Source organism: Panthera tigris, chromosome C1 (assembly GCF_018350195.1).
Source record: "Panthera tigris isolate Pti1 chromosome C1, P.tigris_Pti1_mat1.1, whole genome shotgun sequence".
Classification (NCBI taxonomy): domain Eukaryota; kingdom Metazoa; phylum Chordata; class Mammalia; order Carnivora; family Felidae; genus Panthera; species Panthera tigris.
In genome coordinates, this window is record NC_056667.1 from 51,584,602 (window position 1) to 51,828,978 (window position 244,377).

Consider the following 244,377-nt stretch of genomic DNA (forward strand, 5'->3'; position numbering starts at 1 on the left):
GTCATCTTAGTACTTTGTTTTCCCAAAGTACCCCAGGTTCTAATTTACTCCTCCCTGATTTTTTCCCAATGCCCCCTGAAGTTAGAGCTAGCTGGTCAGTATTATCTTCTGTATTGGAAAGCTTCACATTTTCTCATTTCCCACCCACTGAGCCCTCCCAAATGCTCTGTTTACCTCTACCACAGTACTTATCACCCTGGAATCCTGAATTTAATTCTTTTCCTCCCTAGCCTTTTCCAGAGTTTAGAATTGTTCAAAGTATTAATAAATGAGTAAATGAATATATATGCATTTATTTATACAGTTAACCCTTGAACAATGCTGAGGTTAGGGGCACCGACAATGCAGTCAAAAATTTGGGTATAACTTTTAACTCCCCCAAAACTTAACTACTAATAGTCTAGTGTTGACAGGAAGCCTTGCCAATAACATAAACAGTCAACACATATTTTGTATATTATATGTATTATATACTATACTCTTACAGTAAAGTAAGCTAGAAAAAAAGAAAATGTTATTAAGAAAATCATATGGAAGAGAAAATGCATTTATAGTACTGTACTGTATGGAAAAAAAAAAAAAAAAAACCTTCTTGGGAGCCTGGCTGGTTCAATTAATAGAGGGAGTGACTCCTGGTCTTGGGGTTGTGAGTTCGAGCCCCCCACATTGGGTGTAGAGATTGCTTAAAAATAAAATCTTAAAAAACAACACAAAACAAATAAAACCCTGCCTATAAATGGACCTGTGCATTTCAAACCACATTGTTCAAGGGTCAACTGTATATCCCCTCCCACTGAATTCAGCTGTATGACTTCCATCCTTCTCCTATACATTGCAGGGAGATCTACAAAAAGAGGCAGCCAGAAAAATACGCTTTGGACCAAAGGTTAAGAAAGTTCTTTCTTTAAAAGTATTAGAAGGAAGGGCACTTGGGTGCCCCAGTCCAATGAGCATGATGAGCATGGCACTCTTGATTTCCACTGGGGTCATGATCCCAGAGTCCTGGGATCCCGATATGGCTGGGCTCTGAGTGTACAGCCTGCTTAAGATTCTCTCTCTCTCTCTCTCTCTCTCTCTCTCTCTAATAATAAATAAATACATACATAAAAGTGTCAGAAGGAGAATTTAAGTTTTAAGAGTGTGTTTCCATGTCCCAGCTCTGTATGTGTACCTTTAGTATGTGGCTTTTGCATTGTTTGTAAACTCACTTTGAGCTGAGTGAATTAAGTATGTTAGAATGGCGTTTCTACATGTGATCTAAGTGGGTCCTTTCCCCAGGATGTGACTGAGTCCACGGCATGGTCTTCTTGAGATTCTGTCAAGGGAAGACTGGGCTGGAACCGGAAAGCCAACATGCCAGTCAAATTTAAGTACCCTGTTGAGTTTGTGTTTGGGAGTAGGGAGAAGGGGGGACTTCTGCAGGAATAGAAGATCATAAACCTTCTGAAGGTCAGAGTTGTAAGAGGTCTTCCAGTTCACCTGGATGGATACTCTGGGCCATGCATAAGAAGGAAGTGGACCCGACACCCCCCCCCCCCGCCCCCGCAGAGCACCCTCCCTGGGGACTGACCCTTGGCCTACTCCCCTTCCCCCCACCCAAGACTGCACCTCCACGCAGAGTGCATGCAGGCGCGCTAGCGACAGCTCCTAGAACCAGCCCTCCCAAGCTCTCTTCTCCCAGCCAAACTCCAGAGATGTCAAAGATTCTTAAGCAGGGGTTTTCCAATCTGCCCCTGAGGGACCGCCCCTGAGGCGAGGCGGGCCGGCCTAGGCTGCGATGTAGAGAATTCGATGTCCGAGCGACCTCCTCGGAGGAGTGGATCGAGTTAAATATAACCGCGCGAATGGAATGGCGCTAAAAATAAGGCAACAGCTGGCCGGTCCACAGCTCTGTCCCGGGAAGGGCGGGGGCCTGAGTGGTCCTGCTCCCGAAGACCGCTCCCGATCCAGGGACCCGGAGGCAGTGGCGTCCGCGGGCCTGGGCCGGAAGGCCAGCGACGTGGGCGCGAGCTGCTCGTGGGCCCGAGAGGCCTCAACCTGCGAGCGTCCGGGGACTGGACTCAGGGCCGCTCGGTGTCCTGAAGGAAAACTTTGCTAAGGAATCAGAGACCCGGGCGAACTTGCCTGGACGTGACAAGGTGCAAAGGCTGGCGCTGAGCTCCTGCCCGCCCCGCCGCCAGAGGGAGCTGAGTACGAGAGGAGGAAGCCGGACGGACCCTCGAGGACGCCGGGGCATCGCCCGAGATGGAGGCGCAGGAGCACCTGTGGTGGGCGGCCCCGCGCGCGCACACACACGAGACTCCCGCGGCAAGTGGCGTTCGGCCTTTGCGCTCCGCACTTTCCCACAAGCCCTTTCCGGCGCGCGCCCCTCGGCCCTGCGCGCCAGCCCGCGTCGCCCAACCATCAAGGCAACAATTGAAACGTTTCCAAAACGGGCTATTTATTTGCTCCCAATAAATCGATCGGCAGTGATTAAAAAATCGATGTGGCCTGGGTGGGCGAGTCGTTCGCCAGGAGGGAAAGGTGCTACCGGCCTGCACCTGAGGGGAGGCCGCAGGCGGGCGCGGGCCTGGGAGAGGCGTGTCCCGCCCGGGCCACACCCGAGGGCTGGTCACCTGGGCGCGCGGGCCCCGGCCGGCCGCGTTCCCTTGGGCGGCGAGGGGCGCGCGCCCGCCGCCTGCTTTCCTCGGGCCCTGTTGCCTTTCAGTCTGGGGCTCAGGGCAGGCCGTGGCCGCCAGCGGCCGCAGCGCCGCTCCGAGGCTTTTGTTGCTCCTCGGCGGGCTGAATGGGGTTTTGTAAAGCGGGACAGATAAAAATGAGCAGCATCATATTGTTTGACAGAATGAACCCGTATGATGAAGTGTCGGCTCCGAAGGGGGTGAAAATGGTGAATTCCTAAAAACCCAGCCCTCGGCTCCTCCGCGAGCTGCCGGTAGCCTGGAGGGACCCAGCGGACAGCCGGGCCCGGCCGCATCGCTCCAAACCGTGTCGGAAAGACACGAGCTTTCAATGCCAAGTCATTTTTAAGCCGCGATATTGCCCAGGACCTTTCTCCTCGTGGATGAAAAGAACAATTTTCGAGAGAAAGGCTCGTTTTGATTAAATCTGACATGCTGCTGATAACTCCATGCTAATGTGAAATAATTAACATAATAGCCATAATTAAAAGCACGCTAACAATGCCATAAATTTATCACACAATTTTACTAGCTTTCTGCCCCTAACTGCTCTCTCATCGTTAATTAAACGTGTTGCCTTTTACAGAATGGATGTTTATACATTTCCAATATAAATAAATTCGAAACCATCCTCTCTCTCCCTCTCTCTCTTTCTCCTCCTTTCCTTTTGGTCTTTCGCCATTTATAGGTACTTCTTGGCATGGGCCCTGAGTGGCGGACACCTTGAAAATAAATGAAGTTTTGAGATGGAAATCCAAACAAGAACGTTAAATTAGCTTTTTTTTTTTCCCCACCCCAAAGAGATCTGGAGACATACACAAGGTTGGTGGGAAATGAGTTGAAAATCCCACCCACTTGGAAATAGAAATAATCTGGGTGGGTTGGGGACCTGGGTGTCATCTCAGCCCGTCCCACCTTGCCCGGTGGTGGCCATCCAAACAGAGGCTGATAATAGTTTAACATATCTATGAAGATTGTCAAGAAGAAGCCGACTTTGTTTCTTGGGACGAGGGTGGGGGGCGGGAGTGGAGGGAAAGGAGGGGTATTTTCCAAATGGGCTCCACCCACGTTTCCTTCCCTCTGCTATAGAGGGCGGCTGCTCTCGGTGGGGGAGGCACCCCTTACTGCCCAGAAACTGGTCACATCTCCCCGGATTATAAGAAAAAGTGCACCAGCGCACGGGCGTGATGATTCTATCTCACTTCGGACCAACGATTTATTCAAGCCGTTGGCATAGACCCTGACTTAAAGGAGGAGGAAGAGGGCACTTGGGTTCGCTTGGGCCTGGCGAGGGGTAGGTGGGCCATTCCTGCCTCCCGCACACTCTTACCGTGCCTCTCCTCCAGTGTTGACCACTTAGGAACCCAAATTAAGTTGTAATTAACTTCCTCTTCTCCGTCATAAATTGTTCCATCTATTCCTCCCCCACCCCCATTTCACCCCCCAGAACACACTAAATCTCCCCTCCCCGGAGACGTCTCAATTTCCTTCTTATCGATCCAGACTCCACTTTTCTTGTTTCCTGTTGCTAGAACCTCGGTCCCCTCCACCACCGCCACGACCTCGCCCTCGAAGGATCCCGTTCAGGTGGCTTCCCTAGCTGGGTACCACGGACTCTACGGGCCCCAGGAGAAACGCAGGGAGCCTCATTCCCTTCTCCTTTGGCTGAAACGTTTCAAACATTTGAACAGGTGAGACAGCTGGGTGCCATCTTCTTTAAATTCCTCTTGGGAAGTTTGTTTGTTGCGACCCAAGTAGATACTCTCACTCATAATAATTGTGTGTGTGTACTCGTTCTCCTTCTATCTTCCCCAGTAGCCCTCTGCGACCCAGACAATATTAATCCACATTTCTCCTCCCCCACCCCCAAATATTTCTGGTCCCTCTATCATATTTTTCTTTCCGCGACTAATGTGTCACTTTCTCTCTGTAGCTGTCTCGCTTCTTCAGTCTCTCTCTGTCCTGAAGTCTGGCAGTAACTGACGATTTGTGGGCTCTTAGCTGCAAACTGCAATTACTAGGCAAACAGGATTTACTTAGCCCAGAATCTAGTCGGCGAAAGGCAGGTCCCTGCACAGCTATGGGCTCCAGCCCTTCCGCCCCGGCTGCATCCCGCAGCGAGGACTGCGGGAACCTTCCGGCCTCCCACCTGGGCCGCTGCTTTGCCTCCTTCCGGCCCCGGGAGGTTGCGCTGGTGCTACAGTCAGCCCGGAAGGGGGAAACCCGTGGCGGGTTCCCCAGTCCAGGGTGGTCGCGGGAAAATCCGCTGCCTTGGCTGGAAATCGATATTAAGCGGTTGGGCCGGCACAGGCGACGGACGTCGGGGCCGCAGCCAGTAGGTCCTGCATGTCTCATCATTTAGCTAATCGAGTCGAAAAGTTTCTGTAAGGGCCAGACCCGGCATCAGATGGTAACACTGATTGAACAAGAGATTAGCACAATAGATCTCTAACCGAGGGGAAGCGTTGCTTTTCACGCTACGCGCCGTAATTAATGGTATGAATCAATTAATTTGACTTTTATTGTGTCGAATGAAAAAAGCGCAACAAATGGAACTGGCGGCTGGGAGTTGTTCACCCCCCACCCCTTCCTCCAGGGAGGTTCCAATGAGACACCAGGGAATGGACGGATCAGGCCAGGTCTTGGCCGAGGGAGGGTGAGGCAGCGACCAACCGCGCCGAGGAGTCCTGAGAGCCAGCCCTGGCGGACAGCAGAATCGAAATTAGGCTCATTTGGAGGCTACTTTAAGAAGGCTGCCGAGGGCAGCCCCCGGAGCCGCTACACTCCCACTCCCATGCTCACGCGCTCTCTCTCAAACACACACACACACACACACACACACACACACACACACACACACACACACGGCACGCGTCCACGAGAGCCCAGCTTCTTGGGCTGTAATGGGGCTTGGGGCCGACGCCTGGCATTGAAGCTGGACAACTGAAGCTATGTAAAAGTAATTTCTGAATTTCAGATTTCGGATTTCTTTCTTTTTTCTTTTTTGTCCTTCCGACCTTCCTTTTGTAATTATTGCGTTGCTCGGACAGTTGCAGCCGGGTGCAGGGGGCAGCCAGCTCGCGCCACTCCCGTCGGTTTCACGGAAGGCTGTCTAGATGGCATTGTAAACGGTTCGCACCTGCGGGGCCACAAAGAGGTGCAGCTGCGGAAATCAACTCAGAGATACATTTTAGGGTCAGGTACAAAGGGGAATCGGGAGGATCATTTAAACACAAAAAAAACTTTGGAGTTCCGCGGCTGTCTCTGGATGGAGTAACTGCCCCCCCCCCCCCATCCCCAGTACAAACCAGGAACGTCCTGCGAAATGGAGATCCAATGGACTAGTGTTATAGCCAGGAAATTATCTAATGGAGATGAAAGGCAATCTATGTGTCTCACTGCCTATAATGAAGTAAGTTTACGGATTTTTTTTCTAGGCCAAGGATTGAGAGCGTCGTAGGTGAGAGACACAGACTGAGGGAATCAGAAGCACCACTGTCCACCAGGAATTAAATCGGTTTCCCAGCGTCTTCTGTAAATATTTCACCAACTATTTCCTCTCGGACCGCTCGCTCCCCTTGTGCTCCTTCCTCTGGTGAGGCCAAAATTCTCCTCCCAGGACTTAGCAGACAGACAGGACTTGGGTTTCAAGGAGCCCGCCACAGCCGGCCCGCTCTTGCAGCTCGCTGTGTGGCGGCCTAAAACTTCGGAAGGAGAGGTGGCGCATCGCGGACTCAGCAGGTCAGGAGCATTATCCCGAGGTGCGAGGTCCAAGCGCACGCGCTGGCAATGCCACGCACCGGTGGTGGTTTTGCGAGCCTCCACCCTCAACCCCAGTTAAATCCCCACAGCCTTTCCTACCATCGATTTTCCTTGCCAAGGAAACTCGGCGTGTACCAGCCGCATCCTCGCCTCCTCCACCCGCTCTGCTACCGGTTTCCGCGGGAAGTCAAATCTTGGAGGATTTACCTAAGCCTTAAGAGGAAAGAATCCACGTGAGTTAGCAGCAACTGAGAGCCTAGCCCACCCGCATGCTCGAGGCCGCCCCCCCATTCCCAAGAGGCTGGGCCCCGCCGCCCGGTAAAGTCACACCGCCAGCTCCCGGCGTCCTAGTCCGAGCGCGGCGCCCAAACTGGAGGCCCGGAATCCTCTACTTCGCTCCACTCGACTTACCCAGGCCGCTGCCAGTCCCGGCTCCTTCCCCAGCGCCTCATTTCCGACTTTTTCACTTGCTAAGTCGTTTAACAACTCCCAGCTGCTAGTTACAGCCTCTTTATTTATAGGTTCGCTGTTATTTTACGTCGTTTTTATTTCTCTCGGCAACTATTCTAATAGATTAATCAATAACTATTTTCTGACCTTCGGGAACCCCAGCTGATGCTGTTGTGGCCGCGCGGGGAAAAAATTTATATATATATATATATATATATATATATATATATATATATATATATATATATATATATGAAAGCACGCTCACATCTAGCGGGGAAAGCAAAGGCAGGACCCAGGTGGTTTGGCTTTGAGGGGAAAGGGAACGCGTCACCTCAGTAATTGTCTCCGCCGAAAGAGCACCGAGACAGGAGGGGATCTGAAGTCTAATTAGCAACACGGAGCCGGATGCGCAGCCCTTACTCAAGAGCTAAAAAGAATCAAACCCCAAAAACAAAACGGAGGCTACTAAGTTTTTCCTTTAAAAAAAAAGGGGGGGGGGGATGAGAATCTCGTTCGGTGTTGCCCAGTCCCAGCCTAAGGAGTGTTGGCAAAGTGGGGAAGGGGGAAGGGAGAGGGGGCAGGGAGGGCAGGGCAGCGAGAGCCGCAGGGTCCCGCGGACGCTCCCAGGCCCACGCCCTCACGCGCTCACAACCACCCTCCAGCACTCACACCCACAGGCTCCCTCGACCCCTGAGCAAGGCTCCAGCCTAGGCTGGGGTCCAGAGTGGGCCAGGACACCCTCGGAGCCCTCGGGATGCTGGCGCACCGTGCGGCGCTGAGTTGCGCGTCCCTCGTCCCTTTGTTGACAATTCCCTGAACCAACTTGAGTTTGGCCGGCTCCACCGCGGCCCTGACGTCACGCGCGGTCACGTGGCCCCGCCTCCCGCTGGATCTTTAAGTAGAAAGTAATCTATCAGGCCAGTCCTTAAAACGGGACTTTCGACTACGGGGGCTCGGCGTCCCTGACACCCCCCTCCCCCTGTTGCCCCTGTCCGCGCCCTCCCGAGCTGTTGGGCGCCCGGCGTCCCGCGCCCGCCTGCGCCGCTCTTGCTCTCCACGCCCGGGCCAGAGGCCGAGGAAGGCGGACGAAGTGAGGGGGCGCGGCGTGGAGAAGCCGCCGTGGCCCGGAGCGGCATCGAGCACCTAGTACCGAGAGCCAGGGACAGCAGGAGTTTGAAGAGCGCGGCCGCGGGGGGCGGACGGCAGCGCCCGCGCCGCGCGATGCCGGGCTGCTAAGTGTGAGCCAAGCCGGGAGGGCCCCGAACCACCTACGTCCCCCTCCCCTCTCCCATCTTTCCGGAGCACCCAAGCCCCCTTCCCCTGAGCTCGGCGGCAGCCCCTGACGACTCCCATCGCCCGCCGCTCCTTCCCCGCCGCCGCCACCAACCCCGAGGAGGGATGACCCTCTCCGGCGGCGGCAGCGCCAGCGACATGTCCGGCCAGACGGTGCTGACGGCCGAGGACGTGGACATCGATGTGGTGGGCGAGGGCGACGACGGGCTCGAGGAGAAGGACAGCGACGCGGGCTGCGATAGCCCCGTGGGGCCGCCGGAGCTGCGCCTGGACGAGGCGGACGAGGTGACGCCAGCGGTACCCCACCACGGGCAGCCTCAGCCTCCGCACCAGCAGCCCCTGGCATTGCCCAAAGAGGCGACTGGAACCGGGGCTGGGCCAGGGGGCGAGGCGGGCGCTTCCGAAGCTGACGGCTGCAAGGGCGGCGTTGGCAGCGAGGAGGGCGGCGGGAGCGGCGGCGGGCCCGGCTCGGGCAGCGGTGCGGCGGGAGGCCTGGCCCCCAGCAAGCCCAAGAACAGCCTGGTGAAGCCGCCCTACTCGTACATCGCGCTCATCACTATGGCTATCCTGCAGAGTCCGCAGAAGAAGCTGACCCTGAGCGGCATCTGCGAGTTCATTAGCAACCGCTTCCCTTACTACCGGGAGAAGTTCCCCGCTTGGCAGAACAGTATCCGCCACAACCTCTCGCTCAACGACTGCTTTGTCAAGATCCCCCGCGAGCCGGGCAACCCGGGCAAGGGCAACTACTGGACCCTGGACCCGCAGTCCGAGGACATGTTCGACAACGGCAGCTTCCTGCGGCGCCGGAAACGCTTCAAGCGCCACCAGCAGGAGCACCTGCGCGAGCAGACGGCGCTCATGATGCAGAGCTTCGGCGCTTATAGCCTGGCGGCGGCAGCAGGAGCCGCGGGGCCCTACGGCCGCCCCTACGGCCTGCACCCCGCGGCCGCGGCTGGCGCCTACTCTCACCCGGCTGCTGCGGCGGCAGCGGCAGCGGCCGCGGCGCTCCAGTACCCATACGCGTTGCCGCCAGTGGCACCCGTGCTGCCGCCTGCCGTGCCGCTGCTGCCCTCGGGCGAGCTGGGCCGCAAAGCGGCTGCCTTCGGCTCGCAGCTCGGCCCGGGCCTGCAGCTGCAGCTCAACAGCCTGGGCGCTGCGGCGGCAGCCGCGGGCACGGCGGGCGCTGCGGGCACCACGGCGTCACTGATCAAGTCCGAGCCGAGCGCGCGGCCGTCGTTCAGCATCGAAAACATCATTGGCGGGGGCCCGGCGGCGCCCGGGGGCTCGGCGGCGGGCGCTGGGGGCGCCGGGGTAACTGGGGGCACTGGGGGCGGTGGGGGCGGCAGCGCAGCACAGTCCTTCCTGAGGCCGCCCGGGACCGTGCAGTCCGCGGCGCTCATGGCCACGCACCAGCCGCTGTCGCTGAGCCGGACGACGGCCACCATCGCACCCATCCTGAGCGTGCCGCTCTCTGGACAGTTCCTGCAGCCAGCAGCCTCGGCCGCGGCTGCTGCCGCCGCTGCAGCGCAAGCCAAATGGCCCGCTCAATAGGGACGTGCCGATGGCTGGGACCGAGGGCCGGGCGGCCGCCCGGGGCGGTGGCTGCACTTCTAGTCTGCGCGCCCCGCCCCGGGCCCGGCCCCCCTGCCCAATCCCGGACTCTGCCTCTCTTCCATTTCCTCCCCCCGACCCCTCAACACCGACCTTCGGCGGCCTCCACCCCCTTGCGCACACCTAGGCTGGCGGAGCAAACTCACACCGCACGCCCGCCGGGAATAGCTTTCTGTACAGGTAAAACCGAAAAACCGAATTTTCCGAAAATGTACCCCGACGGCTCCTGCTCTCAGTACCGTGGGGGTGGGAGGGAAATTCTTTGTACATATTTGTATAAAAATTATTGACTTTCCTTTTGGGGTTCTTATTTTTTTAAGAAAAAAAATTCAGTAGATTTAGAGCTCTGAACTTTCATTTTTTTTGAAGGTTCACTCTCCGCAGTTTTATGTGAGAAGAAAATGTATAGAGACGTTGGGAGATTTTAAATATAAAAAAAATTTTCAAAAGGCGAAAAGTGTCATTCTATTATAAAAGTCTGTTTATATATGAATGAATATATATGGTATTCTAAATGTTATTCCATCGTGTTGTACACAACTTTGTAAATAAATTTTTAAAATGCTTACCCTAGTGTTTTATTTAGAGGTCTGAGGTAAACGACAATATTTTAAAATTGTATTTACATTTTATCTTTCCCAAAAATTTGAGGAGTTTCAAGTAATGACCCTTTCAAACTTAGCTATGCGTAATTTGAGTGTAGGAAAAATTTAATTGGAGAAGGGAAAGAATATGCCTAATTTAAATCGTATTAATATTTTTCTTTTAGTTTTTACATGGAATGTGGGTGAGGATCTTGTTCATAGTAACCCATTAAGTATGAATGACCAGATATTTCTATAGACAAAAATAAGCTGCCGTTAAAAAAAAAAAATAACCTAAGTCTAAACAACAGCACAATCTTTTTTTTTTTAATACCAGACTTCTGTCTTCCATAATGAGAGTCCTTGGTTATTTCAATTATTCTTTCAAAAAACATAAATTACAAACATCCCCCCATTTTAGCATTTGAAGTCTTAAATTTTTGAAAGTATTTATTTTCATTCACCTAGTGGAAGTGGTAAATAAACTCCAGTTTTTTGTTTAAATGTATGTTATGGCAGTTTAGTTTTTGCAGTGGAATTGTATTATCTATATTAACCTGATCAATAATACATAGTTGTCCTATTCTTTCATAATATTTTTAAATAATATACCTCTTTTGTATGGCAGTAATAAATCCAGAACATAATTTTGATTTCTGAAGGATTTCTGTGCATGCCTCCTCTCCCTCCAACCCGCAGTGTTCCAAAGGCCAAGGAATAGTGGCCTTAACACCCTTTTAAAAATAGGTGCACATCATTCCTTCCTCCTCCCCCCTTTTTTAAAAGTCTGTTTTTTTTTTTTAATAAACTTAGGCTAGGTTAGTGTGAAATGAGAGATCATAGGGCAGGAATGGGGAGATGTCCTATATTATTTTTAATGTGCATTTCAGCTGTCGTAACCTTAAAAGTACTAAGGTAGAAAGAAAACATCTAGAGCGGGAAGCCGTTTCCCATCACCACCAACATATCCTCAAACGGCATCAATTCTAATTATTTTGTAATTAATTTAGCTGTTACAATTACTTATGCGAAATCGCTTTTTAAAACTGGAACGGGTAGCAGTGCTGTCAGCTCGGGCCTATGCGCGTCCTGCTTGCAAAACACAGCCAGTCCCTGTCGGTGGCGTCCACCTCGCCTCTTCGTCGTGGAGATGTCTCCCGGCTTCAGATCCGAGCCTTATTTCTCTACTATAGGCGTGGGCTACGGAGTCGCTTTGAAAGACGTGTCCTGGAAAATACCGAATCTGTTTTCCTGGTAAACAGTAAACATTATTGTGTCCTGAGTAAACATTCCTCCTGGATCAGGGTCCTAAAATAAAACAAGCTGCCGGGGGTGAGATAGTTTAACCTGATAAACAAGAACCTGATAATCAACTGCGGCCGAAAGAAGCAACAGTAACCTTCACGGAGAAGAGATTATGGACCACACAGTCTCCGGGCGGGTCCCCTCTAATCTCCTTTTACAAGGAAAACTAAACGGATCTAAATTTGTTTGTGTGTTGCAGCTATAAAAGTAACAAGTTGTTTCACAGTTGTGTCTGGCTAATCGGTTTTTACACAAACAGCAAATGGTACATGATTTGTGCAAACACATAGAGGTTATTTCTAATTTTAGCTGACACCCCTGGGAAAAGGGAAAGGCAGGGCTTCTTGAATTCACTTTTAGCCTCAAGAAGCTGCTGATCCAAGGCTTCTAAATGACATTGGATAACAGAGGCCTCATTCCATCCCTGATCCTTTGTTACTTATAAAATTACTCGCTCATATTTCCACGCATAGCAGCAATACCGGCCGAGCCTGAGCCCGCAGCTTGACACTCCGCCACAAGCCGACGCTTGAGATCTGCAGGGCTTTTTCCAGCGATGCATTAGGCGGCAGGGAGAAGAGGAGCAAAGATCCGCCGGAAACTTTCCTTCTAGCTACTTCTCAACCTTGAACTAGAGCCTGGAGATGGACCCCTTCCTTTATTTCTTGGAGAATAGGAAACTCTCAGGTCCAGACCCCAAGCTGGCCCAGCAGCTGTTTAAAGTGCTGGCAGATGTCTGGGAGATAGACCTGGCTGTACCCCTTTGGAAAGCTCTTTTTGGTTTAAGCTTGTTAAACCACGAAGGTTTAGAGCAGAAGGGAAAATGCAAATATATATAATGAACGTAAGCATTTGGTGGGGGGAGGGTTGAAACTCACATTTGGTTTGAACGCTGGCAGCAGCGACGAAAGGCACTGAAATCCCCCTTTACATTGAGATTTAAAGGCAACACGACTGATATCCACTTTTTATTCCACTTAGGCAGGTTTATTTGTAATAAAAAAGGAAAAAGGAAGGGGGTTGATTTTTTTATGGGAGAGAATTTTAGCTTTCGGCTAAACGAATTTAAACTGGTTTCCATTCCTCCAGCACTCATTTCCAGAATGTCAATCCAGTTTCGAGGCCTGTAGTCCTTAGAACTTATCCAGAGCAGAGTCCCTGAGTGGAGCCCTCGCACGCAGTCCCTCCGGGAATGGAGGGTGAATCCGGAGGTCCAGGAAGTATGAACCTAGCTGGAGCAAAATACTTGCACGGGCTAGGATGGGCTCGCGCTGCGATGGCGGATGCGGCCTGTAGGGGGCGACGAGCAGATGGAAAACTTACCCGTTTTGTCTCCCAGAGTCCAGCCCCAGCCCTCGGAGGCTTCTCCTTGCCTCGCAGCCTCGGAGCACCCTGACACCCTTGTTCATCTTCCGGGTCTGGGACATCCAGGTAGAATCTCGGAGAAGCTGCTTCTCTCAGCCTGTCTCTTGAAAGGGACAGAGTCCCGAGGGAAGTTTATCTTAAAGATTGGGAAGCAATAAAGTTTAGTGATGAGGAAACATCGACTTGGAAGCAATTAAGAGTTATATTTGAGGTTATTTATTTTACATGGTTTATAGGAAGAGCCTTGGCAGTGAGGAAAACATGAATGGCCAATGGCTGAAGGGAGGGGGGTGTTTAATGTGGGTTCCTTGAAGAACGGTCCAGAAGAAAATGTGATCTGAAAGCCCGTTCCAAAGCCATGTGCCCATTGGACTCCACCTGTGTCTGTGATCGTGGCAAACTGCATCCTGAATTAGTTAATATTCTCCTTTCTGGGGTGGGGAGGGGTTGTAAGAACATTCTCTGGGTGCCCAGGCCCTAATCATGGGGGGGGGGGATAACAGGAAGGAATGGAAATGAGAGAGGCCTTGCAGAGGGGGGTTTCAAGCAGGGATTAGGCATTTTGTGACTGTGACCTTGAACAAGCTGCTTGGTTTCTTTGAGTCTCTCCATTTCCTTACCTCTACCGTGAGAATGAGGAGTCTACCTGATGCTTTGGCTTACAGGATTAGGTGAACTGTTGCCAGTGAAAAATATTTTATAAACTGTAAGGAGCTAGAGAGATGTAAGAAGTTTGCTTGGTATTTTTTAATGGCTTCTGGACAAAGAAACAACTCTGTTCCAAACACCAGCAATATTTGGCTTGGTTTTGAAAAGCTCGGTTTTTGGTGTGAAAAGTGGGTTTTTCTAAGAAGGGTGGTAGAACCTATTCCAGCTCCTGTCTACCTGGAAGGAAAAGTGGCTGGTGAGAAGGGGCTTTTAAAAGGTGGAGTCTCCTCCTGGTCTTAAGTCCTACCATGCCTTGAGCCTGAGGAGAAGCCCTCATTGCCAGCTCTAGAGGCCTGGCTATTTCTTTCTGGCTGAGCAGTCCACTTTGCTGTTTGCCCCTTTGTTTCCACTCTCTGCAGCAAGTGGAGAAACAGGAGCCCTCCGCTGACAGACGCCCATTAGCGGTCGACATGGGCTCCGGGGGGAATTAAAGGTAACCAGATCTTAAACATGTGTGAAAGACCACCATCCCTTTGCTTTGCCCCAACAGTTGGCAGAGTTATACCTAGCACCAACTTCTCTCTTATCACCACCCCCTCCCCTTGCCTTCTTAGAAATGTACAGGTCATTCTTTGCTTGCCAGGAGCAAGATCAGCCAAGGAGGGCAGTTGCACAGAATAAAATTTGAAAATAAATGCTGCAAAATCAGCCATAAAGGGGGCGCCTGGGTGGCTTGGTCGGTTAAGCATCCGACTTCGGCTCAGGTCATGATCTCACGGTCTGTGGGTTCGAGCCCCGTGTCGGGCTCTGTGCTGACAGCTCGGAGCCTGGAGCCTGCTTCAGATTCTGTGTCTCCCTCTCTCTCTGCTTCTCCCCTGTTCATGCTCTGTCTCTGTCTCAAAAATAAATAAATGTTAAAAAAAAAAATCAGCCATAAAGTCCTAAGAAAGCATTGTCATCTTATTTTTATTTCCCGAGGGGGTGTCTTACATCAGAATTTCTCAAAATAAGAATTAATCCCCTCCCCCATTTTAATATAAAGCTCGTACTCAAAGACCTTCTTTTCCAGATGACATTGTGCTGATGGGCACAGCTTTGTCCTGTCAGTGGCAAGGTGGGGAGGAGGAGGAAACGCCTTCGTTCCCTGGTCTGAGTCCTCCCGGGCTGAATTTCGGAAGTATCTTCTGAAAAAACAGTCCTACAGAACATCCTCCCCTCTTTTTACATAGGCCCAGAAGGTGCTGTGACTTCTCCAAGGTCACTCAGCAGCCCAAGTGTAAGCTATGGAAACAGAGGAGGAAAAAGTCTTCTCTACCTAGGAAGGATGTTCGACTTGAGGAAAGGAAAAAACTGAACCCTGGGGCAAAGAAGGTTGGGAAGCGCAGAGAAAAGGAAACAAACAAACAAACAAACAAACACCAAACAACAAACACGGAGAAGCGCTGGGCCGAGCGGGATTCGGCTCCAGGAAGACCGAAGTCCTAGACCCTGGGGTGGTTCCGAGGCCTGGCAGGCCGCTCCGCCCCAACTAGCTGGTGCGCCCCTAGCCCAGCACTGGGCGGTTCTGCCTGGACCGAGGGTTAGAGTTCTTTCTTGCCTCGTAATTTGGGAGGGGAAGAAAGAAGGCGGGAACTCCAGGCCCGCACCTCCCTTCACCCCACAGGTCAGCGGCCCATCCACAGCGCTCTGGGGTCTGCAGTCGCCCCCGCCCTTCCACCTTTGCGCAAGCCAGAAGGGCTCGGCCTGTGGGACTCCAGCTCCCCCTGTCTGAAGGGAGGGAAGAAGGGAATTTGAATTAATTAGGGAGAAAACCCATCGGTAGAAGGTGCCTGCTGCAGGGGTGGGGGCAGCGGAGGGCGCGGTGGGGACTCTCCTCCCCGCCCTCCCCCGCGGCGCCCCACTTGCAAGCGCTTAGGGGAGCTCGCGACGCGAAACAAGTCCCGGCCGAGCGGCCTGGAAGCCCCAGCCTGGGATCTCTGGGAAACCAAGAGCAAGTTTACTGCGTTCTAGTTAGGCCACAGCCCTGGCGAGTCTTAAAAGGACGGTCGTGAGGACTCTGGAGACCTGGCTGGGTGGCGGACAGACCCAAGTGTCACCAACCCGGTCCTGTTTGCCTGGCCGTCAATGCGCGGCAAGTTCTCTCGGCCATCCCGGCCCTGGCCTCTCCCTCTTCCGCGGATTCGGGCATTTGGAATGCTCCTTCCTGGGATGGATCTGGCAACAGGGGCTGCAGTGCACGCCTTATTGAAGAGGGGAGCTTTGCTTCTTTTCCTCACTCCATCCTTTCCACTCTCTCCTCTCGACAAATGGTAAGCGCGACTCAGTTTTCTCCAGAGGTCGACAACACATTTTGCCCGTTACCCTGTTCTGTAGGGGGCGTGTATGCCTGGTATCGCAGGGAGCTTTGCTGTCAGTGCCGGAGCAACCCCCAAAGCTTGATGTTGTCTTTGCTCTCAAACTCCAACTGGGAGGCAGCGCCTCCTCCGGGAAGCCCTAGGGAACTTCCTAGCTCAGGTTTGTTGAGCCTCGTTGGAGCCCACTGTGCCAACGAATGAAGCGTTGTCACTGATGCCCTGTGAGTTTCTTACTGTCTAACATTGCTGAGCACAAAAGAGACAACTAAAATTATTTGTCTAGCGAATGACAAGAGTGGACCATGGGGATGACGATGAGGAAGGCTGTTAATTGATCAAATCAAGTCTTTCTCAAGAGTTTGGGGACCATTTTTCTTCCCATTCCTTTTCTTCAGTCCCCTTCTTTATGATAATGCTTTTATAAGCACCATGTTAACATTTTAAATGAAGGAATTTTAAAAACATTTATTAGAGATCTAAGAGGTATAAGACATGTCACGTTCCTAGTGTGATTAGATTTTCTGGAATGTTTTCTCTGCCTTCTCCGACCTGGAATACATACCATCAGAAGTCCCACCTTCCTAATGAGGAAACCCCCTCTACGGTACTTCAGTTTTTAGCCAGCTTCTGCTTCAATTATTCCAGTAGAGGAGGAATCAAACCTTGCCAAACGTTAGGGGCATCTTTATTTGTTACACTGTCTTTCTTTTATAGAACCTTTTGTTTCTTATAGAGTATTGAAGAGTCATTTGCTTAGATTTTAATATTAAAGATGACCTTATAAGATGATCATATTATCATGTGTTGGGTTTCTTTATCTAGAAACAACAAAGAATTCACTGTGGTTTGGCTTTTACATTAAAACTATTGTTTGTGGGAGGAAGTGAGCAAAAGCTAAAGCTTTGAGACAGCATCAGGGTTCTATCTTCAGTATACATGTTTCAGGGCTGTCCAGGGGCCTTGTTCTCAGACCCACTTGGAGAGCCCTAGCTACCACCTCCCCTAGGATTGAATTCAGGCAATACTGGCAGTAAAAGTCTTGTGGGATGGTTGGTTGTTAGAATTTCATGTTCTTTATTTTAACCATAAAAAAGTATTTTTTAATGTTTATTTATTTTTGAGAAAAGGAGAGAGAGTATGGGGGAAGGGGCAGAGATAGAGGGAGAGAGAGAATCCCAAGCAGGATCCAAGCTGTCAGCACACAGATGGACTTGGGGCTCGATCTCACCAAACATGAGATCATGACCTGAGCCGAAGTCCAGTGCTTAACTGAGCCACCCAGGTGCCCCCCTCAAAAGCATTTTTAAAAAGCTAAATCGGGGGCGCCTGGGTGGCTTAGTCGATTAAGCGGCCGACTTTGGCTCAGGTCATGATCTCGCGGTCCGTGGGTTCGAGCCCCGCATCGGGCTCTGTGCTGACAGCTCAGAGCCTGGAGCCTGTTTCAGATTCTGTGTCTCCCTCTCTCTGACCCTCCCCCGTTCATGCTCTGTCTCTCTCTGTCTCAAAAATAAATAAACGTTAAAAAAAAATTTTTTTTTAATTTAAAAAGCTAAATCGTTTAATTTATTTTTCATTACTGTAACCATTGGCATAATAGTCACCTCTTACCTGCAGTCATCCCAACCATATGAAACTAGATGTCTTCTCTGAAAAAATATTCATGTGGATTCTACTGTTTAATATAAACAAAAAAGAAATCACAGATTATTTGGCTATTGCCCTCCAACTAGGATCAAGATAACATGCTTTTTAGCCTTATACACTTAATACAACTTTTTTTTTTTTTACAAATTTATATCTAGTTTATGTGGTCTCTGTTGATTTAGTCTTTATAGAGCCCAGTTAGCCTCTTCCTCTGCCATTGTTACAGATTATACCAGTAAGCCATCTCTCAAATTCTACCATCTTGCAAATGTAAATGTTGGTTACAAGAGCAAGGTGGTACCAAGATCAGCACAAATTAATCACAACCACTATGAAACATCTTCTTTATTGATGGTACTTCAACAGTATCACCTTTCCACATACATCAGGAATTATGACTTTATGATAAAGTTGCTCTTGTTGCTGGAGGGAATCGAGTGCAAGTATTAATAGATTGGATTTAAAGACAAGACTAATTCTTAGTCCTAGTCTTGACATTGAACTTGGAAGTATTTGGTGAACTCTGTATTTGCCCACGTAAAGATTACTATTGAAAATTTAGCTGAGAGAAAGAGAAGAATTATAGTATTATAACTATCATTTCAGATTTTTAGCCAACAGATCTTTTTGAGTAACTGTTTAAAAATTTAGAGATATTTTTAAAACTTAATTTCACTTTTGTCTTAAGATATCTACTTTTCCAAGACATCTGTCATTCAAACCTCCAGCAGTTTGATGACTCCTTTACTCTGATATTGATAGTGTATATTGTAGTTTAGGGTAGGGGACTGAATCACCCCCTCTCTACCACCATCATCCATGAGGCCCCATGAATAAATTGAAGCTCCCCCCTACAGGATACTGTGAGTGAATCCACCCTCCACTTTGGGAGCCATCATTTCATTCTAGTACAGTATATTCAATATACATACTTAATGGGTTACATGTTTTGCTTTTAAATATTCTTACATAATTGAGATGAAGTGTGAGGAAAAACTTCATTAAATTTTGAGAGCTAAAAACTTACTGTGTAAGAGATAGCTATACTGTATTTTCAAAATTGATTCCCTTGCTAAGGAGGGTTTATTATTTGAGGTGCAGAATGATATTCTGGAAGGAGTATGGGCTTTGGATGTGATAGTTGATTCTGGCTCTGCCAATTCCTAAATATAATTTTCATAAGTTATTTAGTCTCTCTGAATCTCAGTTTTCTGATCTATAAAATGGGGATCATACTGTGAAGATTTACTATGACAGTGTATTTGGAGTGCTCAAAAATGGTGGTTATTGCTCTTCCCCTAAGTGGCCTGAGATGATCTCTGAAAATGGTTCGCTCTTCACTTGACCCAGAAAACCCTATGAAATCATGCAAATCAAGAGGCTCAAGGGGCGCCTGGGTGGATCAGTCAGTTAAGCATCCGACTTTGGCTCAGGTCATGATCTCACAGTTCGTGGGTTTGAGCCCCACGTCGGGCTCTGTGCTGACAGCTCAGAGCCTGGAGCCTGCTTTGGATTCTATGTCTCCGGCTCCCTTTCTACCCCTCCCCCACCTCTCTCTTTCTCACTCTCAAAAATAAATAAACATTAAAAAAATAATAATAAAAAAAAGAGGTTCAAGTCTTCACATTCACTTTTAGGAACACATGTGAAACTGTCCATGCCATCAAGAGTATGCATATCCAAAAAGCCACCAAGAATCTGAAAGATGTCACTTTTCAGAAGCAATGTATGCCATTCTGTGGCTATAATGGTGGAGTTGGGAGGTGTGCCCAGGCCAAACAGTGGGGCTGGACACAGGCTCAGTGGCCCAAAAAGAGTGCTGAATTTTTACTGCACATGCTTAAAAATGCAGAGAGTAATGATGAACTTCAGGGTTTAGATGTAGATTCTCTCGTCATTGAGCACATCCAGGTGAACAAAGCCCTCAAGATGTGGCATAGAACTTCTAGGGCTCATGGTAGGATTAACCCACATGGGAGCTCTCCCTGCCACATTGAGATGATCCTTACTGAAAAAGATCAGATTGTTCCTAAACCAGAAGAGGAGGTTGCACAGAAGAAAAAGATATCCCAGAAGAAACTGAAGAAACAAAAACTTATGGCCCAAGAGTAAATTCTGTATAAAATAAATGCAAATAAAAGTTAAAAAAATGATGGTTATTATTACTTTACAGTTTTGCTGATTTTATGGTGGTCATATTTTCATGAGGCTACCTTTATTTTTTTCTTTGATATCATACACCAATAGTTGTCACATCTCATATTTAAAAATGAAGTTGCTGATACCACCGTCCCTTCCATCTGTTTGAGCGAGGTATCATTTTTGTGTTCTCACAACTTAACAAATGTGAAACAATTTACTCTGTAGTGCCACTTGGTAAATCACTTTTTCACTTTCAGGGTATTTTTCAGTCTTGTGGATGAGAGGTCTTGACAATAGTCATTAAAGATGTGATAGCACTTTCACAAGAACAAGGACATGTGCCTTATGTCTTTGCTGAGCTCTGGTCTAGGTAGACTAATTTTAACATTTTTCTACATCTGCACTAAGATTTCACTGGGAGAAGTCACTGCCTAGATGGGATCTGATCAGGCAAATGCCTAATTTTGAGCTTGTAAAGATCTCCTCAGTTGTACTATCTGGCTAATGGGAGGATGTGATATCGTATAGTTAAAGGAAGATGTGACAGAAATCAGATTGATTAGGGTTTGCTGCCTCATGATTTTGACTAAATCACTTGAAACCTCAAGTCATGATGATTTAGTTGAGACATATGTCTATTTAGCTTATTCAAATTAAAGCAAACATTACTTAAAAAGTATGAGAAAGGATGAGTGGAAAACCATTTAAATGTGAAGCTGCCATTAATTCTATTCAATGGGCATGGGACACAGGGATATATGTAAGGGTGCCATGAAGTTGCTGTTTCCACAGTTAGTTTCAGTTCCCTTATGTATCTTATAATGTGAGCATCTTGTACAGAAAATGGGATGAGATCTCAGTGTTTAAATATACTGCTCTTATCTTTTTGTACAACATGGCCCCTAAATGCAAGCTAGTTATTATATGTAGAATTAAACCAAAGACACATCAGACAATGGAGGAGAAAACTATTAGATTAATGGAGAGACTATATGCTTGTCTATTACAAGGGCAACTTTTAAGGGATTTTGTGACTAATTTTTTATTATATTTGATTTTTTACCTTACATGTTACTTTGTAATCTAACTCCTGCACAAAATGCAATTTCCATTATAATATCTGCCTTACCAGGGTTGTTCTGGGAATCAAATGAGATAATATATGTTAAAGTGCTCTGCAAAATTCACGGTGCTATAAAATATAAAATGTGTCTGTACTCTGGACAAGACTTGGTCAGCCATTTAAGTGTTTTACTCTGTGTTTTCACACAAAAAGTGAATTGTAGCTGTGTACAGAACAACAATCACAATAATAATAATAATAATAAAGATAGAAGCTAAGAAGATTGATTAATCGCCTACTTAGAACAAACCAGGAAATGTGTTTAGTGCTTTAAGTGGATTATCTCAACTAGATACTGCTTTGGGAAAAGTTCTTCTACTTAGTTTTCTATACTCCAGGCTCTTCTAAGGGTACCTCAGTTTCCAATATTATATGCACTTTCTGGGAAGCCTCCACATTACTTGTGTGGGTGTGTAGCCAGTATGTTTTCTTCTAATACAGATGAATTTAATAACTAAGAAGTGCTGGGTGAGAAGATACTTATTTCCTACTATTTCCATGGGGAGGAATTTTCATCGGAGGACACATGAACCTGTACCTCTTATTCATTCCTCTCTGAGGGAGGAAGGAGGACTTACCTGATTAATCGGTATTTTTTAATGCAAATTTTATTTATTTATTTATTTATTTATTTATTTATTTATTTATTTATTTATATATTTATATTTAGGGAGAGCACAAGTAGGGAAGGAGCAGAGAGAGAGAATCCCAGGCAGGCTCTGAACCACCAGCGTAGAGCCCGATTCACAGCTCAAACTCATGAGCCACGAAATCATGACCTGAGCTGAAGTTGGACGCTTAACTGACGGAGCCACCCAGGCGCCCCTGTTTTTTTTATTTTTGAGAAGGGGGAGGGGCAAAGAGAGGGAGAGAGAGCAAAGGAGACCGAGACCCCAAAGCAGGCTCTGTGCTGTCAGCACAGAGCCGTATGCGGGGCTCAAACTCACGAACTGTGAGATCATGACCTGAGCCAAAATCAAGAGTCTGATGCTTAACTGAGTGAGTCACCTAGGTGCCCCTGATTAGTCAGTTTAGAAGAAGGAAATGAGCATTTGTGGATCAGCCACTCCTGCACAGTTTGGATTTGCCTGTTCTCAGAAAGGATGCATTATGGTTTTCAGCCTCTGTCATGCCATGACCTTAGCAAAACGTGATCTTACTTGTGGTTGAGATCTACAGCTGTTTTGTGCTCCCAATGACTAGGTAGGTAAATCTAACTAATTCAGCCACTATTAGCCAGTTCACTTGGTTGCACATCACTTAATGTAGATTTCGTTAGAAGTAAAAATAACATTTGTTATCTGTGACTCCTGTGTCTACTTGTCAACTGGTTCTAAAAGTAGGTGGGAAAGAGAAAAATTATGAAGCAGTTCTGCTTAAAATCCTAACAAAAGACAGTGTAAGGGAGTGGTTAAGAGCACAGGGATGGAGGGGCGCCTGGGTGGCTCAGTTGGTTAAGCATGCAACTTCGGCTCAGGTCATGATCTCATAGTTTGTGAGTTCGAGCCCCGCGTCGGGCTCTGTGCTGACAGCTCAGAGCCTGGAGCCTGCCTCAGATTCTGTGTCTCCCTTTCTCTGGGCCCCTCCCCTGCTCATGCTCTGTCTCTCTGTCTTAAAAATAAATAAAACATTTAAAAAAATTAAAAAAAAAGAGCACAGGGATGGAAATGAATTTGCCTAATTTCAAATTTGGGCTCCATCACTTTTCAGCTGTGTTATTTTATGCAAGTTATTTAAACTCTCTGTGCCTTAGTTATCTTAACTGTAAAATAGGAATAATAATAGAACCTACTCTCATAGTGAGAGGATTAAATGAATTAATACATGTAAAATGCTTAGAATAGTCCTGAGTGTATCAGCATTCAATAGATGTTAGCTTTTCTTACTATTAAATTAACATTGATAGCCCAAGGATACAATCTAAATATTTGCACATAATTTGCATTCAGCTTCTAACTTCCCTCCTTAAAAAATGTTGATTCATGGGGCACCTGGGTTAAGCACTGGACTCTGGATTTCTGCTCAGGTCATGATCTCATGGTTTGTGAGTTTGAGCCCCATGTCTGACTCTGCACTGATAGCGAGGATCCTGCTTGGGGTTCTCTCTCTCTGGCCCTTACCTGCTCATGCTCACATTCTCCCACTCTTTCAAAATAAATAAATAAACTTAAAAAAAAAAGTTGATTCCTTGATTATCAGCACTGGGGCCTTCTACTGATTCATTCTCCGTGTTCAGTATGGTATATTTAGTCCTTTTCTTCTCCTTTTCTTTACTTGCCACAATCCATAGAAATGGGACTCACAGTGACATACCTTTTAAATTTCTGTGAGGTCTTCAGACTAATCCACTGTGCTTGCTCTTATTTCAGAGCCCCATAGCACTTTGCCTATCCTATACAATTTAGCTATTAAATGTGTGTTATCATATGGGATGCAAAATAGGACAGATTTTTTTTCTTTTAAAGAAAACTACCTCAGTGTCTCTTCTTAAGGTGCAAATATGTTGCAGTAATATTTGGGGAAGTATGTTCAACATTTTATCATGGAGAATTTCAAACATACAGAAAAGTTGAAAGAATTTTTTTTAAGATTTTCTAAATTTTTTTAGTAATCTCTGTATCCAACGTGGGGCTTGAACACACAACCCTGAGATCACATGCTCCACCAGTTGAGCCAGCCAAGTGCCCTACAAAGTTAAAAGAATTTTGCAGCAAGCACCACTATTCTACTATTCTACCATTAACATTTTAATACACTTGTTCTATCACAGAGTTTCCAGCATTCATCCTTTGATCTATTCATCATCCCATTTTAGTTTTTTGGTGCCTTTCAAAGTAGAATGTTGCAGCACTATTTTAAAATGCTAACCTTTGGGAGGGAGGGGAGAGTGGGTGATGGGCATTTGAGGAGGGCACCTGTTGGGATGAGCACTGGGTGTTGTATGGAAACCAATTTGACAATAAATTTCATATTAAAAAAATAAAATAGAAAGTAAAATGCTAAACTTTACCACCTACAACTCCTCTATTTCCTATCCAAGGCAGAAGCAGTGTGGCAGAGTGAAGGCTTTGGAGCCTGGGCTTGTAATCTAGCTTTGCCACTTACTAGCTATGTGACCCATATAACATTACTGTTACTTAGTGTCTTTGCCTGCAAAAGAGGATAATAGTAGTACCTACCTCATGAGGTTGTGAAAGTGCATGTAAAATGCTTATTAATAGTGCTTGACCAGCAAAACACTTGTAGAGTACTAACTTATGTTGGGCAATTTATACATATTAACATATTTAATTCTCACCAAAACTCTGTGAGATAGTACCATTATTATAAAATATAATGTGTATTAGCTATTATTATTTTTTATAGCAGAAATACATAGAGAAAAAGTCTCTCCTTAGGTTTGTTGTTGTTGTTGTTGTTGTTGTTGTTGTTGTTGTTTTTTAAGATTTTATTTTTAAGGGCACCTGGGTGGCTCAGTTGGTTAAACATCTGACTTCAGCTCAGGTCATGATCTCAGGGTTCCTGAATTCGAATGCCACACCAGGTGAGCTTGAGCCCCACCTCAGGTGAGTTTATGGCCCACTATGGGTAAACATGAGCCCTGCCTTGGGTGAGACCCGCTTCTCTCTGTCTCTCTCCCCCTCTCTCTCTGCCCTTTCTTCACTTGCACCCTCTCTCTCTCTAAAGAAAAAAAAAAGATTTTATTGTTAAATAGTCTCTACACCCAAGGTGAGGCTCGAAATCACAACCTCAAGATCAAGAATCAGACATTCTACCCACTTTGCCAGTCAGGTGCCCCTCTGTTTAGTTCTTGCGTTTTAAATATATATATATTATTTATATAAATATGTATATATATAAATATATACACTTAAATAATATATATATTATTTATATAAATATATATATATAAATATATATAAATAATATATAAATATGTATATTTATATATTATTTAAATATATGTACTTATTGAGAAAGACAGCATGAGTTGGGGGTAGGGGGAAGAGGGAGAGAGAGAGAATATTAAGCAGGCTCCACATTCATCACAGAGCCTGAAGCGGGGCTCGATCATGTGACCCTGGGATTGGGACCTGAGCCAAAATCAAAAGTAGGACACTCAACCAATTGAGCCACCCAGGCACCCCAAGTCCTTAAGTTTTAAAACAGACATTTTGGAGTTCATGGCAAAAATAATGCCATGGGTTCTTCATTGGCCCAGAGCAGGAGTGTAACATCCTCAGCCCTGCATCCCTATGTCTTGCGTGTTTCTGAATTTATATTCTTTTTTAAATTTTTTTATTATTATTATTTTTTTTACATTTATTTTTGAGACAGAGAGAGACAGAGCATGAATGGGGGAGGGTCAGAGAGAGAGGGAGACACAGAATCTGAAACAGGCTCCAGGCTCTGAGCAGTCAGCACAGAGCCTGACGCGGGGCTCGAACTCACATACCGCGAGATCGTGACCTGAGCCGAAGTCAGACGCTTAACCGACTGAGCCACCCAGGCGCCCCTGAACTTACATTCTTAACCAGTGGGGCTAGAAGGGGACTCTGCCATCTTCTGGTGGATGTGTGCGAGATCCCTCTGTCCATACCTCCTGGAGGAAGGGCTGTTGCCATCTGGCTGTGTGTGAGTCACATTCGGGTGGGTCCACACCAGGCATAGGTGGGAGCTTGGAACTTTCTGTTGTTTATTCAGTGCCATGGATTTCAAATGGACTTCTTCTTGCCATGAGCATCCAGAGTCCCATGAAGGGTCTGTGACCAAGAAACACTGGAAGCGTCACCCCAGAATTATGGTGAGCCTTATTCCCTGTCACCTCCAAGTGGAAGTTAAGTTTCAGAACAAGCAAAGAGCTCTATTTTTAGAAGAAATGTGTTAAACTCAGAAATGATGAAATCAAAACTTTTATTATTTTTCTTTATTTTTTTAATGTTTTTGTTTATTTTTGAAGGAGAGAGAGACAGAGCATGAGCAAGGGAAGGGCAGAGAGAGAGAGGCAGACACAGAATTCGAAGCAGGCTCCAGGCTCTGAGCTGTCAGCATAGAGCCCAACGCAGGACTCGAACTCACAGATCATGACCCGAGCAGAAGTCTGACGCTCAACCAGCTGAGCCACCCAGGCGCCCCAAAACAAAACTTATATTAAAAGGCAAAGATGCTAAGAAAAAAAAAATAATGCCATGATAAGGAAGCTTTGTGAAAGAGACTGGGCTCTTTTCCTGTCAAAAGCCTATGTACTCAGGGAAAAAGTTTAGTCACTGACAATTCATTTTGGAACAACAGATAAAAGAGTCTCACCTGACCAAACTATGTAACGTTTCCTAGCCTTGGGGAGAAGAGAGAAGAAACAACTAGGGTGAAGCTTATTAGGATATTTGGAGACCTGTACCAAGCCAGGCTAATTTCTAGAGTTGGGAAAAATATAGCCCTCTGGATATGGATTTGTGGATTTGACAGCAGGGAAGAATTGTGTTTCCTACGAATAAGTTTTGGACTCTTGTGATGCAAGTTTTTACTTATTCATTGATTTTATTATTTTATTTTTTAATTTTTTTTAACGTTTATTTATTTTTGAGACAGAGAGACAGAGCATGAACGGGGGAGGGTCAGAGAGAGGGAGACACAGAATCCGAAACAGGCTCCAGGCTCTGAGCTGTCAGCACAGAGCCCGACGCGGGGCTCGAACTCACGGACCGCGAGATCATGACCTGAGCCGAAGTTGGCCGCTTAACCGACTGAGCCACCCAGGCGCCCCTATTATTTTATTTTTTATTTTACTTTGTTTGGTGAGAACATTTAAGATTTACTCTTTCAGCAAGTTTGTAGTATACAATACAGTATTAACTATAATCACCATACTGCAGATTAGATCCCCAGCATGTATTCATCTTATAACTGGAAGTTTGTACCCTTTACCAACATTTCTCCATTTCCTCCCACTCTCCTCCAGTCTTGGCAATCATTTTACTCTCTGCTTCTATTATTATTTTGAGTTTTTTAGATTCCACATATATACAGAATCATACAATACTTCTCTTTCTATCTCTGGTTCATTTCACTTAGCATAATGTCCTTTAGTATGATACCATGATTTATAATAAGAAATATATGTTTTGGCCTTTTCTTTTTTTATCCCGTCCCTCTCACCATTCCCAGCTAGAACATCATCTACTGCCTCAGGAAAAGGAAACCATAAGAAACAAAGTAAGTTGAATTTTTGGCTTTTGAACACTAAAAACCAAAGACATGGCAAAAATAAATAAATAAGTAAATAAATAAATAAATAAATAAATAAATAACATGCTTGGATGAGTACAGTTATTTCTGGTTCCAGAGAAGATACAAATTTTATGGACTGGAAGAGAGGGATAGTCCCAGACAAACTGGGACAGTTGGTAACCCTAGTTTAGCAGGGAGGTTGTTTTGTTTCCAAGTATACTTGGTACTTACAAAATAAATTGTATTGTTAGGATATATTAAGGACCTCTAATTCATTATTCTAATAAAGGCAAGTGGCAATATTTCAGTGTTCCCATTATACAGAATATAAGTAGGTAGCTGGAATTCTCCAAAGGTTTAGGAAGGATGCTTTCCTCATGCATTACTGACTTGAGTTGGCGATAATGCTCAATTGCTTCCATTTTTTTAAAGTTTATTTATTTATTTTGAGAGAGAGGGAGGGGTGTGGGGGGAGAATCCCAAGTGGGTTCCATGACATCAGCGCAGAGCCTGACACGGGCCTCATACCCATGAACTGGGAGATCATGACCTGAGCTGGAATCAAAAGTCAGATGCTTAACCAACTGAGCCACCCAGGTGCCCCATGCTTCCATCCTTTTAAAGTTTTAATTTATTTATTCATTTGAGTAATCTCTACACCCAATGTGGGGCTTGAACTCATGACCCTGAGATCAAGAGCTGTATGTTCTTCCAACTGAGCCAGCCGGTGCCCCAAATTGCTTCTATTTTTGTATTAAAAAATTTTTTAAGTTTATTTATTTTGAGAGAGACAGAGATAGTGTGAGCAGGGGAGGGGCAGAGAGAGAGGGAGAGAGAATCCTAAGCAACCTCCAAGCTATCAGTGCAGAGCCAGATGTGGGGCTTGATCTCACAAAACTGTGAGATCATGACCTGAGCTGAAGCCAAGAGTCAGATGCTCAAGCAACTGAGCCACCCAGGCACCCCTATTTTTTTCATTTTAATTTAAAATAATTATTGTAAGCAGTTTACATGAATAAGCTATATAAATATATATATTATTTTCCAGTTTTATTTGTTTTATATAACCCTGTTTATTTGCCACAGGAAATTGGAAATAACTATAATAAGTATAAGCAATATGAAGGTGAGGTTAAGAGCACGGTCTCTAGAGCCAGACCATCTGGGTTCAAATCATAGCCTTGTCTCTTACTAGTTGTGTGATATTGGACAGGTTCCATTTCTTTATTTACAAAATGGGAATTAAAATAGTATCTATCTATTAAGGTGGTGTGAGGATGAAATGAGTTAATACACATAAGGTGCTTATAATGGTGCATAGTAGGCACTCAAGAATTATTAGGTGATTTGCAAGTTCTTTTGCTGTACTAATGAAAACTTGAGTTTATCCATAGTTCATTATTTTCATAATTGAATATTCAAAAAGAGTTGGGGGGGTAGGTTAAAATGTTTTCTCAGGGCACCTGGGTGGCTCAGTTGGTTAAGCGTCCTACTTATGCTCAGGCCATGATTTCGTGGTTTGTAAGTTCAAGCCCCTCATCAGGCTCTGTGCTGACAGCTCAGAGCCTGGAGCCTGCTTGGGATTCTCTGTCTCCCCCTCTCTCTGCCCCTCTCATGCTCATGCTATGTCTTTCTCTGTCTCTCAATAATAAATAAACGTTAAAAAAATTTTTTTTATGTTTTCTGAAATGACACATTGTTTTCCTCTCCCTGCCCCTCCATTCATATGTTGAAGTCCTAACCCACAATGTGACTGTATTTGGACATAGAGCCTTTATTTATTTGTTTATTTATTTATTAATACGAAATTTATTGTCAAATTGGTTTCCATACAACACCCAGTGCTTATCCCAACAGGTGCCCTCCTCAATGCCCATCACCCACTTTCCCCTCCTTACCACCCCCCATCAAGCCTCAGTTTATTCTCAGTTTTTAAGAGTCTCTTATGGTTTGCCTCCCTCCCTCTCTTTTTTTTTCATTTCTTTTCCCACCCCCATGGTCTTCTGTTGAGTTTCTCAGGGTCCACATAAGAGTGAAAACATATGGTAGCTGTCTTTCTCTGTATGACTTATTTCACTTAGCATAACACTCTCCAGTTCCATCCATGTTGCTACAAAAGGCCATATTTCATTCTTTCTCATAGCCAAGTAATATTCCATCGTATATATAAACCACAACTTCTTTATCTATTCATCAATTGGTGGACATTTAGGCTCTTTCCATAATTTGGCTATTGTTGAAAGTGCTGCTATAAACATTGGGGTACAAGTGCCCCTATGCATCAGCACTCCTGTATCCCTTGGGTAAATTCCTAGCAGTGCTATTGCTGGGTCATAGGGTAGATCTATTTTTAATTTTTTGAGGAAACTCCACACTGTTTTCCACAGTGGCTGCATCAGTTTGCATTTCCACCAATATTGCAAGAGGGTTCCTGTTTCTCCACATCCTCTCCAGCATCTATATTCTCCTGATTTGTTCATTTTAGCCACTCTGACTGGCATGAGGTGATATCTCAGTGTGGTTTTGATTTGTATTTCCCTGATGAGGAGTGACATTGAGCATCTTTTCATGTGCCTGTTGGCCATCTGGATGTCTTTGGACATAGAGTCTTTAGGAGATAAAGTTAAATGAGGAGATAAGGGTTGGGCACTAATCAAATAGGACTGGTGACCTTGTAAGAAGAGCAGAGATTCACTCTGTGTCTCCCACACACACACACACACACACACACACACACACACACACAGACACCTGACAGCAGAGATTCACTCTGTGTCTCCTACAAGCGCGTACACACACACACACACACACACACACACACACACACACACACACACACCTGAGGAGAGGTTATTTGAGGAGACAGAAGGTAGCCATCTATAAGCCAGGAAGAAAGTTCTCACCAGGAATCTCCCCTGCCAGACCTTGATCTGGGACTTCTAGCCTCCAGTGTTGTGAGAAAACAAATTTATGTCGTTTAAGCTGCCCAGCCCATGATATTTTGTTATAGCAACTCAAGCACGCTAAGACAGATTGTTAATTAATGAGCACTGAAGACTGAGGAAAACCCTTAGAGTTGCATTTATTTGCAAAGACTGGGCAACATCACCTCAGTTTTCTTACCCCAGCCTGCCCTACACAAAGGTGCCTGATGACTGAGCAGAATGATGAAGTAGAAGGAAGACCACTTCATTGGCACAACCCTGCCCCTCATCAACTGAGTGATTTAACCAAGTCTTTTAACCTCTTCATGACTCAGTTTTTTCCTCAGCATAAAACAAAGTGTCAGATATACACATATATAGATAAATATATATTTATATTTTCATATAATTAGGTTGAACTACATGTTTGAATCAATGACACGTTTGAAGCAATGAGATGAAGGGGGAGCAAGAATACGGAGTAGAGACTAAGAACATAGAAGACCAACTTGTTACAGCCAGAAGCAACTGCCATGAGAATAAGTCCTTAGGTCTTTCCAGAGATGTTGGGAAAGGCACTGGAGGTGAAGCAGAAGTTTGAGTCAATTTTTCTAGGTCTTAATAGGCAAGGAGAACTTGGCTGCCATCTGGGTTATGAAGAGGTTTTAACTAGATGCTCTCTAAATCATCTTCTGGGGTGTCTGGGTGGCTCAGTCAGTTAAGCATCTGACTTTGGCTCAGGTCATGACCTCATGGTTTGTGAGTTCAAGCCCCATATTGGGCTCTCTGCGGTCAGCAAAAGAGCCCCTTTGGATCTTCTGTCCCCTCCCCCCCCCACGCCTCCCCCACTTGTTCTCTCTCTCTCTCTCTCTCTCTCAATAAATACATAAATAAATAAACTTTATTTAGTTTTTAAATTTTTTTTAATGTTTATTTATTTTTGAGAGAGACGGAGTGTGAGCAGGGGTGGGAGGGGGGTGGGCAGAGAGAGATGGAGACACAGAATCTAAAGCAGGTTCCAGGCTCTGAGCTGTCAGCACAGAGTCCGATGCGGGGCTTGAACCTACGAACTCTGAGTTGAAGTCAGATGCTCAACCGACTGAGCCACCCAGGCACTCCAAAATTAATAAACTTAAAATCAATCAATCAATCATCTTACAGCTCTTGTGTCCTATAACTTAATGATTGTAGGGGCTGAGGAAAGGAGCAAAGAGGGAAGATGAGGACTCATTTAATGCTAAAAATGAAATAAAATATTAATTGGTTCCCCAATTCCCCTTCATTTCTGCAAATTATAGGAGTCTGTCTTCCTTCTTTTGCATGTATTTCACTACCTGCCCTTAATATTCATTTTAACTTGATTAGAGTGTCTTGTCCTCAGCATTCCCTGGGATAGCCCTGGCCCTGTAGGCCACTAAGGGCAATGCTGTCGCCTCTCACTTCATCTCTCATCCATACTTGCAGGGTGTGTATTAGATTAGGGCTAGACCTCTCAGATCAACCTTAAATTCCAGCTCTGCCACTCACTACCATGAACCTTTGAACAAGTTACTTAAGCACTCTATGCTACATGTCATTTTATGTTTTAATCTGTTAGGTAGGGATAAATAAAACACACACATCACATGGTTGTTGAAAGGATTAAATGAGATAATACTGGCAAACTCCCTTCAAATTTTAAATACTGTGGGAACAGGGACAATATCTTTCTCCTTATCATGCCTAGCATTTAGTAGGTGCTCAGTAAATATTTTTTGAATGAATAAAAATAACTCGGCCTGGTGTCTGGAACATAGTAGGTGCTCAAGAAAAGAACATTATACATATCACCTTCCCTAGTTGTCTTCAGTTGGTTTTGCCTGTCCAGCATCTATTTGCTCATTTTCTAGTAGCAAAGCCTCAGTTTCCCTTTGTGAAAGTTCCCCTCCCTCATTCTCAGTTTTTGTGGTTCTGGTGGGGCTGACCCCATATCTCTGCTCCCCAAGTTGGTATGTGGCCCAGACCTGGCCCAATTTAGGACAATGAGAGTCAGGCCAGGTCTTTTTCTGGACCTAACGTGAGAGAGAGACTCTCTTTCCATCTAGGTTGCCAAGTTGGTAAAAGGTAAGGCTAAAGCAACTGGAGACCATCTTGTTCCATTTGGTAAGAATCTGCTGAGGAATAAAGCCACGAAGAGCAGACCTGAGGGGTAAAGGGAAACTGATACCTCATGATATTCTTTAGCATCTAGATCCAGCCACAAGTAAGATAGGCACAGGTCTCTGTCTTTGAGGAGCCTGTAATAGGAAAGAAAACAGTATGATTGGAAAGGGTTAGGCTGCCTAGGGTCAGGATACCTAGCGAGAACTTCAGTGAGCAGAAGTAGGTTGGGGGAAGACTTCTGGGTAGGCAGGGACATCTAAGCAGAGATCAGAATGATGAGTATGAGTTAGCCAGGTGAACGGGGTGATATAGGGTTGGTACACATCACAGAGGATAGAAAGGAAAAAGGGTATAAGAAGGGACAACAAACAGTATGGTGCTTTCAGGGAATTCAGTATGACCAAAGCATACAAAACACTTTCTCAAACACAATCTCATTTAATCCAACATGTTAAATCTTTCACAGTGAAAGGAATATACCAGTTAGAATGTGTTCAGTTGCAAGGAAATGAACACACGACTAATGGTGATGTAAACAATGAAGACATTGCTGGTACTGCAATTCAATAATGTCATCAAGCATCTGGGCTCTTCCCATCTTTCTGTTTCACCATCCTGAGCTTTGGGTCATCATGCCTATTACTTTTGGTAGAAAGAATAAAGCCCCCTTGAAGATGTCCATATGTGAGTACTTAGAACCTATGAATATATTAAGTTCTATTGCAAAAGGGACTTTGTTGATTATAATCAGTTAGGAATCTTGAGATGGGGAGGGTACCCTGGTTTACCCAGGTGGGACTAATGTAATCACAGATCCTTATAAGAGGGAGGGAGGCAGGAGAGTTAGAGTTAGAGAAAGAAATGTGTTGATGGAAGCAGAGGTCTGAGGAACAGATTTGAAGATACTGTGCTAATCGTCTTGAAGATGGAGGAAGAACTCATGAATCAAGGATGAAGGCTGGCTTTAAGAGCTGGAGAAGTTTTGACCTCCAGAACTGTAATATAATGAATATGGTTTTTAAAAAATGTTCATTTATTTATTTTTGAGAGAGGGAGAGTGTGTGTGTGTGCACGCATGCACACACACGCAAGTGGGGAGAGGGCAGAGAGAGAGGGAGACAGAAAATCCCAAGCAGGCTCTGAGCTGTCAGTACAGAGCCTGATCCTGGGCTCAAACTCAGAAACTGTGAGATCATGACCTGAGCTGAAATGAAGAGTTGATGCTTAACTGACTGAGCCACCCAGGTGCCTCATGAATTTGTTTTTAAGCCATTAAGTTTGTGGTAATTAGGCAATAGAAAAATGAATACATCACTCATGGTTGTAAGATGGCTGTCAGAGCTCTAGGTATTACTTTCATATTTAATGCAGGAAGAAAGGGTAGGAGATAAAAGGGCAGAGTATGCTGCATCTATCCCTTTTGTCAGGAAAGGAAAAACTTTCACAAGCACCCTACCTGCTGACTTCCTCTGTATACATCATGGATCAGAACTTGGACACAATGGCCAATTCTAGCTGCAAGGGAGGGTAAGAAGGTATCTCACTTCCAGTCTCATTTGTTTTGTATATGGTTTCAGCATTTACCTGTTTGGTAACTCTCTTGTCAGGAGGGAGGCTTCTCTCAGTGAGAGGCCATGATGAGATTGGTGATCATAGTTAGAGACCTTGGGTAGCCTCCTTGGCATAGCATAGATATCCGGGCAAAGGATATGACAATTATAGCTTTTGGTAAAAGTTCCTAAGCCCGCTTTAGTGTACCAAGAGGGACACACAGCACTGAGAACAACAAAGAGTGACTTTGGCAGGGAGACAAAAGCTAAACACAAACTAAGCTGCTTTCAGTAGGGATCACCCTATTAGCATTGACTGGACCATAGGATTCCCTTGCTAGTTCTGGCTGTTGGGTAGAAGTTTGTTGGAGTGGACTCTCCACATATGTGAATGGGGGAACACCATTCTTGATCCCTGTCCCCACCTCCTATAGATACATTCACATGCATGTATAGATGTATATATACAAAGATGATCATTGTATCAATCTTTATAAATAAAAAAGCAGAAACAGTCTGACCATTTGAAGAAACCTGCTTAAAAAATTTATGCTATATCCATATAATGGAATGCTCTACAGGCATTTACATGGTTGATGTAGAGTAAATTATATATTCTATTAAAGGAATCAAGCAAGACTCAGAGCAGTGGATAGAATATGCCCCTAGTGTGATGCCTGTTGTCTCTGCAGATGGGGACTGAGGTTTTGAGGGGATGGAAGACATATTTTTGCTTGTTCTGAAAAACAATTTTTTTTTTTTTACCAGATGTATTATGCCAGTTATCTACTGCTGTATAACAAATCACCTCAAAACATAGTGGCTAAACAGCTATTTTATTTGGTTATAATTCTCAGGGTCAGCAATTAGGGCTGGACTCAGCTGGGCAGTTCTCCTGGTGTTCTCTTGGTCATGTGGTTGCAGCCCTCTGGTGCCTGGACGAGAGCTGGATGATTTAAGATAAACTCACTTACGTGTCTGGCAACTAATTCTGGCTGTCTTCAAAAACATCTGTCTCCATCAGGTTAGCCTCCGCTTCTTGACACAATGCCTCAAAGAGAGCAGGAGCTGAAGCTGCAAGGCTTCTAGAGGCCCAGACTCCCAGAGGAACTCACACAACACTTGCGCTGCATTTCGTTAGTCAAAGGAAGTCACATGGCCAGCCCCGATTGGTGGACTGAAGAAGCAGACTCCACCTCTTACTGGTAGGAGCTGCAAAGAATTTGTGGCTATTTTTAGTTCACCACATTCCCACATTCCGTTTTCAAATAAAAGTTTACTTAAATAATGCTATTTGTAATAAATTCAGAGGATTTTAAGAATTGGGTGACACCTTGGAGATTATGTAATATAAAACCCTCTCATTTTATAGGAGGGAAACAGGTCAGAAAGGTAAAGTGTTTTGGATAAAGTAACTCAGTGATAACATCAAGATTGGAACCAGGTCTTCTGGGTGTGCTCTTAATTCCACAGTAAGATTTCCTTTTGCCAACAAAGCTTATTAGTGATCTTTGATCAAGAGAACTTGACACCTTTGAGGGTGCCTGGGTGGCTCGTGGGTGGAGTGTCCAACTCTTGGTTTAGGCTCAGGTCACAATCCCAGGGTCATAGGATTGGCCCCCACATTGGGCTCCATGCTGAGTGTGGTGCCTGGTTGAGATTCTCACTCTCTCTCTCTCTCTCTCTCTCTCTCTCTTTCTCCCTCTGCCTCTCTCCTCTACTTGTGTATTCTCTTTCTCTCTAAAATAAAAAAAAAAAAAAAAAAAAAAAAAAAAAAAAGGAGCTTGACAACTTTAGGGGCACCTGTCTGGCTCAGTCGGTGGAGCCTGACTCTTGATCTCAGGGTTGTGAGTTCAAGCTCCACGTTGGGTATGGAGATCACTTAATAGAATTACTTAATAGAATCTTAAACAAAGAAAACAGTAAGAGACAACTTGACAACTTTGTAGCCCTATTGCTCTTATAGTTAAGAATGTTAAAGGTTTTGTCTTATCCAAGTGAAGGAAAAGACTAAAGAAACAATCCAAGCAATTCTGAGAAAAGTAAAATGGGAATTTGAATTATCTAAGTTGTCTAGTCTTAGTGCTTCTTTTTCTTAGTTTTTATTTCTTTTAAGAAACTTAGCCTTGAAGTATCTGTGGAATAAATAGTTTACCAAGTCATAAATACCTTGGTCAAAATTGCTTTATAAAATATTCAAATGGATCTAGATGATTTTTTATTTTGGGCTATTTTTAAAATGAAATATACTATTAAGTATATTCCTATTATTTTGTTGGTCCTACTAGGAATTTTGGAGTGCTTAGTCTGCTTAGTCTTTAACAGTTCTGCTTAGTCTTTAATTAATATAATATTTGTTATTAATTGGTTGGTTAATTAATATTTAAGTTAAGCCAGCAAATGTTTACTGTGACCTCACAAGTCCAAAGTATTGTGCTGAAAATTGTAAAGAGTATAGAAAACAATAAGGCATTCCACTTTCCTAAGAAGCTTAACAGCTAGTTGCAGGCAAAACCTATATATAATAGTACAAGGAGAAATGAATTAGATGCTATGAGGGAGGTACTAGCAAAGTGGAATGAAAGTATAGAAGAACGATTACAGCCATGCCAGCTGGGCAGTCTATCATTATTTGTGGCAGAAAGGAAGAAGAATCAGAAGAGACTTCTATATTAGAAGTATTTAGCAGGATTTCTTCACAGAAAGTTAAAGTTGGGGAATTTAAATGGCTTAAATGCTTAGGATATGTGTCTGGGTTATTGGGAACCCTCAGGACAGATAGTCTTTTTCCTGTAAAGGGGGTCTTTTTGGTACATAAAGTTTTAAATTGAAGAATCCCTTTAATTACCACTATGCATGGATATCTGGATTAGTTGGACTCTACCAAACCATTAAAATCAAAGTTCTGTTCTTGCCAAGTAAGCAAAAACACATAAGTAGCCATTCTAACACAATTACCTTTTACAGACTTACTTCTTTTTGGGTTTGCTAACACAGTACAATAGACTATAAACTCTGATGAAGAGAGAGAGATACAGGGAGATAATTTCTTAATTTATATATCTTTAATTTTTAAATTAAAGATTTTATTTCATGTTCATTCATTGACATTTTCTTTTATGTTCAAAAATCACCTAAATAGGGGTGCCTCAGTGGCTCAGTCAGTTAAGTGTCTGACTCTTGATTTCGGCTCAGCTCATGATCTCCTGGTTTAGTGAGTTCGAGCCCCATGTCCACCTCTGCTCTGACAGCATAGATTCTCTCTCTTTCCCTCCCTCCCTGCCCCTCCCCTGCTCATGCTCTCTCTCTCTCTCAAAAATAAATGAACATTTAAAAAAATCACCTAAATAAACAGGTGAGCAGTGAGTCAGAGGTTCCCTAAACAACAACAAAATGCTGAAGTTGGTCCATATTGCAGTGAGAATGAATGGTAAAATATCTATTCTGTTCATTAGAATATAAGCCCATAAACCACCCCTTTCAGAGCCTGGAAACCCTGAGAACAAGTTGAGCTGATGTGAGGATGGAGTTTTAACCAGCTATTGTTGCTTTTTTTGGTTTAAACAAGACTTTTAATCCCATTTTATGGGCACCTATGTTATTTTTCAACATCTGATCACCTTATGATAAGCAGATGCTAATGAAGCACAGGATATATCATTGGATAAATATGAGCATTGTATTTTTCTTGAGGGACAACACATATTCTTGGGACTTTTATCAAGTTACATTTTACTAGTCCTAAAATATTTAGAGTTATGTACTTAAAAGATACAGAGCATAGGTATTACATCCACAGAAAGTATTTTAGTCAGTGAATGTTCAATGTAGCAGGTAGAGATGAACTTAACACATCTTGTAGACTGAACTGGGAACAGACTCTTCAGCCATAAAATGCACTTAACAGTCTATTTAATAGTGGTGAGGTCCTTGAAAATGCAATATCCATGCTAATCTCGCCTTTTTCTAAATCACAGATGAAAAATAGGTCAGTTAGGTAGAGCCTTCTCTTTCTATTTAAAGTGTGACATTTAATCTATTTAAACAACTACCAAAACTTTATTAATTCAATGTAAGATAAGCGTGCTGAGAAAGTAGAAAACATTATTAAGGACACAAGGTTTTCCAAAATTTGATCTGATGTCTTAGATCTCAGGACCCAATATAGTCTCAACTTGGGGATTTCAATCAAATCAGTAACACCAAGGAAGGACCAGAAAAAAAAGCAACCCAGAATGTAATGAAATTTCACATTTAAAGGAAATGGCTTAAAGAAACTGAGTATTTTACAAAAGAGGCAAAAATTAGAAAAGGAACCTCTAGAAAAACGTTTTTCACTTCCTTGATGCCTTTAGGGAAAATTCATTTGGAAAGAGGAGTATACACAGACAGAAAGCTTCCAGCAGATAACAAACTAAAGAGTCAAATTAGGGCTTAATGTGACTAGGTACCGGCTTTGGTGCATTTCTTTTAAACTATGATGTTCTGCAGAATTCTTTGGAGAGGAAGATGCAGGGTATGTGATAAATTGTAATTGCATTTCACTGGGGTCTATTTTGGAGAATGTTCACACTTTTCTCCTCTAGCCCCTCTCCTTTATTTGAATAGGATTTAGTATTCTCTGGCCCCACCCTCCTAATCAACCCAAATGTATACCTAGGGTAATGCAATAGTTCCAATCGTTCCCAAGAACAATTATAAAGAATAAAAGCTCCTGTATTTGGAGTGTAAACACAATGATACTCGACTACAGTTTTGGGTTGGGGCTTTAGAAAAAACTTTTTTTGTTGTTTTAAATTTTTTCTTGGGTATTGCATTCTCGGGTATTGCAAATTTGGGTGCCATAATTTAAGGGAGAAGATGTTTTCCTCCTCCTAGCTCCCTTATCCAGATCTTGAAAGAAACCCTGGAGGAGAAAGGGCACCTAGAGGTTATTTCTCCTGCTTAATGGACTACTGTGGATTCAACAACAGTTTAGTTCTGTTCAGTTCAGCTCTTATTCCAGAAAACTAACTCCATCAATTATAGAAAATAACTTTTTATAGAGTTTTTTCCAAACCTGTCTTCACTGCATATCCAGGAAGGATTAGTTTCCTTCACACCATCAAAGCACCTAGGTTCTTTCCTTTATTTTATGAGAATCATTCAGGTGATATGTAGTAGCTACTATTATTGGGCACATGTGGTATCTCATTTAGATTTTTAAATCCATGTTCTCAGGGGCAGAGTGCTGCTATTGACAATATCCGCTATCTCCCTCCTCATTAAAACCAACCCCCAAACCCACTGTAAAACAAAACGGTGATAAAAAAATCACACCTTACATATTTTGTGTCCTGCCCCTCTCCTCAGTGCTCTTTTTTAGTTTGGCAATCTTTTTAAAAAATTGGTGAGTCAAAGCAAAAAAAAATCGAGTAGGAAGAAAAGGCTTTATTTGTGACTTACTCTGTGTCTCTGGTATGACTTTACTATAAATAAAAATTTATTTAAAAATCTGACTTTAAATCTTGATGTATTTATTGTAAAATTTACAAGTTGGAACCTCCTACCATCTTGATTTATTTGATTTTAAAATGGAGTTCTTACCATTTCCCTCGGGGAGACTTTTTGGTTTGAATAGTTCTTACTGGCAGGTTGCCTTCTTTATATTTAGCCCAAATTTTCATTTTCAAAGACCGTTTAGATAAGTACCATGATAGCTCTAGCCAATGGATCTGTGTGTCACATAATAGAGTGTGACAATCCACTCAGTTGTGAAAGACACTGGAGATAAAATAATAAAGTAGCATTTGTGTTATCACATTGGCTTTACAAATCTAGTTAAACACTGACCCAACAGTGTTACTCATTATTGGAAATTATAGATGTTTATAATTCTCCAAAATATGTTGAGTTAAGTTATAGTGTATATCATATATTTAAATTTAAATTCAAAATCCTGGGCTGAGAGAGATGTAGATTTGTGACACTCCTTGGAGATTTGGGGACCATGAACCAACGAATACATTACATTGCCACATTAAAGAACTCTTTTTATCTGTAAAGATGTAAGCACCATTCTCCATTTTAATAACTTTTAAAAACAGGGTTTTAAAGTCTTATGATTTTAATGAACTTAGACTTCTGCACCAAACTATATCTGTGGACCTTTAGATTTATATTTCTTCTGTTTTATTTATATCTCAATATAAATATATAAAAATATGAATTCCCTAGAATTGTTCCTAGATTCTGTTACAATAACAATGTTTGAACTATGTGGTTGGAACATGCATTATTTCTTTTATGGTCCATATCAACAAAATTATTTTTATTTGTGTGATTATGTATATACACTTGAAAAATCTGTATTTGTAAGAGAATAATTCCAAGTGGCTTCTGAAATTGACAGTAAAAATAACAATGACTTATATCTCCTGCACTATTTATATAATACTGGTCTACAAACTTCTTAAGTTTGTAGGGCAAGCTATTTATTATTATTTATTATTATATGTATATATGTTATTTATTATTATTAAGGGCAGGCTATTTATTCAGTAAATATTGGTTGAGGGGTGTCTGGCTGGTTCAGTCTGAGCATGTGACTCTTGATCTTGGGGTCATGAGTTCAAGCCCCATGTTGGGGGGGGGTAGTTTATACTTAAAATAAAAAGAAACTTAAAAAAAATATATTTGTTGAGTAAATGAGTACATCCATAAGTAATTATAAATTAACTTCATTAGCTTCATTTAAGCAATAAAGACATTTAAATCACTCCATTCACAGTAGATAAGGACGCAGTTTAGGTTGATTTCACTTTGGTTCCATTCAAATATAAGGTAAGTTTCTTGGGTTTTTTTAAGTTTTTTTTTTTTTTTAATGTTTATTTATTTTTGAGAGAGAGACAGAGACAGAGTGCAAGCAGGGGAGGAGCAGAGAGAGAGGGAGACACAGAATCCAAAGCAGGCTCCAGGCTCTAAGCTGTGAGCTTGGAGCCTGATGTGGAGCATGATGTGGAGATCATGACCTGAGCCGAGGTCGGACACTTAACTGAGCCCCCCAGGTGCCCCAGGTAGGTTTCTGAAGTCCCAAAAGCTATTAGTCTCATCTATAAGGCTGTTTGGTAGTTTGAAACCAAGGTGATTCATGTGTGTGGTGTGTGTGTGTGTGTGTGTGTGTGTGTGTGTGTGTGTGTGTGTAAAAACTATTTGGCTATCCAGTGGAATAATTTGTAGAACAAAGGCAGAATAACTGATTCTTTTTTTTAAATTTTCTTAATGTTTATTCTTGACAGAGAGAGAGAGAGAAAAACAGTGAGTGGGGGAGGGGTAGAGAGAGAGCAACACACAGAATCTGAAAGCAGGCTCCAGGCTCAGAGCTGTCAGCACAGAGCCTGATGTGGGGCTCAAATTCACCAACCCTGAGACCATGACCTGAGCCCAAGTTGGATGCTTGGGCTGAGCCACCCAGGTGCCCCTGATTCTTTTTTTTCATTTACCAGCTTTCAAAATAATAAATGGTTTACTAGCTTCCTTCATTGATGAATTTTTATTTATAGCATTATGAGCTCATGGAGAATGGGACAATTCCACAGATAATTCAAATTTGATGTGTTTCAATTCATTGTACTTATTATGCTTAGTGATGATCAATGTGTCCCATATATGGCTAGCCAGAGTCTCTTCAGTTTGGCTCCTGAGACTTTCTGACATTGACCCTAGTAGTTTTATTTTTAATTTTTTTAAATGTTTATTTATTTTTGACAGAGAGAGAGAGAGCGAGCGAGCATGGGGGAGGGGCAAGGAGAGAGGGAGACAGAGGAACACAATCAGGCTCTGCACTGACAGCAGACAGCCCGATGTGGGGCTCGAACTCATGGACCATGAAATCATGACCTGAGCCAAACTGGTTGCTTAACAGACTAAGCCATCCAGGTGCCCCAACCCTAGTAGTTTTTAATAGTTTCCTTGATATCTACTATAACAAAATGTTCCAGATCTATTTTTGTATATTTCTTTTCCAGGCTATTTTTCCAAGAATCCCTCGTTCCTTTTAATAGGGCCATACGTATTTTAAGACAGTCGTTGTGCTAAGGATGCTTATTATTACTGACTTGGTTTTTATGTCCTTTCAGCAAAAAAAGCTAGGTGATATATTTTCTTTTTATTTCCTCCCTCTCTCCCTCTTTTCCTGTCTTCATCCTTTACCCCCTTTCCTTCCCTTCCTTCCTTTCAATAATTCAATGAAATAAATCATGAGTTTATACTGATGCTTAACTTCCATCTTACACCTTTAACTCATTTTTCACATTAAGAATCCTGATATCAAAACACCAGCATGATAAAATTTGAATATCACATAACTCTTCATTTTCTGTATCCCACACATACAGTAGAGGACAACACTAATCTAAACACCAACAACATAATTACTAATAACCATTATTTTATTTTATTTTTATTTATTTTAAAAAAAAAATTATTTATTTTTGAGAGACAGAGAAAGAGAGAGTGAGAGAGCATAGTAGGGGCAGAGAGAGAGGGAGAGAGAGAGAGAATCCCAAGCAGGTTCTGCACAGTCAGTGCAGAGCCTGATGCGAGGCTCGAACTCATGAACTATGAGATCATGACCTGGGTTGAAGTCGGATGCTTAACCAACTGAGCCACCCAGGTGCCCTTATTTTATTTTTTTAAACAGATCTTTTTCCTTAGGGTATACTGCAGTCAGGGGTTTACTATCAAATTACCAAGTTTTAAATTCACTTGGAAGAGTTATTTTCTGTGTAGTTCAGCTACCAACTGGGTACACATTTCAATTTTTTTGTTTCATTTTAATTCTGGTTTTTAGGGATTTCTTTTTTCCATTTAGTTTTGTTCTGTAATTAACTTTCAAAGTTCACAGTCTTAATAAGGATAGTCTTCATGTCAATATTTTGGCATTTTTGTGTGTGCAATCTCTGTACTCCTGAGCTTCTTTTATATAGACCTGAAAAGGAATCAAAATAACTAAGATCCATGTTTATTTTATTATACTTTTTTTAATGTTTATCTATTTTTGAGAGAGTGCGAGCAGGGGAGGAGCAGAGAGAGACACACACACAATCTGGAGCAGGTTCCAGGTTCTGAGCTGTCAGCAAAGAGCCTGATGCAGGGCTTAAACTCATGAACCGTGAAGATCATGACCTGAGCCGAAGTCTGACGTGTAACCAACTGAGCCACCCAGGCGCCCCCATGTTTATTTTTTAAAAACATTTATATATTTATTTTTGAGATCGAGAGAGAGAGAGAGAGAGAGAGAGAGAGAGAAAGAGAGGAGAAGCTCGAGCAAGGGAGGGGCAGAGAGAGAGGGAGACAAAGAATCCCAAGCAGGCTTCACACCATCATTGCAGAGCCTGATGTGGGGTTCGAACTCACAAACCAGGAGATTATGACCTGAGCTGAAACCAAGAGTCAGATGCTCAACCGACTGAGCTCCCCAGATACCTCTTATGGTTCAGTCATGGTTCTGACATTTATTTGCTGTATCTCTTATAGAAATTATACAATGTCTCAAACCAGCATTTCCAACTGTGTTTCATGGACCACCCTGTAAGATGGGAAGTGGGAGGTGGGGTGGGGTGTGGGGATAGGATTCCATGGTCAAATAAGTCTGAAAATTCCATATTCTCTTGGAGAATCATGATGTACTTAACACATAAAAGACTCTGAAAAGACCTGAAGTAAGGAATCCTTTTTAGATTAGTATAACCCACTGTTTTCAAACTTATTTATTTCAGCATCAAGAGACAGTCTTCATACCTTTTTTTTTTTTTTTTTTTTTTTTTTTTTGACAACACTTATTTCACTGAATGAGAGTTCTATGAAACATACTTTGGGAAATGTTGCTCTCAAGTTTTCTTGTATGTCAGAAAGGGATAATAATACCTGTTCTACTATTCTCTCAGAGTTACTGTATGGATCAAGTGAATTGGATATGAAAGATTTTTAGTATATAAAAGAGGCTACTATTTTGGAGATGGCAGAATAATGGAAAATGACATACAAGGGTCAAATTAGGAAGATGTACAGGCAGGAAAGAGGAACCTATTTCAAAGAGCAGCTATGATCAAGTGAATGATTTTCAGTGGGACTCAGGAAAGCCCTAGACTCAAGACAGAAAAGTGCTTGTTTTCTTCGTGGGTGGAAGTAATCTAGAAAAGGAACTACCAACTACCACAAAAGAATGATTTATGTGAAGAAGTTTGCCTAGTGCATTGAGTATCGACAGTATAAGGTATGTATCCGTTTATTAGGGCTGCCATACAGAATACCACAGACTGGATGGTTTAAAAGACAAAAATTATTTTCTCACCCTTCTGGAGGCCAGAAGTCCAAGATAAAGGTGTCAGGAGGGTTGTTTTTTTTGAGACCTCTTTCTTTGGATGTAGATGGCCATCTTCTCCCTGTGTCTTCACATGGTCTCTCCTGTGTATGGGCACATGTGTGACCAAATTTCCTTTTCTTACAAGGATACCAGTCAGATTGGATTAGGGGTTACCCTGATGACCTCATTAAAAATGCATTTACTGAGCATCTGTTATGTACAGGTACTGGGCTTTCAGAGATGATAGTATCTACTAGAGGCAAAGAGCAGGAGTAGGATGTAGATGCAGTGGGGAGGAAGTTCAGCCATGAAATAGAGGCTTAGATGTCCCTTCTACTGTTTATTCAATGAACATTTTAAGTACCAGCTGTGTGCTTGTTTTTAACTTTACTTAGTTTTTTTATTAAAAAAAATTTTTTTATGTTTATTTCGGAGACAGAGAGACAGAGTATGAGTGGGGGAGGGGCAGAGAGAGAGGGAGACACAGAATCAGAAGCAGGCTCCAGGCTCTGAGCTGTCAGCACAGAGCCCGACGCAAGGGCTCGAACTCACAAACCGTGAGATCATGACCTGAGCAATGTCAGTCGCTCAACCGACTGAGCTACCTAGGTGCCCCTACTTTTTTTTTTTTTAATTTTTAACATTTCTTTATTTATATTTTGAGAGACAGACCGAGCATGCGTGGGGGAGGGGCAGAGAGACAGGGAGTCACAGAATCCAAAGCAGGTTCCAGGCTCTGAACTGTCAGCACAGAGCCTGACATGGGGCTCAAACCCATTGGCTGTTAGGTCATGACTGAGCTGGAGTTGGATGCTTAACCGGCTGAGCCACCCACTCATCCCTATTTTACTTACTTTGAGAGGGAGTGGGAGACAGTGCACAGGAGGGGCAGAGGAAGAGAGAGAGAGAGAGAGAGAGAGAGAGAGAGAGAGAGAGAGATTAAGAAAGAATCCCAAGCAGGTTCTGCATTGTCAGTGTGGAGCCCAGTGTGGGTCTAGAACTCACTAACCGTGATCATGACCTTAGCCAAAATCAAGAGTCAGACACTTGGGGCTCAGGTCATGATCTCTGGGTTCATGAGTTAGAGCCCCGACATGGGGTTCTGTGCTGACAGCTCAGAGCCTGGAGCCTGCTTCAGATTCTGTGTCTCCCTCGCTCTCTCCCCCTCCCCCACTCATGCTCTGTCTCTGTCTCTCAAAAATAAATAAACATTAAAAAAAAAAAAAAAGAGTCGAACGCTTAAACCAACTGAGCCATCCAGGTGCCCGCTGGCTGTGTTTGCTATTAATGCTGTGCCAGAAGCTAGGCAGTAAGGAGAGGCTTATACCAATTTCATCATTTGGAGATGTATATTTCTCACATATTAATATTTCTGCAATCGTGTTTTATAGTCATAACTAGTTTAAATGGTAACCTTATTTCTTAGTTGAACATAAAATAATGGTGCTTCTGGGGCACCTGGGTGACTTAGTCGGTTGAGTGTCAGGCTTTGGCTCAGGTTATGATCTTGTTTGTGAGTTAGACCCCTGCATAGGGCTCGCTGCTGTCAGTTCAGAGCTTGCTTCACATCCTCTGTCCCCCTCTCTCTCTGCCCCTCCCCCACTATGCTCTCTTTCTCTCAAAAATAAACAACAAATTTAAAAAAATGGTGCTTCTTATAATTGATGGAGCCAATTAGATTCAATAAAACATGATTTTTAGTTTGTCAAACATGGTTCTTATCCACAAGATGGTTACTACTTATGATCTTGCAAGGTACTGGATTTCCCCCTATGCTTGTAATGATGTAATATCTTTCATCAGTTTGTCTTTTTCTTCTTGGCCTTAAATATGTGTTTACTGAAGTATGGTTGTCTATTTTCTTTTTTTTTTTTTTTTTTTTTTTTAGTTTTTTTTTTTTTAAGTTTTTTTTTTTTTTTTTTTTTAACGTTTATCTATTTTTGAGACAGGGAGAGACAGAGCATGAATGGGGGAGGGTCAGAGAGAGAGGGAGACACAGAATCTGAAACAGGCTCCAGGCTCTGAGTTGTCAGCACAGAGCCCGACGCGGGGCTCGAACTCACAGACGGCGAGATCGTGACCTGAGCCGAAGTCAGCCACTTAACCGACTGAGCCACCCAGGCGCCCCATGGTTGTCTATTTTCCCACTGTACTGTCTTGTCTCTCTCATTCTTCAAATGAGAGACTTTCATATCTCTACCTTCAACCCCAATTGTTTGTCTAGGCTCTGATTCATAACTGGTACCTGAAGATTACTACTTTGTCTGGTTGTCACCTCAAACTCACAATGCAACACCTTTTCCTCCAAGTCAGCTTCTCCCTAGACTTCCCCAGATCTTTCAGATTTTCTAGTAATTCAGACTTGAAACCTTGGGGAGCCATCCTTGATTTTACCCTCTCCTTTGTTTCGCTTCTTCTACATGTCTACTGTGTTACGAGGATCTGTACATTCTTCCTCTTGCATTGATCTCTTTTCCAAGTCCACTATTACCATCTCAGTCCAGGCCCTTGTCTAATCGTGCATAGGCTACTATAATGATTTCTACCTCTTCCTCTGATTCATCTTATCCATTATCACTTTAAATTTTCACTAACACTGTAGTGTACACTTGACTCCCTGCTAAAGGTCATTTAATGGCCCCTTACTGATCATTGAATAAATTCCAAACACCACAGCCTGGTATTCAAGGCTCTCCACAGTTATCCCTTTCCAGCTTCATCACCCACCACCTAAACTAGAGGAAATGTTCTGCACTTTTCAGCTGCTACAACTTTGGCTTGAGCCATTTCCTTTGCCTGGAGTCCTACTCCTATCCTCCAGGCTTTCCTTCAAAGCTCAGCTGACTGTCCAGGGAAAGCATTTCCTGACAGTTTGTAATTTACAGTGAATCCTCTTCTCTGAACTCCTATAGTACTTAATGCATATATTAATAATCTGACATTTTTTAATTTTTTTATTTATTTTTGAGACAGAGAGAGCATGAACGGGGGAGGGGCAGAGAGAGAGGGAGACACAGAATCGGAAGCAGGCTCCAGGCTCTGAGCCGTCAGCCCAGAGCCCGAAGCGGGGCTCGAACCCACGGACCGCGAGATCGTGACCTGAGCGGAAGTCGGACGCTTAACCGACTGAGCCACCCAGGCGCCCCAATAATCTGACATTTAGCGTGTGCTCCCTTCTATTGCTTTCTATCCTTTTATGCATAAAAATGTCTTGCCAATGAGAAGTCTCTTGAGGGCAGGGACTTGGCCACATTTCTCCATGTTTCTAGTATTGACAGTCTTTTAAATATTGAATAAAGTTTTAGAGTTGGAAGTTTACCTGGACCCTCTGACTCATTTCACAGGTGAAGAAAGTAGATCCAGAGAGCTGTGCAGACCGACTGAATAGAAAGCCATAGTTAAATATTTGCTGTTACTTATGGCTTATATAGAATGGCAGGATTCAGCAGTGAGGAATGAGTGCATTCTCTAAACAGAGGAGGGAATGTAGTTATTTTGGGCAAGTTTGGGGATAAGTGATCCAAGCTACCTGATGGGGAAGGTGTAGTGGCTACCTGAGGGCAGCGCTGTTTCTTTGTATAGCCCACAGGCTCTCGAAAATAGGTAGACGTTTAATGTTTCTTACACGGAGTAACCTACCAGCTTAATACATTCTTCATCAGGGGCATGTAGCTTGAAAGTGAAGCAGGTTGGCTTTCTGACTCCTTGAGGGCACAGGCACAGAGAAAGACCCACTGCCCGGTGGTGAGGACTAGCCAAGGGCTCTTCACTCCGTGGAGGGAGCCAGGACGCGCCCCTGACAGGAATCTGTGGACTAAGCAGCCGCTCGGGCCTTGGCCACCAGCCCGGGAAAGAAGAGCAAGGGGCTTTCCACCTGCCCTAAGCCTAACCCGGGCCGGGAGGCCTCTCAGGTTCCGCCATCCGGTGCCCCGCCTCCTAAGCCGGCCACCTCCTCTCCGCGCCTTTTCCCCGCCCCTCCCCTCACGCTCGACGGGCTCGCCCCCGCGCCCGGCGCGCGCGTTCCCGGAGGCGGAAGACCGGAGAGGCGCTCTGCCGTGGGTGCGAGCGCGCAGGCGCCTCCTTGGGATAGCTGCGGGCGCGAATCCTAATGTTCTACGGGCTGCGGGGTAAGAGGCCGGGACCCTAGGGTGTCTGGGCTGCTGGGTCAATGTGGGGAGGGGCGGGGGACTCGCGAAGCGCTGCGATCCGGTCGGCTGCTAGCAGCCCGGATCCCCAGCCTGGCTCCCGGTCCAGCCCCACTCAGAGGGGAGGCTGGCGAGGCCTCCCTACCTCAACCTGCAGGCTCGCTTGGAAGTCGGGTGACTGGACGTGGGGATGGTGGTGGGACCCCTTGACTGCAGCGGCCTCGGCGCCCTTGTTCCTGCGGTCTTGAGGGTCTGGACCGCTGGAGAAAGGGAGGAGAAACATTAGGACGGTCCCTTTCGCCAGACGTGCTCCTCTGGGATAGGCTCACACCCTAGGTGTTGTGTCCACCTTGGGGGAAGGACCTTTCAGAAAAAAGGAACAAATTCGGCCCTGGGGTGTGAACGACTGAGGTTTTTGCTTGTTTTGATTTTTGGCCGAAATGTACTCTGAGGAAAGTAGGACGGACACTTCTCTGCCACCTGCGTGAAAACTTCTTGACGTGTGGATGGGTTAAACAGTTAACTGTACTTTGCTTTGCAGAGCCCTTTTTACTGTAAAGGAGAAGAGATCCGTTAAAAGTGTCATAATGTTTTTAGGCACAAAGGACTCAGTAAAAGTGGTACCTCCCCTCTTCATACACAGGAAGATCTCCATTCAGCAAATGTTTTATGAGTACTTGCTTTTTGCCAACATTGTTCTAAGTGCAGGGAACAGAGCCAACAGCTAAGAAAAGAGGATCTTTGCTTGCAGGGAGCTTATGTTCTGGTTGTCAAATAAATGTAATTTCCTTTTATGTTTTTTTTTTTTACTGGAATGTAACATATGTACTATAAAATACTCTACACCAATCCTAAGTTGTAACTTGCTGATTATGGTAAAGAAAATGCATCTTTTAGCCACCACTCGGATCAAGAAGCAGAACAGTCACAGCTGCTTCTGAGAAGACCTCCCTGGAAGACCTCTCCCAATCACCATCCTCTCTTTTCTCCGTAAAGGTAACCTCTTTAATGATTTCTAATACCATAGATTAGTTTTGTTATGAGCCTTTCATAAATGGAACCATATTATATGTACTCTTTAGTATGGAGCTTTTTTTTTTTAAGATTTTATTTTTAAGTAATCTGTACACCAAGTGTGGGCTTGAACTCACAATTCCGAGATCAAGAGTCACAAACTCCACCAGCTGAGCCAGCCTGGTGTCCCTAAGATCTAGCTTTTTTTACCCATTATGTTTGTGAGATTATTCTATGTTGTGTTAAGAATACAATTTCTGATAGTGAAAAGAATTAGGAAGAAAATTAAAGAAGGTAATTGTACAAACAGTAAGAGGTGGAAACTTTAGTAAGGTGGTCAAGGATGAGCTTTCCCAGGGGATGACTTGAGACACAATATGAATGACAAAAGGTTAGCCAGTGAGCTGGGTAAAAGCATTCCACGCAGAGGAGAGGAACAGAGGGTAATAAATGAAACTGACAGGTTTTAGGAAGAGAGGGAAGACCTTGTAGGAAAGTGGGAGGAGATGAAATCTGAGAGGCAGGCAGGGGTCAGATGATAGAGGGTCTTATGTCTGGAGTATTTGCATTTTGTTCTAAGTGTAAAAAGATGTGCGGAAAAGATGTTTTTGATGCCCTTTAGTTTTAGCATGAGCCATTTGTGAAGGATCGGAAGTCCTGTCCATTTTATTCATCAAAGAAACCCCACAAAACTGGGTAACTGTTGGGAATTAGGGGAAACATTAACATGTTTGTTGGGAGACCAAATCTTTTGTATTGTCAGGATTTATATTAATTCAGACACATAATATGTTTCCAAAATCGGATTTAGTATACACTTTAGAAATTAGTCATCTATTCTACACTCTAAAAATATTCTTTCAAGTAGTTGTTCAGCTTCTGTTAGAACCTGTTAAAGAGGAACTCCCTTTTTAAGAAGCAAATCATTGCATTTTTGAACAGCTTTAATCTTTAGAAAAGCTTTCCTAATACACACACACACACACACACACACACACACACACACACACTTTATTTATTTATTTTTACTTAAACTACTTATGGGCTGCCTGGCTGCCTGGCTCAGTTGGAAGAGCATGTGACTCTTGATTTCAGGGTTGTGAATTCGAGCCTCACATCGGGTGTAGAGATTACTAAAAACAATAAGTAAATTTAAACTAGTTAAATTTTTTACTTTTATTTTTTATTTTTATTTGTTTTTGAATTTTTTACTTTGAAATCAAGATACCTGTAACACTGATTCTGGGTCCCTACAAAACTGACAGTTATCACCTGTTACTTGTTGTCTCCCTTTTAGTACTCAAGCAGTTGATTTTTGTACATTTGTTTTTTCACCTTTAAGTTCAGGGCTTTGAATTTATTTGAATTTATTCCTGTCATGATCTTTGGAGTTAGAGTTAGTCCATCATAGATGTTCACATTTTCTTGGATGTGATTCTTTCATCCATCAGTTCTCCCTTCCACCACTCTGCTCTTGGCAGACTTGATGAGCATCATATTAGTTAAGCATTATATTCTTTTTAAGTTCATTAAGATTATTTAGTGTTATTGGCAGTCTTATTTTTTGTTACTTAAGGTTCCTGGGGCAGTTCTTACATAGGATTTTCTGGAATTGTGGATAATTGACTTAACTTGGTCATACTAGTGATTTAAATTTCCTAGATGCAGTATTAGTTAAGCTATATTTTTATTTATTTTTATTTATTTTTTATTTTTTAAAAATGTTTATGTATTTTTTTGAGAGAGAGAGAGACAGAGGGTGAGTGGGAGAGGAGCAGAGAGAGAGGAAGAAACAGAATCCTAAGCAGGCTCCAGACTCTGAGCCTGCAGCACAGAGCCTGATGCGGGGCTTGAACTCACAAACTGAGATCATGACCTGAACCGAAGTCAGACGCTTAACCGACTGAGCCACCCAGGCGCCCCAATTTTTAAGTTTACTTATTTATTTTTGAGAGAGAGCAAGCCAGAGAGATAGAATACGAGTGAAGGAGTGGGCGCAGTGCAAAGAGAGGGAGAGAGAGAATTCCAAGCAGGCTCGTGCTGTCTGCATGGAGCCTGATATGGGATTCGGAACTCACAAACCATGAGATCATGACCTGAGCCAAAATCAAGAGTGGGATGCTTACCCAACTGAGCCACCCAGACACCCCAGTAAAGCTGTAGTTTTAAATTGAGGAATTAACATTTGTAAAATCAATTTTAAACATGATATCTTGGTAAAGTAAATTGTTGTATTGCAGTTCTGGAATGTATAGTGCAGCGTATTGATAAAAAGGGCTTTTTGTGTTGGTCTAAAAAAGAATTTTGGGGCATCTGAGTGGCTTAGTCAATTAACCATCCGTTTCTTGGTTTTGGCTTGGGTCATGATCTCATGGTTCATGGATTCAAGCCCCACGGTGCGCTCTCAGCTGACAGTGCAGTGCCTGCTTAGGATTCTCTCTTTCCCTCTCTGCCTCTCTCCTACCTCTCAAAATAAATAAATAAACTTAAAATTTTTTTGAATAGTTTATAATGGCCTGTAACTTGTGTGAAATGCAGAGTCAACACTGGAAAGTGATTGAATTTTAATTTTTCTGCTTGCTTTGCTTCTGTGATAGAAGTTCTAGTGAACAGTAAAACAATTAAAAATGAATGCAGTAGGAGGGAGGAAAGAGAAAGGAAATTTATATAATTCAAATTTGAATAATATATTTCCATAGCCTTATTTACCGCTTTGAGTCATTCTTCCTGATTGAGCTAGACTTCATTAGTTCTAGGGTTGACTTTGCTATATTTAAATAAGAGAATAACTTTTGTCACTATATTGTATATCTGAAACTGATATAACACTGTATATTAAGTCCACTGGAATTAAAATAAAAAACTTAATAAAAAAATAAATAAAACTAATGTTTTATTACATTCTTAATTCCCCCCCCCGTGGGTGGAATGTGCCAATTTTCCCCTAGTTTTTTCAGTTGACTTATTGTATTTTTCTGGTTATATTTAAAGTATATCCTGTGGTTAAAATGGCCCATGATTTTTCAAAGCTTTTTTTACTTTTAAACCATCCAACCCAAGGAGAAAACTGAAGGGGGAAAAAAAAAAACCATGGAAATGGTTAATTGCATTTTACTGCTTTTGTATTTTGTTTTAAGAGTTGGGGTTATTATTTATTCTTGTAAAGGTTCATTCTTTAAGGTAGAAAAATGGTGTGGTTAGTGAATGTATAGTTTGGAAGAAAAGAAGTAAAAATCAAACTACATGAATTACTTTAGTGGAACATTTTCTCAAACTAAGTAGAAAGATAAAATTTCTCTCTCTCTCTGTACCAAAAATAAAACATCCCTAAATTTACTTTTGTAGTCTTATTTTTACCTGTAGATAAACATGCTTTAGATGGAATTAACTCTTCCACTCTCTTGTTTTTCTTCACTCAGAAATATTCCCTCATAAGGACAGATCTTTACCATATCTTTAGATTTATTAAGTCCCATTTAACAGGGAGAGCTACCTTTTGAGGTGTATTTCCCAACTAGAAGACTAGGAAATAAGGAACTTTAAAACTACCCACTTTCCTCCTTGCCCCCACCTCCAATTCTGTGTGTTTCTACTTGGTTTAATGGATTTTTTGTTAGACTATGCTCAGCTAAGTCTTGGTCTCTATCTCTCTCTCTCTTTTTTTCTTCTAGGCTACTTCATAGACATAAAGATCAATATTTAACTGGAAAGGAAGCATCACTTAAAATTCTCTCAAACTCCTAATTCCAGGGAATTGATAACATTTCTCTGATGAAGAAAAGAAGTGCTACTGACTGCGTGTTAAAAGTATTCTGGCACTGGTCCTGTTTTTTCCCCTCCCTAGATTTGAAGAAAAATTATGGAGAAATGGCACTTGATGACAATTGTGGTCTTAATAGGACTAACAGTACGGTGGACAGTTTCTCTTAATTCTTATTCAGGTAACACATTTTTACTGTTTAAAAGATGGGTAAATATTCCTTGACTAGTTTCTTCTTCATCTTCATCTTCGTCTTTGTTTGGTAATAGTTTATAGTTACCTGATTGGGACAGAGAAGAATTTGAGGCTTTATTGGTATGGTCAAGAAAATACATTTAAACATTAAATTCTAATATAAAGAATATGTATAAGAGCTTAATAGAAGCATAGGCTTTGTGACATGAGAAAACAAAAATGTATTCTAATGAGGAAGATGACAAGTTGAGAAATGATTACATATTAGGCATCGAAGAGAGAACTGAACTAAGTACATCAGGGTGGGAGTGGAATCAAAGGAAGCTTTTTTTGTTTAGGGTAGAGAAGCCATGTTGCTAGACTGAAGGGAAGAGATCAGTGGAGAATAAGATTGGGAATGATGTGAGAGAAAGAGAGGGAGGAGAATTGCTGGTGTGTGGTCCTGGATAGGGAATAAGCTTTGACTTAACCCTGTGAGTATTTATTTAGCACTGCTCATGTTCCAGGCACTGTGCTAGATGCTAGAAATACAAGGTGAATATCCAGTACTGAAGGGGGTCCGTATTTTAGTAGGTAAGCAGTCATGGTACCATGTGTTAATTATGACTAGAAGTATTTGTGAGGTACAAAGGTTAACAGAGAAGTGCATGATGACGGTGCATTAGTGAAGACTTTTCAGAGAAGACGTTTGAGTTGAAGGTTTGAAAGATGACTTGGAATTTGCTAGGCAAATGAAATGGGGAACATGTGCAAAAACATGGTAGAAAGTAGTCAGTATTGGAGTAGCATCAGAAGAAGGAACAAAAAGGATGGGGAGGGAGTGGCTCGAGATTAAGCTATGCAATTAGGTTGGTAAATTACTTGTATTTTAAAGAAATAGCTTTCATTGTAATGAAAAAGGATTGTAGGAAGCAGGTTGGAGGTAAAGAGACAAATGACACAATCATAATAATAGAAGTATGAGCTACTATTTTTTAAGTATTTACCATATGCTAGACACTGAGCATTTTGTTGTGCTTACCACAACCACTGAAGATAAGTAGTAGTACCTGTGATTTACAAATGGAAAATGTGACAACTGATAAATGACAATGGGGATTCAAATATAGTTGTATTTTATTCCAAAATCAATATATGACACTGCTCTGTGGCTTCTGAGAAAGAAGTCCTGAAGTTAGCCAGTTAAAAAGATGCATAAATGAATTTGAGGAATATTGAAGTAAAATCACTTGGATGCAGCAGTAGACTTGGGTTCAAATCTTAGATCTTCCACCCTCACCTGTTAGTGCCTGATCTTGGGGAAGTTACTTAATCTCCATGAACCTCTTAAAAAGGTACCTCTTATTATAAAGTGGGAATATTAATATGTATTTTAACAAGATTGTGGGGATTACTTGAGATACTATGCATGAAATGTATTTTCTTTTTTAATAGTGTAGGAATATAATCAGCATATTGATGGTTCACAACTATTATCGTGTTTGATCCTTACATTAGATCATTTAACCCCAGAATGTTTATTGTCTGCTGTGCAGCAAAAATATGTCTTACTGGTGATCAAGTCTTTAGGTCTGACTTTTAGGGTGACAAGAATAATAAATGGTATCTTCCTATGATACTGTGATTTATAAAAAAAAAATATATGTTTGGTCTTTGTCCTCCTTCTGGCACAGAGCCCCTAAAAATCCCTTGGAATTTTCTAAGTGAAAGTGAAAAATTGTCTTTTGTTATGGTAATGTTGACTTTTGGACCCACCTAAGGATGGAGGCTGGTTTCCAGGAAAACCAAATCTTGTGATTAGAGGGTTGGAACTTTCAGTCCCACCCTCTGATTTCCAGGGAGGGGAGAGGGGCTTGAATCAGTCACCAATAATAAAGCTTTCATAACCCAAAAGGAGGATGGCGTTTGGAGAGCTTTCAGGTTGATGAGCACATGGAGATTCAGGGAGAACGGAAGCTCAGCACCTTTGCCCACGCCTTGCTCTATGCATCTCTTCCATCTGCTGTTTTGAGTTATATCCATTTATAATAAACTGGTAATCTAGTAACTAAATGTTTCTCTGAGTTCTGAGAGATGCTCTAGCAAATTAATTGGACCAAAGGAGGAGGTTGTGGGAGCATCTGATATATATAGCCAGTCTGTCAGAAGCTCAAGTAATAGCCTAGACTTGTGATTGGTATCCAGAGATGGAGGGGCTCGTTGGAACCTCCAGTCTATAGCTAGTGTGTCAGAATCTGGGCTGGTGACTGGCATCAGACGTGGAGGGAGGGGGCAGGCTTACAGTACTGAACCCATAACCTGTGGAATCTGATGCTATCTCTGTAGATAGTGTCAGAATTGAGTTGAATTGTAGGACATGGAGTTGGTGTCTGAGAATTGTTTGTTGGATGTGTGGGGGAACCCCCCCGTAACCCACATTGTAATTGGGTCCCTGAATCACCCTATCACTTCCCTAGAGAAGTTCGCAGTCAAGTGGGCAGGGTGGACTTGAAAATACGTTCTACATTAAAATAAACGAGGTAGACTGGGAACACAGGAGACTTGTAATTCAGACAAGAAAGGCTTAGAGTATAACATTAAGGATAACAAACATTAAGTTTGTTTTGAAAGCGAGGGAAGGATTTATTAGGCAGAAAAGGAATCCTTTTTTCTTGGTTAGAACCAAAATAGGCAGGTCCTATTTCGTTCAGTTTCTCTGTAAGCTTAACACTCAACCTGAGATTTTGCAAATAAAGTGTAAGAGATGAACCAGAAAACATTTGTGCCAGTTCCTAGAGCAAATTTTATCTTGGTCATGCTTTCTAAGCTTTTTTAGTATTGAGGCAGTTCCCTAGTGGGAGGGTCCCTATTACCCTATATACTTCACAAGTTTTGAATTTTTGTCAGTCCAGAGTGTGTGAAATGATATTTTGTTGTGGTTTTAATTTGAATTTCCTTCATTACTAAAAGATTGAGCATATTTTCATGTTTACTGGCCATTTATATTTCCTTTTCTGGGATACTTGCTGTGCCATTTGTACATTTCTATTAGATTCTTTTTTCTAACATAGTCTGTATTTTTTTGTTTGTTTTGTTTTTTCTCATGAATTCTATATTCTGGAAGCTAACTTTTGTATAACTTGTAAATATCTTTTCCAAGTTTATGGATTATCTTTTCACATCTTAAGGTGTCTTGATGAACAGGATAAAATAATGGAATTAATCTTTTTCCTTTATGATTTGTGCTTTTTGTATCTTTAAGAAACCCTTCCCTACTCCAGTGACAAAGGTATTTTCCTAAAATTTTCTTCTAAAAGTTTTAAGATTTGTCTTTTCTATTTAAGTCCTTATCTCCTTAAAATTGAATTTTGCGTATAACATGTCATCTAGGGATTTATTTTTAATTTTTTTTTCACATTGATAATTAGTTGTTTTAACCCATTTATTGAGAAGTGTATTCTTCCCCACTAATCTGCATTACCAGCTCTATCTCAGGTTTTTATATATGCATGGGTCTGTTTCTGACTCTTCATTCTGATAAATTGGTCCAGTACCGCAGTGTCTTATTACTATAATTTTACAGTACATCTTGATATGAGTCAAATTCTCCCACCTGATAGTTCCACTTCAGGAGGGTCTTAGCTATTGTGGGCTTTGCTCTTTCATATTGCAGTAGGCAGAATTTCGAAAACGGCCTCCCAAAGATGTCCTGCCCCATTCCCCAGAACTATGAAAATGAGATCCCACTTTTTTTGCTCAGTATATCTTTTTCTTTCCTTTTTTTTTTCAGTATATCTTTTTCTACCCTTTTACCCTTCACCTCTAAATCCCTGTGATTTAGACTTGACTAACCAGTTCCCCTCCTTAATTCCGCTTTCTCTTGCTAGTTTGCAAGTTGTACTTTTATTTTGTTCTTTCAAGGTGTGGTGTGGAGATTTTCACTTATATATTTAACTTAAGAAAGTCTAAAATTAAATTTTTTTTAATGTTTATTTATTTATTTTGAGAGAGATCTAGTGAGTGAGCAGGGGAGGGACAGAGAGAGAGGGGGACAGAATCTCAAGCAGGCTCCACACCATCAGCATGAAGCTTGATTGGGGGCTTGAACCCATGGACCATGAGATCATAACCTAAGCTGAAATCAAGAGTTGGGCGCTTAACTGACTGAGCCATCCAGGTACCCCAACAAAGTTTAAAATTAATATATTTATGTCTTCTTTCTGAGCAAGGTAAGGACCACAAAATGCTTTTTTTTAATGCTTTTATTTATTTTTGAGAGAGAGAGAGATCCCGTGCGGGCACCTGCGAGTGTGGGGGAGGGACAGAGAGAGGGAGAAACAGAATCTGAAGCAGGCTCCAAGGCTCCAAGCTGTAAGCACAGAGCCCGACGCAGGCTCAAACTCATGAACCATGAGATCATGTCCTGAACCACGGTTGGACACTTAACCAACTGAGCCACTGAGGCACCCCAAGGACCGTAAAATGCTTCAACTCTAGTTACAAGTCCACCCCCACCATTAAAATGTTATTATTGCCTAGAATTTTAGACATTAATTACTGTTAGCTTCTGTAACAATTCATATTTATTTATGTTTACCCTCTATGTTTATCATTTTCTGTGCTCACCCTTTTTACAATTACATCTTCTTTTGAGATAATTTTCTTTCTTTTTGAAGTACATCTTTGGGAGATTTTAAAAATTAAATTTTTTTTTAATGTTTATTTTTTGAGAGGAAGAGAGGAGAGAGAGAGAGAGAGAGGAGAGAGAGAGAGAGCGCAAGTGCATGCATGAGCTGGGGAGGGGCAGAGAGAGAAAGAGACAGAGGATTCGGAACAGGCTCTTCGCTGACAGCAGAGAGCTTGATGCGGGGCCCAAACCCACAAACCATGAGATCATGACCTGAGCTGAACTCAGATGCTTAACCAACTAAGCCACTCAGGTGCCCCAGAGATTTTAGTTTTTAAGCAATCTCTACACTCAGTGTGGGGCTTGAAAATCACAACCCTGAAGTCGAGAGTCAGTGCTCCACCAACTGAGCCAGACAGGCATCCCCTAAGAAAATTTCTTTTAACTAGGCTCAATGCCCAGTGTAGGGCTTGAACTCACAACCCTGAGATCGAGTCATATGCTCTACCCATTGAGCTAACCAACCAGGCCCCCTGGGAGGTATTTTTCTTTTCTTTTTTTTAAGTAAGAGCCTGTTGGGTTTTTATCTGAAAATGCCTTTATTTTGCACCCTAACATTTTATTCTGGGTATGGAATTCTGCATTGGCAATTATTTTCTCATAATATTTTGAAAATCTCATTCGGGGCGTCTGGGTGGCCCAGTCGGTTAAGCATCCGACTTCGGCTCAGGTCATGATCTTGCGGTCCGTGAGTTTGAGCCCCGTGTCAGGCTCTGTGCTGACAGCTCAGAGCCTGGAGCCTGTTTCAGATTCTGTGTCTCCCTCTCTCTCTGACCCTCCCCCGTTCATGCTGTCTCTCCCTGTCTCAAAAAAATAAATAAACAAACATTAAAAAAAAAATTAAACAAAAATCTCATTCATTGTCTTTTAGTTTCTATTGCTATGTTCAGATATCAGCTGTCATTTCAGTTGTTATCTTTGTAGGTAATTTGTCTTTTCTGTCACTGAAATTTCACTATGATATATCTAAGTGTGAATATTAAAAACTTTATCCTCAGGATTTTCTGGGATTTCTGACTCTAATAAATGGTAACCTTCTGTTTCTTCTCATTCCATTTTCTCCTTGTAAAACTCTAGTTAGATATATTAGATCTTTGGTTATTTATTTATTTAAATGTTTATTTATTTGAGAGAGAGAATGAGAATGAACAGGGGAGGGGCAGAGAGAGAGGGAGACACAATCTGAAGCAGGCTCCAGCCTCTGAGCTGTCAGCACAGAACCTGACGTGGGGGTTGAACTCAGACCTTGAGATCATGACCTGGATCAAAGTTGTATGCTTAACCAACTGAGCCACCCAGCCACCCCTGATCTTTGGTCTTTTATTAATTCACCACATATGTGTAGGGCACTTGTGCCAAAGCGGGTAAGATAGCAGAAAATAAAACAGACAACAATCTCTTTGTCTCATCGAGTTTATATTTTCAGTTCTCTCTTCAAATATTGCATCTCCCTCATTTCTGTTTTCCCTGTGCAACTCTTTTTTCTTAATGTTTATTTTTTAAATGTTTATTGATTTATTTTGACAGAGAACACGAGCAGGGGAGGGGCAGAGAGAGAGGGAGAGAGAATCCCAAGCAGGCTCTGTGCTGACAGCCCCCGACGCAGGACTTGATCCCATGAACTGTGAGATCATGACCTGAGCCAAAATCAAGAGTTTGGATGCTTAACTGAGTGACCCAGGCGCCCCACTTGTGCAACTCTTATTAGATATGTTGGATTCCTTCATCCTATCCTCTATGTCTCATAATCTCCTATATTTTTCATATCATGGTTTCACCCTATTGCTTTTTTAATAATCATCAGATCTGTCTTCCTGTTCATTACTTTCCTTTTTAATTGTGTTTAATCTATTTTAACTATCCACTGAGTTTTATAATTTTAATTATTGTTTTATTTCCTAAAGTTCTACTTGTTTCCTTTTCTTTTTAATTAATTAATTAATTTTTTACATTTATTTATTTTTGAGAGACAGGCAGAACACAAGTAGGGGAGGGGCAGAGAGAGAATGAGACACAGAATCCGAAGCAGGTTCCTGGCTTTGAGCTGTCAGCACAGAGCCTGAACCAGGGCTGAAACTCACAAACCATGAGATCATGACCTGAGTCAGACCCTTAACTGACTGAGCCACCCAGGTGGCCCTGTTTGTTTCCTTTTCAAATCATCTTCGTCATTTCTGATTATCTCTTGTTCCTTCAGCATATTCTAGTGTCTTCTTTTATATCTTTAAACATAGTAGCCATACTTATTTTATATTCCCTATCAGAAAATTCTAGTATCTGCAGTCTTATTTCCTGGTTTGTTGTTTTTGTAGATTCTAGCTCATGGTATTTTGTTTCTTTGTGAGTTTAGTGATTTTTTAAAAAAATTGTGAGCTCATGTTACCTCGAACTTTTATCTGTGAGAATTCTTTGAGGCCTGGGTTCACTATGTATTTTTCCACAGAGGATTTATGTTGCCTCTTGCTAGGCACTTTGGGCACTATTAACAAAAGTTAAACCAAATTCTCCATCTTAAGGTTTCTTTGGCTCTATACTTGGTGTGAATTCAGGCCTCACACTGGGTGAATGCAGGATAATGTTATTTTCAGGAGACTTTTTTCTTGTACTATAGGAGCCAAGGCAGAGGTAAATACTATCTTCACCATCTCCCACAAAGCATTTTTTTTTAATATCCTTGTAGATGGTTCTCTGACATTGAAGTTTTTACCTGTTCAAGTACTAGGCTTTGCCTCCTTAATTCATTGCTTAGAGCTTCTCAGTAGCCAGGCTATAGGCCATAAAAGATGATTGGATATCCTCAGGACAAATGTTTACTTGTCTGGATCTTATACTTTTTTTGTTGTTTCCGGCCCTTGAGGAATTCTCTTGTTTTGATGTTAATTCAGCCATACCCCACCCTGTATTGGAAGTGTTTTCCTTATCTTCTAAGTCTGCCTGGTTGCTGGAAACTGGTCTCATCTGCATTTTTAAAAGCTCCACAAGCTGCTCTGATCTTTATAAAATGTTGATACAGATGATGGTTAAAGCCACAGGGTTGGGAGTATTTATACTGCAAGAAAAAAACACATTTAACCACTAATCTCCTTCACAGAGAAGGGGAATGATTAAAGGAGGTTGAGAAGAAACCATGAGGGAGGATTAGAGTCTGGAAGCCAGGAAATCAGAGAATTATAAGAAGTAAAGACTGGCCTTCAGTGTCAAGTTCTAGACATGTCAAGTAGGGTGAAAATTAAAAATAGACAAAAGATCTCTAGGAGGCCAATGTGAGCCTTCTTATTGTCAGACTATAATAAATTGAGGGCTAAATGGTAGTTACCAAGTGTACATAATGGATTTTAGGAAGTTTGTGAATGCAAGGAGGAAGCTAGAATGGGGTAAGGAGGTCAGAGGAAAAGCCCAGTTAAAAGTTGTTATGTAAAATATATAGTTTATGTTACCTTTGCTTTCAGCCCATAACTGGCACATTGGACGGTCATCTCCTTTTCTTCCTTCAGCACTATTTTATTCCTGATCATTATTTAGTTTGTAATCCTAATTATAATTTACCTTTAGTCTTCTGATTTTGACAGATATATTATTTTCTTTGAACTTTTCTTGTTGAGGTAAAGTCGAAAAAACTAAGGGTATAGAGTAGAATAATTTAAGAAATCACACTATTTCAGTATTACTGGCATATATAATCAGATGCTTAATGGGAATTGAATAGAGGACATCAAGCATATATAATACTTTTCTATCTTTGTGACTTACATACATTATTTATTCTAACATTTCTCTCCTAAACTCTGACCTTACTCAGTTACTCCCCTTATCTGAAAAACAGGACTCTTGGGGCACCGGGGTGGCTCAGTCGGTTAAGCATCTGACTCTGCTTCAGCTCAGGTCATGATCTCATGGTTTTGTGAGTTCAAGCCCCGCCTCAGGCTCTGTGCTGGCAATGAGGAGCCTGCTTGGGATTTTCTCTCTCTCTCTCTCTCTCTCTCTCTCTCTCTCTCTCACTCAATCCCCCGCCCCACTCTCCCTCTCTCTCTCTCTGCCCCTCCTCTACTCATGCTGTCTCTGTCTCTCTCAAAAATAAATAAATAAACTTAAAAAAAAAAACACCAGGACTCCTGCTTATTTTAAACTTTGCTTTAATTAATTAATTAAATTTTTAAGTAGGCTCCACTCTCAGAGTGGAGCCCAGTGTGGTGTTCGAACTCACAACCCTGAGATCAAGACCTGAGCTGAGATCAAGAGTTGGACACTTAACTGACTGAGCCACCCAGGTGCCCCTAAACTTCACTCTTAAGTTGTCCCGTAAGAAAGTCAGCATAATAAAATTACTTTTGGATTACTGTATAGGAAAAGTATTGTTATTGTACAGTAGTAGAATATTTGTAGGCTCTTTCTTAGGTGGTTGTATGTTTCTGTCATTTTTTAGATGAGAAGAATAAAATGCTAAGCACTAAGAAAAATTGTGATTTTGAGTTATTAACCCCATCATAAAGAATATAACATTTTTAGCACTCATGTGTGAAGAACTGTTATGTCATAGGAGGCTGGGAGAATTAAAGAATTAAGTATGACATCTGTGATTCTGCTAGGATTTTTTTCTCTCAATTAGAATACTTTTTTATCATAATTTCTTTTTAACATGCTTATTCTCATTTGCATTTCATTTATCTTTTAAGATTGTAATTAGGAAGCACTCAAGTAAGGAAGCTCAGGTTAGCTTGCTTAGTATTAGTCCATTGTTTCTCCTTTGGAAATGCATATATTGTATAGCCAAACTACTTATGTGTATTGTAATTTAAATTTTTCTAGAATGTGTACTTACATATTTACATTATACTCCTTACTTGAGTGCTGCTTATGTAGTTAGTTTTTACAGACCTAGAAATAATGAGTAAAGATTTTTTAAAAAAGATTTTATTTTTATGTAATCTCTATACCCAATGTGGGGCTTGAATTTACCTTGAAATCAAGAGTTGCATGCTCTACTGACTGAGCCAGCCAGGCACCCCAAAATATTGAATAAATCTTGCCTTGTTACTTTTTTTTTTTTTTTTTTTAACGTTTATTTATTTTTGAGACAGAGAGAGACACAGCATGAACGGGGGAGGGTCAGAGAGAGGGAGACACAGAATCGGAAGCAGGCTCCAGGCTCTGAGCTGTCAGCACAGAGCCTGACGCGGGGCTCGAACTCACGGACCGCGAGATCATGACCTGGGCCGAAGTTGGACGCTCAACCGACTGAGCCACCCAGGCGCCCTGCCTTGTTACTTTTAAACAAGCTTTGGGGAGGAAACAAATTCTTTTTATTTATTTATTTATTTTTGTTTAAAGTTTATGTTTTAGTACTCTGCACCCATTGTGGGACTAGAACTTATGACCCTGAGATCAAGTGTTGGCATGCGTCACTGACTGAACCAGCCAGGAGCCTGGGGAGGAAACAAATTCTGATTTTAGTGTGTTTCTTATTTCTTGTAGAGATTCACAGTTCTCTGTACTTGGTCCAAACTGTTACTGATGTTTTTTGAGCAAATAGCAACACTTGAATGAAGGAAAGTTATTTTATTCTAATACCCCTTTTCCCCTAAGTTGTATTGGTTATTTAGGAGGAATAGGCCATTGAGAATCTTTTTTTTTTTCTTTTTTTTCCCCCAACATATCAATCATTGTTAAAGTATGATTGTGCTCTATTTAATTGGTTAGCTTCTCTCAACTTCCCCATTGCTATATATAATGTTTCTTGTTACTCACCAAGAACCTATCAAAAGAGGATTTTGTTCTGGAAAATTTTAGCCAAATTCTTTTCTCTTAGAATGTTTAAAATGTAAATGTAAAGGCAGTTAGAATGTATTGTTATCAAAGAAACTACTTTTAAAATTATAACATAATTCTGAATAGTTCAATAATTTATAAAATGAACATTTAAGTGGTGTTTAAGCCCATTTCCCTGAGAACAAGACAAAACTGAAACTCTGTAGATACATATTAGTGTGTTTTCTTTATGTAATTCTGATTCTCCTGTAAATGAATTTGTAGAATTAATCACTGTGGAAGGAATCCTTTTTGTCCTTCCCAGGTGAAGCTCCCATAGGTACAGTTGGGTTGTCCTTCTGGGTTGCTTTAAGGGCACTTTAGCAGTTTTAAAAACTTAAGTACTAATTTCATAGCCAGTGTCAGCTGGATTTATTGAAGTAGGTCAGACTCTGGATAGAAACTTGTTTCTCAACCCTAAAGAGAGTCATTATCCATTCTTCTATTTGTTAGAGAATGGTAATAAATTCTTCCACATTGACCACAAGTCTAGAGCAATTTCAGAAAATCTAGATAGTTGGATTTTTTCAGGTATAGAAAATTACCTAAGATCCTCTCTGACTTTTATTATCCCCATGGAGCTAAACAAAAAATAAAGGCAAATAAACAAAAAATAGAAATCAGTTCCAACCCCCCCTCCCCCCCAAAAGAAGCCATAGACCATGGTTGTATTCTTTAAAATAGAAACAAACAGGGGCGCTTGGGTGGCTCAGTCGGTTAAGCATCTGACTTCAGCTCAGGTCATGAACTTACGGTTTGTGGGTTCTAGCCCTGCATCGGGCTCTGTGCTGACGGCTTGGAGCCTGGAGCCTGCTTTGGATTCTGTGTCTTCCTTGATCTCTGTCCCTCCCCTCCTTATTCTCTTTCTCTCTCTCTCTCTCTCTCTCTCTCTCTCCCTCCCTCCCTCCCTCCCTCCTAAAAATGAATAAATATTAAAAAAGAAATGAAACACATGCATTTCTATCCTGTAAAATAGACATACAAAAGTTGCAATTAATTCATTGGGGATATATTTTTCCTTTTTTAAAAAAAAATACAGGTCAATTTAATTAAGTTTTTTTTTAAGTTTATTTAGGTTGAAAGAGCGAGCGCAAGTGGGTGAGGGGCAGAGAGAGAATCCCAAGCAGGCTGCATTCCCTCCGTGTGGAGCCCAACCCAGGGCTTGAACTCATGAACCATGAGATGATGACCTGAACCAAAATCAAAAGTCTGACACTTAGCACCCAGGTGTCCCGATTAAATACATTTTTAATGAAAGTATGCACTATATGCTTAGCAGTATGTTTCCTTTGAACTCTGGAAAATCACATTCTCTTGTGTTCATAGAAATGAAAATTCTTACTTGGGTAGCAGTTAGGAAATTGTATAGTCATGTGACAAAATATGTGATACTGAAAATACATTATAAGAAGTCAATAATCAGTGAACAATGTGTGTGTGTGTGTGTGTGTGTGTGTGTGTTTAATTTATTTAGAGAGAGAGAGTGAGTACAGGAGGGGCAGAGAGAGGGAGAGAGACAATCCCAAGCAGGCTCTGTGCTGTCCTCCACGTGGGGCTTGAATTTACAAACCGTGAGATCATGACTTGAGTCGAAACCAAGAGTCAGACGCTTAATATGCTGAGCCACCCAGGTGCTTCAGTGAACAATGTGTTTTTAATTTATAAGGGAAGGTTTCATGGAGGATTCGGAATTTGAGATGGTTCTTGGAAGTTGGATATGAGTTGTTGTAAGGGGTATATAAATAGGGAGTAAGTAGCATGAACAGAGGCTTGGAATTTCAAAGTGTCAGACAATAACTTAAAAATGTTTTGGGCAAGAACCAATAGATGGGCACTGTGTTAAAATAGTTGGCATAATTACTTGGTTTGCCATCACAGATGGCACAGTTGCACATCTGGTTAAGTGGAAAATTGGACTCAAAATTTCAAATCTCTTCAACTTGAAGTCCTTGCTATATCACACAGGTTGTCTCAATATCTATGCTTCAACATCATTTACTGAGAATCTAGTAGGTGCCATTACATCTGAGAATACAAAAATGAACAAGATATGGTACTTTTTTTTGAGAGAGAGACAGGAGTGTGTGTGTGTGTGTACATATGTCTGTGTACTGTGGGTAATTCCTTGTGACAGTCACTATGCTTTGGAGATGTTAATCTGCTTTTCCCATGATTATCTCAACAGTGGGGTTATCTCCTCGGGTGGAGATGCTAGCCATTTAAGAATATTGGTATAGTATAGCCATTAAATGCACAAAACCCTATTTAACATAGTTTCCAAAGCTGGAGAAAATATGCTTTGGATTTGAGTGAACTTTAGTACATCATTCTCCAGCGTGAAATTAATTATTCCCGGTGGAGTAATGAGTATATTTGATTGTATGTGATTTTCAATTGCAGATTTAAAAACCTATGACTCTAGGTGTCTGGGTTTCTGACAATTTTTTAGTCACCTGCTAGTTAAATAGTGGATGTTCACAATTTTCGAATGGAATTACCTTTATGTCATTTAACATGACTTAAGGTTAATAACCCACTCACACACGTTGCCAACAATATAAAACTGGATTATGGAGCCAGTTTGCCTGGGTTGAAATCCAGACCCTGCTACTTAATACCTGGGTGACCATTGCCTCTCTTTTCACCTGTAAAGTAGGGATACTAATAATACTTCATTGTTGTATCTGGCACATATGAAGTGCTATCAATTGCTAAAGATCTATTATTCCGTATTTGCTATTTTGAAATAAAAAAAGCTGAAACTGATAGTTTTTATGTCACTTATTTGACAGCAAAGCCTGACCTAACTAATGTCTTTTTCTTTTTTTAAAATTTGTTTTAATGTTTATTCATTTCTGAGAGACAGAGAAAGAGTGTGAGCGGGGGAGGGGCAGAAAGAGGGGGAGACAGAATCTGAAGCAGCTCCAGGCTCTGAGCTGTCAGCACAGACCCCGGATGAGGGACTGGAACTCATGAATGATGAGATCATGACCTGAGCCGAAGTCAGACGCTTAACCCTCTGAGCCACCCAGGTGCCTCTACTAATGTCTTTATAACATATAGTATGTTTTGGTTCTGTACTGAACCTTGTTATTTGTATTTAGTTTGCAAAAGCCCTTTGTAAAGTATAGATACTCATTTTTATTGTTTTATGATACTTAGTGGACAGTCTTTCTCGTGAAGTAAAAATAAACTTGGATATTTTAAAATTAGTATTATTAACTAATTAGTGTTAATAATATCTTGTATTTATTGAATGTTTACTGTGTGCCACATCCTTTACTGGGTATTTTATATCATTATCTTACATATTCCAGTAGTTCTGCAGGTAGTTCTTGTTTTTAATGGGTTGAGGTTTAGGGAGGTTAAGTAATTTGTCCAAGATCACTCAGTCACTCTGTGTGCTAACAGTGATAGGATTCAGACCTCATCTCTGCTGTTTTTGGTAATGTCTGTGATTCTTTTCTTTAACCTATACTGCCTCTATAATTTAGAAAATTTTCGGTGCGACTGGGTGGCTCAGTCAGGTGTCCGACTCTTGATCTCAGCTCAGGTCATGATCTCATGGTTTGTGAGTCCAAGCCCCGCATTGGGCTCTGTGCTGACAGCATGGAGCCTGCTTAGGATACCCACTCTCTCTCTATTTCTCTGTTCCTCCTCAACTTATGCTCTCACTCTCTCTATCTCAAAATAAATAAGTTAAAAAAAATTTTTTTAAAATTTTTCATGAGGAAATAAAATCATTGGTATATTAAAGTATATTGTTGTCTGGCTGTTTTTACCTTTCATGTTAGGTGCTGGAAAACCCCCTATGTTTGGTGATTATGAAGCTCAGAGACACTGGCAAGAAATTACTTTTAATTTACCCATCAAACAATGGTATGGATAATTTTAACTTGATTTTATTGTTTATCATAGTTAATACAGATTATTTGAAGATACGTAGGAAAATGTATATAAAAGGAATATATATTCAAGGAAAATATGCTATTCCTCTTCAGCATACTCATTTTCCTGTATACTGATACCACTTACTACCTTGTATATCATAGGCTCATATTTAAAGTTTCATACTCCTGAAAGTTACCCATGTACTCAGCAGCTAAAATATGATGAGAACTTTGAGGAAAGAACACTGTATGCTTTAGAAGCTTCTCTGTACATAAACTAAAGAACCATCCTGGGCTAACAATATTTTTTCTGGTGGTTTCACAAACTGTCTTTGTTAGGAATGAATGAGATATGAAAGAGCAGTAGCTTAGTGGTGAGGAGTGTAGGTGCTCAAATTAGACTGCCTGAGTTCAGATCCTTGTCTACTGTCTACTAGCTGTAGCTGTGTGACCTTTGGCAAAATTACTTAACATTTCTGCCACGGTTTTTTCACTTGTAGAGTGGAAATGATAGAATACATATTTCACTGGGTTATTGTGAGTATTGAATAAAACGATACATGTAAAACACTTAGACTAGTGTTTGCAACAAGATGAGCTCTCAGGAAATGTTAGCTGTGGTTATATCTTTACTGAAATTTGTGCCTGTGTCATCTTTATCAAATATATTCCAATAACAATTGATAACATTGCTTATTGATTTATTGGATGTCTAATAGATTATTTTATTAGACTGGCTGTACAAACTGTTTACATTGTTCTGTTGATTGCTTTGATCACTGCTTTTTTTTTTTTTTCTTATATACTGATACATTTATTCGAGTCTTTAGAATCCAAATGAACCATTTCATGTGATTTTATGTGAGGAAAGTATATGATACCTTTTTTTCCAGAGCTAAAATACATTTATTATTATTTTTAAATTAAAGTGTAATTGACATACAAAACCTGTTCCAGGTGTACATCATAGTGATTTGATATTTTTATACCTTACTCAGTGATCCCCATGATAAGTCTAATCACTTTCACCATACAAATTTATTACAATACTATTGACTATGTTCCCTGTGCTGTACATTACATCCCCATGACTTATTTTATAACTAGTTTGTACCTTTTAATCCCCTTCACCTATTTTGTCCACCTTCCAACCCCTTCCCACTCTGATAACCAACAGTTTCCTGTCCATATGACTCTGTTTCTGTTTTATTTGCTCATTTGTTTTCTAGATTGCATACATAAGTGAAATCATACAGTATTTGTCTTTCTCTGACTTTTTTCACTTAACAGTACTTTCTAGGTCCATCCATGTTGTTGCAAATGGCAAGATTTTGTTCTTTTTTGTGGCTGAGTAATATTCCACTGCATATATTCAGTTGATCCTTGAACAACACAGGTTTGAACAAACTACAGAGGTCTACTTATATGTGGATTAAAAAAAAATTTTTTTTTAATGTTTATTTTTGAGAGAGAGAGCAAGAGAGAGAGAGCATGAGCAGGGAGGAGGGACAGAGAGAGAGGGAGACACAGAATCTGAAGCAGGCTCCAGGCTCTGAGCTGTCAGCCCAGAGCCTGACGCAGGGCTCGAACTCATGGACCGTGAGATCGTGACATGAGCTGAAGTCGGATGCTTAACTGACTAAGCCACCCAGGTGCCCCAAGGATTTTTAAAATAAGTATAGTACAGTGCTATAAATATATTTTCTCTTCCTTATGATTTTAATAGCATTTCCTTCTTGCTAGCTTACTTATTGTAAGAATACAGTATGTAATATGTATAATATACAAGATAAATGTTAATCAACTGTTATGTTATTGGTAAGGCTTTCAGTCAGCAGGCTATTGGTAGTTGAGTTTGGGAAATCAGAAGTTATACATGGATTTTCACTATGTTGGGGTTTGGGGCAACTAACTTCTGCATTATTCAAGATTTATTTGTATATAACATTTTCTTTATCCATTGATCTAGCAATGGATACTTAGGTTATCTTGGCTATTGTAAATAATGCTATAATGAACATAGGGGTACATGTATCTTTTCAAATTGGTGTTTTCATTTTCTTTGGATAAATACCCAGAAGTGGAATTGCTAGATCATATGCTAGTACTATTTCTGATTTTTGAGGAACGTTTGTACTGTTTTCCATAGTGGTTGGACCAAGTTACATTCCCAGCAGTTCACGAGGTCCCTTTTCTCTACATCCTCTCCAACACTTGTTTCTTGTCTTTGTGATCTTAGCCAACCAATCTGACTGGTGTGAGGAGATGATACCTTATTGTGGTTTGGATTTGTATTTTTCTGATTATTAGTGATGTTGATTATCTTTTCATGTGACTGTTGGCTGTCTTTATGTCTTTGGAAAAATGGCTATTCAAGAATGTGCTCTGCCCATTTTTTAATTGGGTTGTTTGTTTTTTTATTAAGTTTTGTAAGTTCTTTATGTATTTTGGACATTAACTACTTAGTGGATGTGTGATTTGCAAATACAGTAGGTTGCCTTTTTTTTTTAATTTTATTTTTAAGTAATCTTGCTATACCCAACATGGGGCTCAAACTCCCAACCCCAAGATAAAGAGTTGCACACCCTACCAATTGAGCCAGCCAGGTGCCTGCCTTTTTGTTTTGTTATTTTCCTTCACTGGAAAAGAACTGCTTTTTAGTTTGATGTAATCCCATTTTTTTTTTTTTTTTAGCTTTTGTTGTCCTTGCCTTAAGATACTGTTCCAAAAATATAGTGCTCAGACTGATGTCAAAGAACTTATGCTTATGTTTTCTTCTAGTAGTTTTATAGTTTTAGTTCTTTTTTTTTTTTAACGTTTATTTATTTTTGAGACAGAGAGAGACACAGCATGAACGGGGGAGGGTCAGAGAGAGGGAGACACAGAATCCGAAACAGTCTCCAGGCCCTGAGCTGTCAGCACAGAGCCCGACGCAAGGCTCGAATTCACCGACCGCGAGATCATGACCTGAGCTGAAGTCGGCTGCTTAACCGACTGAGCCACCCAGGCGCCCCAATATAGTTTTAGTTCTTATATTCAAATCTTTAATCCATTCTAAAGTTATCTTTGTGTATGGTATAAGATAGTGGTCCAGTTTCATTCTTTTGCATGTAGCTGTCCAGTTTTCCCAACACCATTTATTGAAGAGACTGTTATTTCCCCATTGTATACTCTTGCCTCTTTTGTCATAGATTAATTGACCATATATTCATAGGTTTATTTTTGGGTTCTCTTCTGTTCCATTGATCTCTGTGTCTGTTTCATGCCAGTACCAGTTTTTTTTTTTATAAGAATAACATTTTATTGGAAATATATTTTTATTTAAATAGATTTTTATGGGGCGCCTGGGTGGCTCAGTCGGTTAAGCGTCCGACTTCAGCTCAGGTCACGATCTCACCGTCTGTGGGTTCGAGCCCCACATCGGGCTCTGGGCTGATGGCTCAGAGCCTGGAGCCTGCTTCCGATTCTGTGTCTCCCTCTCTCTCTGCCCCTCTCCCGTTCATGCTCTGTCTCTCTCTGTCTCAAAAATAAAAAAAACGTTAAAAAAAAAATTAAATAGATTTTTATTTTACTTCATATACCCTTATATGAATTTGCTTAGCAATTGAATTCAGCACTAATTCTTTTTTTTTTTTAGTGTTTATTTTTGAGAGAGAGAGAGAGAGACAGAGACAGAGAGACAGAGTATGAGCGTGGGAGGGGCAGAGTATGAGCGTGGGAAGAGACAGACATAGAATCCGAGGCGGGCTCCAGGCTCTGAGCTGTCAGCACAGAGCCTGATTCTTTTTTTTTTTCCTTAAAGTTTATTTATTTTGAGAGAGAACGACTGGAGGAGGGGCGGGGGGGGGGGGGGGGTAGAGACAGAATCCCAAGCAGGCTCTGCAATATCAGTGCAGAGCCAATGTGGGGCTCTAACTCACGAACTGTGAGATCATGACCTGAGCTGAGATCAAGGGTTGGATGCTTGACCGACTGAACCAGCCAGGGGCCCTCATACTGTTTTGATTACTATAGCTTTGATAGTTTGAAATCAGGGAGTGTGATACTTCCAGCCTTGTTCTTTCTCAAGATTGTTTTGGCTTTTGGGGTCTTTGGTGGTTGCATAAATATTTTTGTATTCTTTGTTTTTGGTCACTGCTTATATATAATTCATTTAAGAGAGAGTTTCATACATGAACGTCATATTGAACTTCCTATTAATAGGTTGGCTCTACCCTAGTCAAAGAGCATTTAAAATTGAGATGAGCTAAATATTTGACATTATGCATTGAACTATTTTGAGCATCTTCCATGCCTTTATACAGTGATTTTTTTAAAAAGTTTATTTATTTTGAGAGAGAAAGAGAGAGAGAGAGAAAGCAGGGGAGGGGCAGAGAGAGAGAGAGAGAGAGAGAGAGAGAAAGAGAATCCCAAGCAGTCTCTGCACTGTCAGCGTGGAGCCCGACGTGGAGCTCCAACTACCGAACTAGTGGGACCATGACTTGAGCCAAAACCAAGAGCCAGCTGCTAAACCAACTGAGCCATCCAGGCGCCCCTCCTCATATAGTGACTTAACCAATGAGTATCACTCTTCCAATTATTAATACATTTTTAATGTGTTTTTCTCTTGCTTGATTGATAGAATAAGGTAATGTTTGTTGAGGGAAACCAGCCCATTGCTTTTGAGTTTTGTAATTCTTTTTTATTCCTTTGTAAAAATTACACAGATAAGACAATTATTGTATTTTTGGCTGTTCTCTTGTTAAGTACTTCTTAACAGATTTTGATATAAAAGTAATTGTGATATTTTGTATTGAAAGATTAAGGTGATAAATTGCAGCTTTTGGCTTTAATGGTAGGTGGCGAAAACATTGATTCCAGGAGTGAGAATATCATCTTTTTTTTTTTTTGAGAATATAATCTTAATTCAGTATGGAGAGTGGATTATTCTGATCTATCTCAGTTTTCAGTTTTCTGCACCAATTGTCTCCTACTTTAACCCAGATAATCAGGAGTTGACTGTATGTATACATTTTCATTCTGTTTTCTTTGTTAAAAACCAGACTGTATACCTCAGATATAATTATATGATCCAGTTTTAACCATGATCTGTGAGCCTGAAATATTATGAAATGGCTAATCTCGGTAGTAAATTTTAATAGTTTTGAAATCTTTATTAAGGAGTGGGTACCATGAGAATCCTGAATGGTAGACTTAGAAACAGAGACATATGGTATAAAGAAACATGATTTATCATTAGTTGATTATGCAGTACTTCATGATGTTCATAAGAAATTTAAGAAATATGATTTAGTATAATAAATGTCAGAAATTTTCTCTTTATGAGTAGATAGACTAGAAAACCAAAAATGTACACCTGGAAATTCTAAGAGAAACTGATCTGTTTCAGATTCATGTTTAAATGGTGTGATTTCTTATTTTTTTTACTTCAGTTTTCCAATAGTGAAGTCTTTCTCTTTTTAGAGAGTTAGCCCTAGAGAGTTAGCTATAGGTAACTATAGCTAACTTGTCAAAACTCTTTGCAAGTGAAATAGTCATTTAAAATATATCAGGAGGGGTGCCTGAGTGGTTCAGTGAGTTGTGTCCAACTTTTGATCTTAGCTTAGGTCTTGATCTTAGGGTTGTGAGTTCAAGCTCTGCATTGGGCTCCACTGTGGGTGTGGAGCCTACTTAAAAAAAGAAAAAGATATCAGGATTGGTCATGTTAACTTTAGAAGTGTTAGTTTTAATAATTAAATAATATTAAATTAAAAGAAAACTTTTTATTATTTATTCATTGTGTATTACTGTAATAAAATAGAACTAAATTTGTAATAAACTTTATAATGCACATTCCTTATATGTGGGATCAGGAACACTTTTGGCATCAAGTAATAGAAAACCTGAGTAATAGTAGCTTAAGCAGTAATCTTTTTATAATTTTTTTTCTGATATTTATTTTTGAGATAGAGTGAGAGACAGAGTACAAGTGGGGGAGGCACAGAGAGAGAGGGAGACACAGAGTAAGAAGCAGGCTCCAGGCTCTGAGCTGTCAGAACAGAGCCCGACACAGTGCTCGAATTCACAAACCGTTAGATCCTGACCTGAGCTGAAGTCGGACACTTAACCGACTAAGCCACTCAGGTGCCTCAATAAAATAATTATATTATCTCAAGAAGTAGGTCATTGTAATGCTAGTAAAGTGGCTCAGCAATAGCAATCAGGGACTCAGGCTTTACCCATTCTTCCTCTCTGCTGTTCTTTCTTCTTGGAATGTTAGCTTTTCATCCTGAGTCTGTCCACTCCATAGTCTGTAGATGACTGCTCAGGCTACAAGTGTTGTAACTTTATACAACCATGCTCAAGGCAGGAATAATAGGAATGCCTTCTTATTACCTCTCTTTTTGTCATGGAGCAAAATCTTTCCCAACTTTAAAGCAATCGTTAATAAAAGAAATGCTTGACTCAGTGCAGGTATGGTTTATACCTGGGGCTAACGGAAGAGTCCACTTACCCTGAGCTTGTTTTCTAAACAAAACCAGTTTTATAAATCAAGAGGATTGGTGGGCATGGCTGTTTATTTCAGCATTGTTTATTTCAGCATTGTTTATAGTAATGAGAAATCTGACACACTCTAAATTTTCTCTTATAGGGGGATGATTAAATAAACCATATTTTCTCTGTTCACATGGTTTTTTCTGGATAGATTGTTAGAAGTGGAATCTCTGAAGTAGACAGTTTTAATGGATACCAACACAAGAATATCTTCTTTCTACACACATTTATCAACACTTAATAACCCCAGACTTTTAAAATTTCCATTTCCTTGAGTACTTGTGACATTTAACATTTTTTAATATATTTGCTGATCAATGTATTTCTTCTAAAAATTGCATATTTATATCTTTTTTCCATGTTTTTGGTGGATTGCAGGTCTTTTTTGTAATAATTTGTATGAATTTATTTATATTATTATTAATTATTTATATTTTAAATTTATTTATTTATTTTGAGAGTGAGAGACCCTGTGAGCAGGGGAGGGGCAGAGAGAGGGGGAGAGAGAGAATCCTAAGCAGCCTCCATGCTGACAGTGCAGAGAGCCCAATATGGGGCTCGATCTTACCAATTGTGAGATCGTGATCTGAGCCGATCAAGAGTTGAGCCACCCAGGCACCTCTGTTTATTTACTTTTAAATGTTTATTTATTTATTTTGACAGAGAGAGAGAGTGCAAGTGGGGGAGGGTACAGAGAAGGAGAGAGAGAGTCCCAAACAGGCTGCATGCTGTCAACACAGAGCCCAATGTTGGGCTCAATCTCACAAACCATGAGATCATGTCCTGAGCGGATGCTTAACCAGTTGAGCCACCCAGGTGCTCTTAATTTGTATGGTTTTAAAATAAAGTTACAGGGGCGCCTGGGTGGCTTAGTTGGTTAAGCATCCAACTTCGGCTCAGGTCATGATTTCATGGTTCATGAGTTCGAGCTCCACATCAGGTTCTGTGCTGACAGCTCAGAGCCTGGAGGCTGCTTCGGATTCTGTGTCTCCCTCTCTCTCTGCTCCTCCCCTGGTTGCACTCTCTCTCTCTCTTTTTCTCAAGAATAAGTGTTAAAAATAAATTAAAAATAAAATAAAGTTACAGTAGTCCCTTACTATCCATGGGGCATAAGTTCCAATACCCCCAGTGTATGCCTGAAACTATGGATAGCACCAAACCCTATAGGCTATGTTTTTTCCTATACATGCATACCAACAATAAAGTTTAATTCATAAATTAGTACAGTAAGAGATTAATAATGATAACTAATAATAAAATATAACAACTATAACCATGTACTGTAATAAAAGTTATGGGAATTTGTTTCTCTCAAAATATCTTATTGGACTGTACTCACCTTTCTTCTTGTGATGATGTAAGATAATAAAATGCCTATATCCTGAGATGAAGTGCAGTGAATGACATAGGCATTGTGATGTAGCATTAAGATACTGTTGACCTTCTGAGGATACGTCAGGAGGACAGCCTGCTTCCAGACTGCAGTTAACCACTGGTCACTGCAATCGCAGAAAGTGAAACTGTGGGTAAGGGAGGACTACTGTATATTAATTTTCTATTCTATGTTAACAAATGACCACAAATGGTAATTACTTAAAGACACATTTTTTTTTTTCAATTTTTTAAAATCTTTATTTCTTTTTGAGAGAGAGAGAGACAGAGTGAGAGCAGGGGAGGAACAGAGAGAGAGGGAGATTCAGAATCCGAAGCAGGGCACTGTTTGTTTTCCTTTTTTTTGTTTTTTGTTTTGTTTTTAATTTTTTTTAATGTTTACTTATTTTTGAGGGAATGAGAGACAGAGCATGAGCAGAGGAGGGGCAGAGAGAGAGGGAGACACAGAATCTGAAACAGGCTCCAGGCTCTGAGCTGTCAGCACAGAGCCCGACGCGGGGCTCGAACCCACGAACCATGAGATCATGACCTGAGCTGAAGTCGGTCGCTTAACCGACTGAGCCACCCAGGTGCCCCTTAAAGACACATTTTTTATCACACAGCTTTTTTTTTTTTTTAAGGTCAGAAGTCTGGGCATGGCTTATCTTGATATTCTGCTCAGGGCCTCTAGGAGGCTGCATGCAATCCAGTTGTCATCTGGGGCTTACCGGAGTTTGAACTGGGGGAGGAACCATTTCCAAGGTACCTCAGGTTGTTGGCAGAATTAATTTCCTTGCGTCTGCAAGACTGAGGACTTCAGTTTCTTGTTGGATGCTACCCTCAGCTCCTAGAGTCTACTTGCAGTTTCTTGCCATGTGGCTTCTCCAGTATGGTCACTTATTAAAACACGACAGCTTCCCTCTTCAAAGTCCGTGAAAGGGAGTCTTTCTGGCACACTTACTAGCAAGACAGAATCTTACATATATACAAAACATAAGCACCAGAGTGACATCTGTGACCTTTGTCATGTTCTCTTGGTTACAAGCAAGTCACAGGTCTTGCACACTTAAGGGGATTGTACACATTCAGGGGCATGAACAATAAGAGATGGGATTTATGGGGATGATCTTAAAGTCTGTCTGCTATAACAGTATTCTACGTTTTAATCATTTTTCTTAATGTGTATGTGTGTATAAAATAAACATCTTCCTGTTTTTCTTGTCTTTAGACTTTTCTTAAGGTGTCTTGTCATATAAAAATTTTACATTTTGATGTGCAGAAATTCTTTGAACTATTGTTGAAACTCTTCTGTGAATTTGAAACTATTTCACTTCAAAATATGTTTTTTGGGGGCACCTGGGTGGCTTAGTGGTTAAATGTCCAACTCGTGATTTTGGCTCAGGTCACGATCTCACGGTTTGTGAGATCAAGGCCCACGTCAGTGCAGAGCCTGCTTGATATTCTCTCTCCCTCTCTCTCTCTCTCTCCCTCCCCAGTTCGAGTGGCCCACATGCCCACTCTCTCTCAAAAATAAATAAACTTAAAAAATATATGTATTTTTTTGAAAAGTAAAAATACCCATGACTCTGGGTTGTGTATTAGAAAAAAACTGTATCATGGGATGCCTGGGTGGCTCAGTCAGTTAAGCGTCGGACCTTGGCTCAGGTCATGATCTCATGGCTCCTGAGGTTGAGCCCCACGTTGGGCTCTGTGCTGACAGCTCAGAGCCTGAAGCCTGCTTCAGATCTGTCTTGGTCTCTCTCTGCCCCTCCCCTGCTCATGTTCTCTTTCTCTCTCTCTCTCTCTCTCTCTCTCTCTCTCTCTCTCTCCCTCCCCCTCCCTCTCCCTCTCTCTCAAAAGTAAAAAAAAAAAATTAAAAAAATCTAAAAAAAAAAAAAAAAGAAAAATTGTATCTTAAAGTTAATGATAACACTCTTGAATGTAATTTCATAATTCGCATGGTAACCAGATTTTTTCTGACAAAACATTTAACCAAGATTATTTGGGAATTCATTGGCAAAGTACATTTCAACATATAAATAGCATGTGCACAACTTTTCAGATATATCTAAAATATATAAGGCAGAGAATTAACTAGTTGCTTTGTTTCTACTAGTAGATTTTGAAGCTTTACTGGAAACATTTGAAAGCTACTTTTTCCGTAAATTCCGCTCTTAGTTGTCCACTTCCATAAGAATAGGGAACAAGGTGGTTAGCCCTGTCATTCCTTTTTCTCAAGTCCAACCAGTGACTTTACTGTTAGTATCTATCTTTGCATGCTTACACTTTACTGTCATTGCCTCTTTTACTTATCTCCAGAGGATCCCAAGGTTGGAGTAAACAAAAAATAGCTTTTGTTTCATAAGAAGCAGAAAACTAAATGAAATTGTATTGGTCAAAATGGTTTTCCATTGCTAGATACATCCCGTTAGTTTTGTGGCTAATAACACAGTTAGAACTACTATTGTGTATTTGCTGTGTGTCAGGCAGTGATTTAACAGCTTTACATATTTAACCCAATCATTCAACAACTCTGTGAGGGAAGTACAATAAAATTTTATGCCAATGTGCCTGGAAGTGAGGTGAATTTGGAAATAACACAATTGGTGCCTGTCTTCAGAGGGCACCAGAGAAGTGAGTCCTCTGGTCTCCACTATTGGCCTGGCTGAGTTTCTCAGATTTAAGCTGTCAAAAGGAGTTCTAGCTAAGCTGGAAATTCTTGGGTTCACTGCCTCTTGGCTTCAAGTTTCAGCTAGATATAGGACCTAGGATGGTTCACATGGATGTTGCTGCTGGAGCAGACAACTGCCTCCAGCTGGTACATGCTGTAGTACCCTATGCCTAGATCTCTCGGCTGTCTAGTGTGCCTTGATCATTTTATTAGTTCCCATCTCTTCCATATCAACCAACATTTCATGTGACTAACACTAAGTAAAACAGACCTTCTGAAGATGAACAATAGACTATTTAATGGGATTGAATGTTAATTTAAAAGAAAATTGTAATCCCAAAGTAGGAGATTGTAACACTTAAGGAATTTGACCCATTTAAAGTATATAATTAAGAAGTCTGTTTATGTAAACTTAGTTTTCACTTCTTTAGCCATAGTAGTTCTATATAGTGCCTTTCCATTCTGGCAAACTGCAGGAGCCTATTAATTTATGAGTGTTAGACCTAGTTTTCTTCCCCAGTGCACAGAATCTTGCATATAATAGGCTTTCATTATAAGTTGAATTGTTTTCAAAGTCTTACTAAAAGTATACCTGTTCCATAAGGTATTTCTCTTTCCATAAACCAAATCTTTGTGTATTCTTTGATACTGATTTTTTTGCCTTTCTTTTTTTTTTAATTTTATTTTTTAATTTTAAATATATATTTATTTTGGGAGAGCGCAAGCGGGGAAAGAGCAGAGAGAGGGGGACAGAGGATCTGAAGTGGGCTCTGTGCTGACAGGCTGACATCAGCAAGCCCTATGTGGAGCTCCAACTCAAAAACCATGAGATCATGACCTGAGCCAAAGTCGGATGCTCAACCGACTGAACCACCCAAGTGCCCTGAGTTTTTAACTTTTGAAAGTAATCTGTACACCCAACATAAAGCTCAAACTCAGAACCCCAAGATCAAGAGGTACATGCTCCACGGAATGAGGCAGCCAGGTGCTCCTGACTTTTTTACTTTTTTTAAATTGTTATTTTGTATTGTTTCTTTGTTTAGGTTATCAGAAGTAAATTGTCTTTTTTGCATGTTATTTTGTTGTATACATGTTAATCATTGACTTAGACGATTAATAGAGTGACAATAAGTTCTGGTTTGCCTGGGACAATCTTGGTTTGCATTTCTTGTTAGGTCTTAATTATTAATAATTTCCTCTTTTACTCAAGAGTAAGCCAAGAGTGTCTTGGTTTAGATAATAAATAACTGTACTCAAAAACTTTTAATTGTGATTTCACAAAATTTAACTGAAAGGGAAAAGACAAAGTTTAGATGAATTTTTTTTACCTTGTATAACATTTTTTCATTTTAATTAAATGAGATGTTAAATTATAAGTCTGTTTCTTGAATATTGATTAATGGAATGTTGCTTTCTTTTTTTTTTTTTCTAGGTATTTTAACAGTAGTGATAACAATTTACAATATTGGGGATTGGATTATCCACCTCTTACAGCCTATCATAGTCTTTTATGTGCATATGTGTAAGTTTTTTGTCTTTAATGTAACTCTAAATGTTTGTGCGCTTAACAGGTTTAGTAAGAACTGTGTGATCTGGCTTTGTTGAGTAGAGGACAGATTGTTTGTACCTACTTTTGTATTGTGGTTTGTAAAGCATTATACCTTTGCAGTCAGGTTGTAAGTTAACTATCCAAGTTTGAACATTTCCATAATTTCTTTGGAGGATAGGCTAGAAAGTAATGTAAAAATCTACCTTTGTTTTGAAGCACAGATACTAGTAATTACTCATGGACTACTGACAAATGCATCTAATATGGCTAGTTGTGTATGCTTTTTTTTATGGAATGGTCCACAGTGAATGAAAAAGACAGAGGTCCAAATGGTATTCTGACTAACATGTCAAGTTAGAAACTCTAATTACTATAGTGTCTCACTTAGGATTTAAGATCAAGGTTGGAATTCCTTCTCTTTTAAAGAAGTAGAATGGTTTATAGAAGATTATGAAACTTCTGTTTGGTGGAGACTCAGTTTTGCTCTTTTTAAAAAAAATGTTTATTTTGAGAGATAGCATGAGTGGGGGAGGGGCAGAGAGAAAGGGACAGAAAGAATCTCAAGTAGGCTCTGTGCTGTGTGGGGCTCGGTCTTATGAACCGTGAGATCATGACCTGAGCCGAAATCAAGAGTAAGATATTTGACTGAGCCACCCAGGCACCCCCAGTTTTGCTCTTTAATAGTATCCCATTTCAAACTTGAAGTGTGCTAGCAAAAATTTGAGGAACTTATTCATATTACTTTCCAAGCTCAAATCTTATTTGGTTTTTATTTTTCCTTTATTCATAGTTTGTGAAAATTAGCTTCCTGGATTAAAAATAAGTCCCTAGAGTTTATGATAATCAGATATACTTTGTAGTGCTCAGAGTAACATAATATGGTTGAAAATTTAATTTATCTTTAAAAATTATGTTTACTTTTATGCAATGATTTATAATTAGTAGCTATTGCTGATTGTTATGATAACTGAGAAGATTATAAACTATAAAACATAATCCTTTGGTCAATACTAGCATATTGTCCTTTACAAAGTATGTGTTTAATAAATGAAACATGACACATCAGATTGTTTTTATACTGAAAGAATTGTGAAGGTAGGGATTTTTGTGACATGTTACATGGTTTTGTTGGAAGGTGAGTGAGGTAGACCCTGTGTTACAGCTTAAGTCAGTTTCACAAGATTAAATAAGAGTGAAGCGTAAGAGCAATGGCCACTTCTTGAAATAGATTCATATGTCTTCAGATGTTCTTTGGCTAAAAGAGATGAGTAATACTGTATGTGTATATATGCTTTGATTTTTCAGGGCAAAGTTTATAAATCCAGACTGGATTGCTCTCCATACATCACGTGGATATGAAAGTCAGGCACATAAGCTCTTTATGCGTACCACAGGTAAGAGAGCAAAGGAGTTGATTCTCAAAACAAATTTTGATTTTTAAAAAAATTGTGAACAAACTGATAGAAAATTCTATTACTCTTATTGACTTTTAATATTGTGTAACTCTATGTATACATATGTATAATACATGATCAAATGTATATGTAAGGTGAAAAACAAGAGAATAGGAATAATTCCGGGTGCTTTACATTTATTATTATCTCAATTCTTTCAATACCCAAATGAGCTAAATACTGTTACTATCTTTACTTTAATCTAAGGGGGTGGAAGCACAGTTGAGTGATGCTAATAGCTTACCTGAGGTCAGATAGCCATAAATTGAAGTTTTAGTTGTTTACTGCTGCGTTAATATCTTTATTCCAAATTCCTTTCACCTTTTTTTTTAATGTTTATTTTTGAGAGAGAGAGAGAGGAAGAAATAGAGTGAGAAGGGGCAGAGAGAGAGAGAGAGAGAGAGAGAGAGGGAGAGAGAGAGAGAGAGAAAGAGTCCCAAGCAGGCTCTGTGCTGTCAGCGCAGAGCCTGACAAGGGGCTCAAACTCACAAGTCAGGAGATCATGACCTGAGCTGAAATCAAGAGTTGGACTGACGCTTAACCGACTGAGCCACCCAGATGCCCCTCACCTTTTTCTTAAAGTAAACCTTGTGATTATATCTTATACATTGTATTGCTGTGCATTTTTGCTAAATTAAATAATCCATTCAACAGGTATATATTGAGCATGTATTATGTGCTGTTCTAAGAGATTGAAAGTAATAAGATTAGATTTCTTTAAAAGCTTTACGTGATTTAGACTTTAATGCTCTGTCTTGGCCTTTTCCTTCATTAGTCTGAATTTAGTTGGAGTTTGTTCTCTTCATCATTCATCCAGTCATGAAATCTGAGGCCCAAGAGATAATCTGTCTTGCCTGTCTTTCCCTCTGCCATACCATTTTCCTTTCCCCACAGAGCTTTAATCCTCTCTGAACTGCATACTCACTGGAGGATTATTTAGCTTCTGAACTAATACCTGTATCTGGGAACTCACAACCTTTAGAAACAGTCTGTTGTATTTTCAGAGGGCCCCAGTCACTCAACATTTCCTTTTTATGTTGAACCTCCACTTGTCACTTTAGGTTCTGTTTCCTTAGGCTACATAGAACAAGTCTGATCCTTTGTATACCTAATACCCTGCAGACATTTGAGGTCACCTCTTCTCCAGGTTAAATATTTTTAGATACGTTAGCTATTTCTTAGATGGCCAGCTTGTTGAATGTGATTATGGTTTGAGGCCTCTGGTTGTGCTCCTTTGAATATGTTCCATTTTGTCAGTGTCATCTTAAATGTGGCATCTGGAGCTGACAATAGATTGCATGCTTCTAAAACTGACAGCTTACTGTCATTTACCTTATTCTGGACACTGTAGTTAGCCTGGAACAACAACAACAAAAAATAGTCTCATTGGGTAGCTATGTTGTACTGTTGAAGAACTTAATGTATTTGTATGTCTTTGTTCTAAAAGAACTGAACATTCCAAATTATGAATTGGTTTTTTTTTTAACTGTTTTTTTTTCAGTTTCCTCCTTACCTGGGTCTGTCAAGCTCTTTATATGCATTAATTAGCAAAAGTTTATGTAGTTTTATAAATATTAACATTTAAAAAGGATTCTTACATGAATTGCATCATTTGAGGTATACTTCATACCAGAAAATTTGGAATATACAGATGCTGGCAAAAAGTGTTGTTTTCCTTTGCTTTGAGTATCCTTAAGTCTAAGTCAGAGCAAAGAGAGAATCAATTTTGGATACATCTAATTGATTTAATATGTGAATTTGTTAGAGAAAATTACGAGACTCTTAATTAGAGTTGTAGCACCATAACAATTGAAATTAGGCACAGGTGAAGGGAACGGACAGGGTGAACTGTGTAAAGGCTTTGTCCAGAGTGGGTGAGAGCCTCCTGTTAACAGAATTTTCACTCAGGGTTAGAGTGGGGGGAGGATGGCTTTTCATATGTTATTGAAAATCCCAGCAGACCCATGTTTAAAATGATTTGGTTGCTTTTTCAGTGTTAATTGCTGACTTGCTGATTTATATACCAGCAGTAGTTTTATACTGTTGTTGTTTAAAAGAAATCTCAACTAAGAAAAAGGTAAGTTTTAAAGTTAACCTGACATTTCATCTCTGAAATGTTTTATTAGCTTCACTATTAAAGTATAGAGCTTACAGAAGCCATGCTTTGGGGAATAGGCTATTGTAGAACAGTGATTCTTTTGTCAATTAAACTTACCTTAGACTAATAATTGCAGTGTTCAACTGTAGTAATAAGATGCCTGGGATTTAGATGTTATGTACTGCTGGATTACATAGCATACCGAATTTATGGCTTTACTGATAAATCTGAATGGTTTGTGGGAAGGAAGGCATTTTGAAGAGTCGGTGTAAATGGAATACTATGTGGCAATGAGAAAAAATGAAATATGGCCTTTTGTAGCAACGTGGATGGAACTGGAGAGTGTGATGCTAAGTGAAATAAGCCATACAGAGAAGGACAGATACCATATGGTTTCACTCTTATGTGGATCCTGAGAAACGTAACAGAAACCCATGGGGGAGGGGAAGGAAAAAAAAAAAAAAAGAGGTTAGAGTGGGAGAGAGCCAAAGCATAAGAGACTGTTAAAAACTGAGAACAAACTGAGGGTTGATGGGGGGTGGGAGGGAGGGCAGGGTGGGTGATGGGTATTGAGGAGGGCACCTTTTGGGATGAGCACTGGGTGTTGTATGGAAACCAATTTGACAGTAAATTTCATATATTAAAAAATAAATTAAATAAATAAATAAAAATTAAAAAAAAATGAAGAGTCGGTGTATATTGTCTTATTCCCACTTAACAGATATTCCTTCGGGTCATTTTATACAGGTTAATCATTAGATTGACTTCTTTGATTTGTATATCTACACGTGCTTTCTCTGACAAATACCTGTTAGTGATTTTTTTTTCCTTATTACTGAGGTATCTTATGTCACCTCCATGAAAACTTCAGTGTTTGGAGAAATATTTTATAAAAATATTTTGTAAAAATTTTGATAAATTACAAGGTGAGAGGGAACATTTGCTGTGTTGAATCAAACAGTAGTCTTACTCTGATTTGAGTAACATGACTTTGTAAAAAATTTTTTTTAATCTTTATTTATTATGAGAGAAAGAGAGAAAGTGGAGGAGGGGCAGAGAGGAAAGAGAGAATCCCAAGTAGGCCTGGCACTGTCAGCATAGAGCCTGACGTGGGGCTTGAACCCACGAAACTGTGAGATCGTGACCTGAGCTGAGATCAAGAGTTGGATGCTTAACTGACTGAGCCACCCAGATGCCCCTGAGTAACGTGACTTTCTTATTTCACAATGTTTTTCTTTACAGGTTGCTAATGCATTATGCATATTGCTGTATCCAGGCCTTATTCTTATCGACTATGGACATTTTCAGTATCCTTTACTAATTTAAAAATGAAGTCAGATGCATATTTTGAGATCTAGGCTCAGGGTGTATAATGTTGTCATCCGGTAATGTCTTATTTGCTAGGGTACTTGCTTATTTAAACTGTTTTTCACAATAATATGATAGAATGTTTTCACCAAGCTTTTACTTTAAGAGTAAAGTACGGATTTATTGAAAGTAGAATTGCTTTTCTTATACCCTTTTGGCTTGGGAACAAAATGTTGGTCACTGAAGCTCTTCTGGAGACCTGGAAAAAGAGTGCCAAGTATGCTTATTCTCTTCTAACTCTAAAGAGGTGTAACAGATCTTCTATCTTTTGTAAATGTCATCTGACATTGACAGAAAGGAAATAGTCATCGAGTTTTTCGAGTTTTAAACCAAGATGTTTCTCTAACAGATAGTGGTAACTGGAAGCTTCAGAGAACTAAAACTGAATAATTAAAAGCTATGTGGATTTTATGTCTGTAATTTTTTGATATGTAAAGTAAGGAACATTCAAACAAATCTTAGAGGAAAGTTGATGAAATTTGGACATGACCGTCCATTTTATCTTCTGATGTATTAACTATTACTGTCTGTCCCCATCTGTCCCACAGCAACATGATCGATTGATAGCTTTTCCTTTTGATGCCAGTCTGTTTTAGTTATAACAAAATTAATATGTGTATTTGTCAAAGGATTTACAAAAGATTAAATCAGAGTTTTTATTCTGTCCACTTTCCTAGTTGCCTTTTTTATTTTTTTGCATTCTGGGATCATGGCCATCTGATACTCTGATAATATCAGGAACGCTGAAATAAAGAAAAAAAGAACAACAACAAAAAAAGTTGTTTACAAGATTTTAAGAACTGTATTTACTTTGAAATGTAACACTCTTACAGAAAAGTGCACAAAATGTAAATGTGTGTCTCAGTGCATTGACAAACGATTACCGGGAGTCAAAAAATAGAATGTTGCCAGGATCCAAAATCTGCACTTGTACAGCTCCTAAGTACTTCTCTCTCCTCCTTTCCCAAAGATAGCCACATACCAACTGATAACACTATAGTTTAGTTTTCCCTCTTTTCTGGACTTAATATAAAAGACAACACAACAGGTATTCCTTTGTGTTTGGTGTTTTTGGTTCCACATTTCGTTTGTGAGTTTTTTTGTAGTTGTGTGTAGCTGTGGTTTGTTCACTTACGTTGCTCTATGTTCTATTGAAAGAATACACATAATTTTGTTACTCATAGACATTTGGATTGTTTCCAGGTTTTGGCTATGATGATATGTTGCTAAGTCTCTTTGTACACATATAAATATATTTCTTATGAGAGAAATTGCAGAGTTATAGGGTATGTACATGTTTAATTTTAGATATTCCTGAGTGGTTTTTAAGCATGGTGTACCACTTAACATTCTTGTTAGAAATGATGTTAGTGTTCCATATACTCATCTTCATCAGTAGTTGGCCATTTTCGTTTTAAACATTCTGATGAATTTGTATCTCTTCTGTGATTAAAATCAAACTCTTGAAGCTTTTGGGATTATGTAATTTGGTGGGGACATGTTTTTTAACTACTATGTATTTTATTTTCCTCATTTATTAAATGGGGATAATAATTACCCTTACTTTGTATGCTTTTTTTTTTTTTTTAAGTTTGTTTGTTTGTTTAAATAATGCCTACACCCAACATGGAGCTGGAACTCATGACCCTGATCTCATCAGGAGTTGCATGCTCTTCTAACTGAGCCAGACAGGCACTACATTTTGTGTGCTTGTTTTGAGAATTAAATGGATTTTATTATTTATAGCATTTAAAACAGTACCTGGGAGATACTAAGCTCTATATGAGTATTTATTGCTATTATTATCTGTTGTTCTTGCTGCTGCTGCGGCTGCTCTTAACTATTTTTTACTTTTTTGGGCTCTGAAATGATTTGTTCAGGCATAGGTATTTGTGACAATTATTTTGAATACTCTATGTGTCATTTATTTTGAAGACTCATGTTCTTGAGTTCTGGGAAATTCTCGGGTTTGATGATTTTCTCACTTTACTCTTTCTTGAGCTTATTAGACAGATGTTAGAGCTTTCATCTCTGTGTTGAGCATCTCTTTGTCTTTTGTTTTATGGTTTACAAGATTATCTTGACTTTATCTCTAATGCTTCTGTTAAGTTTCATTTGTTTTGTTAATCCTATCTTAAATATGAATTTATTCTTTTTTCTATGATTCCCTGAATTATGTCCATTCTTCTAGGGTGACTTTTTTTCCCCCTTTTCCTTTTGGTTCTTTCTCTTGTCATAGGTTTTTCTTAAATGTGTGTCTCATCCTAGTGTATCTGTGCTTATTTAAGAGTAAGACAGAAAAGAAAGCTGCATGTGAGTTCTCTGTATTTGGCCCACTATTAGGTAAGTGGGCAAGGGGCTGGCCAGTACACTTGGGGGTCCTTAAGTGTCAGAATGTGGAGGTTTGGCACTGTAATGTTAACTTCTACACTGGCTGGCCTAGTGTATTTAGTGTATATAGTTTATTACACTTCTTTGGAGAAATATTCCTTCTGTTCCCTGGGGGTAGGGGATGGGGTAGTGTGGTAAATATTTGGTTGCCAGATAATCTCTACACGAGTAAGATGGGATTTGACTTCTCCATCTAGGCATTTTCACTTAATCCTCCTGTTTTCTTTTCAACATGTTACTCAAGCACCCTAACCTTCATGGTGTTTCCTTAGTGTTCTAAGGGCTTGCAGAGTAGATTGGCTTTGTCGTTGCTTGGGCCTCCTGTATGCATTTTCTAAGCTCTGGTTTCTTCCATCCTATTTTATTTGTTACTGCTTCTGTGTCCTTTCTGTCTTCTAGAAGTGTGTTGAAATCTTTATCTGTTGTAACCCATCTTCCTATTCTTTTTTACAGCTGTGAATATTTACTTTTAAAAATTCCCTATCATTTTAATGGGGTCTTGGGAAGGAGAGGAGGGCAAACATGAGTACGTAGCTACCATTTGAGCTGAAAAATCTAATTGTAATGTTGTTTTGCTATAATAAGGTTATTAGTTTCTGATCAACTTATAGCTTACTATATTGATTCATATTATAGAGGAGGTATAGTGATATCAGTATGTGTGTGTTTTACTTTGGAGCATTGTTTTCTTGTCTAGATTTTGGTATGTTATTATAGTAATAGTGTGAAATAGTCTAGCAGAAACAACGCTACGTGTTAACTGCTTAGTGGTCTTTAAACCTGGAACAAATCTGTTGCTCTGTTTAGCAGTCTGATTTAATATATTTGAGGCCATTATATACAATTTCAAATTAGTTTATGACTTCAATACTTTAAATTTCTGTTTAGAAATAGCTTTCATTGTATATATTGTTTTAAAATCACATAAGAAATATGTTCTATAAAATGCAAGATCTATTTCTTTTAATTATTGAGATAATTTCCTTGACACAGGAACATATATAATTCTGTGAGTCTTGGCTTTGCTTTGTGGGGTGTTCTTGGAGTATCTTGTGACTGGGACCTGCTAGGCTCGTTGGCATTTTGCTTAGCTATAAATTATAAACAGATGGAACTTTACCACTCTTTGCCATTTTTTTGCTTTTTACTCGGCAAGTGTTTTAAAAAAGGCCTGAAAGGAAAGGGGTGAGTGGCTTTTACACTACAGAATTTTAAAAATTACTTCAGAGAATTTATTTGGCATACTTACCAGGGAGAAGGTGGTCTTTCATTTTGCCTTTAGGTGACTTCTTATTAATGTGTTGGCTCTGAGGTGAGTTGGAAGAGAGATTGTCATGTTCTGTATTATTTTAAATCTTCCAAACTAGAGAAATATTTTGATCTATGTAAATTTACTGGAGGTAATGTGGATTGGCTCTTGTTAAGAGTATTGCTATAAGATTTCATCCATTTAGAGCATATTACATTTTATACTTATTAGAAATACATCCCAGTTTGATAGTTTTTTTCATGGCTGATTGGAAAGGCATCTAAGTTAAATGTTAATTAAGATGGTGATAGTCTTTTTGTTAGAGAGGTGTACATCTTAATGATTGTGAATTGCTTAACTCTGATTTGACTACACTGCCATATTAAACCTTTTTTAGTAGCATAGATTTATTATTGCTGTATATTTGTATTTATCATCTTTAGTGAGACTGAGACTGATTTCTTAGAATTATTAACCTTTCCTTGTCTACTGGTCACCTTTGTTTTTGTTCTAGGTTTGTATTGTTAATTAAGCTAGCTTGTACAGTTGTAGCTTCCTTCATTCTCTGCTGGCTGCCATTCTGTACAGAAAGGGAGCAAACACTGCAAGTTCTAAGAAGACTCTTCCCAGTTGATCGTGGATTGTTTGAGGTATGTTTGAAAACTTTCTTCTTAGGGCACCTGGGTGGCTTAGCCGGTTGAGCTCAGTTGGTTGAACCCAACTCTTTACTTCGGCTCAGGTCATGATCTCAAGGTTCATGAGTTCGAACCCTATGTTGGGCTTGGTGCTATGCAGAGCCTGCTTGGGATTCTCTCTGCCCCTCCTCCTCTCTCTCTCTCAAAGTAAATAAACATTTAAACAAACAAAACAACTTCTTTCTCATTGGGGCACCTGGGTGGCTCAGTCAGTTGAGTGTCTGACTTCGGCTCAGGTCATGATCTTGTGGTTCGTAAGTTTGAACTCTGCATCAGTCTCTCTGCTGTCAGTGCAGAACCCACTTTGGATCTTCTGTCTCCCTCTCTGCCCCTCTATCACTCCCCCCAATAAATAAATATTAAAAAAAAAAACCCTAAATTTTCTTCTCACTCTTTTCTTGTTATACTACCTGTGCATTTTTATAATGAAATAGGATCCATAGTGAAAGACAGCATGAGAAGTTGTAGCTACAAAGTTAACAGCTTTGTAATTTTTTGGTTTATATTCTCTTTTTAGTCTTAGGAAATTATTTATTAAACTAATAATCATGTTTGCTTCAGGAAGATCTCATAATTCCTTATATAACCTTCATCCATAGTAATTTTTAATGAGAATCTTTCATTTCATTTCATTTAATGCTAGCTTAATCACTCTTGTTAAACTTTTATTACATGGATAATTTGATGATTTAGATTTAGTAATTAAATTAAACAAACCATTTTTCTGAAACAAAAAGGCCTTTTAATAAAGTTAGAGACAACATATTTAGAGATAATTTGCTTTTGATAAACATTTCTTTTAAAAAGAATTAGAAAAGTATATCTTTCTAATTTTTGAATATATAAATTGCTCTAGATTATCTTTTGGTAGATCTATAGGAGGATGGAACCAGCATTTTGAAAGAGATAAGAAAAGAGTTTGGTGTTGTGATGGAATAGGAATGTGTGACTTGTATGTTGATGGGGATACTGCTGCTACTGATATTGATAATCACAAATAATCACTATTATTGTCACCACTCTTACTTACTAGGTGCCACATACTTCACATGTGGTTTTATTTGATTTTTACGATAGCTCTGACTGAGGTATCTATTGTATCCAGTTTATAGATTAGAAAACTGAGGTCACATGGGGCGCCTGGGTGGCTCAGTTGGCTAAGCATCTGACTTTGGCTCAGGTCATGATCTCGTGGCCCGTAAGTTTCAAGCCCCACGTCAGGCTCTATGCTGACAGCTTGGAGCCTGGAGCCTGTTTCAGATTCTGTGTCTCGCTCTCTCTGTGACCCTCCCCTGCTCATGGTCTGTCTCTGTCTCTCTGTCTCTGTCTCTCTCTCTCAAAAATAAAGATTAGAAAAAATTTTAGAAAACTCAGGTCAGAGATTCATGTAGCTTGTACATGGCAGAGCTGTGGTTTGAATTTTGAAAATTGTGTTCCTAACTTCTTTATATTTCCTCTAACCTTAAAGCCTATTTAAAGAAAAGTTTAATTCTCCATCTAAACTGCTTGGTTATTTGCCTCGTTTCTATTTCAGAAATAGTATTTATCATGATAATTATAAAAATGAGTATCATAATGTTTGATGGGGTTGCTGGTCACCTCCATTCACTTGTCCTCAAAATCTGAAGAGTATTTTCTTTGATCTGACAGAGGGAAGGAGGGTGGTACAGTTGTCAGTGATGGTTACTTTCTTGATGTTATGCTTACACAGCTGTGAGTTAAGCAGCTGTGTAGAGGATGGGTTTCACGAGCAGAGAGCTGTAGTTACAAATTTAATTTTGAAAGTGATCCTACCACAACTGCTAATGTCTTTAAATGCCTTGATTTATTAGCAATTAACTCTTGTCATTGTTAGTTGCTAGTAAGTTATACTTGAGATAATTTTAGGTATGTGATAAAATGGGTCAAAAATGTATGTTCTATAAATTAGGAAAAAAATAAGATTTCCTAGAAAAATTTCCAAAGATGAATAAACTTCAGTATCTAGGGATCGTGTACTGCTGTTTGAAATGAACATTTCATGGGAATGTCTGGATTATGGTTGGCTAGTGATATAGGTCAGTTTGCATTGCAAAAAATGAAGAATTTTTGTGTGTATGTGTGCGTGTGTGTGTGTGTGTGTGTGTTCCATGGAGAGTTTAATCAACTTAGTTATAAAATTGTGAACAAGAGCTTCATGTCTCAAAAGTTTAGAGATTATGGGCTGTACCTCATAGAGTTTAATATTTCTTTCAGTAATATCAGAATGTAAAATTTTTTTTTTTAAGTATTTATTTATTTTTGAGACAGGGAGAGACAGCATGAACGGGGGAGGGTTAGAGAGAGAGGGAGACACAGAATCTGAAACCGTCTCCAGGCTCTGAGCTGTCAGCACAGAGCCTGACACGGGGCTCGAACTCACAGACCGTGAGATCATGACCTGAGCCGAAGTCGGATGCTTAACCAACTGAGCTACCCAGGCACCCCTCAGAATGTAAAATTTAACAAATCTCTTTTCAGGATAAAGTAGCCAATATTTGGTGCAGCTTCAGTATCTTTCTGAAGATCAAAGAAATTTTGCCACACCACTTCCAGATAATAATCAGGTAAGAGATACAAAGTTTGTATATAATGTTATATAAGCTTCTCTCTAAAAGTGTTATGAAAATAACTCATTTATCTGACATCATTAGGGAATGAGATGTTTTTCATTAGTGAATTTTCCACATAACATAAACCTATCGCTCTACACAACAAAACTTTTATTTGCAATATTTTATGTGATAATCTTTCTGGATTGTTACCTACTTCCCTCCCCCTTAAACAAAGTCTACTAAATAGGATTAAACACTGTCTTGAAGAGTCATGATTTTCAGTAGTGTATATCAATCTGGGTTCAACCAGAGAAGAATCAGTAGGAGGTGTGTGGGTGCATGTGAATTTATTACAAGGCTTTGGTTTATACAGTTGCGGGGTCTGACTGAAGAGCGTGGAAGTCCACAAGGCAGGCATTCGGGAAGGAGTATCTAAAGGGGAAGGAAAAGCAATTCACATCCAGTTGCTCTTTGGAATCTGAGTTTAGGGAAGCCCCAAGCCCTCTTTTCTTTTTAATTTTTTTAAATTAGCATTAATTTAATCAACATTTTAAATTAACAGTAATTAACATTAATTAACATTAATAAAAAATGTTAATTTATTTATTTTTGAAAGAGAGCACACAAGCAGGGGAGGGGCAGAGAGACAGAGGGAGGCTCCAGGCTCTGAGCTGTCAGTACAGAGCCTAGTGTGGGGCTTGAACCCACGAACCGTGAGATCATGGCCTGAGCTGAAGTCTGTTGTTTAACTGAACCGCCAAGTGCCCCCAGGCGTAAGCCCTCTTTTAAAAGTCTTCTAGCGGCACCTGGGTGGCTCAGTTGGTTAAGCATCTGACTCTTGATTTTGGCTCAGTTTGTGATCTCACAGTTGTGAGATCAAGCCCCATGTGTGGAGTCTGCTTGGGATTCTCTCTCTCTCTCCTTCTCAAAATAAATAAACATTAAAAACACAAGTAAAAGTCTTCCAACTGATTAAGTCAGGCTGTTCAAGAATCTTAATTTTGATTAAGTTAAAAATCAGCTGAATAGGGACTTTGATTACATCTGCAAAATCTCTTCCCAGAAACACCAGGATTAGTGTTTGAATAACTGGGAGAATGTGTATGTGTGCATGCTACAGAATGGGTGCTGCCTCCCTCTGTCCTCTAGTTCTTTTGAGAATATCCTGTGTAGCCCACTGTAGGAGGAAGCATACTAGAGAGAGAATTCAGGGAACTGTGGTTCAGCTAATCCGGGTTAACAATGCCACAAAGCCACCAATGGTGGGAAAATCAATTATTGTATTGTGTTGTAATACTCGTCTTCAGGGCTTGCAAAAGCCGTTTGCCATGGTACTTAATGGCTCCAGATGGCTCTACCTTTTGAGTTCCTTTTCCTCCTTGCTCATCAGCCATTAGTAGGAGAGGCTCTAGCAGTGGCCCACTCCTTTTCTAACTTGTTCTTTCTGATTTATCATGGGCTTGAAAATCAGGTAATTAACTTTTGTGAGAAGAGGGCCAGAGAGATTTTCTTGCGAGTAAATGTTATGATTGTTTGTATTATGTATTGTCCCTTTTATACCTGGTTGTGTTTTCTTAATTTTGAGTGATAATTGACTTTTAGTTATCTGTTTTTTGATTCTTTTCTATAAATAACATAAGTATTGTAATGTTGTTCTCTGTGTTATGTAATCATGTATATATTAAAGTGGGTAAATATTTCAGTGCATGGATTTTATTTAAATGTTATTTGGTTTTAAATTTAAATTTTAATAAATAAAAATAGGAGTGCCTGGGTGGCTTAGTCGGTTGTGTCCAACTTCAGCTCAGGTCATGATCTCGTGGTTGATGAGCTCGAGCCCCGCATCGGGCTCTGTGCTGACAGCTCAGAGCCTGGAGCCTGCTTCTGATTCTGTGTCTCTCTCCCTCTCTGCCCTGCCCCCACTCATGCTCAGTCTCTCTCTGTCTAAAAATAAAATACACATTAAAAATTTTTTTAATTTTAATAAATAAAATATAACTTTAATTTTAAATCAACCTAAGTTGGTAAGTAATGTGACCCTTATACTAAAAAAATATTTCCTTGTTTTAGATACTGCTACCAAGAAAACAAATGTTTTATTTTTATTCGTTTTTTTAGCTTTTGTTTTACATTTTTGAGCCTGCTTCCTGCATGTGTAAAATTAACACTTCAGCCCTCTTCCAAAGGATTCAGATTTACTCTGGTAAGTTTCTTATTACTTTAAATACTTAATTCTTGCTGCAACTGGTAATTATATTCTTGCTCTGAATGGGACTTACTGGACTGAGAAATAATACATTCATTTATTTGGTGAGCATGTATTGAGTGTCTAACATACTTAGGTGCTAGGCTGAATAATCAGAATCTTTCAGTTTAACTCAACAATTATTTAACTTCTGCTTTGTATTAGTCAGTGAGAGAATACAAAGAAGAAAAGAGTGGTGACAGACATGTTTAAATAATTATACTATAAAGCAGATGGTATTAAGGTCTATTACACATTTAGTGTTGTAATAGTGTGGGAAAGGGAGATACTACTTTGGGGTCAGATTATGAAAATTTTTTTTAAGTTTATTTATTTATTTTGAGTGAGAGAGAGAGAGAGAGAGAGAATATCCCAAGCAGGCTCTGTGCTGTCAGCTCAGAGCCCAATACGGGGCTTGCTCTCACAAACTGAGATCACGACCTGAGTCGAAACCAAGAGTTGGATGCTTAACTGACTGAGCCATTCACATGCCCCTGGGGGCAGATTTTAGACAGCTTCTTAGAATAAGTGGGATTGGAGCCAAATTTTGAAAGCTGGGCAAGATTTGAAATAGGAGGAGGTTATATAGCAGAAGAGAATGCAAGGCAGGAGGAAGAGCTTGCAGATACAGAGGCGGGAAAGGATAGGGGATGTTAATAATGGTTATTAAACAATGAAAGGTGTGTGTGTGTGTTGAGGTTAGGAGAGGATATAGTGAGAGATAAGAGTCAAAAAGGATCAAACTGGGTAAGACTTTGAATGTTGGATTCAAAAAGTTGGAGTTTGATTTGTGTGCCAGAGGAGCCAAAAGACATCTTTGAGGAGAGTGGACAGATATCTGTTTTAGGAAGGTGACTTGTGTTAGTTTGAGGATGAATTGGTTATATTTCCTACAACTTAGGATGTCTCTGAATACGTTCACAATATCCTCCTTGGCTGTATTTCTGTAGTGTTTAAAATTTTGTTCCTTTGTGCCTTGATCAATAAAATGACATTTTATTTATTTACTATTTTTTAAAGTTTATTTATTGATTTTGAGAGAGAGAGAGAGAGAGAGGGAGAGAGACAGCATGAGCAGGGGCGGGGCAGAGAGAGAGGGAGAGAGAAAGTCCCAAGCAGGTTCTGCACTGTCAGTGCAGAGCCTGTCACTGGACTCAGTCTCACCAACTGAGATCATGACCTGAGCCAAAGTCGGACACTTAACTGACTGAGCTACCCAGGCACCCCTATAAAATGACATTTTAAAAATATCTTTTTAAAATACCAAGAAAATTTAGTTTATGAAAACAGAAGTCTTAGTGGACTTAAAAGGAGACAACAATTTAGAAATTATGGTTTCAGTTTGGGGACTGCCACTTATTTACATTGCATTTTGAAAACAAGCCAGAACATAACGGTAAATACTGCAAAAGTATGTATGAGTACCACAGTGTGAAAAGGATGGTTTCATTTCCTCTTTGCTTTTTTATTACCGTTTCATTGACAGCTTCTCTTGTTTCATTCTGAGAGTGAACTCAGCATTGTAAGTCATCGACAGTTAATATTCTATAGGATTTTTAGAACAGAAGGAATCTGGTTAGTAATGCTCTGATGTCTTCAGTAGGCTTAACTTGAAATATTTGCAGGCTTACATGAGATTATGCTATTTTTCTAAGAAATAACATACTAATAAAGGTAGATTTCACAGATAAGCAAATGAAATTTCAGAACTTAAGTAACCGTAGCAGTGTTAGAGGTAATTACTTTTAGGATTATAAGCCAGGAAAAACATATTTTCCTGTATTTTCCTAATTTTTTCTTATTTTCCTAATTCCTATTTCCTAATTTTTCTTATTTTCCTATTTCTGTTTGCTTTTTTTTTTTTTAAGTTTATTTATTTATTTTGAGAGAGAGAGAGAGGGAGGGAGGGAGAAAACATGATTGGGGGAGGGGGAGAGAGACAATCCACTTGGGATTCTGACAGGCTCTGCACTGTCAGCTCAGAGCCTGATGCGGGGCTCAAGCTCACGAACTGTGAGATCATGACCTGAGCCTAAATCGGGAGTCGAATGCTTAACCGACTGATCTACCCAGGTGCCGCTGTTTGCTATGTTTTAATACAAGCCACTATGTTTAAAAAACTAAAAAAGATTTATATTAATGACTTCTGTAATTTTATTTGTGTTGATGTTTTGAATTTTTACTGATTACTTCTGAGAACTTTGAAATCATTTCCCATTATAATTATTTTCAAGTGTATTCCTTTCAGTAAAGATTGAATTATTTCTCAACATAAGTCTGTAATTGAGGTAATTGATAGTGTGAACACTAATATATCTATAGCAGCAAAGTGATTGTCTTTAATTTATTCAAGTAGTATTTTTCGAATGCCCTCTAATGTGCGAGGAGGTCCTTTTCTAGGTACTGGTGTGTAAGTGAATGGCAGGTAACCTCCCTGTTCTCTTAATTGGGGTTTTTCATGCTAGTGGCAGGAAAGGATAAGCAACAAAATCGATCTGTTAACCAGGAAATATCTGGGAGTGATTAGGGTTATTAAGAAAATAGCATTAGGCGAAAAGAGTGCTGATGGATTTGGTTAGATTGAGGTAAGTGACATTTGAGCCTAGAACTGAATGGCCAGAAGGAGCCATTCACAAGATCTGTGCTCTGACTTGATAAAATGTTTTTCTTTAAAGCATGAACACATTGGCATATTTGGCACATAGACAGGTATGAAATGGCTGGTATGAAGTGAGTGAGGGAGGCAGTAAGAAATAGGCTGGAACAGGAAGGCAGGACCCATATAGGAGTTTGGATTTCATTCTTAGTGTTCATGGGAAGCTACCTGAGGACCTTAAATAGGGAAATTTACATGATCTGGTGTGGTGGCTGAGTGCACAGTGGACTGTAGGAGGCAAGAGTGTAGTTACCAATTAGGAGGCTGTGGCAGGAGTCCAAGAGAAAGATGAGTGTGGCTTAGACCACTCCTGTGCCACCATCAGCAGAGGGCAGTGGAAAGAAGTAGGTAGATAATGTATTTAGAAGGTGGTGTAGATAGGATTTGCTCTGGGTTGGATTTGTGTAGATAGATGTCCAATATGCAGATCATAACCTTCTGAAAATAGATCTAAATAATTCTGATTTAAAACCCCAAATAACAAATGATTACTTTATAAAATATTCAATATATTTTATTGAAATGTACATTTTAAAAACACTAAAATAGATTTGTCTTGCTAGTTTTAGATTTTGAACTTCTTGTCCTTCCTTCAATGCTTTTTAATTAATTTAATTTAATTTAATTTAATTTAATTTAATTTAATTTAATTGTTAGAGATTCCAAGGGAGGATGAAGGTATGATTGTTGTGTCTGAAGTATATAGTAGTTTTGTTTATTCATAACTGAGTCTGAATGAACTTGTTTTTGATGGTTAAGTATAGCTACATAATCATTGTTTTTTTAATAAATGTTTTACTAAATTTGAATAAAATTATGCATATTAGTGTTGTGTGGGTATTTTCTTTCTAGATAGAAGCTACATTAAGCTTTAAAATTTTACTTAAAATGACTTTATTTAGATTCATATTTAAACTGCTGTTATGATTGACAAGCTGTTATATCTCATTCTTCCCCCTTTTTCCTTAAAGGTTAGCTGTGCACTATCATTCTTTTTATTTTCTTTCCAAGTACATGAAAAGTCCATTCTCTTGGTATCATTGTAAGTAAAAATGTTTCAAGTATGTGTTTTATTTATTTATTATTATATGTTTATAATATATACATAAATTTGTTACCTAATATAATCACCTAAGTGACAAATGTTATGTAGTTGGATAAAATTATTCATAACATTGTATTTTTCCAGAATGATTTCTTACAATTTTACTTCTTTATAAAATATAATATTTTAAATTGAAAAGGCTTCATAGAATTATTACTGACATACTTATTTCTGTCTGTTTCTTCATATATATTTTTTATATGCTAATAAAAATATGTCTTCTAAAGAGCTTTTCCTCAGATTGGAGGCTGTTTATCATCTTTGCCTTTTTCATTTCATTCATTTCCACATCTATTCAGTAGCTTTGTTCTCTGTTCTTTCACCTCTTGAGGGGCTTTCATATGGTGGCTCCGTTCTGTTTCTTTTGTCAAAATCTTTGTTTAGACACAATTGGCCATTCTTAATCAGACTGCTTTGTTTTAAGAGCATTAAAATTTTTTCCTGGTCATCATAGTTCATCATAGATATTGGGTGACAGTGGAGGTATATTATCCCAACATTAAAATAGTGTTTACCCAGAACACATTGGAACACTTGAATCCTGCCCTAGATCAATCCTAGCCTGTGACTCTTCCATGCCTTATCCTGTGTTCGCTAGGTTCCTGTGGAAGAGCCATGGACAGAATAACCAATGACAAATGGAAAAAGTATTGCTTTTGTTAGGTGGAGCTTTGGACTAAGATCTCCGTGCAGAGCTTGCTCTGAGCTGGGCTGGCCTATGTGGAAGGCTTCTTTGCTTGAAACAAAACTGTCTCACATCATTGCAGACTAGGAGGACAGTTTAGTTTCATCCTCCAAAGTCTAAACCTGAGTTAGTTCCTACCACTATTAAGTGAGGCTTGGCTGACCCTCCACAAATTCCTGGTGCCAGGTGATGGAACTATGGAAAGGTTTGCTTTCAAATTCCCCAGAATTTCTACCCCATACAAAGGCAGCCCATTCAGTGATCTGTAATCTGACCATACATAGTAGCTCTTGGGCCCTGAATTTCTTTTTTTTTTAAATTAAAAAAAAAAAGTTTTTTTAACATTTATTTTTGAGAGAGAGAGAGGGAGAGAGAGAGAGAGAGCGAGCATGAGTGGGGGAGGGGCAGAGAGAGAGGGAGACACAGAGTCCGAAGCAGTCTCAGGCTCTGAGCTGTCAGCACAGAGCCTGATGCGGGGCTCGAACTCACAGACTGTGAGATCATGACCTGAGCTGAAGTCGGACGCTCAACCGACTAAGCCACCCAGGCGCCCCGGGCCCTGAATTGCTTGGAGTTCCTGCTCTACAACTGTACTTATGTCATTTATAACAGTGCATGGCTTTAATATAATTTTGATAAAATATTTTAAAGTTAGCATTGAAAGTTTTTCTTGACCTGGTCCTAGCTAATCTATCGCTAAACAGATATATCATTCAATAAATGTTCAGTGAGTGCCTACTGGTTGTCAGGTACTGTTCTGCACACTTGGTATGTATCCATGAACAAAACAGACAAAAATTCCTATGTTCTTAGCTTTTATTCTCAAGGACAGGCACTAATAAATAAAAATAAGAAATTAAACAGTGTGTGAGAAGGTAATAAAGGCCATGAGGGAGAAATAAAACAGGATAAGGGAAGTTGGGAGTATTGGAGGTGGGGTTACAGGAGAAGTACAGGTTATAATCTCAATACAGATAGGTAGGCCTCATTGAGGAGATATTTGAGAGGACTGGAGATGATGAGGAAATTAGCTGTGTGGATATTTGGGATAATAACATTCTAGATGAAGAGAACAGCCTGTGTGAAGGTCCTAAGATGGGAGTATGCCTGGTATGTTTAGTGAACAACAGAATGGCCAATGTGGGCAGAATGGGGTGGTCAAGGTAGGGGGTAATAGAAGGTGAAGTTAAAGAGGTAACAGAGGTATAAATTCTACAGGACCTTGTAGGCCACATTAGGAACTTTGGCTTTTATTCTAAAGGAAGTGGGGAGCCTTGGAAGGGTGTTGGGGAATAAGCATGATCTGACTTGATGTTTTATTTATTTTTATTTTTAAAATATTTTTTAATGTTTATTTATTTTTGAAAGAGAGACAGAATGAGAGCAGGGGAGGGGCAGAGGGAGAGAGGGAGACACAGAGTCTGAAGCAGGCTCCAGGCTCTGAGCTGTCAGCACAGAGCCTGATGCGGGGCTCGAACTCACACATCGCGAGATCTTGACCTGAGCCAAAATCGGATGCTTAACTGACTGAGCCATCCAGGCACCCCTGACTTGATGTTTTAAAAGGATCCACTCTGCTTGTCAAATTATACACATTAAATAAATATGTGCGATTCTTTGTGTATCAATTATACCTCAATGAAGTTTAAAAAAAAAAAAAAAGCATTCTGGCTGCAGGTCGAGAATAGATTATATGGAGCAAGAAAACACAGAAACCACTTAGAAGGCTGTTACCATAATCCAGGTGAGAGGTGGTGGTGATTGGGATCAAGGTAGTAATAGTGGAAGAAGTGAGAAGTGGCCATTGTGAATATATAAATAGAGCCAGAAGGGTTTCTGATGATTTGTATGTAGCATGTGAGAGAAAAAGAAAAATCAAAGGTGTGTCAATGGGTTTTGGCTTGGAACTAGAAGGATAGAATAGTGATTGACTGAAGTCGGGAAGAATGCCATTGAAACAGGATCAGGCTAGGTGTACACCTGGTGAGACCAAGTTCAGTGTTGGACAGATCTTTGGATATCGAAACAGAGATATTGGGTTAGCATTTAGATTTAAGTCTAGGTTGGATATATGAGAGGGGTTTGAGCTAAAGATAGAAATTTAGTAGTTTGTCAGTAGAGAGGACAAAGTCATGAGACTGGATGACATAATCAAAGGAGCGAGTATATATAGAGACAGGAACCAGGGACTGAGTCCTGGGCCACACAATGTTAAGAGGTCTTAGGAGAAGAGGCAAATAGGAATGGTTAGTGATGTAGGATGAAAAACCACAAGGTTGATATCCTGGAAGCTGACTAAAGAAGATATTTAAGGTCATGGGTCACCTATCTTACACCATTCGCAAAAATTAACTTGAAATGGAGTAGAGACTTAAATGTGGGGTGCCTGGATGGCTCAGTCGGTTGAGCATCTGACTCTTGATTTAGGCTCAGGTCATGATTCCAGGATCATGGGATAGAGCCCTGTGTTGGTCTCCATGCTGAGTGTGGTGTCTGCTTGAGATTTTCTCTCCCTCTGCCCCCTGCCCCCAATAATAAAAAAAGACTTAAATGCAAGACCTGAAACCATAAAACTCCTAAAAGAAAAAGCTCCTTGACATGGGTCTTGGCATGATCTTTTGGATATGACACCAAAAACACAAAGAACAAAAGCAAAAATAAATAAGCGGGATGACATCAAACTAAGAAGCTTCTGTATAACAAAGGAAATGAGTAACAAAATGAAAAGGCAGTCTGTGGAATGGGAGAAAATATTTGCAAACCATATACCTGATCAGGAATTAACACCCAAAATATATAAGGAATTCATACAACTCATTAGTAAAAAAAAAAAAAATTTTATTGAAAATGGTCAAAGGACCTTAATAGATACTTTCCCAAAGAAGATATACAACAGGTACATGAAAAGGTGTTCAACATCACTAATCATCTGGAAAATGCAAATCAAAACCATAATGAGATATCACTTCACACATGTCAGAATGGTTCTTATCAAACAGACAAGAGAGAACAAGTGCTGGTAAGGATGTGGAGGAAAGGGAACTCTACATTCTTGTTGGGAATGTAAATTGGTATAGCCACCATGGAAAACACTGTAGAAGTTCCTCAAAAAATTAAAATATTACTATATATTTTGTATATTTCATATAATTTGAATCATATAATATGTGGCTTTTTGTGCCTGATTTCTTTTATGTAATATTTTCAAGGTTAATCCATGTTGTAGCAGGTATCAATACTCATTTTTATGCCTGAATAATACTGCATCGTATGGATTTACTACATTTTGTTCATCCATGCATCAATTGGTGAACGTTTGAGTTTTCACCTTTTGGTTATTGTGAGTAGTGCCACTATGAACATTCTTGCATATTCGTTTGAACATTTGTTTTTAGTACTCTTTTTTTTTTCAAGTTTATTTATTTTGGCAGAGAGAGAGAGAGAGAGAGAGCATGTGCACACAGGAGGGGTGGGGCAGAGAGAGGGGGAGAGAGAATCCCAAGTAAGCTCTTTGTTGTCAGCACAGAGAGCCTGATGCAGGGCTCAGTCCCAGGAACCATGAGATCATGACCTGAGTGGAAATCAAGAGTTGGATGCTTAACTGACTGACCCACCCAGGTGCCCCAGTACTCTTGAGTCTATACCCAGGAGTGAGATTTCTGGGTCATATAGTAATTCTATATTCAACTGACTGAGGAACCATGAAACTTTTCCACAACAGCTATACCATTTTGCATTCCTACCAGTAATGTAATGTATGAGGTTTCCGGTTTCTCTACATCCTTTCCAGCTCTTGTTATTTTCCTTTTTTTCCCCATCCTAATTGTATGAAGTGGTATTTCATTGTGGTTCTGATTTGCATTTCCCTAATAACTAGTGCTTTTGAGCATTTTTTTTAAAGTTTTAAAATCTTTTAAAAGTTTTCTATTTTGATGAAGTTCAATTTATCTATTATTTTTTTTGTTGCTTAGGCTTTGGTGTCAGATCTAACAAACTATTGCCAAATCCAACATAATAAAGAGTTAGTCTCATGTTATTGCTAAGAATTTTATGAATTTAGATCTTATATTTAGATTTTTGATCCATTTTGAATTAATTTTTGTATATGGTATGAGATGGGTTCTTTAGGTGAGTTTTGCTGAAAAGGGGAGAAAAAATAAGAGCAACAGTTGTTAGAGAAAGTAGAGGCAAGTGAGGTTTTTTTTTTTTTAATGTTTATTTTTGTGAGAGAGACAGAGTGAGTGGGGGAGGGGCAGAGAGAGGGAGGGAGAGAGAGAATCCCAAGCAGGCGCTGCACTGTCAGCACAAAGCCCAATTCAGGGCTCGAACCCACAAACTGTGAGATCATGACCTGATCTCACAAGAGTCAGATGCTCAACTGACTGAGCCACTCATGTACCCGTTTGTTTTAAGATAGGAGAAATCATGGTGTGGGAATGGTCAGTAGAGAGGGAACATTGATGATAGAGGAGGGAGGTAGGAGTTGTTGGAGCAAATTCCTTGGAAAGGGAGGTGGGATAGGACCTAGAGCACAAATGGAACTGGCATTGGACAGATGCATGAGTTTTCATTTTAATAAATAGAGGGAATAGGGTAGATAGGTACAGATGCTGGGGAGAGAGTAGATGTGATGGTGGCATCTGTGAAAGTTCTTTTAATTGCTTCAGTTTTCTCAGTGAAGTGGAAGGCAAGGCCATTGGGCAAGAATGTGTCGGAGCTTTGGGGATTATGAGGAGAGAGAAGGTGTGAATTATTCTAAGGAGACACAGAATGTGAACAGACTAGAGAAATACATAGTAGGTGTTGGACACACTCGAATATCATGATCATATATTTAAAGTGAAAATAGTGTGGGTAAATGTTTTTCTCAAGAGCAGTTCCTCACTATGGTTGGAATAAGTACAAGTGGAGAGTTGGGTCTTTCCAGGTTTATGGTTTTGTCTAGTGAGGATAATGGGCTTGCTCGGGGCTTACGAGTGAATGCAGGGCGGTATTATAATGATTGACCTTAGAATTTAAACTGCTTGGTTAAGAAGGGGGAAAGACTTCAAAGGAGTGAGGCAAAGTGAAAAGGTGGTAGGAATAATGGATTGAAAGTCTTGATGGGAGAAAAGATTGTTTGGAGTTTGGAGTGCTGAAAATGTAGGAGATAGTGGTCAGGATGCAGTTGATGGGTTGTGATTATGGAGGGTTTGCAGTCCTGAGTATGACCCTAAGGTGTAGGGATGAAGATGTGATCACCAGAAGAGAGGAGCTCCAGCAAATGAGAAGTCAGGATGTTGGAAGATCACTTATGTCTATGTAAAAATTGCCAGGAATTAAGATGAGTAGGGTTGTAGAGAGTGACAGTAAGGAGTTGAAATGATTGAGTAATGAGGGAAGTGACCTTGTGGTTGGTGGATGGTAACAAAGATGAGGACTAATAGGGATGAAGCCCGATGACATGAGATTCAAAGGTGGAGATTGGTCGGGCGGAGAGAGGGAGAACTGGTGTGGAAGAAGTGATAAAGACCAAGGATGCTATCTCCCTCTGGGTCCATTTGTTTGAAGGCTGTGGAAACAACAAAACAGGCACAGTTGAGAGGGCAGAGGGACAGCATTTTCCTCAGCGGGAGGGAGCCAAGGTTTGTTTTGAACAAGGCGATAAAGGGAAAGATTCAAAGAGGTTGAGGATGCAGAGGATTTTGGTACTTGATTATAAATATTAAGTACCTTGAGGTCAAGGGCTGAGTTATATTCCTCTTTGTATTCCTTTCAGAGTAGTGCTTATACGTAATAAGTTTTCCACAAATGCTTATATTCAGTAAATGAATATTGAATGAATAAATGGGAGTTTTGACCCAGAAAGAGAAATAATGTTTATTGAGCACCTACTATGTGTATATTTTTAACATAAATACATTCTGATTTAAAAAGCATCAAGCAGTGAAACTGAAAGTTCTAGTATTTTCTTTTAGTGCAGTAGTTTTCAATTGGTTTGTAACCCCACACTTTACATCTCATATGCTAGTTGATATGGGGAAAAGTCATCCTTCTAAAAAGGAGAATGCTCAAAGCTTCTAAAATAAGGAGACCCAAAACAACTATAACAACAAGTATTGTACACAAGTAACGTACCACAATCAGTAGTAAACGTTAGAAACACAGAAATAATCATGTTAAAAAATTAGGTAATACTAGTAAAAGAGTTCTTTCAACTACTTAACAATACAAGTATTATTATTTCCATTTATACATAAGAAAAAAAGGCAAAATTAATCATTTGTTCAAAGTCATACAGTAATAAGTGGCAGAGATGGGACTAAGACTCAGGTCCTCTTCTACTTGAACATTGCCACAGTAGAATCCAGAAGGTAATGAGACCAGGGTGGGTGGTAAGGTCACAGAGTTGGGACCCATAATCCTAAACTCTATAATAAAGTTCCTTTTATTGGCATTATGCTTCCTCTTCCTATACTATTGTTCTTTTCCTGTAGCTGCTTCTTACTTTTTTTCCCCTCTTTTCTTTTATTCTACCATTATCAGCTTGTTTCCTCTTGTAAGTTTTATCTCTGTTGTTCTTGCTTCAGTGGCAGAAGATGATCTTGTCTGTTACAACTTTAATTTTTAACTTATATTAGTAATATGTATCATGGAGGATCATACAAAAGAAGTTTGAATACCACTATACTGGAAATTGATTTATTTCCCAAGTAGGATGAAACACGAAAAAACTCTATCTCTGAATGTTTGGATCTGTTTATCAGATCCTTTCTTTAAGCTGCTGTTTGTAGGCTAGAAAAAAAATGTTCCATTAATGGAATATTGAAAGAAGCAGTTTTTCAGTTATTATGAGGAGTAGATACCTTCTCTATGTTTAGACTCACTTAGTTTGGATTGATAGGTATTAAAAAAAATGAATCAGTGATCTATATGGAGACCTTACTGGCTGTTTTTTATTTGTTTGTTTGTTTGTTTGTTTAGCTACCCCGAAGATCAGACAGATAAAATGTATTTATATTTTTCACAAGAATTGAAATTCTGTCAGATTAAAATATTTTTTTTTCTTTATCATTTTAGACCAGTCTGCTTAGTTTTAAGTGAAATTCCTTTTATGTCTACCTGGTTTTTACTTGTGTCAACATTTAGGTGAGTCAAACCAATATTCATATAGTATTTTCAGTATACTTCTTATAAACTCATTTAAAACTTTTTTCAGAGTGATGTGGTTTGAACTGGCAATTCTCTTTTGATGTTTTTTCTGTTTTTCCCTTACAGTATGCTACCTCTTCTACTGAAGGATGAACTCCTAATGCCCTTAGTTGTGACAACGATCGCATTTTTTATAGCTTGTGCAACTTCCTTTTCAATATTTGAAAAGACTTCTGAAGAAGAACTTCAGTTGAAATCCTTTTCCCTTTCTGTTAGGAAATATCTTCCATGTTTTACATTTCTTTCCAGAATTATACAATATTTGGTAAGTTGTTCAGATTTTAAGGAATGGTACTTAGCATGGCACTATTTAAAAAAAAAAATGTAATACCTTTTTTCTTTTATAGCTTTTTTGAGATATAACTCACATAAATTCACCCATAAAGTCCACCCATTTAAAGTATGCAATTCACTGGTTTTAAGTATGTACGTAGAGTTGTACAACCATGACCATAACCTAATTTTACACTATATCTCTATCACCCCAAAAAGGAACCCTGTTCCCATTAGCAGCCATTTTCCATTCCACTCTAATCTCCAGCCTTGGACAGCCAGTAATCTACTTTCTCTACCTATATATTTGCCTATCTGGACATTTCATATAAGTGGAATGTATTATTCTGCTAGGGCTGCCATAGCAAAATACCACAGACCAGATGGCTGACGCAACAGAAATTTATTTTCTTACAGTTCTAGAGGTTAGAAGTCCAAAATCAAGGTGCCTCATCAAGGTTTCTGGTGAGGTCTCTCTTTCTGGGTTATAGGCAACCTTGCTGTGTCCTCATGGGGCTGCTTCTTTGTGTGGGTGTGTGGAGACTTTGGTGTTTCTTCCTCTTCTTTTTATTTATTATTTTTTAAAAATTTATTAAAAAAAATGTTTTTTCTCTTCCTCTTCTTATAAGGACACTGGTCCTATCAAATTAGGGTCCCACCCTTATGACCTCATTTAAGCTTCCTAAAGTTTGTGATTCCAAATGTAGTCACATTGGGGTTGGGGCTGCAACATGAATTTTGCTGGGACATAGTTCAGTCCATAACATGGAATCATAGGAAATATAGTCTTTTGTGACTGGCTACTTTCACTTAGCATAATGTTTTTGAGGTTCATCTGTGTTGTAGCATGTATCAGTACTTCATTATTTTTTATTTCCATACTATATTTCATTTTAATAGATACAGCACATTTTGTTTATTCATCAGTTGATGGGCATTAGGTTGATCCCACTTTTTGGCTGTTGTGAATAATGCTGCTCTGAAGGTTTGTGTATAAATTTATCAGCATATTGTTTTCATTTCCCTTGAATGTACCCTTAGGAGTGGTAGTTCTGTGTTTAACATTTTGAGAAACTGTTGGCCAAAGTGCTACATGATTTTACATTCCCACCAGCAATATATGCCGGTTCTAATTTCTCCATATTCATGATGGTACTTGTTACTGTCTTTTTTATTATAGCTGTCCTGGTGGGAGTGAAGTTTTGATTTGTATTTTCCTAGTTACTAATTATGTTGAGCATCTTTTTATTTGCTTATTGGCCATTTGTATATCTTCTTTGAAGAAATGCTTATTCAAATACTTTGCCCATTTTTAATTGGGTTGCCTTTTTATTTTTGAGTTGTAAGAGTTCTTTATACATTCTTGATACAGGTCCCTTACTAGATAGGACTTGCAAATATTTTTTTCATAATCTGTAGGTTCCTCCTTCACTTGTTAATGGTATTGTTTCCAGCATGAAAGTTTTTTTTTGATTTTTATGAAGTCCAGTATGTCTATTTCTTTGTCTTTTGTTGTTGTTATATATATATATATATATATATATATTTTTTTTTTTTTTTTAAAGTAAGCTCTGTTTCCCTCCTGGGGTTTGAACTCAACGACCCTGGGTTCAAGCGTTGCATGCTCTACTGACTGAGTCAGCCAGATGCCCTGTGCTTTTGATGTCTTATCTAAGAAACCATTGTGTAAAGGTCATGATTTACCCTTATGTTTTCTTTTGAGAGTTTTATTTTCATCTTGAGGGGGCACCTGGCTAGCTCAGTTGGAGGAGTGTGTAACTATTTTCATTTTTATTATTTTTTTTTTTTACAAACACAACTTCAGTTTATTCTTTAGTTCAAAACAAAACAAAACAAAACAAAACAAATCACTTGACAGGCTTAGCTCTCTAGGAGATATTTATATGGCAAAGTACAAGTTTAAAAAAAATCCACAAAAGCGTGAAATTTTATCCTATGGCTATTGCAACTGGGTGTATTTAGAGGACCTTTATTTTGTTTAATAGCAATTATATTGAAGTTCAACACAAAATTCACCTTTTTATGGTGTATAATTCAGTGTCTTTTAGTATTATGCACAGAGTTGTGTAATCATTATCACTATCTAGTATTAGGACATTTCATCACTCCAAAAATAAACCCTGTACCCATTAGCAGTTGCTTTCTGCCCCTTCTCCCCAACCCTTGACATACTACTTTTGTGTGTATGGATTTGCCTATTCTGGATATTTCATATAAATGGAATCATATGAAATGTGGTCTTTTGTGACTGGTTCCTTTCACTGGGCATGTTTTCAGGGTTCAACTATGTTGTAGCATGTATCAGTACTTCATTACTTTTTATGGCTAAAAACTATTCAGTTATATGGATACACCACAATTTCTTTATCCATTCATCAGTTGATGGATATGTGGGCTCTTTCTACCTTTTGGTTACTATGAATAATAGCTGTGAACATCCATGTATAGGTTTTTGTGTGGTGATATGTCTTCAGATACCTTGAGGATATTCCTAGAAGTAGAATTGCTAGTTATTCTATGTTCAACATTTTGAGAAGCTGTCAGGCTGTCTTCCAAGGTTTGCATACCATTTTACAATCCCATCAGCAGTGTTATAAGGGTTCCAGTATCTCCACATCCTCACTGACACTCGTTACTGTCTTTTTAATCACCCTAATGCATTTTGATTTGCATTTTTCTTTTCTTTTTTTTACATTTACATCCAAATTATTTAGTATATAGTGCAACAGTGATTTCAGGAGTAGATTCCTTAATGCGCCTTACCCATTTAGCCCATCCCCCGTCCCACAACCCCTCCAGTAACCCTCTGTTTGTTCTCCATATTTAAGAGTCTCTTACGCTTTTGTCCCCCTCCCTGTTTTTATATTATTTTTGTTTCCCTTCCCTTATGTTCATCTGTTTTGTCTCTTAAAGTCCTCATATGAGTGAAGTCATATGATATTTGTCTTTCTGTGACTAATTTCGCTTAGCATAATACCCTCCAGTTCCATCCACGTAGTTGCAAATGGCAAGATTTCATTCTTTTTGATTGCCGAGTAATACTCCATTTATATATATACCATATCTTCTTTATCCATTCACCCATCGATGGACATTTGGGCTCTTTCCATACTTTGGCTATTGTTGATAGTGCTGCTATAAACATTGGGGTGTATGTGTCCCTTCGAAACAGCACACCTGTATCCTTTGGATAATTACCTAGTAGTGCAATTGCTGGGTCATAGGGTAGTTCTATTTTTCATTTTTTGAGGAACCTCCATACTGTTTTCCAGAGTGACTACACCAGCTTGCATTCCCAGAGGAGTAACTCTTGATCTCAGGGTCGTGAGTTTGAGCTCCACATTGGGTGTAGAGATTACTTAACAAAAAAAATCTTAAAAGAAATGTTTTAATTTTAGGTCACTGATTCTCTTTGAGTTAATTTTCATATATGCTGTGAGGTAGGAGTCCAACTTTATTCAGTTGTTCCAGCACCAATGAATTGTGTTGGTACCTTTGTTGAAAATCAACTGATCCATGGGGCGCCTGGGTGGCTCAGTCAGTTAAGTGGCTGACTTCAGCTTAGGTCATGATCTCGCAGTCTGTGAGTTCAAGCCCCACGTCGGGCTCTGTGCTGACAGCTCAGAGCCTGGAGCCTGCTTCCGATTCTGTGTCTCCCTCTCTCTCTGCCCCTTGCCTGCTTGCTCTCTGTCTCTTTCTCTCAAAAATAATAAACATTTAAAAAGTTTAAAAAATAATAAAAAAAAAAAAAAAAGAAAATCAACTGATCCTAAATATAAGGATCCTAAAAATCAATTGATCCTAAATCAATCCTATTCCACAGATACATATGTGTATCATTATGCCAGTACTACACTGTCTTCATTACTATAGCTCTGTAGTTAGTTTTAAAATTCAGAACGTGAGCCCTCCAACTTTGTTTTTTCTCATGATTGTTTTAGCTATTTTATGTTCCATATCACTTTTTGCATCAGCTTGTCAATTTCTCCAAAAGCCCAGCTGAGATTTTGATAAGGATTACTTTGATTCTGTATATCAATTTGTGGAATATTGCCATCTTAATAAGATTTAGTCTTCCAAATCCATGAACATAGTATACATTCCCATTAATTTAGAAAATCTGTAATTTTCTTCAACAGTGTACGGGTCTTATGTACTTCTGTTAAATTTATTTCTAAGTATTCTTTATGATGTTTTTCTAAATGGAATTGTTTTCTTAATTTTGTTTTTATAATGTTCATTACTACTGTATACAGATACACTTGACTTTAAAAAAAAATTTTTTTTTAACGTTTATTTATTTTTGAAAGAGAACGAGTGCAAGCAGGGGGTGGGGGGGTGGTGAGGGGCAGAGAGAGAGGGAGACACAGAATCCAAAGTAGGCGCCAGGCCCTGAGCTGTCAGTATGGAGCCTGACACGGGACTCAAACCCACAAACTGCAAGATCATGACCTGAGCCAAAATCAAGAGTTGTACACTTTAACCAACTGAGCCACCCAGGCACCCCTGGTGTTCTGTTTTCTATTTCATTGATTTGGTTCTAATTTTCTTCTTTCTCATGCTGCCTTTGGTTTGGTTTACTCTTTATCTAGTTTCTTAAATTTCAAATTCAGGTGATTGATTTAAAAATTTTCTTCCATTTTTATAGAGGCATTCAAACCTGTAAATTTTACTATGTCATATTAAGCCAGCTTTCCATAAATTTTGACATTTGCTATTCTGTTGAGTTAAAAATATAGTCCATTTCCATTGTGATTTCTTCTTTGGTTCATGAATTACTTAGAAACTTGTTCAGTTTCCAAATATTTGGGGATTTCCCAGATTTCTTCCTGTTTTTGTATTCTCATTTAATTCCAATGTGTTTATGGAGTGCCTGGGTGGCTCGGTCGGTCAAATGACTTTGGCTCAGGTCATGATCTCACGGTTCGTGAGTTCAAGCCCCGCATTGGGCTCCATGCTGACAGGTCAGAGCCTAGAGCCTGCTTCAGATTCTGTGTCATCCTATTTCTTTGCCCCTCCCCTGCTCTTACTCTGTCTCTCAAAAATAAGCAAACATTAAAAAATTTTTAAAAATTCCAATGTATTTAGAGATCATACTTGTATTATCTCAGTGTTTTCAAATGTATCAACTGTGCTTTATGTTGGTTTTTCCTGTTTTTGAGGGGTATTTTTGCTAGAAATGGAATTGTCTTTTTCTTTCAGCAATTTGAATGTCATCCATCTTACTGCCTTGTGGCCTCAATGTTTTCTGATGAGAAGTCAGCTGTTAATCTTACTAAGGATAGCTTGTGTGCATATTTTTAGATGCTTATTATATGTCCATTTGAATATGAGTCTGGAGTTTAGGGGAGAGAGGTCCAGGCTGGATGAGCTCACAAAAGGTGTGAGTATAGAAGATGACTAAGTACTGAGTCTTGGGATACTACAGTACATAGAGGTAGGGGACATAAGGAGCCATCAGAGTTGTCTGAGAAGGATTAACTGGTGGAGGATTAACAGTAGGAGAGTATGGTGTTATGGAAGCCAAGTGAAGGAAGTGTGTCAGGGAGATGGGAGTAATGTGCTATTTCAGATGCTGTTGAGAGATCAAATAAGGTGATAAGAAATAACCAGTGGAAGTCATTATGGATCTTTGATCAGGGCAGTTTCATTGGAGCAACTGAGGTGAAAGTCTAATTGGTGTGGATTTACTAATGAAATGGGAGGAGAATTGGATGCATTAAGTTATAGGCAACTCCTTTGGGAAACTTTGCTGTAAATAGGAGCAAATGGGGTAATAGCTAGAGTTTGTTTAAAATGGAAGGAATTTTAGTATGTCCCTTAACACTGATTCAGCATCATAGTATCATGATATTTCAACCAGCCCTGTATTTCTTAAGTTTGAAACTTTAAATTTGATTATTTCAATTCAGAAGTTAGAAATTTTCACTTTACACTAAGATTGACTCAGGGGATTTTCCCTTTGGAGGGTATTTGTAGCCGTTTACACCTGTCTGAGTCTTTTTTGGTTACTATTCCTAAGCTCTGGAATGAGCACTGCATACTCTATTCAGGTCGTTAAATCCTGCCATTAAAACATCTTTTAGGGTTCCATTTTTTGTCCCACCTTCTTCATGAAAGTCACCAGCAATGGTTTCTCACTGCTTGCTTAGAAAACAAAGTAAATGTGGAAATATAGAACATTTACTTAAGCAGCTTCTGTGTCAAGAAAACTGACTGCTACACAATTACAATAAATGCAGTATTTTTACTACTCATTTTGGCCTTTAATAAAATGTGACCTTGTGATTTTAACTAGTTCATGCATTTCCCTAATTAAATTGAAAACTCTTTGAGGCCAGAAGATTACATTCTCTTTCATATGCCCCACCATGATTTACTACAGCATTAGCTCATTGAATGTTGCATGAACATGAAATATTACTATTTGCCATGGAAGTTTTTTATAGATGGGTTCTTAGATTAGCTTAGAACTTTATATTTTATAAGGACTCAGGGCCCTGGAGTGTAGCCTGAATTTAACCCTGACTAGCAGTATTGTCTGTTCCAGGTAACTTTTAAGTACTTGGGCGGTATTAAGTATGACAGGAATTCTCAGGCTTTGGCTACACATGGGAATCACTTGGAAGCCTTTAAATCCTGAGGCCTACCCTAGAAACTGATTTAATTGGTCTGAAGTATGGCCTGGTCATAGAGATTTTTAACCCTCCACTGATGATTCTAACATGCAGCCTAGGAGGAAGAAATCCACCATTAGAAGAGATTGGAGTCCCACCCTTCACCTTCAGTTCTGCTCACTTACAGCTATAAGTAAATGTTACCAGTACATTTAATCTTTTATATTATTCAGTAATTTGTTTTTTCCCTCCTTGTAGTTTCTTATCTCAGTCATCACTATGGTACTTCTGACACTGATAACTGTCACACTGGATCCTCCTCAGAAATTACCGGACTTATTTTCTGTATTGGTTTGTTTTGTATCCTGCTTACATTTCCTGTTCTTCTTAGTCTACTTTAACATTATAATCATGTGGGATTCCAAAAGTGGAAGAAATCAGAAGAAAATCAACTAGGTACATCTGCAAACACGTGAAAATATTAACAGTGCTTAAACGGTTTTTGAACTTTTTGCTGTGTATAAATAAAATTATCATTTTGAGGATCATGGAATTACAGGAAAAAGATGGTGAAAAGTCATTGTTGTCTATACAAAATAAATCTATATGGGATCCAAGCCCAGTGGAGGCTTTTATTTTCTAACTATTGAGTGGCCAAGACATACTGTAGTTTTATAATATTCAGTTATCCAAGTGGGAAAATAAGAGAAAATGCCCTTAATCCCAGTATTTACTCAGGAAATATACAAGTTGTTGTCTTAAAGAAAATCTGCAAATCCAGTGAATTTACTGGGAGAATTTAACCCTTCTTTTTAAAGGAAATTACTAATTTTGGTATTTAAATTTCATTTTCCTTCCTTGGAATACAAGTAATGTGTATTCATTCTTTAGATATCTATCTCAGGGTTTAAATTTGTGACAATCTTTTAAATGACTGTAGGAAGGAAATTTAAACTGCTTGAAGTTTGAACATGCCTCATTACATGGTACAAATTTGAATTTCTTTTTAACAGGCAGAGAGGTTAAACCATGTTATTTTTTCCAAAATGCCGATTTACTTAAATGCAATTTAACAGTGAATTTTCTTGAATTTAAATCTAAGTGGTTTGAGTGATGTCTTTTTAATTACTCATGATCACTAGTTCTAAACTTCCAGGATCATTCTGTTTAAGTTAAATGGTCTTATGCAGGATTTCATCCTTCTGATCTTTTTATTGTTGTTGTGATGTGGTTCAGGATAACCACTTCCATAGCATTGATTCATATCATGTTTCATATTGACTTGGCTCTGTTAATAATGTATCATTCTATATTAGGAGAAGCTCATCTTTACTATCATCATATTCAATTGGTAAAAATGTATCATATCGATGTTATAGTTTCTTATGTAAAGATGTGTTGTCTAGATGTGTTGTCTTTACTCTCCGTGATAAGAATAAAACAATTATTTTCACATCAACATGTGTTTTTAATGAATATATTTCTTTCATAAGATAGCCATTAAAGTATATTGACTGGTGATACATTTTAAAACAATGAACACATATACACAAAGAAAATTTGGTTCTAGACATGGACAGCCACAGGCTGATGATACAAGAAGGTATGTACTTCTAAGTCTGATAAAGGAAGTATATAGATTTAGACAAAGCAAAAATCAGGAAGTATTTCTTTTTCGAAGCAAATGTGCATAAAGACTCAAAGGGCAGGTCAGCACAGAAAAGCAGCCTTGAATCACTGCCGAATCAGCAGGAACACTGCTATCCATGGTCACCATCTGTAATCACTGTGCCCAAATGTCAGCATCTTGGCTGGCTGGTGTAGTCCTATTTTTTTTATTTTTTATTTTTTGGAATAGCATACATAGGTTTAACACAGGATGTTGATTTAAATCAATTATGAGGAAGTTCTAACTTCTAAATAACTGGAACAGAGAAACATTATTTGAAAAAGTATTATGTAAATATTAATAAAATAGAATATGTACATATTCAAAGGATATTATGGGCAAATTCTTTAAATATACATTTTCTAGATGATTTAACCTAATCATATTGAGTTAACATTGTAGCTGTTATGGAGACTTGTAGCAATTATAAGTCAAGTATGTCTTAACTATCTGTTAGAAACCAATTTAAGAAGAGTCCACTCTGAACTTGGATTAGGTTCCAAAATACCAAAAATGGCACCTGGATGGCTCAGTTGGTTAAGCGTCTGACTTCTCATGGTTCGTGGGTTCAAGCCCTGTGTTGGGCTCTGTGCTGACAGCTCAGAGCCTGGAGCCTGCTTCAGATTCTGTGTCTTCCTCTCTCTGTGCCCCTCCCCTGCTTTGTTTTCTGTCTCAAAAATAAACATTAAAAATTTTAAAAAACAAATGTCCAAATACCAAAAATGTCCAGTGATGAATTAACACAGAAATAGACAATTCTGAAGTATTTCAGTGACAGGATTACTGGGATATCTAAATATAAAGATATTTAGGTAATGCAAAAATATTAAAGATTTCTCACTTCACTAATCTGTCAAAAAAATGAACCCTTCTAAGTTATTTTCAAGTTCATTTTAGAGGGAAGGGCCCTTTCTAAGAAATGCAGTTTTCTCTGTTGCCAATAAACTCAGGTTTGCTTCTTAAAATGAAGAGAACAGGGTGTATGTTCATGTATCAAATATGAAGCATACAGAAGCCATTTTCCTTTGAGGCCTTAAGGAGGGGAGAAAAATCCCAGATGTAGCATTCTGTCCAAATGATAAACCACAACTAAGTGAGTGAAACATTTACAAAAGTCAGGGCAGCCAAAGGAGCCTCTCTGTTCAATAGAAAGAGTAAAAGATGGATAGGATGTAACTAAATAATGGTTGGAGTAACACAGGGGTTTCAAGTCTCAATTGGTCTCTCTTCTGTTATGTTCATTGGAAGATCAGGGCCAAGTGTATCCCCCGCCTTCCTCCATGCCGCACCCCCTCCCCCCCATATAAACATTAGTTTTGTGTGTGGATCTTTCTGCTTTGTCCTTCATGTGGCCTCCAAGGGTGATAAAGCGAGAGTCATCTGATCTACAATGAAGAGGACTGGGAAATGATTCTTAGCAGACCCAGCTGTTCTGAAAGGCAAAAGCTTAGTATATCAAGAGGTCAAACATACAGTAACTGATTTAATAGCATTAACCACATACCTACATAACTTGCATTACATATGAAACCAAACTACTTCTTAACCCTTTAATTCCTGACTAATGTAAGTTTCTTTATATGCTTTGGCTTTACATCCTAAGCTTAGTTTTCAGTGCTAGAACACAAAAAGAATTATTCTTTTTGGTATATTTTCGGTAATATCCTATTACAAGGACTGTATCACAAACTGTTCTTAATATTTAGCAGATTATCTTAAAAGTCTTATTTAAATAGTACCAATAAAGTCATTAGTGAAGGCAATTAGGTTTAATAGTTAATTGGGTTACTATTTAGTATCTATGTCATTTAATAGTTCTTAAAACCCATTTTCATTTTAAGAAGTAAATCTGAAATTTCTCTAAATGGAAAATCAGTTATTTTCAGACAAGTTAAATTTTGTTTCAGATTTTCATACAGTATTTTTATTTCATGATAAAGTAGTATCTTCCACAAATTTTATCAAGACTTAGGGCAAGTACCAAGGGAATAGTATTTTTTCCCCTGCAGAAGTGGTCAAAGAAAAATACAGAAGTTTTAAAAAACCGTGTTGTCAAGTTATAACACATCCTGTGATACCCTCTTCCCCTTGTTTCGTGAGAGTACAGATGATTATAATACAAAATAACACCACAGAAAAATAGAAATTTAAAATGATGTTTCAAAATCACTTGGAAGGAATCAAAATGATTCCTGACCCCTAAGAAAGGTCCTTTCAATTCAGTACAGTGTGTAGTTCAGTTTAAGAACAACTTCATATTTTAAAATGTACTGAAAAATGCATTCCACTATTCTATATAAGGAGGTATAAAAATGTTTAAACATTGAAATAGTTTTTCTGCACAAACATAGGAATAACTAGAATATAATAAAGACTCGTCCCCGAGACAGTGGCTATACAATAAACTTCTTGAAAAATTCTATGAGTGTAAAAAATCTAATTAATACACATCTGGGGCTTTAAATGGGAAAGTGGTACCTAATTCCACTCACCATTAGATTTAATCTGAGCTTTAAAACATACAGTTTTACCAAAGGTGCCATTTTCATAAATGTTCTAAGTCTATCCACAAATGCTAAAAGTATACAGAAGTGTATGTGATACAGAATTGAAGTCAAGATCTTGTTCTACATGTTGGCTTACATTAAAGGGTCAAGAAATGTATTATTTACATTGAGATTATCTACTGCTGTGTGTAGAAAGTTTAAATTAGCTGCAAGAAATTTTATCTAGACACACACCTGCCTAGTGCTATGATCTGGTATTTACTGGGCAGATTAATTACAAACATTTCTTCTGTTCCTTTAAATATGATCAGGCAGATGCAGAAGAAGTTGGTGTCCATAGTAAGTGCATTTCTTCTAAATGTCTGCAGGATATAAAAGATGATTGTTAAATCAAGAATTAGTTTCCAAATTAACATGCATCTCACACTACTTAAGACACGATTTAAACACCCATTTACCATGTAATTTGGTACCTAGTTTAGATATTGGCAATCTCTCATTTGCTTATTTTTGAATCTTCTAAGCAACATTCACCTTCACAAATAATTGTCAGTATGATTACTCAGACATCACACTCTTCACTTTATGTGAAGATTTATCTGAGGTACTTCTGAGAGATTTCTGAAACTCCTACATGATCTACTTGCTGAAAACACCAAAATCTACATGCCTTTTGTCTGTAAGCCTTAAGGGCCTTTCAGCAGGTGTTTCCTCCAACAGCTGCCCCCCAAAAAAAGAGACTGTATTTACTGACATTCCTATTCAGCGAGTGTCCCTCTGGGGACTCCTAGTGGTGGCAGAAGTTCTTGTCATTTGGCTTAGGACCTTTGTGTGAGAGGACGTCTTTGACAAGAGCAGCTATTGGCAAGTGATGACACATTTCCCATAGGGCATGTGGACCTTTGATTCCTGAAATACCCCATTCATGCTTACACCGGCAGCCATGAAGAAGTAATGCATGGTAGTCCCCTATATTTTCCTATTCATGGGAGTCCACATATATTCTTGTCCTAGAAGAAGGTAGGTTGCCAACTTAACAACCAACTCTTGCCAACTTGCGTCTGGTCTGAATTCCTATAGAAGATTTTAAGCACTCTAGTATTGACTTAATATCCCTGTAGGTTATTGATACATAGTTATCAGAACTAATGACAATACCATTCAGGAAAGGAAGACTATCATTAAATAGTTACTATGGGGGAGGTGCTAGTTAAGCTTATTCTGTACAATCTCACAAGGTAAATCTTATCAGTCCCATTTTATAATTAAGATTTAGGGAAACCAAGTGCCTTACTTAAGGCCACAGAGCTAAGTAGGTAGCAGAGCTGGTGCGGGACGTGTAATCCAAATCCTGTCCTCTGTTATAATGCCAGACCATGCAGAGAAGTTTCATCGATTGATCATGACGGCTAGAAGGGAGCATAGCATGTGTATTATCTCTACACTGCCACACTGGCTCTGGAGATGAATATCTCAGAACACAAATGAAATACAAGTGAGACATAGTGATGCACTTCATGAGCAATATTTTGACAGAATTCATCCTTCGTATAACAACTATATTCTCTCTAAAATATATTTTGGATTGTTACTTCCCTAAACAATAATCTTCACTGGTCCACTTCTGCCTAATGAAGAAAGTCTGAACTTATTAAGCCTAGTGATCATAACTGTCAATGAAGTGGTTGAACCTACTGTTCAATCGTTCTGCTTTTCTGCCTTTTTGTTCATGTTGTTCTCTCTGCCTCGTATGTTTATACAGCCCATCAAAATTACCCGTTTTTCAAATTCAAGCTTCTTAGTAAAGTACAAAGTTTCCATTACTAGGGTCTGGAAGGTCCTCTGTCAGACATAATGTAGAGTGAAATAACTAGAATTGATTTTCAAAGAATGAACTCTTAAATAACGACCTAATCACTCCATCCTGAGGTGATGTATGTCTGTTGTGTATTCCTATACTATTGCTTATTCTTCATTTGGTTCTTAGTTTATACTCCTTGGTCTGAAGAGGAAGGAAATGTCAATTATTCTGCTCTCTATACTCCATGGGGGAGTGACAAACTTGACTGGCCAAAGTCCAGAACATTGGTCCACATTTTGCCAGTAATATTATATGTCACTTTTTTTACACAACACTCTTTCCCATTACTTAGTTTCCCTTTCACTGTCTACTCTCAAGTCCAATGCATCTTTGTGCTTCCTAATTTCATGTTGTAAAGAGACCAGCCCATTTTATCCATCTCATCTGCAATCAAGCATAGGCAGGTCTATTTCAAAGTTCCGGCTTTCTCCTCAGGTTCAAGGTTTAGATTCACAGGGTTCAAGATTTAGACTCAGTGTGGGAGACAGGAGGTTCCATTTCTGCCTTAGGCACAATCTATATTAGTTACCCCAAGTTTCTGCCAGAGGATCTGCCATGTTGGAGGTTATCAATTCCTCCAACTAATTAAGTTGATACTTTGATCCTCATTGGACTCCTAGTCCCTTTTTGTACTTGCTATTGGTCAGAATCCTGGAAAGAAGAGGGGAGAGAGGTTTGAATTTGTACTGCTTATTATAGTTTGCTTTATATTATTATCATTTTATGTGTATAATATTAATCTTGTATCTTTAGCTTGACTACTAGGTTTTAAAAGGTTGGCATTATGCAAGTGCTTTGTTTATACTAAGCCATATACTTTTGTTAACCAAATGATTTATCCAATTGTTTCTAGATGAAGTATCCCAATATCTCCTGCAGTATCACCTATTACTATTTAACCCACACCATGCTTCTACCATCCCTTTGCTGGTCTTTGTACATCTGTGACCCATAGGTTGCTGCCTCTCTTACTCACAGTATCTCTTATTCTAACATGATTTTATAAAGGCTTTGTTCGTTAAAGGCTCTGGGAGTGAATCTGTATGGGTTATTTCCCCCAGTAAATAATAGAGGTCAGGAGGAATAATCACTGAAGTGTGAAAGGGCAGGAGCTGATGTGCAGACAGGGAAGCTGGCCACAACGGTATCAGGAGTACTGTGACTGTCAGAGGTTTCTAGGGCACAGGCCAAAATGAGAGAACATGGAAGAGAGACCTGAGGAAGCCTAATGTAAGGCGAGTTATAAGAAGGTTTTGAAATACGGGTAAGTTTTTGACAATGACGGGAAAAACGTATGTCAAGCAAAGGAGACAGGAACAAAGATAAGGGAATGAGAAAGATTCTCTCTGAGGAATGTGCCTGAAGAATGGTGCATAATCTGGACTGAGGCACAAGGACAAGGAAAGCTGTGGTCACATGAGGGAGAGTTCTGAATGTCAGTATAAATTTGATTTTACTGTGAACGTGGTAGAGTGATACCTTCTTAAGCATAATTTGTCCAGTAGCAGAACAGGCTGTAGGGGAAAGGGAGCAAGGGGCAGAGAGGCAGGTTACCATAGGGAGGATAATATGGATGAGAGGTAATGAAGGAATAAACTAGTGCAGGGGTCATGGAAAGGAGAGGTAAACATTTTCGGAAGTGATCTAACCTGGCAGCAGTTGGGTATGGGGCCACAAAAAGGGACAGAAATTTGAGGTTTTGAGTCTTATCACTGGATGAGTGTAATCCCTAGAAAAAACAGAATGAGGAAGAATTTGGGGGGGGGGAATAATAAAAATCAGCGCACCTGGGGGACAATATATGGCAGCTGAGCTTGTGGGTTTACAGCTCAGGAGGTCACAAATTGATTTGGAAACCATATACAGTACTACACTAAGGTGAGAACTAAAGCCAAGGAATGGGTGAGATCACGAAGAAACTGCCCAAAACACAGTCAAAAGAACCCAGGGAAATGCCTCAAAGGTGAAGTCCAGTTTCATTTCTTTGTCTTTTCCCTCCACTGCTTCCCACTGAAAAGGAAGTTGAGTGGTAGGTCAACTTTCATTCTTTCAAGTCTTTTGAAAGTACTACTCAAGTTAAAGACTCAGAAGAACATGCCTAATGTGTGATGATCTTGGGGCACCTGGGTGGCTCAGCCAGTTAAGTGTCTGACTCTTGATTTTGGCTCAGGTTGTGATTTCATGGTTGGTGGGATTGAGCCCCATGTTGGGCTCTATACTGATAGCATGGAGCCTGCTTGGGATTCTCTCTCTCTCTCTCTCTCTCTCTCTCTCTCTCTCTCTCTCTCTCCCTCCCTCCCTCCCTCCCTCCCTCCCTCCCTCTCCCTTTCCCTCTTCGTCTCTCTCTCTCCCCTTCTCTCTCCTTCTCTCTCCCTCTCTCGCTGCCCTTCCCCTGCTCCCAGTCTCTCAAAACAAACATTAAAAAAAGAAAAACATGTGATGATCTTTACTAGAATCCAGCAACACAAAGCTATTCCCAGCACGCCTTAATTACCTGAAGTTCATGGATGAGACTGTCATGTACTAAATGCTTATGTTCTCTGCCAGATGTATGACTGTCTTCTAATAGTTTCTGTTGGATTTCCATGAACCAGAAATTGTATAAAATGTTTAGTCCTATGTGTGTATATGTATATATATTATATCCTTCCTGTTTAATGGGATCTAAAACCTTTGACCAATAGAGAAACCTGAAAATCACAGATCACTATTGTGAGTGAGCAAAGCACCGTCTCTAGCACCAGACTACTCAGGTTAGTATCCTGGCTTTGCCTCTTAGGTAATTCTGGGACAAGGTATTTACATTTTTTTAAATGTTGATTTATTTCTGAGAGAGAGAGATAGAGCGTGAGCGGGGGAGGGGCAGAGAGAGAGGGAGACACAATCTGAAGCAGGCTCCAGGCTCTGAGCTGTCAGCACAGAACCCTACATGGGGCTTGAACTCACAAACTGCGAGATCATGACCTGACCTGAAGTCGGACACTTAACCAAATGAGCCACCCAGGTGCCCCAGGACAACCTCTTTGTGCCTCTGTTTCCTCACCTATAAAATAAAGATATAACTATATATCATGTAAGTTGTTGAAAAGGTTAAATGGAATATATATAAAGTCTGGCACATTGACAGTACTCAATTAGTGTTAGCTATTATTATAAACTATTATTTGTAGTGTACAACAGAATAAACATTCTAATGAATGAAATTGACACAATTTTGTGTATAAGATGCTTTGCAAATATTTTTAAAACAGCTAGTTTGTTAGGAAGCTAATACTAATAATTTTAAATACCATTTCCAAAGAAATGGATTGTCAGTATACAATTCATTTTGCATTAACTTTTTTCCTAAGAGATAGCAGGCAACATCTGGTTAGCTTCTAAGAATCTTAATTAATATTGATGCCACTAAGTCTGAGATAGGCTAGCTCTTCATGCGAGCCTTCAGTTATAGGTACATTAGACACTAATATCACATTATGACTCATACAGCTTCTAGCTAATATGTTATAATAAGCTAGTTATAAATCTATCATTTTTACTTATATTGCTGAATCCATAGGGAACTGTTGTGAAGGAAAGATACAACTAATTAATATATAATTATTTACTTAATTTAGCACATTTCCAAATTCAAAGACTTGTTATATCTTGTTCAGTCACATGTGTCCTACAGAAACTATAACCCACCTGTCAGTATCTAATTAGTTATTTATACTAAAGGTGCTAAATTAAGAGCCCCCTTTACACTCACCTAAAAATATGTGCTAGCTGATCAGCCTAGCTGATGGTGTTCTTTTCAATCAGCCTCTAACTCATACATCTTGTCAGACTGTCCTCTTATTTATAAAATTAGATTATAATTTCAACAACAGCTCCAAAGTTCATGTTCCTATTTTCTTTATAGACAGTACCAAATTTGATAATGTAAATAAAATGTTTCCACATGAACAAATCAATGAAATTTAACAAGGCTAACCTTAATTAGAAAGGTGAAACCCTGGGGTGCCTGGGTGGCTCTGTTGGTTAGGCATCTGACTTCAGCTCAGGTCATGATCTCACAGTTTGTGAGTTTGAGTCCCCTGTCAGGCTCTCTGCCGTCAGTGCAGAGCCGGCTTCAGATCCTCTGTTTCCCACTTTCTGTGCCCCTCCCCTGCTCATGCTCGCGCGCTCTCTCTCTCTCTCTCTCAAAATTGAATAAACATTTAAAAAAAAAAAAAAGAAAAGAAAGGTGAGACCCTACCTCAGTTTAAAATGCCTTTAAGGAATTCATAGCTGTCAAGATGATATAATTCTGTAAGAAAGAAAAGTGTTTTTTTCAAAAAACAGCTTAAAGTAAGTTGTCACAGTATATGATGCAGAATAAATGCTGAATAGAATGAAATTAAAGAGCCTAAACATGAAGTTTTATTTTACATTATAAATAGCTTTGGCGCTATAAATTCTCATTTCAACATCTTACTGATTTGCCTAATTCTGAAACATATATTTAAGAATTTAGGATAGAAAGTGCTGAGTGGGAGAGAGCCAAAGCATAAGAGACTCTTAAAAACTGAGAACAAACTGAGGGCTGATGGGGGGTGGGAGGGAGGGGAGGGTGGGTGATGGGTATTGAGGAGGGCACCTTTTGGGATGAGCACCGGGTGTTGTATGGAAACCAATTGGACAATAAATTTCATATATTGAAAAAAAAAAAGAAAGTGCCAAAAAACTTATTATTATTATAATACATGCTTATCCTTTATTATAATTACTTATCTTCTGTGACAGATTCTATAATCCTGAGGGCAGGACCAGGTCTGTCTGGTTCCTTAGTATATCACCAATGCTAGAACAGTGCCTGGCTCACAAGAGGCATTCAAAAAGTATGAAATGGATGAGGCACGTAAGGAGATAGCAATTTCTAAGTATTTGAAAATATTTACATTCCTTTAAGAAATTCTTAGAATGGCATTTGTTTTTATTCATTCATTGAACATGCACTGTGGATCTTCTATCCAGGTTCTATACGAGGCTCTGAGGCTACAATATAGAGATATGACTTTTGTTTGTTTGCCAAGGAGGAGCCCGGAAGGAGCCCTGTAACCAGACAATTACAATATACTGCGACACTACAACGCTATACATTTATAAACATTCAGACAAGTGTTGTAGAAGCCTAGAAGAGGAAGCAATTTCGTTTTACCTAGGTTGAGCTGGGGAGAGTCACAGAGGATGTGACATCTGAGGCTGACCTTAAAGAATGAGCAGGAGTTCGCTAGACAGAGAAGGAAGAAAGAGCAATCTAGGTAGAGAAAGGAGCAGGAAAGGCCTGGAGTTCTGAGAGATTCCAGAGGGCTGAAGCATAAGGTGTGAACAGTATGAATTAAAATGACTTCTTTCCTCCTATATGAGGTCTGAGCTAGAGGAAAAATCACCTAATACTTACTTTTCACAGAAATCTTGCTTTAACTACTTAATTAGTTATATAACACTATAAATATCTACTTTATTATTCTCCATATGTGTTTAAAATACATAAACCACTTAGAGAATTTATCTAACTCTTTTTTGAGGAGCTTTCCTGACTACTCTAAGAGTTAAAATGGGGGAAAAAATGTTCACCTGTCAGGTGACATAAAACCAATTTCTACTAAATGTGCCAGAATAATTTTTCTCCACCTCAAAAACGGTTAGTCTTCAGTCTGTTCATTACTGTCTTTTTATAGTATTTTTATTTAATAAAACCTATTAAGACTACCATACAAATCTCTTTACTTATGCTTTTATCTTTTAACTGATCAATTTTTATATTGCTGACATCCCTTCTTCACCATTTGCTCATTTAAAAATTCATAGTATGTGAGATATGTCTCTGGAGAAAATGTCTATAAAATTTGTTACAGCTGGCAAATGTGTATGAGTCAGTGATAGCACATGACTAAATGCTTCACAGAAAATAAAATTTGTTTCTGTAGTAAGCAGAACTGTTTAAATGTTATTTATTTTTATGTTTCAAAGAAAATATATTGTGAAGTGCTGCATTGATTTAATACGCAACAATGTCTGTGTACATGCTGTAGAAGGAAAATTTATGAAACCTTTGCACAACTCCTTTAATTGAATTTTCCAAATCTCTCACCACACACAAATAATCAATATCTTCTGCAGAGAAAACCAGTCAGAATTATTACTGTCTTTCGTTTCAATTTTGTTGTCATCAGCACATACGGAGCACCTGGATATTCGTAACGTCTGATACCAAGTTATTTACACCTCTTAAGCACATAATTGCTATTAAGTGAGTTCAAATCTATGGTTTAATTTTTTTTTACGGATTATTTAAAATATAAAAGTGATCATACTTCTAGAGAAGTATACAAAAATTTAAATCATGGAAAAAATTATTTAAAAGGCTTTGAAAAGTAATAAATCAGTTTGTTTTTCCTTAAATCCTAGACAAATCTCAAGTAAGCAGTCAAAATGTATCCCCAAAACAGTGATGAACAGTGTAAAATAAGAGCATTAACATTATTAATAGGAAAACTATGAACCACGTACAACATACATGAAAATTGAATCCTGATACAGAGCTGAGGACCACAGTTGTACATTAATGTATATCTGTGTCACCAAAACTAATACCTCCATTTTTTATCTCCAGATAAACCAAGAACGTTAAGACATAGGAAGGAATTTTTGTTGTTTCTTCTAAAGCTCATCATGTCTAAACTTCAGACTCCAGTGCTTTTAAAACTGAAGTATTTGTCTGAAAAAAGATATTGTTTAATGTTAAGGTATGAAAAACTAAAAGGGTAGTAGTCTTCTAGGGAGTGAAATCACTTGGCCGACATGATAAATGCTTTTTCAAGACTGAGTGGAGGAAAGAACAACATAATTTTAAGTTAAAAAATACTTCAGTGGATGGTTGGAATGAAAAGGCAGTATCAAACTACTTTATAGTCTTAGAACAGAAAGAGTTTAAAATTTGTCCTCTAGTCCAAGAATCTGAAAACTTTAAAATCCTATAACCCAGATGAATTTTACAATGTAAGACAGTAAGTTAGCTAAAGAAAACAGAAACATAGTTTGTGCTTTTCTTTTGAAGGCCACAGCTAGAAATTCTGAAATATTTTGTATTACAAACAGCTGAGACAATCAACTTTTTTGAACAATGTAAAGTTCAGATGGTTACATTTCATTTCAAATATGCATACTGCAACCTACACAATTATTCTCAAAACAGATAAAATATGTTTTGGACTAAAGCTAAGTGTCTAGATTTCATATCTTGGCAATGGCTCTACAATTTGCTTACATTCTTTTCAAAAACATTTTGTTTACTGGAAGTACTGGTCATAGACAAACAATGATGGTATTTTCTAATATCTGCAGAAAAAATGAAAATACTAAGTACTATATAATGCCATCTATTGACTTGGGAATATCTGTATTAAGTTGTTTTAAGTAGAGGTTGATTATATAAAGTAAATAAATTTCATGCCTTACCATGTGATGATAATGTGACATTCCATCTGTATCAACTCACTGAATGGTCATGTTTTAAATCTTCAGCATAACAAATTAAGAATAATTATGAAAATTCACATCCAAATCTAACAGAAAAAGGACCTTTCATCTCATTATTTTTCTAAGAGTCATAAAGCCAATATTATTTAGGAAAGTGAGGTTAGGCTTACTTCCTAAGTAACTGAAAAAAGAAAGAAAGCTTTCCTTTGTTTAAGAAAATGGTACTTAGCAAGAGAGATCCTCTTTTATTCATATACTCTATCAAAGCATTCCCTGATTTGCAACGTCCAGTTCTTTTCAAAACTATGAAAATCTCAGTGTACCTTTTAATGTTATTGTGCATGTTTTAATTTTCCCTGAATGTTACATAAAGCCTTAAGAATGTGTGTCAGATGTCTATTTATTTAAATCACTAAGCATGTTATTTTTACAATTATACTGCTCTGCCTGTCATAAAGACTGCAACGGATGCCAAACAAGCTATTTTTCCTGACATGGAAAAATAAATAGAACTAAAGGACCAAGCTGAAGGGGCAACAATAGCATAAATGCTGGAATTTTCCTCATATTGTCTATTTTAACTATCCTAGGAAAATTTTATGAGAATCTGAAGGACATTCTTTTGATAGTAAAACAAGTAATTTTTTTCTTAAAAAAATTTTTTTTTCAATGTTTATTTATTTTTGAGAAACAGAGAGAGACAGAGAGTAACTGGGGGAGGGGCAGAGAGAGAGGAAGACAGAATCCGAAGCAGGTTCCAGGCTCTGAGCTGTCAGTACAGAGCCTGATGCAGGGCTCGAACCCATGAAATGTGAGATCATGACCTGAGCCAAAGTCAGACGCTTAACCAACTGAGCCACCCAGACGCCCCTGTTCTTATTTTCATTCAGTACCTAATAAAACAAATCCCATACATATTATGGGAGTTGTTTTTATATTATATAATTTCTAATATTATGAATATTCCCAAAACATTTTAAAATTTAAACAATTCTAGATAATAGCATAGTAAAAGAAAGGAGTACATTAGAAATTTCTATAAAAAGCTGAAGGCTTGATCCCTAAATAAGGAATGTATATACAAAGCAAATTAGTTTCACATGCCAAAGCACTAGCAAAGTCCTCGTAAAATGAATGTGTAAATAAAAGGGGTTAAAAATTAACTCAGCAAAAAAGTTATACACAAATATACATATATACATATATATATATATATATATATATATATATATATATATGCATGTGTTGGTGTGTATCATCTTTAATCAAAAACAAAATAAAACCACCAAAATAAAAAAAATATATATTACGAACCAGAGAGAGAAAGAAAAACACTCAGTAAAAATACTCAAACTCATATTATAAAAAAAGTAACCTTCAAAAGATTTTTCAGACAACAATACTTTTAAAAAATTAGTTAAAAGGCTAACGAAGATTTGAATAAACTCAGGAAATATAAGAGCTAAAGCAGCTCTTGCCAAGAAACAGAAACAGAAGATGACATATATTGTGATATATATAGATATAAAATATATATCTATATACATAGCTACTACATATTTTATGTATCTAAATTCAGTTTTCATTTACACCACAACAAATATTCAATTCTTATTAGAAATTTTAAAACATGATTTAGTCACAGGATCTCCTTTATACATGAACAAACACTTGGCCCTTAGGGAAGGCCTGGTAAAGGGCAAGTCAGTTTTAATGCCTAAAATACTAGAAAATAGTTTTAAGGCTGGTCATGTATATACACAAAGAATTGGTATATACTAGATAACTGAAAGGAGACAACTTTTTACCACATGTCTTAATAAATGTTCAGGGAGGGAAAAAATACTTTTGGAAATTTTTTTTCCCATTATTAAAATGATTCACTTATTTATTCTACAACTTTCCCTTCCTCATTTCTCAAAACTTGGTGAAAGCCAACTATGTAAAGCCTAATTGTAGTCAATTCTAGAAAATTACAGATTAAAAAAAAATATTCATACCACTGGCACAGAATATAAAGAAGAGAGATTTCCTCTAGATGGGAAATAATAATCATTACAATTTCCCATTATGATCCTCTAAAATTTCTCATGTTAAAGGAGACTAAAACCACTGAAACCCAGTTACACATTATAATCAAGTTTCACAGTATAGGAGGGAAGAGACCTCAAGTCTTTTCTAAGAGCTGCTTTCATGTTCTTAAATTCTTGCGATCACGGCGGAAGTTAGCTGCTCAACTGAAAGGCTCAGGAAGCCTGCTCAGCTCTCTTCCCACATGAGTTCTGGAGGAGTACTGCCAGGGCGCTTGCCCTGTATTAATTACCCAGGTGGCCTCGGAAGTAAGCAGCAGGGAATCCCAACACTTCCCGCGGCAGTCTCACCACAGACTTGTTAAAGATCCTAAATAATCCTAAATATAGTCTCATATACTAGATTGGCTGAAGTGGTTTCAGTTATGCCTCATATGTTTGCAGGGATTGCAAAATGGCATTGATGTCAGTAATATTAAAATGATCCTTCTTAAGTTGGTCTAAAGGTTTTAATATTTTATAGTCCACGATCATTTTGCTTACTGAGGTATGGATATGCATGTGTTATGGGAAAACCTGCTAATTTCGTTTCCCATACTGTGAAATGCTCAGAGGCATATGGGTTCACAGTAGATCAAACATCATTAATGCTCTGAAAATTTTCAGAACACTGGTTACCGAGTAACTTTTTATGCAATGTATAATCCTAATTCAACACCAAAAATTGTTATATATTAATGCATTGTTGCCCCTATTTGTCTGTATTCTCAAGACCTTTTAATAAAAAGACCAAATTTAAATCTTAAACTGAAAATTGTATTTCAAAAGATATTTTAAAAGTTTAATCATCAGGGAAGTTATCATAGTCTGCCAAATCCAGTATAAGGTTTTTCAAACGGGATTCATGATTTTTTAGAAGATCACACTAAAAAAGGGCTCATGATGATTGGTTTTAAATGGTGAAATGAGATGAAAGGATCTTTTTTTTATAAATTAAAACACAACTCTTTACCTTTGTTGGGAGGTCCTGAACTCTTCTTTTCAAAGAGTTTTTGTTTTGTTACTTTTGTCACTAAAAAAAAAAAAAAAAAAATCCCATGTTAAGAACTAACGTGGAATGCAAATAATTTCTCATCTTAGGATAACTTAATGAAAAAAATAATTGTAAGTAATACACATAGATTTCAAGTACAAAATGCAATACCTTGTTATATCTTCCTTAAATAATGAGCACCAAATTTTTAAAAATCCTGATATTCATTTGCAAAGGCATATTCTTTCCCTTCATATTCAGCAAGAATCCCTGAAATAACATATCGTGGTAAAAGATATATGGCTTCTGATTTTCTAAATAATATTTTCAATACATGTCCAGTAGTGCCATAGATAAAAAAGTCTATCAGATTTAAATATGGGAAAAACTATTAGGCTTATCTCTAAAATTGAGAATATTAGAATACATATATAAGTTTGCAAATAAGGAATGGAGATGCCATTGAAAACTCATGAATTTTTCTTACTTAGTTCTTTCGTTTTCTGCATTTCTTTTTGTAAGAAGAAACATGACATACGGGAGATACCAATGAGCTTTCCAAGCTCTCTACTGCCCTCCAAAGCCTAAAAGAAAGACATCTTAAATGAGTTAAGTTCTCTAGAAATACAACATTGCTGACAAGTCTAGTAAAAATACAGTTTACTGTTTCTTTCATCTGAAAAACTTGAATTCTGTGGTAGGAAGTTTAACTTTTTTTCTGGTAGGTCAACTACTGCAAGCTTTAAAATGCCTGAATAAAAATAATTTATTAAAAACACTAAACAAGATCCACAAATTTACTTTTAAATGTGAAAAAGCCAGATCTTACTAAAATATTATGGTTAATTAATGTTCATATAAGAAAAGAAATTCCTACATAAAAAGTAACTAGACATATTCCCTGTAAGTTCTTTCCTGGATTGGATTCTCCAATTTAGGGCTTCTTTCCTATCTTCTTTTTTCAAATGGGGTAGGAGATATATGAAAAATTATACATCTCAAAGGAAAAAAAAAAACAAAAACAAACCTGTATACTACTTAAATTTTGCATTATTTCCAGGATTTCTTCTGATGATTTTTCAACTTGTGACAGCAACACCATGAATCTATAAATGAAAAAATACACATATTTAGCAAGATCAGCATTTAAACAGCACGTCATTTTCACAGCTTTAATTCTTTTTAAAAGATCTTAGGTTCATTTTTCTAATTCTTTTCTTTAAAAAGCGGTAGAAGATGTAAGTGTTCCTCCATCATTCTTTCATCCCTTTACAAACACAGTGTATGTAACCAATCACCCTATCTTTGGGATTTTCGCTGAGCAGTGGGAGAGGATGTGAAGTTGTGGTTAGTTGGCTTGCTCCCTTCTCAAAGTGAACACTAATACACCATCGAAATCTGTGAGTCAGTGTTACCCAGTAATTTTTGTAATAGAAAAAGAAGTTTTATGGGTTTCATATATTTCAGTGTGAAAAAGATTACAAAGTCACTCTATTAAATTTGGAAACAAAGAAAACTTCACTTGTAATCCTATCTACTGAACCTATCTCTAGTTAGCATGTTACCATACTGGAAAAATTCTCTTAGGTTTTTGTTTTTTTTTAAATTTCTATAACTTTATATCATACTTTCTGCCCTTAATATAATATGACATATTTGTTTTTGGCCACATCACCCATATGTTTATAATTTAAAGGCTGCACAATATTGTACCTAGTAAACATACCAAAGATGATTTAACCATTCCCTTGTTCTTGCAGTTTTAGTGTCTTTTCCAATTTTATATAGTCTCATAGCTGCATATGATAATCCATATCAGTGCAGTCTAATAGAAATAAAATGTAAGCCACATATGTAATTTAAAGTTTTCTAGTAGCCACAATAAAAGAAGTAAAAAGAAATAAGTGAACTTAATTTTAATAATATATTTTATTTAACCAATATATCCAAAGTATTATCATTTCAACATGTAATCAATAAAAATTATTCATGAGATATTTTATGCTTTTTTTTTTCCCAATATATGAAGTTTATTGTCAAATTGGTTTCCATACAACACCCAGTGCTCATCCCAAAAGGTGCCCTCCTCAATACCCATCACCCACCCTCCCCTCCCTCCCATCCCCCATCAGCCCTCAGTTTGTTCTCAGGTTTTAAGAGTCTCTTATGCTTTGGCTCTCTTCCACTCTAACCTCTTTTATTTTTTCCTTCCCCTGTCCCATGGGTTTTGTTAAGTTTCTCAGGATCCACATAAGAGTGAAAACATATGGTATCTGTCTTTCTCTGTATGGCTTATTTCACTTAGCATCACACTCTCCAGTTCCATCCACGTTGCTACAAAGGGCCGTATTTCATTCTTTCTCATTGTTATGTAGTATTCCATTGTGTATATAAACCACAATTTCTTTATCCATTCATCAGTTGATGGACATTTAGGCTCTTTCCATCATTTGGCTATTGTTGAGAGTGCTGCTATAAACATTGGGGTACAAATGCCCCTATGCATCAGCACTCCCGTATCCCTTGGGTAAATTCCTAGCAGTGCTATTGCTGGGTCATAGGGTAGGTCTATTTTTAATTTTTTGAGGAACCTCCACACTGTTTTCCAGAGTGGCTGCACCAATTTGCATTCCCACCAACAGTGCAAGAGGGTTCCCGTTTCTCCACATCCTCTCCATTATGCTTTTTTTCAAAATCCGGTATGTACTTTATATTCATAGCACATCTCATTTCAGACTAGTCACATTTTAAATGCTCATTAGCCATGTGTGGCTGGCTAGTGACTACTGTTTCAGAGACCACAAATCTATACTATTGATTTTATGAGAGAAACTAGAAATTCTATTTAAATGCTTTTCAAAATCACATCAGTGTTATCTATTAACATTTCTGTGCTATTACAAATAAGACAAATGTTAAATTTTCATACATGATGAAAAGGTACAGTATGTTTCAACCAAGTAAAATAGATTAATTAAGTATGCAAACAAGGAATGGAGAGACATTTATGCAAAAGCTAAAACTTAGGTAAGGAAAATGAAAGAGCATGTGTACGTCAGTAGGGGAGGGGCAGAGAGAGAGGGAGAGAGAATCCAGGCAGAGCCCGACTTGGGGCTCAAACCCATGAACTGTGTGAGATCATGACCTGAGCTGAGATTAAGAGTCAGATGCTCAACTTTAACTGAGCCACCAAGGTGCCCCTATTATTATGTACTTTCAATTAAAAGTCACTTGTCTAAGGCCTTGCTTGCTTACCACCTGAACTTCAGTTGGAGAGAGAGTGTCATAAAGGAATTCCAGCCCCTTCCACTGAGCTCTGAGAGTCTGAAGGAGCAAGAGGTTTTAAATGACTCCCATTCAGGGCTGGGAACCTCCAGACTCCCCTACATTATACCAATGATCACCAACTACCTCAGGGGGCTATAGCTGAGGCAAATGCGTTACTTCGCTATGAGAAGCAATCCTAAGGGTTCTTTACCTTGCATTCTTTTCCTGGGAGGACTGAAGTGACGGAGCCTCTCTACACTGTCTTACCATACTTTAAGGAACCGATGATATTCCCTGTTGACCCTCATGGAATTGTGTGGGGGTGGGTCCTGCAGCGTTGCCATCTTGAATGACTCCAAGAAGCTTTGTTCAGATAGAGTAAGATGTGAATGGTGCCCCCAGGAGTTGTGCAATGTAGCATCCCAAAAAGACCTGTTAGCAATTCTCTCTCAAGTTAAGATATTATTGAGGGGCTCAGCTAAGCAAACTGTTATTGACAGCCTTGGAGAGCTGTAGGAACTGAGTATCAAATATCTGGGGAAACTTTTTTAAGATATCCTTCACATGCGTAAGCTGCTTTTGGAGGGAAACTTGTCTTCACTGCAAGACCAAGTAAACTGGTGGACACTATTATTTTATTTTTTTATTCCCATTATTTTATTTTTTTTAATTTAAATTTAATTTAATTTTTAGGTAATGTGGCTAAACTCATATGTGGCTCAAACTCATGACCCTGAGATCGAGAATCACATGCTTCACTGACTGAGCCAGTTAGGTGACTCCCCTCTTTATTTTAATCTCTTTTCCTCTCCTCCTCCTCCTTTTACTTCTTCGTAAATGAAATCAGCTCCTCCCATCTTGATGGCAACCAGTTTCTTCGAATGGGTACGCACGCGCACGCACACACACACACACACACACACACACACACACACACACACTTCAAATCATCATGTTATACACTTTAAATACATACAATTTTATTTGTTAATTATACTTCAATAAGGCTGGGGATAATTACAAATAGAAAAAAGAAGGTTAATTACTCAGCCCGTTAACCTTCTGCCACACACATGTCCTTCTAATGTGCAATCCTGGATTTCCTACCTATTTGTTTACTTTCTGGACTAAGCTATGAACGCTACGAAAATTTTACAGCAGTATTGATGGTCAATATTATAAGTACATATATGATTTGCTGGGTCCCTGATGCTGCTTAACTCTCCTTTTACTTAATTTAACAAATACTCTTTTTTTTCACAAATCAAAAAAATGCTCAAAATAATGGTCTGATACAGTCTCTACTCTTCAATACCGAAATTAAACTCTTATATTCAGATTTCTGCCTTACTACTCTACCGACACTCTCAAAGGCTACAAATGAACTTTTAATTAATTCCATTACTAAAAACTTATATCAAAGTCACTACCTGTAAGAGACGGTTTTTGTATAAAACCTCAAGAAACCTGCAAGTTATGTGAACGTTAAAGGGACAAAATCCCAAGCACCTGGGTGGCTTAATCGGTTAAACATCTGACTTTGGCTCAGGTTGTGATCTCATGGCTTGTGAGTTCGAGCCCTACGTCAGGCTCTGTGCTGACAGCTCAGAGCCTGGAGCCTGCTTTGGATTCTGTGTCTCCCTCTCTCTCTGCCCTTCCTCTGGTTGCACTCTGCCTCTCTCTAAAAGGAAAGGAAAAAAAAAAAGGGACAAAATCCTCAGGTTTTTCTTTACCCTCCTAATACTTTCTATGTCTTATACAGAAAAAGGTAAATAGGTCACGGAACCTCTATTTATCTAATTAATTCTATTTATCTAAACTGATTATTTTGGATGACAGCTGGACTGTAATAATGAAATATATTGCTAAATTTTTTTGAGCTCTTTCTAAAGTCAAAACACTATACTTGTTACTTTATAAGCTATAAGCTATATTCTAACCTTTAAAATAACTCTCTGTGGTAAATATTATCTCCATTTTACAGATATGGAAACCAAAACACAAATTATTTAATTATTCAGGGTTAAACAACAAGGAACATAGTCAATGTGCATTCTTTGGGATTTTCTTTTTTTTTTTACATATAGTTTTTAAATCTAAATTTTAGTTAACATGCAGTGTAGTACTGGTTTCAGGAGAATTCAGTGATTCATCACTTGTATACAACACACAGTGCTCATCACAAGTGCCCTCTTTAGTACCCATCACCCAGTTAGCCCATCCCCCATCTACCTTTCCTCCAGCAACCCTCAGTTTGTTCTATGTATTTAGGAGTCTCTTACGGTTTGCCTCCCTGTTCTTGTCTTATTTTTCCTTCCCTTCCGCTACGTTCATCTGTTTTCTTTCTTAAATTTCACATGAGTGAAATTACACCGTATGTCTTTTTTGATTGACCTATTTTGCTTAGCATAATATATTCTAGCTCCATCCACATCATTGCAAATGGCAAGATTACAGTGTTTTTGATGGCCAAGTGATATTCCATTACACACTCGCACGCGTGTGCACACACACACACACATCTTCTTTATCTATTCTTCAGTCAATGGATATTTGGGCTCTCCCCATAGTTTGGCTATTGTTGATAATGCTGCTGTAAACACTGGGGTGCGTGTTCCTCTTTAAATCTGTATTTTTGTATCCTTTGGGTGAATACCTAATAGTGCAATTGCTGGATTGTAGGGTAGTTCTAGCTTTAGTTTCTTGAGGCACCTCCATATTGCTCTCAAGAGTGGCTGCACCAGTTTGCATTCCCACCAACAGCACAAGAGGGTTCCCCTTTTCTCTCCATCCTCACCAACACTTACTTTTTCCTATGTTGTTAATTTTAGCCATTCTGACAGGTGTGAGGTGGTAATCTCATTATGGTTCTGATTTGTATTTTCCTGATGATAAGTGATGTTGGGCATCTTTTCATGTGTCTGCTAGCCATCTGGATGTCTTCTTTGGAAAAGTGTCTATTCATGTCTTCTGCCCATTTTTTTTTTAAGTTTATTTATTTTGAGAGAGAGCATGTGCATGAGTGGGGGAGAGGCAGAGAGAGGGAGAGGGAAAGAATCCCAAGCAGGCTTTGATGCAGGGCTTGAACCCACAAACTGTGTGATCACGACCTGAACCGAAATCAAGAGTTAGATGCTTAAGCGCCCCTTCTGCCCATTTCTCAACTGGGTTATTTGTTTTTTGGGTGTTAAGTTTGATAAGTTCTTTATAGATTTTTGATACTAACCCCCTATCTGTTATGTCATTCCCAAATATCTTCTCCTATTCCATAGGCTGCCTTTTAGTTTTGTTGATTGTTTCCTTGCTGTGCAGAGGCTTTTTATCTTGATGAAGTCCCAACAGTTTGCTTTTATTTCCCTTGCCTTTGGGGATGTGTCTGGTAAGAAGTTGCTGTGGCCAACGTCAAAGAGGTTGCTGCCTGTGTCCTCCTCTAGGATTTTGATGGTTTCCTGTCTCACATTTAGGTCTTTCATCCATTTTGAATTTATTTGCATGTATGGTGTAAGAAAGTGGTCTAGTTTCATTCTTCTGCATGTCGCCGTCCAGTTTTCTCAACACCATTTGTTGAAGAGACTGTCTTTTTCCATTGGATATTCTTCCCTGCTTTGTCCAAGATTAGTTGACCATATAGCTGTGGGTCCATTTCTGGATTTTCTATTTTGTTCCATTTATCTACATGTCTATTTTTGTGCCAGGACTGTACTATCTCGATGACTACAGCTTTGTAATATAGCTTGAAATCTGGAATCGATGCCTCCAGTTTTGTTTTTTCAGGATTGCTTTGGCTATTCAGGGTCTTTTGTGGTTCCATACATTTTGTGGTTGCATAAATTTTAGGACTGTTTGTTCTAGCTCTCTGAAAAATGCTGGTGGTATTTTTTTTTAAGTTTATTTATTTATTTTGAAAGAGAGAGAGACAGACAGAGAGGGAGGGAGGGGAAGGGGCAGAGAGAGAGAGAGAGAGAGAGAGAGAGAGAGAGAGAGAATTCCAAGCAGCTCTGCACGGAGCCTGATGTGGGTCTTGAACCCATGAACCATGAGATCACGACCTGAACCAAAATCAAGAGTCAGACTCTTAACTGACTGAGCCATCCAGGAGCCCCACTGTTGGTATTTTGGTAGGGATTGCATTAAATGTATAATGTGTAGATTGCTTTGGGTAGTACAGACATCTTAACAATGTCTGTTCTTCCTATCAATGAGCACAGAATGTTTTTCCATTTCTTTGTGTCCTCTTCAATTTCTTTCATAAGTGTTGTATAGTTTTCAGAGTATAGATCTTTTACCACTTTACTTAGGTTTATTCCTAGGTACTTTATTGTTGTCTGTAAATAGAGATAGTTTTATTTCTTCCTTTCCAAATGGATGCCTTTGTTTTCTTCCTTTCTTTCTTCATTCCCTCCCTCCTTTTCTTCCTTCTCTCTAATTGCTCTGATTAGAATTGCCAGTAAAATGTTGAACACCAGTGGTGAAAATGGGCATGGCTATCTTGTTACTGATCTTTGGGGAAAATTTTTCATTCTTCCATGTCAAAAATTTTGAACAGCTGAAAAATAAGTCTCTTAATAAATATACAGAATATAGGCATAACTTTATTTTCATTTTCAAGTTTTTGATAAGCATTTTCTTTTTTTTTTTTAAGTTTATTTTATTGAGAGAGAGGGAAAGAGAATCCCTTAGAGCAGGCTCCAAACTGTCAGCCCAGAGCCCGACACAGGGCTTGAACCCACAAACCATGAAATCATGACCTGAGCCTAAATCAAGAGTCAGATGCTTAACCAACTGAACCATCCAGGCATCCCTCCTTGACAAGCATTTTCAACTAACTCACCCCTAGAGATCCTGATTTAAGGAGAAAGTGATTCATAACTCAGATTCCTGTTGCATGACTGAATACTTAAAACACAGTAAACAGAAACTCAGACATAGAATTCTGAACAGTGGCTACCTATCACAGTTAATTGTATACATAACATACAAATAGAAAACCCAGTTCTGGCATAATTCATTACAATGATAAAGGTTTTATTTGAATTAGTATGGAATTTTTAAAAATGTTTATTTATTTTGAAAAAGAGAGAGAGAGAGAGACAGCATAAGCAGGGAGGGGCAGAGAGAGAGAGAGAGAGAGAGAGAGAGAGAGAGAGAGAGAGAGAAAGGACAGAGAGAGTCCCAAGCAGGCTCCACGCTCAGTGCAGAGCACAATGTGGAGCTCGAGCCCACAAACCATGAGATCATGACCTGAGCCGAAATCAAGTATTGGACGCTTAACTGACTGAGCCACCTAGGTGCCCTGAATTTTTTTTTTTAAATCTAAAAAATTACCTTTATGTCTACAAGAGAATAAACCAGTGGTTAAAAATAAGCTTTATACAATAGGAGGGATTTTTGTGGTGATGGGAATGTCCCGTATCTTGACTGTGGTGGCAGATACTTGAAACTAGATGTGATAAAGTTACATAGAACTAAACACACACACACACACACACACACACACACACACACACACACACAGAGTACATGTGAAACTTGAGAAATCTGAATAAAAATCAGTGGATTGTGGCAATGTCAATTTCCTGGTTGTAATACTGTCCTACAGTTTTGCAAGATGTTATCATGTCAGGAAAGGGGGAAAAGGGTACACATGATCTCTAGGTTTCACTTCTCACAGTAGCATGTCAATCTACAGGCTGAAAATAAGAAGTTTAATGGAAATAAACCCTACAAAAGGACGGTCACCATTATTGCATTTTCAGAGCAATGACAGTAGGCAGCAGCAAACTGCCAAGAGGAAGAAAAGCCAATGGCAGTGAATTATATAATATATTTTCCTTTCAGCATATAAAGGATATGGAAGTTCACATAAAATAGTAATGTGTAGGTGTTTGTTTATAAATGAGCTTTATTGACATGTCACTAATGGCTTGTTTTCTGTGGAAAAACATTTAAACCTAGAACATGGAACCATATTTTCCTATTGGAAGAGTTCTTATGTTTTAAACTTACTAAGTTGATTAACAGGGTGTCATCTGAGGACAAATACATAACTGAAAAACAAAAAGCATACACAAGTATACATGGTATGCCATCTTTGTATGAAATGAGAAATCAGAAAAAAGAAATGAAAGGACTTAATTTTATAAAAATAAACATAGCAAAGGTAAACCAGAAACTAATGAATTTGGTTACCTACAGGGAGTAGGTAGAAAGAATGGGGCAGGGAATGACACTTCTCTGAACATACTTTTTTGTAAAGTTTTGGCTTTTGGAACATATTAATGTTTTACAGAGTTAAAGAGTGAAATTAAATAAAAAAAGATGAGAATATTTAAATTGAGTACAAACAGAAACAGGAGAACCTAACCACTTGAAATGAATAACTAACTCTTCAAACAAACAACTAATCCAAGTAATGTGGAGAAAAAGGAACCTTTGTGTGCTCCTGGTGGGGATGCACACTGGTGCAGCCACTGTAGAAAACAGTGTTTTTGGAAGTTCTTCAAAAAGTTAAAAATAGAACTATCCTAGTATCTGGTAATCGCACCACTGGGTATTTACCCACCCCCCCCACCCCACCCCCCCCCGCATAAAAAAACACTAATTCAAAGGGATACATGTACTTTTATGTTTATTATAGCACTATTTACAATAGCCAAATTATGGAAGCAGCCCAAGTGTCCAGTGACTGATGAATGGATAAAGACGTACATACACATATACATACAGTGGAATATTACTCAGCCATAAAAAAGAATGAAATCTTGCCATTTGTAACAACATGGATGGGGCTAGAGAGTATAATGCTAAGTAAAATAAGTTAGTCTGAGAAAGACAGATACTGTATGATTTCACTCATATGTGGAATTTAAGAAACAAAACAAATGAGCAAAGGAAAAAAAGAGAAACCAAGAAACAAACTCTTATCTATAGAGAACAAATTGATGGTTATCAGAGGGGAGGTGGGTGGGGGGATGGGTGAAATAGGTGATAGGGATTAAGAGTACACTTATCATGATGAGCACTGAGTATTGTATAGAATTCTTGAATTGCTATATTGTACACCTGAAACTAATAAAACACTGTATGTTAACTATACTGGAATTAAAATTAAAAAAAACTTAAAGAACTAATCCAAGTAGTTTTGGAACAGTAATTTGACTATATACTGTCAACAGTATTATTAGTTGTCTTATTAAAGACAACAAAAGATTGCAAACAAATCTTGAGTGCTTTGCAGTTTTGTTTTTAGTAGTCCTATGAGTGCATGAATTCTGAAACTATTTTGTGTATGTGATAAGAATGAGCAAATGTGAAAATATATTGCTGCTGTTAGGAACCAAAGATCTAATGTTTGAGAAGAGGTGAGAATATGGAAAGAGGGAAGGCAAGGAAAAAACCTTTATCACTATGAACTCATGAATTTTAAAAAGGCCGACTAATAGAAGGAAGGATGGAGTTAGAAAATCACCACAGTATAATCACCTTAGTAAAAACTAAGTAAGGTAGACTATCTTCCCAGTGTGGGTGGGCATCATTCAATCTGTTGAGGGGCTAAATAGAACAAAAGTGGAGGAAGGGGGGATTGGTGCCCTGCTTGCCTGCCTGAATTGGGACACTGCTCTTTTCCTGCTCTTGAACTAGGATTTATACCATCAGCTCTCCTGATTATCAGGCCTTTGGACTTGAACTAGAATCACACTGCTGGCTTTCTTGGGTCTCAGGCTTGCAGATGGTAGATGGTGAGACTTAGCCTCTATAATTTTATGAGCCAATTCTTCCTAATCAATGTATCTCTATATATGCAAGTATTTATATATATACATATATATATATATATACACACACATATATATCTCATTATCAATACATTTTAATAAAGAATTATATCTATACCATTTTATTTTATTTTATTTTATTTTATATTATTTTAAATATTATATTTTATTAATACTGTATTATTATTATATTCTTACATATATATGTATCTGCTATTGGTTCTGTTTCTCTGGACAACCCTAACCCACACAATTGCCAAAACAAAATATAAAATGCTATGATCATTTAAAATTGATGTACAAAAGTGAAATGTTCAATTTAATTTAAGATTAAAAAAAACCCAAGTCTTTAGAATGGCTTTACAGGATAATAAAAGAAATTTAAACAAGTGGAATAAATGAAGAACCCATTACTAAAGCTGGTAAATGGCTTTACTGACTAGGATTGAATAATTTTATGAGTGGAAAAAACAATCAGCAAGCCATAATTTTTATCTAATGAAAAATATCTTGGCTTGTCCTTAAGTTCACTAATTTTAGTATCTAGTCATGGAGTACCATACATAAATAACAGCGATCTTTAGAAATTAAAAATATAGGCAAATTCCTAAGTGAACCATAACAAGGGTTCTTGTTCCTCCCTTGCTACTTGAAAGCCCACCGCTATGAGAGCTGTTGTTAAAAATCTGGATATAAGCAAATTGATGGGTTCAGAAAAATAAGGAAGGGAAGAAAGTATAAAAAGTTAGAGTAGCTTAAGAGGAGCTGATTGGGAGGAAAGCAAAGGTAAGTTTGGCTTCTTATGCGGTATTGCTGTTGTTTCAAAACATTTCCTCCTTCACTGCCTACTTTTACTCCTAAGTTTGTTACACTTTATATAATTATATCAGAAATTCATTTGGTTTCACAGGTATCTGCTTTCAAAATAAGATTATACATGATTCAAAAACTGTTACTTGCCACTTGCTCTCACTGTATGTCCTTTTGGACAATTTGAGATTTTTACATCTATATATCTTGCCAATTTAAAAAGACACTAAATAAGTTAAACAAAAAGAGAATGCTTGTCTCTCAATATCTAGTTGAGATTGATTTCACTGAGGAAATGGGAACTTTGCTTAGGGAAAGGAAGGAGTAGTAATTTACAACAAAAATATTTGTGGGACAGGGTACATGAAAAGATTTGGAGCTGGGGGAACATGGCTAGGAAAAGCAGCTAGTAAAAACAGACTAAAGGGGTACAATAACGTACGAGATGCCAAACAAAGAAAATTTCTTTGAGAAACTCTTCCCTTTGTCCTTGTTGTACTCTAAATGGCATTCAATTTTTGTATATTTTAACCTAGACTAATACTATAGTTCAGCTACATTATGAAAAAATAGACTTCTGGGGTTATAACCACAAATTACAACACCGTTTGTATGGAAAATGCATTCTGAATTCCACTCAAATGATTTAAAAAACATTTTGAAACATACCTTATAACCTTTTTCTAAGTTTGGAAAGGTACGCGAACTTACAGCATAAGACCATAAGCTCCCAAAGGGTAGAAACTTCATCTTCTTCATCTTTACCCATCCATCACATTGTGTGGCACACAGCCCATATAGCGGAAAGGGTAAATGAGCTGAACATATGAACTACTTTGAAAATTTAACCCCCTATTCTGCTTAATTCAATTTTTCCAGCCTCACTGGATAGATGTAAGTATTCTTCCCAGAACATATGTGGAAAGTAGATTTTTGTAGATAATATCTTCATTCAAGGCAACACTGGCTGGCCAATATGAAAACAGTTGGATGCTGGCATATAGGTCCCCTAGGTTCCTCCGGATCCCTTACTCTGCTGGCTTCATTCATTGTGTTCCTAGCTCTTGAGCCAGATCTTTGTTAGGCATTATGTTCCCAGACAATGTATTACTTTTCAACCTATGTAAAATCTGAAAAGGGCATTTTCCTCAGTTTTACCTTAAGCTAGTCTCTTATTCATGGGCTTGGAAACTGGGCTCAATGAGTATTAAAATTAAGATATCAGATACCATGATCACATGAACACTGTAAAATACACCACAAAGTATTTTCTTCTTTGAAAAGAATACTTAGGGATGCCTGGGTGGCTCAGTCAGTTAAGTGTCAGGTCATAATCTCATGGTTTGTGAGTTCCAATCCCACACCAGGCTCTCTGCTGTCAGTGCAGAGCCTGCTTCAGATCCTCTGTCTCCCTCTCTCTCTGCCCCTACCATGCTCGGGCACGCACTTTTGTGCATGCTATCAAAAATAAATAAACATTAAAAAAAGAAAAGAAGAATACTTCAACTCAGATATAAACTTTTTTAATTTCTGCAAATAAGTTATTTCTCTTACATTATTACTTTTACAAATATGACCCTTTTCTTTCAAGACGCATGTGTGTGTGGCACAAAAACAGACACTCAGATCAATGGAACAGAATAGAAAACCCAGAAATGGACCCACAAACGTATGGGCAACTAATATTTGACAAAGCAGGAAAGAATATCCAATGGAATAAAGACAGTCTCTTCAGCGAGTGGTGCTGGGAAAACTGGACAGCGACATGCAGAACAATGAACCTGGACCACTTTCTTATACCATACACAAAAGTAAACTCAAAATGAATGAAAGACCTAAATGTAAGACAAGGAAGCCATCAAAATCCTCGAGGAGAAAGCAGGCAAAAACCTCTTTGACCTTGGCTGCAGCAACTGCTTATGCAACATGTCTCCGGGGGCAAGAGAAACAAAAGCAAAATGAACTATTGCGACCTCATCAAAATAAAAAGCTTCTGCATAGCGAAAGAAACAATCAGCAAAACCAAAAGGCAACCGAAAGGGAGAAGATATTTGCAAATGACATATCAGAAAAAGGGTTAGTATCCAAAATCTATAAAGAACTTATCAAACTCAACACCCAAAAAACAAATCATCCAGTGAAGAAACGGGCAAAAGACATGAATAGACACTTCTCCAAAGAAGACATCCAGATGGCCAATTGACACATGAAAAAATGCTCAATATCACTCATCATCAGGGAAATACAAATCAAAACCACAATGAGATACCACCTTACACCTGTCAGAATGGCTAACACGAACAACTCAGGCAACAACAGATGTTGGTGAGGATGTGGAGAAAGAGGATCTCTTTTGCATTGTTGGGGGGAATGCAAGCTGGTGCAGCCACTCTGGAAAACAGTATGGAGGTTCCTCAAAAAATGAAAAATAGAACTACCCTATGACCCAGCAATTGCACTACTAGGCATTTATCCAAGGGATACAGGTGTGCTGTTTCGAAGGGACACATGCACCCCCATGTTTATAGCAGCACTATCAACAATAGCCGAAGTATGGAAAGAGTCCGGATGTCCATTGATGGAAGAATGGATAAGAAGATGTGGTATATATATACAATGGAATATTACTCGGCAATCAAAAAGAATAGAATCTTGCCATTTGCAACTACGTGGACAGAACTAGAGGGTATTATGCTAAGCCAAATTAGTCAGAGAAAGACAAATGTCATATGACTTCACTCATATGAGGAACTTAAGATACAAAACAGATGAACATGAGGGAAGGGAAACAAAAATAATATAAAAACAGGGAGGGGGACAAAACATAAGAGACTTTTAAATATAGAGAACAGAGGGTTACTGGAGGGGTTGTGGGAGGGGGGATGGGCTAAATGGGTAAGGGGCATTAAGGAATCTATTCCTGAAATCATTGTTGCACTATATATGATAACTAACTTGAGTGTAAATTAAAACAAATTAAAAAGACACATGTGTATAATTATTTTAAAAACAACAAACTTACTCATCATTGTCTTTTGTTGTAGATTCCTTCCTTTCATTTAAACTGAGGTGATTCATTTTTTTCCTCTTTCCTATATACATACAGTAAAAAGAAGAACATAAAGTTAAGGGAAAATTGTCAAGTTTTAAATAGAATTAGTTCGCCAAAGTTTAAATAGAAGCTAAAGGGGTAGACAAAAGGGAGTAGGAAAAGAAAAAGTATCCTGCAATTTGTTATGGGAAAAAAATCATTATTATGTAACTTTTCAATAGCTATTTTGTTTTTTTATTTTCAAATCTCCACCTCCCCCCCTTTTTAAATTTTAGAAAGAGTGCATGGGGGTGGGAGAGGTGGGGTGAAGGAGGGGCAGAGGGAGAGAGAGAGAGAGAGAGAGAGAAAGAATCTTAAGCAGGCTCTACACTCAGCACAGAGCCCCATGCGGGGCTCAATCTTATGACCCTTGAATCATGAACTGAGCTGAAATCAAGAGTTGGATGCTCAACCATCTTAAGCACTCAGGTGCCCCCCCCCCAATCTCTCAATTTTTTATTCATGAGGACATTATACAGGAAAAAGAATCTTTACTAGATGAAGGATACTTTCATCAGATAGTTTAATAAAAAACATTATTTTAAAGTTTCTAGTTTATATTATTTCACCCCTATTTTTTGCCTCAAAGTTAACAAGGGGTTGGTGCTATGCTTCTAGCTAGAAAATAGTGAGTTCCTAGTGATATCACAGTAAAATAAATTTGATATTAGGAATCAACGTACCTGATTTTAACTGCATATTGAAAAAATGCATATTGATTTAGTAAATTCTTAGAAAGATCTGTGTGCTGGGTTGAAATGTAAATTTGATTTTACAGTTCTGGTAGAATATGATGTTTGCACTTATTAGTGGTCAATTACTATTATCATAGATAATATTAGTCATAGATAATTGTTTTATAGGCTCCCCATTTAGTTATTTTTTCCTACTGTACTGCATAGTACAGTAATCCATATACTATAAACGTATTTGATGTATAATAATACAATAATTTAATTTAAATACAACAATAATACAAACAATATTTGAGAACATATTAGCAAAAAGATTCTTAACGTCTTACATATACTGGTCTTTAATAAATGTTTGTTGAATGAATAAGGAAGCAAATAAATGAATAATCCAAACTTTTCACTGAAAAACAGTCCAGAGAAATCACTTTTTAAAACGTATAACTGGTAAAAAATAAATAAATAAAATAAAATGTAGAACTGGTGACAACCTCTACGTATTTTTATGCAGTTCCATTTGTTCAACAACTGACACAAGAACTCTTACTCAACATTCTCATTATTTTCCTAAAAAAATTGTTTGATACAATCTACCATGAAAACCTAGCTCACATTCTCCAACAGAAATATAATGTGAGCCACTTATGTAATTCAAACTCTTCTACTAGTGAAATTCTTTAGAGGAAAAAAATAGTGAAATAAACTTTAATATTTCATTTAACCCAATATACACAACATACTATAATTTTAACACATAATAATATAAGATTATTAATGAGATCATTCATATTCTCTTTTTCACACCGTCTGATATCTGGTGTGTATTTTACACTTACAGCACATCTCGATTCTGATCTACCTTCTAAATGCTCTATACCTAAACATATTGGACAGTACAGCTCTATGTACTACTTCAGGAGGATCCAATACTTCCAGATGAAACCGAGTACACAGAAAACACAAAGGCAATTTCTTTACATTTTCAAATGTAATTTATTAACATATCAGAGTAGTCTGGAACGGACTTTCCAATGCTGGTTTACTCTTTTTTCTTCACTTAATTCTTATTCCATTACTCTTACTTGCTCCTATTACTAGAGGAAAAGCTCATTTTTACTTATACCAAATATACTTATACCAAAGTATACTTACTTTGGTAAGTAAGTTTACTTATACCAAATATACTTATACCAAAGTATATTTTCTATTCTCTGGTATTTATAATTTCACTAAGTTTGTTCAGAAACTGATGAACAATAATTTCCCTCATTATTACTTTGGATCTGCGGCTTCTTTCAAAAAAAATCATGTAACTAAGTTATCTCAAAATAGTCTTTAAAATCCCAAAAAGAAAATCTTGTGATTCAGAAGTTGTGTTAAAGTACTAGTTATCTCTCTTGTTTATTAACTTTTTATTATTTGACTTGTCTATATCCCTAAATTCCAAATAGTAAGAGTTTATTTAACAAAGAATTAACGGGAAAAACAGTAACAATATTTTATTTATGATTTTAGAGAACTTTGAGGAAAAAGCCTATTAAAATCCATCTCTTTTAAAAAAAAAATCAAGCTAAAAATGTATCTGTTTTGTAGAAAACTACAAATGAAATTCCAGGATACACATTGAACCTTTATCTCAGAGAATCTTTGCCTCAAGGTTAATACTAGTTTCCTGAATTTTGTACTATGCTGTCTGCATTCAATAAAGCTCCAAAATTAAGTTATTGTTCCTTTAACTTGTAATTAATTTTCACATTTTAGCACCATCAGTCAATAAAGTTAGGTGAGAAATAGTAAAAGAATGCTTTATTTGAATTTTCACCAGGTGGTCAATGCCTGTTGAAACATTTTTATTATTGTAAGGGGATTAGATATCTTATCCTATAAAATGCAATCAATAGCATTAATCTCCATCTTCTCATGGAAGGACTTACGCTTCTGATATACTTTCCAACTGTTAAATAGGAGGAGTTTTAATATCTCTAAGAATAACACTTGGACCAGTTACCAGAGACTGTTTAGACTCTAATATATCATTAAGAGTATTTCAGGGGTGCCTGGGTGGCTCAGTTGGTTGAGCGTTTGACTTTGGCTCAGGTCACGATCTCATGGTTCGTGAGTTCGAGTCCTGCTTTGGGCTCTGTGCTGACAGCTCAGAGCCTGGAGCCTGCTTCAGATTCTGTGTCTCCCTCTCTCTCTGCCCCTCCCCCACTAATGCTCTGTCTGTCTCTCTCTCAAAAATAAACACTAAAAAAATTTTAAAAAAAGAGAGTATTCCAGTTATTTAATGATTACTTCCTTGATTTCGTTTCATTCTATTAACAATGAACATATGTTAAAGAGCCACAGATTATAAATGGTCTTTTTCTTGCTAGGTTATACATAACAAACAGTTGTGTATGTGGCTCCCTTTAAAGGAGTTTCACAATACACTGATGAAAAATGTACCATCACTGAATCTGGACTATATTCAAAATTGTATTTAGACTTTCTGGTAAGGCTCAAGGAGCCCTTTCTCTAACCAGCGAAGATAACTTTCAACAGACCACAATGTTTAGAAATACAATCAATGACCTTAATGATAATGGCTAACACTTACACAGTATTTTTAGCACCAGGAGCTGATTTAAATGTTACGTATATAAACTATTCTGCAAAACTGAATTGGTCATTCTTATTCCCATTTTACAGATGAGGAAACAGAGGCACAGAATGACTACATAACTTATCCAAGGCCCTAAAGCTAGTAAGTGGCAGAGTTAGGATCTAAACCCAGTCATCTGGCTACAAAGATTGTTCTCTTAACCAGGATGCTACACTTATTTAAACAGGTTTAGGTTGGTATTATGCTGTTTCCAGATATGTACACTTTATAGTTGACATACATCTTAGGCATCATTTGGTCCCAAACCAAAAGTTATGAGTTGAGGAAAACCTTGACCCAGACAGGTTCAAGTGATTTGTCTAAGGTATTACACACTAGTTAGTAATTTTTTTCTAAAAGAGTTATTGCCAGATCAAGTTAGAGCCTGTAGGCTAAGAGGAAAATGAAATCATGTTATTCTTTTAGTTAACCGCATTATTATTATTAAACAAGAGTGGAGAGTGAGGAACCTCTTTAGAGGATCAATTTATGAAAAATAACAATGCTAATGGTTCCTTTTTTAAAATTCAAAATACTTTTATTGAGTCACATGTATGGAAATATATTGTTAAAATATTTCCTATATTATTGAAAAGAAAGGTATCAATGAGAAAATCAATTGCTTTTTAGCTATTAAAACATTAATATTTGAGAAGCAGAATGGTAAGTTTTTAAAGCTTTCACCCAAATTAGACTCACATTAAGAAGCATTTGGCTCATATATCTCAAACTGCTCATCAGATATTTAAACTGATAATTTATCAGCTCCTTTGAAATACATATTGTCTGTCCCTTCTCCCACTTAAAAAGAAATCAGTCTTGCCAGAGATCTACCGTTTGATTAGTCTTTTCAAAGAACCCGCTTTTGATTTTGTTGCTTTTCTTTATTATTATCTTATTTTCTATTTAATAGTTTCTATCTTTTACTATTTCCTTTCTTATATTTTGGGAGGTTCTATTTTTTTCCATCTTTTGGAGTTGAATGCTTGCCTCATGGGTTTTCAATCATTCTTCCTTCTTTTTTTTTAAATTTTTAAAAAATGTTTATTTATTTTTGAGAGTCAGATAGAGACAGAGAATGAGCAGGAAAGAGGCAGAGAGAGAGGGAGACACAGAATCTGAAGCAGGCTACAGGCTTTGAGCTGTCAGCACAGAGTCTGATGTGGGGCTTGAACTCACAAACTGTGAGATCATGACCTGAGCCGAAGTCAGTTGTTTAACTGACTAAGCCACCCAGGCGCCCCAATCATTCTTCCTTTCTAAATATATGCATTTAGAAGTATAAAATTTCCACTAAGAACTGTTTTAGTATAATGCAGTATTCAGGTGTAAATTTTTCCTGTAAGTTTTCTGTTTTCATTATCATTCCATTTTAAATATTTTATACCTTCCTTTATGATTTTTCTGAACAATGAATTATTTAGAAGTTTCCAGGTTTCCAAACACGTGGGCTAAAAATTTTTAGAGGGCTGCCTTTTTATTATTGATTCCTAATTGCATGAAATTTTCGTCAGAAAATTTGATAGCAATTTTTAGTATGTTGAGACTTATTTGTGACTCCAAACTGGCTATATATTTTTTTGGGGGGGGGGGGAGGGGGAGGTAGGGGCAGAGAGAGAGAATCATATGCAGGCTCTGTGCTCAGTGTGGGGCTCAACTTGGGGCTCGATTTCACGACCCTGAGATCATGACCCAAGCCAAAATCAAAAGTTGGACACCCAACTGAATAAGCCACCTAGGTGCTCTCAAACTGGCTATATTTTTGTTAAAGTTCTGTCATGCTTTATCATGTGTGAGGTGTGTGTGTTTGACCACAGTTTGTTAGATCATGCTTGCTAGCTGTGTTCAAATTGTTTACATCTGTCCTAAGTTTTTTATCTATTTCATCAGTTTCTTAAACTATTTTTTAAGTTTATTTATTTATTTTGGGAGAGAGAGAGAGAGAGAGAGAAAGACAGAGAGTGAGAGGGAGAATGGGGGGGGGCAGAGAGAGAGGGAGAGACAGAATCCCAAGCAGGCTCCACACTCTCAGTGTGGAGCCCATGTGGGGCTCGAATCCAGGAATCATGAGATCATGACCTGAGCTGAAAACAAGAGCCAGACACTTAATTAACTGAGCCACCCAGGTGCCCCTGAAAGAGGTAGTTTAAAATCTACTATGATTTGGGATTTGTGGGTCTCTCCTTATAATCCTGTCCCATTTTGTTATGTTTTGTTGGAGTTTTTGTTTTAGATGTACATAGTTTCAGGATTCTTTTTCTGATAGTGACTCTTCCCTTCTCCCACTATGTAAAGAGTTCTATTATCTTCAATAAAGCTTTTTTGCCTTAAAATCTATTTTGGTCTATATTAATATTCTTATGCCAACTATAACTTTTTTTCAAGCCAATATTTGCTTTGTTTTCTTAAACATCCTATATCTTTTCTTAAAACATAAATAAAGATATTAATAAAAACAGTTAAAATACGTGTTGAAAACTTAAATACATGTCAGGCACTGTTCTAAGTGCTTTTTGTATATGAATTTATTTAATTCTCACAACAATCCTAGGATAGATATTATTACTTTCCCCATTTTACATGCAAGTAAACAAAAACTCAATTATAAAGTCAATTAACAGATATTCTATCTGCTCCCTAAAAATTACAAGAATCTTAAAGCACTTTAGCTTCTTCCTGCTCCCTCATCAATATTCCATGCTATCACAGTCTATTATTTGCTTTTAACTCCATCTCTCAAATTGTCTTTTGCTTTATGGTCAGTGGAGTTTGTAGTCACATTTTTATAATTAGATTTATAATTAGATTTACCACCAAGTTTGCTAATTTATTTTTTCACCATTGCTCTTTGCAGTCCATTCCTTTACTGGAGGCTCAGTTTGCTTATGTAAGTACACGTTTTAGTAGTCCTTTCAGGGAGTACGTGTGAATGGTAAATTCTTTCTGACTTTGTCTGAAAAAAATCTTTATTTCATCCTCAGTTCCTGAATAAAAAAAATCAGCTGTGATTTTTAGTTGGTATCATTCTACTTCCTGTTAGAATCTATTGCTATAGATGAAAAGTCTACTATCAGTCTGTCATTCCCTTGTAGGTTAGATGTCTTTTCTTTGGTGGCCTTTAAAAGTTTCTCTTTGTCTTTGATGTTCTGTAGTTTTACCATGATATGACTAGGTAAGGGTTTGTTTTAATTCATCCTGCTCAAACTAAGCATGCTATTCTAACCTGGAAATTCTCATCTTTCCTTAATTGTGAAATTGAAATTATAAAAAAAACCCTGATGGTCCTTTTATCTTAGAATACTGCCTCAGCCCCATTCTCCCTATTTCCTCCTTGTGGAACTCCTATTTGACATATGTTGGAGCTTCTTATTTTATTCATCATTTCTTTTTATCGTTTTATCATATTCTCCATCTCTTTATCTCTCTGTGCTATTACACTGCTACAGTCTGGCTGATTTCTACAGATCTACTGTCTAATTCACAAGGACTTTCTTTGACCATGCAAATTTGTTGTTTATCCTTCCACTCAATTATTAAATACTAAGTCTGATGCATCCTTCCTCTTCACCGAAAACATAATAGTTTGGAGAAATTTGCTAAGGAGTAGGGGAGGGCAGCAATATAATGATACAGACACATAAACATATATAACAGTGAGAAACATATACAATGATAAGTAAATAAATATACATATCTCAAAAGTATAAACTGGAATTACTCACCCTATTTTTGGCCCACATGTAGAATCTATGCAGAGGGAAGACTTAGAAACAGATCTTTCTTTCTTTTAGAAGTACAAATAGATTTAAATTTAGTATTAAGTCATCTGTTCACATAGTACATAGTTCAAATGTATATAGAAAGTACTTAGAAATACCCAGAGGAAGGGGTGCTTGGGTGGCTCAGTTGGTTAGGCATCTGACTTGATCTTGGCTCAGACCATGCATGATCTCACAGTTTGTGAGTTTGAGCCCCACATTGGGCTCTACGCTGACAGCACAGAGCCTGCTCGGGATTCTGTGTCTCTTTGTTTCTGCCCCTTTCCTGCTTGCACTCTCTCTCTTTCTCTCAAAGTAAATAAACTTAAAAACAAAAAAAGAAAAGAAAAGAAATACGTAAAAGAAGAGTATTTTAGGAGGAAGAGTATTTCAGGTTGAGAGACATGCAAGTGCAATGACCTTGTGGCAGGAAGCAGTTTGACATGACTGATTAATAGCAAGATAGTAAGAGTGGTTAAGGTAGTGTAAACATGGGAAGGGTAGTAGAAAATGAGATAGACGAGGTGGTCAGGTATTAGATGATATATGGCCTTAAAAGTCATGATAAGGTTTTGAATTATATCCTAAGTGTGATGGGAAGTGAATTGCACCTAAAACGCCCTTGAAAATGCTATTTAAATAAAAGAGCTTATTTAAGTTGCACCTTATGTTTTGTATAATATTTAAAAACTGAGAATTGTTAATAGAAGTTATGGGATCATTTGGAACTTAAATTACTTCATAAGAGTCAGACTTTCTTATTTCTAAAATGTGTATAAGATGACATATCAGGATGAGCAATGTAATGATTACAAATGACATAATGTGATATAAGATCCTAGAGAATTCTATTTTTAGACTTTTGTATGTGAGATATATATATCAAAGAATATATAAGACATATATGTACAGTTTAATGAACCAGTATAACCACCATGTAAGTTAAGAAATAGAATATTACCAGCACCCCAGGAACCCTTGCTGTATGACTTTTTAAAAAAGAGCTTACTTAGTACTATAATCTGTGATAATTATCCACTTAAATGTCAACTGGGATCACGTGACCAGTCTTTTTATAGGCAAAAGGAATGTTCCCTTAAGTCCATATTTAATTTCAATATGGAAATCGAGCAGGTATCCACTTAAAATCTATTCACATTTCAGTATGGTGATGTGCCATCTTTAAGGCACTAATTTTTAATTTTAAACAAAAGATATATCAAGTGTATTAAAAACAGATAGAGCTTGAAGAAAATGTATACATCTTCATACATTTTTGTGAAAGCAAACCTAATAGTAATAGCTTTAAGATAAAAAGCATTTGATTAAAGTAAAATAAAAGTCATTCAAAAGTTTAAGATCTTATTATAGGTTTCATTACAACAAATTGGGTAAAATGAGATTTCTTTGTTTCTGTGTGGCTTCTAGTATATTCTTAGCACTCAATAAATGTTAAACAATAAAATATGAATTAGGCTAATCACAGCACATCTAAAATATATTTTATTAAATTTGAGCCTACTTAGAATTTTATATTACAGAAACTTGACATGTTACTAATTCATGACTTTTTGTAATATTAAAAATTAAACCTATGAAATCTAGATTCATATATCTTTAAAAAATATTTTAGCAATAAACTACCAGAGAACAAGAAATATGCATGGCCAAAATTAACAATATTTCAAAATAAACAATTTCATAGTAAAATTAGGCTATCCTCTAGTGGAAAACTACAATTTTTTTGCAAATCCATTTAAAATAGCAAAGGAAAAGAAGGGAATGAAATATAATAAATAAAAGCAAGCTATATAAAGATAAACGAAATGTGAATAAAACTAAACGGACAACATGAATAAAAATAACATTTAGAGGTATCTCTCTTAAACTGTAGTGCAGCAGTACCTGAATTATATGCCCTTTAATTTATGCACATGATGGATAGCTTGTTAAGGGGTGTATCTGTAACCACTGTAATTGATAGTAGCTGAAGGCAGTCAGACCATAATTTCTGTTTAATGGATGGGACAGTAAGGGAACAAAGTCTGCAGTAGCATTTTAAAATAAGTGCCTAGAAAGTTTACATTTATGTCCAAAGTAGTACCTATATTCTAGCCTTCTTTATGTTGAATTCTTTAAGAAAAATCAGCTGCAGCAAGATCCATATATTATTAAATAAAAATTCTGATTTAGCCAATAAGTAGAAAAATATTACAATAAATGGAAAAGAATGTTCAACTAACCATTTGATGGTTCACTTTTGTGGTCTTGTTCTTTAGAGCTTGCAGGAGAAGCAAATGGGCTCATTTGACAAGTTCCAGTTGTTGGAGAGTAAGTTGTAATACTGTTCTTCCTTGTGATTTTTGAAGAATCAAATGACTGAAAATAAATATTAATTTGAGACAAAAATACATTTAGTTGAGAATGTCTTTTAAACTTGCAAAATTCAAACCAGTATGATTTTCCTTGATCTTTCTTTTCAGATTTTAAATATACTCCATTACCACCTCCAAAGTGAACACTATTTTTTCAAGTTTTGTAGCTATTTCAGGTCTCCACACTAATTAGGGCATCTCAACTTGATATTTATGAAATTTTAATATTAAAAATTTACTACCATCTGAGATGGTATTTCCAAACAGTTTAGAGATGACTGACTCTCCCAATTATATCCTGACTTTTGCTGTCTGCTGGACCTGAAGTATAATTATGGGGCTAGGCCAGGGAAACTGTCATAAGTTTCTCTTAGGAAAATCCACAAGGAAGTCCTAGGAAGGATAAGTGCTGTTTTAAACCTTCACAAATTTGCTCTGACACAGTGACTTGTCTTAAGGATAACCAAAATAATGTTCAAACAATTGAGTATGGCATTTAAGGGCCTTGAGAATTTGGTCTATCCTATGCAAATCCTCTCTGCAGCTTTCTCCTCTGTGTTCCCATACACCTTGCACATAGCTCTTACTGGCGATAGTAAATTTTATTTATTTTATTTTTGAGAGAGAGAGCACCCATGTGAGTAGGGGGGATGCAGAGAAGGGACAGAGAAGAGGGGGAGAGAATCTTAAGTACGATGGAACTGGAGCCTGAAGCAGGGCTCAATCTCATGATCAAGAGTTGAGTGCTTGGGGGTGCCTGGGTGGCTCAGTTGGTTAAGCATACAACTCTTGATTTTGGCTCAGCTCATGATTTCATGGTTCCTGAGGTCAAGTCCCGCATTGGGCTTTGTGCTGACAGCAGAGCCTGCTTGGTATTCTCTCTCTCCCTCTCTCTCTGTCCCTCACGTTCTCCAAATAAACTTAAAAAAAAAAAAATAGCCAGCCTAAAATAATCCTTATATTAAAAACAAAGGGGTTGGGTGTTTAACTTGTTGAGGCCAGTCATACACAGAGTGTTGGGATACTGAGGCTTTTCTTTCCAGGAAGCAGATTTATTTGTGCCAACACAGGCTCAGCAGGCTAAGACCCCCAAAAGGCTGAGCCCTGAGTGCAGCGGTGTGTGTGTATGTGTGTGTGTGTGTGTGTGTGTGTTGCCTTTTGTACAATTTTTGCTCCTTTGTCTTCCATATATGATAACACACAGGCCGATTGGGCGGTCCATGTTAGAGTCAAGAGGAATGTTGCGCATGAGCACAGAGCCAGGCTGTCTTCCCTTGTCTTGAGGTTTTTACCACATTCCTTAGGGAGGGGCTCTACCACAAACTGACTAAGCCACTCAGGTACCCCTGGAGACAGTAAATTTTAATAATTGTTTACATTTCTGTCTGCCCCATTAGAATTTGAGTTCCTGAAAATAAATGTCATTTCTTCATCTTTGTACCCTAGAACTCAAAAATGTGTGGATGAATGAATGATGTAAAAGGAACAGTCCAGTAACCTTGGTTAAGCCACTCTACTTTGAATACATTCATTTGTTCATTTGTTCTCATCTCATGTGAAATGACCCCTGTAGTCTCAGTCACTTAGACTATGCACATTTGGGCCTCAGCTCATTCTGTGATCTAGCTGGAATGCCCTCTTTCTTATCTTCCCCAAGATCTAGTCTTTCTTTTGTTTAGGTCCTCATTTATGATCCACTTCCTCCCGACACCCATTATCACACTATTAACTGCTTGTTCTTCTGAATTCCCTTTAAACTGTTTTCTGTAATGCTTACTCATCACCCAGCACTTAATAACTAATGTGTACAAAGAAAGAGAACAAATTGTTCTCTGAACAAACAGCAGAGAAGAGGTCTTAGCAGTAGCAAAGGTGTTACCAAAAACTGAGAGGAAAGGAAAAATCAAGGTGGGCTGCAGTAATCTTACAGGATTCTTGTAAGGAGGAAAGGTGAAGTTTAGATAAGTGAAAATAAAGGTACGAAAAACCTGAAATCTGGAGGTGATACAGATGGCATAGGCTGGATTGGGGGCATAACAAAGTCTGAAAGCTTATGATGTTGCCAACATTATAGAATTAAACTTTTGTTTGGTAGCTGACCTGAAATAGTTACATAATTCTTCATTGTCAACTGTTCTTTATTTCTAAGACACTATGGCAGAAATAGTGGCTGTATCACCTTTTTCAATAATCTTGGTATTAGTTCCAGTGTCTATAGCATCAGTTTTTGTTTTGTTTTTTTACAGTTAAGGTTTTATATGATAAATACTTTTTTTGTATTGGGGGAACAAAAGGCATTCCATTCTTTATTTTATGTATCCATAGTAGCCACAAATATAACTAATACCTTTTTTAAAAATCAAACTATAATATCAAGTTATGACTCTAAAGCAATCTTTTTTGTAAGATGAAAAGGTTTTAAGTCTCTTTATCAGGTGGTTATTATTACCACTCCACCTTGAGTTTTCACCTGTTTATATGTATTCAGTCATAAACTATGACATTTATCCAATTCTACCCTACCTTTCCAAGAATTTATTGCCCAGAACTATTTCACTGTGTATGTACAAGAAATGAAAGTCACTACCCTAATGTACATTTATGTCTATCTGTTTTCCTATTTTACCAAAAATTATTTTTTCCAATTGCCAAATATCTAAACATTACAACTATAGATCATACATTTCTCCTTGAAAACCATTTTCTAGCTTTCATAAAATAAGTCTTTGTGTGCATACGTGTGTGTGTGTGTGTGTGTGTGTGTGTGTGTGTGTGTGTGTGTATTTTTTCCCCTCACCTTAAAATACTGAGGCTTCTCTTCTGCTTTCTTTTTTTTTTTTTTGGCCATCTATGTTGGTTAAAAGGAAAAATGTCTGTCTACAATTACTATACAAAGAGGGAAAAATGAAAATCTACTGTCCCCTACTATCCCACTAAATATTCTTCAATAAATAACACATTTTTATATAACTGACTATGGATACACATAAGGGCATAATCTTACCTCTCTAAGATTTTTTTTCCTCTTAAAGTTTTACCAAGGTCCTCTAACTTTAAAACCCTGAAGATGCTTAAAAGTGATCCTAGAGCCCACCTAACCCACACCAAGAACAGTTAAGAAGGTTGGGATTTCAGGGAAGACTGAGCTTCTAAACGAGAAGTTCAGCATTCTTTCCACTCAGCAATAAGGAGGGCTAGCTACCAGATACTGTAGAAAACAAAGAAAGAAAAAGTGAGAAGCCTAGATTTAGCTAGAGAAGGGAAAGAATTCAGGATGTGAATAAAATTAAGGAAAGAGAAATCAATAAGTCACAATTCTATAATAATTTATAACTGCTTGTAATATTTAGTGAGTCCTTAGAGATATTTCACACCACTATTAAGAAAAAAATTCTATGATCAGCCCAAATACCACTGTACTCTTTGTAAAGAGGTCAAACCTTGTATGTTAGCAAAACTAAAATTTGGGCATTGATTTTTCTGTCCAAAAAAAAAAAAAAAAAACAATGAATGTTCACTTCATAATTTCAAATATATGACATTCTCCTTCAATATCTTTCACAAATTGTAACTTGCTTTGTCACTTTGTTTAAAGCATAGTCTACCAAAAAGGTGCCTGTATTTCATTGATTTTTACCTATTATAAACCATCTGGAAAGTACTAACTAAGGGTTCTTTTAGGATGAAATATGATGGAAAGGATCTGCTATTATTATTATGAACTACTAGCCTATGCTATCGGTGAAATATTTAAAACCCAGGTACTGTAGGTATGTGGGCAACCAGAAACAAAAGAAAAATTAGGGCAACTAAAGGGAGGTAATTCTTTATAACCTTACACTGGTTAATTAGGTCATAGGAATGTCACACCTAAGACATTATTATGCATTACTAGTACTATTATGGAATTTATATTAAAACACTCTAAATACTAGCTCTCTCAGGGACTTTTCACAATTTGGGCCTAGGGTTCCTAGAACAGTCACAGAGATCAACTAACTTCTTATCAGCTGCCACAATTATCATCCTTAATGGTTCTAATAATGTTGGGGTTTTGTTGTTATTTGTAATAGTAGTTATGAAAACCAAAGCATTTGGCACTAACCTCCATGATCTTCCAGGGACAGCAGGGAAAGAATATAACCAATATATTAGATCTGTGGTGATGGAAACATTCTATTTCTTGATTGGATGTCTGACACACAGGGGTATACATTTGTCAAAACTCACTGGATTGTCCACTCAACATCTGTGGATTTCATAATAGTTAAATTTTATTTTGATAAAAAAAAATTTAATAGGAGGGGCGCCTGGGTAGCTCAGTCGGTTAAGCATCTGACTCTCGGTTTTGGCTCAGGTTTGGCTTCGTGGTTGGCTTTGTAGGTTCGAGCCCCATATTGGACTCTGTGCTGGCAGTGCAGAGACTGCTTGGGATTCTCTCTTTCTGCCCCTCCCCCACTCACACTGTCTCTCTCAAAATAAACTCAAAAATATTTTAATAGGAAAAATAAAACATTGGCTTCAAAAGGTGATACACTGGAGTTTCTATTTGTGTTCATTATTGTTCCACAATTTAAAAATGTTAAAATATTAATTAAAAAAAATTTTTTTAACGTTGATTTATTATTGAAAGAGAGAGTCAGAGCGTGAACAGGGGAGGGGCAGAGGGAGAGGGAGACACAGAATCCAAAGCAGGGTCTAGGCTCCGAGCTGTCAGCACAGAGCCCGATGCGGGGCTCAAACTCACACACTGCGAGATCATGACCTGAGTTGAAGCTGGACGCTTAACCAACTGAGCCACCCAGGTGCCCCTAAAATATTAATTTTAATATTAAAGATAACACTGTTCTGTTATTCTCTTGCACTATAATCCTCAAGAAGATTTTAATGAAATGTTTTCAAGGCTGTTTCCCATCATTCCTTCATAAATCCTCATATTCTTCAGAATATAAAGTGAATTTCACCTCAAATATATTTTTGTCTGTTTATTGAAGTATGATTTACATACATTAAAATGCACAGAGTTTAAGTTTTCAGCTTAATGAGTTCTGATAATTGTATACTCCGATGCAAGTATCATCCAAGATAGACAACATTTCACCATCTCAGATTTCCTTGTACACCTGTCCACTCAATTTCCACTCCCTAGCCCAGAACCACTTTCTCATTCCTATAATCCAGATACTTCTACCTATTCTTGAACTTCATATAAATTAAGTATGTAACTTTTGTCTTTGGTTTCTTTTGTTCAACATGTTTTTAAGATCATATACATTGTTGTATGGGGTTATAGTGTGTTCCTTTTGATTGCTGAATAGTACTCCTTTGTATACCTATCTGTTCTTTCCTTGATATCTTCCTCTCATTACTGAACAGCAGAAGACTGTGCTCCCGTGGGCTTTGGTGACCCCCATTACCAGGGTGTGTTTATTCGATGGTTGATTTTGCTGTACTGGGTACTTCCTTTCCTTTCCACTATACTTTTGCTATATGCTGATCCTTTACCATTCCTCTTTCCCCCAAACAAACACAATGAACAAATAAAGACTTATTGGTGCTCAAAAAAAAAAAAACAATACTAAAGAACACACAACAATTATTGCCCCCCCCCCCACACACACTTGTCTAACAAGAGAGTTCCAAATATAAGAAGCAACAACCGGCAGAATTGAAAGGAAAAATAGAAAATCCAACTATAGTACCACTTTCAATAACAGATAGACCCACTAGACAGAAAATCAGCAAGAAAACAGAAGCCCTGAACACGACTATATACAAACTCGACCTAGCAGACATCTATAGAACTCTCCATCCAACAACAGTGGAATATACACCCTTCTGAAGTGCACATGTAACATCTGCAAAGACAGAAGATATGTTAGACCATTAAACAAATCTTAGTAAATTTAAAAAGACTGAAATCATGTAAAGAATGTTCTCTGATCACAATGGAATTAAATTAGAAATTCATAACAAGAATATTTGGAAAATACAAAAATATGTGGAAATTAAACAACACACTCCTAAATAACCAATCCAAAGGGAAATTAGAAAACACATTGAGAAGAACAAAAATGAAATACAGTGTATATAAAAACTTACGGGATGCAGGGGCGCCTGAGTGGATCAGTTAAGTGTCCAACTTCAGTTCAAGTCATGATCTCATGATTTGTGTTTGAGGCCTACATCAGGCTCTGCACTGACAGTGCAGAGCCTGCTTGGGATTCATTCTCTCTGTCTCTCTCTCCCCCCCCACCCGCCCCTGCTCCCCTCTCTCAAAATAAATAACTTATGTGTCGTTGTTGTTGTTGTTTTAAACCTATGTGAACTTATGGGATGCAGAGAAAGCAGTATTCAGAGTCAGAGGGAAATTTAAACAGGTACACTACAAAAGAAAGAAGCTGGGGTAGTTGGCTGGCTCAGTTGGTAGAGCATGCAACTCTTGAGGTCGTGTGATCTTGAGGTTGTGTGTTTGAGGCCCATGTTAGGCATAGAGATTACTTAAAAAACAGGAAGGAAGGAAGGAAGGAAGGAAAGAAGGAAAGAAGGAAGGAGGAAAGAGAAACTCTCAAATCAATAACCCAAACTTCTACCTTCAGGAACTAGAAAAAGAGCAAACTAAACCCAAAGGAAGCAGAAGAAAAGAAGTAATAAATATTAATATTAAAAAGAAAACAAGTGAAATAGACAATAAGAAGATAGTGAAGGTCAACGAATCCAAAAGTTGGTTCTTTGAAGAGACAACAAAACTAGCTAGACTGACCAAGAAAGAAAAAAAAAGAAAAAAAGAAGATTAGAATTACTAAAATCAGGAATGAAGGGGAGATATTAAAATCAATCTTGGAGAAATAAAAGGAGTTAAGGGAGTACTATAAACAACTTTATGTCCACAAACTAGAATAGCCTAGATGAAATGGACAAATTCCCAGAAATACACAACTTAGCAAGACTAAATCATAAAGAAATGGAAAATCAGAATACATCAACAGCAAGTTGATGGATCAATTTATTGGAACAATATTCAAAAAGCTTCTAACAAAGAAAAGTCCAGGACCAGAGAGCTTCACTGCTAAATTCTACCAATATTTAAAGAAGAATTGATATCAATTCTTCTCAAACTCTCTCCAAAAATAGGGAACAGTTTATAACTCATCCTATGAGGCCAGAATTACTCTGATATCAGAACCAGGCAAATATATCACAAGAAAAGAAAACTATAGACCAATATCCCTTGTGAATATAGATGCCAAAATCCTCAACATACTGGCAAACTGAAACAAGACGTGAATAAAAAGAATTATACATTATGACCAAGTTGGATTTTGCCTGTGAAAACAAAATTGATTTAAACCAATCAATGTAATACATCATATTAATGGAATAAAGGGGAAAAAACCCACGTGATCATCTCAACAACAACAACAAAAAACATTAGAAGACAGATTAATGGCGAATTTTATTATGGGTAGATCAGGCTGATAACCCCTGAACCCAATAATCAGATCATTTTGTGCTCCTGAGGGGATGCAAATAGGAAGTACATAGATTATTGATGAACTATTCTTATAAAAAATTTGAACCAGAATCTAATCAAGCCTCCAACTTTAACTGCAAGTTTTACAGGAAATATGAAGAATAGAGAAATCATTTGAAGGACACTACAAGAAAAGAACCAACTAACTCCAGAATGTGGAATATGCTTATAAAACACATACGTCAGTTTTTTCAAAATAAATTACTGTACAAAAAAAAAAAAAAAAAGGTGAAGTTTAACAAGATTTAAAAATACTTAAGATCTATAAGAAACATTACAATGTATAAAACTTGTTTGGATCCTGATTTTTTTTTTTAAGTTCTATTTATTTTAAGAGAGAGAGTGTGTGAGCACACTAGTACGTGTGCAAGCAGGAGAGGGGCAGAGGGAGAGGGAGAGAGAGAATCTCCACGCTCAGCTTGGAGAGGGAGGGAGGGAGAGAAGAAAGTAGATTTGACCCAGATCAGTAAGACTGCAGACTGTGAGCTATAAAATCTCCTACTGCCCTGAAATTCAAAGTTCTTTCTAATTTCAGGAGTCAGCAGAAACCTTGTCTCAGAGAGATAAGACAAGTTTAGGTGCTAGGAATAATGAGACTTAGAAGTGTTCTACCAATCAATAGTAACAGAGTAATCTAGCCTGGGCACTCATGTCTAAATTAACAAACCTCCCCCCAAACTTGCACTGTTATTCCTTCTAGCAGCAAGCCTACTGAGTTGGCCTTGGTAGGAAGTATGTTCCTTCTTTTCCCATCTCTACAATCTATTTATTCCACTCCTTCTCTGAGGTGGCCTGAATGAGACTAGGTATATGACCAGGTGGCCAGTTGTCCCTACAAATTCATCTGAACTGCGATTAGCAGCAGCTTGTAATAAATAATTCATCTTTATTTCTAAAAATCCATCTAGAAACAGTGCTAGGAGGGCAATATGAGCAGCTCAAATACTGTAGGTAATGATAAACTGGAACCTTCTTTACTCCTCACTAACCCTCAATAATTTGAAAGGTCCAGCAAATAATGGTACTTGCAGTATACATTCTAGATTTTAAAGGAAGGTCACAGGGTATGATTCACACCTCTTGTTTTCCCCATTAGGAGACTCATAAGGAAAATGACTTTTGCAGATTTGTCCTAACATCATGGAGCATTAATCTCCATGAAGGGCTGTAGCTGCTTTAGGAACAATGGGATTTGGGAGTTCCGAACATCTCTGAGAGAGGAAACAGCAGTAGATTAGAATGAGTAGGCTCCAGTTTAAGCAACTGGTATATAAGAGTCATCTCCTTTCTGTGGATACCAGTCTTCTTCCTTCAGTATCATACTGGTAAGGCAAAATGACCATAAAGTTACTACTAGTTCCTCTGTAGTTTTATAGCAATTAGGTACTCTTAGAATTACAGGTGTAAGTCTTAAATGTCTGATTTTCCTTTGCATGGGCAAAGGCAGCCTCAGTAGGATCACTGACTTGTGGGTAGATTTGTGGAGCCAGGCTGCTCTAGGGCAAAGTGGAGTGGATGGAAGCATAAATGTAGCTAAAGACAGAATCCTAGCTAGACTTAGCACCAGAGCAAAAGCTGTCCATTCTAACATGCAAACAGAGCTGCAAATGATGAGGCAAGAGTACGAATGCAGAAATTACCAGAAATAGGTCAGAAAATAGAAATGTTGAAGAAAGGCCCAAATTAGATGCCAGGAACCTGCATTTAGCAAGTGGTGGCCATGTGATACCAAGCTAAGTCAAGCTAGCTAAGTCCCTTTGGTTTAAAGGTATAGAATTGGGCCAAACATAACAATGTATTTTTCTAATACAGGATATTAGCTGTGGTGCTGTCTACCTTGACACATCCTAATCTGGAGTAAAAATGGATAGAAAGCCTGCCATGATGACAACTGTACTTCATAAAAAGGATGAATTCCTAAATAGCTATTCTTTGCTATTCAAATAACGTTACCATATCCCAAAGAATGGTTTGGGGACAGGAAAGAACAGTATTTCATTTCAAGCTGGACTACTCGTCTACCAAAATACCATTCTGACCAAAGAAACAGATGCAGAATTACAGTCACAGCTGCATTCTGTACAGAACAAGTTGGATAATGGTACTCTAAATTGCTAATTACACTGCTAATGATTTTTTTAGTGGCATTGCATTATATTGCCACTTTTGTTTAAATTTTTAAAAAAAAGCATCTAGGAAGTTTTTAAAATGGTAAATTGTTAAATATCAGTGAGTATTCCAAAGAGAAATTCCATATAACATCCATTTCTTAAAGTGGCACTCTCATATGGGATTTTGTAGGGGTGCCATTTATTGACTAGCTATTTGTTTCAATTTACTTTCTCATCAATTTACTTGCATTTAAGATTACTGAGGCCATAAGTATCTCAGTATCAGTATTTGTATCTAGCTCCATAGTTGGTATGAAAAGATAATAAACCAACATATGTCATGATATGCTGGCACTGGGAAATGTACTATGACTAGATTTACAAAAAGTAATAGCAACAGTACAATTTTATTTTTATTGTGACAACCATGGTGAAATTTATTACAGTGTTAGTATTTTATTGTTTAATTATGCTAGCATAGCTGAGGGAGGTAATTACATTTTTGATATAAAAATGCTGTTAATGTTTTTATTTCAATTTAGCAGATTATAGAATGCAGATTAAAGCACTGCCATTGTTCCATATTGTTTCTTGAGCATTTAAAAGGCAGAATATCTTTTTCCACAAACAGTAAATTAATTTCTACTGAATTATCTCATCAAGGTTTCTAAATAATTTGCCTCTTAAATGAAAACCCTATTCTGGCCAGGAACTTCAATACACTGGATTTACCAAAAATATTTTATATAGAAAATGGTGTACCAATCCCAATTATGTCACGTTTTTTTGAAAAATTTTCTCTTTATTAAGGTAAATTTGCTGTCAAAAAATTAAAAATACATTCTTGTTATGCAATTACAAACTCACAAGTAAATACTTACTTTTGCTTCTAAGAGGTGATCCAATTTCAGTGATCTCTTAACACTGCAAACAGAATATTTAAAGAAATCTTAGATTTACATGCTTTAAGTAGCCAAATATTTAAGAGTAATAAATATAAACAAAGATTCTGAGTTACTTTGCCAACTAAAGCAGAATACCATATGATGAAAGCAAAGCAATTTTCATGGCTATGAAACTGGGTTTTTTAATAGCGTATTTCAATATGGAATTGTAATGAAATATTTAAATGGATTTTTATATATGGTTCTACACACATGTACTATTGTACAATTCAAGCATTAAAGTCATATTATGAAATAATCTTAGTAAAAATTAATCTGTTTGTTTTAAAATACCACTACTGAGAAATTATACATAAGGAGAAAATAATTTATACACCCTTAATGGAGATGTTGAAAGTATATTATTTGCAGAAATAATGTACTAGGTATTAAAATAAAGGTATGAACAAGGTGAAAAAAGTTTTGCCCGTTATTCTAGCTTTAAACATGATTCAGTGCTACCAGACTATGACTTAACTGAGGAACAGATGCTCTATGTCTTTATAAGTCCCCAATCCATAAGAAACTATTTTTTGTCTCTCTCACTAAACTGATTCAGGAACATGCCAGGCTCTCTCTGTGCAAAATCTGTTCTGCTAAACTGGATGCCCAGCTGTTGGTGACAATGCTTAGAAAGGAAAGCTGAATATTTATAATACTTTATTTCGTACAGCTGTCTTCTAAAGAGCAGTCATCAACATTTTATTGAATGCAGACTAAATGCTCAAAGGAGAAAAAGGTCAATATAAATTAAAACCAGTTTTCCCAGTGACAAATGCAGCGTTAAAAGTACTTTGAACCCTGAGAAACAGAAATTACGTTATCTAAAATATTAGAGAATTTGAGCATAAAGCAGAAAAAAAAGGATTGTATGATAAAATTTGAATTATAAAAAACAAAAATCTTACATCTTAGAAAATGACTATTCTTTTTTTTTTAAATTTTTTTTTTTAACATTGATTTATTTTTGCGACAGAGAGAGACAGAGCATGAACGGGGCAGGGGCAGAGAGAGAGGGAGACACAGAATCGGAAGCAGGCTCCAGGCTCTGAGCCATCAGCCCAGAGCCCGACGCGGGGCTCGAACTCATGGACCGCGAGATCGTGACCTGAGCTGAAGTCGGACGCTTAACCGACTGAGCCGCCCAGGTGCCCCGAAAATGACTATTCTTAAATAAGTGACTATTGAGGTGTTTTTTTTTTATTGACTTTCAAACAAGTGACAAGAACAAGAAAAAAATAGAAGAGATGGACAATTTACAAACACTATGGAGTAGCAAATATTAAATACAAAAATTTAATCTATCACTTAATTTTGCTATTATACCTACATTAGCTTAGCACATAACATTATTTGAAATTGATTAAATCACTTTTAAAATTTACTTGTATCTTTTAGAATCCACCTGAAATCAATTTAATGTGAATTTTCAATGAAGCAGGAAGAGACTAGAGCTATGAACAAATAAAAATGGCAGATGATCCAAAAAAGTGTGTGTGTGTGTGTGTGTGTGTGTGCGTGTGTGTGTGTAGTTTTGGAATATGTAGTACCCTATTCAGGTGTGTGAGATGTTTCAGTATTTTATAAAATTTCAGAAGTAGAGTTCAAAACTTAAAATACACAGCACAGCATTTTTTATCCTTTGTTTTTTTTTTAATTTTTAATTTAAATTTTAGCTAACTATCCTTTGTTTTTAAATACTAAGGTGTAATACTGCTTATTAGAAGGAAACAAACCCGACCCTGATATTAACTTTCAAAATATTATTGCTTTAACGCTGATGATTAATTCTTACAGAAAGTAACTAATGTTTGGATTTAAAAGGTTTCCAGTTTAGTTGCTAGTGTTGATCTAAGAGGCCCAAGGAAATACATAAAAGCAAACAAGAAAAGTTAGACTGTTATTTTCTATAATAACTCTAAAAACATAATTTATTGTGGATGATATGGCTTTCAGATAATTCAGGGATCCAAACCAACACCTGGTAATATTTGCATGAATCATGAAAAGAAGGCTAAGAAATCACTCAGTTCATCCAATAAGGAAGAGGTGGTGTGACATGCCCGCTATCACACAGCTTGAAGGGAAGAAACGCAGATCTCAGGTCCTGTGCATAATAAATCTTTGTTGAATTGAAGGGGAGGAGTTAAAGAGGTAAAGAACAGCAAACCTACCAGAGGATTTTATGACAATCTACCTTTACTATTCTATTAGAATTGGGCCCACTGACAAAATATATTATTAAATTAAGCATGCTTTTACCCTTTTTTTTAACCGCTCTTTTATCCACAACTGTAGCGTAAGCATGAAATTATGTTAGGTGTAAGAGGATGATGTTAATAGCGACATAGAGGAAGAGATGGTTGAAGCATATTATAAAGGAAGAACATACAAAACTTGATTAGATATATGGAAGCAATATTTTCCTAAAGTATTTACTCACTTGCCACCAGTATTCGTTGGCAATTAAAAATGATATATCTTTGGGACTTCTATCAAGTTATAAGCAGCTTTTGTGGTTACTACATTGGTTTAAAAAAATGGACACCCCCCCAAAAGGCAAATGATCAAACAGACATTTCTCCAAGGAAGATATACAACTGGCCAATAAACATGAAAAAATGTTTAACATTCCCAATATTAGGAAAATGCAAATCAGAGCCACAGTGAGATACCATTTCACAACCATTAGGATGTCTACTATCAAAAACCCAGAAAACCCCCCAGAAATTGTTGGCTACGGTATGGAGAACTGGAATGTTTGTGCACTGCTGGCAGGACTGTAAAATGCTGCTGTGGAAAACAGTCTAGCAGTCCCTCAAAAAATTAAATGTAGAATTGCCATATGATTCAGCAATTCCACTTCTGGGTATATAGCCACTGGAATTGAAAGCAGAGACACAAACAGGTATTTGTACACGCATGTTCATAGCAGCATTATTTCCAATAGTCAAAATGTGAAAGCAATGCAAGTGTCCATTAACAGATGAATGAGTAAACAAAATGTACCACAGATATACAATGGAATATTAGGCAGCCTTAAAAAGGAAGAAATTCTGACATATGCTACAATATAGATGAACCTTAAAGACCTTATACTAAGTGAAATAAGTCAATCACAAAAGGACAAATACTATATGATTCCACTCAAATGAGGTGCTTAAAGTAGTCAAATTCATAAACACAGAAAATAGAGCATGGTTGCCAGGGGTTGGGAGGAAGGGTGAATAGGGAGTTACTGTTTTATGGGTATAAAGTTTCAGTTTTGCAAGATGGAAAACGTTTTAGGGATACATGACAGTGATAGTTGCACATGTGAATATACTGAATGCCACCGACCTGTACACTTAATAATTTAAAATAGTAAACTTTACAAAAACAGTAAAAAAATAGTAAATTTTGTTATGTATATTTTACCACAGTTTAAAAATACTTTTTAAAATGGGTACCTATCTACTGTATCCTAGTTTCTTCCCCTGCTTATAACCTCTGCAGGTTACTTTCTACTTTCTTTTTTTTTTTTTTTTTTTAACGTTTTTTTAATTTATTTTTGAGACAGAGAGAGACAGAGCATGAACAGGGGAGGGGGTCAGCGAGAGGGAGACACAGAATCTGAAACAGGCTCCAGGCTCTGAGCTGTCAGCACAGAGCCCGATGCGGGGCTCGAACTCACGGACTGCGAGATCACGACCTGAGCCGAAGTCGGCCGCTTAACCGACTGAGCCACCCAGGCGCCCCTCTACTTTCAATCTAACCCAAATTTATACCTATGCCCATAATTTAACTACTATGCTCCATTTTTAGGTATACTAAGTTTAGATTCATTGGGATCAAAATCCTGGTTGCTACCAGCATTTTGCTCTTCAGCATTTAAGAAAGATAAATACGTTTGACAGGCAATTTCATATGAAGAGAAATAGAAAGTAACTATGTTTGTAGGATCAGTCATATTACTAAGACTATCCTCCCCTATTTTATTTAATTTATCACATGATAGTATCCTGAATAGGATTATCTGATTCTGTCAGAAAAGAACAAGCAGAGAGTTTCATTATACATTACTAACACTGGTGACAATATTAAAGAAATTACTCTAGAAAATATGAACTTTCATTTGATTTCTAATTAAGAACCAGGAATGACACCTCATAAACACAAAATTACATGCTCTGAGCTTCTCTTTAAAACACTAAATATCATTTTGAGTAGCAGAACTGAGAGATTGTATGTGTGGGGAGAGAGATAAACTTAGTAAAGCAGATAAGACTCAGAGAGCCTTGATGGTATGCCAAATTCCTCCCCTAAGTTTGGGCAAATCACATAATCTCACTAAGCTTCATAAAGTTGATAATAATACTGGCCTGTAAACTAGTAGGAAATTTCTGAATGGAAGATAAAAATATCACTTACTATGCCAGTGCTTCCATTTACTTCTCACTATAACGTGATGATAATATTGCAAGAGCATTTAAAGGATTATTGAGTATGCTTATGAGATGCTTAGAAATCTTTTGATGAAAGGCATTGGCCAAATTCACATCCCATGTGACTCCTTTGGTGTAAATTGATATATGTGAAATGATTTATTTTCTATTCTATATATGAGAATGAGAAAAGAAGGGAGAAGAATCTCCTATATCCTTTTTATATTATTCCTTTCATTCAGGCCTGTGTTCTTTTGTGTTCAACATTCATGGTGGTGATACAATAATTCACTATCACATATGGGTGAGCAGAGGGAAATATTACTCTATTACATGTAGAAATATGGTCACCATGTGAGAGCACCTAAATAAATGATTAATTCTGTATCCTTCATGAATAACGGGTCAAAACCATAACCAGTTATTGGGCAACATATTTGTGTGTGTGTGTCAACATCTTCCTTATTAAAAGATTAATAGTGAATTAGCTAAAGAATTCTTACAGAAGTAAAAGGATATATACGGGAATATTGATCCCAGAAGATAAATAGAGATGAGATCGTTATTGAGCTAAATAAAGTGAGAAACGCCATAACTTCATTCTTAAATGAGTATTCTCAGAAATGAACATTAATAAAATATTCATTACTATTTCTGCTTGTGAGAAACTTATATATACATATGTGTGTATTACCACACATACGTACATATAAAGGACATAAGTTTAATCCTTTTAAAATCTATTGAAAGGGGCCAAATAGGTTTACCAGAATTAAATATGGAAAGTGGGTAATCTTTTAATATTTTTGTATGTATTATATGTTACAGCATAAAACTTAATGACACATTGATGTCTACCCTTCCCGAGATTCTAGCACAATCATCTCTAAGTTTTCCCTGACACTGTCCACTTTGCATTAAGGACCTTTCTACTCTACAGCACTATAGCAGTTCCTCTCACTAAGCTTATCATGTTGAAATAGTCCATTTCTATGTTTGTCTTTTCTCCCTGTACTAGCACCTCTCTGGTAACTGGTAGGTTAAACATTCTTGTTAAACTATCTTTCTCAAAAATTAAAATTCCTAGCAAACACAATATCTGTTCATATTTGAATCCCCAAAGCCTGACGCAGTGATGGGCACAAAAGAGTTATATAATGATTTAATTCACTGTATTTATTTTGAACTTAAAGCTTCAATCTCAAATATTTAAGTCCTTTAATTGTTTATGATTCTTCAATCCTGTTTAAGGTAGTTAAATACAGGTTCCTAAAAGATGTCATATTGACAGTCTTATCTCTAAGGTAGTCTCTTGTATGGATCTATGTCTTAAGAGTTCTGGAAAAATCTAAACCATAATCTCTTCAAATATTGACTTTCCTTCACTCTTCCTTTATAGACTTCATCTAGAAGTAATTTTAGACTTTCTAGTTCCATTTCCCATATCTCTAAACTCTTATTTCTTAGATTTCTTGCCTGTATAGTGAATTTGGGCAATTTCTTCAGATCTTTCTTTCAGTTGTCTAATTCTTTCTTCAATTGTGTCTAATTTACTGTTTAATCCACCCATTGGTGTGCGTGTGTGTGTTTAAAAACAATTTGATGAGGTTTTTGCGGGTAACTTTTAATTTTTACCTAATTTTAAACAAAAAAAAGTCTAGGAAGAAGAGTTCTTGTTATCCTTTACCCAGACTTGTCACTTATTTACATTTTGTCCTATTTGTTTTAATCATTCTCTCTCTATACATATATATAAACCTTTCTTGACTTATAGTAGGTTATGCCCTGATAAACCCATCTAAGTTGAATGTATCTCAAGTTGAAAATGCAATTAATACACCTAACCTAACAAATATAATAGCTTAGTTCAGCCTAAGCTTACATTAACCTAGAGTTGCCCCCCACCCTCAGGCTTGCTCTCTCTCCAAATAAATAAACTAAAAAAAAAATTTTTTTTTTTAATAAATAAAGGGGAAGGTTTTAATAGGTCCCAGAGAGTAGGGGGTGGGAAGGTTCAGAGGAAAAGGGAAGTTTGGCAAAAGGATTACCATGGGGGAACAATAGATGAGGTGGGGATGGTGAAAGAAAAATGGCAGCAGAGGTGGAACCTGAGCACAGGACAGCTGCCACATGTTCAGGGTCAAAGAAGATGGGGAAGGCAGAAAAGAGGCTTTAGAAGCCTTTGTTTCTCTCTTTAATTGTTTGTTTGCCTCATTTAGAAACTGTATTTTGCAGAGAGGCAATTTTAGATTCCCAATAACTTTCAGAAGCTTCAAAATACTAATCAAAACAGGTATCCCATTCAGTTTTTATTTATTTTAATTTTAGATATAGAAAGAGCACAGACATGCAAGAGGCGGGGGGGGGGCGGTCAGGGAAGAGAGAGAACCTTAAACAGTTTCCACACTCAGGTGGATCCCAATGAGGGGCTCAATCCCACAATCCTGGGATCATGACCTGAGCTGAAATCAAGAGTTGGACACTCAACAGACTGAGCCACCCATGCGCCCCCCCATTCAGTTTTGACAATTTTATTTATTCTTTAAGTGTTTATTTATTTGTTTTTGAAAGAGAAAGAGAGCATGAGCAGCGGGGGGGGGGCACGAAAAGGGGGGGGAGGGAGGGAGGGAGGGAGGGAGGGAGAGAGAGAGAGAGAGAGAGAGAGAGAGAGAGAGAATCCTAAGCAGGCTCCATGCTGTCAGCATAGAGCTGACACGGGTCTCAATCCTATGTACTCTGAGATCATGACCTGAGCTGAAATCAACAGTCAGATGGTTAACTGACTGAGCTACCCAGGCACCCCCAGTTTTGACAATTTTAGAGTGATGGCTGTCCAATTCAGTTATGAGAAAAGTAATTTTGGAGAGATAGAAAGTTTCCCATAATGGCCATTGAAGTTCTTAATTACTGTTGTTAAGTCATTCCATTTAGTTAGAAAGGTACTTAAGGAAAGACCACAGTTTGTTTGTTTTTTTTAATTTTTTTTTTAACGTTTATTTATTTTTGAGACAGAGAGAGAGACAGAGCATGAATGGGGGAAGGTCAGAGAGAGAGGGAGACACAGAATCAGAAGCAGGCTCCAGGCTCCAAGCCATCAGCCCAGAGCCCAAAGGACCACAGTTTTTAAACATAAAACCAGCTGGGGTCCTAGAAGTCAGGGCGAAGGGTACTCTCAAATCATTTTGATCACCAGGATCCCATTTCTTAAAAGATTTTTTTTTCCCTAGGGCAAAAAAGAAAAATTCCTGAACAGAACAGTTTTCAACTGGAATAGTGTAATTCCAAAATAGTAGCTTTAAATCTAAGTGCAGTAAAGACTACAGTGAAAAGTAGAGAATATCAGAATAGATTTAAAGTGTACATACACACACACACAATCTTAAGTGTACACACACACACACACACATACACGTATTCCAACTCATTCAATCCTCACAACATTGATACTACCTAACCTGATACCAAAATATGGTAAAAGAATTGTTAAAAAATTACTGACCAATATATTTCATATTTAGGTCCTTAATCCATTTTCATGAACATGGAATCAAAAATCCTTAGCAAAAGATTAACAAATCCAATTCAGCAACATATGAAAGCAACAAAACATATGTCCAAGAGGGGCTTATACCAAGAATGTAAATTGTTTTGATATTTTAAAATCAATTAATGTTTTCAAAAAGAGAATAAGGGAGGTCATATTAGTAGTTGCACAAAGAATACACCCATTCATGATAAAACAAAAACTCAGCACACTTGGAGTAGAAAGGGAAATATTCCTATGAAAAACCTACATATATTGTACTCAGTACTGAACACTTATTCTAAGATTAGGACTATAAGATAAGATGTGCCCTCCCACCACTTCTATTTAACAAAGCTCTAAAAAAGAAAGGAAATGTGTAAGTGTTGGAAAGGAAAAAGTAAAACTGATAATCTGCCAGTGATGTGTCACGAACATGGAAAATCCTAAGGAATTTATAAAACAGCAATTAGAACTATTTAGCAAAGGTGCAGATCATAAGGTGAATATACAAAAATAAATTACATTTCTATGTTATAGCTAGAAACACCTGGAAGCTGAAGCTTAAATTTTTCCATATACAATCACATTTAAAAACTACATAAAATAAGGGGCGCCTGGGTGGTTCAGTCGGTTAAGTATTCAACTTCGGCTCAGGTCATGATCTCGCGGTTCATGACTTCGAGTCCCATGTCAGCTCTGTGCTGACAGCTTAGGGCCTGGAGCCTGGTTCAGATTCTGTGTCTCCCTCTCTCTCTGCCCCTCTCCCATGCACACTCTGTGTCTATCTCTCTCTCAAAAATAAATAAACATTAAAAAATGATAATTTTTAAAAATAATATAAAAACAGGGAGGGGGACAAAAACATAAGAGGCTCTTAAATATGGAGAACAAACAGGGTTACTGGAGGAGTTGTGGGAGGGGGGATGGGCTAAATGGGTAAGGGGCATCAAGGAATCTGCTTCTGAAATCATTGTTGCACTATATGCTAACTTAGATATAAATTTAAAAAATAAATAACAATTCTTAAAAAAACTACGTAAAATAAGTTTAACAGAAGACACTCAAGATTTCTACAGTGAAGACTACAAAATGTTGCTTAGAGAAAAGAAAGATCTAACTAGGAGCAAGTTTATGGATTTGAAGTCTTGATAACTTTAAAAATGTTAATTCTCCCGAGTTGATCTTTACATACATTGCATTTCCTGTCAATCCCAGCAAACATTTATTTTCCTATTGGAAAACCAAATTCAAAATCTTTACACAAAGGCAAAGGACTTATAACAGCCAAAATATTCTTGAAAAAGAATAAAGTTGGAGTACATACACTAACTAGACTTACTATAAAGTGGTTCTGAATTCAGTGTGGTTTGGGCATAAGAACAGATAAAATGAAGAGAATAGAAAGTCCAGAAATGGAACCATAAAGGTGCCAAAGCAATTGAATGACAAAAGAGAAATCTTTCCAAATTGTTCTGGAATACCATATGGAAAAATAAACCAAACAACCTTGACTTCTACCTTATACTATATACAAAAATTGATTTGAGATATAACATAGAGATATGTGGAAAAGGCAAAGTTTCTAAAGGAAGCATATGAGAATATTGTTACAACTGGGGTAGATAAAATTTCAGGTAAGAAACAAAAACAATACCCATAAAAGAGAAAAAAATGACAAATTAGACTTTATCTAAATTTTAATCTTCTGCTTATTGAAGGACACCATTAAGAAAATGGATTGTCAAAAGCTGCAGGTATCACAGTTCCAGATTTCAAGTTATATTGCAAAGCTGTAATAATCAAAACAGTGTGGCACTGACACAAAAAAATAGACACACAGATCAATGGAATAGGATAGAAAGCCCAGAAACAAGTCCATGATTTTATGGTCAATTAATCTTTGACAAAAGAGGCAAGAATATGCAATGGGAAAAAGACAGTGTCTTCAATAAGTGGTGCTGGAGAGCTACATGCAAAAAAAATGAAGCTGGAACACTTTCTTACACCATACATACTGGAAAAAAGACTGTTACAAACTGAAGGGCTCCAGGTGCCTTCACGCCTTTAGCCAGACTTTCCAATGTCCTCCTAATTCTCGGTGGGGCTCCAAGGCTCAATGGGGCTTTTTCCAATCCTCCCTCTTAATCAACTTGGAGAAACCACTCTCCAGATTAGGAATGGATCTCTCTACCCTTATTGATGTTGGAGCTATACTCTCAATGGTTAACTCCACTGCCATGAAACAGCCCCTGCCTCCAGGTACTAAAGCAGTTCAAACAGTGGGGGTCTTTAATAAACCTCAACAGGTTCTTGTCTCTGAACCTATTTCCTTTTGTTTAGGTGCTTTAGAGCTACCGACCCTTTTCTTATTTCCTCTGCCCCTATTCATTTATTGGGCTGAGATTTCTTAGAAAAATATTACGCTGGAATTTCTTTCTCCCAAAAGGGGGAAATAATTCTAAAATTTGTTGGAGTAGTAACCAAAATAGCCAATCAAATTAAATGACCCTTTGACATCTTTAATTTGCTCCATTTCTGATGGCACTATAGCTGAGTCTGGGGACAATGATCACTCATCCCTAGTGGATCAGCTACCATCCTCTTTATGGGCAAAATCTTCAACTGGTATTGGTAGAATCTACATTGCACCTCCCATCAAGATTCAAACAGATCTCTCAAAACCTTTCCCCAGAATTAATCAATACCCTACAGTCTTCCAAGGCATCAAGTCTGTAAGATTACAAGGTTCAGTGCCTTATTATCCCTTGCACTAGTTCCCTGCAATACTCTTAGTTTACCTGTGAGAAAACCCAATGTCCAAGCATACAGGTTTGTTCAGGACCTCTGAGCAATAAATAACACTGTTATTCCTCAGCACCCTGTTTTTCCTAACCCCCATATGCTGTTCACATCTATTCCCACTGAAAGCAAAGTTTTTACTGTTATTCAGCTTTGCAGTGCATTTTTTTAGTATTCTAGTTGATAAAGATATTTTTGCTTCCACTTGGGAAGAATGGTAATACACCTAGACAGTTATGCTCCAGGGTTACACAGACAGTCATTCTTACTTTTCACAAACCTTAGTTTGCTCAAACCCAGGTTTGATACTTAGGACACCTGATCCTGAAATTAAGGACTACATTTGGATCCAGGAGGTCTTCAGGGCACCCTGAACTTCCCCAAACCTAAAACAAAGCACCAATTATGAGACTTTCTTGGACAGGCTGGTTGCTGTTGAAATTGGACCCCAAACTCTTCTTATGACTCACTCTCTATATGCTTTACTAAAAAATGACAAATTTGATCCTCTTATTTGGAAAGATTGGGAAGACAAGTTTTGGGGACTTTAAAGAAAAGTGTAATAAAGCCCCTGCCTTCAGACATCCTATTATCAACTTCCCTTTTTCCATTTTGTGTATGAGAGTGAAGGGAATACCCTTATTCACCCTAAAACATGGAGACCCTCACCAACTCAAAGGGTATTATAGCTAACAAGTAGACCCTGTAGCACAGGGCTATCTTCCTTGCCTCAGAGCCATTCCTGCCACTGCCTTTTGGTTAAAGCCACTGAAGGAATAGGGATTCCCCTTTAATCATCTTTGTGCCCCATGCACAAGAAGCCCTCCTTAATTTTCATTACACTCAACACTTTTTAGTCATCTCATCTCCTATGAAATCCTCCTGTGACTGCTCTGTATAGAATTTTCTCACTGTAGTAACTTTAATCTTGCTATTCTCCCCTCCTTCACTGACAAGACCCCTCACGATTGCTGAATGCTGACAGATCATCTTCTGACTCCGTGTGACAATTTATAGGAAACTCCCCTAACCAATACAGACTTTTCATGGTTTCCTGATGGTTCTTATTTAAAGGATGAAAATGGTAAGTATGCCGGGTATTGTTATTGCAACTCCCTCAAAGTCACTGAGTTAGCACCTTTACCTCTGGTTACTTTGGCCCGACAGGCTGTTATACACCCTTACTCGAGCTTGTACCTTAGCCAAGGGTAGAATTGCAAATATTTATACCAATAGCCCGTATGCCATCAGAGTAGCTAATGACTTTGGAAGGTTACGGAAACAAGGTTGCCTTACCTCCAATAGGGATAAAATTAAAAATGGTTCCTATGTCTGAAATTTATTAGATGCCATACTTTTGTTGGCTTCTCTATTAAGGTCCTGGGCATTCTAAACTTGACTCCCTGGAGGCCAAAGGAAGCCACCTTGCTGACATTTCTGCCAAAAATGCTGCTCTCAAGGAAACCAATAGTCAAACCTCTGTCATGGTCCAAAGGGACGTTCTCTTAAATGATAATTTTGAAAAACTGACCAAAGATATCCAACAGTGGGCCCCAGAAAAGGAAAACAATTGGAAATCTAATAATTCTTGGTTTGATAAAAAGAGAAAACTCTGGCCTGGACCAATTAGCAACCTGACCTTACCAGAAATCCTAAAGTTTCCACTACTTACCACTGTGCACACATGAAATCATTGGTCTACTAATGAAATAGTAGTGTTAATGAACCAATATTGGTGGGGATATACCAATAAGGTCACAAAAAGTGCCTACCCTCACTTGTCTCACCTGTCTAAAACACAATGCAGGGAAACCTGTTTGCATGGCTCTCGAACACTTTAAATTACTTCACAGGCCATTCAATTTTCACAAATGGATTTCATACAGCTTCCCCATCTCATGGCTATAAATATGCTTTAGTCATGGTTTGTATGTTTTCGCACTGGACTAAAATTTTCCTTTGTAGACTGGCCACTGACTCTTCTCTGGCCAAAATTCTGTTAGAAAAAAATTATCCCTACCTGGGGAACCCCTGTTGAACTTCAGAGCGATTAGGGAACCCATTTTATCATTTAGGTACTTCAACAAGTCTGTGTTGTGTGGTCAGTTTTACACCACTTTTATTGTGCATACCATCATCAATCCTCAAGCTTAGTGAGACACACTAATGGCACTATTAAGACTCAACTGGAAAAATTTGTAGAAATCCTTTAAATACTTTGGCCTAAACCACTGCCTTTGTTCCTTCTAAAGTTCAGACTCACTCCCTGGGGAACTCATAGACTTTCACCCTTTCAGATAGTCACAGAACATCCAATGCACTTGGCTCATGATTCTTTTGATCCACAGTTGACAAAAGGAGATATACTTCAATATCGTAAAGTCTGTTTCTATTAAAACTAACCATGCTTTGGTACAGCAATCTTTTCACAGTGCACTCACTCCCAGGAGATGAGAAACTTAAGCATCACACCTTGCAGCTTGGAGATTTCATCTACTGGAAAAAAACAGCTCCAGAAAGACTCTCTTCAACCTTGCTGGAAAGGACCCCTATCAGAGAGTATTAGCCAACCCTTGAGCTGCCAAACCTGAGGGAATGGACTCTTGGATTCATGTGATACATCTAAAGGAAGCATCAAACCCTGACTGGACTTGCATACCATATGATCAGAAAGATTTCCTGGAATTGAAGTAGACAACATCCGATGTGACAGTTTTCCCAAAATGTCTGGACCAGGCCTGTTAGAAGATTCAGGATTCACAAAAGAAACTCTTTTCCATCGGGACTATTAACTGACTCTGGATTCTTGTCCAAAATTCATGGCTTCTGAATTTTCAACTTGACTGTATTATTAATAACACATTTGGTTCCAACAGTTCTTCTGAGATAATAATACTTTTTAAAGGTCTTTAAAGTTTTGCTGTTTTGCCACCAGCTATTGTTTCACGTTTACACCTGCACTGTATCTCCCCAAATGCATTAGGTTAATTCTTTCATGTGCTCTTGCAGTAATCACCATTCTGCTTTCATAACCACTTTGAGTAGGGACTTTCAGGAGGTATATATGTCTCTGGGTTTGCCTCCGTATGGGGAACTCTTCTCCCCTATGTTGGAACAAGTGCCAATAAATATTTCTGGTTGCCTACTTTCAGATCGAGTATCCTGGTTTAGAACCATCACACAATTTGGCATTGTCATTTTGATTCTGTACTTACCGCCTATCAAATCTTTGTGAAAACAATGTACCCAATAAGATTATCTCCAGTGCTTACAATCTTGATAAGTATGGACTACAGACGGTAATTGCCTGAGAATGCTCCCTACTACCCCTCCCTGTCACTCAAATTTGACCTCAATAGGTTTCCAATCTATATAATTCCCCTCCAGAGTGTGACATCACCCAGGAAAGATCTTTCCTGGCACTAAGGGTCAAAAGGCCAGCGAATTAAGAAAACCTCTTTTTAATTTTTTTTAACGTTTATTCATTTTTTGATAGAGAGACAGAGCGTGAATGGGGGAGGGGTGGAGAGAGAGGGAGACACAGAATCCGAAGCAGGCTCCAGGCCCCGAGCTGTCAGCACAGAGCCCGATGCGGAGCTCAGACTCATGGACGGTGAGATCATGACCTGAGCTGAAGTCGGACGCCCAACCAACTGAGCCACCCAGGCGCCCCTTTTTAAAAATTTTTAAATGTTTATTTATTCTTGAGAGAGAGAGACAAAGTGTGAGCAGGGGAGGGGCAGAGAGAGGAGACACAGAATCCAAAAGCAGGCTCAAAGCTCTGAGCTGTCAGCACAGAGCCCGACATGGACCTTGAACCCACGAACTGTGAGATCATGACCTGAGTTGAAGTCAGATGTTTAACCAACTGAGCCACCCAGGCACCCCAAAAAACCTGACTCTTGATCAGCGATGACTTTGGAGAAGGATCTTGACCAAAAGGAAGAAATGTGAAAATTAATAAAGGGAAAGCCCACTAGAGTTGAATACAGAGGACAGAAGGGGAGGCTACAAGGGGTACTCAAACCCTGAACATTGGTTATAGGAAGAACTGTCAACTACAGTGTTACAGCAAATAATCAGCACACAGAAAGAGACAAGTGACATACACTCGGGAGAATCAGAAAAGACTGTTTATTTCGCACTGATGCCAGCCCAATGTAGTCACCTTCAAGGGTTGAGCCCTGAGCCCTGGCACTGGCCTTCTTTTATGCCTGGCTAGCTTCTGGGTACTTGGAAACTTTCTATCAGCTGCACGGGTGGGCAGGAATGCAGGGGGCTCAAGGAAAAACAGGGGGTGGGGGAGGGGCACTATCGATTGTGCTATGTGGGCAGTTGGCTGATGCAAGAGGCAAGCAAGATTACAGAAACCAAAAGCATGCAAGGGGGGGTATCCGGCCATGGACATCTGGCTAGCCTTCTTTATGTGCTCTTGTCGGCTTTCCTTCTCACTCCCCCCTCTTGATTCTTAAGCTGCTGTAGCACTCTTAGAGAAATTCAGTTTGTGGGGGCTGGGGAACCCCTTGCTGCCATGGGAAGAGGGGCAAAGACCGTTCTGGTTCCTTTCTGCTGGACAGGGACATCAAAGGGAGGAACGCGATAGCTAGGGTTCTTCGCCATCCAAAGGAATACCAGAAGAAATTTGTATACTCCACTGGGTCTTATTTCAGTATCTACCTCCAAATCTTCGAAGGGTGCCTGACCAGTGTTGGATTCCCATGGGCTCAGTAGGGCCTTATTTGGTGTTATTTTGAGTGCAGAGGAGGCACCTTGAGAGACTGAGGCACAGAGGGACGGGAGCCAAGCAATTACACAGTATCAGCTCAATAAGGTTTCAAGGGCAGTTTTTCCTACGTGGATGAGCTAGCTCATGCTGTTGGAGACCCACCTGGTGGGCTAGTTGCTCCAGTATATGGACCATTTGGTCTGGAAGTATGCACCATCCTTTTTTGGTCTGGCTTCCTTTTTCCTGTTGTACCCATTTTGTTTCTTGGATTGTGTACCTTGGGGAAGTTGGCAGTTCTAGGACCACCATGATTTTTGAGAGTGTTGTTTGTTCTCCCGCTGTTTGTTTAGCTGCAGCATCTGCCTGTTGGTTATCTTCCGACACTGAGTCTTTTTCTTGTTGGTGTCCTTTGCAGTGGATGACTGCTATCTCCCTTGTTCCCAGGCTGCCCTCAATAGTTTTAGGATTTCTTCCCAATTTTTTCTTTTTCTCCTGCAGTCAAAACTCCTCTTTCCTTGTATAGAGCCCCATGTATATGTAGAGTGGTGAAGGCATAGTGCAAGTCAGTATATACGTTGGCCTGTTTGTCTTTACTGAGTTCTAGTGCTCTCATTAGGGCCCACAGTTCTGCTCTTGGGGCTGACCAACCTTGTGGAAGGGGCTTTGCCTCTATGACCTCAAAATCAGAGATGAAGCTTCTGCTGTCCGTAAACAGGATGAGTTCAGGATTTGTAAGGGACTGTCTGATAGATTGGGTCAGCTAGAATAGACCTCATCAAGTACCTCTAGGCAATCATGCGCTTGGGGCCCTGCCACAGTGGGCAAGAAAGTGGTAGGATTTAGGGTTTTTATGTCTTCTAATTTTACTCATGGGTTTTCACATAGTAGTCCCTGATATTGTGTCATCCGAGCATGAGTTAACTAACCAGTGTTGCCCCCTGGCATCCATCAGGGTAATTAATAACTGGATGGGGAACTTTAACATTTAGATTTTGCCCCAACCTGAGTTTGTCTGCTTCCTTGATTAAAAGTGTGGTGGCTGCCGGAACCCTAAAACAAGGTGGCCATCCTGCTGCAACTGAGTCAATCTGTTTTGAAAGGTATGCCACTGGTTTCTGCCAAGGTCCAAATTCCTGGATTAGAACCTGCAAGGCCACCCCATTGTTTTTATGGTTGTGAATGCCTTTTCTTGATTAGGGCCCCAGACACTCTGGAAAACAGTGTGGAGATTCCTCAAAAAATTAAAAATAGACCTACCCTATGACCCAGCAATAGCACTGCTAGGAATTTACCCAAGCGATACAGGAGTACTGATGCATAGGGGCACTTGTACCCCAATGTTTATAGCAGCACTCTCAACAATAGCCAAATTATGGAAAGAGCCTAAACTGATGAATGGATAACTGATGAATGGATAAAGAAATTGTGGTTTATATACACAATGGAGTACTACGTGGCAATGAGAAAGAATGAAATATGGCCCTTTGTAGGAACGTGGATGGAACTGGAGAGTGTGATGCTAAGTGAAATAAGCCATACAGAGAAAGACAGATACCATATGGTTTCACTCTTATGTGGATCCTGAGAAACTTAACAGAAACCCATGGGGGAGGGGAAGAAAAAAAAAAAAAAGAGGTTAGAGTGGGAGAGAGCCAAAGCTTAAGAGACTCTTAAAAACTGAGAACAAACTGAGGGTTGATGGGGGATGGGAGGGCAGGGAGGGTGGGTGATGGGTATTGAGGAGGGCACCTTTTGGGATGAGCACTGGGTGTTGTATGGAAACCAATTTGACAATAAATTTCATATACTGAAAGAAAAAAAAAAAGATTAGGGCCCCAGAAAAGGGATGACCTTTCTTACTCCTTTAAGTTTTTTTATTTACTTTTGAGAGAGACTGAGACAGAGCGTGAGTTGGGGAGGGGCAGAGAGAGAGGGAGACCCAGAAGCTGAAAAGGGCTCCAGGCTCCGAGCTGTCAGCACAGGCCCAGATGCAGGGCTCGAAACCATGGATCGTGAGATCATAACCTGAGTCGAAGTCAGATGCCCAATTGAGCCACCCAGGCGCCCCCCTTCCTTACGCCTTTAATGTCTCGTATAGAGGTCTGGCCAACTCTGAGAAGCCTAGGATCCATATCTGACGGAATCCTTCTGCTCCCAGAAACTGGGAGCGGACCTGCCCGCAGGTAGTGGGAACCAGAATGGCACAGACTTCCTGTTTCCTTTCGGCTCCCAGCATTCGTTTGCCTTGGGTAATTTTGAAGCCCAAATATTTAATTTCCTGTTGGCAAATCTATACCTTTTTCTTTGACACCTGGTATCCTGCCTCTGCTAGTAGCCTGAGAAGGGCCCCAGTTCCCTCCCAGCATTGGGTCCGTGTGGGACTGGCTAGCAGGAGATCATTCACATATTGGAGGAGGACACATCCTGGGTCCTGTCTCAGAAACCTGGCTAAATCAGATGCCAGCGTCCCACTGAATATGGTTGGTGAATTTTTGAATCCTTGTGGCAATCTAGTCCAAGTGAATTGTTCTTTTGCCCCTGTGGTAGGGTTTTCCCATTCAAAAGCAAATAGGGATTGGCTGTTAGGTGCTAGCTGGAGACAGAAGGCGTCCTTTAAATCTAGACATGTGAACCATCCTGCCTTAGAGGGTATGAGTTTTAGTAGAGTGTATGGGTTAGGCAACCCTGAATGCAGGCTGATGACTGCTTCTTTAATGGCTCTTAGATCCTGTACAGGGCGGTAATCATTTGTCTCAGGCTTTTTCACCAGCAGCAAGGGAGTATTCCATGGGGACTGGCATCGTTTTAGAAGTCCCATTTGAGTAGCCTGTCCAAGTGTGTCTGGATCCCCAGACGTGTCTTCCGTGGGACCATTTATTGGCGTATTTTGACAGGTTGGGCCCCAGGGATTAGGTCAATTAATATCGGGGTGGTTTTTTGACCAGTACATTCTTCCCATGGTATCGTCAGGGACAAAGTCATGGGTTGGGCCTTTTCATTTAGGTGCAATTGCATCTGTCCATCCAAAATGAAGGCTATTTTTGCGCCCATCTTGGCTAGGAGGTCTCTACCTAACAATGAAACCAGGAAGTTGGGTAGATACAGGAACTCATGAACTATTTGGTGACCTTCCAGCTGGCATTGTTGGGGACCACAAAATAGCCTCCGGGTTTGCATCCCAGTGGCTCCTATAATGGTGACTTCTCGACCCAATAGAGGTGCCACCTTGTCACCACAGAGTGTTCAGCTCCAGTGTTGATGATGAAGTCTATTGTCTGGTCCCCTACCTTCATTTTGACCATGGGCTCATGGGGGCCCAGTTGGACAGAGCCTGGTCTTTGATAATCAGAGTCTGCTCCTGCCAGTCCGATCTGGTCAGCTGAGGCTGACCAAGCTGGGATGTCCATCTCAGATGTCTAGTTGTCCATCTGGTACCTGAGACTGGAGCTATTTTCTGGTTTCAGTGACAATTTTTCGGCTCTTCTGTGTTGAAGAGGGTGAGCAGAAGTTGCTTACAGTTGACTCAGGCAGGGTGGTAAGTCTGGAATATAGATTCTAGGAGATCTATCATTGCCTGTGGCTTCTCAGAGTAGGGCAGCATGTGGTGTCCCCAGTTGAGGAGGTCAGTAGTACAGACCAGTTGGTAGCAGAAAACTGATCCCCCCCACTTGTAGGGTCCCATTGCAGCCTATTCTCTGGGGACCCCTAGTCTCCTGCAATGGCATCTGCATTGCCGTTGGGGCCTTGGACCTGGAGCTGCAGACCTAAGGTGTCCCTACCAGTTCAGGTATCCCTGGTTGAAGCAGACTGGCTCCTGGCAGAAGCAAGACTGACAGGGGGTGACTGTCAGGCAGGTGAGGTTCCCCTCCCTTGATTGATGGGGCCCTGGGGGCATATGGTGGTAGAAATGGAAGGACTTCTGAATTTTCTTGGAGGATGGGGGGTGGGGTTTTTTTTTCCTGCAAAGTCTTCTTTCAGCCTGCGCCACTAAGACCTTACATTGTCCCTTACTATTAATGCAGAACCGGATCCAAAGAGGTTTGACCTGGGCTATTTCCAGCCATTGGTCAATGAATGGGAATTGATTCGGATGGCCAGGGTCCCCTGTAATTACCTTATAAACAGCTCAGATTGTGGGGACATCTAGGGTGCCCTCAGGGGGCCAGCTTACACTGAACATAGGCCATTCTGATTCACAGAGCGTGCGTAATTTCCCGGGGATGGGGTGGGGTGTCAATTTGACCCCATAGTCACCTGAAAATCCCTTTTTAAAATTCTTAATCATACAATCCAGAACAGTTGGTTTTGAGGAATTTTCCCCCATCCTGGTATCCTAAATGGGTCCCTCCCAACGTATGGTGTAGCAGGACAAATATGAGGGAAGAGGTTGTTTCCTTCACCTGGCTGCTCCCCTCACGGGTATTAGATGCCTCTTAACATTGGCAGGTCAGTATAAACACCTGACTTGGATCAGGCCCCTGTGGACCTGATTCTGCCTCCAGTCATTTATGAGGTCTTCACAGAATGGCACGGTAGGACACACTCAGGCTCCGTAGCCAAAACCGTGGATCACGGGCACTCACACATACATTCAAACAGATTGTACACTTCCACCCAGGGCTTCCCTGTTCTATGCGGGGTGATCAAGTTCCCCTTCTGCTTCAGGGGCTGGCCTGAACTCAGTCTGAAGTCCCTGGGGACACTTACCGATCCGACGTCCTGGAACAGGCCTTTTTGTTCCACCTGGAGTCCGTTTGAGCGCAGCGGTGGCTGACTATTGTCGGGCCCAGCGAGGGTCGGGGTCCAGTGAAACCACCTGCGGCTCCCCCTTCCTTTCCATCGCAGGGGCCCGATATGAGTGGCTTCTCCGCTGGCCTTCGACAACGGTGGCTCAAGAGGCCAGTGCGGCTGTCGGCTTCCAGGCCAACACTTGGCACAAGTGACAAGCGACACGCACTTGCACCGGTTCCGGCCTAGGGGAGGCACTTCCAAAAGCTGAGCGCGAGCTCTGGCGCTGGCCTTCTTTTATGACTGGCTAACTTCCGAGTACTTTGAAACTTTCTATCAGCTGCACAGGTGGGTGGGACTGCAGGGGCTCAAGGAAAAAGGTTGGGGCGGGGGGGGGGGGCACCACCAGCTGTGCTACGTGGGCAGTTGGCTGATGCAAGGGGCAAGCAAGATTACAGAAGCCAAAAGCATGCAAGGGGGGTTATCCGGCCTCGCACATCTGGCTTTCCTTCTCACAGACCCCAATAGAATAATTTCAACACGAAAAATCATTAATTACAGGTTTTAACAGAGAAAGATGTACACTGCGTCTCCTACATGATACAGACCACTCCTGCAACTAAGCCAACGAGAAACCGTCATCATCACCTTGAACCTGAATTGGCTGTTCACCAGTAGACTTTGGGTCAAAATAACCCCTCCCACCTTCCTCCTCCTCCATAAAAGAACTTCTCTCTTTTGTTGGACTTACCTATGGTTTTGCGTGCAGCGAATTGCAATGCTTTGTTGTTTTAGAATAAACCCATTTTTTGGTAGTAAAATAACAGACTTTTATTTTTAACAACATAATATCTACTCTTCTTACTCATAGAGGGGCCCAAGAAAACAACCATGGGTTGGCTCAGGGTAGATACCTACGGCATTTCGACATTCAGGAGAGCACCACTGCGGGATAAAAGGAACTGAACAACGTCTTCCTAAAGCAGTTTCTCCGGAGGGAAACGCTGGAATCTGAAAAGCGCGGGCCTGCGGGCGCCAGACGCTGTGTCACACACAAGGTGGCCCGCTGGAAACACCCTCCCTCTCTACGAGGGATCCGAGTGTTTGAGGAAAGCGGGGGGTGGGGGGAGTCTAGCTAAGGACCTAGGACCTCATCCAGTCCCTGTCAGTGCAGCAGAGTACCCTCTCTCTCCACTCTGGCCATTCCAGACCCCGACAGATGAGCGGCACAGCTGTTTCTGTCCTCTCCGGATTTACCGCCCTAGATTTCTACCCGGACTGTTTGGGGAGGTGCTCTGGTTCTTATTTCCGGTGGCGGAGAGGTGCCGTTGCCATGGCAATTAAAGTAAAGGCCGAGGTCTGTTGGGCTGCAGTGAGGGGATCGCGGAATCCGTGGAGAGAATTGCCTGCGCTTCCTCGTTTGTGAGCTGGAGTTAGGTAGCGAACAGCTCGCGGTCTCTGTCCCTGCGCCGCGCCCTGCCTCGCTGTCCGGCTTCCTTTTCTGTCACCTTTTATTTCTCTGTCCTACTAACTCTTGGTCCGTGTGTACCTCAAATGTACCCCGATACGCAGTTTTGTCGTCGTGAAATACAAAAACAGAGAGGTTGCCCGCGATCATCTGTGAAATGTATTTCACGGTGTAGGGCCGGCGACTGGGCGGCTCTGTTTTCACTTGGCCCTTTAGAAGCCTTAGGCGCTTGTTAACAGTTTATTTTTCTTGGTATTGTGTGGCGGGTTATTTATGGAGCCGTTTGCTACAGTGTGCTCTCTAGGCCCCTGTGTTGGTCTCGCGCTGGAGTTTTAAATGAGGGAGGTTTCTAAGCCTGAGGGGTGCAGTTATATATTTATCTAAGCTTCCGTTTCGTCTCTCGTCACAGAAAGGGAAAGAATAGAATTCTGGAACATTTGTACTGTGGGATTTCCACGTGAGGGAGTCACCTTATTTGGAAAGAGTATTCGAGGACGAGCCTAAAAAAATACTTAAATTTTAAAATTGCTTGCTGCAAAATGAACATTCATTCTTCCTTTCTTATTGGAACAGTTTTTCACCCCCCACATTTGTGAGGAGATGTGTGCACGCATATGTGTTTAAAACTGATGCTTAATTATAGTGATATCAATTTGCAGTAACCAGACTGTGACACCACATCCCTATGGGGTCCTTCTAAATCTGGTGTAATATGAAAGTGTCAGGCAGGCAGTCTGTGTATTATAAATAGGGTACTTCATCCATGATAAGCGATTATTATCTTTCTTTCCCAAGTGTAAAAGACCTATATAATTCAAGAAGGTGCAAGTGATTTAGGCCTCCTGAGTAAGAATCCAATGAGTCCTGAAGGGGACCCTACCTGTGTCGTCTTATTGTTGAACTTGAAATATTCAATTTATTAGGTTGGAATGTATTTTTAGAAGTCAAAGCTGGGTAAAATAATGTTGGAAGCTGTTAGACCACCAGCACGATTTAGCGCCTCACAGTAACTGTTGTACAAGAAGCCTTCATTCACGTTAATAAAGAAGAAACTGTTATCAGAATTTACTGCCTCTTGTTACTGCTAGCTGGGTGACATCTCTGTCCCTCAATTTCCTTATCTGTAAAAGGGGCAAAAAAATACTTGACCACTGTAATAAGGATAAATTAAGATGTATGATAGTTCTTTAAGCCTTATGAGCAGAGGTGCTATATAACGCCACAACGTTATTATTAGTGATGAATGCAGTAAAATCTCACAATAATGCTATAAATGGGATCTTAAAAATTGAGTTATTCAAAATGTGGGCCTACATTATTGAGATGTTGGTGGAATGACCTCGTTGATCCTGCTGAGGTGAGGGATGCCAACTGCCAATCACATGACATCCAAATTCTCCTTGTTGTGGAGTTCACTCTTTCTACAGTTTATTTAGCACTTATTATGTGGAAGGCACTGTTCTGTATGTTCCCCGTGTATTATTCAGTCCTCATGACAACCCTATGAAGACTTAACTTCAGCTATCTTGTTTTGAGAGAATAGATGTGTGCTTTTCCTTTGCTGTATGATACTTATTTTGCATTTATATTACATCTTTGCTTTGGCTTTGTTCTTTTGGCTCCCTCATATACATACATATATTTTTCTTTATATATAATGGTCTTATATATAGTTGATTTCTAAATATACATGTATGTATAGCTCATATATATGTATGTATACATGTTTATTTACATGCGTATAGTTTATATATATGTGTGTGTGTATATACACACATATATATAAATTGCTGAAGGCTTGTTCTAGTTTAGCATGTGATAATACAAACATATGCATATTATAATATTGGACTTTTCCCTGCATATGAAACCTTTAATGCCTTGATTTCCTCTCCCCCACCCCCACCCAATTTGAGAGGCAAGGTTACATTTGCATTTTAGGGGATTAACACTGACTAAAATTTTTAAATTATTTTCTAATAGAATGGCCATCAGTCCAGGAAGAGATGCAGCTTTCTCCTGTCAGAAGTCAGCACTTTCAGAGAGTCTGCGAACAAAGAAATTTCCACTAACTGAAGAAGAAATATTTTATATGAATTGTAGAGCTGCCTACTTAACTGTTTTTAAAAGCAGCTTAGAAAACATTATTTCTAAAGAACAACTTTACTTGGGTAATTTTTTCTTTAAAATTTAAGTATTTTGCCTTATTTGTTGAAAGGTAATAGATCAGAAAGACAGGAATAAGAATTACATTGCTGAATCATTCCAGTTTCTTAGGGAAGCTTGAACAGTGAAACTACATTACGCTATTGTGTGATTTTATATATTTATGTATTCTGGTAGCTTCCAAATAAAGCATTCAATGTTTATACAGACTAGATTAGTATTTTTTTTAAGTTTTTAAATTTATTTTGAGAGGCAGGGAGAGAATTCCAAGCAGGTTCCAAGCTGTCAGAGCAGAGCCTGACATGGGGCTCAAACTCACGGACCATCAGATCATGACCTGAGTTGAAAACAGGAAACACGAGTTGGATGCTTAACCGACTGAGCCACCCAGGTCTCCCTATATTAGTATTTTTAAGGCTTCCATCAATTACTTGCATATATATATATATATATATATATATATTTTTTTTTTTTTTTTGAAAGAGTGCATGAGCAGGGGAGGAGCAGAGAGAAGGAAGGAGAATCTCAAGCAGGCTCCACACTATCAGCACAGAGCCCAGTGTGGGGCTTGATCCCATAAATCCTGAGATCATGACTTGAGCCGAAATCAAGAGCAGAGTACTTAACTGACTGAGCCACCCAGGCACCCCTTAAAAATATATTTTTAAAAATTCTTATTTGGTACTTTAAGATTTATAATAATAGAATTTAAAACATTTTGGCATCTGAATCACTAGCCTGAATTTGACCTCTACTGAGGAAAATGTAAAGAATATGTAAAAATGGGTTGAATGATTACAAAAAAGAAATATTAGGAAACAGGTAAAATTTTAAAAGAGAAGTGTGCTGTTTTTATTTTTTGGGGAGGGAGGGAGAGTTGGTCTTTTTTTTGCTTCTTTCCATTATATGTAAAATTTCTCTGGTTGCAAATATCCATCAGACCAATGAATTTTGTCCTTGCCAGATATGTCAAATAATTTGGAATTCTTTACTCTTGAGTAGTAAACAATAGCCGATAACACTGAATACTCCTGTAAGTTTCATCAAGGCTAATAACTTTATGGATAGAGAAACAGAGTTATCTTGCCAACTTTAGAAGAGGTTTCCTTAAATAAAAATTCTGACGTTTTTGCAACAGTGTCTTGGGTTTGTATGCAATAAGATCTCTATTTGAGGAAATCCATATTGGGGAATATGAAAATTGAAAAGATTAAATTTATATATTATTATAAGCTATAATTTTAGGTTTTTTCCTTTATTCTTTTGGATGTCTCTTTGTAATGTTGTAATGAGTGAGTTCAGATAATCTAGATTTTTGAAAAGTCGTGTGACCCAGTGATATCTCTTTCTTACTATGTCTTTCATCTATATCTTTCTGTCACTTATGCATATAACATGTGCTATGACATTCCATTTCAAGGTTGGACAGTGCAGTACCATTGCCAGAGCTATAGAGTTCCTTTTTTCCCCAACTTATGAATAATATAGGTATTATAGATTCATGTCACAGCTTAAAGTAAACTCTGGCAAAAGATCGGTATTTTGGTGTTAACCTTTAAACATTTACAGTTACGTGTTCTTATTGCTATCAGACATAGTAATGGGCTCCAACTAATTCTAAACTTAGAAAGTAAATTAGATTAGTAACTACTAAATTATACCTATTTCTTAGATATGAGAATATCTACTTACTGAGTGCATGTTTAGGCATAATTAATTTTATTCTGAGAAAGTTTTTTTTTTGTAATTAATAGTACATCAAAAAACCATTTTGTTATTGAAGATAGCAACAAGTGTGTGCTGACCTGCCCCTTGTGGCAAAGAGTTACACACCTGTTTTCCCAAAGCTGTACAGAAAATAGCATTTTCTCCCTTTCTTTCTTTCTTTCTTTCTTTCTTTCTTTCTTTCTTTCTTTCTTTCTCTCAAGTATTCTCTACTCCCACAGTGGGGCTCCAACTTCCTGAGATCAAGAGTTGCATGCTCTACCCACTGAGCCACTCAAGCACCCCAGCATTTTCTTTCACATGGACTTTTGACTTCAAATCACAACTTCATTTAGGTCCTGTTTATAGTCTTACCTTTTAAAGGGTGGACATTGGCTGGGGATGGAATCCTAAAACACATGTACCTTTTTCCTGACTCTTTATAGATGAGTTATAAAATGGTCTGTTTTTATGCTAGGCAAAATACTTGAGAAGTGTGCATGCAAGTAGGGAAGGGGCAGAAAGAGAGAAAGGGAGAGAATCCCAAGGAGGCCCCTCTCTTAGCATGGAGCCTGATGTAAATCTTAATCCTACGGCTGTGAGATTATGAGCCGAGCTGAAATCAAGAGTGGAATGTTCATCCCACTAAGCCAGATAGATGCCTACAGATACAACTTCTGTTAACTCTACAAGTCACCCTGGATGATGATCTTGTTTCCATTTCTGTCTCAAAGTTTAAATTATCTAGGTATGATTCACTGTCATAATCTGGAGGATGGGAACATTTCTCTTAGTCTGTGGACTTCTAATATGTTATTAACTGTGAATCATAACCACAGGTAGCAATTTTACCCTTCAGGTGTGGACTTCCTAGTTATATTATAAAACTTAGGAACCAAGAAGTTTGAATCTCTGAAAAAAACAAAACCCTGTATTATGCTCATGCACAATGAATGTTCAAAATAAGGGACTCATAAATGTCTATATTTACTGCCCTGATCTGGTTTTTATTTCCTTGCAGATTTTTTTTTTAGTTAAATTATTTTATATGTATTAGTCCTTTTTCATTAAATTGTAGACCATCCAGATTATCATTTTTTTAATGTTTATTTTTAAGAGAGAGCGTGCAGGCAGGGGAGAGGCAGAGCAAGGGGTACAGAGGATCCAAAGTGGGCTCTGCACTGACACCAGTGAGCCTGATGTGGGCTCAAATTCACAAACTGCGAGATCATGACCTGAGCTGAAGTTGGACACTCAATCGACTGAGCCACTTAGGGGCCCCCAGATTATCATTTTTTTTTTTTTTTAACATTTTTTATTTTATTTTTGAGACAGGGAGAGACAGAGCATGAATAGGGGAGGGGCAGAGAGAGAGGGAGACACAGAATCTGAAACAGGCTCCAGGCTCTGAGCTGTCAGCACAGAGCCCGATGCGGGGCTCGAACTCACGGACCGCGAGATCATGACCTGAGCCGAAGTCGGCCGCTTAACCGACTGAGCCACCCAGGCGCCCCGATTATCATTTTTTATAGTGCTAAGTGTAATGCAAGATCTTGTGAAATTTCACCTATGATTGTTATAAATATCCAATATAAGGTTTTATAATAGAAGTTGTAGCACGATTCAAGACAGTTATACGTTTTAAAATTCTATTAATTCCTTCTCTAGTGTTTAGGAAACTTACCATGGGTTCATTTTAGATAGTGTTAGGTCTTAATATGCAGAGATTTGTTTATGTGCAAATTACCCATTTGCTGCTTTTAAACTGTACAAAGTACAATTGTTTAAAGCCATTATGTTTTAATGTGCATGGCATATGCAAATACAAAAGCCTTTCTCACATTGTAATTTGTTGCCTTTCATAGATATAAGAGCATACCTTTTAAAACAAGAATGTCTCTAAAATAACCAGTTAAAGGACTGTTTGTAAAAATTCTGGTTAAAAATCAAGTGATTTGACCATTGCGTCTCTATAATGCATACTTCTCTCAAAGTATGTTGACATTCTTGGGGCGCCTGGGTGGCTCACTTGGTTGGGTGACTGACTTCAGCTCAGGTCATGATCTCACGCTTTGTGAGTTCGAGCCCCATGTCGGGCTCTGTGCTGACAGCTCAGAGCCTGGAGCCTACTTCAGATCCTGTGTCTCCCCCTCTCTCTACCCCTCCCCTGCTCATGCTCTGTGTCTCTCTGTCTCTCAATAGTAAATAAATGTTTAAAAATTTTTTTTTAATGTATGTTGACATTCTTGATCTTTAGCAAGGCTATAACTGTAAATAGATACTTTTTGTGTATATATTTGACATTTGTGACTTGATTAATGATTAACAACTAATGTTCTTGAAGCCCTAATGTTTAGTAGTGATGAACATTTTAGATAGATACATGCCTTGTTGACAATAGTTTTCTCAGATTAATGATTTCCTCATTTCATTAAGGTATTTGTTGGGCCAGAAAAAGTAATAATTTATACTTTTTGTGGTTATTCTTATGTCCTCAAAATAAGTGGATGGTTGTCTTTAATCTTTTTTTTTTCCTCCAGGCACTTTTACAAAGTAAATCGATGTTTTCAGTTAGTTAAACTATGTAGGTTGAGAACCAACTGTCAGAATAGGAAAAATGAGTTTAATTCTGGCATTAAATGATAACATATGTATTTTTTTCATTTTTATAAGTCAGGCATACATTGATATCACTAGATTATCAACCCCAAAGGTGTATGTGTACTTGTGTATAATAGTGTAGTGTATAATGATTTTAAAAAATATATACTTAGGTACCAATTCCAAATGTTCCTATAATAACACTTGTTTAATTGGGCAGCTCTACAGCATGCAGGAAGAAATCCATCCCAAAAGACCATTAATAAGTATTGGACTCCTCAAACTGCCAAACTGAATTTTGATGATTTTTGTGTAATTTTAAGGAAGGAAAAACCTACTTCAAAAGCAGAACTACTAAAATCATTTAAGCAATTAGATGTAAACAATGATGGCTGTATTTTGCACACTGATCTTTATAAACTTCTAACAAAGGTAAGATTTGTGAAATAGTTTTGTAATATGCATTGCTGGCCAAACTATTTGGAATCTAACTTTGGCTACCAAGGCCACATTAAAAATAGCTATTTCATTGGCAGATGAAGTGAATCACATATAGGTTGTTTATAAAGTACTTAAGGATCCTTCTGGATGAAAAGTGCTCTGTAAATAAAACATAAAGTATAAAATTGAACCCATGTTGCAGTCCCCTTGTGTGCCTTTGCAGTTATTTGCTGCTCAGAACTTTTTGTAATTTAGGAATAGGTTCATATGTGATAAATAAAAGAGAAACAAAGTATAAATGGGATTGGGAATCCATTTTGATTATTGGTATCACGGGAGAATTATCATTACTCTAAATTCAGTGGTAGTATTATTACTGGATCTATAATATATATTGTTGAAATTTAGTAAACTGAAATTGATACTTTTACAAAATTTGATAAAATTGTGAAATTTTAATTTAGATGAATTTCATTATTGCTTGACATAATACTCGTTCTGAGGTTTATAATGAAACCATATATTCATGACTTTTGACTTGTAGAAAAGATTAAAATAAATTTTCACTCTCCTCCTGTCCCTCGCATAACAAAGTGATAGTCATGTTGCTTTAAAATAAATCTTGTTTTCTCAGAGAGGTGAGAAGATGACTCGAGAAGAAGTAAATGCTGTAACAAGTTTGGCAGATGTAAATGCTGATGGCAAATTTGATTACATCAAGGTACATAAGTTCATGCTAATGTAAATTTGTGTACTGTGTAGAAGAATTTTTAAAGGGCACATCTTTTTGATATTGGCAATGATGTATTTGATATGTTGTGTACAAAGGATACTTGACATTTAATCTGAAGAGTATTGTAACCTGATGACTACATTAGAAATAAGCAAGGTAAAATACATGCATGTGCTCACACATTACAGATATGCACTCAAACATAGAGACTCTTCTCAGAAATATGCCGTTTCTGGGGTGGAAGAATCATAAAAATTATTTAGAACAAACTCAAGTCTACACATGTCTTATAAAAAAATAATAAATCACTTCTCTTTGTGTAACATTTTATTTTCACTCAGAGTATGACCTCCTCATTGAATCATGGCTACATTTCACTAGGTCACTTGAGAGTGGTCAATCTGATTCAAGAAAATAAAATGAGTAACCTAGTTCAATAGGAAATATATTCCATCTATCAGTCTATCCCTTGCCTACTAATGTGCATTTGCCTTCTCCCAAATGTATGATTGAAGGTTTTACCCACTGGACTACTTTTTTGTTTCCCGTAGTTTTGTAAATTATATGTGACAACCAATGAGCAATGTCTCAAAACTACTGTAGAAAAACTGGAAGTTGACAGTAAACTGAGACGTCAACAGTTTGGAAACCACATTGAAGAACCTCCTGAAAGGGACCCATCATCAGTACCAAAACCATCGCCTAGAATCATAAGAAAAACTGAGCAGGAAACATTCTCAAAGAAAGGTATTTACTTTTGATACTAAAGATTTCTTGAATAAGAATGAAGGGTCATAATCAGATAAGTTTTTCTTTCTGTCTTAGCTTAACAATGAGAAATGAGAATCCAACTTTTTGTTAGCTACTGTTTCTAGACTCTCTCAGATGTAAAAATCTATTGAAGTAAAATTTTATTATGGAATTTGATTTGGCTATGCTCATTATATTTTATTAAAACTAAAATTTCAGAGTAAAGAGTGACTGACATATTGAAATAAAGAATCTTATTAATAGAACCTACATTAGGGACCACTAAAGCCTGATAAATATGAAACTTCTGACTTTATTTCAATAGGAAGGAAAAAAAGAAGGAAATTAATACATATGCCTTTTATGCTACACTATGTTTAGAAACAGACTTCCTATTGATGACTTTTGATAATGTGAGACCAAGTAATTAACTCTTACTTATTACAGGTGATACCAGGAGTTCTTCACTGGCAACAACTAGAAAGTTCAAAACATCTATTTCCTTCACAATTACCATGGGTGCTAATAGTAACAGAAACTCAAAGTTAACCGAGCCAAATTCAATAAAGGTATAGTATTTTAAATTAATAGGTAAGACTTTTTCTGCAAATATTTGACATTAAGTTTATTAATAACTATTTGGTGTCTACAGAGAACCAATAAAGTTTGTGAAGTAATTCTTTGAGATTTTTCTGTGGATTACAGTATTTCTACCGATAAGCCAGTTTTAATGATTTTAAAGTAAAAATGATGAATAAGAATATTATTAAAAGGTCTTCAATTTGAAAGTGATGTCTTTTCAATTTTTGAACTTGATGAATTGATTATCTGATTATGAACTTTGCATAGCAATTTTTTGGTTTTGTTTAACATGTTTTCCATAGGTATTTCCTATAAATACATCATTCATTCAATATCAATTCCTATGAGAGAAAGACAAGAAAGTCACCTTGCTAAGTCAATATTTGTGGAGTGTTAATATTGATCTTCTTCCTTTGTTTTCCCTTTTTAGACTCAACCTTTACTAGTTTTCTTTCAACAGAAAATAATAGCTACAGAAATATAAAACATTAACTGGAAACTGCTAGGATACATTAAAAATGTGCACCTAGAGACCTCTGTAAAAGGGGGAAAAATGGTTATGACCACATACTATAACTGCTGTTAGAAAACTGAACTGATTGTTCTCAAGGGCTACATTTTTGTTTCAAATAACAACTCTGTATTTGTTATTGAACTCTGAAGTCCCTTATATCTTTAAATTGCTAGAGAGTGACATTTGTTCTATATTAAAATTTTAAAACATTATCTCCAAGGAATTTTGTTCAGACTGTTTAGGAATCTCTACACCCTAAGCAATTTGGTGTGCATGTCCAACATGTTCACACACAATATTTAGTGTTCCAACAATATTATTTTCTACCAATGGTAGCTTTCTCTATTTTGCAACTAAATTAAAAGCTCATAAAATTAACTTAGTTAAATAATTGTGGTTTATCTAATTCAAAAGTGTAAATAATTTTAGCCAGTATATATAGAGAAAAATATTAATATGGATTATACTAAAACCATAATAAGACTTTTTCTCAGTGTCATGCTCCTGTTAATTGGGCCCTTACCAATACAATTTCTTTCTTTCTTTCTTTCTTTCTTTCTTTCTTTCTTTCTTTCTTTCTTTCTTTCTTTAATGTTTATTTATTTATTTTGGGAGAGAGAGAGAGACAACTAGTAGGAGAGGGGCAGAGAAAGAGGAAGAGAGAATCCCAAGTAGGCTCTGTGCTGATAGTGATAGATGCAAGGGCTCCAGCTCACAAACTGTGAGATTGTAACCTGAAATCAAGAGTCAGACACATCCGACTGAGCCACCCATGCGCACCACCAATACAATTTCTTTTTTTTAATGTTTATTTTTGAGAGAGAGATAGAGAGCGAGCAGGGGAGGGAGAGAGAGAGGGAGACACAGAATCTGAAGCAGGCTCCAGGCTCTGAGCTGTCAGCACAGAGCCCGATACAGGGCTCGAATTCACCGAACTCTGAGATCATGACCAGAGCCAAGTCAGACGTTCAATGAACTGAGCCACCCAGGCACCCCAATACCATTTCTTAATGTAGTTCAATTCAACAAATATTTACTGAAACGGTAATATATACCAGCCATTTTGCTTAGTATAAAATACAGGTGTTGGGTGCCTGGGTGGCTCAGTTGGTTGAGCGCCGACCTCGGCTCAGGTCAGGATCTCGCAGTTGGTGGGTTCAAGACCCACGTCCAGTTCTGTGCTGACAGCTCAGAGCCTGGAGCCTGCTTCAGATTCTGTGTCTTCCTCTCTCTCTGCCCCTCCCCTCCTCATGCTCTGTGTCTCTCTGTCTCTCAAAAATAAATAAATGTTACAAAAAAAAGTTTTTTTTAATACAGGTGTTGTATTAAAAAACCACAAAATTTACAGGACCGTTAGCAATATGTCAAGGTAATATAACATCGTATTTCATTTATTCATTCATTTATTCAGCAAGTATTTATTGAGTGGTATTTCTGTGCCAAACACTGTTTTAGATGCTAATTAAGAGCTTTGGATAGAAACAAGCCTGTGCTTGAATCTTAGTTTTTGTCACATAATAACTGTGTGATCCTTGGTAAGTTAGTCAGCAGCCCTTTTGAGTCTCAGTTTCCTTATCTATAAATTGAGAATAATTATATTTAGTGTGTTCCTAGAAGATTTAAATCATCTCACAGGTATTAAGTGCATAGCATAGTACCAGGAATCTAGTAGTCACTTTAATAAATGACAGCGTAATGAATACTATTACAGAACCAATAGATGACTGTAGGAAGTGATGAAAGTATAGTTTAAGAACTTATGCTACTATTGTATGTTGTGTATGAAGACTTCAATTTAGGGAGATTATCTGAAAGGCTGATAGAGATATCCTGATATAAAGTGATGACAGCTAAGCCTAGGGTAGTACCTGAACATAGTAAGAAAGGGACAGATCTAACAGACAATGCCACAATTAATCTATAGGCCACAGTGATTGTGTAACAAAAGACAACTTACATTTTGCACCTAAGACATCAAAAGCAGGGAATGGTGCTGATGACAAGTGGGAATTAGGCAAAAGATACTAGAAGAATTTAATGATTAAAAGAAGATGGCATACTTTCAATTTTAAAATTCTGTGACTTTCATATAAAACTTTATGTGTTTGGAAATACTTCAAGGCCTTCATATTACCTTCATATTATTTGCCTGACTTTTAATATCCTATTTCTGATCTTGATTTTGCCCACTATTGTTTACTATCTGATATTTCTTAGATGAGCTGAAGTGATTTAAAGAAAAAAAATCTGTGAATTTAAAAAATTCTGTTAGTCAGCAGGATTCAGTTCTTTGTTTGCATTTTACTTTGAATTCTTGAAATAAATTTCATAAATTTAAGTTTACAACAACTCTGAGAAGTACTTGTTATAAATATGGTTATTGTATAATTTGTTTTGAGATTGATAGAATAAGTTACTAGAAGAACAAGTTACTTCAAATACTTTAAATCTATTTTAAACAAGTTTGGGTACCTCAGTTTCATGTGGAGTGGAGAATTATGGAATTGGGATGGAAAAAGATCTTTTCAAAAGTTAGAAAATTGTTGAAATGTATGCATAAGCCAGATTTTAAACTGTAAATTCACACAATTGGTAAAGGACATGAATTACAGGAGGAAAATAAGACCTTTTCTATAGACCACTTTTGGGTACATTATCACTTTTCTTTTTTTAATACTGAATTCTGCTTGCTTAGGTCTTGTAATATGCAAAGAATGTTAGGAATTTTTCTTTGAAAGAGGAATAGCTTCAATTGCTAGTCATGATTACAATTAGAGAAAGCCCAAACCATGAGTTGTAAACTCCAGAGATGTAATACTTCCTGTATCCAGACTCCCAATTAGAATGTGTTTTAAGTATATGTGTGGTATAAAACGCATGTGTTATATAAGATATGAATATGTTGTGTAACATATTTGTTTTGTATATGCCTATGTATATAACAATACAAACATCTTAAAGTAGAAGTTAATTGCCTAAATTTTTGTGAAGGCTCCAAATAGTAATTTTGTTACAAAAGTTTCTCATATTTTCAAAACGATGATCAATTCAACTTGTCAATTAGGTGGCAATCCATATAAATTTTTTCCTTTATAAATCATCTATTTAACTTTTTGTTTTTATATACATTTTATAATTCTTTAATAACAAAACGTTCATTAACTCTTTACCTGTTTGTCTTAATGAAAAGCAAATAGCTTTCTAATAAGTATGTGACATAGGGTGTCTTTAAAGAACAACAGTGATGATGATGATGATATATAAGTTCCTCCTCTACATTTATGCTAGATCTTTTTTTTTTTTAATTTTTTTAATGTTTATTCGTTTTTGAGAGAGAGAGACAGAACATGAGCAGTGGAGGGGCAGAGAGAAGGAGACACAGAATCCAAAGCAGGCTCCAGGCTCTAAGCTGTCAGCACAGAGCCCGACATGGGGCTCAAACCCACCAACCGTGAAATCATGACCTGAGCCGAAGTCAGATGCTTAACTGACTGAGCCACCCAGGTGCCCAAGTTTATGCTAGATCTGCTTAATAATTCTACCCCACCTAAAACTTTAATAATAATACAGAATTATATGTCAAAACAAATTATGTTCTCTACAGTGTCCCAAGAAAAATGTAACTTTACTGATACATTCAAGTTTTCTGATAGTAGAATTTTCAACTGAACTATTTTTAATTTGTACTTTTCATCATTTCCTTATACATTGCGAATGAAAATAAGTAAAATTTGTATATGACAAGTGAATTAACAATTCTTTTTCTTTTTATATGAATTTACCTGAATTGGTAGAATATAGCACCACCTTATGCCATGTATAAGAATTACAAGCTACTATTTTATTTCTGCTTTATATCGTGAGAAAACTATATCACACACGGAATTTCTTACTCTGTCATTCTGAAATTTTTTTAAAAACTCAACATCCTTCCATTTTTCTCATAATACTCAAACTGTCAACCTTAGTCTATAATCCTTTCAAACGGATTTATTTGAATGAGCCATTTACTTTATCAGTACTTTTTTCTTTTAATTCATAACATTTTAGTCTAGATTCTAGAGAAAAAGCTTTGTGTGATTGAAAGTCTATTTGTTTTAAAAAAAATTAGGTTGAATAAGCACTGTGTTGTTAACAATTCTGGCAGATCTTAAGAATTTGAGTGCTTTCTTTTAAGCAGGAGAGCTACAAATTCTCCTAATAATGTTATTTATTTAGTATTCAAAATAATCTGATTATTACCTTGAAATTTGGTTGATATAAATCATGTGACATTTATCTTCTATTTTGTAATAGCTGTTGTTCCACCATATTCTAGTCTTATTAACCATGTATTGTAGTATCTAGGTTGGCTGTCTTTCCAAGGAAACATAAAAATTCTCTTCCTATACTTTCTCTAAAACTGGAATTTAGGAAAGACTTATGATAATAATGTTAACTCACTCCCCAGCCAAAGGCATCTCCTGTCAACTGTGGCACTGCCTCCAAGAAATATAATAAGCACGTGGAAAAATTCTCTCATCTTTGAGTTTCCCAAATGTTACAAATTATGTTCATTACCAGTGTACCAGGCAAAATGCATTACAGGCATACCTCGTTTTATTGCATGTCACTTTATTGTGCTTCACAGATAATTGCATTTTTGTAAATTGAAGATTTGTGGCAACCCTGTGTCAGGCAAGCCTGTTGTTGCCATTTTTCAACAGCATTTGCTCACGTTGTGTCTCTGTGTCACATTTTGGTAATTCTTGCAGTGTTTTAAACTTTTCATTATTATTATATTTGTTATGGTGATCTGTGATCCATAATTATGACCTGCTAAAAGCTCAAATGATGTTTAGCATTTTTTAGCAATAAAGTATCTTTTAATTAAGGTATGTGCATTGTGTTTTTGAGACATAATAACTATTGCACACTTAGTAGACTACAGTGTAGTATAAACATAACTTTATATGTACTGGGAAACCAAAAAATTTGTTCAACTTGCTTTATTGTGATACTCACTTTATTTCAGTGGTCTGGAACCAAACCTGCAATATCTCTGAGGTATGCCTGTAGTTTTTTATTTGTTTAAACACCTTTTTAAAAATTTATTTATTTGTTGGTTGGTTTGTTTTTAAGAGAGAGAGATGAGAGAGTGTGTGCTTGTGTGAAGAAGGGGCAGAGGGAGAGGGAGAGAGAGAATCTTAAGCAGGCTTCATGCTCGGCACAGAGCCCAATGCGGGGTTTGACCTCACTCCTCCTGGGATCATGACCTGAGCCAAAGTCAAGAGTCAGATGCCCAAGGGGCGCCTGGGTGGTGCAGTCGGTTAAGCATCCGACTTCAGCCAGGTCACGATCTCGCGGTCTGTGAGTTCGAGCCCCGCGTCAGGCTCTGGGCTGATGGCTCGGAGCCTGGAGCCTGTTTCCGATTCTGTGTCTCCCTCTCTCTCTGCCCCTCCCCCGTTCATGCTCTGTCTCTCTCTGTCCCAAAAATAAATTAAAAAAAAAAAAACAAAAACACGTTGAAAAGAGTCAGATGCCCAACTGACTGAGCCATCCAGGTGGCCCTAAACACTTTTATCAGAGGTGGGGGGGGGGGGGCTGCTACACGCATGATTAAATACAAATTTAAGAAATTTCCCAGCTACTAAAATGTATATTTTTTTCAATAAGGAACCCAAATAATTATGTTTATCTTAACACTTCAATATATGGATAATTCCAAATGACAATGCTTTCTCATAGTCTATTGTAATGATTTCATAAGCCTGAACTTTTTTTTTTTTAACGTTTATTTATTTTTGAGACAGAGAGAGACAGAGCATGAACGGGGGAGGGGCAGAGAGAGAGGGAGACACAGAACCGGAAGCAGGCTCCAGGCTCTGGGCCATCAGCCCAGAGCCCGACGCGGGGCTCGAACTCATGGACCGCGAGATCGTGACCTGAGCTGAAGTCGGATGCTTAACCGACTGAGCCACCCAGGCGCCCCAAGCCTGAACTTTCTTTTATTACTAGCTTTTGAAAAAATCATGGCAGATATTTAAATGTGCAAAAGAACAGAATTTTGAATATAGCTGGCAGTTAGGAGAGAAAGTTAGGAGACGTAGTCCAGCTCTGGCTCTGCAGTCAGCGTAAGTTGTGACAAGCATATCCCTTTATTTTTCATCAATCAAAAGGGAAATCTGGACTGGATTGCTCTTCAGACTTCTTCTACCTTTAGTATTCTATAATTCTAAATGAGTATTTCATTCCATTCCAGATGGGTGACTATAAAAAACATTCATAAAATATTTCAGATGAAGTTCCATTTGATAGTGCTATAGTCAAAGTTCATTGAAAGGAAAACATGTTTTCCATTTGATGTCAGAATCTTAGCTCAAACTATCTAAAAGTGTAGCTTGTCTAAATACCATGTGAGTATCTTTCCTTTCTTCTCTGTAGCAATTGTCACCATCCAAGGTCATGTTGATTATATTAAGGCCAGCTGGCTTTGAGGTAATGTCAGCATCTGTTGTTAGTCCTTAATATATTACCATCCAAGGGATTTACAAGGAGGCTAAATGACAATCTGTATATACTCTTACTCATCATTAATTGTTGAACTTGAGCTTTTGGCTCAAGCCCCAGTTTGAACTTCATTGAGTTATAAAAATTTTGAATTTAGTACCCAGAGTATATTTTGTTTTGGAAACATGATTTAATGGTAGAAGTGTTGATCCAAAAGTCTTAGACTCTAGACCTAATATTTCTACAAACTCCTTGAGAAATTCTGATTCTGTATAACCTCTGGGTACCTCAGTTTATCTGTTTATTAAAATGACTAATTTATATCTATCTATCCCTTATTGCCTCATAGAGATGTTGTTGAAATGTCATACATAATGACTCGTTTCTGTCATCAGCAATATCTTTACAAAGATGAATTCTAATAATTTAAGGTCACATTTTAATTTATCAGAATTAAAAATACACATATCTTTTATATCCCAAAGGTATGACAGTGCATGTGATTAGTGACTGAAATCTTGAGTAATAGTTCAGCAATAATGGTAATTTCTTAAAATTCAGTTTAAGAATAAATCTCCAAAGAAAAGATGAATATAAAAATGGAAAACTAGGGGCGCCTGGGTGGCTCAGTCGGCTAAGTGTCCGACTTCAGCTCAGGTCATGATCTCGCGGTCCGTGAGTTCGAGCCCCACGTCGGGCTCTGTGCTGACCGCTCAGAGCCTGGAGCCTGTTTCAGATTCTGTGTCTCCCTCTCTCTCTGACCCTCCCCCATTCATGCTCTGTCTCTCTCTGTCTCAAAAATAAATAAACGTTAAAAAAAATTAAAAAAAAAAAGGAAAACTTACATAAATTGGAAACTAACCAAAATGAAAATAAAAGGAAACAGAAAATACATCAAAACTTACAAAGTGTAGTCAATATCTAAAACAGTCAAAACAATTTATTAAAATATGTAACAAAAATACCAAGTTGATGATAGAGCTACAAAAATAGATGAATAGGCAGTTCCCACAAAAAGAGACAAAAATAATAAACACATGGGAAAAAGTTCAACCTTGCTAATAATCAGAAAAATTAAAATTGATGCAAAAGTTATTGCTGTACCATTTAATTATTACATTGTTTTTATTGCCTTAATATAAATCACAAAAATCAATGCAATACTGTATATAGACAAAAATTGTGGAATACTATAATATTATGTACCCACACGTTGCTTAAGAAATCATTCCCTTGGGGCGCCTGTGTGGCTCAGTCAGCTGAGCTTCCGACTTTGGCTCAGGTCATGATCTCATGGTCTTTGAGTTCGAGCCCCGCGTCGGGCTCTGTGCTGACAGCTCAGAGCGTGGAGCCTGCTTCAGATTCTGTGTCTCCCTCTCTTTCTGACCCTCCCCCATTCATGCTCTGTCTCTCTCTGTTTAAAAAATAAATAAAATTAAAAAAGAAAAAGAAAAAGAAAAAGAAATCATTCCCCACCACCACACAGTTTTTCTAATGATAACACTGCTGACCAAGTTATGGTAGTGGAAAAATTATTACATGGTACATTGTTGGTGGTATTGTAAAATTGGTATCACTGTTTTACAAAGCAGCATGGAAACACATGCTGCCTTAAAAATATGCTTACTTTTTTGTATGGAACCAGAAAAGACCCTGAATAGCCAAAGTAATCTTGAAAAAGAAAACCAAAGCAGGAGGCATCACAATCCTGGACTTCAAGCCACACTACAAAGTGGTAATCATAAGACAGTATGGTATTGGCACAAGAACAGACACTCAGATCAATGGAACAGAATAGAAAACCCAGAAATGGACCCACAAACATATGGCCAACTAATCTTTGACAAAGCAGGAAAGAATATCCAATGGAATAAAGACAGTCTCTTCAGCAAGTGGTGCTGGGAAAACTGGACAGCTGCATGCAGAAAAATGAACCTGGACCCTTTCTTACGCGATACACAAAAATAAACTCAAAATGGATGAAAGACCTAAATGTAAGACAGGAAGCCATCAAAATCCTCGAGGAGAAAGCAAGCAATCTTGGCTGCAGCAACTTCTTACTCAACACATCTCTGGAGGCAAGGGAAACAAAAGCAAAAATGAACTACTGGAACCTCAATCAAAATAAAAAGCTGCACAGCGAAGGAAACAATAGCAAAACCAAAAGGCAGCTGATGGAATGGGAAAAGATATTTGCAAACAACATATCAGATAAAGGATTAGTATCCAAAATCTATAGAGAACTTATCAAACTCAACACCCAAAAAACAAATCATCCAGTGAAGAAATGGGCAAAAGACACGAATAGACCTTCTCCAAAGAAGACATCCAGATGGCCAACCGACACATGAAAAAATGCTCAACATCACTCATCATCAGGGAATTACAAATCAAAACCACAATGAGATACCACCTTACACCTGTCAGAATGGCTAACATTAACAACTCAGGTAACAACAGATGTTGGTGAGGAGAAAGAGGATCTCTTTTGCATTGTTGGTGGGAATGCAAGCTGGTGCAGCCACTCTGGAAAACAGTATGGAGGTCCCTCAAAAAACTAAAAAATAAAACTACCCTACGACCCAGCAATTGCACTACTAGGTATTTATCCACGGGATACAGGTATGCTGTTTTGAAGGGACATATGCACCCCAATGTTTATAGCAGCACTATCAACCATAGCCAAAGTATGGAAAGAGCCCAGATGCCCATTGATGGATGAATGGATAAAGAAGATGTGGTATATATGTAAATGGAGTATTACTCAGCAATCAAAAAGAATGAAATCTTGCCATTTGCAACTACGTGGATGGAAGTGGAGGGTATTATGCTAAGCAAAATTAGTCAGAGAAAGACAAAAATCATATGACTTCACTCATACGAGGACTTTAAGAGACAAAATAGATGAACATAAGGGAAGAGAAACAAAATATAAAAACAGGGAGGGGGACAAAAGCATAAGAAACTCTTAAATATGGAGAACAAACAGAGGGTTACTGGAGGGGTTGTGGGAGGGGGGATGGGCTAAATGGGTAAGGGGCATTAAGGAATCTACTCCTGAAACCATTGTTGCACTATATGCTAACTAATTTGGATGTAAACTAAAAAAAATAAAGTTAATTTAAAAAATATACTTACTTTTGGCCTAGAAGATCTTTTGAAGGATATTATTCATGAAGAGAAAAATATTTAGACAAAGTAGTCTTCATTTTAGTATTATTTATGCTGATGAGAAATTAGAAATGACATAAATATCTAACATTTTAGAAACAAGTAAGTAATGGTATACATACTCAATGGGTAATTATAGAACCAGTTAAATTGAAAAAACTTGAATATTGCTTAGCAAAATGGCTTTTTTTCTTGTGGTAAAATATACATAATATAAATTTTACCATTTTAGCCATTCTTAAATATATAGTTCTGTTCATTAGATTCATTCATATGGTTTTGCAACCATCACCACTCATATCCAGAACTTTTTCATCATCCTCAACTAAATCTTTTTTTTTTTTTTTAAACTTACTTAAATCCATGTTAGTTAACATACAGTGTAGTATTGGTTTCAGGAGTAGAATTTAGTGATCCATCACTTTACATATTAGACCCAGTGCTCATCCCAACAAGTGCCCTCCTTAATGCCCATCACCATTTAGCACATCTCCTACCCACCTCCCCTCTAGCAATCCTCAGTTTGTTTTCTGTATTTAAGAGTCTGTGTGGTTCGCTTCCCTCTCTGTTTTTATCTTATTTTTCCTTCCTTTCCTCTATGTTCATCTGTTTTGTTTCTTAAATTACACATATGAGTAAAATAATATGATATTTGTCTTTCTTTTGACTGACTTATTTTACTTAGCATAATACACTCTAGTTCCATCCATGTTGTTGCAAATGGCAAGATTTCATTCTTTTTGATTGCTGAGTAATATTCCATTGTATATGTATAGCACATCTTCTTTATCCATTCATCCTTTGATGGACTTTGGGCTCTTTCCATAATTTGGCTATTATCAATAGTGCTGCTATAAACATTGGGGTGCATGTACTCCTTCGAATCAGCATTCTTGTATCCTTTTTATAAATACCTGGTAGTGCAATTGCTGGATTGTAGGATAGTTCTATTTTTAATATTTTGAGGAAACTCCACACTATTTTCCATAGTAACTGCACCAGTGTTCATTCCCACCAACAGTGGAAAAGTCTCCCTTTTCTCTGCATCCTCGTCAACATCTGTTGTTTGCTTGGTTAATTTTAGCCATTCTGATAGGTGTGAGGTGGTATCTCATTGTGGTTTTGATTTGTATTTCCCTGATGGTGAGTGATACTGAGCATGTTTTCATGTATCTTTTAGCCATCTGGATGTCTTCTTTGGAAAAGTGTCTGTTTATGTCTTTATCCCATTTCTTTACTGGATTATTTGTTTTTTGGGCATTGAGTTTGATAAGTTCTTTATAGATTTTGGATACTAACCCTTTATCTGATATGTCGTTTGCAAATATCTTCTCCCATTTCGTTGGTTGCCTTTTAGTTTTGTTGATTGTTTCCTTTGCAGTGCAGAAGCTTTTAATCTTGATGAGGTCCCAATAGTTCATTTTTGCTTTTAGTTTCCTTGCCTTTGTAGATGTGTTGAGCAAAAAATTGCTGCAGCTGAGGTCAAAGAGGTTGTTGCCTGTTTTCTCCTCTAGGATTTTGATGATTTCCTATCTTACTTTTAGGTCTTTCATCCATTTTGAGTTTATTTTTGTGTATGGTATAAGAAAATGGTCCAGGTTCATTCTTGTGTATGTTGCCATCCAGTTTTCCCAACACTGTTTGCTGAAGAGACTGTCTTTTTTTCATTGGATATTCTTTCCTGTTTTGTCGAAGATTAATTGGCCATACATTTGTGGGTCCCTTTCCAGGTTCTCTATTCTCTTCCACTGATCCATGTGTCTGTTTTTATGCCAGTACCATAGTGTTTTGATGATTACAGCTTTGTAATACAGCTTGAAACCTGGAATTGTGATGCCTCCTGCTTTGGTTTTCTTTTTCAACATTACTTTGGATATTCGGGGTCTTTTGTGGTTTCATACAAATTATAGAATTGTTTGTTCTAGCTCTGTGAAGAATGCTGGTGTTATTTTGATAGGGATTGCATTGAATATGTAGATTTCTTTAGGTAGTATAGACATTTTAACAATATTTGTTCTTCCATTCCATGAGCATGGAATGTTTTTCCACTTCTTTGTGTCTTCAGTTTCTTTCATAAGCTTTCTATAGTTTTCAGCATGTGGATCTTTTACCTTCTTGGTTAGGTTATTTTTAGGTATCTTATGGTTTTTGGTGCAATTGTAAATGGGATCGATTCCTTGATTTGCGTTTCTGCTGCTTCATTACTGGTGTATAGAAATGCAACTGATTTCTGTACATTGAGTTTATATCCTGCAACTTGCTGAATTCATGTATCAGTTCTAGCAGTTTTTTCATGGAGTCTTTTGGGTTTTCCACATAGAGTATCATGTCATCTGCAAAGAGTGAAAGTTTGACTTCTTCCTTGCCAAATGTGTGTCTTTTATTTATTTTTCTTTTTTAAAAAATTTATTGTTTATTTATTTTGAGAGAGAGACAGAATGTGAGCAAGGGAGGGGCAGAGACAGAGGGAGACACAGAATCTGAAGCAGACTCCAGGCTCTGAGCTATCAGCACAGAGCCCGATGCGGGGCTTGGACTCACAAGCCATGAGATCATGACGTGAGCCAAAGTTGGATGCTTAACTGACTGAGCCACCCAGCCACCCCCATGCCTTTTATTTTTTGTTGTTGTTGTTGTCTGATTGCTGAGGCTAGGATTTCCAGTACTATGTTGAACAACAGTGGTGAAAGTGGACATCCCTGCTGTGTTCCTGACTTTAGGGGGAAAGCTTTCAGTTTTTCCCCATTGAGGATGGTATTAACTGTGGGTCTTTCATATTTAGCTTTTGTGATGCCCAACTAAATCTCTTTACCCATTAAGCAATGACTCCTCATTTCCTCCTCTTTCCACTCATGGCAAACTCTGTTCTACTTTCTTTCTCTGAATTTAATCTAGGTACTTCATTTAAGTGAAATCATGCAATATTTGTCCTTTTGTGTCTGGCTTATTTCACTTAGCATAATGTCTTCAAGGTTTATATCTGCAGCATCTGTTAGAATATTAGTCCCTTTTAAGCCTGAATAATATTCCATTGTATGCATATTCCACATTTTGTTTACCCATTCATCCACCAATGGACACTTGGATTCTTTCCACCATTTGGCTATTGTGAATAATGCTGCCATGAAGATGGGTGTACAAATATCTGTTTGAGTCTCTGCTCTCACTATATGCCCAGAAATGGAATTGCTGGATCATACAGTAATTCTGTGTTTAATTTTTGGTGGAACTAACAAACTTTTCCATAGTGGCATCACGTTTTATATTCCTACCAGCAATGCACAAGGGTTTCAATTTCTCCACATCGTTGTCAGCACTTGTTATTTTATGTGTTTTTGGGGTTTTGTTTTTGTTTTTATTTAATAGCCATCCTAGTGGGTATGAAGTAGTATCTCACTATGGTTCTGATTTGCATTTCCCTAATGATGTGATGTTAAGCATCTTTTCATGTGCTTATTAGCCACTTGTGTATCTTCTTTGGAGAAATGTCTATTCAAGTCTTGGGACCATTTTTTAAAAAAATATTTATTTATTTTGAGATGGGCGAGGGGAGAATCCCAAGCAGGCTCCTCGTGGCAGTGCAGAGCCCAATGATTCAGGGCTCGATTTCATGACCCGTGTGAGATCCTGACCTGAGCTGAAATCAAGAGTCAGGCATTTAACTGACTAAGCCACTGAGGTACCCCCTTATGGCCATTTTTAATTTGGTGGGGGGAGGGTTTGTTGTTGAGTTGTAAGAGTTTTTAATATATTCTAGATATTAGTTCATTTTCAAATGTATGATTTGCAAATATTTTCTCCCATTCTGTGAGCCTTTTTCACTATGTTGATAGTGTCTTTGATGCACAAAGATTTTTAATTTTAATGAAGTCCAGTTTGTCTATATTTTATTTTGTGACCTGTGTTTTTGATGTCATATCCAAGAAATCATTGCCAAATCCATTGTCACGAAGCTTTTCCACTATGTTTCTTTCTTAGAGTTTTGTAGTTTTAGTACTTACATTTAGGTCTTTGATCCATTTTGTGTTAATTTGTGTATGGTATAAGAGAAGAGTTCAAATTAATTATTTTGCACTTGGATATCCAGGTTTCTTAGCTTCATTTGTTGAAAAGATTGTCCTTTTTCCCATTGAATGGTCTTAGCATCCTTATTGAAAATTACTTGACCATATATATGTGAGAGTTTATTTTTGAGCTGTCTGTTCTATTCCATTCATCTATCTATTTGTCTTTTTGCCAATATCACACCATTTTGATTACGGTAGCTTTCTATTGACTTTTAAGGTCAGGACATGTAATTCCTCCAGTTTTGTTCTTATTTTTTGGTAGCAAAATATTTTGGATGTAACATTACATGGAGAAGACACAACATGGAATAATGTTAATTAGAATGTAAAACATAGGTTTTTATGTAAGGGTGGTATTAGGAATGATTATATAGAAATCAAACTAGGGTGGTAGAATTATGGGGATTTTTTCCGTGTTCTTAAATTTCTAATTTTAAATGTATTTTTGTGCTATAAAATAATATAAAATATGAAAATAATTATCATTTATGTAATAGAAAAATGATGTGTAAATACATGTTAGGATAATGTAGCCTTTAAAAAAAGTGAATGAGAAATCAACCTCAATAGAAATTATGTTTGTTCTCACCTTTTTAGTACCATATTAGACTTTTCTATAATGAATTTATAGTATTTTTTATGTTATTGTTAACAGCTAACGTATACCTTTTTAGTGGTTATCTTAATATTATTAAGGCCTTGAGTTTATTATCTAAGCATTCTTACAGATAATTTTTCAAAATCATCTTTTATAAAGTCATTTCAAAAACTCATACATATGTTTGTAAGTCACTAGGGGTAGAGCAGAAATATGTTTTACATTATAGGTAGGCAAGCCCACTAATGATCAAGTGAAGAAGATTTTTGTACACATTTGTGGCAATGGCACAATTTCTCATATGTTCAATAGAGAATTTTCTACTTTTTCCGTAAGGTGTCATCTTCGAGTTGTATTTAATTCTAGTTAAGAGATCCTACTTAGACCTATTAGTTTGGACCAGAAGGAATTTGGCTAACCAGGAGATAGCAGAAACAATTGTACAGAAAAGTTTTTCGCAAAACTGATGTTTATCAGCATTGTGCTATGGGTGTAAAATTTATTCAGTGTTCTTTTAGTTGCCTGGACTTGAAACTGTTATTTTGGTTGTCACATTCTTTACCTTTTAAATACAAAGTCATCACTTTTCCTTTCAGCATCAGTTTTAGGAGTCCTTACTTAGTCATTTTTACTATGTTGCAAGCACTAATCCTGCCCTAGTTATTGTAGCAGCATATTTATTTGTTACTTTGTTTCACTGCTTCTCCCATTCTCACAAACTTTATTTTTTCTTATTTCTTCTTTCCATTATGTCTTTTCCTAACTTTTCATTATCTAAATTACACTCATCTTTCAAGATACAGTTTATATTGATGTCTACCTCCCCTCATCGGTCAGATATTAATAGAGTACCAACAATGTGCCAGTTACTATTAGGAACTAGGGTTATTATTTTGCACATATAATTATTTTTTGTTGTAAAAATTTACTACTGTCAATTATAATTGAATTGTGTCCTGACTGGTTTGTTTGTTGGTTGGTTGGTTGGGTTTTGTTTGTTTGTTTGTTTTTGTTGTTGTTGTTTTTATGTCGCAAATTCCTGGAGGTAAGCGGCTTTATTTGAGATTTCCTTTATATCTTCCTTAGGTTTCTCTTTATTACTCTACATGCTGGAAACATTTAATAAATGTTTGAAAAAAATTTTTTTCCTTCATTTCAGGAGTGGCAATGTGTACAGTCAAAAGGTTGCTTTTTTTTAGAAGAAGATGGTGAAATCATTAGTCATCAATATAGGATGCAGATAGCTCAGAGATCCATGGTTTATCTTACAATTAAACCACTAAACCTGAGTCAAGTTGAAGGCAAGTTTAATTTTTTTGTGTATTTTTTAAAATATCAAATTATGCCCTCTTTGAAAATAACTTACATATTTGGTACCCTTAGTGAAGAAAATAATCTACCTAACAAACATGGTTACATACAGTTAAAGAAAGAAAGCATTAGTTTATACTTTGTGTTATCATATTTTACAAAGCAAGTATGTTGGTTTTTGTGTATGTTTAAAGCAAGTTTTATTTTAATTCTTTTAAAAACAAGAACAAAGTGTATCCTGGTTTCTTCTTGATATAGAATTAACATTTTGTTTACTAATTAATTTTTAGCTTTTCCATTTGTCCATTTTTAAAATTAATAAGTTTAAGAGAAGTTCTGTAGGAACATAATTTGGGGCAATGTGAACTGCAAATAATTTTGAATATCTCCAAAGTCCTATGTCCTATGACTTAAACAATCGTTATTAATAATCTTTACATTCCTGGTAATATTCCTTTTCTGTATATAAATGCTAGATACAAATTAATTTCTTAGTGTCTAAAATGGTTATTATTGGGGCGCCTGAGTGGCTCAGTCTGTTGAGTGTCCAACTCTTGATCTCGGCTCAGGTGATGATCTCACATAGTTTGTGAGTTCGAGCCCTGCTTTGGGCTCTGCACTGTCAGAATTGTCTCTCCCTCTCTCTCTGCCCCTACCCCACTCGTGCTCTCTCTTTCTCAAAATAAGTAAATAAACTTAAAAAATATTTTAATAAAAAAATAAAATGGTTATTATTTAATTTTTAATTAGTGAAAATGTCTTTAAGGGTGCTTTCCCTAGAAATCTTTTTGTTTGTTTTTAATGTTTATTTTATTTATTTTTGAGACAGAGACAGAGAGTGAGCAGGGGAGGGGCAGAGACAGAGGGAGACACAGAATCTGAAGCAGGCTCCAGGCTCTGAGCTGTCAGCACAGAGCCCGACGTGGGGCTTGAACCCACAAACTGTGAGATCATGACCTGAGCCGAAGTCTGACACTCAACCGACCAAGCCGCCTAGGCGCCCCATCCCTAGAAATCTTTTTAATGTTGGTTGTTCTAAGTATCAATTTTTAAAATTATTTTTACATAATAAGAAAATGTTTATTTTATTACTAGAGGATTCTTCCCTGCTCCATTCTTCTTGCCTCCTAAAGTAGAGATTCTAAAAGTTTTAACTGTATATCTTGTGAAATTCTTACAACATTTGGTGGTTGATACTTTTTATTTATTCTGAGAGAGGAGTGTGAGACCGAGGAGGGGAGGGAAGGAGGGAGGGAAGGAGGAAGGGAGAGAGAGAGAGAGAGAGAGAGAGAGAGAGAGAGAGAGAGAGAGAATCCCAAGCAGGCTTTGCACTGTCAGTGTGGAGCCCGACCTGGGGCTCAAACCCATGAACTGCAAGATCATGACCTGAGCTGAAATCAAGAGTTGGATGCTTAACCAGCTGAGCCACCCAGGTGCTCCAATGGTGGTTGGTACTTTTAAATGACAATTACAGTGATCATTTTTTCAGATACAGGTATCAAGATTGGCCTGCATATTCAATGCAGATGTTAATTCTCCATATTCTTAAGAAGATCCTTTATTCACATATTTATCAAATATTCATTGAGGGCCTTATATATCAAGTATCATTTTCGGTGCTTAGGATACATCAGAGTACAAAAAAGGCAAAAATCCTTACCCTTATGAACTTACATTCTAGTGAGGGAAACAATAATAAACTTAATAAATAGTAAATTTATTTTGTGGTATGTTAGTATGTGATAAGTGCTATGGGAAAAATACAGAGGGATAGGGCATTGTGAATGCTGAGGGAATATGAGTTGCCATTGAAATGGAGTGGTTAGTGTATACTTCATTAAGAAGTTGACATTTGAGCAAAGACTTTGAAAGAGGTATATCAGTTATCAACTGCTACATAACAAATTACCCCAAAACCCACAGTGGCTGGAAACAATTAAACAACTGTTCACTCATAAGCAGGTTTACTGGATAGTTATTTTTGTTTGAGCTGGGCTTTGCTTTTCTCTGTAGGATTTACTTATGCATCTGTGATCAACTGTTGGTTAGCTCATAGCTGGCTTTACTGGTCTTGGCTGGGCTCTGTCCTCTATATGAGGTCTCAGCTGGGACGACTTGAGTCTGCCTCATATAGTCTCTTACGTTCTAGTGAGTTAGCCTGGGCTTGTTCTCTTGGTGTAATAGGGATCTGAAGGAAGGAGCAGAAGCACCTACGGTTTCCTAAGGCTTGGAATCAGAACTGGCACATTACTTCTGTTACATTCTGTTGTTCACAGCAAGTAATAAGGCAAGTCTAGATTTATAAGATAGAGAAATAGACTTGATCTCATGATGGAGGAGCAGATTCACATTGCAATGGGCTGTGGGTACAGAGCAGCCATTTCTGCTGTCTTCCACAGAAGCCAGAGGAGTAAGCATTGTGGATATAGGGCTGGTGGAGGGGATGAGTGGAGAGTGGTGAAGAGTGCAGGTGGCAGAGCATTCCACATAGAGGGACTTCTCTGTCAGAGGCTCCGAGGTAAGAGTGTGCCTGATGTTAGAAGAATAGCAAGGTGACTAGAATGGCTAGAACAAAGTAGGAGATGGAGGACAGGGAGGAACCAGGACAAAATCAGGTAGAGTTGCTTTTATTTGTTTGTTTTGGCCATAATGAAGACTTGGGCTTTTACTCTGAGAAAAATGCAGAATCTTAGGAGGATTTTTCCCATGGCTGCCCTCACAATTTTCTCCATATCTTTAATTTACAATGATTTTAGTATTGTCTAGGTGATTTTGTTTTTCTTGTTGATGCTGTTATTGTGGGGTTGGTTGGTTTGTAATTATCCTGCTTGGATTTTTGGCTTATTGTCTTTCATTGTTTTTTAGGAAAATTTCCATCTTTATTCTTCAAATATTTCTTCTGCTCTCTCTCTTCTTCCACTTACTTGTATGGTACCTGACATTTTGTCGTCTGTGCTATACCACAGATAAGCCAATGATTGCATCTCATCTCTCCTTAGAAGAGTTTGCCTTTCCTTGGATTTCAGGCTACTTGGTTGCCCTGGGACCTTAGCGCTGATGGGTTCAAGAAAAAATTAGAATTCTCTAGTTCACGTACTTTTTATTGTTAGGGTGGGAGCAATACTATTCCAACTCTCAACTCCATGAGAGAATTTTGAGTAGAAACAGGACATAATCTGACCTATTTTAACAAGAGCAGTCAGGTTGCTATATTGAAAACAGATTGAAGGGTACCCAAGAGAAAGAAGAGTTCTAGGAGGGAACTGATGATACTTTGAACCAGGAATGTAGACACAACACAATGGAGTACTACATGGCAATGAGAAAGAATGAAATGTGGCCCTTTGTAGCAACATGGATGGAACTGGAGAGTGTTATGCTAAGTGAAATAAGCCATACAGAGAAAGACAGATACCGTATGTTTTCACTCTTATGTGGATCCTGAGAAACTTAACAGGAACCTATGAGGGAGGGGAAGGAAAAAAAAAAGAGAGAGAGGTTAGAGTGGGAGAGAGCCAAAGCATAAGAGACTCTTAAAAACTGAGAACAAACTGAGGGCTGATGGGGGGTGGGAGGGAGGGGAGGGTGGGTGATGGGTATTGAGGAGGGCACCTTTTGGGATGAGCACTGGGTGTTGTATGGAAACCAATTTGACAATAAATTTCATATATTAAATAATAATAATAATAATAATAATAATAATAATAATAAAGAAAGTAAAGATCCTGGATATATTTTGAAGGTTAAACCATACAATTTCCTGAAGATTGGTTATGATATGTGAGAGAAGAAAAAAGTTAAAGGTGACTTCAAGCTTTTTGGCATGGCAACTGCAAGGATGAATTACTATAAACTGAGACTGAGATAGAGAAGAATATAGATGGACAGGTTTTTTTAAGGAATTGGGGAAGGTCAGTTTTAGATATAGAAATTCAAATGGAGATGTCCAATAGGTAGTTGATTATAGTTTAACATTCAGAGAAAAGTTTCTAGTTGGAGATACAAATTATGGAGTTGTCGGGGAGCCTGGGTGGCTCAGTCGGTTGAGCATCCGACTTCAGCTCAGGTCATAATCTCGCAGTTTGTGGGTTCGAGCCCTGCCTCGGACTCTGTGCTGACAGCTCAGAGCCTGGAGCCTGCTTCAGATTCTGTGTCTCCGTCTCTGTCCCTCCCCTGTTCATGCTGTCTCACTCTGTCTCAAAAATAAATATAAACATTTAAAAAAATTTCAAATTATGGAGTTGTCAGCACATACATAGATGATGTCTAACATCTTTTCCTCCAGTGCCTCTCCACAGGTAAGCTAGTGCTCGAATCTCATCACTCCTTGAAAGGGTTTGTTTTTCCTTGGATATCAGGTTACTTGGTTGCCTTGCAACCTCAGCTTTCTGGTCAATTCAAAAAAAGTTATGAGTTTTAGAAAGTGTGAATAGAGAATATTTCTAGCAAGGATACTATATATAGTTACAAATGCTATGGTATTTCTATATAAAAATGGGATGTGCGTTTCTAAAAAAAAAAATCCATAGGGGAAAGAAACCACTAACTTATTTTTTAAATAGGAAAGAGTGAGTAGTAATTGCTTATTTTAAGATGTTTGGGTTTTTTTTGTTTGTTTGTTTGTTTTTAGGAAAACCATCCCCTTGGTTATCAATTGATACTGCCTTGTATATTCTTAAGGAAAATGAGAGCCAAGCAAATCTACAACTCATGTGTTTTACTGAACTACGAAATAGAGAAGTATACATATTTATTTCCTAGTGTTTAATTTGAAAATATGACATGAACTCAAGTTTAAGGAATATAATAGATTTTCTATATTTGTTTTTAACTTTTGTATCTTTCCCTCCAATTAGGGTATATACAGTACTTAAGCACTATGAATATTACATGTGTCTTTTTAATTGTGATGTATTTTCTCTTGATTGCTAAGAGCTGAGGATTAGCTTTGTAACTTATATGTTATGTGACATTATACTTCACTTTCTTCTCTAAATGCCCAGATGCCTCACATGTGAACATTTTTTTTTTTTGTAATATGCAATTAAAATGATTGATGCCAGTGGATTTTTTTCCCTAAATACAGGCAATTCAAGACTTTGGAAAAGTTGCTTTAGATGTTTGTCTTACTTTATATTGCTACTGCAAAAAAGAAAAACTTCAAGATTGCTATCCTCAGGCTTGACTCATATTATAGGGTTCAAAAATAGATTGATCTGAAGGAATGCTTTTAAATGATTTTATATGTTGCCCATGGGGTTGTTCTGATCTTTTCTAATTATATATTTACTCAGAGGCCAAATATGTGAGGCAGATACATAAATGTGGCTATTTATTTTATGAGGACTACAAAATACATCTGCTACACAACAGGAATAATACTATTCAAGGGCTTACTGCAATATCATATTTAATCTTTATACAGGTCCAATGACAGACAAATATTTCCCTGATGGAATGTTATATAAAAGTCTTTATTGTAGGCTTCTGAACAGACAAGAATAGTTATAGGCAAGAAACAAATAAAATGACACAGGTTAATGTTTTGACGAAACTCTTCTTCAGAACTGACTACAAAGTTAGGTTCAAGATAAAGTATTGTCTAAAGCAATAGTTTTTCCCATTTTATATTGGATAAAATTACTTTCTTATGATACTGCATGTATAAAAATGTTAGTACATAGCAAGCCTGTAGTAAAGTTTGAATGAGTTTCTATTTACCTTTTTACTATATTGGCTTCTGTTTTTTTGTAATATGTCATATTTGCAAAGGATTTTTAGTTTTAGTTTCACAATTATTTTCTTTAAGAAGAGTTTTGTCTTCATGAAAGACTTTCCATTTGCCATCCACAGTGGAAATTCAAGGTTATATGTGGAGATAAGGGAAGTTGATGGGATAACATGTATTAGGAAACAGCAAGAACTGCTTTTCACTTCTGGGTACCAGACTACATCTGGCCATTTTACAAGATTATGGTTTCCCAAGGAGGGATTTGTCAATCTTTAGTCTTCAATGACCCTAGTTTTATTGGGTTGCTTCTTGTAGCAAAATAGAACATGGTATGGTCACTTTAGGATGATTATGGTTCCTCTGACTTGTGAGGGCAGAAATAGGACTGAACCCAGAATTCAGAAAAACAACTTTATTTTGTGTATGAGTCCCCAGGATGACCTAAAATACATCTGTGTTTTGAAAGTTTTTGGACACAATTCCTGACAGAATTCCCTAGGGCTATTCTGTGCTGAAGGGCCAATAGCTGTTTGCTTAGCTGTTATACATGACAAGAAAATGCTTAGACTTAATATATTTGACAGAGATAACCCCTAGGTTTTATAGATGGCTGTTTGTTTCCATAAAACACCTAGAACATTCATAGAGAGATGTCATTATGCTTTCTTTCATGAAACTACAGAATAAAATGTTTCCTATACAAATGTCCTGTCGCTCATTATAAATATACTGTGATGGAAAGGAATTTTGTATAAGGTAGGTTTATCTGGGATTCTGCCATCTTGTTTTATAATCCATATTAATTACATAAATAATAGTAGTATTGCAGTGCTTCTGTCTACATAATTGGATTCTTACAAATACGGCTTACAAATATTCTTACAAATAATGAATTCTTGAAATATATTTTTTACTTTGTGTTCTTGAAATCTGATTTACAAATCATGTATTTATATTTGAATCAAATTATGGAATTGTAAAATTACTTTAAGATCTCTCTCTCTGCTTCCTGTTAAAGATATTTACGTCACAAACATTTTTGAAGATTATTGGGAAAGCTTTAGAAGTTATATAACTTTTTACCTGTTACAGTTTTAGGCATTTATTTTTAAAATATACTAAGAACTACATCTAATGGTCTTGTGCCAGGACTTCCATTAATAACCAGATTTTGAAGCCTGTAAAAGATTGATAGACGCATAATAGAGTTGGTGAAAATGGATAAATTGCTTCTAAAACTTCCCTTTCAGAAGAAAGATGAAAAGTCATTAAAACTCATGTTGGTTGTTGTTTTTTAATTCTTTTGAGAAAAGGTGTTTGGGTGGACTGGTGAACTAGGACCTGGAATTTACTGGTTAATTCCTTCCACAACTGGCTGTAGGCTGAGGAAAGAAATAAAACCAGTAACTGAAGAAGCCCAACTTGTATATAGAGATGAAACAGGGGAATTATTTCTTACAAAGGAATTTAGGTAAGTTTTGTTTATTAAGGTTAGAACTGTAAAATCTAGAACTGTAAAATCTAGTTTATTAAGGTTAGAACTGTAAAATTATAGATCAATAGCCTGTCTTCCATCCTTTCCTTTGGCCAGCTGCCAGACCCACTTGCAGATCCTAATTCAATAATTCAACTCATTCCCTAGGCATCTGAAAGTGATTTTCCGTTCATGAGTCTGGGATTGCCACTCATTTCTGAGTTCCACACATTTGGCAAGTCAACTTGAGTCACACATTTACAGATTTCTACCTGATTAGACACTTCCTTAGAAATAGATACTGCCAGTTGCACCATTAACTTAGATAACCGTCAAATATGAAATCTAAATACTCAGGTAGTTCCCTTATACCCTAGATATATACAATAATACCTGGTAGAATAGGAAGAAGAAAGTAGATTGGAGAAAGGAAAAAAGAATGATGGAATTACCATTCATTGAGTGTTGAGATACTGTGGTTGTTTTAGAAGATTGTTTGTCTCAGACTGACTAAAAAATATATTTGGATATATTAAGTTCAAAAATTGTTTAATGTCTTGATATTACTTCCTCTTGAAAGTTGTCCTCATAGAAACATTCAGTCCAGTTGCCATGCAGACAAATAATTTTCTATTTATAATTTTAGGTCAACTTTATCAGATATATTTGAAGTAATTGATTTGGATGGAAATGGTCTTCTTAGCCTTGAAGAATATAATTTTTTTGAATTGAGAACAAGCGGTGAGAAATGTGATGAAGATGCTTGGGCTGTCTGCCGAGGTAAGCACTTTTCTTCTCCTTAATGCATATATAAAAAAAATAGCACCCTTTCATTTTTAAGAAGTAAAATGTCAGACTTCTCTATGGAATATTATTATAGCAGTTAGGACAGTGAAAAAGTAGTAGCATTGTTGATAGATCATAAAAATGTAGGGGCGCCTGGGTGGCTCAGTCGGTTAAGCGTCCGACTTCGGCTCAGGTCACGATCTCACGGTATGTGAGTTCGAGCCCCGCGTCGGGCTCTGTGCTGACTGCTCAGAGCCTGGAGCCTGTTTCAGATTCTGTGTCTCCCTCTCTCTCTGACCCTCCCCCGTTCATGCTCTGTCTCTGTCTCAAAAATAAATAAACGTTAAAAAAAAAAAAAAAATTAAAAAAAAAAATGTAAATATTTATTTTCCTTAAGTTTATAGTTGGTATAGTATTCAAGTTAAAAGAAAATGTGAATTACTTAAATGTCACTTCATTTTTAGCCTATGTTCTTTGGATCTTAGAATGGAAAAAACTTTGTCTCAGCTCTTGATACTAATGAAATGGAAATGGTCAAGAGCCCCAAACTGTGCCCAGGAGAGGGCAGCAAAGAGCTAATAGGCTAACGTTTGACTAAAAATTAAGCAGCCTCCAGCAAGTTCTTTATATATGTTAAGAATTCTTTAGTTGTTGTTTTTTGTTTTGTTTTGTTTTGTATTTGAGTTGAATTATGAAAGCACATCCATGGTGGTATGGAAACCAAAAACATCATGATTAGCAAAGAAAACTATTGAGAAGGAGACAATTTCTGTTGTCTCTTAGGAGGAGTTTGGGAAGATGGTAGGGCTTATGTATTTAAGCCAAGGACTAAAAGATCAAAGGGGAAAACCAAAAGACATAGCCAACTATAGATCACAGAATAAGGCCAAAATGCAGTCAGGAGACAAATTAACTCACATATTGCTGTCACTGGGGTAGAAATGTGTCCTACTCCTTTGATTCTTAAAATGGTCTAAGCTTGGTGAAGTCAGTGAGCCAGGTGGGAGTTTGATAAATCTGTTTATCTAAACAGCAAGTAAGGTAGAAATATTATTAATACAAAGGTTTTCAAAAATATGTCTATTTTTAAATGAAAGAGATGCACTATATAAACTTTATATATGGTATACTCAGCAACAAGAAATGAATATTGATTTATACTATTAAACTTCAAATAAGAAGGTTTGTAATATACAGAATATTATTCTTAGGAAGATATAATCATCTTATAACGTTAAGGATACAATATTTTGATCCTTTATTGTGGCACTAAAACATATTCAATAAGAATGAATCATAATAAGACTTTTTTATGGCAAAGTTTTTGATAAATAAAATTTTAGTTTGATAATTTAATTGGTAGAATTGATAGTTAACATTTTTTGAGAATTTACCACATGTCAGTTGGAAGCAGTCTATACAGCAACTCTCTGAGGTATGTACTATTGTTATTCTCAATTTACAAATAAGGAAACGGAATCAAAGAGGGTAAGTCACTTGATCAATGTTATATACCAAGAAAATTTCACAGCTGAGTTTTATACCCAAGCAGTTAGACTCCAGAACCTTGAATAATACCCTGCTACAAAAAAAATCCCCAAGAATGGTTGACTTAAAAAATGATTTGAAGGGAGAATGTCCCCTTCACCAACATCAGTAATACTGCAAAGAATCAGGCCTTTTAGGTGCTGAAGTTTTTATTTTTATAGTCATACGTAATATTAATTTTATGCAACTTTCTCTTTGATAATAAGAAAATATTTTATCTACCTGTAAGATCATTTTAATAAACTTTTTTATACTTAAAGATGCCTTAATTTTTATCATTTTTTATTAATAGATTTTATTTTTAGAGCAGTTTTAGGTTTACAGTAAAGTATGAATAGATTTTCTCCTCCCCTCTACCAATTTCTCCTATTTTCTGACATCTTGCATTAGTATGATACATTTGTTAAAATTGGTGAACCAATGCTGATGCATTTTTATTAACTAAAATCCATAGCTTATATTAGGGTTATATTGTGCTGTACAGTTCTCTGGATTTTGACAAATACATAATGCCATATACCTGCCCTTACAGTATTATACAGAATAATTTCATTGCCCTCAAAATCCCTTGTGCTCTACCTATTCATCTATCTATTCGTCCCTTCAAACCCCTGGCAACCACTGATCTTTTTACTGTCTCTATAGTTTTGCCTCTTCCAGAGTGTTATATTGTTGGATATCTTGCAGTAGATAGCCGTTTCAGACTGGCTTCTTTCACTTAGCAGTGTGGATTTAGATTTCCTCTTTTTGTTGGCTTGATAACTCATTTCTTTTTAGCACTGAATAATAATTCCATTGTATGAAGGTATCAGTTTAGTTATTCATTCACCTGTTAAAGGACATTTTGGTTGTTTCCAATTTTTGGTACTTGTGAGCATAGCTACTATAAATACTCATGGGCATATTTTTGTGTGTATGTAGTTTTCAGCTTGTTTCAGTTCATTTAAATTCAATGATCACTGCCGCAGTAAACCTATGTTTAACTTTGAAAGAACTGCCACATTGTCTTCCTAAGTGACTATACCCATTTTGTATTCCCACAGGAATAAATGAGGATTCTTAGTGCTCCACATCCTTGTCTGCATTTGGTATTATTAGTCTTCTTAGATTTTAGCCATTCTAATAGGTGTATATCTTGTTTTAATTTGCAATTCCTTCATAACATATGATCTTCTCATATGCTTGTTACCATCTGTATATCTTCTTTGGTGAGGATTTGTCTGTTCAGCTCGTTTGCCCGCTTTTTGATTGAGGTATTTATTTTCTTACTGTTAAGAGTTCTTTGTATATATTGGATACAAGTCTTATCAGCTGTGTTTTGCAAGTATTTTCTCTCAGTCTGTGGTTTGTCTTTTCATTCTCTTAGTAGTGTCTTTCACAAAGGAAAAATTTTTAATTTTAATGAAGCCCCACTTAACCATTTTTTTCCTTTCATGTGTCATGCTTTTGGTTTGTGTGCTTTTGGTGTTGTATCTAAAAACACATAGCCAAACACAGAATCACCCAGATTTTCTCCTGTTATCTTCCAGAAGTTTTATAGATTTGTGTTTGGGATCTGCAACCCATTTTAGTTAATTTTTGTGAAAGACATAACATCCTAGTGTACATTTATTTTTTTTTGTCTGTGGATGTCCAGTTATTCTAGCACCGTTTATTGATACAATTATCCTTTCTCCTTTCAGTTGACTTTGCTCCTTTGTCAAATATCAGTTCAGTATATTTGTATGGGTCCATTTCTGGGTTCTCTGTTCTACTCATTATTTGTCTCATCTTTTGCCACCACCACACCGTCTTGATTACTATAGCTTTAAAGAAAGTCTTAAAGTTGGGTATTCATGAATTTATAAAAAATTAATGGAGGATTGAGAATTTTAAGTTTTAAAAGTCTGATAGTTTGATAGTCTCTATAGTATAGTATTAGGTATATTTTCCTTGATAGTAATAAAATTTGTATTAATATCAAATATTTTTTTCATCTTTCTTTATTACATGCAAGCTCCATCCTCCAGTTTAGTGGCTACTATTTCTATGATCTAATTTAAATTTTTTTTTTTTAACGTTTATTTATTTTTGAGACAGAGAGAGACACAGCATGAATGGGGGAGGGGCAGAGAGAGAGGGAGACACAGAATCGGAAGCAGGCTCCAGGCTCTGAGCAGTCAGCACAGAGCCCAACGCGGGGCTCGAACCCACGGACCGTGAGATCGTGACCTGAGCCGAAGTCGGACGCTCAACCGACTGAGCCACCCAGGCGCCCCTCTATGATCTAATTTAATCTACATTTACTTTTTTCCTTGCAAAATTCTGTGTCACTTCCTAAACTCTGTAAACTTTTTAAACTATTAATCAGTCAGTTTTAAATGGCTGTGTCTCTGCTGCTTTTTTCATAATGATGTATACAGAAGAGATATATAAAGAGTACCCATTTCCTTTGGATATATTACAGTTGGAAGCAAGAAAATAAAATCTTTCTTGTTGGGCAGTTAACAGAATATAATCCATAATGAATAGCTATTTATTATCTATAATAGACAAATTCAGGAATTACACATGTATAGATACTTTGAGGTGAGTTTAGTTTTGCTTACAATGTTAAAATGGATTTATTAAATAATAATATTAAAATAGATTTATTTGTCTAGGACATTCATAGAATCCAAAGTGTTCCCCATTATCTAACAGATTTTTAAGGACCAGGGACAATTTGGTTAAAATTAGAGTAATTAGGCATATAGCAGTCCCCTTAAATCTGGCACCATCCACATCTCCCCTTTGAAACACCATTAATTTGGGGGGTATTACATCAAATTCATCCAGGTTCTGCTGGCTTTAAGGGGTAAACATATATGAAGCATTTTAATTTTTAAAAATATATAAATCAGTATATACTCTAAATAAGCAAGCAGGTTGGGACTTACCCATAAAAATTACAATTTCCTCTAATTTCAGAATATATTTGCAATTTATAACTTCCGATTTTTTTGAAAGTTCCAAAAATAAGGCTTCCATTAAATAAGGCTTCCATTAAAATATTTATGAAAAATAATATATAATAGATCTTTTATTAAATGTATGAGTTTTAAAATTATGTAAGAAAGAAACTTTTGGTTACTTTAACAGACAATTTTGATACAAAGAAGAATGAACTAACAAGACAGGGCTTTATGGATCTCAATCTAATGGAAGCCAATGATCGAGAAGGAGATCCTCGTGACCTTTGGGTAACCCTACACTCAATGGGCTACAATAAAGCTCTGGAACTGACAGAGGTAAAGCAATCTGAAAGTTTTGCAGTGGTCCTAATACACATAGTATTTTACTCCACAAACACTTTCCTACCACCTGACTTTTGAATTGGACACTCAAATCCTTGAACTTTAGTATACGAATGAATTGTGGTTGCACCGGGCGTGTTTCTGCTAGTTTGTGCAAGTTCCCATTGTTACCTGAAATTTAGTTACTATCAGTATTTAAATAATTCAGGAACAAAGGAGTTTCAGCATATAATATGGGGGGAAAGTTTGGTGGTTAAAAAAATTCTATTTTTTAATTGGTGATGGCTATTTTAGTTGCTGAAGTCTCATTTCTATAGGGAAACTCTTTGTCCTAATAGAATAAGCCTATCTTAGAATAAGGGGGATGTGTCTGTATGAGAATTGGAATTCTGATCTTTTGATAAAAGATACTCCTTGGGTTATTATTTGTAAAATACTTGGGATAGTTCTTGGCTAATGTATAGCACTGTGTATGTGTTAGCTATCATTATTAAGACTTTCAGTAAACTGGAGAAATAGTAAAAATGAGGCCTTACTTCTTAAAGTCTATATTTTGTGTCAGGTTTAAAATAAAGAATTCAAGAGTTTCAGGCAATGCATCACATAACAGTACATTTGTTGTTTATATTCTTAAAAATAATATCTGTCCTTTCTCTAAACAAATCAACTTAGGAGGGTAACACTAGCTTCAACACACTTTAAATTTTGGGTGTATTGAGACTTTGGTTTAATTCCTAGCTTTGACATCATTGAAAATCCCTCATAAACCTCTTTTCTGAGAAGTTCTGAGAATAATTTTTTTTTGCCATTTTTATTAATAAGAGGTTAAGAGTTACAATAACTTTTTATATCTTACTTTATTTTTTAATGTTTATTTATTTTTGAGAGAGAGAGTGAGCACGAGCAGGGGAGGTGCACAGAGAGAATCCCAAGCAGGCTCCACACCATCAGTGCAGAGCCTTGTATGGGGCTTGATCTCATAAATCATGAGATCATGACCTGAGTCAAAATCAAGAGTCAGATGCTTAATCGACTGAGCTACCCAGGCACCCCTATGCTTTCACTCAATAAGAGAAATTAGTTAAGAGCAATTTAAGACATTTTTTTTGCATTTACTTATGTCATTGACCTTTGAAACCATAGGCAAGAAGTATTTCTTAGATAAAACTTTTTAAGTTTGTTTATTTTGAGAGAGAGAGAGAACAAGAGAGCATGCTCATGAGTGGGAGAGGAGCAGAGAGAGAGAGAGGGAGAGAGAGAATCCCAAGCAGGTTCCATGCTGTTAATGCAGAGCCCGACATGGGGCTCCATCTCACAAACCTTGAGGTCATGACCTGAACCGAAATCAAGAGTCAGACGTTTAACCGACTAAGCCACCCAGGCATCCCCGAGATGACGCTTTTTAAATTTAAAGTTTATTCTTCATTTATTGAATAAGTAATACAGAAATACCATTGGAAATGTAAAAGGTAAACATATATAGTGAAAATGTCAAAGGAATAAGAGACCACTTCTCAATAACAAATAAAAAGACAAAAATGAATTGATTATTTACTACAAGGGAGTATGCTCGTCAGTTATAGTCTGCACGACTATAACTGGAGCAGTTATAGTCTCCACGACTATAAGTGGAGCAGAATGTTCCTCTTATTAGGGGAGGGTTTTGAGGAAGCATGGTTACTCAGGTGAGACTGTTGATTGGTTGGCACTCAGCAGTGTTATTTATTCACATGAGTCCTTGATTGTTTGACTTTCAAAAGTGAGGAGCTGATACTGGTGGGCTTACAAAAATGTGTTTATTGAGATGAGGTTTTCTAGATCTTTTGAACAGGTTTAAAACCAGTTCTGATGACTACTCATTATCATGACAACAGAAGAGTCAGTTGTTTCCTAAGTTTGTGAGAACTTTTTAATTCCCAGCCTTCCCTTTTGATTTTCATTCAGTTAAAGTTGTAGAAGAAACTTTCAAAGATTCACTCAACCACTATTGTTGGTTCTTTTCAAAGAGGTTTCATCTGTGGGGATCTGATTTTCAGTTTTGCATTTATCATGGTTTCATCCTGTTTTTGTCTTTAAGTCATTTGTTGGGACAGTGACTTCTACAGAAGCATTTGAAGACTCTAGACAACATTTAAACTCTGAGGCAAACAAGTATACTAGAAGTATTATAAGAAGGGAGTAGAGAGCACTCCAGAATCATAACCCCAGGTTTTCCAGGCTTGACCAATAAAAGTCCCAAGGACTCTTTAAATCTACTTTGTATATGACCTTTTGTATTAACTCTTTTAATTCATTGTAGGTGATTTCACTTGCAGTGTTAATCCAGTTACAAGAAGTATTAGCACCAGTGCAGATTCCTCCCTGGCTGGTCAAAAGAAAATCAAGGCTTTTTTATTATTCATAACTGCTTGAGTTAAATAATTTAAACTGGTTTGTTATGCCCCCAACAGTTAGGCTATATTAATTACTATGTAAGCCAACAAGAAGGAACAATTTTTTTGACGACCATCTGGAATGATGTAACTGCTATGAATAGGATCCGTGTCTTCAGCAATCTTTTTCCAGGAAGGGTTTTAATTTTTTGTGGGCATATGTAAGGAAATATAACCTGTTGAGGGTGTTTGGGAATCTTGTCCTTGGAATGGCCTAACAGTTGTACAGAATAATTAACTTTGATTCTGAGTTAACATTAAATAGTCTGATTTCCACATAGTAGCTGCATAAGTAATCGTCCTTAGTGAAACTGTGGGTGTGTTGTTTCTTGGTGTTGTGACAAATAGTATGTGTTGCATTTTGTATTTCTCATACTTCAAGCACATTTCTTTCCTTTAAAGCCTAGATTTAGGCAAATTATTGCTGCTAATAAGGAAAACATGATAGGCCAAGTCAAACATATACAGCCTTAAATCCATAAAGAGTAAAGCTATGAATAAACAAGAGTGTGCAAAGAAGAATGGAACCCATAGAAGAATCTTGTTCCAGTGTCATGAGAGGAAGCTGCTCCTGTAATGTGGTCATATGTTGTACAAAGGTTCGTGGGTTAGCAGTTAATTCTGTGCACTGTCTGCTTCTGGAGATTCTCTGGAGAGTTGCACTTCAGGATCTTTAAAGGATGTACCTTTCCAATTCTGTTAAGGCCCTTTGCACTTTCCCAGAGGTTTGGGAATTATAAAGACAAAAATGTTTTTGAATAAGAAGCAAGCCTTAAAAAAAAAAAGAAGAAGAAGAAGAAGAAGAAGAAGAAGAAGCAGCAGCAGCAGCAGCAGCAGCAGCAAGCCTTTACTTAATCTAAATCAATGAATAATTGTTCCAGTTAAATGTGTCCCTTGTCATGGGACCAATAATTTGGAAGGCCCTAGGCGGTCATGATGGTTGTGGCTTTTTAAAAAATGATGTTTTCTTTGTTTGTTGTTTATTTTGTTTTATTTTTTAAAGATTTTATTTTTAGGTAATCTCTACACCCGATATGGAGTTCAAGCTCACAACCCTGATTTCAAGAGATACATGCTCTACCAGCTGAGCCAGCCAGGTGCCCTGGTTGTGGCTTTTCAACAGTGAAATATTTTGACCCATCCTGAAAATAAGTGTACTATATTATTAGTACATATCCATAAACCAGAGAGAGTCAACTGTATAAAATCAATTTGGAAATGCTTAAAGAGTCTTTTGGTGTGTAGTCTCAGTTCATGTACCATAATTTTTCCAGGTTAATTTAGTTACAGATAAAACATTGAATAACCACATCCTTCATTTTCTTAGGAAAGTTTTTCCTCAGTGATTGATAGTATAGCCAGTTTATCACTATTGGAATGCATTGTTTCATGGAAGATTTTATCTAGTGTCCAGGTGGCCATTCTGGTTTTGCCATATCTTATCCTCGTGGTTCTTAGGACACAGTGTTTCTTTCAGAATTTGGCAGGCCAGGTTTTGCATATCTACAATGGAATCCCTAAACTTCTCAATGGATTTGTTTTATTTTGTTATTATTTTATATAAGGACTTTTAGTCAGAAGAGTCTGTTTGGTATACAGATCTGTTAAAAGTATTTCTATAGTATTTCTAAAGTGTTTCTATAGTACTTCTAAAGTGCTTGTATAGTATCTATGATATAGTATATTGGCTTCCATAAAACTTTTATTTGAGTCTCTTCCTTTGTGGCCATTATTTTAGGTATCAAATAATGTATTTATTGTTCCTTTTTTGTTTGTTTTTTAAGTGAGCTCTGCACCAGGGTGGGACTTGAACTCATGACTCCAGGATCAAGAGTTGCATGCTCTACTAAGACAAGTGCCCCTTGTTGCTCATTTTTAAAGGGTACTTGATCAGAGAGGGAAAATCCCTCTTTTTTATATAGCATTTTTAAAAAGTCAATTTTTCTAAAAGTGTACTAGCTATTAGTTTATACATTTTACTCTCTTATGTCTTAGAGCCACAGTTTAATCATTTGAACATATTTCCTGGTAAGGAGACAGATTTTACAAAAGATACTAGGCAACTTACTGTATTTCAAGTTATTGTTTACTGTTATTGTTTTTCATTTCTTTCATTAATATAAGACTCCTCAACAAACAATATTGAGTCAGAATTTGGTACTGGAGCATCCAAAAATTCTCTTCTTGGCATGGATACTTTTGATTTACAGAATCACAGTGAAGACATTCTCCTCGTTCAGTAAGGGTTATAGCATTTTTGGATTGAAAATGTTACACAAGCAAACGGTAATACAAGAAGGAGAAAATAACAATTCAGAATTAATTGGTATAAAAATGTTGGATGGTTCCCATTAGTGATAGGGATTTTTATATATGGTAATATTTGATTGAAAGGATTCATGTGAGGGGAGGTGGGGAGAGGTGCATGAAATAGGTGGTGGGGATTAAGGAGGACACTTGTGTGATGAGTACTAGATGATATATGGAATTGTTGAATCATGATATTTTACACCTGAAACTAAAATGACACTGTATGTTAGCTATACTGAAAATAAAATAAAATAAAATAAAATAAAATAAAATAAAATAAAATAACATAAAATAAAATAACATAACATGAAAACATAAAGGATTCATGTATGACCTGAAGTTGTTTTGACTGATTTAGTTAATACTTGTAATTGTTCTGAGACAAGGTGGCTATTTAGTTAAGCTATTAGCTTTAATATGCAGTGATTCTTTGGTGTGTGCTATTTTACTGAGTTAATACACCAAGAGGATGATCTAACATTTTCATATTTGAAAAAAATAAAAGTTTATGATGACCTGGGAAGAATCAGTCTGTAGTGTTATGAATGTTCTGGTTGGTTTGAATATATATGGAGAGTATTTTGCTGATAGGTATCTGGAAACCTTTGGTACTTTCTTGAATCATGTATAATGAAATTTGATGTCTAGATGAACTATAATTTGATCCCCCCTGTTAAATTAGTAGGTATGGTGTCACAAAGAATCACCAAAGTATCAGTTACAGGTTAGGATTTGGGAAAGGATTTAGGATTGTTGGAAATCTCATTATTTGAATGGTTTTAGTAAACCAAGAAAAATTGATGAGTTCTTTCTGTAGCCTTAAAGTTAGAAAAGGAAATTAAATAACTAAAATGACATATATTAGCTTTAAACCAAATGGAGGAGTGGTACTGTGGCTTAAAGGAGGTATTACAGATTTGCTTGAGATTATAGTTTTCTTTCCTTTTCTGTGAATATTATCAGTTAATATCCTAGTGAAAAAAAAATCACAGTTTCTTGCTTTTTAATTATTCAGTTCATAGTACTAAAATCTTCTAAAAGTATATGAGGACAAGCTAGAGGGTACATCTTCTTAAATCATATGATAGACATATTAATAACAAATAATTTATTTTTAAATCTATCAAAAGGCTAAGACAACGTTTACTTTTTCTTTCATATCAGGCATGCCCATTTGTCATTGATATCTATGCAGACAAATGCAAGCCAAGAATTAAAGCTGTCCATATGGAGGCATGCAGTGGGCAACTCGAGAAGGCCATTTGTAAATCTGTCCTTAACAAAGGTGATGCAAGAGTAATGGATGGTTATGAAAATATAATTGTACATACTTATAAGCGTGACACCTGGATAACATCAGTTATTGAAAACAAGGTATTATTTATGAGGTGGTTCTCCTTAGAACTGCAATGTTTACTAGTATGTTCCATCTTCTTTCTTATTCTATTCTTGCACAGTAATTAATACCACATTATATTAACAAAATTTATAATGGGCAATTATTCGTTCTCAGGTTTTTAATTCAAACTAAGCATGATAATTTTTATGCATTTTTAAAAGTTTGAGATAATTGTTTTTCTCTTAAAATATTATGATAGTTAAATATCTGGAGATCTCTGAAGAAAGAGTATAATCTGGGTATAAAGTATTTTATTTAGTTTGTTACTAAAAATCTTCACACCTACAATTTTAAATTTTTTTTTAATGTTTATTTATTTTTGAGACAGAGAGAGACAGAGCATGAACAGGGGAGGGGCAGAGAGAGAGGGAGACACAGAATCTGAAACAGGCTCCAGGCTCTGAGCAGTCAGCACAGAGCCCGACGCGGGGCTCGAACTCACGGACTGCGAGATCATGACCTGAGCTGAAGTCAGACGCTTAACCAACCGAGCCACGCAGGCACCCCTACACCTAAAATTTTAAATAACAGACATTGAGTTTTAAAGAAATATAAACAAAATAAAGAAAAAAATTAGCCCAACTTTGTTTTACATACCTTACAATTCAGAAATTTTATGGGCTATCATCATTTTATCTCATATATTCCATTGTCTGGGACCTATTTTTATCAAGCCAATTATTGCTAGCTTTGGCTACCATCCCTCCTACTACTGATATTGCAGGTTAAGGGAATACATGCATAAATGCTTAGAGATACCCAGTTTTCTAGAAACGTAAATTTTCATAAAACCTTACTTAAGATGGCTGGATTCTTAGGACTGTTGGCTTATTTCTTTTTAGTTCCTGGGTGAGACTTATGTTATTTTTCTGCCAGCCATAAATTCCTTAAAGTGTTTAAGGTTTGGCTGAGTATTGAGTCAGTCTGAGTCTATATTATGTAACTAACTCTTCTAGTCACAATAGAAGCCTCTAGAAGTGTAATATGGTCTCTGGTTTCAAAGAGTTTATGGGCCAGTTGGGAAGACAAACTCAATACTCTTGAAAGAGATGCGTGAAAATTAAATGTTAAATTACACTGTTTATATGTGTAATAGTTTTACTGTATCTGCATCTCTTGTAGTTGATGTTAGTTTGGACTATCGAAGTTGGGGAAGGACCTGTAATGAGGGGGAAGGGGACTGTGGTGTGGGATTTGGAGACAAACTAGGATTAGAGATGCAGAGACACACACAGCTGTTAGTAGCAGAGAGACAGTGTAAGGAGTAACACGTGAGAGGGTTAATGTGAGATATAGAGGGAAGAGTGAGAATATTCGCTATGCAGAAACAGAGAACTTTACTTAGTGAAGTAATATGAAGGTAAATAGCATAAGTAGGATGGGTCCAGATCATATATATTATCTTGAAAATGAGGTAGAGGAGTTGGACCAAAATAGCCAGGGTCCCCAGCTGGAGATTACTGTCTTCAAGTGGATCATAAAGCTTTGGAGGGTGATTCCTAAAAGAAAGGAGTGTGCCTTCCTTTCTGCCCTCTATGTTTTACTAGAATTAAAAGGGTAGACGGGAGTCACTGCCTTATCACAGTTTCTCTGTTCTGCAGCTACCTATCATTTCTTAGCCCTGCATTTCCTTCCTTTCCCTAAAGGAAAATTAAACTTCCCTTCACCAAAATGATGTAATAATATTTTAGAGCTTCCTATTTGCCAGGCACTTTACATTTATTAATGTGTTTACTTTTCACAACAACCCAATGAGTTAAGTACTATCTGCATTTTACACACAAGGAAACTGAAGCATGGGGGCATTCAATAACTTGGAGAAGGTCACATGCTGAGTAATAGGGCTGAGAAATGAATTCGGTAGGCTAATGTTAAATTGCCCCTTTGTGGTCATTAGGGGGTGCTCGTAGCTTCTTTAGCAGGGGAACACTTTGGCTCCTACATTTCTTTTCATTCATCAGCTTCATACTGCTTTCTCTTGCTTCCTATCTATCCTAAAGGCTGTCTATTATCTGTGACCTATTATCTCAAGTATCACTTCTTCGGTAACGTATTCCTTTCTAGCCCAGACTGAGCTAATGTTTCTGTGTTTCTATAATATCTTCTATGTTTCTACAGAATCCTGCAAACACCTCTTTCACAAGACTTACAAAGTGTTTTGTAATAATCATTTTGTTTGTATTATTAAAGACTAGCAACTTATGAAATTTTTTTATAGTCAGATAATAAAGTGATTATTCACATCAACAACGAACTAAGTAAAAACTGCGTAAACAACAGAGGACTCAACATATTTGCAGTAGAAGTGGCGCCAAAGTCTACAATGGTAATGCATTGTTTTCTAATTAAACCTTTTGTTTTATCAATTAAAAAAACCATTTTTGCTATTAATACTATGAATAGGTGGAAATATGAAATAAAGTCTAAAATTATTTTAAGTATGATATTATTATCATCCTATATTGCGAGTAAGGAGATTTTGGTTTTAGTCCAGTTCTCACTTTGCTTGAGTGATTATGGGAGATTCAGTTAACCTCTCTGTTCCTGCCCCTTTAAATGTAAAATTAACATAGTACTACCAGCTTTAGGTTCTTTAGGAGGTTAATGTAAAGATGAAAATAAAATGATGTACATGAAAGCACTTTGTAACATCATATAGAAATATAAAGTGGTGTTTAGTAAATGGGAATTTGATAATATAAAGTATTTTTATGTACATTATTAAGATTTTCTAACGTAACCTGAAAGAGAAAATGCCTCTAAGTTTTAGATAGCCATCTAAGTCAAGAGCCAGGAACAGTCATAGTTTCTGGTGTTAGCAGAACCATGGGTTTCTAATTTAGCCAGGGGGTCAAAGACATGGACCCTGAAACTGGTCTAGTAAAGGGAAAAAGGAAAAAGCCTTCTATTCCTTTCCTTTCTTCCTCCATTCTGTCCGTGACATCCAAAAACACTTTAGAACCAAATAGAGATTCTACAGAATCCCAATGAAGGGTTTAGAAAATGCTCTATGCTTAGTGAAAAAGGGGTACTTACTCCTCTATCACTCCTCTTTACCCACATTTACACATACCAACTATCAACTATTATATTTTAGTAGAATTTAGACTGGTTCATCCTGTTAGACATCAGATCATAGATTGTAGGTCCCTGCTAAGGACAAATGTTACAGAAGTTTATCTTCACAGGGATATTTTTTACATAGGGTCTAGAAATCTTATCTTGTTTAAAAATTAGTTAAAAATAATAATATGTAAAAGGAAAGTAAAATTTTTCTATTTTTATATGCAGGTTTGTCAACATGTAATGCCTGTGAATGAACGACAAGAATGGATATATTATTGTGTGTATTCCCTTATATCTTAAATATTGCTTTCTATTACAGACTGTCAGGCTAAGAATTATTTCAGGTTTAGTCTTTATTTGTTGATCAACTAAATGCTGATCAATTTAACTGATGTATATAAACAATAATCTATTTAATTTGTATGTATTTATATTTTATGCCCATGTTATATACTTTATTATTAAGATATAAATAAATATAAAATATAAATAATAATGTTTTTAATATGGGGCTTTCTTATCAATTTATGGGAAATCTGGGCACATTTCACTTACCAATAGTAAATCAAAGTAAAATTATGGGTAAGCTTTTAAAAAGTAATACTCAGTGAATTCTACAAAATCCTGTATACTTTTGGTTTAATCTCACTCATCAAAACAAACAAACAAACAAACAAAAACCCTCAAAGAAAATGTTAATGGGCCAACTGCAGCTAGTGCCCTTGACTCTCACCCTGGATTCTCACTGTTCTGTCCCAGAAGCCTGACAGGTCACAGACTCCTGTCCATGCCACTGTGATCACAGGCATGTGGCTGTGGGAGGACCAGGGGGTGGCCTTGGCCCCTTCTCTTTCCTCCTTCTGCTGCTGCTGCTAGTGACACACAGCCCCTTCAAAACCTGCCTCTCCACCAGCAGCCTCTACCTCCTGTTGCACCTTTCAGCTTTGAGCTGATACTGCCTCCTCCAAACCTCTGTGGGCCTGTAGGTATTCAGACCCCGGAAGCTGTTCCACCATCACCCATACTCGCGGTCATTCAGCAGGCAGGTAAGATCAGAGGAACAGGCCTGGGATTGGACGTTGAATTTACCTCTGAGGGGACTCTTGTCTTAATGCACTGTAGCACAGTAGGTATGACAACTGATGGTAGTGGCTGATGAGTGATTTCACATTTGAACAAATGAGAAAGCTTAATTCTGTAGCAAATCACAGATTCAGGAACAATTTCCCTGAAGACAGGATCTCTAACCTGAACCGTAAACTGATAATCCTCTTAGATGTCAAAGGTCGTGCACATATACTACTGGTGCCCTAAATAAAATGTACATGCAGTTTCTTCAGCTATACAATCTGTTTTTGTATCATCTTGCCAAAAGTTATTTGTAAGATGAGACAGATCAGAATGTAGTATTAATGGCATTAACTCAGAGAACTTGGAGCCTTAGCCATCTAGGAGATGGGAAACCACACTAAGATATTTGTGTTTCAGTCCATGTTTGTGGTAATAGACATTTTGCTGGATTAGGGCACGCATAATATCTTGTGATATCTGTATGGAATTTAAGCTTTCCTCATACAAAAGGATATTGTATTCCTGGACTCCTTAAAGAAGTGGTGGCTGAAGGCATTCAGGTTGTTGCTGAGGAAGATTTTTCCCTTCTGACATTTGTTACCGAACAAAAGGGAGGAAAATTTTTCCCCTCTTCCTTTTGTTCCTAAACCCAAACTTATCCCCACACCCGATGCACAGTAAGCCAATGTCTGAGACACCAGTTTTTAAGTAAAGAAAGCTTTTTTATCAGAAGAGCCGCCCAACAAAAAGGCTGGGGATCATCCGCAAAGCTGCCTTGCTCTCTTGAGCATAGGGACAGCTTATATATATTTGGGAAAGGAAGTGAATATATGAGAGGAGTGTGAGGAGTTTCTTGAAATCACGAAGTGAGGGGCCTCGAAACCGTCTGGAGGTGTGCATTCTTTCAGACAATGAGGTGTCGTTTGAGACCTGGTACAATCAGATACATCATATAATTTCAAGACAAATGTTACTGTCCAGTCCCCATTAGGTTTTTACAATCAGTGGGTAAACAGGGAGTAGGGCAGAAAAGGCAAAGTTAATGACTGATTGTGCATGAGGTTAAAGGATGCATAAAACATAAGTAGGGACCAAAACAGAATGTGGAGCTAAGTTAATAATACAACAAATACAACTATAGTCCTGCTTCTGCTTTCAAAACAGGTCCAGGAATCAAGTGTCAGCCTTGCTTTCTAGATTCATTGGCTGTTCTAATAATTAAATAGACATAAGGCAGATTAACAGGAGTAAAAGAAGTTTAATTGTGTGCATATGGGAGCCCCACAAAGACATGAGACTCATAGACACTCAGCCAGTTGAGGCTTATATACCATCCTGAGCAAAGGAGAGAGGATGGGAGCCTGGGCTTCAAAGGGGAGGAAGACAATTCACAGGAAGATGAGAAGAGTGAATGTCTGGTAAAAAGAACATCTGCCACACTGTGCAGATAAGTCTTTCTGATTTAAAAAATTATCTCTAGTAATAACTTTCTTCCTGGTACAGGCCGACTCTAAATTCTTTTAGGCAGTTAAGGGAGAGGTAATAAGCTTTTCCCAAGTCAGTTGGCTCTTAATTGCTTTCAACTCAAAACAACCCACATGTTAAAGTGGCACGTTTTGAGGTGGCATATTCTGCTACCCCTCAATACCTTTGATAAAGATGTTGCTATGAGTCCCATCTTGGTTCCAGCTGTATGTCACTGATGCATGTTGGAAGACTACAAATCTCTAGTTCTAAACTTTTCCCCTGGGAAGGAACTGAGTGTATATAGAAACTGCCTGCTGGCCTTATGCGGGGATATGAAAATACTCTGTGCTAACCCAAAACTTGGGGCATCAGGTGACTCGCACAAGCGATAGTCAATAATTGCATTTTTTATTTGACCCAAAGCAAAACCCAGTGTTGCCACCATGTTCCATGGAATACCTGAGTTTTACACTGTTGCTCTTGATAATCTGGGTCTACAAAAAGACACACATCTTCTGTCTCTGACCTCACTGAGGCATATATTCCCAGTGAAGATAAGCAAAGATTGAGTTGTGCAGTTGGTGGTTCAGATGCAAATGCGCAAGAAATGCATGATCACTCAGAGTTGACATTTTAAAACTTGCAACAATTATGTAATTTACTTAACATTGTATTCAGTTATGTTATCAATGTACTGTAGGTGTCAAACTTGTGACCATACTAATGCAATCTTAAAAGGAAAAAAAAAGAAAATGCAAATGCAGAAATAGTCATTTAATTATATATTTAGTTTTCCAATCAGAAAATATCGTTAAAGCAAGGGCACCTGGGTGGCTCAGTCGGTTGGGCGTCCGACTTCAGCCCAGGTCATGATCTCACCGTTTGTGAGTTCGAGCCCCGCTTCAGGCACTGTGCTGACAGTTCAGAACTTAGAGCCTGCTTCAGATTCTGTCTCCCTTTCTCTCTGCCCCTCCCCTGCTTGCACTCTGTCTCTCAAAAATAAACATTAAAAAAAGAAAGAAAGAAAATATAGTCAAAGCAAAATTTGGAGAAATTCATTTTTTATATTAAAGAAGCCAAAATCTAATCACAGTGGTAGGAGTACAGTTGATCCTTGAACAACATGGGTTTAAACTGTGTAAGTCCACTTAAATATGCAGATTTTTTTACATTACAGTAGTGTAAATGTATTTTCCTTATGATTTTCTTGATAACATTTTCTTTTCTCTCACTAACATTGCTGGCACAAAAACAGACACATAGACCAATGGAATAGAATAGAAACCCCAGAACTAGACCCACAAACGTATGGCCAACTCATCTTTGACAAAGCAGGAAAGAACATCCAATGGAAAAAAGACAGTCTCTTTAACAAATGGTGCTGGGAGAACTGGACAGCAACATGCAGAAGGTTGAAACTAGACCACTTTCTCACACCATTCACAAAAATAATCTCACTAACATTGTAAGAAGAGAGTTATATGATACATATAACATACAAAGTATGTGTTGTTTATGTTATTAGTAAGGCTCTAGTCAGCAGTAGGCCATTAGTAGTTAAGTTTTGGGGAGTTAAAAGTTCTACATGAATTTTCGACTGCAGGGGGTCATTACCCCTAACCCATGTTGTTCAAGGGTCTACTGTATTTTGTTCTGACAGCAAATAATTTTTTATGAGTTTACTTACGGATTGCTTTTAATTAAATGTGTTTAAAAATAATAGGACTTAAATCTAAATAGCATTTAATGAAGACTAGTACAGTGCATGAAAAAATATATTAAGTAATTAAGAACTCTATAACCGTAACAGTAACAATACTTTGACAGCTAGTGTCAGCTTTTAAATAGGAATACCAGTATGGCAGTATATTAGTTTTGCACCCAGTACATGCTAGCCCATTGTTAAATGTCATTTGGATTTTTGGCCCTTGATTTAGACACTTGTAAAATAGGTTGTCATTATGTAGCAGTTTGCATTGTTCAGATGATGTGGCTAAAAAGAAATGCAATGTGAAAGCGTTTTACTAAATCCAGTAAACTATATATTCCATTTCACAAAGTACTGAGTTGCAGGAAAGTTTTATCTTCCACCACTGTCTCCACTTAGACATATTAAGCATTTTTTTTTACCCCTTCCCATTACTCACTTGTTATAGTGGAAGAAAAAAAAACTTTTTAGGGTAGTTTTGCACAGATGACCGTATTATTTTTAGAGGTAACCTTGCATGTGATTCCATTTAAAAAGCACAAGGATCCTGCTTACCAAGAAGACCTCTAGATGCTTCAGATCTCTCCTGTGTTCTAAGTCCCATTCCTGCTTGTCTCCTTGGTATTGGCTCCCTTGAATTTTACCTACAAACACTCCCTCAATATTGACTTTTCCCCATTATTATTTAGACTCTTCATCTCATTCCCTATCCCTATCATTTCTGTCTTCCCCTTCTCAGCGAAAGGACTTGAAACAATTGCCCACATTTGCTATGCCCACTTTTTTTTTTAATGTTTTTTTTATTTTTGAGAGAGAGAGACAAAGCATGAGCAGGGGAGGGGCAGAGAGAGGGAGACACAGAGTCTGATGCAGGCTCCAGGCTCTCGGCTGTCAGCACAGAGCCTGATGCGGGGCTTGAATTCAGGAACTGTGAGATCCTGACCTGAGCTGAAGTCGGACACTTAACTGACTGAGCCATACAGGTGCCCCTGCTGTGCCCACTTCCTTGACTTTCATTCGGTTAATTCAACTAGTGATTGTTCCCCCAAGGATATCAGTAACTTCCTGTTCACTAAATCTAGTAGATATTTTAAAGTCTTCTCTTCGGCATTCTTCAGATTTTCTTCCCACCTCTGCATTTCTTTTTAGGCTTGTTTTTTTACGCATACTGTAGCCTTTCCCACGTTCCACATTCTCTCTCACCTCAGGCCTTTCTGCCTACAAATAATAATTGTTTCTCTACTCCCTCTTCTTCCTTCAGGTCTCAGTGAATATGTCACTTTTTCCAAGAATCTTTCACTGATTACTCCCTGACCAGGACTGCTTTGGTAGCCCTAAAACCTCATGCTCACTCTTTGTTGTAGTACTCATCATACTGTACAGGAATTACTGTTTATTTTACCCTCACTAGGCTGAAAGCAGGGAGTTAACAATTCCAGCATATACCATGGAACCATAATAGATATGTAATAAATATCTGCTGGACAGTTGAGTAAAGTGGGCAGAAAATTAAACTTAACCTGTGGTATGAATTTTTCCTAATTATTAGGGCTATTTGTAAATTGAAAATAGACACATAGGAAAATGTCTCCTTACTATTAAATTCTGTTTACCAAGATTTTGTTTTTCATGTCATTAACAGATGAAAACAACTACATTTAATATTTTGTTGATATTTCATTAGATATTCTAGTAAACCTGTTTTCTTGTGAAGCCAGCAGTTTTCTTTTAGATCTATTTTTGGTGTAGGTCAAATATGATGCAGAAATTTAATATACCACACTAATCATATTTTGGATACAATCCAGGAAAATGAAAATACATTTCTGATTTTAGCCACCAGAGGGTGAGCATATTATTTATTATTCATATTCTTCATTAGATAGAATGAGAGAGAGACAGACTGACTGATAATATTTCTCAGCACTGGGTTAAGTCCTTTATGACTTCTAAGATTGCTTTGGTGAAATATATGGTATACTAAGGATTTACCTATAAACAGGCATATACACCTGTCTTATTAGAGAATATATAAAAATTATTTCTAACTTGTAAAGTGGATACTAAGTCTTCTGCTCTTAAAAAGGTATTGACTCAAAAAAAAAAGGTATTGACTCACTTCCTCATGAAGTTACAAGTATAAGGACATATTAAAATGGTCTTGCTAGCTTTATCTAGTACAGTAAAGCCTATCTTTGATACTCAGCCTAGCTTGATTTGGGGGTGGGAAAAAAAACTGCTTAGTGATTAGAGGGGAAACATGGCAAACATGGAGAAACATGGAAATGATTTAGGGAAAGTAGATAAAATTAATGTGAGAGACAGTTTAGAGGCCAGGACTAGTAACGGTTGCTAAAAGTCTAGGGGGTAAAGGATTTTGGCTGCTTAAAAGTGTCTGTACTTGTTAACTGTGGTTAGTTTTGTCTAAGGAAGATGAAGAACAGGCATTCTCAGTTATTATGAATAATTCACAAGCTGCCTTCATTTGTGATATTTGACCAAAGTCAATTTGTACTTTAAAAATAGGTTCTGGGGGCACCTGGTTGGCTCAGTTGATAGAGCATGTGACTCTTGATCTCAGCGTTGTGTGTTCAAGCCCATGTTAGGCATGAAGCCAACTTAAAAAAAAAAAAAAAGTAAAAAGAGTTTCTCTATTTTTTAAAATAATGACAGTTCTAAAGGTACATATTAATGTTAAAAAGAAGACCTACATATTAGAAAGGGGTTAGAGGTATGGTTCCATTCCCCCAAAATGAAGAAAAATATTTTCAATTTCTTTGAGTCACAATTGACAAATATCCAACATTTCATACATATTCTTAACTTTATTCTTTCCTTTACAATTTAACACAAGATCAACCAACTTAAATTCAAAGCCACCTTAAGTTCAATCATCTGAATGAGGCTAATGTTAACATATAATAGTGCCATTACTATAGAATACCAGCATTGTAAGCTTTCTGGCAACTTTAATATGAATATGCAGCATTACTAAAAATCAAATTTTTCTGTGCCTTTTTCTAAACCTCTGTTGCAAAAAATTGGATTTAGCTTTTGAAATAATTGTTTTCTTTTTTTCTTTTTTTAAATTTTTTTTTAACACATTTATTTTTGAGGCAGAGAGAGACAGAGCATGAACAGGGGAGGGGCAGAGAGAGAGGGAGACACAGAATCCGAAGCAGGCTCCAGACTCTGAGCTGTCAGCACAGAGCCCGCCACCGGGCTCGAACTCACGGACCGCGAGATCGTGACCTGAGCCAAAGTCAGACGCTTAACCGACCGAGCCACCCAGGCGCCCCTGAAATAATTGTTTTCTTAAAGGGAGTAAAAATTTAGGAGGTGACTAGACTGGAAAATGGCACACAGGGATATCCAATTGGCAAACTTCTATTCCATATTGCATTAGTTATAATAGAGAAGTAGTAGACATGATCTCTGACCTCAGAAAAAGAAAGAGCTGAGAAAATGTGTTACATGTTAGCCTATTAAGGAATAATATTAAGTCTTAAATTAGTAAGCACTGATCATTAAGCATAAACTAGTGAAGAGGGTATGGGAACAGAAAAGGAAAGGAAGGCTTGCCCAATTATTTTTAGGGGCATAAGACTCAGTAGATTGAAGGAATAAAAGACGCGTAGTTTGAAGCTAAGTAGTGCTTTCTTTTTAGTCATGCAATGCAATGTTTTTAAATTTTTTAATATAAAAACACATTTTTAATAACTATTAAAGGAAATGAGGCATGGACTTTAAAATATAGAGAAGTATTACACTAAGGTATTAGACCAAGTTTGATAGAATAAGTTTGGACAAGTTGAAAAGACCAGTGTGGGTTGGAAGAATCAGGAATGTGCTAGAACTTTAAATGAACTTTGATGGGATAAGAGAAGATTTCAAAAGGGGTAGGAAGAAATTTCAGGCATTTTCTCATGTTTTTCACTTTTCATAGAGTTTCCTAAATTGTGTCTCTAGTGTTAATATCATAGGCAATAGGTTAATCACATACTCCTTGAGTGCCAAATATGTGTAGAGCACTTCTTTATCAGAAAAGATAGATTACAACAAGCATTATACTCTGTACTTTTAACATACATTTTTAAATGCCTCATCCTTCATGAAGCCTTTAATCCTTTCTCCAGTCCAGAAGAAACTATTCTACTTCTTGAACTTCTATTTTAAAACTAATACTTTTTTCCTGTGAGACTTTTTTGTTTTGTCTTGTTTTATTCAAGTAAAAATGGTGTAAATAAAGTAGTTCATTCAACTTTTTTAAAAAATTTGTTTATTGTGAGAGAGAAAGAGAGTGCACGTGCATGCAAGTGAGCGGGGGAGGGGCAGAGAGAGAGGGAGAGAGAGAGAATCCCAAGACTCAGGGCTTGAACTCATGAACCATGAGCTCATAATGGTTGAACCATAGTTCATTCAACTTTCAATTCAAATAAGGACTTTCCCCTGAAACACTCATTGTATTTAGGAATGTAGTAAAAGTGCTATTTGGGTTCATTCTCTTCATCGGGCAGTTTATTAATACAATATATAGCCAAGGGTTGAGATTTAAAGTGAAACTGACATTTTTTTTTTTTTAAGTTCCAAGCGTGGGCCAAAGAAGAATACAATCTTCACAGTGTAGCCTGGTGCCTCTATCCTGATTCATGCTAGGGTGTCTTACCCACCATTGCTTTTGTACCATCTGTAAAAAGGAAAAAAAACCCCATCTTGCATTAAAAAATAATTTCAACTTTGTGGACCCCCTAAACAGGTTTAGGCTACCAGGGTTTCATGAGCCACACTTTGAGAACTAGTGAGGTAGAGGCTCACTTTCTCTATCTATGGCTCTCCTTGTGAAAGCAAAGGCCTGGACATTTATTACAGGTGAGGTTCTCTGAGTCTTTGGGTGAATTGCCTTCACAGGCATCATTCTCTTAATAAGGAAAATAAAGATAAATTAGGGAATTTAAGAAACTTAAGTAGTATCTACTGCTTCCTAATACTGGCACAGCCTAGTTAAGATGGATTATAAGACTTGTTAGGGAAATAGCTGGTCAAGATGACACAGCCTTTTAGTGTTACAACTCAACTATTTTTTAATTGAGGTATAACTGATGCAAAACCTATCAGTTTCATTTGTACAGCATAATGATTCAGTATTTGCATTTATTGTAAAATGATCAGCACAATAAGTCTAGTTAACATTTAACACTTCATATTTAAAAAAAAAGCTATACAATAAATTTAACCTTTTTGGGGGGAGGAGAGCAAGGTTGTATGGTTCTGTTAATTTAAAAGATTTGTAGGTTCATTTCACCACTACCACAATCAGGATACAAAACAGTTGCATCACCAAAAGATTCCATTATACTATTTCTTATCGTCACATCCTTCTCCCCTTCCCCTTCCAAACACACACACACACACACACACACACACACACACACACACACACACACACACCTAGCCCCTGGCAACCACTGATCTTTCTATTACTATAGTTTCCTCTTTTTGAGAATGTCATGTAAATGGGATCCTGCAGTTTGTAACCTTTTGAGACTGAATTCTTTCACTCAGCCTAATTCCTTTGAGAGTCATCCAAATTGTATGTATTAGTTTGTTCCTAGTATTTCTTTCTTTCTTTTTTTTTTTTTTAATTTTTTTTTTTTTTAACGTTTATTTATTTTTGAGACAGAGAGAGACAGAGCATGAACGGGGGAGGGTCACAGAGAGAGGGAGACACAGAATCTGAAACAGGCTCCAGGCTCTGAGCTGTCAGCACAGAGCCCGACGCGGGGCTCGAACCCACCGACCGCGAGATCGTGACCTGAGCCGAAGTCGGACGCTTAACCGACCAAGCCACCCAGGTGCCCCTCTTTCTTTTTTTTTTTAAATAACCTCTACACTCAATGTGAGGTGCGAACTCAGGACCCCAAGATCAAGAGTTGCATGTTCCACTGACTGAGCCAGCTGGGCACCCCTGAGTAGCATTTCTTTATTTGGATGTACCACAATTTGCTTATTCATTTCCTAGGCCGTTTCCAGTTTTGGGCAGTATTAATTGAGCTGCTATAAACATTCATACACGGGTTCTTTTGTGTGAACATAATTTTTCATTTCTCTAGGATAGATAGGAAGAGGTGAGATTGCTGGGTCATATGGTAACTGTATGTTTGGCTTTTTAAGAAACTGCCGATGTGTTTTACAGAGTGGCTGTACCATTATGCATTTCCATAAACAATGTATGAGAGTTTCAGTTGCTCTGCATCCTCCTCAGAACTTGATATGGTCAGTATTTTGTATTTTAGACATTCTAAAAAACATGCAGTAGTATCTCATAGTAGTTTTACTTTGCATTTCCTTAAGGGTTTATGATGCTGAGCAACTTTTCATATGCTTAGTTACCATCTGTATATATCCTCTTCAGTGAGGCATCTCTTCAAGGCTTTTGGCCATTTAAACGGGGTTTTCTTTTGAGATTTGAAGCTTTTTTTTTTTTTTATGAATTCTGGATACATCTTTTGTTGGAGATGTGAATTGCAAAATTTTTCTCTGAGTCTGTAGCTTATCTTTTCATTCACTCTCTTTTGTTTTTAAGTTTATTTATTTTGAGAGACAGAGCCTGTGCATGCAAGCAGGGGAAAGATAGAGTGGGGAGAGAGAATCTCAGGCACTGACAGCGCAGAGCCTGACATGGGACTCAATCTCATGAACTGTGAGATCGTGATCTGAGCTGAAGTCAGACGCTTAACCAACTAAGCCTCCCAGGTGTCCCTCTTTTCATTCTCTTAACTGTATCATATGGAGAGCAAAGCTTTTAATTTTGATGAAGTCCAGCTTATCAGTTTTTTTCTTTATTGGATCATGTGTTTGCTGGCAAGTCTAAGAAGTTGTTGCCTAGCCCTATGTGAAAAAAGTTTCTATTTTATAAGTTATATAGTTTTACTTGGTGCATTTATATCTATGATCTAGTTGGAGTTAATTTTTGTATTAGTTATGAAGTTTAGGTTGAGGTTCATTTTTTGTTTTCATATGGAGGTCAGTGGTCCTAGTACCATTTGCTAAAAAAGATTGTTCTTTCTCCTTTTTAAAAACTTTTTTTAAGTTTATTTATTTACTTTGAGAGAGAGAGAGAGAGAGAGAGAGAGAGAGAGAGAGAGAGAGAGATAGAGCGTGCGCGCACAAGTGGGGGAGGGGCAGAAAGAGAGAGGCCGGGAGAGAATCCTCAGCAGGCTCCATGCTGTCAGCAAACCATGAGATCATGACCTGAGCCAAAGTCAGATGCTTAAGAGACTAAGCTACCCAGGTGCCCCTCTTTCTCCTTTAAATTGCTCTTGTGCATTTGTTG

The 244,377-nt window shown here is 38.0% G+C and overlaps 5 protein-coding genes, 1 long non-coding RNA gene and 1 pseudogene across 16 annotated transcripts; 6 read left to right on the plus strand and 1 right to left on the minus strand.

The window, feature by feature from the left end:
• Nucleotides 1-5,750: 5,750 nt before the first annotated feature.
• LOC107180339 lies at nucleotides 5,751-6,960 on the plus strand. The gene is made up of 2 exons (XR_006221166.1): nucleotides 5,751-5,878; nucleotides 6,116-6,960. It is a non-coding gene; the product is annotated as an uncharacterized LOC107180339 (long non-coding RNA).
• Nucleotides 6,961-8,291: 1,331 nt separating this feature from the next.
• Nucleotides 8,292-9,758, plus strand: FOXD3 (forkhead box D3). Its single transcript, XM_042997000.1, has one exon. It carries the CDS (start codon nucleotides 8,292-8,294, stop codon nucleotides 9,735-9,737), a length of 1,446 nt encoding a protein of 481 aa, XP_042852934.1. The 3' UTR covers nucleotides 9,738-9,758.
• A 9,264-nt stretch (nucleotides 9,759-19,022) lies between these two features.
• Nucleotides 19,023-19,809, plus strand: LOC107180325 (60S ribosomal protein L17-like). The gene is made up of 2 exons (XM_015540921.2): nucleotides 19,023-19,086; nucleotides 19,316-19,809. The coding sequence occupies exons 1-2, from the start codon at nucleotides 19,023-19,025 to the stop codon at nucleotides 19,807-19,809; spliced, it is 558 nt and encodes a 185-aa protein (XP_015396407.1).
• A 28,377-nt stretch (nucleotides 19,810-48,186) lies between these two features.
• On the plus strand, nucleotides 48,187-113,831 carry ALG6 (ALG6 alpha-1,3-glucosyltransferase). Of its 9 annotated transcripts, none has more exons than XM_042997444.1 (16): nucleotides 48,187-48,278; nucleotides 49,153-49,292; nucleotides 52,982-53,251; nucleotides 67,531-67,615; nucleotides 79,635-79,724; nucleotides 81,057-81,145; nucleotides 83,200-83,282; nucleotides 84,546-84,610; nucleotides 88,062-88,247; nucleotides 88,826-88,961; nucleotides 91,506-91,591; nucleotides 93,650-93,782; nucleotides 97,452-97,522; nucleotides 105,330-105,398; nucleotides 105,528-105,726; nucleotides 112,631-113,831. In XM_042997444.1, exons 3-16 carry the CDS (start codon nucleotides 53,170-53,172, stop codon nucleotides 112,826-112,828), a joined length of 1,572 nt encoding a protein of 523 aa, XP_042853378.1. In that variant the 5' UTR covers nucleotides 48,187-48,278; nucleotides 49,153-49,292; nucleotides 52,982-53,169; the 3' UTR covers nucleotides 112,829-113,831. The 9 variants fall into 9 exon arrangements, with proteins under 9 accessions (XP_042853378.1, XP_042853379.1, XP_042853377.1 ...); XM_042997445.1 differs by having other exon boundaries at nucleotides 49,178-49,292; XM_042997443.1 differs by having other exon boundaries at nucleotides 49,194-49,292.
• A 2,951-nt stretch (nucleotides 113,832-116,782) lies between these two features.
• On the minus strand, nucleotides 116,783-184,824 carry LOC102962459 (integrin subunit beta 3 binding protein). Its single transcript, XM_042993850.1, has 12 exons — nucleotides 184,780-184,824; nucleotides 184,162-184,427; nucleotides 163,917-163,959; nucleotides 159,171-159,248; nucleotides 157,496-157,504; nucleotides 153,259-153,394; nucleotides 143,853-143,922; nucleotides 130,006-130,084; nucleotides 129,466-129,562; nucleotides 128,958-129,017; nucleotides 122,650-122,700; nucleotides 116,783-116,910 (listed from the first exon to the last, which is right to left on the minus strand). Exons 1-11 carry the CDS (start codon nucleotides 184,822-184,824, stop codon nucleotides 122,651-122,653), a joined length of 933 nt encoding a protein of 310 aa, XP_042849784.1. The 3' UTR covers nucleotides 116,783-116,910; nucleotide 122,650.
• Nucleotides 184,825-185,100: 276 nt separating this feature from the next.
• EFCAB7 (EF-hand calcium binding domain 7) lies at nucleotides 185,101-233,130 on the plus strand. 3 transcript variants are annotated; one of them, XM_007089852.3, is made up of 14 exons: nucleotides 185,101-185,619; nucleotides 187,634-187,821; nucleotides 192,342-192,553; nucleotides 193,197-193,283; nucleotides 193,847-194,042; nucleotides 194,493-194,614; nucleotides 210,626-210,767; nucleotides 215,408-215,517; nucleotides 217,822-217,979; nucleotides 218,629-218,762; nucleotides 223,437-223,585; nucleotides 229,498-229,707; nucleotides 231,951-232,058; nucleotides 233,024-233,130. In XM_007089852.3, exons 2-14 carry the CDS (start codon nucleotides 187,635-187,637, stop codon nucleotides 233,096-233,098), a joined length of 1,890 nt encoding a protein of 629 aa, XP_007089914.2. In that variant the 5' UTR covers nucleotides 185,101-185,619; nucleotide 187,634; the 3' UTR covers nucleotides 233,099-233,130. The 3 variants fall into 3 exon arrangements, with proteins under 3 accessions (XP_007089914.2, XP_042853373.1, XP_042853374.1); XM_042997439.1 differs by having other exon boundaries at nucleotides 229,498-229,618; nucleotides 231,955-232,058; XM_042997440.1 differs by lacking the exon at nucleotides 233,024-233,130 and having other exon boundaries at nucleotides 231,955-232,051.
• A 475-nt stretch (nucleotides 233,131-233,605) lies between these two features.
• On the plus strand, nucleotides 233,606-234,460 carry LOC122240776 (annotated as a pseudogene).
• Nucleotides 234,461-244,377: the final 9,917 nt, after the last annotated feature.

Coding starts and splice junctions, on each gene's coding strand:
- FOXD3 (XM_042997000.1), top strand. CDS start 8,292: ATGACCCTCTCCGGCGGCGGCAGCGCCAGCGACATGTCCGGCCAGACG.
- EFCAB7 (XM_007089852.3), top strand. CDS start 187,635: ATGGCCATCAGTCCAGGAAGAGATGCAGCTTTCTCCTGTCAGAAGTCA. Junction 187,822..192,341: donor TAAAGAACAACTTTACTTGG/GTAATTTTTTCT, acceptor TTAATTGGGCAG/CTCTACAGCATGCAGGAAGA. Junction 218,763..223,436: donor TGCTTGGGCTGTCTGCCGAG/GTAAGCACTTTT, acceptor TTACTTTAACAG/ACAATTTTGATACAAAGAAG.
- LOC107180325 (XM_015540921.2), top strand. CDS start 19,023: ATGGTTCGCTCTTCACTTGACCCAGAAAACCCTATGAAATCATGCAAA. Junction 19,087..19,315: donor CAAATCAAGAGGCTCAAGGG/GCGCCTGGGTGG, acceptor AAGAGGTTCAAG/TCTTCACATTCACTTTTAGG.
- LOC102962459 (XM_042993850.1), bottom strand. CDS start 184,824: ATGACGGTTTCTCGTTGGCTTAGTTGCAGGAGTGGTCTGTATCAT. Junction 184,428..184,779: donor GCAGGAGTGGTCTGTATCAT/GTAGGAGACGCA, acceptor TGCCTCCCCTAG/GCCGGAACCGGTGCAAGTGC. Junction 163,960..184,161: donor TGTTCCAGGACGTCGGATCG/GTAAGTGTCCCC, acceptor TTCTGTTTGCAG/TGTTAAGAGATCACTGAAAT.
- ALG6 (XM_042997444.1), top strand. CDS start 53,170: ATGGAGAAATGGCACTTGATGACAATTGTGGTCTTAATAGGACTAACA. Junction 53,252..67,530: donor TTCTCTTAATTCTTATTCAG/GTAACACATTTT, acceptor CTTTCATGTTAG/GTGCTGGAAAACCCCCTATG. Junction 88,248..88,825: donor AAAGGCCTGAAAGGAAAGGG/GTGAGTGGCTTT, acceptor TTTTTGTTCTAG/GTTTGTATTGTTAATTAAGC.